This window comes from Ranitomeya variabilis, chromosome 6 (assembly GCF_051348905.1).
Source record: "Ranitomeya variabilis isolate aRanVar5 chromosome 6, aRanVar5.hap1, whole genome shotgun sequence".
Taxonomy (NCBI): Eukaryota; Metazoa; Chordata; class Amphibia; order Anura; family Dendrobatidae; genus Ranitomeya; species Ranitomeya variabilis.
In genome coordinates, this window is record NC_135237.1 from 406,365,996 (window position 1) to 406,654,353 (window position 288,358).

General features: G+C 45.1%; 1 protein-coding gene across 1 annotated transcript; it reads left to right on the top strand.

Annotated features, from left to right (window-relative positions):
- The first annotated feature begins 85,348 nt into the window (after positions 1-85,348).
- On the top strand, positions 85,349-236,204 carry APCDD1 (APC down-regulated 1). Its single transcript, XM_077270191.1, has 5 exons — positions 85,349-85,605; positions 174,395-174,578; positions 185,956-186,487; positions 221,322-221,643; positions 235,135-236,204. The coding sequence occupies exons 1-5, from the start codon at positions 85,542-85,544 to the stop codon at positions 235,581-235,583; spliced, it is 1,551 nt and encodes a 516-aa protein (XP_077126306.1). The 5' UTR covers positions 85,349-85,541; the 3' UTR covers positions 235,584-236,204.
- Positions 236,205-288,358: the final 52,154 nt, after the last annotated feature.

Genomic DNA, 288,358 nt, shown 5'->3' on the forward strand with positions numbered 1-288,358 from the left:
CGGCTGAGTCCTAGACAGGCTCGATGGTCCTTGTTTTTTTCCCATTTTGATTTCGTGGTTTCGTATCTTCCGGGTTCTAAGAATATTAAGGCTGATGCCCTTTCTAGGAGTTTTTTGCCTGATTCTCCTGAGGTCCTTGAACCGGTCGGCATTCTGAAAGAAGGGGTGGTCCTTTCTGCCATTTCCCCTGATTTACGGCGGGTTCTTCAGGAATTTCAGGCTGACAGACCTGACCGCTGTCCTGTGGGGAAATTGTTTGTTCCTGACAGATGGACTAGTAGAGTGATTTCTGAAGTTCACTGTTCCGTGTTGGCTGGTCATCCTGGTATTTTTGGTACCAGAGATTTGGTTGGTAGGTCCTTTTGGTGGCCTTCCTTGTCTTTTGTGCAGTCCTGTGGGACTTGTGCGCGGGCCAAGCCTTGTTGTTCCCGTGCTAGTGGGTTACTTTTGCCATTGCCAGTCCCTGAGAGGCCCTGGACGCATATTTCTATGGATTTTATTTCTGATCTTCCGGTTTCCCAGAGGATGTCGGTTATCTGGGTTGTTTGTGACCGGTTTTCTAAGATGGTTCATTTGGTGCCTTTGCCTAAATTGCCTTCCTCTTCAGATTTGGTTCTGTTGTTTTTTCAGCATGTGGTTCGTTTGCATGGCATTCCGGAGAATATTGTGTCCGACAGAGGTTCCCAGTTTGTTTCTAGGTTTTGGCGGGCCTTTTGTGCTAGGCTGGGCATTGATTTGTCTTTTTCTTCTGCATTTCATCCTCAGACAAATGGCCAGACCGAGCGAACTAATCAGACCTTGGAGACCTATTTGAGATGCTTTGTGTCTGCTGATCAGGATGATTGGGTGGCCTTTTTGCCATTGGCCGAGTTTGCCCTTAATAATCGGGCTAGTTCAGCTACTTTGGTTTCGCCTTTCTTTTGTAATTTTGGTTTTCATCCTCGTTTTTCTTCTGGGCAGGTTGAGCCTTCTGACTGTCCTGGTGTGGATTCTGTGGTTGACAGGTTGCAGCAGATTTGGGCTCATGTGGTGGACAATTTGGTGTTGTCTCAGGAGGAGGCTCAACGTTTTGATAACCGTCGTCGGTGTGTTGGTTCCCGGCTTCGGGTTGGGGATCTGGTTTGGTTGTCTTCCCATCATGTTCCTATGAAGGTTTCTTCCCCTAAGTTTAAGCCTCGGTTTATTGGTCCTTATAGGATTTCTGGGATTATTAATCCGGTGTCTTTTCGATTGGCGCTTCCGGCCTCTTTTGCTATCCATAATGTCTTCCATAGATCTTTGTTGCGGAAATATGTGGTGCCCGTTGTTCCCTCTGTTGATCCTCCGGCCCCTGTGTTGGTTGATGGGGAGTTGGAGTATGTGGTTGAGAAGATTTTGGATTCTTGTTTTTCGAGGCGGAGGCTTCAGTACCTTGTCAAATGGAAGGGTTATGGCCAGGAGGATAATTCTTGGGTTTTTGCTTCTGATGTCCATGCTGCTGATTTGGTCCATGCTTTTCATCTGGCTCGTCCTGATCGGCCTGGGGGCACTGATGAGGGTTCGGTGACCCCTCCTCAAGGGTGGGTACTGTTGTGAATTCTGCTTTTGGGTTCCCTCCGGTGGTGGTAGGTGGTAATGCAGTTGTCCCTGAGTTGCAGTCCTGGTCAGGTGTTTCTGCTGATTGCAGTTCTGACTGGGGTATTTAGGTGTGCAGGATCCATTAGTCCTTGCCAGTTGTCAATTGTTGTTGGGAGGTGTTGGACCTCTGCCTGGTTCCTCCTGCCTTTCTGCCAAATCAGCAAAGATAAGTGTCTGTTTTTTTTTTCTGTGGCACACATGCTGTGTGCTTCATGATTCAGTGCTATTCTTTTGTGTTTTCTTGTCCAGCTTAGATTGTGTCAGTATTTTCTCAGACTTGTTGGATTCTCTGGGGTTGCAGATATTCATTCCACGTCTTTAGTTAGATTGTAGAATTTTTTTTGTATTATCTGCTGTGGATATTTTTTGAAGGGTTTTAACCCCTTCATGACCCAGCCTATTTTGACCTTAATGACCTAGCCGTTTTTTGCAATTCTGACCAGTGTCCCTTTATGAGGTAATAACTTAGGAACGATTCAACGGATCCTAGTGGTTCTGAGATTGTTTTTTCGTGACATATTGGGCATCATGTTAGTGGTAAATTTTGGTCGATCATTTCTGAGTTTATTTGTGAAAAAAACAGAAATTTGGCAAAAATTTTGAAAATTTCGCAATTTTCACATTTTGAATTTTTATCCTGTTAAACCAGAGAGTTATGTGACACAAAATAGTTAATAAATAACATTTCCCACATGTCTACTTTACATCAGCACAATTTTGGAAACAAATTTTTTTTTTTGCTAGGAAGGAAGTTATAAGGGTTAAAATTTGACCAGTGATTTGTCATTTTTACAACAAAATTTACAAAACAATTTTTTTTAGGGACCACCTCACATTTGAAGTCAGTTTGAGGGTTCTATATGGCTGAAAATACCCAAAAGTGACACCATTCTAAAAACTGCACCCCTCAAGGTGCTCAAAACCACATTCAAGAAGTTTATTAACCCTTCAGGTGCTTCACAGCAGCAGAAGCAACATGGAAGGAAAAAATTAACATTTAAATTTTTAGTCACAAAAATGATATTTTAGAAACAATTTTTTTATTTTCCCAAGGGTAAAAGGAGAAACTGGACCACGAAGGTTGTTGTCCAATTTGTCCTGAGTACGCTGATACCTCATATGTGGGGGTAAACCACTGTTTGGGCTCACGGCAGGGCTCGGAAGGGAAGGAGCGCCATTTGACCTTTTGAAGGAAAAATTGGCTCCAATCTTTAGCGGACACCATGTCGCGTTTGGAGAGCCCTCGTGTGCCTAAACATTGGAGCTCCCCCACAAGTGACCCCATTTTGGAAACTAGACCCCACAAGGAACTTATCTAGAGGCATAGTGAGCACTTTAAACCCCCAGGTGCTTCACAAATTGATCTGTAAAAATGAAAAAGTACTTTTTTTCACAAAAAAATTATTTTAGCCTCAATTTTTTCATTTTCACATGGACAACAGGATAAAATGGATCCTGAATTTTGTTGGGCAATTTCTCCTGAGTACACCTATACCTCACATGTGGGGGTAAACCACTGTTTGGGCACATGGTAAGGCTCGGAAGGGAAGGAGCGCCATTTGAATTTTTGAATGAAAAATTTTCTCCATCGTTAGCGGACACCATGTCACGTTTGGAAAGCCCCTGTGTGCCTAATCATTGGAGCTCCCCCACAAGTGAGCCCATTTTGGAAACTAGACCCCCCAAGGAACTTATCTAGAAGCATAGTGAGCACTTTAAACCCTCAGGTGCTTCACAAATTGATCCATAAAAATGAAAAAGTACTTTTTTTTCACACAAAATTTCTTTTAGCCTCAATTTTTTCATTTTCACATGGGCAACAGGAGAAAATGGATCCTAAAATTTTTTGGGCAGTTTCTCCTGAGTACGCCGATACCTCATATGTGGGGGTAAACCATTGTATGGGTGCACGGCAAGGCTCGGAAGGGAAGGCGCGCCATTTGACTTTTTGAATGGAAAATTAGCTCCAATCGTTAGCGGACACCATGTCGCGTTTGGAGAGCCCCTGTGTGCCTAAATATTGGAGCTCCCCTACAAGTGACCCATTTTAGAAACTAGACCCCCAAGGAACTTATCTAGATGCATAGTGAGCACTTTAAACCCCCAGGTGCTTTACCGAAGTTTATACCGCAGAGCCGTGAAAATAAAAAATAATTTTTCTTTCCTCAAAAATGATTTTTAGCCTGGAATTTTTTATTTTCCCAAGGGTAACAGGAGAAATTGGACCCCAAATGTTGTTGTCCAGTTTGTCCTGAGTACGATGATACCCCATATGTGGGGGTAAACCACTGTTTGGGCGCACGGCAGGGCTCGGAAGGGAAGGCACGCCATTTGGCTTTTTGAATGGAAAATTTGCTCCAATCATTAGCGGACACCATGTCGCGTTTGGAGAGCCCCTGTGTGCCTAAACATTGGAGCTCCCTGACAAGTGACCCCATTTTGGAAACTAGACCTCCGAAGGAACTAATCTAGATGTGTGGTGAGCACTTTGAACCCCCAAGTGCTTCACAGAAATTTATAACGCAGAGCCATGAAAATAAAAAATAATTTTTCTTTTCTCAAAAATGATTTTTTAGCCCTCAATTTTTTATTTTCCCAAGCGTAACAGGAGAAATTTGACCCTAAAAGTTGTTGTCCAGTTTCTCCTGAGTACGCTGATACCCCATATGTGGGGGAAAACCACTGTTTGGGCACATGCCGGGGCTCGGAAGGGAAGTAGTGGCGCTTTGTATTGCAGACTTTGATGGAATGGCCTGCGGGCATCATGTTACGTTTGCAGAGCCCCTGATGTGCCTAAACAGTAGAAACCCCCCACAATTGACCCCATTTTGGAAACTAGACCCCCCATGGAACTTATCTAGATATGTGGTGAGCACTTTGAACCCCCAAGTGCTTCACATAAGTTTATAACGCAGAGCCATGAAAATAAAAAATAATTTTTCTTTTCTCAAAAATGATATTTTAGCCCACAATATTTTATTTTTCCAAGGGTAACAGGAGAAATTGGACCCCAAAAGTTGTTTTCCTGTTTCTCCTGAGTACGCTTATACCCCATATGTGGGGGAAAACCACTGTTTGGGCACATGCCGGGGCTCGGAAGGGAAGTAGTGACGCTTTGTATTGCAGACTTTGATGGAATGGCCTGCGGGCATCATGTTACGTTTGCAGAGCCCCTGATGTGCCTAAACAGTAGAAACCCCCCACAATTGACCCCATTTTGGAAACTAGACCCCCCATGGAACTTATCTAGATATGTGGTGAGCACTTTGAACCCCCAAGTGCTTCACAGAAGTTTATAACGCAGAGCCATGAAAATAAAAAATAATTTTTCTTTTCTCAAAAATGATTTTTTAGCCCACAATTTTTTATTTTCACAAGGGTAACAGGAGAAATTGGACCCCAATAGTTGTTGCCCAGTTTGTCCTGAGTATGCTGGTACCCCCTATGTGGGGGTAAACCACTGATTTGGCGCACGTCAGGGCCCGGAAGGGAGGGAGCACCATTTGACTTTTTGAACGCAAGATTGGCTGGAATCAATGGTGGCGCCATGTTGCGATTGGAGACCCCTGATGTGCCTAAACAGTGGAAACCCCTCAATTCTAACCCCAACACACCCCTAACCCTAATGCCAACTCTAGCCATAACCCTAATCACAATCCTAACCCCAACACACCCCTAACCACAACCCTAACCCCAACACACCCCTAACCCTAATCCCAACCCTAACGCTAATCCTAACCCTAACCACAACCCTAACCCCAACACACCCCTAACCCTAACCATAACCCTAACCACAAGCCTAATCTTAACCCTATTTCCAACCCTAGCCCTAATTCCAACCCTAACTCTAATTCCAACCCTAACCTGTTGTGAATTTACTTTTTGCTCCCTCTAGTGGTTACTAGTTTTTTGACTCTGGTTTTTCTGTCATTCCTTTTATCCGCACCTGGGTCGTTAGTTAAGGGTGTTGCTATTTAAGCTCCCTGGACCTTCAGTTCAATGCCTGGCAACGTAGTTATCAGAGCTAGTCTGCTGTGCTCTTGTCTACTGATCCTGGTTCCAGTTATATCAGCTAAGTCCGCTTTTTGCTTTTTGCTATTTTGTTTTGGTTTTGTATTTTTGTCCAGCTTGTTCCAAATATATATCCTGACCTTTGCTGGAAGCTCTAGGGGGCTGGTGTTCTCCCCCCGGACCGTTAGACGGTTCGGGGGTTCTTGAATTTCCAGTGTGGATTTTGATAGGGTTTTTGTTGACCATATAAGTTACCTTTCTTTATTCTGCTATCAGTAAGCGGGCCTCTCTGTGCTAAACCTGGTTCATTTCTGTGTTTGTCATTTCCTCTTACCTCACCGTTATTATTTGTGGGGGGCTTCTATCCAGCTTTGGGGTCCCCTTCTCTGGAGGCAAGAAAGGTCTTTTGTTTTCCTCTACTAGGGGTAGCTAGATTCTCCGGCTGGAGCGTGTCATCTAGAATCAACGTAGGAATGATCCCCGGCTACTTCTAGTGTTGGCGTTAGGAGTAGATATATGGTCAACCCAGCTACCACTGCCCTATGAGCTGGATTTTTGTATTCTGCAGACTTCCACGTTCCTCTGAGACCCTCGCCATTGGGGTCATAACAGTTTGCCAGGCCAGTATTAAATGTTTAATGCATTGCAGAAGAGGGATTATAAGAAAGAAGATTCTGAGTTTTTTGTTTTTTTTTCTTCTTCCCCTTTACCTCAGAGTGGCTATGCTTGCTGCAGACATGAATGTCCAGACCTTGATTACAAGTGTGGACCAGCTGGCTACTCGTGTGCAGGGCATACAAGACTATGTTATCAGTAATCCTAGGTCAGAACCTAAAATACCGATTCCTGAACTGTTTTCCGGAGACAGGTTTAAGTTTAGGAATTTTGTGAATAATTGTAAATTGTTTTTGTCCCTGAGACCCTGTTCATCTGGAGACTCTGCTCAGCAAGTAAAAATTGTTATTTCGTTCTTACGGGGCGACCCTCAGGATTGGGCTTTTTCGCTGGCGCCAGGAGATCCGGCATTGGCTGATATTAATGCGTTTTTTCTGGCGCTCGGTTTACTTTATGAGGAACCCAATCTTGAGATTCAGGCAGAAAAGGCCTTGCTGGCTATGTCTCAGGGGCAGGACGAGGCTGAAGTGTACTGCCAAAAATTTCGGAAATGGTCCGTGCTGACACATTGGAACGAGTGTGCACTGGCCGCTAATTTTAGAAATGGCCTTTCTGAAGCCATTAAGAATGTTATGGTGGGTTTTCCCATTCCCACAGGTCTGAATGATACTATGGCACTGGCTATTCAAATTGACCGGCGGTTGCGGGAGCGCAAAACCGCAAATTCCCTCATGGTGTTGTCTGAACAGACACCTAATTCGGTGCAATGTGATAGAAAAATCGCAAATTCCCTCATGGTGTTGTCTGAACAGACACCTGATTTAATGCAATGTGATAGAATCCTGACTAGAAATGAGCGGAAAATTCATAGACGCCGGAATGGCTTGTGCTACTACTGTGGTGATTCTACACATATTATCTCAGCATGCTCTAAACGTATAGCTAAGGTTGTTAGTCCTGTCACCGTTGGTAATTTGCAACCTAAATTTATTCTGTCTGTAACTTTGATTTGCTCACTGTCGTCTTTTCCTGTCATGGCGTTTGTAGATTCAGGTGCTGCCCTGAGTCTTATGGATCTGTCATTTGCTAAGCACTGTGGTTTTACTCTTGAACCATTAGAAAATCCTATTCCTCTTAGGGGTATTGATGCTACGCCATTGGCAGCAAATAAACCGCAGTATTGGACACAGGTTACCATGTGCATGACTCCTGAACACCGCGAGGTGATACATTTCCTGGTTTTACATAAAATGCATGATTTGGTTGTTTTAGGGCTGCCATGGTTACAGACCCATAATCCAGTCCTGGACTGGAAGGCTATGTCAGTCTCAAGTTGGGGCTGTCGTGGTATTCATGGGGATTCCCTGCCTGTGTCTATTGCTTCTTCTACGCCTTCGGAAGTTCCGGAGTATTTGTCTGATTATCAGGATGTCTTCAGTGAGTCTGAGTCCAGTGCACTGCCTCCTCATAGGGACTGTGACTGTGCTATAGATTTGATCCCAGGCAGTAAATTTCCTAAGGGAAGACTGTTTAATCTGTCGGTACCTGAACATACCGCTATGCGTTCATATATCAAGGAGTCTCTAGAGAAAGGACATATTCGTCCGTCTTCTTCCCCTCTTGGTGCGGGATTCTTTTTTGTGGCAAAAAAGGACGGATCTTTGAGACCTTGTATTGATTATCGGCTTTTAAATAAGATCACTGTCAAATTTCAGTATCCTTTACCGCTGTTGTCTGACTTGTTTGCCCGGATTAAAGGTGCCAAGTGGTTCACCAAGATAGATCTTCGTGGTGCGTACAACCTTGTGCGCATTAAGCAAGGTGATGAATGGAAAACCACATTCAATACGCCCGAAGGTCATTTTGAGTACTTGGTGATGCCTTTTGGGCTCTCCAATGCGCCTTCAGTTTTTCAGTCCTTTATGCATGACATTTTCCGGAAGTATCTGGATAAATTTTTGATTGTTTATCTGGATGATATTTTGGTTTTTTCTGATAATTGGGATTCGCATGTGGAGCAGGTCAGGTTGGTCTTTAAAATTTTGCGTGAAAATTCTTTGTTTGTCAAGGGCTCAAAGTGTCTCTTTGGTGTACAGAAGGTTCCCTTTTTGGGGTTCATTTTTTCCCCTTCTGCTGTGGAGATGGACCCAGTCAAGGTCCGAGCTATTCTTGATTGGACTCAGCCCTCGTCAGTTAAGAGTCTACAGAAGTTCTTGGGTTTCGCTAACTTCTACCGTCGTTTTATCGCTAATTTTTCTAGCATTGTGAAACCTTTGACGGATATGACCAAGAAGGGCTCCGATGTAGCTAACTGGGCTCCTGCTGCCGTGGAGGCTTTCCAGGAGTTGAAACGCCGGTTTACTTCGGCGCCTGTTTTGTGCCAGCCCGATGTCTCACTTCCCTTTCAGGTTGAGGTGGATGCTTCAGAGATTGGAGCAGGGGCCGTTTTGTCGCAGAGAGGCCCTGGTTGCTCTGTTATGAAACCTTGTGCCTTTTTCTCTAGGAAGTTTTCGCCTGCCGAGCGAAATTATGATGTGGGCAATCGGGAGTTGTTGGCCATGAAATGGGCATTTGAGGAGTGGCGTCATTGGCTCGAGGGTGCTAAGCATCGTGTGGTGGTCTTGACTGATCACAAAAATCTGATGTATCTCGAGTCTGCTAAACGCCTTAATCCGAGACAGGCCCGCTGGTCATTGTTTTTCTCCCGCTTTGATTTTGTTGTCTCGTATTTACCAGGTTCAAAGAATGTGAAGGCCGATGCTCTTTCTAGGAGCTTTGTGCCTGATGCTCCTGGAGTCGCTGATCCTGTTGGTATTCTTAAAGATGGAGTTATCTTGTCAGCTATTTCTCCGGATCTGCGACGTGTGTTGCAGAGATTTCAGGCTGATAGGCCTGAGTCTTGTCCACCTGACAGACTGTTTGTCCCGGATAAGTGGACCAGCAGAGTCATTTCCGAGGTTCATTCCTCGGTGTTGGCAGGTCACCCGGGAATTTTTGGCACCAGAGATCTGGTGGCCAGGTCCTTTTGGTGGCCTTCCTTGTCAAGGGATGTGCGGTCATTTGTGCAGTCCTGTGGGACTTGTGCTCGAGCTAAGCCTTGCTGTTCTCGTGCCAGCGGTTTGCTCTTGCCCTTGCCTGTCCCGAAGAGACCTTGGACACATATCTCCATGGATTTCATTTCTGATCTTCCGCTATCCCAGGGCATGTCCGTTATCTGGGTGATATGTGATCGCTTCTCAAAGATGGTCCATTTGGTTCCTTTGCCTAAGCTGCCTTCCTCTTCCGATCTGGTTCCTGTGTTTTTCCAGAACGTGGTTCGTTTGCACGGCATCCCTGAGAATATTGTGTCAGACAGAGGATCCCAGTTCGTTTCCAGATTCTGGCGATCCTTTTGTAGTAGGATGGGCATTGATTTGTCGTTTTCGTCTGCTTTCCATCCTCAGACTAATGGACAGACGGAGCGAACCAATCAGACTTTGGAGGCTTATTTGAGGTGTTTTGTCTCTGCTGATCAGGACGATTGGGTGACATTCTTGCCGTTGGCTGAGTTTGCCCTTAATAATCGGGCTAGTTCCGCCACCTTGGTTTCGCCTTTTTTCTGCAACTCTGGTTTCCATCCTCGCTTTTCTTCGGGTCATGTGGAGCCTTCTGACTGTCCTGGGGTGGATTCTGTGGTGGATAGGTTGCAGCGGATCTGGAATCATGTGGTGGACAACTTGAAGTTGTCACAGGAGAGGGCTCAGCGCTTTGCCAACCGCCGCCGCGGTGTGGGTCCCCGACTACGCGTTGGGGATTTGGTATGGCTTTCTTCCCGCTTTGTTCCTATGAAGGTCTCCTCTCCCAAATTTAAACCTCGTTTTATTGGGCCTTACAAGATATTGGAAATCCTTAATCCTGTATCTTTTCGTCTGGATCTTCCTGTGTCGTTTGCTATTCACAATGTATTTCATAGGTCCTTGTTGCGGCGGTACATTGTGCCTATAGTTCCTTCTGCTGAGCCTCCTGCTCCGGTGTTGGTTGAGGGCGAGTTGGAGTACGTGGTGGAGAAGATCTTGGATTCTCGCCTCTCCAGGCGGAGGCTTCAGTACCTGGTCAAGTGGAAGGGCTATGGTCAGGAGGATAATTCCTGGGTGGTCGCCTCTGATGTTCATGCGGCCGATTTAGTTCGTGCCTTTCATGCCGCTCATCCTGATCGCCCTGGTGGTCGTGGTGAGGGTTCGGTGACCCCTCACTAAGGGGGGGGGTACTGTTGTGAATTTACTTTTTGCTCCCTCTAGTGGTTACTAGTTTTTTGACTCTGGTTTTTCTGTCATTCCTTTTATCCGCACCTGGGTCGTTAGTTAAGGGTGTTGCTATTTAAGCTCCCTGGACCTTCAGTTCAATGCCTGGCAACGTAGTTATCAGAGCTAGTCTGCTGTGCTCTTGTCTACTGATCCTGGTTCCAGTTATATCAGCTAAGTCCGCTTTTTGCTTTTTGCTATTTTGTTTTGGTTTTGTATTTTTGTCCAGCTTGTTCCAAATATATATCCTGACCTTTGCTGGAAGCTCTAGGGGGCTGGTGTTCTCCCCCCGGACCGTTAGACGGTTCGGGGGTTCTTGAATTTCCAGTGTGGATTTTGATAGGGTTTTTGTTGACCATATAAGTTACCTTTCTTTATTCTGCTATCAGTAAGCGGGCCTCTCTGTGCTAAACCTGGTTCATTTCTGTGTTTGTCATTTCCTCTTACCTCACCGTTATTATTTGTGGGGGGCTTCTATCCAGCTTTGGGGTCCCCTTCTCTGGAGGCAAGAAAGGTCTTTTGTTTTCCTCTACTAGGGGTAGCTAGATTCTCCGGCTGGAGCGTGTCATCTAGAATCAACGTAGGAATGATCCCCGGCTACTTCTAGTGTTGGCGTTAGGAGTAGATATATGGTCAACCCAGCTACCACTGCCCTATGAGCTGGATTTTTGTATTCTGCAGACTTCCACGTTCCTCTGAGACCCTCGCCATTGGGGTCATAACACTAACCCTAAGGCTATGTGCCCACGTTGCGGATTCGTGTGAGATTTTTTTCGCACCATTTTTGAAAAATCCGTAGGTAAATGGCACTGCGTTTTACATGCAGATTTACCGCAGATTTCCAGTGTTTTTTGTGCGGATTACACCTGCGGATTGCTATTGAGGAACAGGTGTAAAACGCTGCGGAATCCACACAAAGAATTGACATGCTGCGGAAAATACAACGCAGCATTTCTGCGTGGTATTTTCCGCACCATGGGCACAGTGGATTTGCTTTTCCATAGGTTTACATGGTACTGTAAACCTGATGGAACACTGCTATGAATCTGCAGTGGCCAATCCACTGCGGATCCGCAGCCAAATCCGCACCATGTGCACATAGCCTAATTCTAAGGGTATGTGCACACGCTGCGGAAAACGCTGCGGAAAACGCTGCGGGTCCGCAGCAGCGTTTCTGCAGCTGCGGGTCCGCAGCAGCGTTTCCGCAGCTGCGGGTCCGCAGCAGTTTCCCATGAGTTTACAGTTGAATGTAAAGCTATGGGAAACAAAAGACGCTGTGCACATGCTGCGGAAAAAACTGCGTGGAAATGCAGCGGTTTACATTCCGCAGCATGTCACTTCTTTCTGCAGATTCCGCAGCGGTTTTACAACTGTTCCAATAGAAAACGCAGTAGTAAAACCGCAGTGAAATCTGCAGAAAAACCGCAGAAAAACCGCAGAAAAACCGTGGTAAATCCGCGGTAAATCCGCAGCGGTTTTGCACTGCGCATTTATCAAATCCGCTGCGGAAAAATCCGCAGAGTACCAGAATACATGTGCACATAGCTTTACCCTAGCCCTAACCCTACCCCTACCCCTAACCCTACCCCTAACTCTACTCCTAACTCTACCCCTAACCCTACCCCTAACCCTACCCTTAACCCTAACCCTACCCCTAACCCTAACTCTAGTGGGAAAAAAAATAAAAATATTTTCTTTATTTTATTATTGTCCCTACCTATGGGGGTGATAAAGGGGGGGGTTCATTTACTATTTTTTTTTATTTTGATCACTGTGATGGGTTATATCACAGTGATCAAAATGTACATTGAACGAATCTGCCGGCCGGCAGATTCGGCGGGCGCACTGCGCATGCGCCCGCCATTTTGGAAGATGGCGGCGCCCAGGGAGAAGACGGACCGACTCCGGGAGGATCGGTAAGTATGAAGGGGTGGTGGGGGGGTGAATCGGAGCACAGGGGGGTGGATCGGAGCACAGGGGGGAGCGGACACTAGGACGGGGGAGCGGACAGGCGGACGCAGGGGAGTACCGGACTGAACGGAGGACCGGGGAGCAGGTCGGTGGCAGTGGGGGGGGGGCAGATCAGGATTTCCAGCCATGGCCGATGATATTGCAGCATCGGCCATGGCTGGATTGCAATATTTCACTATTTTCATAGGTGAAATATTGCAAATTGCTCTGATTGGCTGTTGCACTTTCAACAGCCAATCAGAGCGATCGTAGCCATGTGGGGGCAAAGCCACCCCCCCTGGGCTAAAGTACCACTCCCCCTGTCCCTGCAGATCAGGTGAAATTGGAGTTAACCCTTTCACCCGATCTGCAGGGACGCAATCCCTCCATGACGCATACGGTGCGTCACAGGTCGGATTGGCACCGACTTTCATGACGCAGCGTATGCGTCAAAGGTCAGGAAGGGGTTAATACTGACCACTTAGTATTCTGTCCTATCCTTTCCTATTTAGCTAGAATGGCCTCTTTTGCTAAATCTTGTTTTCTGCCTGCGTGTGTCTTTTCTTCTCCTACTCACAGTCAATATTCGTGGGGGCTGCCTATCCTTTGGGGTTCTGCTCTGAGGCAAGGTAGTATTCCTATTTCCATCTATAGGGGTATTTAGTCCTCCGGCTGTGTCGAGGTGTCTAGGGTTTGTTAGGCACACCCCACGGCTACTTCTAGTTGCGGTGTTAGTTCAGGATCTGCAGTCAGTATAGTTTCCACCTACTCCAGAGAAAGTTTCATGCGGCTCCAAGGTCACCGGATCATAACAATTGAGGTCAAGCGTGTCATTGTTGGCAGAGGTGGAAATACCCCCACTGACTGCTGCATGTACCGAGTCTGCTGCATAGCCTGCATGTAAGCAGCATTGCAGGCCTGCATGACATTGAGCTGGAGATCAGGAGTAAGGTGTTCTGACATGCCTTGTTCAATTTGATTGAAGAAATGATGTGCTGGTCTCTGGAGGTCGGCTTCCAGACGGTTAAGGCGCTGGTTTACATAGTGGAAAAGTGTGTTAATATGAGTCAGATCACTTTCCAGTCTATCTCCCAGTGCCTTTAAGCCATTCTGGAAGAACGAGCTCAAGTGAAGAAACCCAGGCATGAGTGACCTGTCCGAGGCCTTCTGCCGCTGGCGGAAAGAGCCCAAAAAAAGAGGCAGAGGACTTGGTCAGGGTAACACCTGATGGACCAGCTTCCTGGTCTCCAGTCTGTGTTGGAGGCCCACTTGCTGCTGCGCTGCTGGATGGCTGGGACGGGTCTGTGGCTTTTCGATGAAGGACAGCTCCAAATCCAGGTTCGAGGGTGCTGCTCCAGGTTCTGTGAAAAGAAAAGAAAAACATTAGTACCAAAAATTTACAATAGTTAAAACACCATCTCCTGTGGACTAGAAAAAAACAGATTAGAGAATACAACACAATACAATGCAACAAAAAAATACTTACGTTCTCTGGGCAAGGACCAGTCTGAAAAATGCCAGCATGTAATGGTATTTGTACTTTCCGATCCATGCTGCAGCACCACTGCAAACCTGGCTCTCCTGACGAAGGTGCTTGTTGAAGCAATCTTACATCAAACGCCAACGGGTTCTGACTTTGTTCACTGGAAAAACAATAACAAATTTTTAGTCAATGCCCTTTCAGTCGTGATCACACAACTGTGTGTGATGCGAGAAACTCGGATGAGTTTATCACATCGCACACAGTTGTGTGATCCTGGCCAAGGTGAATGGCGCATCACATAACATTTAAATACTCACAAAATTCCTTTTGAACCCTTGGTGTAGTGTTGTCGCAGCCATCCATCATCGCTCGGGCCACCTCATTTCACAGCCGCCGGATGACCAAGTTGTCCGAGTGCCGCTGAACCCGGGTGTCCCACAGCGGGACTCGCTCCTCGACCAGAGAAATTAGTAGGTCATTGTCGATTAAGTCTTCATCCCGTTCTGGAGCCTAAAAAAAAAGAAAGAAATTAATGTTGTAAAGATAAGAAAAAGAAAGAAAATAAGAGATACAGAAAACAGGAAAGAATAAGTTAAAATAAAGAAATAAATAGTAGTCAAGACAAAAAAGGAAGATAGAAGCAAAGTGAAATAAAAACAGGCAACAATAGTATAGCCATGAAAAAAAAAACAGTCAAGTATACTTACGCGCCGTCTTGCCACCCGAACGTGTGCCTGCTGCTCCTGGTATGTCCTCGCTGCAGTGAAAGAACTGGTCTGTAGTGTTGAGCGATACCGTCCGATACTTGAAAGTATCGGTATCGGAAAGTATCGGCCGATACCGGCAAAGTATCGGATCTAATCCGATACCGATACCCGATACCAATACAAGTCAATAGGACTCAAGTATCGGACGGTATTCCTGATGGTTCCCAGGGTCTGAAGGAGAGGAAACTCTCCTTCAGGCCCTGGGATCCATATTAATGTGTAAAATAAAGAATTAAAATAAAAAATATTGCTATACTCACCTCTCCGACGCAGCCTGGACCTTACCGCTGCAGAAATAGGCATCAGGACCTGAAATTACGTCACGGCTTGCTGTGATTGGTCGCGTCGCGGTCACATGGGCGGCACGCAACCAATCACAAGCCATGACGTAATTTTAAAAATGCGCGCGTTTCCTGCCTCCCGTGACGTCACGGCTTGTGATTGGTCGCATCGCCCATGTGACCGCGACGCGACCAATCACAAGCCGGATCGTAATTTTAAAATCCTGAATGCCTAGAATTAGGCATTGAGGACCTGAAAATTACGTCACGGCTTGCTGTGATTGGTCGCGTCGCGGCCACATGGGCGGCACGCGACCAATCAGAAGCCGTGACGTCGCGGAAGGAAGTAAAAGCGCGCATTTTAAGCAAAGAAGGCTCCCGGTTCCCTCGGTAAGGTCCAGGCTGCGTCGGAGAGGTGAGTATAGCAATATTTTTTATTTTAATTCTTTGTTTTACACATTAATGTTGTTTCGATACCGATACCCGATACCACAAAAGTATCGGATCTCGGTATCGGAATTCCGATACCCGCAAGTATCGGCCGATACCCGATACTTGCGGTATCGGAATGCTCAACACTACTGGTCTGATAAGAAAAAAAAATAAAATGACCACATGTGTTTATGTGACAGGGAATACTTACCAATCAGTAGGGAATGTACTCACTTCACTTTCTCGTCCTGCACATTCCTGGCCAGGGTGCTCCTCAGAAGATGAGGATGAAGAAGACATTATGAATACTGCAAGAAAAAATAGACAGAATTTAGTACATACTAAAGATAGAAAAAAGGACAGACAGACATTCGCTTTTATACTCACATTATCCAAAGTTGTGATTCTCCTGCAGAGGTTTCAGTCTGCTTCCAAGTCCTTGCTTCAGGTCTGTTTGCTTCCAGGGGTCTGTAGAGTAGTGTACTGCCAGTGCACACACATTCTTTTTATCTATCTTTGTGTGGGGGGGCTAATCAGTGTCTAGACATGTTTACTCTGGAAAAACACATGTGTATGAAAACATGAAGGAACGCGTGTATTTGCGTACACCTGCGTTCCCATAAACTGTAATGCATTGTTTCGACACATTCCTCCGCCACTACCAAAATTGCAACATTTTGTGTTAGCCACGACCAGCCATACAAGCCAAAATGACGCATGAGTAGTAAAACGCGGCCAAAAACATACAAACGCATGTACCTGGGTCCACAACATTAAAGATAGGAAAACACGTCACATGCGGATGAATGTGGCCGAAACGCTGCGGACACAACTGCAAATGTGAAAACAGCCTTAATGTCGGCTTACCATGAGTATCCTTAACTGTACCCTCAACTGTACATAGAGTGTTAGGCCCCTTTCACACATCAGTTTTTTGCTATCAGTCGCAATCCATCGAATTTTGAAAAAAACGAATTCGGTGACTGATGCCACCGGTTAGGTTTTTTTCTCATTTTCTCATAGACTTGTGTTAGCGACAGATTGCGACGGATGGCCTCACATTTCATCTGTCGTTCGACGGATCCATTGAAAATTGTTTGTCTGGCGGCCGGAGACAACGGACAAAGTAAAGTTTTTTGTGTACGTCAAAAAAACGGACAGAGACGGATCCGTTGCCGTCCGCCGTTTGCTCGAATGGAAGCCTATGGGCACCGGATCCATCAAATGACAGAATACGGCAACGTGTTCTGTTTTTTTTAACTGAGCATGCTCCGATTTATTTAGCCAGATGCGCTAGTTGGATCCATCAAAATAACGAATCGATCACATCAGTTTTTCACAATCTACGATGGATCCGTCGATCCGTCGAGCCAACGGATTGTGACTGACGGCAAAAAACTGATGTGTGAAAGGGGCCTAACCCAAAACAACAACAAACGAACTTAATGCACACAGACAGAAAGTGAGACAGAGGGCTAAAGATGTGTTCACACAGTCATACATAAAAGACAGAAGAAAAAGAATGGAACCTAAAAAGACCTTCAGTATACGTGAAACCCCCATATGCTGAATGTAACAAACTGGGGTAAGTGCTGAAAAGGTGAAAATGCAAGCAAACAAAAGGAAAAGCAATAGAGAAAACATCAGCAAGATAATCCTTCACTTGGGAGCTGGGACTCAAAACACCATCTAACTTGGAAAATAGTCAGCAAAGACTGCATGTGCCAGGAGAGTATAGGGCAAACCAAAATGACTAAGTGAAAACATTTGCATAGAAGCAACACAGCAAAGCAAAGGCAAGAGCATTATCAGCAGTTGGACAGAGATAACACAGACTGTGGTTCAAAAGAGAGGGCAACCGACCCACAGCCAGAAGTCACTGAATCAAGCCCTGTAATCGAGCCATGCACACCGTGGCCAAAGGAAAATCAAGATTTCTAGAGATGGACTTGTAACCTTGAGACTGTTGATATTTTTCATCAATTCCTCAGACAGTTCTCTCCTTCTCATTCTGTTTCCCACTCTTAGTATGGCACACACAGACACACAATGCAAAGATTCAGTCAACTGAGTCTCCCCTTTTTATCTGGTTTCAGGTGTGATTTTCATATTCTCAAAACAAACGGTCTATCCCTTAAGGTAACCGAAAAACATGAAGAGATCCAAGATACTATTAAAATAAGGCTTTATTAGTAGGAATAATATCCAATGCCATAGTGCACAAGCACCTAAACAAGAAGTAGGGAGCTACCACAATTATCATGCTAAACAGCACTTTTTTACAATGTAAGACAGATGGCAGCGCCACATATAAATCAGGTACATATCATTTTATATTGCCTAAGTATACATATAGTGACATCAATACATTAGGTGTACAAGAGCAACCACCATATCTACCTGTGATTTGGCCCAGCGTCCCACCTCACCCCAACGCGCGTTTCGCAATTGGCTTCTTCCGGGGGCATGTCTGGGGCAGGGAAGTGCAGAGTTTTTATTGTGCATAAGCACCAATTAGCCAGGGCGCCTGAAACATGTGACCGCACGTACTGTTGGATAGCGTTCGGCACTAGTCGGCGCATGCGTCCTCTGTGTCTACATCCTAAACAAGGTCACTTCCGGACCTGCGCTCAATGGAACGCTTGCTGGAACGCAAGCGGTCCAGTATAGAACGCGATCTGAAGTGAACAGGACGGAGAGAGGCGCATGCGCACTGCCTTACATCTATTTAACCTGTGAGAAATAGGATAAGAATCGGGGAAGGGAATGCCATATTGAAAGGAGCGCTTTATGGGACCGAGGATACCACTTCCATATAAAGTTAATTCAATAACCGTGCAGAAAGTGCCATGTGCCAGTGCGAATAAAAGTGCCACTATAATAAAATACTACAGTGCTCCAATATATTCTTCCATTTAAAACCACACCGTATATAACATTATTTAAAAAGTGATTTATTGCCAAAAAATATATAATATTTACATAGTACCAGTGAAATATATAAAGTGACCAGTGCTATCAAAAACCATTAATATATAAATAAAGTGCCTAAATTGAAATGCATAATAAGGAACCCATAATAAGTCCCCACATATGACTAATTCACTATTAAGTGACATAATAATTCAACCAATATCCTAACTATCAATCAAAAAAAACCCCTTCCCATTTTTATCCGACCCATACAATGGGTCCATAGGTATATAAAAGACTGCACGATTAAAAAACAACTTCTATTTAAAGTGCATACTTTCAAGGTCCTCATATACAGTCTATTGATTGTTATAATACAAATAAGATCCCAATAACCCCCATCTTCCTTAGCAATCCCCTATCCCTCTTAGTCAAACCATCTATTAAACCCCAAGGGATATTGTTAAGAGCAGCATAATGACATCTAGAGCGAAATAAGTGGACGAAACAGCAGACTCGTCTCGCCTTCAATCAACAATCAGGGGAATCCCTATAGGACAATTCCTACGTCTCAGGAGGATATGTTCAGAGGACAGATCATTTGAACATCAAGCTATGGACCTAGCTCGGAGATTTACAGCAAGAGGATACAGCTCTCGATGCATAAAAAGAGGATATATGAGAGCTAAGAGGTCTACCCGGAATGATCTGTTGTATAAGAATACAAAAGGAAGTAGGAAGGAAGAGGAGAATCAGGTGAGATTTATCTCGACGTATAATTGTCAATGGCAGGGCCTAACAAACATTATCCGGAAACACTGGGAGGTGTTAATGGTAGATCCTGTTTTGAAACGGGCCTTACCCCCCACTATATCTTTTGTGGCTAGACGCTCACCTAACCTTAAAGATGCCCTGGTCAAGAGTCATTATGAAGCCCCAAATTCAGGACCTTCAAGGCCTGTGGGGGGAGGAACGTAAGGGTTTCTTCCCATGTGGACTATGCAAGGGATGTCTCAACCTTATTAGAGCGACTAATTTTTGTAATTTTGACGGGTCAAAAATATACGATATTAGAAAAAATTTGAACTGTAGCTCGCGGGGAGTCATCTATCAGGCTCAGTGCCCCTGTGGTAAGTTCTATGTTGGACTAACCACCAGGGAACTTAAAGTTAGAACAAGGGAGCACGCCAGAGATATCAGCAAAGCAAGAACGGTGGAGGATGAAACAACATTGAAGACCTTACCCAGGCACTTCAAAAGGTATCATGAGGGACAAGCGAGAGGCCTAAAAATTAAGTGCATTGACCAGATTAACATCAATATACGGGGTGGTGATGTAGGCAGGACCCTGGCCCAATTGGAGAGCAAGTGGATCTATAGGTTGGGAACAATGACCCCACAGGGCCTTAATGAGAATTTAGGGTTCGCCTCATTTTTGTAGTCTGTTCAAAATTTAAATTCAAATTCTTATAAAAAACATCCTTTTATAAAGATGTAATATTTCTGGAGAGACATTCTTTTATGGGATAGGGTATGGGTTTTTTGGTGTTTTAATATTCTTAATAATTAAATGTTATGTTTTTAAGATTTTAACATGTGTTTTATTGATTTATAGGAGCATGTGATCTCTGTCTGTTATCTTTTTATCTTACCTGTGGAATGAGATATAGGAATGATACCATCCATCACCTTATGGATATGGAGAACTGGATAAGGGTGGAAGAATTGGAAGCGGACATTGGGTCTCCTTTAGGAACTGAATACCTTTGAAGGAACTGTATTTTATTAAACAATGTTTTCATATATTCTCCAAGGGGATTCTATGTATATGTTTCGTCCACTTATTTCGCTCTAGATGTCATTATGCTGCTCTTAACAATATCCCTTGGGGTTTAATAGATGGTTTGACTAAGAGGGATAGGGGATTGCTAAAGAAAATGGGGGTTATTGGGATCTTATTTGTATTATAACAATCAATAGACTGTATATGAGGACCTTGAAAGTATGCACTTTAAATAGAAGTTGTTTTAATCGTGCAGTCTTTTATATACCTATGGACCCATTGTATGGGTCGGATAAAAATGGGAAGGGGGTTTTTTTGATTGATAGTTAGGATATTGGTTGAATTATTATGTCACTTAATAGTGAATTAGTCATATGTGGGGACTTATTATGGGTTCCTTATTATGCATTTCAATTTAGGCACTTTATTTATATATTAATGGTTTTTGATAGCACTGGTCACTTTATATATTTCACTGGTACTATGTAAATATTATATATTTTTTGGCAATAAATCACTTTTTAAATAATGTTATATACGGTGTGGTTTTAAATGGAAGAATATATTGGAGCACTGTAGTATTTTATTATAATGGCACTTTTATTCGCACTGGCACATGGCACTTTCTGCACGGTTATTGAATTAACTTTATATGGAAGTGGTATCCTCGGTCCCATAAAGCGCTCCTTTCAATATGGCATTCCCTTCCCCGATTCTTATCCTATTTCTCACAGGTTAAATAGATGTAAGGCAGTGCGCATGCGCCTCTCTCCGTCCTGTTCACTTCAGATCGCGTTCTATACTGGACCGCTTGCGTTCCAGCAAGCGTTCCATTGAGCGCAGGTCCGGAAGTGACCTTGTTTAGGATGTAGACACAGAGGACGCATGCGCCGACTAGTGCCGAACGCTATCCAACAGTACGTGCGGTCACATGTTTCAGGCGCCCTGGCTAATTGGTGCTTATGCACAATAAAAACTCTGCACTTCCCTGCCCCAGACACGCCCCCGGAAGAAGCCAATTGCGAAACGCGCATTGGGGTGAGGTGGGACGCTGGGCCAAATCACAGGTAGATATGGCGGTTGCTCTTGTACACCTAATGTATTGATGTCACTATATGTATACTTAAGCAATATAAAATGATGTGTACCTGATTTATATGTGGCGCTGCCGTCTGTCTTACATTGTAAAAAAGTGCTGTTTAGCATGATAATTGTGGTAGCTCCCTACTTCTTGTTTAGGTGCTTGTGCACTATGGCATTGGATATTATTCCTACTAATAAAGCCTTATTTTAATAGTATCTTGGATCTCTTCATGTTTTTCGGTTACCTTAAGGGATAGACCGTTTGTTTTGAGTATATGTTTAGAAGTGCCAGTTTTTACTATGAGGACAGAGAGTGTTTAAAGTGATTTTCATATTGCCCACATCTGTTACTTGCCGCAGGTGAGTTTGAAAGATCATCACATGCTTGAAAAAAAGTTGTTTACCCACATTTTTGGAAAGGTGCCAACAATTTTGTCTGTCCCATATTTGAGGTTTAGTGTCACTATGTTTAATTTGCATTTTTTTGTTTTCTTTGTATTGTTCCAATACACACAAAGGAAATAAACATGTACAGGTGTCAACTCTATCAAACATATTTCCGGTTGTTAACCTTCCTGAAACTTATGGAAGCCCAGGTGGCTTTGATAGCAGCCTTCAGCTTGTCTGCATTGTTTGGTCTGGTGTCTCTCATCTTCCTCTTGACAATACCCCATAGGTTCTCTATGGGGTTAAGGTCAGGAGAGTTTAGTGGCCAATCAAGCACAGTGATACTGTTGTTTTTAAACCAGGCAGTGTGGACAGGTGGCAAGTCCTGCTGGAAAATTCAATTTCCATCTCCAAAAAGCTTGTTGGCAGAGGGAATCATGAAGTGCTCAAAAATTTCCTGGCAGACGGCTGCACTGACTTTGTTAATGATAAAACACAGTGGACCTACACCAGCAGATGACATGGCTCCCCAAACCATCACTGATTGTGGAAACTTCACACTAGACCTCAAGCAGCTTGGATTGCATGCCTCTCCACTCTTCCTCCAGACTCTGGGACCTTGATTTCCAAATGAAATGCAAAACTAACTTTCATCTGAAAACAACACCTTGGACCACTAAGCACCAGATGCTTCTGGTGTTGTCTATTGGTCATGAGTTGCTTGACACAAGGAATGTGACACTTGTAGACCATGTCCTGGATATGTCTGTGTGTGGTGACTCTTGAAGCAATGACTCCAGCAGCAGTCCACTCCTTGTGAATCTCCCCCACATTTTTGAATGGCCTTTTCTTAACAATTCTTTCAAGGCTGCAGTTATCCCTGTTGCTTGTGCAACTTTTTCTACCACACTTTTCCTTCCACTCAACTTTCCATTAATATGATTCGATGCAGCACTCTGTGAACAGCCACCTTCTTTAGCAATGACCTTTTGTGGCTTACCCTCCTTGTGGAGTGTGTCAATGACTGCCTTCTGGACATCTGTCAAGTCTACAGTCTTCCCCATGATTGTGGAGCCTACTGAAACAGACTAAGGGACCTTTTTAAACGCTTAGGAAGCCTTTGCAGGTTTATTGTTAATTATTCTAATTTACTGAGATAATGACTTTTGGGTTTTCATTGGCTGTAAGCCATAATCATCAACATTAACAGAAATAAACACTTAAAATAGATCAACCTGTTTGTAATTACTCTATATAACATATGAGTTTCACGTTTTGCACTGAAGAACTAAAATAAATTAACTTTTTGATGATATTCTAATTTTGTGAGAAGTACCTGTATATAACAATGTTTAACAAAACATGTGAAATTGCAATAATTAATACTGGGAGAAATACTTCATTTTTTGAACAATTTCAAGGGTGCCAACACTTTTGGCCATGACTGTATATAGAGTCAAGTCTTGTATGGTTATTTAGTACTGCCTAATGCCTATGTACAGACTGTGAGGTTTTTTTGTATTTTGGACTTTAAATATTTGCATATATGCAATGTTTTTTTTATATACTTGTCTATTATTGCGTTAAGTGGATGAACATCTAACGTTGCTGCAATTGTGAATAGTTTATAGTTAAAAGCACCATCAATGTTATTTACGGTTTAAATATTCACAAGCTATTTGGTAATTTTGAGTGCACAGATAATGCATATTGTCTGACTTCAACATCAAAGGCATTAGTAAAATCTTTTATACTCTTTAAATTTAAAGGGAACATGTTTCATTGAAGATGGTACTTAATCTGAGGGCATTATGTCATAGGGTACAAAGTGCTGAACAGATTGATTTACAGTTTTGTGAAAATATATCCATTCTACGTGGTATTTTACTCATTTAAATTATTGCTCTTTTTATGTTTAAGAGCCCAGAGCGCGGCCCTACTCAATAATAATTCTCTTTTCTCACAGAGATAGTAACTTCCCGCTGGATTCCTAAGCATAGAAATATATTGAACCTTTTCCCATAAAACTGTATATTAATCTTATCAGATCCATTTGCTTTATAGAGAAGCTTATTATAGACAGGACTGAAAGAACAATGTTGACAGGCTCCCTCTAATATATTGAGAGGTCATTTTAACCCCTTAGTGATGGTGCCAATTTGCAGCTTAATGACCAGGCCAATTTTTACAATTCTAACCACTGTCACTTTATGAGGTTATAACTCTGGAACGCTTTAACGGATCCCACTGACTGAGACTATTTTTTTCATCACATATTGTACTTCATGTATTTGGTAAAATTTCTTCTATATTTCTTGCATTTATTTATGAAAAAGAACGCAAATATGGTGAAAATTTTTACAATTTTACAATTTTCAAATTGAATTTTTATGCCCTTAAATTAGAGAGATATGTCACACAAAATACTTAATAAATAACATTTTCCACATGTCTACTTTACATCAGCACAATTTTGGAAACAATTTTTTTTTTGTTAGGAAGTTACAAGGGTTAAAAGTTGACCAGCGATTTCTCATTTTTACAACAAAATTTACAAAACCATTTTTTTTAGCGACCATCTCATATTTAAGGTCACTTTGAGGAGTGTACAAGACAGAAAATACCCCAAATACCACCATTCTAAAAACTACACCCCTCAAGGTGCTCAAAACCACATTCAAGAAATGTATTAAACCTTTACGTGTTTCACAGGAACTGAAGCAATATGGAAGGAAAAAATTAACATTTAACTTTTTTTACAATCATTTTACTTCAGAATCAATTTTTTTTATTTTCACAAGTGTAAAAAGAGAAAATGAACCACAAACTTTGTTGTGCAATTTCTCCTAAATACGCCGATACCCCATATGTGGGGTAAACCACTGTTTGGGTGCACGGCAGGGCTTGGAAGAGAAGGAGTGCCGTTTGACTTTTTCAATGCAGAATTGGCTGGAATTGAGATCGGATGCCATGTCGCTTTAGGGGAGCCCCTGATGTGCTTAAACAGTAGAAACTCCCTCACAAGTAACACCATTTTGGAATCTAGACCCCTTAAGGAATTTATCTTGATGTGTGGTGAGCACGTTCAACCCCCAAGTGCTTCACAGAAGTTTATAACGTAGAGCCGTGAAAATAAAAATCTTTTTATTTTCCTCAAAAAAGATTTTTTAGCCCACTTTTTTTTTATTTTGACAAGGGTAACGGGAAAAATTGGAGCCCAAAAGTTGTTGTCTAGGTTGGTCTGAGTATGCCGATACCCCATATGTGGGGGGACCACTGTTTGGGCACACATTGTGGCCCTGAAGGCAAGTAGTGACGTTTTAAAATGCAGACTTTGATGGAATGGTCTGCGGGTGTCATGTTACATTTACAGCGCCCCTGATGTACCTATACAGTAGAAACCCCCCACAAGTGACCCCATGTTGGAAACTAGGCCCCCAAAAGAGCTTATCTAGATGTGTGGTGAGGGCTATGAACCCCGAAGTGCTTCCCAGAAGTTTACAATGCAGAGCCGTAAAAATAAAAAATCTTTCTTTTTCCACAAAAATCATTTTTTTGCCCCCAATTTCTTATTTTCCCAAGGGTAACAGGAGAATTTGGACCCCAAGGTTGTTGTTCAATTTGTCCTGAGTACGCTGATACCCCATATGTGGGAGAAAACTACTGTTTGGGCACACGTCGGGGCTCGGAAGGGAAGTAGTGATGTTTTGGTATGTAGACGTTGATGGAATGGTCTGCGGGCATAATGTTGCATTTGCAGAGCCCTTGATGTGCCTAAACAGTAGAAACCCCCCACAAGTGACCCCATTTTGGAAACTAGATCCCCCAAGGAGCTTATCTAGATGTTTGGTGAGCAGTTTGAACGCCCAACTGCTTCACAGAAGTTTATAATGCAGAGCCACAAAAATGATTTTTTAGCCCCAATTTTTTTTATTTTCCCAAGGGTAACAGGAGAAACTGGACCACAAAAGTTGTCCAATTTGTCCTGAGTACCCTGATGCTCCATATGTGGGGATAAACCACTGTTTGGGCACATGGCAGAGCTCAGAAGGGAGGGAGCACCATTTGACTTTTTGAACGCAAAATTGACTGCAATCAATGGTGGCGCCATGTCATATTTGGAGACCTCCTGATGTACCTAAACAGTGGAAACCCCCCAATTCTAACTCCAACCCAACACACCCTTAACCCTAATCCCAACCCTACCCATAATCCTAATCATAACCCTAACCCCAATCTCAACCCTAACACTAATCCAAAACCTAATCCCAACCCTAACCCTAATCCCAACTCTAACTCTAACTTTAGCCCCAACCCTAACCCTAACCCTAACTTTAGCCCCAATCCTATCCCTAACCCTAACTTTAGCCCCAACCCTAACCCTAACCCTAACTTTAGCCCAACTCACTTTAGCCCAACTCTAACCCTAATTGGAAAATGGAAATAAATACATATTCTTTATTTTATTATTTTTTCATAACTAAGGGGGTGATAAAGGGGGGGGTTTAATTACTATTTTTTTATTTTGATCACTGTGATAGGGTCTATCACAGTGACCAAAATGAACCAATAGGAAAAATCTTCCTATTATTGCTGGGTGCCAGCCGGCAGATCTCGGCGGGCGCACTGCGCATGCGCCTGCCATTTTCTTTGCGGAAAAAGATGGCGGCGCCCATGGGAGACGCAGGAGGGCCGAGGAGCACCCGGAGACACTGGTAAGTATTGAGGGGCGATCGGGGTCCCTATTTCTCTGTCCTCTGATGTGCGATCACATCGGAGGACAGAGAAATTTAATGGCACAGCGGACTTTCTTTTTGTTTTGCGGTCGCCGGTGAACGGTTAACACTGGCGATCGCAACCCGGGAGTCGGTAAAAACCAACCTGAATCATGTTCTCTGGGGTCTCGGCTACCCCCAGCAACTGAGGCCCTGGAGAAAATCCAGCTTTGGGAGGTGCTGTACACTTTTTCCACAGCGCCGGTGATTAACGGCGCTGTGGTTTAAGTACCCTTAACTACCACTGTTAAAAGGCGTATAGGCGGTTGTTAAGGGGTTAAAAGGAATGACAAAAGAGAAGCAATATTGTAGAACATGAAAAACATGAATTTGAACAGTTCTTACCTTTGAGTTTCTAAGACATATGTAATGACTGTAACTATTAATTCCCCAAAGTGTATGTGATAAATACCTTATGAAAACCACCAAACAAATTAAGACATTTTTGCACATTTATCATCAGCTATTTATATACTGACAACCTAAGACAGGTTATGACTACACAAGAAAATTATTTATGTAGTGAAACGTAAAACAGGTTGTGACTTCACAAGACAATGTATCACCGGCAATCCATACAATACTGTTACATTCTGACATTAAATGAAGCAGCAGCCTGTTTGTAATAGCATTAGCAGCAAAGTTGTATCTAGGCACACACCTACTGGAGAACTTTAACCCCTTCACCCCAAAGCCTGTTTTCACCTAAGTGACACGGCCAATTTTTAGAATTCTGACCAATGTCTCTTTATGAGGTCATAACTCTAAAACGCTTCAACGGATCCTGGTGATTCTGACATTGTTTTCTCGTGACATATTGTACTTCATGATAGTGGTAAAACTTCTTCGATATGACTTGCATTTATTTGTGAAAAAAAAAAAATTTGTCAAAAATTATGAAAATTTAGCAATTTTCAAACGTTTAGTTTTTATGCCCTTAAATTAGAGAGTTATATCTCATAATATAGTTAATAAGCAACATTTCCCACATGTCTGCTTTACATCAGCACAATTTTGGAAACATAATTTTTTTTTTGTTAGGGAGTTATAAGGGTTAAAAGTTGACCAGCGATTTCTCATTTTTGCAAGAAAATTTGCAAAACCATTTTTTTTACGGACCACCTCACACTTGAGTGACTTTGAGGGGTCTATATGACAGAAAATGCCCAAAAGTGACACCATTCTAAAAACTGCACCCCTCAAGGTACTCAAAACCATATTCAAAAAGTTTATTAACCCTTCAGGTGCTTCACAGGAATTTTTGGAATGTTTAAAAAAAATTGAACATTCAACTTTTTTTTCACAAAATTTTTACTTCAGATCCAATTTGTTTTATTTTACCAAGGGTAACAGGAGAAATTGGACCAAAAAAGTCGTTGTACAATTTGTCCTGAGTACGCCGATACCCCACATGTTGGGGTAAACCATTGATTGGGCACATGGCAGAGCTCGGAAGGGAAGGAGCGCCATTTGACTTTTCAATGCAAGATTTGCTGGAATTGAGATCGGAACCCATGTCGCAATTGGAGAACCCCTAATGTGCCTAAACAGTGGAAACCCCCACAAGTGACACCATTTTGGAAAGTAGACCCTCTACGGAACTAATCTAGATGTGTGGTGAGCACTTTGAACCTCCAAGTGCTTCACAGAAGTTTATAATGTAGAGCCGTAAAAAAAAATTCATATTAATTTTCACAAAAAATGATCTTTTTGCCCCAAATTTTTTATTTTCCCAAGGGTAACAGGATAAATTGGACCCCAAAAGTTGTTGTGCAATTTGTCCTGAGTACGCTGATACTTCATATATGGGGATAAACCACTGTTTGGGTGCATGGCAGAGCTCGGAAGGGAAGGAGCGCCATTTGACTTTTCAATGCAAAATTGGCTGGAATTGAGATCGGAACCCATGTCGTGTTTGGAGAGCCCCTGACGTGCCTAAACAGTGGAAACCCCCACAAGTGACACCATTTTGGAAAGAAGACCCCCTAAGGAACTTATCTAGATGTGTGGTGAGCACTTTTAACCCCCAATTGTTTCACTAAAGTTTAGAATGTAGCGCTGTGAAAATTAAAAAATCATTTTTTCTTTCCACAAAATGATGTTTTAGCCCGCAATTTTTTTTTCCCAAGGGTAACAGGAGAAATTGGAGGACAAAAGTTATTGTCCAATTTGTCCTGAGTATGCTGATACCTTATACATTGGGGGGAACCACTGTTTGGGCGCACGGCAGAGCTCGGAAGGGAAGGAGCGCCGTTTGAAATGCAGACTTAGATGGATTGGTCTGCAGGTATCATGTTGCATTTGCAGAGCCCCTGATGTACCTAAACAGTAGAAACCCCCCACAAGTGACCCCATATTGGAAACTAGACCCCCCGAGGAACTTATCTAGATGTGTTGTGAGAACTTTGAACCAACTAGTGTTTCACTACAGTTTATCACGCAGAGCCGCGAAAATAAAAAATATTTTTTTTCCACAAAAATGATATTTTAGCCCCCACGTTTTTATTTTCCCAAGGGTAACAGGAGAAATTGGACAACAAAAGTTGTTGTCCAATTTGTCCTGAATACTCTGATACCCCATATATGGGGGGGAACCACTGTTTGGGCGCACGGCAGAGCTCGGAAGGGAAGGAGCGCCATTTGAATTGCAGACTTAGATGGATTGGTCTGCAGGTGTCATGTTGCATTTGCAAAGCCCCTGATGTACCCAAACAGTAGAAACCCCCCACAAGTGACCCCATATTGGAAACTAGACCCCCCAGGGAACTTATCTAGATGTGTTGTGAGAACTTTGAACCAACAAGTGTTTCACAACAGTTTATCACGCAGAGCCGCGAAAATAAAAAATATTTTTTTTTTCCACGAAAATGATATTTTAGCCCCCACGTTTTTATTTTCCCAAGGGTAACAGGACAAATTGGACCCCAAAAGTTGTTGTCCAACTTGTCCTGAGAACGCTGATACCCCATATGTTGGGGGGAACCACTGTTTGGGCGCACAGGAGAACTCGGAAGGGAAGGAGCACTGTTTTAGTTTTTCAAAGCAGAATTGGCTGGAATTGAGATCGGACGCCATGTCGCGTTTGGAGAGCCCCTGATGTGCCTAAACAGTGAAAACTCCCCAATTCTAACTGAAACCCTAACCCCAACCCTAACCCCAGCCCTAACCCTAGCCCTAACCCCAGCCCTAACCCTAGCCCTAACCCCAACCCTAGCCCTAACCCTAGTCCTAACCCTAGCGCTACTTTCACACTAGCGTTTTTTTGCATACGTCGCAATGCGCCGTTTTGGCAAAAAAACGCATCCTGCAAAGTCATCTGCAGGATGCGTTTTTTCCCCATAGACTAACATTAGCGACGCATTGCGACGTATTGACACACGTCGCAACCGTCGTGCGACGGTTGCGTCGTGTTGTGGCGGACCGCCGGCAGCAAAAAACGTTACATGTAACTTTTTTTGTGCCGACGGTCCACCATTTCCGACCGCGCATGCGTGGCTGGAGCTCCGCCCCCACCACCCCGCACCTCACAATGGGGCAGCGGATGCGTGGAAAAACAGCATCCGCTGCCCCCGTTGTGCGGCACTTGCACAGCATGCGTCGGTACGTCGGGCCGACGCAGCGCAACGGCCCCGTACCGACGCTAGTGTGAAAGTAGCCTAACGGGAAAATGGAAATAAATATATTTTTTAAAATTTTATTATTTTTTCCTAACTAAGGGGGTGATGAAGGGGGATTTGATTTACTTTTATAGCGTTTTTTAGCGGATTTTTATGGTTGGCAGCCATCACACACTAAAAGACGCTTTTTATTGCAAAAAATAGTTTTTGCATCACCACATTTTGAGAGCTATAATTTTTCCATATTTTGGTCCACAGAGTCATGTGAGATCTTGTTTTTTGCGGGACGAGTTGACGTTTTTATTGGTACCATATTCGGGCACATGACTTTTTTGATCGCTTTTTATTCCGATTATTGGGAGGCGGAATGAACAAAAACCAGCAATTCCTGAAATTCTTTTAGGGGGGCGTTTATACCGTTCCGCGTTTGGTAAAAAGGATAAAGCAGTTTTATTCTTTGGGTTAGTACGATTACAGCGATACCTCATTTATGTAATTTTTTTATGTTTTGGCGCTTTTACACAATAAAAACTTTTTTATATAAAAAAATAATTGTTTTTGCATCGCTTTATTCTGAGAGCTATAACTTTTTTATTTTTCAGCTGATGATGCTCTATGGCAGCTTTTTTTTGCGGGACAAGATAACGTTTTCAGCGGTATGATGGTTATTTATATCCGTCTTTTTGATCGCGTGTTATTCCACTTTTTGTTTAGCGGTATAAGAATAAAGCGTTGTTTTTTGCCTCGGTTTTTTTTTTTTTTTTTACGGTGTTCACTGAAGGGGTTAACTAGTGATATAGTTTTATAGGTGGGGTCGTTACGGATGCGGCGATACCAAATATGTGTACTTTTATTGTGTGATTTTTTTTTATTTAGATAAAGAAATGTATTTATGGGAATATATATATATTTTTTTTCTTTATTTAGGATTTTTTTTTTTTTTTTTTTTTACACATGTGGAAATTTTTTTTTAAACTTTTTTACTTTGTCCCAGGAGGGGACATCACAGATAGGTGATCTGACAGTGTGCACAGCACTCTGTCAGATCACCGATCTGACAGGCACATTGCAGAGGCTTGCCGGCGCCTGCTATGAGGAATTCTCAGCAGGCGCCGGCAAGCAGGGTCATCTCATGACCCGGAAGGAGTCCCGCGGCCATCTTGGATCCGGGGACTCCTTCCAGGTCACCGGAGCAGCGCGATGAGATCGCGCTGCTCCGGTGGGAGAGCGCAGGGAGCCCCCGTCCCTGCGCGATCCCCCTCTATGCCGCTGTCACTATTGACAGCGGCATCAGAGGGGTTAAATGCCTGCGATCGGCGATAGCGCCGATCGTGGGCATTGCTGCGGGGTGTCAGCTGTCATATACAGCGTGAGACCGCGGTGATCGGGGCGCCGTACTAGTACTGCGGCTGGCACTAATGCAGTGCCGGCAGCGCAGTTCTAGTACGGCGCATGTCGGGAAGGGGTTAAACTTGTTGCCATCATAAAATGTAAAATGCATCCTGCTGTAACTTACACATTCATAGTATCGCTATGCTACACAACATAGCACAACTAGTATGCACACATACAGGTGCTTCTCACAAAATTAGAATATCATCAAAAAGTTAATTTATTTTAGTTCTTCAATACAAAAAGTGAAACTCATATATTATATAGAGTCATTATAAACAGAGTGATTCATTTCAAGTGTTTATTTCTGTTAATGTTGATGATTATGGCTTACAGCTAATGAAAACCCAAAAGTGTATATCTCAATAAATTAGAATAATTAGCAAAAATCACCTGCAAAGGCAAAGTGATTAAAAATGTCCCTTAGGCCTCTTTCACGCTTGTGTCTTTTGGATCAGTCGCAATCCGTCGTTTTGGGAAAAAAACACATCCTGCAAATGTGCCCGCAGGAAGCGTTTTTTCCCTATAGATTTGTATTGCCGATGGATCGCGACGTATGGCCATAAGTCGTGTCCGTCGTCCATCGTGCACTGGATGCGTCGTGTTTTGGTGGACCGCCGTCACGAAAAAGCGTTCAAGGGAACTTTCTTTCGTACGTCGGGTCCGCCATTTCCTACCGTGCATGGGGGAACTCCACCCCTCCTCCCCGGGACTTTACAATGGGCAGCGGATGCGTTGAAAAACTGCATCCGCTGCCCACGTTGTACCGAAATTTCACAACGTGCGTCGGTACGTTGTGCCGACGCTTAGCGACAGGCCCATACCGATGCAAGTGTGAAAGAGGCCTAAGGCCGGCGTCACACTCGGCGTAAGACAATACGGTCCGTATTTTACGGCCGTAATACGGCCGAAATACGGTGAAATGTTCCCAAAATAGTGATCCGTAGGCAGGGTGTGTCAGCGTATTTTGCGCATGGCATCCTCCGTATGTAATCCGTATGGCATCCGTACTGCGAGATTTTCGCGCAGGCTTGCAAAACCGACATCTAATGGATTTATGTGCTCAAATGTTCATTAAAACATATATACAGTATATATATATATATATATATATGTCAATGAGACACATATATATATATTCTGTATTTAGATTTCATTCAGCGCGATATCTGTGAACAGCCGGTAATTCAATTGCCGGCTTTTCATTTCTCCTGCACAAACCTGACAGGATATGAGACATGGTTTACATATAGTAAACCATCTCATATCCCCTTTTTTTTTGCATATTCCACACTACTAATGTTAGTAGTGTGTATGTGCAAAATTTCAGCGCTGTAGCTGCTGAAATAAAGGGTTAAATGGCGGAAAAAATTGGCGTGGGCTCCCGCGCAATTTTCTCCGCCAGAATGGTAAAGCCAGTGACTGAGGGCAGATATTAATAGCCAGGAGAGGGTCCATGGTTATTGGCCCCTCCGTGGCTAAAAACATCTGCCCCCAGCCACCCCAGAAAAGGCACATCTGGAAGATGCGCCTATTCTGGCACTTGGCCACTCTCTTCCCACTCCCTGTAGCAGTGGGATATGGGGTAATGAAGGGTTAATGCCACCTTGCTATTGGAAGGTGACATTAAGCCAGATTAATAATGGAGAGGCGTCAATTATGACACCTATCCATTATTAATCCAATTGTTGGAAAGGGTTAAAAAACACACACACACATGATTTAAAAGTAGTTTAATGAAATAAACACAGCGGTTGTTGTAATAATTTATTGTTCTCGCAATCCATTTCCAGGCCCTCGTTTGGCAAAATAATAAACGCACAAGATACATACCTTCTGATGTCAGATCACGTCCCACGAAGTAATCCATCTGAAGGGGTTAACTAATATTACAGGCACGAGCTGCGATAAACCACTCGCTGGTGCCTGTAATCCCCGGGTGCTGAAAGGAAAGCAGTGATCTGTACTTACATTGAGTCGCGGTGAGGCGCCCTCTGGTGGATGTTCTCATGAACTGCCGCCTGGGAACTTTTTCCCACGCTCCAGGTCATATGAGGACATCCACCAGGGGGCGCATCACCGCGACTGAAGGAAATGTAGGTCAATGACCTACATTTCATTCATTCGCCGGGGATTACAGGCACGGAGCACACAGCTGCATTTAGCAGGGCTCCTGCCTGTAATATTAGTTAACCCCTTCAGATGGATTACATCGTGGGACGTGATCTGACATCAGAAGGTATGTATATTGTGCGTTTATTATTTTGCCAAGCGAGGGTTTGCAAATGGATTGCGAGAACAATAAATTATTACAACAACCGCTGTGTTTATTTCATTAAAATCCTTTTTAATCATGTGTGTGTGTGTTTTTTTAACCCTTTCCTACAATTGGATTAATAATGGATAGGTGTCATAATTGACGCCTCTCCATTATTAATCTGGCTTAATGACACCTTCCAATAGCAAGGTGACATTAACCCTTCATTACCCCATATCCCACCGCTACAGGGAGTGGGAAGAGAGTGGCCAAGTGCCAGAATAGGCGCATCTTCCAGATGTGCCTTTTCTGGGGTGGCTGGGGGCAGATGTTTTTAGCCACGGGGGGGCCAATAACCATGGACCCTCTCCTGGCTATTAATATCTGCCCTCAGTCACTGGCTTTACCACTCTGGCGGAGAAAATTGCGCGGGAGCCCACGCCAATTTTTTCCGCCATTTAACCCTTTATTTTAGCAGCTACAGTGCACAAATTTTGCACATACACACTACTAACATTAGTAGTGTGGAATATGCAAAAAAAATGGGGATATGAGATGGTTTACTGTATGTAAACCATGCCTCATATCATGTCGGGTTTGTGAAGGAGAAGGAAAAAGCCGGCAATTGAATTACCGACTTTTCACTAACACCGCTGCGTATTTCTCGCAAGTCACACTGCAGGTCCGTGTGGAATCCGTATTTTTCTCGCCCCCATAGACTTTCATTGGCGTATTATTAGCGCAATACGCTGACAAACGCAGCATGCTGCGATTTTGTACGGCCGTAGAAAGCCGTATAATACTGAACCGTAATATACGGCTAATAGGAGCAGCCCCATTGAGAATAATTGTGCCGTATGTAATGCGAGTTTTACGGACGTAGTTTCTGCGCTCTTACGTCCGTAAAACTCGCCAGTGTGACGCCGGCCTTAGTCTGTTCCAGTAGGCTCTACCATCATGGGGAAGACTGCTGATTTGACAGATGTCCAGAAGGCAGTCATTGACTTAAGTACTATATATCAGGATAAAAGAGTAATTTTATTATATTTACCATAAAAAATATACAAGAACAAACATGTACAAAGGTGGAAAATTCATGGACAGAAAACAAGGGTGGGGGTCGAGATGTATGAAACACAGTACATATCACCTACAAATGTTAGAGCAGTACATAGGTTCCATTTAATAGTTGCACATTGAAAAGTTTAGTATAGATTGGGGAGTGCAGAATCAAGTGCACATTAGTGAATATACATCTAAGTATTAAAGCACAAAGATACAAGTGTTTATATCAATATGCAGTTTTGTGAAAAAGTGTTTGCCCCCTTCCTGATTTCCTATTCTATCATGTTTGTCACACTTAAATATTTCAGATAACCAAAAAAATGTAAATATTAGACAAAGATAACAAAAGTAAACTCAAAATGCAGTTTTGAAATGAAGGTATTTATTACTATGTGAAAAATAAATTGTTTTAGCTATTTAAACTGTGTAAGAAATAATTACCGTAACTAATGACAATAACAATAGGTGAATACATATACATTGTTTACACGCTCACATATATATCACTAACACATAAATGCATATAATACACATATATATATATAAATATTAGATACACATTTATATAAACACACACATTACACACATACAGTTGTGCTAAAAAATTTACATACCCCAGCAGAATATTTGCTTTCTTGGTCTTTTTTCAGAGAATGTGAATGATAACACCAAAACTTTTTCTCCACTCATGGTTAGTGGTTGGGTCAAATTACTGTGTTTTCTCGTTTTAAATCATAATGACAACCCAAAACATCCAAATTACCCTGATCAAAAGTTTACATACCCCATTTCTTACTACCGTGTATTGCACCCTCTACATCAATGACAGCTTGAAGTCTTTTGTGGTAGCAGTGGATGAGGTTCTATATTTTCTCAGATGGTAAAGTTGCCCACTCTTCTTGGCAAAAAGTCTTCAGTTCCTGTAAATTCCTGGGCTGTCTAGCATTTACTGCGCGCTTGAGATCTCCCCAAGGCTCAAGGATACTGAGGTCAGGAGACTGAGATGGCCACACTAGAACCTTCACTTTGTTCTGCTGTAGCCAATGACAGGTCGACTTGGCCTTGTGTCTTGTATCTTTGTCATGTTGGAATATCCAAGTACATCCCATGCGCAGCTTCCGGGCTGATGAGTGCAAATTTTCTTAAACTTTGACCAAGTTTCCTGTGCCTTTGTAGCTGATACATCCCCAAAACATCAGCTATCCACCTCCGTGCTTTACAGTAGGAATGGTGTTCCTTTCATCATAGGCCTTGTTGACCTCTCTCCAAATGTAACCTTTATGGTTGTGGCCAAAAAGTTCAATTTTGGTCTCATCACTCCAAATTGCCTAGTTCCAGAAGTTTTGAGGCTTGTCTCTGTGATGGTTTACGTATTGTAGGAGAGATACTTTGTGGCATTTGCGCAGTAATGGCTTTCTTCTGGCGACTCAACCATGCAGCCCATTTTTCTTCAAGTGCCTCGTTATTGTGCATCTTGAAACAGCCACACCGCTAGTTTTCATAGAGTCCTATATTTCAGCTGATATTATTAGTGGGTTTTTCTTTGCATCCCGAACAATTTTTCTGGCAGTTGTGGACGACATTTTTGTTGGTCTACCTGACTGTGGTTTTGTTTTTACAGAGCCCCTGATTTTCCATTTATTGATCACAGTTTGAACACTGCTGACTGGCATGATCAATTCCTTGGATTTATTTTTGTATCGCTTTCCTGGTTTATACAGTTCAACTACCTTTTCCTGTACATCCGTTGATAATTCTTTTGCTTTCCCCATGACTCACAATCTAGAAACATCAGTGGCTGGATGAAAGATACAAGAGTCTGTCTGGATCCCAGAAACTCACTCAGCTCTTATGCACACACACTGATTACAAGCAAACAGGTCACAGGTGAGGATGTTACCATTAGTAGCCATTCAAACCCATTTGTGTCAACTTCTGTGCATGTTATCAGGCCAAAATCACCAGGGTATGTAAACTTTTGATCAGGGTCAATTGGATGTTTTGGGTTGTCATTATGATTTAAAAAGAGAAAACACAGTAGTTTGACAATAAATGGCTTCACCCAACTACTAACCATGAGTGGATAAAAATATTTGGTGTTATCATTCATATGCTCTGAAAAAATACCAAGAAAGCAAAAATTCTGCCGGTTATGTAACCTTATATCACACACATGCATAATTTTTTTCTTAAATGTATGTATTTTTGTCTGTAAAGCATTTTGCAATAGGATATCACAAAACTTTTGAACATTTGGCTTATAATGAAGTAAATCCTCTAAGGTGATTTATGAGTAAATAAAGGTTAAACAGACACATAATTGTAACAAAAGTCTCATATTCAAAGTCTCACAAATTTAGTGGTCAATTAATGTAAAATAATCTAGTATTGTATTTACCTCTAAGCCATGGAGATTCAAGGCTTGAAGTGGCATACTATCCAAAAACTCCAGCCAAACTTGAAAGCAAATTCTGCAGCTCAATGGAGGTGCAGGGCATGGTGCTGTATAGTAAAAGATAGAAGACAAGCGATCCTCCTCCTCTGCATTAGGAAGTGAGCACAATGCATTGGCAGTACATCAGACATCAGTGGCTTCACAGTTCTGCTGACCCTTTTTCACAGCGGCTGACAGTGAGAATTGTACCTCCTGGTGTCTGCTGCATTGAAAGGTCCCACAAAATCTGTGCAATAAGCAGAGCTCAATATAATTGACAACATATATTTCTGTGCAAAAGTTTTAGGCAGGTGTGGAATAACACTGCAAAGTAAGCATTCTTTAAAAAATAGAAGTGTTAATAGTTTATTTCTAGCAATTGACAAAATTCAGAATTAAAAAACAAAATAAATATTTGATGTCACCACCCTTTGCCTTCAAAACAGCATCTATTTTTCTAGGTACAGTTGTGCCGTTTTTGAAGGAATTCGGCAGTGAGATTGTTATAAATAGCTTGGAATATTAACCAGAGATCTTCTGTCTCTTTATGCAACCCTAGTCAGACTCGATGATATTAAGTAGAGATGAGCGAACTTGTTGGGAAAATGTTTGCCAATATCAAATTTGGCATGAACGTTGCACATTCGGAATTGTGTTCAGTTTCCCAAGCATTTTTCCTACATATCGGCAAAATTCAGCTAAAGTTCGGTAAATGATCAAGTTCACTAAAGGCTCAGATGTCAGTGTTTCCGATAGCAGCACGGGCCGCAAAACACCCCACACACGTGCACACTGATGACACATGGATGTGTCTGGGAATCAGCGGTACTGTTCGCGCTGTTCCCCAGTGCCAGGTGCTGAAGACAGCTCACATCATTGTCCCCTGTAGGGGACAATGTTGAGAGTTGTATTCAACTGTTGACAGCGAGAGCAGGCGACAGCTGATGGGAATATTTATCAGCCACCACCTGCGCTATAACTAATTTTTAAAATTATGTGGGGTTTCCCTGTATTTTTTATAACCAGCCAGGCAAAACTAACAGTTGCAGGCTGCAACCCTCAGCTGTCATCTTCAGCAAGGCTGGTTATCAAGAATAGAGGGCTCAACATGCCATATTTTTTAATCATAAATAAATATGTGTTTAAACAAATAATTAAAAAAATGGCTTGGGGTCCCCCCATTTTGGACAACCAGCCGAGCTAAAGAAGAAAGCTGGGGGCTGGTATTCTCAGGCTGGTAAGGGGCCATGGATATTGGCCCCCTCCCAGATGAAAAACATCAGCTCTCAGCAACCCCTAAATTGTTGTATTCAAAAGATGCGCCAAATCTGGCACTTAGCCTTGCCCTGATGCCATGGCAAGTGTGGTGATAGTTGGTGGGTTAATCTATAAAATGCCCCCATTACCAACCCCATAGTCATTTTGCATAAAAAAACACAGACCCAGAATAAAGTTATTCGATTGAAAGAATTACACAGACTCCATTAATGAATCTTTATTAAACCATACTCACGTCATTGCCAAGTCCACTGAAGACTAGGTCCCCTGTAACAAAATTAAAATAATAAACAACAATATTCCTCACCTGTCCACTGAGAAGATAATAATACATTGTTCCCGGGACACGTGTAACTCTGCTACATCTTTATGGCAAGCTGCATTGCTGCATGATGTGACTATATAGCCTGCAATCCAACAGAGACTCCTGTCACCTCACTGACACCACCGTGAGCATGAGAAAGTTCTCATGCTCACTGTACCATCAGAAAGGTCCTTCAAGTTCAGGTCATAGGAGTTTAAAGTCTCTGCTGGATTGCAGGCTGTATAGTCACATCATGCAACAATGCAGCCTGCCATCTAGATGTAGCAGAGCTAGATCCATCATGGGACAATTTGATTATTACCTTTTTGGCAGACAGGTAAGAAATATTGTTGTTTATTATTTAATTCTGTTACAGCAGACATTGGCTTCTGTGGACTGGGTGATGACGTGAGGAATTGTTTAACTAAGATTCATTAAAAGAGTCTGTGTTATTCTTTCAATTAAAGGACTTTATTCTGGGTGTGTGTTTATTTTCAATATAACTATGATGTACAATAACAAATTGTATTGTGGTACCGTGTTAGTCAGAAAAATCGATGTGAATACTTTTCTGCCCAATGATGACAGAAGTATTCTAGGAGTGATACCTTTATTGGCTAACCAGAAAATATGTTTGCAAGCTTTCAGAGTACAGTGGCTCCTTCTTCAAGCAAGATTACAAATAGATTAATAAGAAACAAGCACAACGTTTAGAGAATACTACAGCAGGACATTTGTTCAGGGGGGTGGGAAAGTGTGATGCCTCCTAAAGATAAGCCAAGGTAATCAAATTAGGCATTTTCTTACAAATGGAGAGTTGAACATCTTCTGTAGTATTCTCTAAATGTTGTGCTTGTTTCTTATTAATCTATTTGTAATCTTGCCTGAAGAAGGAGCCACTGTGCTCTGAAAGCTTGCAAACATATTATTTTCTGGTTAGCCAATAAAGGTATCACTCCTAGAATACTTCTGTTATCATTGGGCAGAAAAGTATTCACATCAATATAACTATAGTATTAATAATGGAGAGGCATCTTATAGACGTCTCTTCATTACTAACCCGTAGCCTTAATGTCACCAGACAATGCAAAGGTGACATCAACCCCACAAATATGAATCCCACTTGCCACCGCCTGAAGGCAAGTGGGAAGAGCCATGCAAAGCACCAGAATTGGTGCATCTAATAGATGCTCCATTTCTGGGCAGCTGTAGATTGCTATTCTTAGGCTGGGAGCCACTATCCATGGCCCCTTACCAGCCTGAGAATATCAGCTCCCGGCTGTAAGTTTTAGTTTGACTGGTTGTCAAAAATGGAGGGGATCCCAATCGGTTTTTTAAATTATTTATTTAAATGATTAAAAAGACCTGTGTGGGACCCCTCTATCCTTGACAACCAGCCTTGCTAACGCTGACAGCTGAGGGTTGCAGCCCACAGCTGTCAGTTTTGCCTGGCTGGTTATCAAAAATACAGGGGAATCCATGTAAATTTTTTTATAAATGATTTATTTATAGCACAATTTATAGGTCAATTGATGACACTTTTCCTGGTGTCTTCCCCTAATTTGAGCTATTTCGGCAGCTTTTGGGCCCCCCTGAAGGTGTTGTCTATGCGTTTGGTTTTTCATCCCATTGAATTGAATAGTGTTAGGCTATGTTCAGTGAACTGTTAAGCAAACATCGGGAAGTTCGCGGAACATAGCCGAACTGAACCTTAAAAGGTTTGCTCATCTCTTAGGCTTCTATTGCACTTGCCGTGATTTTGCGGCCCGTTTTTGCGGCCCCAATAGATTTCTATGGGGATGCAAAAATGGGCCGCAATAATTCCACAGTGCGCCGTGCGCCGTATGGCCGTGAGGGCCGTATTTATGGCCGTGAAAAAAGATCGAGCCTGCTCGATCTTTTTCACGGCTTACGGACACGGCACCCATTGTAAATCAATGGGGCCATAAAAACAAATGAAGGTTGTTTTTGTGGTGTTCCGTGACTTCCAGTTTTGTGGACTGCCTTTTTTCCCAATACTTTTGCTATAGTATTGGGAACCCGAAAAACAGCGATCCGCAAGTTTTTTGCAGTCTGTTATTGCAGCAGACCGCAATAACGGGCCACAAAAAAACTGGTATGTTTAAAAGAAGCCTTATGTTGAGATTAGGGGTCGATGGTGATCATATCATTACTTTCAGGATTTTTTCCCTTAAAGGAGCTACTTGGTCAATATGGTCGCTACTTAACTTCTTTGCTTGTTGAAACTACTGCCAGGGGGACTCGGTTCATCTTACAATCCCATTTCCGCCTTGGCCCAATACCTTTCTGACTAGTTTACTCTGGCCCGTACTGCTAGTCGTCGGGTCCCAGAATGCGTCTCCTGTGCAACACTCAAGGTACCTTCACACTAAACGATATCGCTAGCGATCCGTGACGTTGCAGCGTCCTGGCTAGCGATATCATTTAGTTTGACAGGCAGCAGCGATCAGGATCCTGCTGTGATATCGCTGGTCGTTGAACAAAGTTCAGAACTTTATTTGGTCGTCAGACCGGCGTGTATCGTCGTGTTTGACACCAAAAGCAACGATACCAGCGATGTTTTACAATGGTAACCAGGGTAAATATCGGGTTACTAAGCGCAGGGCCGCGCTTAGTAACCCGATGTTTACCCTGGTTACCAGTGTAAAATGTAAGAAAACAAACAGTACATACTCACCTTCGCGTCCCCCGGCGTCCGCTTCCCACACTGACTGAGCGCCGTAAAGTGAAAGTACAGCACAGCGGTGACGTCACCGCTCTGCTGTTAGGGCCGGCGCTCAGTCAGTGCAGGAAGCGGACACCGGGGGACGCGAATGTAAGTATGTACTGTTTGTTCTTTTTACATTTTACGCTGGTAACCAGGGTAAACATCGGGTTACTAAGCGCGGCCCTGCGCTTAGTAACCCGATGTTTACCCTGGTTACCCGGGGACCTCGGCATCGTTGGTCGCTGGAGAGCAGTCTGTGTGACAGCTCTCCAGCGATCAAACAGCGACGCTGCAGCGATCGGCATCGTTGTCGCTATCGCTGCAGCGTCGCTTAATGTGAAGGTACCGTCAGTCTTTTGGTCACTTTATCGTCTCTAGTCCAGATCTCATTAACCACTGCCTTGGTCTCCACTCATGTCAGGGACACCCATGTCACATGGCACTGCTGACTAGTCAGACGTTAGGTCTGTTAAAACTGCAGGCTGAGACCTGTTTGACATTTTGACAGTGATGGGGAAATCAGGGATCACCTTGATATGTTCTTATAAATCATATATATATTTCTTAGGCTGGCAGAATATGCCCGGACATGCTCTGCTAAGTCATTCTCCTGACTATTGATTACACTGGTCAACAGCATTTTTGGTGCCAAAGATATTTCATCGAATTTAGGGTATTTTTGGGGTGCTGATTCTGAATATGTCATCAGTTTTGCCAGATTGGCTCAAGTTTTTGAGATTTTTGGTATCTTATTTATAGCACTTGTTGGTAAATGCGACGCATCATCTCATTAATTTCTTTGGATTAGTACTTGAACTGAGCAGTTCTCAATATAGTTTTGTGTTAATTAGTGTTCTAAAAGTTTGTTCATAGCTTGATTTTTGCACTAACTTTATGTTGTTGTCTGTTTTCCAGTGAAAAGCATGAAGTCATCAAGAAGAAGTTGTCTTAACGATCCAGACTCATTCTGTTACATTTGTGGTGAATACACACTGCCAAAACATAGAAGAAACATAACAGACTTCATAAAAAAAGTGTATTTTGCCTATTTTGGGGTTATGCTTGGGGACCAAGACAAGTTTTGGGCACCACACATAGTGTGCAAAGCATGTATCGAATTATTACGAAAATGGAGCAAAGGACAAAGAAAAAGCTTCAAATTTGGTGTTCCAATGGTGTGGAGAGAGCCAAAAAATCATCATGATGACTGTTATTTATGGTAAACACAGGTACAGGCACATCTTCACAATGAGGGACAGGCCTTCTTGCAGATTCCATGTTACTCCCATTTTCGTTTCTTATGCTTATTGAATCCTTGCACTTGCACTGCACAGAAATAACAGTCATCATGATGATTTTTTGGCTCTCTCCACACCATTGGAACACCAAATTTGAAGCTTTTTCTTTGTCCTTTGCTCCATTTTTGTAATAATTCGATACATGCTTTGCACACTATGTGTGGTGCCCAAAACTTGTCTTGGTCCCCAAGCATAACCCCAAAATAGGCAAAATACACTTTTTTTTACGAAGTCTGTTATGTTTCTTCTATGTTTTGGCAGTGTGTATTCACCACAAATGTAACAGAATGAGTCTGGATCGTTAAGACAACTTCTTCTTGATGAGTTCATGCTTTTCACTGGAAAACAGACAACAACATAAAGTTAGTGCAAAAATCAAGCTATGAACAATCTTTTAGAACACTAATTAACACAAAACTATATTGAGAACTGCTCAGTTCAAGTACTAATCCAAAGAAATTAATGAGATGATGCGTCGCATTTACCAACAAGTGCTATAAATAAGATACCAAAAATCTCAAAAACTTGAGCCAATCTGGCAAAACTGATAGCATATTCAGAATCAGCACCCCAAAAATACCCCAAATTCATTAAAATATTTTGGACACCAGAAAAAAAAATTTTTTTTGTTGACCTGTGTTATCAATTAGAATTGCTGACAGGGTAGGGCTAATTAGATGGAACTTTAGCCCTGTACGTGTCTACCATCAAGTTACCCCTTATGTAAGAATTACCTAATGAACTGATGATGAATTAATGATGGTTTCATATGTAAGAAACAGCTGATTCGCGCTCGGACATAATGTATACGCCTACTCAAAAGTGTATATAACTGAATGCCCTTCATTAAAACTTTATGGCTTTGAACAGATTCACGTCTGTCTCTGTCCATCATTTCTCCGGAGAATCCACACATTTGGCAGCCATCCAATATCCCTGAGGGTCTGACTTGCAGACCACCCTAACAACAGGAAACTATCTTTATCACATCACTTTGTCCCATCTAACTCTGGGATAGTACCAAACATTAACCCTGACTTTCGCTACTGTTAGGCAGAATGCAACACTGTCATTAATAACGCCTGTCACAATACACATTACAACAATATGCATGTATTCATTCAAATGGAAGGTTAACAGTGTTTCCATCTCCTTACATTTCTTCCTTCTTTAACCCCTTCCCGACCCATGACGCCACATAGGCGTCATGAAAGTCGGTGCCAATCCGACCCATGACGCCTATGTGGCGTCATGGAATGATCGCGTCCCTGCAGATCGGGTGAAAGGGTCAACTCCAATTTCACCCGATCTGCAGGGGCAGGGGGAGTGGTACTTCAGCCCAGGGGGGGTGGCTTCACCCCCCCGTGGCTACGATCGCTCTGATTGGCTGTTGAAAGTGAAACAGCCAATCAGAGCGATTTGTAATATTTCACTATGAAAACTGGCGAAATATTACAATCCAGCCATGGCCGATGCTGCAATATCATCGGCCATGGCTGGAAACACTGGTCTGCACCCCTGTTATGATCCGGTGGTAGGATCACCAAACTGACCTGATAGGTAAACCAGAATATTAGGACGAGCTCTGGGGATGTGGAAACTATACTGACCGCAACACTGAACCTATCCAATACACACTAAAGGCAGCCGTGGAGCGTTACCTAAAAACCTAGACGCCTCGTCACAGCCTGAGAAACTAACTACCCCTAGAGAGAAAGCCAAGCCTCACTTGCCTCAGAGAAATGACCCCAAAGTTTAGACAGCCCCCACAAATAATAACGGTGAGTTAAGGGGAAAATACAAACGTAGTAATGAAAAACAGGTTTAAGCAAATGAGGCCCACTAAAGCTAAATAGACTGAAGATAGCAAGGGATCTGTGCGGTCAGTACAAAAACTATCAAAAACTATCCACGCAGAAAATACAAAAACCCTCACACCGACTCACGATGTGAGGGGCGCACTCTGCACCCCAGAACTTCCAGCAAGCAAAAAAATCACATATAAACAAGCTGGACTGAACTCATCATATAATGAAACATATTTTCAAGAGAAAAATGAGCAAACATGAACTAGCAAGACTTAGCTTCTCCGGATGGAGACAGGTCACAAGGAAGTCCAGAGAGATCAGAACCAGTACTGAATACAACGACAGCAGGCAACCAACAAAGGTGCAGGTGGAGTTAAATAGGAACCAGCATAGCAGGAAATGAGGCAGCTGAGACCATCTCCAGACCCGCAGTATCGCTAAAGGCCACCAGAGGGAGCCCAGACAGAATTCACAACAGTACCCCCCCCTTGAGGAGGGGTCACCGAACCCTCACCAGAGCCCCCAGGCCGATCAGGACGAGCCGAATGAAAGGCACGAACCAAATCGGCCGCATGGACATCAGAGGCGACAACCCTGGAATTATCCTCCTGACCATAGCCCTTCCATTTAACTAAGTACTGAAGCCTTGGTCTCGAAACACGAGAATCCAAGATCTTCTCCACCACATACTCCAATTCTCCCTCGACCAAGACCGGAGCAGGAGGATCAACAGAAGGAACCACAGGCACCACATATCTCCGCAACAATGACCTATGGAACACATTGTGAATGGCAAATGATGCTGGGAGGTCCAAACGAAATGACACAGGGTTGAGGATTTCCAAAATCTTATAAGGACCGATGAAATGAGGCTTGAACTTAGGAGAGGAAACTTTCATCGGAACATAACGAGAAGACAACCACACCAAATCCCCCACACGAAGTCGGGGACCCACACAGCGACGGCGGTTAGCAAAGCGCTGAGCCTTCTCTTGTGACAACGTCAAATTGTCCACCACGTGGTTCCAAATCTGCTGCAACCTATCCACCACAGAATCCACCCCAGGACAGTCAGAAGGCTCAACCTGACCTGAGGAAAAACGAGGATGAAAACCAGAATTGCAAAAAAAGGCGAAACCAAAGTAGCAGAACTAGCCCGATTATTGAGGGCGAACTCAGCCAATGGCAAAAAAGTCACCCAGTCATCCTGATCAGCAGAAACAAAACATCTCAGATAAGTCTCCAAGGTCTGATTAGTACGTTCGGTTTGGCCATTTGTCTGAGGATGGAAGGCCGATGAAAAAGATAATTCAATGCCCATCTTAGCACAAAAGGACCGCCAAAATCTGGACACAAACTGGAATCCTCTATCAGACACAATATTCTCAGGAATACCATGCAAACGAACCACATTCTGAAAGAACAGTGGAACCAAATCAGAGGAGGAAGGCAGCTTAGGCAAGGGCACCAAATGGACCATTTTAGAAAAACGATCACAAACCACCCAGATAACAGACATCTTCTGAGAGACTGGAAGATCCGAAATAAAATCCATGGAAATATGCGTCCAGGGCCTCTTCGGGACAGGCAAAGGCAGAAGCAAACCACTGGCACGAGAACAGCAAGGCTTGGCCCGAGCACAAATCCCACAGGACTGCACAAAGGAACGCACATCCCGCGACAAGGAAGGCCACCAAAAGGACCTAGACACCAAATGGTACCAAAAATCCCAGGGTGGCCTGCCAACACCGAAGAATGCACCTCGGAAATGACTCTACTGGTCCATCTATCCGGGACAAACAGTCTCTCCGGTGGACAACGATCAGGTCTATTGGCCTGAAATTCCTGCAGTACCCGTCGCAAATCAGGGGAGATGGCAGACAAAATCACCCCTTCTCTGAGGACACCAGCCGGTTCAGAAACTCCCGGAGAGTCAGGCACAAAGCTTCTAGAAAGAGCATCAGCCTTCACGTTCTTCGAACCCGGAAGGTATGAAACCACGAAATTGAAACGGGAGAAAAACAGCGACCATCGAGCCTGTCTAGGATTTAGCCGCTTAGCAGACTCGAGATAAGTCAAATTCTTGTGATCAGTCAAGACCACCACACGATGTTTGGCTCCCTCAAGCCAATGTCTCCACTCCTCAAATGCCCACTTCATTGCCAACAACTCCCGATTACCAACATCATAATTCCGCTCGGCAGGCGAAAACTTTCTTGAAAAGAAAGCACATGGCCTCATCACAGAGCCCTCAGAGTTTCTCTGTGACAAGACAGCCCCTGCTCCAATCTCAGAAGCATCAACCTCGACCTGGAATGGTAGAGAGACATCCGGCTGACGCAAGACAGGAGCCGAAGAGAACCGACGTTTGAGCTCCTGAAAGGCCTCCACGGCCGCAGGAGACCAATTCGTCACATCAGAACCCTTCTTAGTCAAATCCGTCAAAGGCTTAACCACACTGGAAAAATCAGCGATGAAGCGACGGTAAAAATTAGCAAAACCCAAGAACTTCTGAAGACTTTTAACCGATGTAGGTTGAGTCCAGTCATGAATAGCCTGGACCTTGACTGGATCCATCTCAATGGAGCTGAGCTGTGCTGGGGGAGAAAATGGTTAGAAGGTTGGAGGAGTGTTTAAACTAGGGATTGGGGGGGAGGGTATTCATTTTATAGGAGGGGAAGATAGTGCAGATAGAGACCTGGGCACAAATAAGGAAGTTGGGGGTGGCGGTGGCATGGGGGGTGGGGTTAGAACAGTTAGTAATTTAAGAAAGAATAGAGGTACAGAGAGTAACATCAAGTGCATGTATACTAATGCCAGAAGCCTCGCCAACAAAATGGATGAATTAGAACTAATGTTGTTGGAGCATAGTTATGACATGGTGGGGATATCTGAGACGTGGCTGGATGAGAGCCATGACTGGGCTGTTAACTTGCAGGGCTATAGCCTTTTCAGAAATGACCGTACAGATAAGCGAGGGGGAGGGGTGTGTCTATATGTAAAATCTTCCTTAAAACCCATCCTGCATGATAATATAGGTGAATTTAATGAAAATGTAGAGTCCCTGTGGGTGGAGATAAGGGGAGGGGGAAAAATAATAAATTACTGATAGGGATTTGTTATAAATCTCCAAAAATAATGGAAGCAATGGAGAATATCCTTGTAAAGCAAATAGATGAAGCTGCGACTCAAGGAGAAGTCATTATTATGGGGGACTTCAACTACCCTGAAATAGATTGGGGAACAGAAACCTGCAGTTCCAGCAAAGGCAATCGGTTTTTGACAACTATGAGAGACAATTACCTTTCACAACTGGTTCAGGACCCAACAAGGAGGGGGGCACTGCTAGACCTAATATTAACCAACAGGCCAAACCGCATATCAAATATAAGGGTTGGGGGTCACTTGGGGAATAGTGATCACAAAATAAGAAGTTTTCATGTAACCTTTAATAAGATGGGTAGTAGGGGGGTGACAAGGACACTAAACTTCAGGAGGGCAAATTTCCAACGGATGAGAGAGGATCTTGGTGCAATTAACTGGGACGATATCCTGAGACACAAAAATACACAAAGAAAATGGGAGACGTTTATTAGCATCCTGGATAGGACCTGTGCACAGTATATACCGTATGGGAATAAACATACTAGAAATAGGAGGAAACCAATATGGCTAAATAGAGCTGTAAGGGGCGCAATAAGGGACAAAAAGAAAGCATTTAGAGAATTAAAGGAAGTAGGTAGTGAGGAGGCATTAAATAAATACAGAAAATTAAATAAATTCTGTAAAAAGCAAATCAAGGCAGCAAAGATTGAGACAGAGAGACTCATTGCCAGAGAGAGTAAAAATAATCCCAAAATATTCTTTAACTATATAAATAGTAAGAAACTAAAAAATGACAGTGTTGGCCCCCTTAAAAATAATCTGGGGGAAATGGTGGATGAGGATGAGGAAAAAGCCAATATGCTAAATGACTTTTTTTCATCAGTATTTACAAAAGAAAATCCCATGATCAGTGATAAAAATTCCCCATTAAGTGTCACCTGCTTAACCCAGCAGGAAGTACAGCGGCGTCTAAAAATAACTAAAATTGACAAATCTCCGGGCCCGGATGGGATACACCCCCGAGTACTGCAGGAACTAAGTACAGTCATTGATAGACCATTATTTTTAATCTTTAAAGAGTCCATAATAACAGGGTCTGTACCACAGGACTGGCGTATAGCAAATGTGGTGCCAATATTCAAAAAAGGGGCAAAAACTGAACTCGGTAATTATAGGCCAGTAAGCTTAACCTCTACTGTGGGTAAAATCCTGGAGGGCATTCTAAGGGATACTATACTGGAGTATCTGAAGAGGAATAACCTTATGACCCAGTATCAGCACGGGTTTACTAGGGACCGTTCATGTCAGACTAATTTGATCAGCTTCTATGAAGAGGTAAGTTCCGGACTGGACCAAGGGAACCCAGTGGACGTAGTGTATATGGACTTTTCCAAAGCTTTTGATACGGTGCCACACAAAAGGTTGTTACATAAAATGAGAGTAATGGGGATAGGGGAAAATATGTGTAAGTGGGTTGAGAGCTGGCTCAGGGATAGGAAACAAAGGGTGGTTATTAATGGAGCACACTCGGACTGGGTTGCGGTTAGCAGTGGGGTACCACAGGGGTCAGTATTGGGCCCTCTTCTTTTTAACATATTTATTAATGACCTTGTAGGGGGCATTCAGAGTAGAATTTCAATATTTGCAGATGACACTAAACTCTGCAGGGTAATCAATACAGGGGAGGACAATTTTATATTACAGGATGATTTATGTAAACTAGAAGCTTGGGCTGATAAATGGCAAATGAGCTTTAATGGGGATAAATGTAAGGTCATGCACTTGGGTAGAAGTAATAGGATGGATAACTATGTGCTTAATTCTAAAACTCTGGGCAAAACCGTCAATGAAAAAGACCTGGGTATATGGGTGGATGACAAACTCATATTCAGTGGCCAGTGTCAGGCAGCTGCTACAAAGGCAAATAAAATAATGGGATGTATTAAAAGAGGCATAGATGCTCATGAGGAGAACATAATTTTACCTCTATACAAGTCACTAGTTCGACCACACTTAGAATACTGTGCACAGTTCTGGTCTCCGGTGTATAAGAAAGACATAGCTGAACTGGAGCGGGTGCAGAGAAGAGCGACCAAGGTTATTAGAGGACTGGGGGGTCTGCAATACCAAGATAGGTTATTACACTTGGGGCTATTTAGTTTGGAAAAACGAAGACTAAGGGGTGATCTTATTTTAATGTATACATATATGAGGGGACAGTACAAAGACCTTTCTGATGATCTTTTTAATCATAGACCTGAGACAGGGACAAGGGGGCATCCTCTACGTCTGGAGGAAAGAAGGTTTAAGCATAATAACAGACGCGGATTCTTTACTGTAAGAGCAGTGAGACTATGGAACTCTCTGCCATATGATGTTGTAATGAGTGATTCATTAATTAAATTTAAGAGGGGACTGGATACCTTTCTGGAAAAGTATAATGTTACAGGGTATATACACTAGATTCCTTGATAAGGCGTTGATCCAGGGAACTAGTCTGATTGCCGTATGTGGAGTCGGGAAGGAATTTTTTTCCCCATGGTGGAGTTACTCTTTGCCACATGGTTTTTTTTTGCCTTCCTCTGGATCAACATGTTAGGGCATGTTAGGTTAGGCTATGGGTTGAACTAGATGGACTTACAGTCTTCCTTCAACCTTAATAACTATGTAACTATGTAACTATGTAACTATGTAATGGTAGAAGGAGAAAAAACAAAGCCCAAAAAGGAAACCTTCTGGACTCCAAAGAGACATTTAGAGCCCTTCACAAACAAGGCATTGGCTCGCAGGACCCGAAACACCATCCGGACCTGCTTCACATGAGATTCCCAATCATCAGAAAAGACCAAAATATCATCCAGGTACACAATCATAAACCTATCCAGATACTCTCGGAAGATGTCAGGCATGAAGGACTGGAACACAGAAGGGGCATTAGAAAGCCCAAAAGGCATCACCAAGTACTCAAAATGGCCTTCGGGTGTATTAAATGCTGTTTTCCATTCATCGCCCTGCTTTATACGCACAAGATTATATGCTCCACGAAGATCTATCTTGGTGAACCAACTGGCCCCCCTAATCCGAGCAAACAGATCGGACAACAGTGGCAAAGGATACTGAAATTTGACCGTGATGTTATTTAGAAGGCGATAATCTATACAGGGTCTTAGAGAACCATCCTTCTTGGCCACAAAAAAGAACCCCGCACCCAAAGGGGATGAGGACGGGCGAATATGCCCCTTCTCCAAAGACTCCTTGATATAACTCCGCATAGCGGCATGTTCTGGTACAGACAAATTAAAAAGTCGTCACTTACTACCAGGAATCAAATTTATGGCGCAATCACAATCCCTATGAGGAGGTAGGGCACTGGACTTGGGCTCATCAAATACATCCTGGTAGTCCGACAAAAATTCAGGGACTTCAGAAGGAGTAGAAGAAGCAATTGACACCAAAGGAGCATCGCCATGAATCCCTTGGCAACCCCAACTTGACACAGACATTGCTTTCCAATCCAGGACTGGATTATGAGCCTGCAGCCATGGCAGACCCAACACGACAACATCATGCAAATTATGTAACACAAGAAAGCGAATCACCTCCTGATGTGCAGGAGTCATGCACATAGTCATTTGAGCCCAGTACTGAGGTTTATTCTTGGCCAATGGCGTGGCATCAATTCCCTTTAGTGGAATAGGGAACTGCAAAGGCTCCAAGACAAAACCACAGCGCCTGGCAAAAGACAAATCCATCAAATTCAGGGCGGCACCTGAATCCACAAAAGCCATAACTGAGTAGGATGACAGAGAGCAAATTAAAGTAACAGACAAAATGAATTTAGGTTGTACAGTACCAATGGTGACAGACCTAGTGAAGTTTTTTGTGCGCTTAGAACAATCTGAGATAACATCAGCAGAATCACCACAGTAAAAGCACAACCCATTCTGACGTCTGTGATTTTGCCGTTCAATTCTGGTCAGAATCCTGTCACATTGCATAGACTCAGGCTTCTGCTCAGAAAATACCGCCAGATGGTGCACTGGTTTGCGCTCCCGCAAACGCCGATCAATCTGAATGGCCAAAGACATTGACTCACTCAGACCCGCAGGCGTGGGGAACCCCACCATAACATCCTTAATGGCTTCAGAAAGACCCTTTCTGAAAATCGCTGCCAGGGCACACTCATTCCATTGAGTGAGCACAGACCATTTCCTAAACTTCTGACAGTAAACCTCTGCTTCATCCTGACCCTGACACAAAGCCAGCAAGATCATCATAAAGCAAACCCAGCGCCAGAAAAAACGCATCTACATTAAGCAATGCAGGATCTCCTGGCGCCAGGGCGAATGCCCAGTCTTGAGGGTCGCCACGCAACAAAGAAATAACAATTTTCATTTGCTGAACCGGATCACCAGAGGAACGAGGTCTCAGAGAAAGAAATAATTTGCAATTATTTTTAAAGTTCAAAAACCTAGATCTGTCTCCGGAGAACAACTCAGGAATAGGTATCTTAGGCTCTGACATAGGACTGCGAACTACATAATCCTGAATGCCTTGTACTCTAGCAGTGAGATGATCCACACTAGAAGACAGACTCTGAAGGTCCATAGCTGCAGCTGAATTCTGAACCATCCAGAGATTAAGGGGAGGAGAGAAGCAAGACACACTACAGAAAAAAAAAAAAAAAATGAACTCAGGATTTCTCTTATCCCTCTTTTGCGATGCATTAACTCTTTACTGGCCTGCTGTACTGTTATGATCCGGTGGTAGGATCACCAAACTGACCTGATAGGTAAACCAGAATATTAGGACGAGCTCTGGGGTGTGGAAACTATACTGACCGCAACACTGAACCTATCCAATACACACTAAAGGCAGCCATGGAGCGTTACCTAAAAACCTAGACGCCTCGTCACAGCCTGAGGAACTAACTACCCCTAGAGAGAAAGCCAAGCCTCACTTGCCTCAGAGAAATTACCCCAAAGTTTAGACAGCCCCCACAAATAATAACGGTGAGTTAAGGGGAAAATACAAACGTAGTAATGAAAAACAGGTTTAAGCAAATGAGGCCCGCTAAAGCTAAATAGACTGAAGATAGCAAGGGATCTGTGCGGTCAGTACAAAAACTATCAAAAACTATCCACGCAGAAAATACAAGAACCCTCACACCGACTCACGATGTGAGGGGCACACTCTGCACCCCAGAACTTCCAGCAAGCAAAAAATCACATATAAACAAGCTGGACTGAACTCATCATATAATGAAACATATTTTCAAGAGAAAAATGAGCAAACATGAACTAGCAAGACTTAGCTTCTCCGGATGGAGACAGGTCACAAGGAAGTCCAGAGAGATCAGAACCAGTACTGAATACAACGACAGCAGGCAACCAACAAAGGTGCAGGTGGAGTTAAATAGGAACCAGCATAGCAGGAAATGAGGCAGCTGAGACCATCTCCAGACCCGCAGTATCGCTAAAGGCCACCAGAGGGAGCCCAGACGGAATTCACAACACACCCCCCCACCACCACCGATCACCTCCCCAGTCCTCCATCCTGTGCTCCGCTCCCCTCCGTCGTCCTGTCCGCTCCCCCGTCCTCCTGTCCGCTCCCCCCGTGCTCCGATCCCACCCCCTCATGCTCCGATCACCCCCCTGTGCTCCGATCCCCCCCTCATACTTACTGAGCCTCCCGGTGTCCGTCCGTCTCCTCCACGGGCGCCGCCATCTTCCAAAAGATTCGTTCCATCTACATTTTAAATAAAAAATTGCTTGCTAAAACATAATTTTAGAGGAATGAAAAATTATTTTTTATTTCCACGGCTCTGCGTTATAAACTTCTGTGAAGCACTTGGGGGTTCAAAGTGCTCACCACTAGTGTTGAGCATTCCGATACCGCAAGTATCGGGTATTGGCCGATATTTGCTGTATCGGAATTCCGATACCGAGATCCGATATTTTTGTGGTATCGGGTATCGGTATCGAAACAACATTAATGTGTAAAATAAAGAATTAAAATAAAAAATATTGCTATACTCACCTCTCCGACGCAGCCTGGACCTCACCGAGGGAACCGGCAGCGTTCTTTGCTTAAAATGCGCGCTTTTCCTTCCTTCCGTGACGTCACGGCTTCTGATTGGTCGCGTGCCGCCCATGTGGCCGCGACGCGACCAATCACAGCAAGCCGTGACGTAATTTTCAGGTCCTTCTAGGCATTCAGTATTTTAAAATTACGTTCCGGCTTTGTGATTGGTCGCGTCGCGGTCACATGGGCGACGCGACCAATCACAAGCCGTGACGTCACGGGAGGCAGGACAAGCGCGCATTTTAAAATGCGCGCGTGTCCAGCCTCCCGTGACGTCACGGCTTGTGATTGGTCGCGTCGCCCATGTGACCGCGACGCGACCAATCACAAGCCAGAACGTAATTTTAAAATCCTGAAGGACCTAAAATTACGTCACGGCTTGCTGTGATTGGTCGCGTCGCGGCCACATGGGCGGCACGCGACCAATCACAAGCCGGGACTTCACGTAAGGAAGTAAACGCGCAAATTTTAAGCAAACAACGCTGCCGGTTCCCTCGGTGAGGTCCAGGCTGCGTCGGAGAGGTGAGTATAGCAATATTTTTTATTTTAATTCTTTCTTTTACACATTAATATGGATCCCAGGGCCTGAAGGAGAGTTTCCTCTCCTTCAGACCCTGGGAACCATCAGGGATACCGTCCGATACTTGAGTCCCATTGACTTGTATTGGTATCGGGTATCGGTATCGGATTGGATCCGATACTTTGCCGGTATCGGCCGATACTTTCCGATACCGATACTTTCAAGTATCGGACGGTATCGCTCAACACTACTCACCACACATCTAGATAAGTTCCCTTGCGGTTCTAGTTTCCAAAATGGGGTCACTTGTGGGGAGTTTCTACTGTTTAGGCACATCAGGGGCTCTGCAAATGCACCGTGACGCCTGCAGAGCATTCCATCAAAGTCTGCATTTCAAAACGTCACTACTTCCCTTCCGAACCCCGACGTGTGCCCAAACAGTGGTTTACCCCCACATATGGGGTATCAGCGTACTCAGGACAAACTGGACAACAACATTTGGGGTCCAATTTCTCCTGTTACCCTTGGGAAAATAAAAAATTCCGGGCTAAAAATCATTTTTGAGGAAAGAAAAATTATTTTTTTATTTTCACGGCTCTGCGTTATAAACTTCTGTGAAGCACCTGGGGGTTTAAAGTGCTCACTATGCATCTAGATAAGTTTCTTGGGGGTCTAGTTTCCAAAATGGGGTCACTTGTAGGGGAGCTCCAATGTTTAGGCACACAGGGGCTCTCCAAACGCGACATGGTGTCCGCTAACGATTGGAGCTAATTTTCCATTCAAAAAGTCAAATGGCGCGCCTTCCCTTCCGAGCCTTGCCGTGCACCCAAACAGTGGTTTACCCCCACATATGAGGTATCGGCGTACTCAGGAGAAATTGCCCAACAAATGTTAGTATCCATTTTATCCTGTTGCCCATGTGAAAATGAAAAAATTGAGGCTAAAAGAAATTTTGTGTGAAAAAAAAGTACTTTTTCATTTTTACGGATCAATTTGTGAAGCACCTGAGGGTTTAAAGTGCTCACTATGCTTCTAGATAAGTTCCTTGGGGGGTCTAGTTTCCAAAATGGGGTCACTTGTAGGGGAGCTCCAATGTTTAGGCACACAGGGGCTTTCCAAACGCGACATGGTGTCCGCTAACGATGGAGATAATTTTTCATTCAAAAAGTCAAATGGCGCTCCTTCCCTTCTGAGCCTTACCATGTGCCTAAACAGTGGTTTACCCCCACATGTGAGGTATCGGTGTACTCAGGAGAAATTGCCCAACAAATTTTAGGATCCATTTTATCCTGTTGCCCATGTGAAAATGAAAAAATTGAGGCTAAAATAATTTTTGGGTGAAAAAAAAGTACTTTTTCATTTTTACGGATCAATTTGTGAAGCACCTGGGGGTTTAAAGTGCTCACTATGCTTCCAGATAAGTTCCTTGGGGGGTCTAGTTTCCAAAATGGGGTCACTTGTGGGGGAGCTCCAATGTTTAGGCACACGGGGGCTCTCCAAACGCGACATGGTGTCCGCTAAAGATTGGAGCCAATTTTTCATTCAAAAAGTCAAATAGCGCTCCTTCCCTTCCAAGCCCTGCCGTGCGCCCAAACAGTGGTTTACCACCACATATAAGGTATCAGCGTACTCAGGACAAATTGGACAACAACGTTCGTGGTCCAGTTTCTCCTTTTACCCTTGGTAAAATAAAAAAATTGTTGCTAAAATATCATTTTTGTGACTAAAAAGTTAAATGTTCATTTTTTCCTTCCATGTTGCTTCTGCTGCTGTGAAACACCTGAAGGGTTAATAAACTTCTTGAATGTGGTTTTGATCACCTTGAGGGGTGAAGTTTTTAGAATGGTGTCACTTTTGGGTATTTTCAGCCATATAGACCCCTCAAACTGACTTCAAATGTGAGGTGGTCCCTAAAAAAAATGGTTTTGTAAATTTTGTTGTAAAAATGAGAAATCACTGGTCAAATTTTAACCCTTATAACTTCCTAGCAAAAAAAAATTTTGTTTCCAAAATTGTGCTCATGTAAAGTAGACATGTGGGAAATGTTATTTATTTACTATTTTGTGTCACATAACTCTCTGGTTTAACAGAATAAAAATTCAAAATGTGAAAATTGTGAAATTTTCAAAATTTTCGCCAAATTTCCATTTTTTTCACAAATAAACTCAGAAATTATCGACCTAAATTTACCACTAACATGAAGCCCAATATGTCACGAAAAAACAATCTCAGAACCGCTAGGATCCGTTGAAGCGTTCCTGAGTTATTACCTCATACAGGGACACTGGTCAGAATTGCAAAAAACGGCCAGGTCATTAAGGTCAAAATAGGCTGGGTCATGAAGGGGTTAATGATGGCTGTCCTCGGCTACTCGAAACCTGTAAGAGACCAATCATCTCACCACACACAACATATGTTAAACAACATGGAGTCCTTTTTCCTCATAGAACAACACAGACCCGGTCCTACTTGGTTAGGACCCCGGAACTCTGACCATCCAAGTCCTTTTATCCAGGCATCAGTCTGTCGTGTTGATCTGGTCCTTCTTGACAAGAGCCCCTGAACAAACAAATGGCAATGTCAGTCTCTTTGCAAACAGCCCACATGACAAGGCAGAATCCATTGTCCACTATCAGTCCTTAAGACAGGGACACAATCCTTTAACTTACACCTGTCCACAAGACAGTAACACATTCTATTAAGAGGAACATCCATCCTGGATTGGGCTCAGTCCTTACCTGAGGGTGTAGGACCCTCCAGCCACTGCAACGCCTATCAATCCAGCAGGGGGAAGTGCCACAAGTTCAACAAAAGAGGGGGGGGACAAAAATTTCAGCCATGTGTGGTCATCAATGTGGCGGAGTCCTGGATATGTGGACTATAGATCCGCTGGATCTCGACTCTCAGAAATCTTGAACTGTTCTGATCATGGGGTGCAATGAGCACAATGTGAGCTCTTCCAGCTTCTGACTTTCTGTTTTTCTCTTAACTGGTCTTCCTCCAAATTCACTCAGACCCAGGTTTTTCTCCTTCAGTTAAATCACATCTGCAATCCAGCAAGCCATGGTATTATTAACTACCTTCATGGATGTAGGGGCTAATTTAGGGGACAGTGGGGGATTCTCAGGCATTTGGGCCTGTAATGCCTCCTTTACACGTCTGTTTTTGTGTCTGTATGCTGTCCATTTTTAAGGGCAGCAAATACAGACACATGAGCACTAGTGTTGAGCATTCCGATACCGCAAGTATCGGGTATCGGCTGATACTTGCGGTATCGGAATTCCGATACCGGGATTCCGATACTTGCCGCGTATCGGATACCGGAATCGGAAGTTCCAAGATTCAAAATGCAGAAATTCAGCCAATGAGAATGATTCCAAGTGTGGGCACATCCTGTTTAGCATGGAGGGCATGAAACTACTGGCAAGGCTGTGATTGGCTGCTGAAATGATGTCATGATGCAGTTTAAAAGTCGCTGGCGCCATTTTGCGATCACTCTGCTGTGAATTCAGTTAGTGACAGGACGCTGTTTGCTGACTGAGGGACAGTTTAGAGATAGCGATTTGCTTCTTTGTGCTTTCCAAAGGCTAATTTAGCAACCGCTGTGTTCACCTACTATTCACCTTGCTTTTGCCTTGTAGCGCTGTTTTCACAGCGATCTGCAAGGTCTGTGTGTGTGTGTGTGTGAGTGCAGCCCACTCTCTAGTCTGAGTGCAGCCACATAGGCCATCCATAGCTGGTTGTATTCAGTTCAGGGAGGGTGGTTCATTGCCTCATACTGTTCTTTTTTTTTTTTTTTTTTCAAGTAGTGTAGTCTGCTGCTAATTTATTCAAAAAAATCCTATTAGTGTCTTTCCACCCGTCTCCAGCTAATTTGTGGAAAAACACTACATAGGATAACGTAGAGGAGGGTTTTTGGGCCTTGCAGCGCCGTTTACGGCTGTCTGCACGGTCTCCGTGTGACTGCAGCTCGCCCTGTAGTCTGTGAGCAGCCGTAGCCTGGTTGTCTCCAGCTCAGGGTTGTTCACTGCGTCATACCGCCAAATCAATTTTCATTTTGTTTTAAGTAGTGCAGGCTGCTGCACATTTTTTCAAAAAATTCCTATTAGTGTCTTTCCACCCGTCTCCAGCTAATTTGTGGAAAAACACTACATAGGATAATGTAGAGGAGGGTTTTTGGGCCTTGCAGCGCCGTTTACGGCTGTCTGCACGGTCTCCGTGTGACTGCAGCTCTATCCGTTGTCAGTTCAGCCCCCAAAAAATAAATAAATAATAAAGTTCACCAAACACACCAGTTACACCACTTTACATTTGTGTAGGCCACATTAGCTCATATTAAAGTCTAGTCCACACTTTAGAAAATTAGTGTTTCTTATACCTGTTAGGAGGAGTTGCTCAGGAATAAGCACACAAAGCCGTTAGTACTTTTCTGCTTATCTTTATCAGTCAACCAAGATGAAGAAGGCAGTGAGTAAGGCACGTGGGCGTGGGCGCGGAGCAGGGAGGGGACGTGGGGATTCTGTGCCTGCTGCGGGCACCGGTGACTCATCAGCACCCACTTTCACCAGGGAACAGTCGTTCATGCGCAGCTTTGTGTCAGAGCGCCGTACACCGCTGCTGCGTGAAGAACAAATTGAAGCCGTTGTCGGATGGATGGCAGCTAATGCATCAACTTCAATTAGTGCCACATCCTCTCAGACACAGAGCACTGGAGAGCAGCCATCTGTCTCTTCACCACCTGCCAAATTGCCCAGGCAGACAGAGAGCCCAGGACAGGAGCCGTCTCTACTTCTGTTCTCTGAATCTCTTGGCTTGGAAACAGGGGGCCAGCCAAGCAGCATTGGAGAAATGGAAGAAGAGGCAGGGTGCAGTGATGCCCAACAGCTTTTTCTCTCTTCCTCTGAAGAGGTGGGTGGGCCAGTGGCTCCGGTCACCACATCGCAGGCCGCATCAGCTGATGATGACACTCAGGTGCCACTTACTGGTGCGTGCTCTGCTGCTGAGACTACCCAGGAGGAGCAGTTGGGGGCAGAGGGTAGTGTAGATGATGAGGTCCTTGACCCATCTTGGCGTGAGGGACAGGAAGGTGGTGGGAGCAGCTCTGAGGAAGAGATTCCCCGTACGGCCCAAAGAGGGAGAGGGAGGGGGAAGACTGCGGATCCTGCAGCCTCCGCTTTGGCACCCGTTAGGAGCATGTCTCTTCCAAAAGCCAAAAAGGGCGCTCCCAAGACTTGCAGTGCCTGGTCCTTTTTTGACACAGTTGCAGATGACATTTGCTATGTCAGATGCAAGGTGTGTCATCAAAAAGTCAAAAGAGGGAAAAATGTCAGCAACCTCAATACCTCCAACATGTGGAAACATGTGCGCAACAGGCACCCGGCGGAGTTAGAAAAACACACTGAAGAGCTAGGCCAACCAACAGCGGCAGCTACCACCTCTTCAGCTCGTGTTGCCTCTTCCTCTAGCTCACACGCAGCTGGTTCGGCTTCCTCCCAGGATCGCCGTGGAAGAACCTCTGGCCCTGTTGTCCAGAGACCCGCTGTAATTCCACCCGCAGCACCACTTTCCCAGTCATCCACACACTCCCAGCCCACTCTACAGCCATCGGTAGTACAGGCATGGGAGAAAAGGCGGCCTTTCTCGTCAAACCACCCACGAGCACAGGCTCTGACTGCAGGCATTGCCAAACTTCTTTCACTGGAAATGCTGTCATTCAGGCTGGTGGAGACTGACAGCTTCCGTGACTTGATGTCATTGGCAGTCCCACAGTACAATGTGCCCAGCCGCTTTTACTTCAGCAGGCAAGCCGTCCCTGCCCTGCACAAGCATGTGGAGGGACACATAAAACACGCGCTACTGAACGCCGTCAGTAGCAAGGTCCACCTCACCACCGATGCGTGGACCAGTCAACATGGACAGGGGCGATACCTGTCCCTCACTGCCCATTGGGTTAATGTCGTTGAGCCGGGTACAGACCGTGCGAGTGGCGCAGGACGTGTCCTGCCCACTCCAAGGATTGCAGGAATCCATTCTGTACGCATTGACTCCTCCTCTTACACCAGTTCCTCAGAATCATCGCTGCAGGAGCCGTCACAGTCCACCTCCACATGGACCCGTGATGAACGTGTACCTGTTACGACCGACATGAGCACAGCCGTGGCCAAACGTCAACAGGCCGTGTTGAAATTAATTTTTTTGGGGAATCGTAGCCACACAGCGCAGGAGCTCTGGAATGCCATCAAGCAGGAGAGCGATGTGTGGTTTGTGCCAGCGAATCTCCAGCCAGGCATGGTAGTGTGTGATAATGGCCGAAATCTGGTGGCAGCTCTGGGCCTCGGCAACCTCACTCACATCCCATGTCTGGCACATGTGCTCAATTTGGTCGTGCAGAGCTTTTTGAGGGACTATCCGGATCTTGATGCACTGCTGCACAAGGTCCGCCTAGAGTGTGCTCACTTTGGTCGTGCAGAGTTTTTTGAGGGACTATCCGGAATTCCACGTTACATATGCTGGAGCGGTTGTGTGAGCAGCAGCAAGCTGTAATGGAGTACCAGCTGCTTCAGGCGCAAAGAAGTCGCAGTCAGCGCCGTACAGACTTCACAACCACAGAGTGGGCCACTATGAATGACGTCTGCCAGGTTTTGCGTCCCTTTGATTATTCCACGCGGATGGCGAGTGCAGATGATGCACTAGTCAGCATGACTGTCCCCCTTATCTGCCTGCTTGAAAAATCACTGCAAGCGCTAAGGGATGATGTTGTGGAAGAGGTGGAGGATGAGGATTCACCATTTCCATCATCTTCTGGACAGTCAGCGCCACGTGGTTCCTCACAAACGCGTAGGCAGGGGACAGTTTGTGAGGAGGATGAGGAGGAGTCAATGGAGGAGGAAGACATCCGTCCAGAGGAGGGAGTTACCGAATTGTCCAGTACTCAGTGTGTACAGCGAGGGTGGGGTGATGACGAGCGGGCAGAGACCACGCCTCCAGCAGGGGACAGCGTTTCTTGGGCAGTTGGCAGTCTGCAGCACATGGTGGATTACATGCTGCAGTGCCTGAGAAACGACCGCCGCATCGCCCACATTCTCAACATGTCTGATTATTGGGTGTTCACCCTCCTCGATCCTCGCTACCGGGACAACGTAGAAAGCCTCATCACACCGTTGAACCGGGAGCGAAAAATGCGGGAGTACCAAGACACACTGGTCAATTCCATCATCTTCTCCATTCCAACTGAGAGAAGTGCTGCTAGTGCATTCCAAAGCAGCTCAGTGCGTCCAGGCAGTGGTGGAGGCTCTGCACAAAGAGGGAGCAGAAGCAGTGCCTCTGCCCAAGGCAAGACCAGTATGGCCCAACTGTGGCACAGTTTTCTGTGCCCCCCACAAAAGTCTACACCATCACAGACGGCTCCAGTCAGCAGGAGGCAACGGTTCCGTCAGATGGTGACAGACTACATGTCTTGCCCTCTTGCTGTACTCCCAGACGGCTCTTCCCCTTTCAAGTTTTGGGTCTCAAAGCTGGATACATGGCCAGAGCTAAGCCAGTATGCATTGGAGGTGCTGTCTTGCCCTGCGGCCAGTGTATTATCGGAACGTGTCTTTAGTGCTGCAGGTGGTGTACTAACTGACCGTCGCATGCGACTATCCTCCGATAACGTTGACCGGCTTACTTTCCTGAAAATGAACAAGGCCTGGATCTCGCAGGAATTTGCCACTCCTCCTCCTGATTAAATAATTAGGTCACTGTATACGTTATCCAGGTCTCCTGTTGTGTTCATCTTTCTACCACCTGAACTTAAATTCCTGGGCTCCAACACCGCCAGTTGAGGCTCAGAAGTGCCGTCTGCACAGTCAAAACATACGACCCAGTGTTATTGGGTTTCAGTAACGTCAGCTGATCCCCAGCTGTGTAGCCGGCAATGTGTCATGCGACCGCCACGCTGACACAACAACTGAAATGTAAGGGAATCTGTCCCCCCCCCCCAAGGCGTTTGTTACTGAAAGAGCCACCTTGTGCAGCAGTAATGCTGCACAAGGAAAAGGTAGCTATTTTGGTTTAGCTCCTTGCACACGCAGAACTTAACACTTATAAAATGTGTCCACTGATACCGTAAAACCGTCCCGGAGGTGGGACTTTCCTTCGTAATATGACGCAGCACAGCCGTCATTCCTACCCCCCCGGCGCTGCGCCCCGGCTCCTCAGCGTTGTTTGATTCCGTCCCGGAGCCTGCTCTGTTATGTTATCCCGTGGCCAGGCACACTTAGCGCTGCCCGTCTTCTGGCATCATTTGGTGTCAGGATGGCTGCGCCTGTGCGGCCGCGCTGGCCGAGAGCCCGCCTCGCAGTGTCTTCTGATTTAATCCCACTGGGGGCCTGGGATCCATGGACATGCGCATTGCATATCTGAACCTCCACCTCTCACTCATCTCCCTATGGCTTCTTCAGACTGTTCGGTGTCAGCTGGTCCCTAATAGCATGCCACGGTCGTGACACCGCACAGTCTTAAGAAGCCGTAGGGAGGGGAGTGAGAGGCGAGGATATGCACTGCGCATGGCCATGGATCCCAGGCCCCCAGTGGGATAAAATCAGAAGACACTGCGAGGCGGGCTCTCGTCCAGCGCGGCCGCATAGGCGCAGCCAGCCTGACACCAAATGATGTCAGAAGATGGGCAGCGCTAAGTGTGCCTGGCCAAGGGATAACTTAACAGCGCAGGCTCCGGGACGGAATCAAACAACGCTGAGGAGCCGGGGCGCGGCGCCGGGGGGGTAGGAATGACGGCTGTGCTGCGTCATATTACGAAGGAAAGTCCCACCTCCGGGACAGTTTCACGGTTTCAGGGGACACATTTTATAAGTGTTTAGTTCTGTGTTTGCAAGGAGCGTGATGAAAAGAGCCACCTTTTCCTTTTGCATCTTTTGTGCTGCACAAGCTGGCTCTTTCAGCTACAAACGCCTTGGGGGGGGTTAAAGGTTCCCTTTCGACTTTCTCAGGCTTCGGCCTACATTGTGTTCCTCTGCTTTTCCACCTGTCCCTGGGCTCCAACACCGCCAGTTGCCGTCCAGAAGTGCTGTCCGCACAGTCCCAACAGTCGCTCCTCTGTTATTGGGGTTCAGTAACGTCAGCTGTTCCCCAGCTGTGTGTGTGGCAATCCCTCCTACCTCCTCCACCTCCCCCTCCTGTCCCTGGGCTCCAACACCGCCAGTTGCCGTCCAGAAGTGCTGTACTCACAGTCAACAGTCCCTCCTCTGTTATTGGGGTTCAGTAACGTCAGCTGTTCCCCAGCTGTGTGTGTGGCAATCCCTCCTACCTCCTCCACCTCCCCCTCCTGTCCCTGGGCTCCAACACCGCCAGTTGCCGTCCAGAAGTGCTGTACGCACAGTCAACAGTCCCTCCTCTGTTATTGGGGTTCAGTAACGTCAGCTGTTCCCCTGCTGTGTGTGTGGCAATCCCTCCTACCTCCTCCTCCTCCACCTGTCCCTGGGCTCCAACACCGCCAGTTGCCGTCCAGAAGTGCTGTACGCACAGTCAACAGTCCCTCCTCTGTTATTGGGGTTCAGTAACGTCAGCTGTTCCCCTGCTGTGTGTGTGGCAATCCCTCCTACCTCCTCCTACCTCCTCCTCCTCCACCTGTCCCTGGGCTCCAACACCGCCAGTTGCCGTCCAGAAGTGCTGTACGCACAGTCAACAGTCCCTCCTCTGTTATTGGGGTTCAGTAACGTCAGCTGTTCCCCAGCTGTGTGTGTGGCAATCCCTCCTACCTCCTCCTCCTCCACCTGTCCCTGGGCTCCAACACCGCCAGTTGCTGTCCAGAAGTGCTGTACGCACAGTCAACAGTCCCTCCTCTGTTATTGGGGTTCAGTAACGTCAGCTGTTCCCCTGCTGTGTGTGTGGCAATCCCTCCTACCTCCTCCTACCTCCTCCTCCTCCACCTGTCCCTGGGCTCCAACACCGCCAGTTGCCGTCCAGAAGTGCTGTACGCACAGTCAACAGTCCCTCCTCTGTTATTGGGGTTCAGTAACGTCAGCTGTTCCCCTGCTGTGTGTGTGGCAATCCCTCCTACCTCCTCCTCCTCCACCTGTCCCTGGGCTCCAACACCGCCAGTTGCCGTCCAGAAGTGCTGTACGCACAGTCAACAGTCCCTCCTCTGTTATTGGGGTTCAGTAACGTCAGCTGTTCCCCAGCTGTGTGTGTGGCAATCCCTCCTACCTCCTCCTACCTCCTCCTCCTCCACCTGTCCCTGGGCTCCAACACCGCCAGTTGCTGTCCAGAAGTGCTGTACGCACAGTCAACAGTCCCTCCTCTGTTATTGGGGTTCAGTAACGTCAGCTGTTCCCCTGCTGTGTGTGTGGCAATCCCTCCTACCTCCTCCTACCTCCTCCTCCTCCACCTGTCCCTGGGCTCCAACACCGCCAGTTGCCGTCCAGAAGTGCTGTACGCACAGTCAACAGTCCCTCCTCTGTTATTGGGGTTCAGTAACGTCAGCTGTTCCCCTGCTGTGTGTGTGGCAATCCCTCCTACCTCCTCCTCCTCCACCTGTCCCTGGGCTCCAACACCGCCAGTTGACGTCCAGAAGTGCTGTACGCACAGTCAACAGTCCCTCCTCTGTTATTGGGGTTCAGTAACGTCAGCTGTTCCCCTGCTGTGTGTGTGGCAATCCCTCCTACCTCCTCCTCCTCCACCTGTCCCTGGGCTCCAACACCGCCAGTTGCCGTCCAGAAGTGCTGTACGCACAGTCAACAGTCCCTCCTCTGTTATTGGGGTTCAGTAACGTCAGCTGTTCCCCAGCTGTGTGTGTGGCAATCCCTCCTACCTCCTCCTACCTCCTCCTCCTCCACCTGTCCCTGGGCTCCAACACCGCCAGTTGCTGTCCAGAAGTGCTGTACGCACAGTCAACAGTCCCTCCTCTGTTATTGGGGTTCAGTAACGTCAGCTGTTCCCCAGCTGTGTGTGTGGCAATCCCTCCTACCTCCTCCTACCTCCTCCTCCTCCACCTGTCCCTGGGCTCCAACACTGCCAGTTGCTGTCCAGAAGTGCTGTACGCACAGTCAACAGTCCCTCCTCTGTTATTGGGGTTCAGTAACGTCAGCTGTTCCCCTGCTGTGTGTGTGGCAATCCCTCATACCTCCTCCTCCTCCACCTGTCCCTGGGCTCCAACACCGCCAGTTGCCGTCCAGAAGTGCTGTACGCACAGTCAACAGTCCCTCCTCTGTTATTGGGGTTCAGTAACGTCAGCTGTTCCCCTGCTGTGTGTGTGGCAATCCCTCCTACCTCCTCCTACCTCCTCCTCCTCCACCTGTCCCTGGGCTCCAACACCGCCAGTTGCTGTCCAGAAGTGCTGTACGCACAGTCAACAGTCCCTCCTCTGTTATTGGGGTTCAGTAACGTCAGCTGTTCCCCTGCTGTGTGTGTGGCAATCCCTCCTACCTCCTCCTACCTCCTCCTCCTCCACCTGTCCCTGGGCTCCAACACCGCCAGTTGCCGTCCAGAAGTGCTGTACGCACAGTCAACAGTCCCTCCTCTGTTATTGGGGTTCAGTAACGTCAGCTGTTCCCCTGCTGTGTGTGTGGCAATCCCTCCTACCTCCTCCTCCTCCACCTGTCCCTGGGCTCCAACACCGCCAGTTGACGTCCAGAAGTGCTGTACGCACAGTCAACAGTCCCTCCTCTGTTATTGGGGTTCAGTAACGTCAGCTGTTCCCCTGCTGTGTGTGTGGCAATCCCTCCTACCTCCTCCTCCTCCACCTGTCCCTGGGCTCCAACACCGCCAGTTGCCGTCCAGAAGTGCTGTATGCACAGTCAACAGTCCCTCCTCTGTTATTGGGGTTCAGTAACGTCAGCTGTTCCCCAGCTGTGTGTGTGGCAATCCCTCCTACCTCCTCCTACCTCCTCCTCCTCCACCTGTCCCTGGGCTCCAACACCGCCAGTTGCTGTCCAGAAGTGCTGTACGCACAGTCAACAGTCCCTCCTCTGTTATTGGGGTTCAGTAACGTCAGCTGTTCCCCAGCTGTGTGTGTGGCAATCCCTCCTACCTCCTCCTACCTCCTCCTCCTCCACCTGTCCCTGGGCTCCAACACTGCCAGTTGCTGTCCAGAAGTGCTGTACGCACAGTCAACAGTCCCTCCTCTGTTATTGGGGTTCAGTAACGTCAGCTGTTCCCCTGCTGTGTGTGTGGCAATCCCTCATACCTCCTCCTCCTCCACCTGTCCCTGGGCTCCAACACCGCCAGATGCCGTCCAGAAGTGCTGTACGCACAGTCAACAGTCCCTCCTCTGTTATTGGGGTTCAGTAACGTCAGCTGTTCCCCTGCTGTGTGTGTGGCAATCCCTCCTACCTCCTCCTACCTCCTCCTCCTCCACCTGTCCCTGGGCTCCAACACCGCCAGTTGCCGTCCAGAAGTGCTGTCCGCACAGAGCCAAACACCTCGCCAATGTGTTAGTGGGGTTCAGCACCGCCAGCTGTTCCCCTGCTGTGCAGCCGGCAACGTGTACTGCGACCGCCACGCAGGCACAACAAGTTAAATTTAAGGGAACCTGTCCCCCCCCCAGGCGTTTGTTACTGAAGGAGCCACCTTGTGCAGCAGTAATGATGCAAAGGGAAAAAGTGCCTCTTTTCGTGGTGCTCCTTGCACATGCTGATCCTAACACTTATGAAAAGTGTCCCCTCCTACCGTGATACCGTCCGGTTGGTGGAACTTTCCTTTGTGATGTGACGCAGCACAGCCGTCATTCTTACCCCCTTGGCGCCGTGCGCCGCCTCCTCAGCGTTGTTTGAATCAGTCCCGGAGCCTGCGCTGTTAGGTTAGCCCTTGGCCATGCACACATTTTGCGCTGCCCGTCTTCTGACATCATTTGGTGTCAGGCTGGCTGCGCCTGTGCGGCCGCGCTGGCCGAGAGGCCGCCTCGTACTGTCTTCTGATTTAATCCCACTGGGGGCCAGAGATCCATGGACATGCGCAGTGCATATCTGAACCTCCACCTCTCACTCATCTCCCTACGGCTTATTCAAACTGTGCGGTGTCAGCTGGTCCCTAATAGCATGCCACGGCCGTGACACCGCACAGTCAGAAGAAGCCGTAGGGAGATGAGTGAGAGGTGGAGGTTCAGATATGCACTGCGCATGTCCATGGATCTCAGGCCCCCAGTGGGATTAAATCAGAAGACAGTACGAGGCGGGCTCTCGGCCAGCGCGGCCGCACAGGCGCAGCCAGCCTGACACCAAATGATGTCAGAAGACGGGCAGCGCAAAATGTGTGCATGGCCAAGGGCTAACCTAACAGCGCAGGCTCCGGGACTGATTCAAACAATGCTGAGGAGGCGGCGCACGGCGCCAAGGGGGTAAGAATGACGGCTGTGCTGCGTCACATCACAAAGGAAAGTTCCACCTACCGGACGGTATCACGGTAGGAGGGGACACTTTTTATAAGTGTTAGGTTCAGCATGTGCAAGGACCATAATTAAAAGAGCTAAGTTTACCTTTTCCAGCATTAGTGCTGTACACGATGGCTCTTTCAGCTACAAACGCCTGGGGGGGGGTTAAAGTTTCCCTTTCAACTTGCTCCAGTGCAGGCTTCGGCCTACACTCTGCTCCCTCTCCTCCTCCTGCTGACCCTGGGCTCTAACACCGCCAGTTGGGGCCCAGATGTGCTAGCTGCACAGAGCCAAACACCAGCCAATGTGTCAGTGGGGTTCAGCACCGCCAGCTGTTCCCCTGCTGTGCAGCCGGCAACGTGTCCTGCAACAGCCACGCAGGCACAACAGACCCAAAGCTGCCGCCAGTGCAGGCTTCGGCCTACACTCTGCTCCATCTCCTCCTCCTGCTGACCCCGGGCTCTAACACCGCCAGTTGGGGCCCGGTACTGCTAGCTGCACAGAGAAAAACACCAGCCAATGTGTCAGTGGGGTTCAGCACCGCCAGCTGTTCCCCTGCTGTGCAGCCGGCATCGTGTCCTGCAAAAGCCACGCAGACACAAGAACTGAAATTGAAGGGAACCTGTCCCCCCTCCCCCAGGCGTTTGTACGTTTTTAAGGCCACCTTGTACAGCGGTAATGCTGCATGTGTGCAAGGTGGCTCATAAACGTATTCTCCTCGCACATGTGGAACTGAAAACACGTCTGAAATGTGTCCTCTGTGTGACCATTTAACCGTCCCGGGGGTGTGACTTTCCTTTGTAATGACACGCTGCAACCCCCTTGGTAGCGCTGCCCGTCTTCTGGCATCATTGTTTGGCTGCCTGCGCCTCTGCGGCCGCCCTGACCCACACAACGCCCTTCGGTGTCTTATTTCTTGGGACTGCGAGGGTGTGATTGATGGGCATGAGCAGTGCATCAGTTCGCCTGTCCCTCATCTCCTTCCGCCTTCTTCAGACTGTGCGGCTTCATGGCCATGGCATGCGATAAGGGATCAGCTGACGCCGCACAGTCTGCAGCGGGTGTAAGGACCCGAGTGCGAGAGGCGAACATATGTGCTGCGCCAGGCCATGAATCCCAGCCCCGCAGTGTTTTAACAATGTTAAGACCGCGGGGCTGGGATTCATGGTCATCGCGAACCGCAGCGGCCGACATTAAATGAGGTCAGAAGATGGGCAGCGCTAACAGCGCTAGGCCAGGGGATAACACGACAGCGCAGACTCCTGTACAGCAAATAACAACGCTCAGGAGGCTGCACCCAGCACCAAGGTGGGATTCTTGACATCTGTGCTGCGTCTCATTACAAAGGGAACTCGCGCCTCCAACACAGTTTGACTGTATAAAGGGCTAAATGTTATACGTGTTTCATTCAGCGTGTGCAAGGAGCAAAATTAAAAGAGCAACCTTTGACTTGTGCAGCACTACTGCTGCATAAGCTGTGGCTCTTCTACTTTGTAACCCCTGAGGGGGGGTTAAAGGTTACCTTTGAAATTGGTTCAAGTAGGCTTCGGCCTACACTCTGCTCCCCCTGCAGAGCCCGGGCTCCAACACCGCCAGTTGGGGCCCGGTACTGCTAGCTGCACAGAGCCAAACACCAGCCAATGTGTCAGTGGGGTTCAGCACCGCCAGCTGTTCCCCTGCTGTGCAGCCGGCAACGTGTCCTGCAACAGCCACGCAGGCACAACAGACCCAAAGCTGCCGCCAGTGCAGGCTTCGGCCTACACTCTGCTCCATCTCCTCCTCCTGCTGACCCCGGGCTCTAACACCGCCAGTTGGGGCCCGGTACTGCTAGCTGCACAGAGAAAAACACCAGCCAATGTGTCAGTGGGGTTCAGCACCGCCAGCTGTTCCCCTGCTGTGCAGCCGGCATCGTGTCCTGCAAAAGCCACGCAGACACAAGAACTGAAATTGAAGGGAACCTGTCCCCCCTCCCCCAGGCATTTGTACGTTTTTAAGGCCACCTTGTACAGCGGTAATGCTGCATGTGTGCAAGGTGGCTCATAAACGTATTCTCCTCGCACATGTGGAACTGAAAACACGTCTGAAATGTGTCCTCTGTGTGACCATTTAACCGTCCCGGGGGTGTGACTTTCCTTTGTAATGACACGCTGCAACCCCCTTGGTAGCGCTGCCCGTCTTCTGGCATCATTGTTTGGCTGCCTGCGCCTCTGCGGCCGCCCTGACCCACACAACGCCCCTCGGTGTCTTATTTCTTGGGACTGCGAGGGTGTGATTGATGGGCATGAGCAGTGCATCAGTTCGCCTGTCCCTCATCTCCTTCCGCCTTCTTCAGACTGTGCGGCTTCATGGCCGTGGCATGCGATAAGGGATCAGCTGACGCCGCACAGTCTGCAGCGGGTGTAAGGACCCGAGTGCGAGAGGCGAACATATGTGCTGCGCCAGGCCATGAATCCCAGCCCCGCAGTGTTTTAACAATGTTAAGACACCGCGGGGCTGGGATTCATGGTCATCGCGAACCGCAGCGGCCGACATTAAATGAGGTCAGAAGATGGGCAGCGCTAACAGCGCTAGGCCAGGGGATAACACGACAGCGCAGACTCCTTCCTGTACAGCAAATAACAACGCTCAGGAGGCTGCACCCAGCACCAAGGTGGGATTCTTGACATCTGTGCTGCGTCTCATTACAAAGGGAACTCGCGCCTCCAACACAGTTTGACTGTATAAAGGGCTAAATGTTATACGTGTTTCATTCAGCGTGTGCAAGGAGCAAAATTAAAAGAGCAACCTTTGACTTGTGCAGCACTACTGCTGCATAAGCTGTGGCTCTTCTACTTTGTAACCCCTGAGGGGGGGTTAAAGGTTACCTTTGAAATTGGTTCAAGTAGGCTTCGGCCTACACTCTGCTCCCCCTGCAGAGCCCGGGCTCCAACACCGCCAGTTGGGGCCCGGTACTGCTAGCTGCACAGAGCCAAACACCAGCCAATGTGTCAGTGGGGTTCAGCACCGCCAGCTGTTCCCCTGCTGTGCAGCCGGCAACGTGTCCTGCAACAGCCACGCAGGCACAACAGACCCAAAGCTGCCGCCAGTGCAGGCTTCGGCCTACACTCTGCTCCATCTCCCCCTCCTGCTGACCCCGGGCTCTAACACCGCCAGTTGGGGCCCGGTACTGCTAGCTGCACAGAGAAAAACACCAGCCAATGTGTCAGTGGGGTTCAGCACCGCCAGCTGTTCCCCTGCTGTGCAGCCGGCATCGTGTCCTGCAAAAGCCACGCAGACACAAGAACTGAAATTGAAGGGAACCTGTCCCCCCTCCCCCAGGCGTTTGTACGTTTTTAAGGCCACCTTGTACAGCGGTAATGCTGCATGTGTGCAAGGTGGCTCATAAACGTATTCTCCTCGCACATGTGGAACTGAAAACACGTCTGAAATGTGTCCTCTGTGTGACCATTTAACCGTCCCGGGGGTGTGACTTTCCTTTGTAATGACACGCTGCAACCCCCTTGGTAGCGCTGCCCGTCTTCTGGCATCATTGTTTGGCTGCCTGCGCCTCTGCGGCCGCCCTGACCCACACAACGCCCTTCGGTGTCTTATTTCTTAGGACTGCGAGGGTGTGATTGATGGGCATGAGCAGTGCATCAGTTCGCCTGTCCCTCATCTCCTTCCGCCTTCTTCAGACTGTGCGGCTTCATGGCCGTGGCATGCGATAAGGGATCAGCTGACGCCGCACAGTCTGCAGCGGGTGTAAGGACCCGAGTGCGAGAGGCGAACATATGTGCTGCGCCAGGCCATGAATCCCAGCCCCGCAGTGTTTTAACAATGTTAAGACACCGCGGGGCTGGGATTCATGGTCATCGCGAACCGCAGCGGCCGACATTAAATGAGGTCAGAAGATGGGCAGCGCTAACAGCGCTAGGCCAGGGGATAACACGACAGCGCAGACTCCTGTACAGCAAATAACAACGCTCAGGAGGCTGCACCCAGCACCAAGGTGGGATTCTTGACATCTGTGCTGCGTCTCATTACAAAGGGAACTCGCGCCTCCAACACAGTTTGACTGTATAAAGGGCTAAATGTTATACGTGTTTCATTCAGCGTGTGCAAGGAGCAAAATTAAAAGAGCAACCTTTGACTTGTGCAGCACTACTGCTGCATAAGCTGTGGCTCTTCTACTTTGTAACCCCTGAGGGGGGGTTAAAGGTTACCTTTGAAATTGGTTCAAGTAGGCTTCGGCCTACACTCTGCTCCCCCTGCAGAGCCCGGGCTCCAACACCGCCAGTTGGGGCCCGGTACTGCTAGCTGCACAGAGCCAAACACCAGCCAATGTGTCAGTGGGGTTCAGCACCGCCAGCTGTTCCCCTGCTGTGCAGCCGGCAACGTGTCCTGCAACAGCCACGCAGGCACAACAGACCCAAAGCTGCCGCCAGTGCAGGCTTCGGCCTACACTCTGCTCCATCTCCTCCTCCTGCTGACCCCGGGCTCTAACACCGCCAGTTGGGGCCCGGTACTGCTAGCTGCACAGAGAAAAACACCAGCCAATGTGTCAGTGGGGTTCAGCACCGCCAGCTGTTCCCCTGCTGTGCAGCCGGCAACGTGTCCTGCAACAGCCACGCAGGCACAACAGACCCAAAGCTGCCGCCAGTGCAGGCTTCGGCCTACACTCTGCTCCATCTCCTCCTCCTGCTGACCCCGGGCTCTAACACCGCCAGTTGGGGCCCGGTACTGCTAGCTGCACAGAGAAAAACACCAGCCAATGTGTCAGTGGGGTTCAGCACCGCCAGCTGTTCCCCTGCTGTGCAGCCGGCATCGTGTCCTGCAAAAGCCACGCAGACACTTGCTCTTGTACCTTCTGCTCCCCATCCTGGTTCCAGTACCGTCAGCTGGTTCCGGGCAGAGCCTTTGGCTTAGGTGCCTCCCTCTGGGTATCCGAGTTCCACCAACGTCAGGTGGTCCTTGGTAGTGCTTTCAGGCACGGGTACCTCCTGCTTAGTAACCGGGTTCCAGTAACGTCAGCTGGTCCTCGGTAGTTCCATTGGCTCTTGGACCTTCGGGTAGCCATCCGAGTTCCAGTTCCATCAGCTGGTTCTCGGCATTTTCTCAGCCTTCTTGTACCTTCTGCTACATTTCCAAGTTCAATAGACTAAACACGATGACCCGGAAGACCACCCCTAAGATGACGACGACACCAGAGACGACAACCACCGTGATGACGACGACCCTGGAGACGATGACCCCGAAGACCACCCCGATGACGACGACCCCGGAGACGACGACCCTGAAGACCACCCCGATGACGACGACCCCGGAGACGACGACCCTGGAGACGACGACGACCTGGAAGACCGAGAAGCAGAAGAACAAGAGGCTGCAGAACAAAGAGCAGAAGAACATTAAGCATAACACAAAATATCAGAGCAAAAAATATTATCTAAATTATAAGCAGAAGAAGACTAAGCAGTGTATGGGGGTGAGTCCGTTCCTCCTCGTGGTGCCCCTGGATAAAGCCTGATGCTGCAGGCCAAACTGAACGCGGACAAATGTAACTCTTTTGTGACAGGCAGAACGGAAGGTGTAATCTTCAAACTTTTATAGATAACAACTACGGGAATGCCTGTCACAAATAAGAATATGATGAAGAAGTAGAATATGATGAAGATAATAGTAAAATAAAAAGAATATGAACAATGTAAGAAAAAAAATAATAGGTAGAAGATGAAGAAGAAGATGAATAAGGTGAAGAAGTTGATGTCAAAGAAGCTGATGATGAGGATAATGAAGAAGAAAGTGTGGGAGAAGTAAAAAAGAAGGTGAAGGGCGTGGAAGTAGTGAAACATCAATATCTGACAAAATAAAAAAAAATTAACATAGTCAAAATCTTTCTACCGCCGAACGTCATAAAAAAAACCAAAAACCTGCTATTCTATTACATTGGGCTAAACCTCTGTGCCTTTAATGTCTCCGCCACGTCCCCCAATACATCCTACATTATTCTTAGTTGTTTTCCTTCATGTAGAATGAACCTACAAGTTTATAAAGGGTTTATTTTAATTCCGATATTTTCGTCCCATTGACTTGCATTGGGATCGGGTATCGGTATCGGATTAGATCCGATATTTTGACGGTATCGGCCGATACTTTCCGATACCGATACTTTTCGATATCGGAAAGTAGCGCTCAACACTAATGAGCACCCATTGTATTCAGAGGTGGTGCACACGTATGTCAAGTTTTTCACATGGGCCGTGTGTCCATGTGAAAAACCTGCAGACATGTCAGTTTTTTATCAGCAGCATGGACAAAATGCGAGCAGCCCATGTACACACTGATAACACGTGGATGACATCAGCGTGACACGTACCGGCACCTGGAAAGAAGCAGCACAATTTGCGCTGATTCCAGGCACCAGCTGCTGAAGGCAGCTCTTATCATTGTCGCTTGGTCTCACTAAGATCGGCGCGACCAGGCGACAATGATGGGAGTTGTACTCAGCCAACTCAGCAACCGCCGTGTCCCTCCTGTGTAAAATAAAGAATTAAATAAAAATAATGGCATATGCTCCCACGCAATTTTCATAACTGGCAGAGGTAAAGCCCATGGATGAGGGCTGATAATGAAAATCTGGGAAAAGGCACTAAAGCAACCACCGGGTCAGGGACATGTGAAATACAGGCTTTTCATATTCATCAACCTACTCAAGGATATCTCTTGAACAACACTCTCGAGACTTAACAAATTGCACCACTAGGGAAGAGAAAATCCCTGTCTAGAAGAGAATACCTACTGAATGCAACTGTTGTGAAAAAGGCCTATTTGACCAAAATGCGTTGACACTCAAAGGTTGCTCTTATGTCTTGAACTTTAATACAGGTAATCTTTTTTGCATTCAAAAGGAGTGTGCAATTGATATTTATTCTACATAGTCCACAAGGGATCTCACCAATCCCCTCAATTGGCACCTCCATTAGTGGAATACCTCAGTGTGCACGCCAATATTTATTTTTCATGATATCATGCGCAGTGACGTGTATCTCCCCTCCATCACTTCACCAGTGACTCTGTCACAAGTGGGATCACTCAAAATTTTGCCTTACAACAATACCAAAAATAAAGAATGAGATCTAAACAGCCTCCAAGAGGAGCTTCTCTCAGCAAACCAGGAGAAATTTAATGATGAACAATGCTTTGTCCCCAACATGATGGAGACCAAGGCAAAAGTGATAAATAAGTTGCTCGATGAACAAATAATTTTGAGTCCATGTCCAGGAAACCACCCAGATCTCAATCTCAATGAGAACATATGGTCAATTCTCAAAAATCTGATGGACAAAGACAGAGAAATTTTGATAGACTCCAAGCACTGATTAGACAAGAATGGGTGTCATCAGTCAGGATCTGGCCCAAAAGCTGATATCCAGAGTCTTGAAAACTCAGGGACAATACTGCAAATATTGAGTCTTTCCATAAACTTGATGCATTTGTCAATAAAAATGTAAAAACTTATAAAATGCTGATAATTGTACTTCAGTAACCATAGAAATACCCGACTAATAGACTTTGCCTCATTTTTCAAGCAGAAGATTGATAACATCAGAGACAGTTTTGGTCAACAACCCCCAGAGCCCTTCCTCCCATCTTCCCAGCCCTCCACCTACAAAACCAACTTCTCCACCATTACAGAAGATCAACTCTCCACTCTACTCTCAAGATCGCATCTCACCACCTGTGCACTTGACCAGCTCCCATCCCACTTCATCCCAAACCTCACCACAGACTTCATCCCAACCCTAACCCATCTCTTCAATCTATCACTAACAACTGGTGTTTTCCCCTCAAGCTTTAAACATGCCTCCATCACACCTATCCTCAAAAAGCCCTCTCTTGACCCATCCTCTGTATCTAGCTATCGCCCTATATCACTTCTCCCTTATGCCTCCAAACTACTGGAACAACACGTCTACCTTGAACTGTCCTCCCATCTCTCTTCTTGCTCCCTCTTTGACCACTTATAATCTGGCTTCCGGTCACACCATTCCACTGAAACTGCCCTAACTAAGGTCACCAATGACCTCAACCGCCAAGAGCAAGCGACACTACTCTGTCCTCCTCCTCCTCGACCTGTCGACTGCCTTTGTCACAGTGGACCATTCCCTATTATTACAGACCCTCTCATCCCTTGGCATCACAGACTTGGCCCTATCCTGGATCTCATCATACCTAACAGACCGGACATTCAGCGTCTCCCACTCACACACCACCTCCTCATCTCGTCCCCTATCTGTCGGAGTCCCACAAGGTTCAGTCCTAGGGCCCCTGCTCTTCTCCATTTACACCTTTGGCCTGGGACAGCTCATAGAATTGCAGCGCCCCAGAGTCCTGGTCGTTGCAGTACTGTGACTCCGCCACTAAGGGGAGCTGTGGTACGTCTGATGGCACTGAAGGAGTTCATCTGATCAGGTATCACAGACACCAATACATTTCACAGCCGGGCCTCCGGGGGGAGCTAAGGGTTCTATTCACTAGGCCACTCCCCACCATAGTGGGTAAACTGGGGGTCAGGCAGGAAGTTAGTCAGAAAGCTGACTGGATTGGAACCAGGCAACACCTTGTGGCAGAGGGTGTTGTGGGGGAAGATACAGTAGGGTCTCTGTCAGGGGTGGGATCCTGACAGAGGCTTGGCAACTTGAACGAACGTAACGGGACCGTGCCTGCTCAGGATAGCGGCGTTGCCCAAGGAAGGACCAGAAGCGAGATAGATTGTGCTGAGTGAGAAACGAGATCAAGGCAATAAGGAGAATACCAGTAGGGGTCGTGCTGTAAGACCGAGGCAACACCCTACTGAGGCGCACTACCGGTGGCCAGAACGCCGAGGGAGTATTACAACATCCAGCTTCAAGCGATACTCTAAACAGCGGCAGGACAGTCAGTCTAAGGCGGGCTGTCTGACTTAAATCACCTATGCAGTCTTGGGGGGCAACTTGTGGAGAGGGGCGACTCTAGGGTCCCGGAAGAGCTCCGAGCCTACCCGTCAAACGGGTGCCGTCCCAACCATAACATCAGGGAGGGACGGAGGATTAGCAGAACATCATCTAATCGAGTTGTGAGGGAACTTAAGAAACAGACACAACAGTTGTGGGGACTTTCCGTAAGCACAGCAGGGAAGGACCGCAACACATAGCGCTAGAAGGAAGGCACAGATTTCCACCTGCTAAGAGAACTCTGGAGGTGCCATGGGACCGGCCGGACTTGCGCAGCCTGGTTATCCGGATTCCGGACTGAGGACCCAGAGATCTTCAGTAAAGAGGTAAAGAGACTGCAACCTGGTGTCCTCGTTATTTACTGCACCGCACCACTACAGCTTCACCACCATCATCCATCATACTCATTTACTGTACGCCCCTCGGCAGGGTCACGGACCGGGCCTAGCCACCGTGACAACCCCAGAGCAGAGACTCAGAGGCCTGGTACCGGGTCTCCCCTCGGCCCTGCGGCGGTGGGGGCGCTACAATTTGGCGTCACGAACAGGATCTACTTAAGCCTGAAAAATCAGGTCATGTGTGCCTTGGAACTGTGATTTGCTGTGCTTGGACTGTACTTTATTGCAAAGACTGTGCTGCGCCATTTACCGCCAAAAGTTCCCGCCAAAACTGCCGCCATTACAGCGCTAAGGAGAGCGCAGGAGAAGACGAAGGGCGTGGAAGTGGGCGTGAACAAGCTGAAGAGCGCGAAAGACAATGGCCGCCCAGTCTAAATATCTCGGCCCCTTGAGGACGTGTCCGTAAGCAGCCGAGATCCGCCTCCTGATCCTCAATGGTGGGCAGAGACAGAGAAAACGAAACCGCCCACGAAGGAGAGAGCGGGAAAAGGACCAGGAAGAAGGAGTGAGCGACATGGAGGACGCCATGGCGAGCCGCCCGGAGCCGGAGCGTGGGGTCGGAGCAGAGGACTTCCCCAGCCACCCAGAGGGGCACCGCAACCAGGCCTCCACCGCTGATGCTGAATTCCTACAGACCGGAGTGGACGAGCTCAGCGACCGACCCCGGCGGACGCAGCTGAGCACTGGGGCCGGGTGGAAGAAGGCCATCATCAGGAGCCTCACCAGAACTCTGTCGGCAGCCTCGTCTGGTCCGGAGCAAGAAAGAAGTTCCAGCGCTCCGAAGCCAGAAAGCAAGGCCCTGCCGGAAAGCGAGATGCTGCGAGCAGAGATGACAACGTCGCAGCACGAGGCCCTGCAACCAGCGTTCCAGACCCCAGCGGAGGCAGAGCAGACCGGCACCGGAGGGACCGCATCTGAAGCAGGTATGAAGGACGACCCTGCCCTGACGACCGACACCACTCCAGTGACTGCTAGTGCCACAACTGCTGACTCCATTCCAGTGACTGATCTTGCAGCAGCCGCTATCTCTGCTGCAGCAAATGCCCATACTCAAGCTGCGCAGACCTCCATAGCTGCGCATGATTTAACCGTACATGAAAGACGGATTAACGGCGTTTGTCCAGCACTGGGTGTAACCCTGGACCTCACTTTTCCCAGGCCAGGAAGGGTTAAGTGCCAGGTGCAGCCCTGGAAGCCGTCCAACTAAACCTCGGAAACCTGAAACTGTACATAGTTAACTGTTTGTTTCCCTGCTTTTTGCTACTTTAAACCCGACCTGGGTTATTCTTAAAGGGATCCCTTTGTTTACCCGGGATCCCTTCTTCTGCTTTTTTTTGTTTTGTTTCCTGTTTATTCATCCCTGAGAGAACTGCTGGATCATGAACAATGCATGATACAAACTTTTTGTAAATAGTTTGCACCTTCTTAAGGGTGCTTCCTACTGGTTTTACTTCAAAAAGGACTCTTTGTGAAGATACCACACTGGAACCTTTGCTGAGTATGGACTGGTAGCTTGAGAAGATATGCTACCTCGTAGAAACTTGGTCCCCTCTTAAAGGGGATGTTCATTTGTTGCACTTAAATGGTGATATTGCTTTAAGACAGATGACAATAATGTTTTGACGAAAGAAAGTGATGATAATGTTTATGTGAGAAAGTTATATGTATCCAATTAGTTAATTGTAAAGAAATGCTGATGATGTTCCCTGAAAGAAAGTGAAAGCTAGTAGAAGGATGCAGTGGGCCCGTAGGGGTAGACGTAGTGCCCAGCATACATGTCAGTAAGAAAAATAATGAGAAGGTTTAATGTTCTATAGAAAATGTTTGATAATGTTGATAGACAACGAGGATGGAAGGTGAACCCTGAGTCCTCCTAGGAGCCATATAGAGATGGCTCAGTGCTCTTAAACTGAAAGTAATCTTATGTTCTATACTGTGTATAGTAGTTGAAAAGACAGAAGGCTCGGGCTGAAAGGAGCGGCCCTGTAAGAAAGGAGAGGCAGTAGGTCTGGTGCCGTTAGGACAGGCGGTCCTGCAGATTTAAAGAAGGAGAATGTAAAAGTTAAATTGCCTTATAATGTGATTATAAGAAGGTCTTTAGTGGATTCAGAGTGTACATCCTTAAAGGCAATGTTAAGTTATTGTTCAAAAGTTTGTACTAGTAGAATACCCGGTTGGGTAAGAAAAGTTATTTATAGCATGTTGCTATGGTATTTAACCATGTTTGTAACGTTCAAGTGTCCTCACCTCCCATAAAGGGAAGCTCTGTTTAAATATACTTATTGTTATTGCACTCAACAAAACTGTATGTCTTTTTGCTAACTTGTATTGTTGTTTTCTTCTCAGTCCCGGAGTACTGTGTTTAACCAGGGGGGGGAGTGCAGCGCCCCAGAGTCCTGGTCGTTGCAGTACTGTGACTCCGCCACTAAGGGGAGCTGTGGTACGTCTGATGGCACTGAAGGAGTTCATCTGATCAGGTATCACAGACACCAATACATTTCACAGCCGGGCCTCCGGGGGGAGCTAAGGGTTCTATTCACTAGGCCACTCCCCACCATAGTGGGTAAACTGGGGGTCAGGCAGGAAGTTAGTCAGAAAGCTGACTGGATTGGAACCAGGCAACACCTTGTGGCAGAGGGTGTTGTGGGGGAAGATACAGTAGGGTCTCTGTCAGGGGTGGGATCCTGACAGAGGCTTGGCAACTTGAACGAACGTAACGGGACCGTGCCTGCTCAGGATAGCGGCGGTGCCCAAGGAAGGACCAGAAGCGAGATAGATTGTGCTGAGTGAGAAACGAGATCAAGGCAATAAGGAGAATACCAGTAGGGGTCGTGCTGTAAGACCGAGGCAACACCCTACTGAGGCGCACTACCGGTGGCCGGAACGCCGAGGGAGTATTACAACATCCAGCTTCAAGCGATACTCTAAACAGCGGCAGGACAGTCAGTCTAAGGCGGGCTGTCTGACTTAAATCACCTATGCAGTCTTGGGGGGCAACTTGTGGAGAGGGGCGACTCTAGGGTCCCGGAAGAGCTCCGAGCCTACCCGTCAAACGGGTGCCGTCCCAACCATAACATCAGGGAGGGACGGAGGATTAGCAGAACATCATCTAATCGAGTTGTGAGGGAACTTAAGAAACAGACACAACAGTTGTGGGGACTTTCCGTAAGCACAGCAGGGAAGGACCGCAACACATAGCGCTAGAAGGAAGGCACAGATTTCCACCTGCTAAGAGAACTCTGGAGGTGCCATGGGACCGGCCGGACTTGCGCAGCCTGGTTATCCGGATTCCGGACTGAGGACCCAGAGATCTTCAGTAAAGAGGTAAAGAGACTGCAACCTGGTGTCCTCGTTATTTACTGCACCGCACCACTACAGCTTCACCACCATCATCCATCATACTCATTTACTGTACGCCCCTCGGCAGGGTCACGGACCGGGCCTAGCCACCGTGACAACCCCAGAGCAGAGACTCAGAGGCCTGGTACCGGGTCTCCCCTCGGCCCTGCGGCGGTGGGGGCGCTACAATTTGGCGTCACGAACAGGATCTACTTAAGCCTGAAACATCAGGTCATGTGTGCCTTGGAACTGTGATTTGCTGTGCTTGGACTGTACTTTATTGCAAAGACTGTGCTGCGCCATTTACCGCCAAAAGTTCCCGCCAAAACTGCCGCCATTACAGCGCTAAGGAGAGCACAGGAGAAGACGAAGGGCGTGGAAGTGGGCGTGAACAAGCTGAAGAGCGCGAAAGACAATGGCCGCCCAGTCTAAATATCTCGGCCCCTTGAGGACGTGTCCGTCAGCAGCCGAGATCCGCCTCCTGATCCTCAATGGTGGGCAGAGACAGAGAAAACGAAACCGCCCACGAAGGAGAGAGCGGGAAAAGGACCAGGAAGAAGGAGTGAGCAACATGGAGGACGCCATGGCGAGCCGCCCGGAGCCGGAGCGTGGGGTCGGAGCAGAGGACTTCCCCAGCCACCCAGAGGGGCACCGCAACCAGGCCTCCACCGCTGATGCTGAATTCCTACAGACCGGAGTGGACGAGCTCAGCGACCGACCCCGGCGGACGCAGCTGGGCACTGGGGCCGGGTGGAAGAAGGCCATCATCAGGAGCCTCACCAGACATCTGTCGGCAGCCTCGTCTGGTCCGGAGCAAGAAAGAAGTTCCAGCGCTCCGAAGCCAGAAAGCAAGGCCCTGCCGGAAAGCGAGATGCTGCGAGCAGAGATGACAACGTCGCAGCACGAGGCCCTGCAACCAGCGTTCCAGACCCCAGCGGAGGCAGAGCAGACCGGCACCGGAGGGACCGCATCTGAAGCAGGTATGAAGGACGACCCTGCCCTGACGACCGACACCACTCCAGTGACTGCTAGTGCCACAACTGCTGACTCCATTCCAGTGACTGATCTTGCAGCAGCCGCTATCTCTGCTGCAGCAAATGCCCATACTCAAGCTGCGCAGACCTCCATAGCTGCGCATGATTTAACCGTACATGAAAGACGGATTAACGGCGTTTGTCCAGCACTGGGTGTAACCCTGGACCTCACTTTTCCCAGGCCAGGAAGGGTTAAGTGCCAGGTGCAGCCCTGGAAGCCGTCCAACTAAACCTCGGAAACCTGAAACTGTACATAGTTAACTGTTTGTTTCCCTGCTTTTTGCTACTTTAAACCCGACCTGGGTTATTCTTAAAGGGATCCCTTTGTTTACCCGGGATCCCTTCTTCTGCTTTTTTTTGTTTTGTTTCCTGTTTATTCATCCCTGAGAGAACTGCTGGATCATGAACAATGCATGATACAAACTTTTTGTAAATAGTTTGCACCTTCTTAAGGGTGCTTCCTACTGGTTTTACTTCAAAAAGGACTCTTTGTGAAGATACCACACTGGAACCTTTGCTGAGTATGGACTGGTAGCTTGAGAAGATATGCTACCTCGTAGAAACTTGGTCCCCTCTTAAAGGGGATGTTCATTTGTTGCACTTAAATGGTGATATTGCTTTAAGACAGATGGCAATAATGTTTTGACGAAAGAAAGTGATGATAATGTTTATGTGAGAAAGTTATATGTATCCAATTAGTTAATTGTAAAGAAATGCTGATGATGTTCCCTGAAAGAAAGTGAAAGCTAGTAGAAGGATGCAGTGGGCCCGTAGGGGTAGACGTAGTGCCCAGCATACATGTCAGTAAGAAAAATAATGAGAAGGTTTAATGTTCTATAGAAAATGTTTGATAATGTTGATAGACAATGAGGATGGAAGGTGAACCCTGAGTCCTCCTAGGAGCCATATAGAAATGGCTCAGTGCTCTTAAACTGAAAGTAATCATATGTTCTATACTGTGTATAGTAGTTGAAAAGACAGAAGGCTCGGGCTGAAAGGAGCAGCCCTATAAGAAAGGAGAGGCAGTAGGTCTGGTGCCGTTAGGACAGGCGGTCCTGCAGATTTAAAGAAGGAGAATGTAAAAGTTAAATTGCCTTATAATGTGATTATAAGAAGGTCTTTAGTGGATTCAGAGTGTACATCCTTAAAGGCAATGTTAAGTTATTGTTCAAAAGTTTGTACTAGTAGAATACCCGGTTGGGTAAGAAAAGTTATTTATAGCATGTTGCTATGGTATTTAACCATGTTTGTAACGTTCAAGTGTCCTGTCCTCCCATAAAGGGAAGCTCTGTTTAAATATACTTATTGTTATTGCACTCAACAAAACTGTATGTCTTTTTGCTAACTTGTATTGTTGTTTTCTTCTCAGTCCCGGAGTACTGTGTTTAACCAGGGGGGGGAGTGCAGCGCCCCAGAGTCCTGGTCGTTGCAGTACTGTGACTCCGCCACTAAGGGGAGCTGTGGTACGTCTGATGGCACTGAAGGAGTTCATCTGATCAGGTATCACAGACACCAATACATTTCACAGCCGGGCCTCCGGGGGGAGCTAAGGGTTCTATTCACTAGGCCACTCCCCACCATAGTGGGTAAACTGGGGGTCAGGCAGGAAGTTAGTCAGAAAGCTGACTGGATTGGAACCAGGCAACACCTTGTGGCAGAGGGTGTTGTGGGGGAAGATACAGTAGGGTCTCTGTCAGGGGTGGGATCCTGACAGAGGCTTGGCAACTTGAACGAACGTAACGGGACCGTGCCTGCTCAGGATAGCGGCGGTGCCCAAGGAAGGACCAGAAGCGAGATAGATTGTGCTGAGTGAGAAACGAGATCAAGGCAATAAGGAGAATACCAGTAGGGGTCGTGCTGTAAGACCGAGGCAACACCCTACTGAGGCGCACTACCGGTGGCCGGAACGCCGAGGGAGTATTACAACATCCAGCTTCAAGCGATACTCTAAACAGCGGCAGGACAGTCAGTCTAAGGCGGGCTGTCTGACTTAAATCACCTATGCAGTCTTGGGGGGCAACTTGTGGAGAGGGGCGACTCTAGGGTCCCGGAAGAGCTCCGAACCTACCCGTCAAACGGGTGCCGTCCCAACCATAACATCAGGGAGGGACGGAGGATTAGCAGAACTTCATCTAATCGAGTTGTGAGGGAACTTAAGAAACAGACACAACAGTTGTGGGGACTTTCCGTAAGCACAGCAGGGAAGGACCGCAACACATAGCGCTAGAAGGAAGGCACAGATTTCCACCTGCTAAGAGAACTCTGGAGGTGCCATGGGACCGGCCGGACTTGCGCAGCCTGGTTATCCGGATTCCGGACTGAGGACCCAGAGATCTTCAGTAAAGAGGTAAAGAGACTGCAACCTGGTGTCCTCGTTATTTACTGCACCGCACCACTACAGCTTCACCACCATCATCCATCATACTCATTTACTGTACGCCCCTCGGCAGGGTCACAGACCGGGCCTAGCCACCGTGACAACCCCAGAGCAGAGACTCAGAGGCCCGGTACCGGGTCTCCCCTCGGCCCTGCGGCGGTGGGGGCGCTACAGAATCTCTTGGCTTTCAGTATCACCTCTATGCTGATGACACACAGATCTACATCTCTGGACCAGATATCACCTCCCTACTAACCAGAATCCCTCAATGTCTGTCCACTATTTCATCCTTCTTCTCCGCTAGATTTCTGAAACTTAACATGGACAAAACAGAATTCATCATCTTTCCCCCATCTCACGCGAACCCCCCAACGAACCTATCCATTACAGTAAATGGCTGCCCACTCTCCCCAGTCCCACAAGCTCGCTGCCTCGGGTAATCCTTGATGCTGATCTCTCCTTCAAACCACATATCCAAGCCCTTTCCACTTCCTGCCGACTTAAACTCAAAAATATTTCACGAATCCGTACATTCCTCAACCAAGAATCTGCAAAAACACTAGTCCATGCCCTCATTATCTCTCGCCTTGACTACTGCAACCTCCTGCTCTGTGGCCTCCCCTCTAACACTCTCGCACCCCTCCAATCTATTCTAAACTCTGCTGCCCGACTAATCCACCTGTCCCCTCGCTATTCCCCGGCCTCTCCCCTCTGTCATTCCCTTCACTGGCTCCCCATTGCCCAGAGACTCCAGTACAAAACCCTAACCATGACGTACAAAGCCATCAACAACCTGTCTCCTCCATACATCTGTGACCTCGTCTCCCGGTACTTACCTACACGCAACCTCCGATCCTCACAAGATCTCCTTCTATACTCCCCTCTTATCTCCTCTTCCCACAATCGGATACAAGATTTCTCTCGCGTATCACCCCTACTCTGGAACCCTCTAACACAACACATCAGACTCTCGCCTACCATCGAAACCTTCAAAAAGAGCCTGAAGACCCACCTCTTCCGACAATCCTACAACCGGCAGTAACCACCGATCGACCAAACCGCTGCACGACCTGCTCTATCCTCACCTACTGTATCCTCACCCATCCCTTGTAGATTGTGAGCCCTCGCGGGCAGGGTCCTCTCTCCTACTGTACCAGTTATGACTTGTATTGTTTAAGATTATTGTACTTGTTTTTATTATGTATACCCCTCCTCACATGTAAATCGCCATGGAATAAATGGCACTATAACAATAAATAATAATAATAATAATAGATTTCAAACATAGAATCAGCAAACTATGTGAGAACCAAAAGTTTGTGTCAGTGTCAAAACTTCCGGCCAAGACTGTAGATCGATAGATAACTACTACTATTATGTACTATGAATTGGAAACACACAAATCATCCTATCTGCGGGCAACCTGTGGAAATGTGTTTTCTGTAAAAGAACAACTTCACATTGGTATCTCCTCTATCAGCACAGCAGCAGCAGTTTACCAGGGCTCTCCTGTAGACATGATCACAGGGCTGAGATGTCAGACTCCCCTCCCCCTATACGCCCCTCCATTTATATAGCAGTGACTAGGAAGGCGCTCAGCCAGTGAGAGGAGACAAGCTCATCCCTGCAGTGGTCTGAGCACACAGGGAGGAATAGACTGTATGGATGGCTGTGAGTGATCTGCCCTGAACCCTGGACATTGATTTCTCTCACCCAGGGAACTGCACTGCTGGATTATAATCTACATGCTTGGATTGTAAAGTGGCCACAGCTCAGTGACTGTGAGGGGCCATGGAGATCCCATGTCTATGTCTTGCAGCGCTCGTCTGTTTGCTCCCAGCGCTCATCGTGTCTGGTATGTGTGTGTATTCCTGGCTGCTGCACTTGTGTTACTTTGTTGTACATTACAAATATTGTCTGACTTTTCATATATGTATCCCAATATCTTGCTACATGTACCATGGCTCAGACAATACCGTCAGTGGTGCAGAAGACACTGGTGCTACTAGTGGTCATGCTAGATCAGGACAGGTTCTGTCCTGTGCACCATGTGGTTATCACAGTAATATCCAAAAATGTTTTTCCCATCTTATGACATTTTTTTATAAAGAGCTTTTATCAGGGGGATTGCCATATTATCATCACACATAAAGTCTTACAGCTAGGTGATCATGTGACGGTTTGTGTAGTCACAATTTTACTGGATAAATAATCTTGATTACTGGACTACAAGTTGCCCAGTTTCTGTGTGCCCATCTGCAGCAACAAGGTGACCCCATTGTAGATGGGAACCTAAAGTTTCAACCTTGCTTCACCTGATCAATTTCATCTTTTTGTATCTATCTAAATCATCAGTATATCTATCCTATTTACCAATATCTATATTGAAACCTCAATTTTGTTTTTGTATCTTTCTATCTAAAAACGAAGCCGCACTTTTCCAAACACTAAGGGCATGTTCACATGTGTCGATTTTGCTGCGTATTTTAAGCAGTGTATTTGTTTTTTAAAATACGCAGCGTTTTACAGGACCAGCGTGATCAGTGTCATTACTGAAATCTCAGGCACACGCTTCATTTTTTCTGTACGGATTTTGAGTCCTGCTGCATTTTTTTCCAAAACACAGCTTGTCAATTCTTTCAGCGTTTTTGCAGTACTCTTCACCCACTGAAATGAATGCGTAAAAAACGTAAGTAAAAATGCTGCAAAAACGCATGTAAAGATACTTTAAAAACATATTGCATGCAGCATTTTTCCTGCCACCACTTTGATTTTTGGTACAGAAAAATAAAAATGCTACAAATATGCAATGTGTGAACATACCTTGATGGGTACAATGCCTCTATGGTTGTCACCAAACACCTCTATATACATAACAAACCAAAAATAGGGACAGCTTTCCAAAATTAAGTAACAAAAATGCAGACTTTACTTAGTATGAGTAGCAACATTTTGGTTGAAAGTAATGAAGGCTTTCTCAAGAAATTGATCTATCTCTGTTTTTATTTGGCTACAGATCTATCTATATTCTACAGAGAAACAATGTGTTGCAATGAGTAATCTAAACAGAGCATACATACATCTATACATGCCAGGTCCTAGAAGACATAATGGAGCAGAGCGATTTGGACAATGGGAAGGAATACAGCACTGTAGAAGAGTATATCTAGGACAGATGATCAGAAATGTGAATTTTCTGTTTCTGCTGGTCCCTCTCTGTCTTTCTTCCTTAGAATGACCTCTTCCAACCATTATTAGGTCATTGCTGCATCTGTTTTGGCTATTTCAGATTATCATGTTTGAAAGATGATCCGTCTCTCAGTGTTCTTAGTACATTCTACTTATAATAGATGATGCTAGTTTTATTAGGGCTTATTACTCATGCTGTAGTCATTGGCCCACAAAGTCAGCTTTGAAGTTGCATTTAGAACATTATTGTCGGTTAGTTGTTGACTTGAGCTGTATGCAATCATATCCAGGATTAATAGGGTGAAATGGTCTGAAGCTTTATAAAAAGCAAACTAAAGCCATATAATAGATAGATAGATAGATAGATAGATAGATAGATAGATAGATAGATAGATAGATATTAGATAGATATAAGATTGATTGATTGATAGATAGATAGATAAATAATAGATAGATATGGGATAGATGGATAGATAGACATAGGATAGATCAATAGATAGATAGATAGATAGATAGATAGATAGATAGATAGATAGATTTGAGGTAGATAGATAGATAGATAGATAGATAGATATGGGATAGATAAACAGATATGGGATAGATAGACAGATATGGGATGGATAGATAGATAGATAGATAGATAGATAGATAGATAGATTGACAGATAATAGATAGATAGATAGATAGATAGATAGACATAGGATAGATAGACATAGGATAGATAGATAGATAGATAGATAGATATGAGATAGATAGATAGATAGATAGATAGATAGACATAGGATAGATAGATAGATAGATAGATAGATAGATAGATAGATAGATAGATACATAGATAGATAGATATCCAAAAAGTCAGAGGCAGCACACCATAGTAGATCAGGTTAAAAAAGTGTTCAGGTTTTAATAGCCCATCATGGCGACGTTTCGACTCATGGAGAGCCTTTCTCAAACCTTGAAAAAAGGCTCTCCATGAGCCGAAACGTCGCCATGATGGGCTTTTAAAACCTGAATACTTTTTTAACCTGATCTACTATGGTGTGCTGCCTCTGACTTTTTGGATTTCTAGTTTAAAGCTTGGTACATGCCTGAGGGGCTTTGCACCCTGAACCTGTTTTGTTATTCTGTGCTGCTTTCATTTTTTGCAATTAGATAGATAGATAGATAGATAGATAGATAGATAGATATGAGGTAGATACATATAGGATAGATAGATGGATAGATAGATAGATAGATAGATAGATAGATAGATAGATAGATAGATAGATAGATAGATAGATAGATAGATAGATACAGGGCCGGATTTAGGAGGTGGGTGGCCCGGGCCCATTTTGGAGGGAGGCCCATTTTTCAAGGTGCTGCAATATGTAATGCAAAAACACAAAATGAATCGAATGCAAGTTTATTTACAAAAATCATTTACGCAGAGTAATTCAAGTGAAATCATTCAGTTTTTACAATCCGTGCACTTTCCTTGATTTTTGTGCTGCAAAATCACGCAGTATATCTGACCTTGTCAACCCTTGAAGTCCTGAAAGGGCGTTAAAGATTAAAATATGTACATACAGTCATATGAAAAAGTTTGGGCACCCCTATTAATCTTAAGCTTAATGTTTTATAAAAATTGTTTTTGTTGCAACAGCTATTTCAGTTTCATATATCTAATAACTGTTGGACACAGTAATGTTTCTGCCTTGAAATGAGGTTTATTGTACTAACAGAAAATGTGCAATCTGCATTCAAACAAAAGTTGACAGGTGCATAAGTATGGGCACCCTTATCATTTTCTTGTTTTAAATACTCCTACCTACTTTTTACTGACTTTCTAAAGCACTTTTTTTGGTTTTGTAACCTCATTGAGCTTTGAACTTCATAGCTAGGTGTATGCAATCATGAGAAAAGCTACTTAACCCCTTCATGACCCAGCCTATTTTGGCCTTAATGACCTTGCCGTTTTTTGCAATTCTGACCAGTGTCCCTTTATGAGGTAATAACTCAGGAACGCTTCAACGGATCCTAGCGACTCTGAGATTGTTTTTTCGTGACATATTGGGCTTCATGTTAGTGGTAAATTTAGGTCGATAATTTCTGAGTTTATTTGTGAAAAAAATGGAAATTTGGCGAAAATTTTGAAAATTTCGCAATTTTCACATTTTGAATTTTTATTCTGTTAAACCAGAGAGTTATGTGACACAAAATAGTTAATAAATAACGTTTCCCACATGTCTACTTTACATCAGCACAATTTTGGAAACAATTTTTTTTTTGCTAGGAAGTTATAAGGGTTAAAATTTGACCAGTGATTTCTCATTTTTACAACAAAATTTACAAAACCATTTTTTTTAGGGACCACCTCACATTTGAAGTCATTTTGAGGGTTCTATATGGCTGAAAATACCCAAAAGTGACACCATTCTAAAAACTGCACCCCTCAAGGTGCTCAAAACCACATTCAAGAAGTTTATTAACCCTTCAGGTGTTTCACAGCAGCAGAAGCAACATGGAAGTAAAAAATGAACATTTAACTTTTTAGTCACAAAAATGATCTTTTAGCAACAATTTTTTTATTTTCCCAAGGGTAAAAGGAGAAACTGGATCAGGGACGTTGTTGTCCAATTTGTCCTGAGTATGCTGATACCTCATATGTGGGGGTAAACCACTGTTTGGGCGCACGGCAGGGCTCGGAAGGGAAGGAGCGCCATTTGACTTTTTGAATGAAAAATTGGCTCCAATCTTTAGCGGACACCATGTCGCGTTTGGAGAGCCCCCGTGTGCCTAAACATTGGAGCTCCCCCACAAGTGACCACATTTTGGAAACTAGACCCCCCAAGGAACTTATCTAGATGCATAGTGAGCACTTTAAACCCCCAGGTGCTTCACAAATTGATCCGTAAAAATGAAAAAGTACTTTTTTTTCACAAAAAAATTATTTTAGCCTCAATTTTTTCATTTTCACATGGGCAACAGGATAAAATGGATCCTAAATTTTGTTGGGCAATTTCTCCTGAGTACACCAATACCTCACATGTGGAAGTAAACCACTGTTTGGGCACATGGTAAGGCTCGGAAGGGAAGGAGCGCCATTTGACTTTTTGAATGAAAAATTATCTCCATCGTTAGCGGACACCATGTCGCGTTTGGAAAGCCCCTGTGTGCCTAAACATTGGAGCTCCTCCACAAGTGACCCCATTTTGGAAACTAGACCCCCCAAGGAACTCATCTAGAGGCATAGTGAGCACTTTAAACCCCCAGGTGCTTCACAAATTGATCCGCAAAAATAAAAAAGTACTTTTTTTTCACACAAAATTTCTTTTAGCCTCAATTCTTTCATTTTCACATGGGCAACAGGATAAAATGGATCCCAAAATTTGTTGGGCAATTTCTCCTGAGTATGCCGATACCTCATATGTGGGGGTAAACCACTGTTTGGGTGCACGGCAAGGCTCGGAAGGGGAGGCGTGCCATTTGACTTTTTGAATGGAAAATTAGCTCCAATCGTTAGCGGACACCATGTCGCGTTTGGAGAGCCCCTGTGTGCCTAAACATTGGAGCTCCCCTACAAGTGACCCCATTTTGGAAACTAGACCCCCCAAGGAACTTATCTAGATGCATAGTGAGCACTTATAACCCCAAGGTGCTTCACAGAAGTTTCTAACGCAGAGCCGTGAAAATAAAAAAATAATTTTTCTTTCCTCAAAAATGATTTTTAGCCCAGAATTTTTTATTTTCCCAAGGGTAATAGGAGAAATTGGACCCCAAATGTGGTTGTCCAGTTTGTCAGAGTACGATGATACCCCATATGTGGGGGTAAACCACTGTTTGGGCGCACGGCAGGGCTCGGAAGGGAAGGCACGCCATTTGGCTTTTTGAATGGAAAATTAGCTCCAATCATTAGCGGACACCATGTCGCGTTTGGAGAGCCCCTGTGTGCCTAAACATTGGAGCTCCCACACAAGTGACCCCATTTTGGAAACTAGACCTCCCAAGGAACTAATCTAGATGTGTGGTGAGCACTTTGAACCCCCAAGTGCTTCACAGATGTTTATAACGCAGAGCCATGAAAATAAAAAATAATTTTTCTTTTCTCAAAAATGATTTTTTAGCCCACAATTTTTTATTTTCCCAAGGGTAACAGGAGAAATTGGACCCCAAAAGTTGTTGTCCAGTTTCTCCTGAGTACGCTGATACCCCATATGTGGGGGTAAACCACTGTTTTGGCACACGTCGGGGTTCGGAAGGGAAGTAGTGACGTTTTGAAATGCAGACTTTGATGGAATGCTCTGCGGGCGTCAGGTTGCGTTTGCAGAGCCCCTGATGTGCCTAAACAGTAGGAACTCCCCACAATTGACTCCATTTTGGAAACTAGACCCCCAAGGGAACTTATCTAGATGTGTAGTGAGCACTTTGAACCCCCAAGTGCTTCACAGAAGTTTATAACGCAGAGCCATGAAAATAAAAAATAATTTTTCTTTTCTCAAAAATGATTTTTTAGCCCACAATTTTTTATTTTCCCAAGGGTAACAGGAAAAATTGGACCCCAAAAGTTGTTGTCCAGTTTCTCCTGAGTACGCTGATACCCCATATGTGGGGGTAAACCACTGTTTTGGCACACGTCGGGGTTCGGAAGGGAAGTAGTGACGTTTTGAAATGCAGACTTTGATGGAATGTTTCTGCGGGCGTCAGGTTGCGTTTGCAGAGCCCCTGATGTGCCTAAACAGTAGGAACTCCCCACAATTGACTCCATTTTGGAAACTAGACCCCCAAGGGAACTTATCTAGATGTGTAGTGAGCACTTTGAAACCCCAAGTGCTTCACAGAAGTTTATAACGCAGAGCCGTGAAAATAAAAAATGTGTTTCCTTTCCTCAAAAATATTTTTTTAGCCCAGAATTTTTTTATTTTTGCAAGAGTAACAGGAGAAATTGGACCCCAAAAGTTGTTGTCCAGTTTCTCCTGAGTACGCTGATACCCCATATGTGGGGGGTAAACCACTGTTTGGGCACATGCCGGGGCTCGGAAGGGAAGTAGTGACGTTTTGGAATGCAGACTTTGATGGAATGGTCTGCGGGCATCATGTTACGTTTGCAGAGCCCCTGATATGCCTAAACAGTAGAAACCCCCCACAATTGACCCCATTTTGGAAACTAGACCCCCCATGGAACTTATCTAGATGTGTGGTGAGCACGTTCAACCCCCAAATGCTTCACAGAAGTTTACAACGCAGAGCCGTGAAAATAAAAAATCATTTTTCTTTCCTCAAAAAAGATGTTTTAGCAAGCAATTTTTTATTTTCACAAGGGTAACGGGAGAATTTGGACCCCAATATTTGTTGCCCAGTTTGTTGTGAGTACGCTGATACCCCATATGTGGGGGTAAACCACTGTTTGGGCACACGTCAGGGCTCGGAAGGGAAGTAGTGACATTTGAAATGCAGACTTTGATGGAATGGTCTGCGGGCGTCACATTGCATTTGCAGAGCCCCTGATGTGCCTAAACAGTAGAAACACCCCACAAGTGACCCCATTTTGGAAACTAGACCCCCGAAGGAACTTATCTAGATGTGTGGTGAGCACTTTCAACCCCCAAGTGCTTCACAGAAGTTTATAATGCAGAGCCGTGAAAATAAAAAATAATTGTTCTTTCCTCAAAAATTATGTTTTAGCAAGTCATTTTTTATTTTTGCAAGGGTAACAGGAGAAATTGGACCCCAACAGTTGTTGCCCAGTTTGTCCTGAGTACGCTGGTACCCCAAATGTGGGGGTAAACCACTGTTTGGGCGCACGTCGGGGCTTGGAAGGGCGGGAGCACCATTTGACTTTTTGAACGCAAGATTGGCTGGAATCAATGGTGGCGCCATGTTGCGTTTGGAGACCCCTGATGTGCCCAAACAGTGGAATCCCCTCAATTCTAACTTCAACACTAACCCCAACACACCCCTAATCCTAATCCCAACTGTAGCCATAACCCTAATCACAACCCTAACCCCAACACACCCCTAACCACAACCCTAACCGCAACACACCCGTAACCCTAATTCCAACCCTAACCCTAATCCTAACCCTAATCCCAACCGTAACCCTAATCCCAACCCTAACCACAACTGTAACCCCAACACACCCCTAACCCTATCCGTAACCCTAACCACAAACCTAATCTTAACCCTATTTCAAACCCTAGCCCTAATTCCAACCCTAACTCTAATTCCAACCCTAACCCTAAGGCTATGTGCCCACGTTGCGGATTCGTGTGAGATTTTTCCGCACGATTTTTGAAAAATCTGCAGGTAAAAGGCACTGCGTTTTATCTGCGGATTTACAGCAGATTTCCAGTGTTTTTTTGTGCGGATTTCACCTGCGGATTCCTATTGAGGAACAGGTGTAAAACGTTGCGGAATCCGCACAAAGAATTGACATGCTGCGGAAAATACAACGCAGCGTTTCTGCACGGAATTTTCCGCACCATGGGCACAGTGGATTTGGTTTTCCTTAGGTGTACATGGTACTGTAAACCTGATGGAAAACTGCTTCGAATTCGCAGCGGCCAATCCGCTGCGGATCCGCGGCCAATCCGCTGCGGATCCGCAGCCAATCCGCTGCGGATCCGCGGCCAATCCGCTGCGGATCCGCTGCCAATCCGCTGCGGATCCGCGGCCGATCCGCTGCGGATCCGCGGCCGATCCGCTGCGGATCCGCGGCCGATCCGCTGCGGATCCGCGACCCATCCGCTGCGGATCCGCGGCCAATCCGCTGCGGATCCGCTGCGGATCCGCTGCGGATCCGCGGCCGATCCCCTGCCGATCCGCGACCGATCCGCTGCGGATCCGCGGCCGATCCGCTGCAGATCCGCGGCCGATCCGCTGCGGATCCGCGGCCGATCCGCTGCCGATCCGCTGCCGATCCGCTGCGGATCCGCGGCCGATCCGCTGCCGATCCGCTGCCGATCCGCTGCGGATCCACGGCCGATCCGCTCTGTGTGCACATGCCATAACCCTACCCCTAACCCTAACCCTACCCGTAACCCTAACCCTACCCCTAACCCTAACCCTACCCCTAGTTCTAACCCTAGTTCTAACCCTAACCCTAGTGGAAAAAGAAAAAAAAATATTTTCTTTATTTTATTATTGTCCCTATGGGGGTGATAAAGGGGGGGGGTTTATTTATTATTTTTTTATTTTGATCGCTGTGATAGAACCTACCACAGCGATCAAAATGTACTTGTAATGAATCTGCCAGCTGGCAGATTCGGCGGGCGCACTGCGCATGCGCCCGCCATTTTCCAAGATGGCGGCGCCCATGGAGAAGACGGCCGGACACCGGGAGGGACATGGAAGCTAGGTAAGTATGGGGGGGTGGGACCGGAACACGGGGGGGGGGAATCGGAGGACCGGGGGAGCGGACAAGAGGACCGGGGGAGCAGACAGGAGGGAGGAGGGGAGCGGACAGGAGATCGGGGCAGAAAGGACGACTGGGGGGCAGATCGGGGTCTCCAGCCATGGCAGATGCTATTGCAGCATCGGCCATGGCTGGATTGTAATATTTCACCATTTTCATAGGTGAAATATTACAAATCGCTCTGATTGGCTGTTTCACTTTCAACAGCCAATCAGAGCGATCGTAGCCACGGGGGGGTGAAGCCACCCCCCCTGGGCTGAAGTACAACTCCCCCTCTCCCTGCAGATCGGGTAAAATAGGAGTTAACCCTTTCACCCGATCTGCAGGGATGCGATCTTTCCATGACGCCACATAGGCGTCTGTCATGGTTCTCAATGGCAAGAGACCGTAGTAAAGCATACAAAGGACTAGCTCTTGGAAGATGGGAACTCGAGCTGACTGTGAGCTAAACCTACCGCACAACTAACAGTGGCCGGGTAGCGTGCCTACGTTTTATCCCTTGACGCCCAGCGCCAGCCGGAGAACTGACTGACCCTAGCAGAGGAAAATACAGACCTGGCTTACCTCTAGAGAAATTTTCCCCAAAAGGCAGACAGTAGCCCCCACATATAATGTCGGTGAATTTAGAGGAAATTGACATACGAAGTATGAAGATAGGTTTAGCAAATTGAGGTCCGCTTACTAGATAGTAGGAAGACAGAAAAGGGAACTACACAGTCAGCTGAAAAGCCTTTCAAAACACCATCCTGAAATTAATTTAAGACTCTAATATCAACTCATGACACCAGAGTGGCAATTTCAGCTCACAAGAGCTTCCAGCCTCAGAAATATTCAAACACAGAGAACTGGAACAAAAATGCAAAACAAACTTAGGACTCAAAGTCCAACTTAGCTGATAGTAGTCTAGGAGCAGGAACATGCAACAGAAAGGCTTCTGGTAACATTGTTGGCCGGCATAGAAATGACTGAGGAGCAAGGCTAAATAGACAACTCCCACATCCTGATGGAAACAGGTGAACAGAGGAGATGAAGCACATAAGTGCAGTACCACCAGAAACCACCGGGGGAGCCCAGAAACCAAATTCACAACAGTACTCCCCCCTCAAGGAGGGGGCACCGAACCCTCACCAGAACCACCAGGGCGATCAGGATGAGCCCTATGAAAGGCACGGACCAAATCGGAGGCATGAACATCAGAGGCTGTCACCCAAGAGTTATCCTCCTGACCGTAGCCCTTCCACTTGACCAGATCCTGAAGTCTCCGTCTGGAAACACGGGAGTCCAAGATCTTCTCGACAACGTACTCCAACTCACCCTCAACCAACACCGGAGCAGGAGGCTCAACGGAAGGCACAACCGGTACCTCATACCTGCGCAACAATGACCGATGGAAGACATTATGAATAGAAAAAGATGCAGGGAGGTCCAAACGAAAGGACACAGGGTTAAGAATCTCCAATATCTTGTACGGGCCGATGAACCGAGGCTTAAACTTAGGAGAAGAAACCTTCATAGGGACAAAACGAGAAGATAACCACACCAAGTCCCCAACACAAAGACGAGGACTGTTGTGAATTTGGATTCTGGGCTCCCCCGGTGGCTACTGGTGGAATTGAACTGGTGTCTTCATCTTCTCTGTTCACCTGTTCCCATCAAGATGTGGGAGTCGCTATATAACCTTGCTGCTCTGTTAGTTGCTTGCCGGTCAACAATGTTATCAGAAGCCTCTCTGTGCTTGTTCCTGCTCCTAGACAACTACTAGATAAGTTGGACTCTTGTCCATGTTTGTTTTTGCATTTTTGTTCCAGTTCACAGCTGTAGTTTCGTTACTGTGTCTGGAAAGCTCTTGTGAACAGGAATTGCCACTCTGGTGTTATGAGTTAATGCCAGAGTTTTAAAGTAATTTCTGGATGGTGTTTTTGATAGGGTTTTCAGCTGACCATGAAAGTGTCCTTTCTGTCTTCTGCTATGTAGTAAGTGGACCTCAAATTTGCTAAACCTATTTTCATACTACGTTTGTTATTTCATCTCAACTCACCGCCAATACATGTGGGGGGCCTCTGTCTCCTTTCGGGGTATTTCTCTAGAGGTGAGCTAGGACTAATATTTTCCTCTGCTAGTTTTATTTAGTCCTCCGGCTGGTGCTGGGCATCTAGAATCAACGTAGGCATGCTACCCGGCCACTGCTAGTTGTGCGTTAGGTTTAGTTCATGGTCAGCTCAGTTCCCATCTTCCAAGAGCTAGTTCCTATATATGCTTATGCTATGTTCTCTTGCCATTGAGATCATGACAGTTTGACCGGCCCTCAAAGTGTTAATTGTTTGGGCTGAAGCAGGAGAAAAAGAAGTGTTGAAGGGAAATTTTTTTTTTTCCCCTCAGAGTTTTGCTGCCTAGCCCTTAATTGCTGTCTAGCTGCTTCTTACCTCCTCTTAACCCTTGAATGGCTCTGTGTCCACCTGTTTGTAATGGATCTTCAGAGTGTAACTGCAGGTTTGCATAATCTCGCCACGAAGGTACAAAATTTGCAAGATTTTGTTTGTCATGCACCTGTATCTGAGCCGAGAATTCCTTTGCCGGAATTTTTCTCGGGGAATAGATCCGGGTTTCAGAATTTTCGAAATAATTGCAAATTATTTTTGTCCCTGAAATCTCGCTCTGCCGGAGACCCTGCACAGCAGGTCAGGATTGTGATTTCCTTGCTCCGGGGCGACCCTCAAGACTGGGCTTTTTCATTGACACCAGGGGATCCTGCGTTGCTCAATGTGGATGCGTTTTTTCTGGCCTTGGGGTTGCTTTATGACGAACCTCATTTGGAGCTTCAGGCAGAAAAAACTTTGATGTCCCTATCTCAGGGGCAAGATGAAGCGGAAATTTACTGCCAAAGATTCCGTAAATGGTCTGTGCTTACTCAGTGGAATGAGTGCGCCCTGGCGGCGACTTTCAGAGAGGGTCTCTCTGATGCCATTAAGGATGTTATGGTGGGGTTCCCTGTGCCTGCGGGTCTGAATGAGTCCATGACAATGGCTATTCAGATCGATAGGCGTTTGCGGGAGCGCAAACCAGTGCACCATCTGGCGGTGTCCACTGAGAAGTCGCCAGAGAGTATGCAGTGTGATAGAATTCTGTCCCGAAGCGAGCGGCAGAATTTTAGACGGAAAAATGGGTTGTGTTTCTATTGTGGTGATTCTACTCATGTTATATCAGCATGCTCTAAGCGCACTAAAAAGCTTGGTAAATCTGTTTCCATTTGCACCTTACCGTCTAAGTTTATTCTATCTGTGACCCTGATTTGCTCTTTGTCATCTATTACCGCGGATGCCTATGTCGACTCTGGCGCCGCTTTGAGTCTTATGGATTGGTCCTTTGCCAAACGCTGTGGGTATGATTTAGAGCCTTTGGAGACTTCTATTCCTCTGAAGGGGATTGACTCCACCCCATTGGCTAATAATAAACCACAATACTGGACACAAGTAACTATGCGTATTAATCCGGATCACCAGGAGATTATTCGCTTTCTGGTGCTGTATAATCTACATGATGATTTGGTGCTAGGATTGCCTTGGCTGCAATCTCACAACCCAGTCCTCGACTGGAGAGCTATGTCTGTGTTGAGCTGGGGATGTAAGGGGGCTCATGGGGATGTACCTGTGGTTTCCATTTCATCATCCATTCCCTCTGAAATTCCTGAGTTCCTGTCTGACTATCGTGACGTCTTTGAAGAATCCAAGCTTGGTTCGTTACCTCCGCACCGAGAGTGCGATTGTGCCATAGATTTAATCCCGGGTAGTAAATACCCAAAGGGTCGTTTATTTAATCTGTCTGTGCCTGAACATGCTGCTATGCGAGAATATATAAAGGAGTCCTTGGAAAAGGGACATATTCGTCCATCGTCATCTCCCTTAGGAGCCGGTTTTTTCTTTGTGTCAAAAAAAGACGGCTCTTTGAGACCATGTATTGATTATCGGCTTTTGAATAAAATCACTGTTAAATATCAATACCCATTGCCGTTGCTGACTGATTTGTTTGCTCGCATAAAGGGGGCCAAGTGGTTCTCTAAGATTGACCTTCGTGGGGCGTATAATTTGGTGCGAATCAGGCAGGGGGATGAGTGGAAAACCGCATTTAATACGCCCGAGGGCCACTTTGAGTATTTAGTGATGCCTTTTGGTCTTTCTAATGCTCCGTCAGTTTTCCAGTCCTTTATGCATGATATTTTTCGCGATTATTTGGATAAATTTATGATTGTGTATCTGGATGATATTCTGATTTTTTCGGATGACTGGGACTCTCATGTCCAGCAAGTCAGGAGGGTTTTTCAGGTTTTGCGGTCTAATTCTTTGTGTGTGAAGGGTTCTAAGTGTGTTTTTGGGGTACAGAGGATTTCCTTTTTGGGATATATTTTTTCCCCCTCTTCCATTGAAATGGATCCTGTCAAGGTTCAAGCTATTTGTGATTGGACGCAGCCCTCTTCTCTTAAGAGTCTTCAGAAATTTTTGGGCTTTGCTAACTTTTATCGTCGATTTATTGCTGGTTTTTCGGATATTGCTAAACCATTGACCGATTTGACTAAGAAGGGTGCTGATGTTGCTGATTGGTCCCCTGATGCTGTGGAGGCCTTTCGGGAGCTTAAGCGCCGTTTTTCCTCTGCCCCTGTGTTGCGTCAGCCTGATGTTGCTCTACCTTTTCAGGTTGAGGTCGACGCTTCTGAGATCGGAGCTGGGGCAGTGTTGTCGCAGAAAAGTTCTGATTGCTCCGTGATGAGGCCTTGTGCCTTCTTTTCCCGTAAATTTTCGCCCGCTGAGCGGAATTATGATGTTGGGAATCGGGAGCTTTTGGCCATGAAGTGGGCTTTTGAGGAGTGGCGCCATTGGCTTGAGGGGGCCAGACATCAGGTGGTGGTATTGACTGACCACAAAAATTTGATTTATCTTGAGACCGCCAGGCGCCTGAATCCTAGACAGGCGCGCTGGTCATTATTTTTCTCTCGGTTTAATTTTGTGGTGTCATACCTACCGGGTTCTAAGAATGTTAAGGCGGATGCCCTTTCTAGGAGTTTTGAGCCTGACTCGCCTGGTAACTCTGAGCCCACAGGTATCCTTAAGGATGGAGTGGTATTGTCAGCCGTTTCTCCAGACCTGCGGCGGGCCTTGCAGGAGTTTCAGGCGGATAGACCTGATCGTTGCCCACCTGATAAACTGTTTGTTCCTGATGATTGGACCAGTAGAGTCATCTCTGAGGTTCATTCTTCTGCGTTGGCAGGTCATCCTGGCATTTTTGGTACCAGGGATTTGGTGGCAAGGTCCTTCTGGTGGCCTTCTCTGTCACGAGATGTGCGAGGCTTTGTGCAGTCTTGTGACGTTTGTGCTCGGGCCAAGCCTTGTTGTTCTCGGGCTAGTGGATTATTGTTGCCCTTGCCTATTCCTAAGAGGCCTTGGACGCACATCTCGATGGATTTTATTTCAGATCTGCCTGTTTCTCAGAAGATGTCTGTCATCTGGGTGGTGTGTGACCGTTTTTCTAAGATGGTCCATTTGGTTCCTCTGCCCAAGTTACCTTCTTCTTCCGAGTTGGTTCCTCTGTTTTTTCAAAATGTTGTTCGTTTGCATGGTATTCCTGAGAATATCGTTTCTGACAGAGGGACCCAATTCGTGTCTAGATTTTGGCGGGCATTCTGTGCTAGGATGGGCATAGATTTATCTTTTTCGTCCGCTTTCCATCCTCAGACGAATGGCCAGACCGAGCGGATTAATCAGACCCTGGAGACATATCTGAGGTGTTTTGTGTCTGCTGACCAGGATGATTGGGTTGCTTTTTTGCCATTGGCGGAGTTCGCTCTCAATAATCGGGCCAGCTCTGCCACTTTGGTGTCCCCGTTTTTCTGTAATTCGGGGTTTCATCCTCGATTTTCCTCTGGTCAGGTGGAATCTTCGGATTGTCCTGGAGTGGATGCTGTGGTGGAGAGATTGCATCAGATCTGGGGGCAGGTGGTGGACAATTTGAGGTTGTCCCAGGAGAAGACTCAGCTTTTTGCCAACCGCCACCGTCGTGTTGGTCCTCGGCTTTCTGTTGGGGATTTGGTGTGGTTGTCTTCTCGTTTTGTCCCTATGAGGGTCTCTTCTCCTAAGTTTAAGCCTCGGTTTATCGGCCCGTATAAGATATTGGAGATTCTTAACCCTGTTTCCTTCCGTTTGGACCTCCCTGCATCCTTTTCTATTCATAACGTTTTTCATCGGTCATTATTGCGCAGGTATGAGGTACCGGTTGTGCCTTCCGTTGAGCCTCCTGCTCCGGTGTTGGTTGAGGGTGAGTTGGAGTACGTTGTGGAGAAAATCTTAGACTCTCGTGTTTCCAGACGGAGACTCCAGTATCTGGTCAAGTGGAAGGGATACGGCCAGGAGGATAATTCTTGGGTGAATGCATCTGATGTTCATGCCTCCGATCTGGTTCGTGCCTTTCATAGGGCCCATCCTGATCGCCCTGGTGGTTCTGGTGAGGGTTCGGTGCCCCCTCCTTGAGGGGGGGGTACTGTTGTGAATTTGGATTCTGGGCTCCCCCGGTGGCTACTGGTGGAATTGAACTGGTGTCTTCATCTTCTCTGTTCACCTGTTCCCATCAAGATGTGGGAGTCGCTATATAACCTTGCTGCTCTGTTAGTTGCTTGCCGGTCAACAATGTTATCAGAAGCCTCTCTGTGCTTGTTCCTGCTCCTAGACAACTACTAGATAAGTTGGACTCTTGTCCATGTTTGTTTTTGCATTTTTGTTCCAGTTCACAGCTGTAGTTTCGTTACTGTGTCTGGAAAGCTCTTGTGAACAGGAATTGCCACTCTGGTGTTATGAGTTAATGCCAGAGTTTTAAAGTAATTTCTGGATGGTGTTTTTGATAGGGTTGATTCAGCTGACCATGAAAGTGTCCTTTCTGTCTTCTGCTATGTAGTAAGTGGACCTCAAATTTGCTAAACCTATTTTCATACTACGTTTGTTATTTCATCTCAACTCACCGCCAATACATGTGGGGGGCCTCTGTCTCCTTTCGGGGTATTTCTCTAGAGGTGAGCTAGGACTAATATTTTCCTCTGCTAGTTTTATTTAGTCCTCCGGCTGGTGCTGGGCATCTAGAATCAACGTAGGCATGCTACCCGGCCACTGCTAGTTGTGCGTTAGGTTTAGTTCATGGTCAGCTCAGTTCCCATCTTCCAAGAGCTAGTTCCTATATATGCTTATGCTATGTTCTCTTGCCATTGAGATCATGACAGAGGACCAACACGACGACGGCGGTTGGCAAAATGCCGAGTCTTCTCCTGGGACAACTTCAAATTGTCCACCACATGCCCCCAAATCTGATGCAACCTCTCCACCACAGCATCCACTCCAGGACAATCCGAAGACTCCACCTGACCGGAAGAGAAACGAGGATGAAACCCCGAATTACAGAAGAAAGGAGAAACCAAGGTGGCAGAACTAGCCCGATTATTGAGGGCAAACTCCGCCAAGGGCAAAAAGGCAACCCAATCATCCTGATCCGCAGACACAAAACACCTCAAATAAGTCTCCAAGGTCTGATTAGTTCGCTCGGTCTGGCCATTAGTCTGAGGGTGGAAAGCAGACGAAAAAGACAAATCAATGCCCATCCTAGCACAGAACGCTCGCCAAAATCTAGACACGAATTGGGTTCCCCTGTCAGAAACGATATTCTCCGGAATACCATGCAAGCGCACCACATTTTGAAAAAACAGAGGAACCAGCTCGGATGAGGAAGGCAATTTAGGCAAGGGAACCAAATGGACCATCTTAGAAAAACGGTCACACACCACCCAGATGACAGACATCTTCTGAGAAACAGGGAGATCAGAAATAAAATCCATGGAGATGTGAGTCCAAGGCCTCTTCGGAATAGGCAAGGATAACAACAATCCACTAGCCCGAGAACAACAAGGCTTGGCCCGAGCACAAACATCACAAGACTGCACAAAACCTCGCACATCTCGCGACAGGGAAGGCCACCAGAAGGACCTAGCCACCAAATCCCTGGTACCAAAGATTCCAGGATGACCTGCTAACGCAGAAGAATGGACCTCCGAGATGACTCTACTGGTCCAATCATCAGGAACAAACAATCTACCAGGCGGGCAACGATCAGGTCTATCCGCCTGAAACTCCTGCAAGACCCGTCGCAAATCTGGGGAAACAGCAGATAATATCACTCCATCCTTAAGGATACCTGTAGGTTCAGAATTACCAGGGGAATCAGGCTCAAAACTCCTAGAAAGGGCATCCGCCTTCACATTTTTAGAACCCGGTAGGTAAGAAACCACAAAATTAAACCGAGAGAAAAATAACGACCAGCGCGCCTGTCTAGGATTCAGGCGCCTGGCGGACTCAAGATAAATCAAATTCTTGTGGTCGGTCAATACCACCACCTGATGTCTAGCCCCCTCAAGCCAATGACGCCACTCCTCAAAAGCCCACTTCATAGCCAAGAGCTCCCGATTACCAATATCATAATTTCGCTCAGCGGGCGAAAACTTACGAGAAAAGAACGCACAAGGCCTCATCACGGAGCAGTCGGAACTTTTCTGCGACAAAACCGTCCCAGCTCCGATTTCTGAAGCGTCGACCTCAACCTGAAAAGGAAGAGTAACATCAGGCTGACGCAATACAGGGGCGGAAGAAAAGCGGCGCTTAAGCTCCCGAAAGGCCTCCACAGCCGCAGGGGACCATTCAGCAACATCAGCACCCTTCTTAGTCAAATCAGTCAACGGTTTAGCGACATCAGAAAAACCAGTTATAAATCGACGATAAAAATTAGCAAAGCCCAAAAACTTCTGAAGGCTCTTAAGAGAAGAGAGTTGCGTCCAATCACAAATAGCCTGAACCTTGACAGGGTCCATCTCAATGGAAGAGGGGGAAAAAATGTACCCCAAAAACGAAATCTTTTGAACCCCAAAAACGCACTTAGAACCCTTTACACACAAGGAATTAGAGCGCAAAACCTGAAAAACCCTCCTGACCTGTTGGACATGAGAGTCCCAGTCATCTGAAAAAATCAAAATATCATCCAGATACACAATCAAAAATTGATCCAAATATTCACGGAAAATGTCATGCATAAAGGACTGAAAGACTGAAGGGGCATTTGAAAGACCAAAAGGCATTACTAAATACTCAAAATGGCCCTGAGGCGTATTAAATGCGGTTTTCCACTCATCCCCCTGCCTAATTCGCACTAAATTATACGCCCCACGAAGATCAATCTTAGAGAACCACTTGGCCCCCTTTATTCGAGCAAACAAATCAGTAAGCAGTGGCAAAGGATACTGATATTTAACCGTGATTTTATTCAAAAGCCGATAATCAATACACGGCCTCAAAGAGCCATCTTTTTTAGATACAAAGAAAAAACCGGCTCCTAAGGGAGATGACGAAGGACGAATATGTCCCTTTTCCAAGGACTCCTTAATATATTCCCTCATAGCAGCATGTTCAGGCACAGATAGATTAAATAAACGACCCTTTGGAAACTTACTGCCCGGAATCAGATCTATAGTACAATCGCACTCTCTGTGCGGAGGTAGTGAACCAATTCAAAAACGTCACGATAATCAGATAAAAATTCCGGAATCTCAGAGGGAATAGATGACGAAATGGAAACCAAAGGTACGTCCCCATGAGTCCCCTGACATCCCCAGCTTAACACAGACATTGCTTTCCAGTCGAGGACTGGGTTATGAGATTGCAGCCATGGCAATCCAAGCACCAACACATCATGTAGATTATACAACACAAGGAAGCGAATAATCTCCTGGTGATCCGGATTAATACGCATAGTTACTTGTGTCCAGTATTGTGGTTTATTACTAGCCAATGGCGTGGAGTCAATACCCTTCAGAGGTATAGAAACTTCCAGAGGCTCTAAATCAAACCCACAGCGTTTGGCAAAGGACCAATCCATAAGACTCAAAGCGGCGCCAGAGTCGACATAGGCGTCCGCGGTAATAGACGATAAAGAGCAAATCAGGGTCACAGACAGAATAAACTTAGACTGCAAAGTGCCAATTGAAACAGACCTATCAACCTTCCTAGTACGTTTAGAGCATGCTGATATAACATGAGTTGAATCACCACAATAGAAGTATAACCCATTTTTTCGCCTAAAATTCTGTCGTTCGCTTCTGGACAGAATTCTATCACATTGCATAATCTCTGGCGCCTTCTCAGTAGACACCGCCAAATGGTGCACAGGTTTGCGCTCCCGCAAACGCCGATCAATCTGAATAGCCATTGTCATGGACTCATTCAGACCTGTAGGCACAGGGAACCCCACCATAACATCCTTAATGGCATCAGAGAGACCCTCTCTGAAATTCGCCGCCAGGGCGCACTCATTCCACTGAGTAAGCACAGACCACTTACGAAATTTTTGGCAGTATATTTCAGCCTCATCTTGCCCTTGAGACAGGGCCATTAAGGCTTTTTCAGCCTGAATCTCTAAATGAGGTTCCTCATAAAGCAGCCCCAAAGCCAGGAAAAACGCATCCACATTGAGCAACGCAGGATCCCCTGGTGTCAAAGCAAATGCCCAGTCCTGAGGGTCGCCCCGGAGCAAGGAAATCACAATCCTGACCTGCTGTGCAGGATCTCCAGCGGAGCGAGATCTCAGAGACAAAAATAATTTACAATTATGTTTGAAATTCTGGAAGCGAGATCTATCCCCGGAGAAAAATTCAGGTAAAGGAATTCTAGGTTCAGATATAGGAGCATGAATAACAAAATCCTGTAAACTTTGAACCTTCCCAGCGAGATTATCCAAACCTGTAGCTAAACTCTGAGGATCCATATTAATCAGGTGAAATCAGAACCATTCAAGGATTAGAAGGAGAGAGAGACGAAGGCTGCAGTAAGCAGAGATGCTAGTGAATCAACTAATGAGCAAACTCAGGAAAAAAAAAAAAAATTCTCTGCAGACTTCTTTTCTCTCCTTTCTTCTGCCAATTATTTTAACCCTTGGCCGGCCAAACTGTCATGGTTCTCAATGGCAAGAGACCGTAGTAAAGCATACAAAGGACTAGCTCTTGGAAGATGGGAACTCGAGCTGACTGTGAGCTAAACCTACCGCACAACTAACAGTGGCCGGGTAGCGTGCCTACGTTTTATCCCTAGACGCCCAGCGCCAGCCGGAGAACTGACTGACCCTAGCAGAGGAAAATACAGACCTGGCTTACCTCTAGAGAAATTTTCCCCAAAAGGCAGACAGTAGCCCCCACATATAATGTCGGTGAATTTAGAGGAAATTGACATACGAAGTATGAAGATAGGTTTAGCAAATTGAGGTCCGCTTACTAGATAGTAGGAAGACAGAAAAGGGAACTACACAGTCAGCTGAAAACCCTTTCAAAACACCATCCTGAAATTACTTTAAGACTCTAATATCAACTCATGACACCGGAGTGGCAATTTCAGCTCACAAGAGCTTCCAGCCTCAGAAATATTCAAACACAGAGAACTGGAACAAAAATGCAAAACAAACTTAGGACTCAAAGTCCAACTTAGCTGATAGTAGTCTAGGAGCAGGAACATGCAACAGAAAGGCTTCTGGTAACATTGTTGGCCGGCATAGAAATGACTGAGGAGCAAGGCTAAATAGACAACTCCCACATCCTGATGGAAACAGGTGAACAGAGGAGATGAAGCACATAAGTGCAGTACCACCAGAAACCACCGGGGGAGCCCAGAAACCAAATTCACAACAGGCGTCATAGGTCGGATTGGCACGGGTTTTCATGACGCCTACGTGGCGTCATGGGTCGGGAAGGGGTTAAAGTGGCCACTTGCAAGTTGTTCTCCTGTTTGAATCTCCTCTGAAGAGTGGCATCATGGGCTCCTCAAAACAACTGTCAAATGATCTGAAAACAAAGATTATTCAACATAGTTGTTCAGGGGAAGGATACAAAAAGCTGTCTCAGAGATTTAACCTATCAATTTCCACTGTGAGGAACATAGTAAGGAAATGGAAGAACACAGGTACAGTTCTTGTTAAGGCCAGAAGTGGCAGGCCAAGAAAAACATCAGAAAGGCAGAGAAGAAGAATGGTGAGATCAATCAAGGACAATCCTCAGACCATAGTTGACTGATGCACAATTACACCATCTGCAGCAAGTTGATGCTGCAGCTCTCTGGAGGTGGTCTGAGGATTGTCCTTGACTGATCTCACCATTCTTCTTCTCTGCCTTTCTGATGTTTTTCTTGGCCTGCCACTTCTGGCCTTAACAAGAACTGTACCTGTGTTCTTCCATTTCCTTACTATGTTCCTCACAGTGGAAATTGACAGGTTAAATCTCTGAGACAGCTTTTTGTATCCTTCCCCTGAACAACTATGTTGAATAATCTTTGTTTTCAGATCATTTGACAGTTGTTTTGAGGAGCCCATGATGCCACTCTTCAGAGGAGATTCAAACAGGAGAACAACTTGCAAGTGGCCACTTTAAGTAGCTTTTCTCATGATTGCATACACCTAGCTATGAAGTTCAAAGCTCAATGAGGTTACAAAACCAAAAAAGTGCTTTAGTAAGTCAGTAAAAAGTAGGTAGGAGTATTTAAAACAAGAAAATGATAAGGGTGCCCATACTTATGCACCTGTCAACTTTTGTTTGAATGCAGATTGCACATTTTCTGTTAGTACAATAAACCTCATTTCAAGGCAGAAACATTACTGTGTCCAACAGTTATTAGATATATGAAACTGAAATAGCTGTTGCAAAAAAAAACAATTTTTATAAAACATTAAGCTTAAGATTAATAGGGGTGCCCAAACTTTTTCATATGACTGTATGTATGCAGGGGCGTAACTACCGCGGTCGCAGCGGTCGCCATTGCGACCGGGCCCCGCAGGTCAGGGGCCCAGGGCCGGCCCCTGACCTGCGGGGGCCGGACTGGCCATCGGGCACTTCTGGCAAATGCCAGAAGAGCCGGTGCCAGTAGTGGGCCGCCCGCTGTACTGTTCCCCCCCGCCCCCCGCCAGTGCCGCCGCCGCATATAACTATACCGGCGTCTATGACACCAGTATAGTTCAATGCAATGATGTCGGAGAGAGCGTCTCCTGACGCTCCCTCTCCCATCATTCCCCGCTCTGCCTCTGACAGTACACTGCGGGTGCGCGATGACGTCATATCATCGCGCACCTGCTGTGTCCTGCGCAGACTGCAGCCACCGAGACAGGAGCAGGGACGAGCAGCGCGGGCAAAAGGAAAGGTGAGGAGAGTGTTTTTTTTTTTCTTTTTAACCGGACTGTGGGGCCATTATCGGGGGTGGTGGGATGAGATGTGGGCTGTGCTCTATATACCCCTGTGCGGGCTGTGCTGTATATACCCCTGTGCCGGCTGTGCTGTATACATCCCTGTGGGGGCTGTGCTGTATATACCCGTGCTGGCTGTGCTCTATATACCCCAGTGCGGGCTGTGCTGTATATATCCCTGTGCGGGCTGTGCTGTATATATCCCTGTGCGGGCTGTGCTCTATATACCCCTGTGCGGGCTGTGCTCTATATACCACTGTGCGGGCTGTGCTGGATATACCACTGTGCGGGCTGTGCTGGATATACCACTGTGCGGGCTGTGCTCTATATACCACTGTGCGGGCTGTGCTGGATATACCACTGTGCGGGCTGTGCTGGATATACCACTGTGCGGGCTGTCCTGGATATACCACTGTGCGGGCTGTGCTCTATATACCACTGTGCGGGCTGTGCTGGATATACCACTGTGCGGGCTGTGCTGGATATACCACTGTGCGGGCTGTGCTGGCACCCAACACCATGTTGCAGTGCAGGAGATTCCTGCAACAGTCCGAGGCGTATCTAGGGGAATGTGGGGGGGGGCCCCATTTGGAAGTTCGCACCGGGGCCCATAGCTTTGTAGTTACGCCACTGTATGTATGTATGTATATTGTAGAAATTTGGGCTGTCTATATCAAAGACTGCTGCTGGGCTCTATATGTCAGAGGCTTCTGCTGGGCTGTATATGTATGAGAGGCTTCTGCTGGGCTGTATATATGAGGGGCTTCTGCTGGGCAGTATATATCAGAGGCTGTTTACCTCTTTATATCAGAGGCTGTTGCTGTGCTGGCTGTATATGTATGAGAGGCTTCTGCTGGGCTGTATTTGTAGGTGAGGCTTCTGCTGGGCTGTATATATATATGAGGGGCTTCTGCTGAGCTGTATATATATGAGAGGCTTCTGCTGGGCTGTGTATATATGAGGGGCTTCTGCTGGGCTCTATATGTATGAGAGGCTTCTGCTGGGCTGTATATGTATGAGAGGCTCTGCTGGGCTGTATATGTATGAGAGGCTTCTGCTGGGCTGTATATATATGAGAGTCTTCTGCTGGGCTCTATATGTCAGAGGCTTCTGCTGGGCTCTATATGTATGAGAGGCTTCTGCTGGGCTCTATATGTATGAGAGGCTTCTGCTGGGCTGTATATGTACGAGAGGCTCTGCTGGGCTGTATATGTATGAGAGGCTTCTGCTGGGCTATATATATATAAGGGGCTTCTGCTGGGCTCTATATGTCAGAGGCTTCTGCTGGGCTCTATATGTCAGAGGCTTCTGCTGGGCTCTATATGTCAGAGGCTTCTGCTGGGCTGTATGTGTATGAGAGGCTTCTGCTGGGCTGTATATGTATGAGAGGCTTCAGATGGGCTGTATATATATATATATGAGGGGCTTCTCCTGGGCTCTATATGTCAGAGGCTTCTGTTGGGCTGCATATGTATGAGAGGCTTCTGCTGGACTGTATATATATATGAGGGGCTTCTGCTGGGCTGTATATACATGAGGGGCTTCTGCTGGGCTGTATATAGATATATATATATATATATATATATATATATATATAGGGTTTCTGCTGGGCTGTATCTACTATATAATTGTCTAAGGGTCACTTCCATCTTTCTGTCTGTCCTTCTGTCTCTGTCTTTCTGTCTGTCACGGATATTCATTGGTCGCGGCATCTGTCTGTCATGGAATCCAAGTCACTGATTGGTCTCGCCAGCTGCCTGTCAAGGCTGCCGGGACCAATCAGCGACTGCCACAGTCCGATTAGTCCCTCCCTACTCCCCTGCAGTCAGTGCCCGGCGCCCGCTCCATACTCCCCGCAGTCACCGCTCACACAGGGTTAATGCCAGCGTCAATAGTAAAAACATCTAATGTTAAAAATAATAAAAAAAAAAATAAAAAATCATTATATACTCACCTTCCGCCGCCTTTCCCGCTCCTCGCGACGCTCCAGTGACCGCTCCATGCAAGCGGCAGGTTCCGGTGGCAAGGATGGTATGGGAGAAGGCCCTACCATGACGTCACGGTCATGTGACTGCGACGTCATCACAGGTCCTGCGTGCCTGCGCGAGAAGGACCTGCCATGATGTCACGGTCATGTGACCGCGACGTCATCACACCCTGGGACCGGAAGTTGCCGCCTGCACCACACACAGGCGATAGAACTACAAGGGGCCCACGGAAGGTGAGTATATGTTTATTTTTTATTTTTTAACCTGTGACATATGTGGCTGGGCAATATACTACATAACTGGGCAATATACTACGTCACTGGGCAATATACTACGTGACTGGGCAATATGCTACGTGGCTGGGCAATATACTACGTGGGCTGTGCAATATACTACGTGGACATGCATATTCTAGAATACCCGATGCGTTAGAAATGGGCCACCATCTAGTATATATATATATGAGGGGCTGCTGCCGGGCTGTATATATCAGAGACTGTTTACCTGTATACAGTACAGACCAAAAGTTTGGACACACCTTCTCATTTAAAGATTTTTCTGTATTTTCATGACTATGAAAATTGTACATTCACACTGAAGGCATCAAAACTATGAATGAACACATGAGGAATTATATACTTAACAAAAAAGTGTGAAACAACTGAGATTGTCTTATATTCTAGGTTCTTCAAAGTAGCCACCTTTTGCTTTGATGACTGCTTTGCACACTCTTGGCATTCTCTTGATGAGCTTCAAGAGGTAGTCACCAGGAATTGTTTTCAATTCACAGGTGTGCCCTGTCAGGTTTAATAAGTGGGATTTCTTGCCTTATAAATGGGGTTGGGACCATCAGTTGTGTTGTGCAGAAGTCTGGTGGATACACAGCTGATAGTACTACTGAATAGACTGTTAGAATTTGTATTATGGCAAGAAAAAGCAGCTAAGTAAAGAAAAACGAGTGGCCATCATTACTTTAAGAAATGAAGGTCAGTCAGCCTGAAAAATTGGGCAAGCTTTGTTCCCAAGTGCAGTGGCAAAAACCATCAAGTGCTACAAAGAAACTGGCTCACATGAGGACCTCCCCAGGAAAGGAAGACCTCTCCTTCTGAGGATAAGTTTATCCGAGTCACGAGCCTCAGAAATCGCAGGTTAACAGCAGCTCAGATTAGAGACCAGGTCAATGCCACACAGAGTTTTAGCAGCAGACACATCTCTACAACAACTGTTAAGAGGAGACTTTGTGCAGCAGGCCTTCATGATAAAATAGCTGCTAGCAAACCACTGCTAAGGACAGGCAACAAGCATAAGAGACTTTTTTGGGCTAAAGAACACAAGGAATGGACATTAGACCAGTGGAAATCTGTGCTTTGGTCTGATGAGTTCAAATTTGAGATCTTTGGTTCCAACCACCGTGTCTTTGCGCGATGCAGAAAAGGTGAACGGATGGACTCTACATGCCTGGTTTCCACCGTGAAGCATGGAGGAGGATGTGTGATGGTGTGGGGGTGCTTTGCTGGTGACACTGTTGGGGATTTATTCAAAATTGAAGGCATACAGAACCAGCATGGCTACCACAGCATCTTGCATCAGCATGCTATTCCATCCGGTTTGCGTTTAGTTGGACCATCATTTATTTTTCAACAGGACAATGACCCCAAACACACTTCCAGGCTGTTTAAGGGCTATTTGACCAAGAAGGAGAGTGATGGGGTGCTACGTCAGATAACCTGGCCTCCACAGTCACCAAACCAGAACCCAATCGAGATAGTTTGGGGTGAGCTGGACCGCAGAGTGAAGGCAAAAGGGCCAACAAGTGCTAAGCATCTCTGGGAACTCCTTCAAGATTGTTGGAAGACCATTCCCAGTGACTACCTCTTGAAGCTTTTCAAGAGAATGCCAAGAGTGTGCAAAGCAGTCATCAAAGCAAAAGGTGGCTACTTTGAAGAACCTAGAATATAAGACATAATTTCAGTTGTTTCACACTTTTTTGTTAAGTATATAATTCCACATGTGTTAAAGGGAACCTGTCACCACGTTTTTGGAAGATGGGATAAAAATAGCGTTAAATAGGGGCAGAGGTGGGCATTACATTAGTGTGTTTGTTATGCGTTTATTACCCACCTAAGTTGCCGAAATACCTTTGCAAAGTCTCCGTTTTCGCCTGTCAATCAGGCTGGTCTGGTCAAAAGGGCGTTGTCTTCCCCCAGATTTTGCGTAGTTTTCCGTTGGTGGCGTAGTGGTGTGCGCATGCCCAAGGTCCCGAATCCTCTGCCAGGGGATTTAAAAGAGCGCGCTGTTCGTTTTCATTGGTGATCGGTGGGCGCGGCCATCTTCCTTTGGCCGCGCGTGCGCAGAAGCGGCGCTCTGCTGGCCGCGGCTTCAGGAAAATGGCTGCCGCGATATCCATCTGCGCACGCGCGGCATCCCGCGGCCATTTTCCTGAAGCCGCGGCCAGCAGAGCGCCGCTTCTGCGCACGCGCGGCCAAAGGAAGATGGCCGCGCCCACCGATCACCAATGAAAACGAACAGCGCGCTCTTTTAAATCCCCTGGCAGAGGATTCAGGACTTTGGGCATGCGCACACCACTACGCCACCAACGGAAAACTACGCAAAATCTGGGGGAAGACAAGACGCCCTTTTGACCAGACCAGCCTGATTGACAGGCGAAAACGGAGATTTTGCAAAGGTATTTCGGCAACTTAGGTGGGTAATAAACGCATAACAAACACACTAATGTAATGCCCACCTCTGCCCCTATTTAACGCTATTTTTATCCCATCTTCCAAAAACGTGGTGACAGGTTCCCTTTAATTCATAGTTTTGATGCCTTCAGTGTGAATGTACAATTTTCATAGTCATGAAAATACAGAAAAATCTGTAAATGAGAAGGGGTGTCCAAACTTTTGGTCTGTACTGTATATCAGAGGCTGTTGCTGTTCTGGCTGTGATGATTCAATGAGGGAAAAAAGGGAAAGTGGACCCTCTAGACCGCGACGACGACCCCCCCACGGACGAGCTGACCAGATAGACCGCCCCCTATACAGGGAGAGTTAGGGGCAGGCCCGTGAGGGACTATCGCCACGGAAGCTGGAGGACCAGGACGGGAGAAAACCAAGAAGAGGCAAAATTAGTAGGACTACAGAATAGGAGAGTACTGCAGAGACACAGAACTGGCGGGTATAACGGGAACACTGCAGCAACACAGACCGTGCCGAAGCAATGCAGAGACAAAGGGACTGACAGAGGTACAGCAGCGGTACGGGGACTGACGAAGGTACAGCTGTGACACAGGGACTGACGAAGGTATAGCAGTGACACAGGGACTGATGGGTGTACTGCAGCGGAACAGGAACTGACGGAGGAATTGCAGGGACACAGGGACTGACGGGTGTACTGCAGCAGTGCAGGGACTGACGGAGGTACTGAGGGAACGAAGAGGCTGGCAGGGTACTGGATAGATAGATAGATAGATAGATAGATAGATAGATAGATAGATAGATAGGTGGATAGAGGGATACATAGATGATGGATGGATGGATAGATGGATGGATAGATGGATAGATAGATGTGGGATATAGATCGATATGGGATAGATAGGGAATAAATAGATCGATCGATAGATAGATAGATAGATAGATAGATAGATAGATAGATAGATAGGGAATAGAAAGATAGATAGATCGATCGATAGATAGATATGGGATAGACAGATAGGGAATAGATAGATAGATAGATAGATAGATAGATAGATAGATAGATAGATAGATAGAATATTGATGTAATGCAGAATCACCATGGCGTTATTCTTTGTTCATGTTTGTCCACCCACTGGTCCTAGTATTATTTGCCTTTGATTATGGCTTTTCAGTTAACAATTAGTGATGAGCTAGTATACTCGTTGCTCTGGTTTTCCTGAGCACGCTCGGGTGGTCTCCGAGTATTTGTGACTGCTCGGAGATTTAATTTTCCTTGCTGCAGCTGAATGATTTGCAGCTACTAGACAGCTTCATTACATGTGGGGATTCACTAGCAACCAGGCAACCCCCACATGTACTCAGGCTGGCTAGCAGCTGTAAATCATTCAGCTGTGTCAACAAAAACTAAATATCCGAGCACTAACAAATACTCGGAGATCACCCGAGCATGTTCTGGAAAACCCGAGCTACGAGTATACTCGCTCATCACTATTAGCAATGTATTATATCAATGAATAAGCCATTAAATTCCATAAGTAAGCTATCCAGTAAACTGATCATTACACTATGAATTGCACACAAATCACCACTTGTAATATTTATACCAGAAGTAAATCAGAAAAGTGATCTACATGCAAACACTGCTAAGGTGAAGCAATAAGTTGATATCCCAAAAACAATAATATATGACAATAATTTGCTTTGAAATATTGAAGATCTTATAAAAAGACAGCTTGTACGTGCGATTGACATGTCTCTCTTTAGAATATTCTTAAAGAGACATTTATCTACACACAGGTGATGAGTGTCTGATCACTGGGGGGGCCCCAACTGCACATCCACAGTGAGGAGTTCTATTCAAGGTCTGTGATAGGGTATGTGTCCACGTTCAGGATGGCCGGCGGTATCGTTGGAGCGGCAAACCCGCTCGCCGGGATCATCGCACCCCTCGCATAGGGCCCTGTGCTATTCCTTGCGGCGGCGCAGCGTCGCCGCAAGGAACACTGACATGCTGCGATCTTAAAAGACGCGCAGCATGTCCGGAGTCGCAGGGCCGACGGATGTGTGTTTCCATGCATAGTGGACACGGGATTTCAAAAAATCCCCTCCACTGTGCTGGAACATCTGGACGCTGCGTGTTTGACGCTGCGGCCCCACGCAGCGTCAAAAACATGCAGCGTTTCCTGAACGTGGACACGTACCCATACTGATGGAATAAAACTGTCAGATGTTTTTAACAGCCCTATAGGCGGTAATGTTTACAGCCTTATTATGTGGATAGGTGATAAATGTCAATTCGGGTAGAACCTCTTTAAAGGACTGATATCTAGTGCTTTGACTTACTAAGAAATATTTTCTCTTTTAGTGTTACCCTTAGTCCCTCACATCAGTACATGGGGGACAAATATTAAAGCGGAAAGTCAGCAGCTAATATGTGGAAAGGCTTTAAGTAAAAAGCCATTATGTACTAATATAATTCACATACAGGTGCTTCTTGCAAAATTAGAATATCATCAAAAAGTTCATTTATGTCAGTTCTTCAATACAAAAAGTGAAACTCATATATTACATAGAGTCATTAAAAACAGAGTGATCTATTTCAAGTTTTTATTTCTGTTAATGCTGATGATTATGGCTTACAGAAAAAAAAGTGTCAGGTGAGTTTGCGGGTCAATCAAGCACAGTGATACTGTCGTTTTTAAACCAGGTTTTGGTACTTTGGGCAGTGTGGACAGGTGCCAAGTCCTGCTGGAGAATGATATTTCCATCTCCATAAAGGTTGTCAGCAGAGGGAAGAATGAAGTGCTCTAAAATTACCTGGTAGACAGCTGCGCTGACTTTGGTCTTGATAAAACACAGTGGACCTACACCAGCAGATGACATGGCTCCCCAAACCATCACTGATTGTGGAAACTTCACACCAGACCTCAAGCAGCTTGGATTGTGTGCCTCTCCACTCTTCCTCCAGACACTGGGACCTTGATTTCAAATGACATGCAAAATTTACTTTCATCTGAAAACAACACCTTGGACCACTGAGCAACAGTCCAGTTCTTTTTCTCCTTGGCCCTGGTAAGACGCTTCTGGCGTTGTCTATTGGTCATGAGTGATTTGACACAAGGAATGTGACACTTGTAGCCCATGTCCTGGATACGTCTGTGTGTGGTGGCTCTTGAAGCAATGACTCCTGCAGCAGTCCACTCCTTGTGAATCTCCCCAAAATTTTTGAATGACCTTTTCTTAATCGTTTCAAGGCTGCGGTTTTCCTGGTTGCTTGTGCATATTTTTCTACCACACTTTTACCTTCCACTCAACTTTCCATTAATATACTTGGATACAGCACTCTGTGAAAAGCCAGCTTCTCTAGCAATGACCTTTTGTGGCTTACCCTCCTTGTGGAGTGTGTCAGTGACTGCCTTCTGGACATCTGTCAAGTCAGCAGTCTTCCCCATGATTGTGGAGCCTACTGAAATAGACTAAAGGAACTTTTTAAAAGCTTAGGAAGCCTTTGCTGGTGTTTTTGGTTAATTCTAATTTACTAAGATAATGACTTTGGGGGTTTTATTGGCTGTAAGCCATAATCATCAACATTAACAGAAGTGCAGAAGTAAACACTTGAAATAGATCACTCTGTTTGTAATGACTCTATATAATATGTGAGTTTCACTTTTTGCATTGAAGAACCAAAATAAATTAACTTTTGGATGATATTCTAATTTTGTGTGAAGCACCTGTACATTTATGTACAATTTTCAGGAAGGTTAACAACTGGAAATATGTTTCATAGACATCATGGGGGCAGACATTTTCTAGACTTACTGTCACTAACCTTAATGGAGGAACAATTTGGTCAACCCTTCCTCAGCCTAAAATGACAGCGTTCAGGCACAATCAGATGTCATTCAACTATACAGTAAATAGAGATTATTGCAGCGCTAGAGTGATGCTTGTAATCTAAGGTCTTTGCCTCCTAGTATTATGCTTTCCAGTCGCCACCTTCATTTTTGATCACTGCCACTACCATCAGTCTTCAGGAGTTTGTGACCTGCTGGATCGCTTTAGTGTTTGCTTGAGTGATCCGGAAGTCACTACTCAATGTAAGTCTATGAGATCTGGAACAAGGCAAAAACAAGGCTCTCATAGACTTACACTGAGCGCTTTTAACCATTACTTCCAGTCAGTCAGAAGTTGTGGTTACAATATGGTGGGGCAGGAGTGACGCGGTACCGAGAAGAGCTGAAGACGGCAAGTGGTGAGTATAATATCAGGTGGAGGGATCTTAAGTTAGTAGCTCCACTCCAGCACTGAAATTAAACAAAAACACTGAAGTGGTGCTTTAAAGGCCCCCATACATAATAAACAGCTATCTCTCCTGACTACCCCATACACAGGAACACTCAACTCAACTGACCTCTCCTGTATTATCTATGAGATGCCTCTAGCAGCGACTTATATCCAGGCAGAACAAAAGCATTGACTATTCCGGTCAGCTATTCAATATATCTGGGAGTCTCAAGGTATGTGCACACGTCAGGATTTCTTGCAGAAATTTCCTGAAGAAAACCGGAAATTTTCTGCAAGAAATCCGCATTTTTTTTTTTGCGTTTTTTTCCTGGTTTTTTCGCGTTTTTTTTAGCATTTTGCAAGCGAAATTAGCTTGCAGAATGCTAAAGTTTTCCAAGCGATCTGTAGCATCGCTTGGAAAACTGACTGACAGGTTGGTCACACTTGTCAAACATACTGTTTGACAAGTGTGACCAACTTTTTACTATAGATGCTGCTTATGCAGCATCAATAGTAAAAAGATATCATGTTAAAAATAATAAAAAATCAAAAAATGGTTATACTCACCCTCTGCAGACAGCCGATCTCAGCGGCGTCCGTTCCTATAGATGGTGTGGTGCAGGACCTTCGATGGCGTCGCGGTCACGTCATCGCAGGTCCTTCACCACACCATCTATAGGAACGGAAGTGGCACCATGCACCGATGAGAGGCGGGAAGACTCCGGGGCCATCAGAGGGTGAGTATATCACTATTTTTTATTTTAATCCTTTTTTTTTTACCAATTATACGATGCCCAGTCCGTGGAGGAGAGTCTCCTCTCCTCCACCCTGGGTACCAACCGCACATGATCTACTTACTTCCCGCATGGTGGGCACAGCCACATACGGAAAGTAAGCAGATCAATGCATTCCTAGGTGTGCGGAATCCCCGCAATTCCGCAAATTTAATGAACATGTTGCTTTTTTTTCCGCGATGCGATTTTTTTCGCGGAAAAAAATGCAACATTTGCACAAGAAATGCGGAATACACTTAAAATAATGGGAGGCATATGTAAGCGTTTTTTTCGCGTTTTTATCACGTTTTATAGCGAAAAAACGCGAAAAATACTGAACGTGTGCACATGGCCTCACAGTTCTCCTCCAACAGATAATGTAGTGTTGGGGGAGATAAGGAACAAGCTTGTTAAAGTTTTTCCACTCCTGATCCTTTTGTTCTTCTAAGAGACAGGGCACTGACAGAGGTGTCAATTAGCGGCTTAAGGTACCGTCACATTAAGCGACGCTGCAGCGATATCGACAACGATGCCGATCGCTGCAGCGTCGCTGTGTGGTCGCTGGAGAGCTGTCACACAGACAGCTCTCCAGCGACCAACGATGCCGAAGTCCCCGGGTAACCAGGGTAAACATCGGGTTACTAAGCGCAGGGCCGCGCTTAGTAACTCGATGTTTACCCTCGTTACCATTGTAAATGTAAAAAAAAAAACAGTACATACTCACCTTCAGATGTCCGTCAGGTCCCTCGCCGTCTGCTTCCCGCACTGACTGTGAGCACCGGCCGTAAAGTAAAAGCAGAGCACAGCGGTGACTGTGCTGTGCTTTACGGCCGGCCGGCGCTCACAGTCAGTGCGGGAAGCAGAGACGGCCAGGGACCTGACGGACATCAGAAGGTGAGTATGTACTGGTTTTTTTTTACATTTACAATGGTAACCAGGGTAAACATTGGGTTACTAAGCGCGGCCCTGCGCTTAGTAACCTGATATTTAGCCTGGTTACCAATGTAAAACATTGCTGGCATCGTTGCTTTTGCTGTCAAACATGACGATACACGCCGATCTGACGACCAAATAAAGTTCTGGACTTTCAGCAACGACCAGCGATATCACAGCAGGATCCAGATCGCTGCTGCGTGTCAAACACAACGATATCGCTATCCAGGACGCTGCAACGTCACGGATCGCTATCATTATCGTTGCAAAGTCGTTTAGTGTGAAGGTACCTTTACTCCACTCTCCTCATGGAAAACACTTGCATGACCCTCCGTGCCAAGTGTTCATGTCTATGGGGGAGTTGGAAGAGATTGCGGTCGGTGGACAGTTATGTAGAGTCTTTGAGAAGGTTTATTGTCCCATTGATATCCTAGTTAGTATCTTCAGAGACTCTTTCCCAACCAGCTCACTGCTTAGACTTTAGAAGACATTTGTGCCTGCAGTTATCTGTAGACGTATGGTATCATTTAGGGTATGTGCACACGTCCGGATTTCTTGCAGAAATTTCCTGAAGAAAACCGGAAATTTTCTGCAAGAAATCCGCTTTTTTTTTTTGCGTTTTTTTTCCGTTTTTTTCTCGTATTTTTAGCATTCTGCAAGCGTAATTAGCTTGCAGAATGCTAAAGTTTTCCAAGCGATCTGTAGCATCGCTTGGAAAACTGACTGACAGGTTGGTTACACTTGTCAAACATACTGTTTGACAAGTGTGACCAACTTTTTACTATAGATGCTGCTTATGCAGCATCTATAGTAAAAGATAGAATGTTTAAAAATAATAAAAAAAATTAAAAAAATGGTTATACTCACCCTCTGCAGACAGCCAATCTCCTCAGTGGCGTCCGTTCCTATAGATGCCGGTGTGGTTCAGGACCTTCGATGACGTCGCGGCTTGTGATTGGTCGCGTGAGTCACATGAGCGGTCACGCGACCAATCACAAGACAGCGACGTCATCACAGGTCCTGAACCACACCATCTTTAGGAACGGAAGAGAGAGCATGCACCGGAGAGGCGGGAACACTCCGGGGGCCATCAGAGGGTGAGTATATCACTATTTTTTATTTTAATTCTTTTCTTTTACCAATTATATGGTGCCCAGTCCGTGGAGGAGAGTCTCCTCTCCTCCATCCTGGGTACCAACCGCACATAATCTGCTTACTTCCCGCATGGTGGGCATAGCCCCGTGCGGGAAGTAAGCAGATCAATGCACTCCTAGGTGTGCGGAATCCCCGCAATTCCGCATTTTTAATGAACATGTTGCTTTTTTTTCCGCGATGCGATTTTTTCGCGGAAAAAAATGCAACATTTGCACAAAAAATGCGGAATACCCTGTAAATAATAGGAGGCATATGTAAGCGTTTTTTTCGCGTTTTTATCACGTTTTTATAGCGAAGAAACGCGAAAAAAAACGCGAAAAATCCTGAACGTGTGCACATGGCCTTAGAAAGGAGACAACATCCAGGGTAGCTTTCAGAAATTCTCTCCACCTCACAATGTAATAGCACATTTTCATGATGTAAATACTGAGCTCACGATAGATTGATTGATGAAAAACTTGAGCATAATCCCCTCGCTTGCTGCATTAGTATTCCTTGTGTAAGAGCAGGCTTACAGACCCTTAATAATGTTTTCTTAGGAAACCCTGTGTTGAGCCGCAGCATTGCTCTCTTTGTCATTCCACAATAACTTCATTTCCCTCAGTGTTTAGCAGAGTGAAAGAAATTTTGTCTCAGTATCTTACAAAACAAGCCAAGCATTTCTCACATGAGTCTAAAGGTAAAGTTCCCTGTGTCAGTTTGTTTGCAGGGTTTTCTTTGTAGTCACTGGGTTCAGTCAACACATATTTAGTAGCGTTTGAATGAAGAATATGATTTTAGAGCGAGCCATGAGAATCGCGGCTTGCCAGGAGCATGCTGTTTGACTTCACTTGTGCATTAATCCCGGCTGTTTATTCTCTGCTTTGTGATATCCAATCAATCTAGCAGGAACCTGTTTGCCAGAAACCGGTTCCAAATCTTTTTTTTTCTGAACTTTGTGAAGTTTTCATCTGTGCATTTAGCTAATTCAGGTCTCACAATTTGTTTTTCTTTTGCTCTTAAGAAAAGTTATTTTGAGAAACTATCCAGAAAGTTGTCTGAAAAAGATCAGATGTGCACTCGGGAACTATGTCAGATTTATAACCTAGTAATGTCTGCTGTCCACTTGTTGTTCTCAGAAGAAGGCCAGATAAAAAAACGTGTTTTCAGAGAATTTTCATTTGTTCACACCCTTCTGATTGCTGTATACCATATACTACTGGTGGCTCTTGAGTGCTGCATTTATTCCATTTGGTCCAAAAAAGCAAACTGGTACAGCCATGGCCACTTGTCCAAAGTACCAATTACTTCCGTGCAAACTCACATTTAGTGGCCAGCGTCAGGCAGCTGCTACAAAGGCAAATAAAATAATGGGATGCATTAAAAGAGGCATAGATGCTCATGAGGAGAACATAATTTTACCTCTATGCAAGTCACTAGTGCGACCACACTTATAATACTGTGTACAGTTCTGGTCTCCGGTGTATAAGAAAGACATAGCTGAACTGGAGCGGGTGAAGAGAAGAGCGACCAAGGTTATTAGAGGACTGGGGGGTGTGCAAGACCAAGATAGGTTATTACACTTGGGGCTATTTAGTTTGGAAAAACGAAGGCTAAGGGGTGATCTTATTTTAATGTATAAATATATGAGGGGACAGTACAAAGACCTTTTTGATGATCTTTTTAATCATAGACCTGAGACAGGGACAAGGGGGCATCCGCTACGTCTGGAGGAAAGAAGGTTTAAGCATAACAACAGACGCGGATTCTTTACTGTAAGAGCAGTGAGACTATGGAACTCCCTGCCGTATGATGTTGTAATGGGTGATTCATTACTTAAATTTAAGAGGGGACTGGATACCTTTCTGGAAAAGTATAATGTTACAGGGTATATACACTAGATTCCTTGATAGGGCGTTGATCCAGGGAACTAGTCTGATTGCCGTATGTGGAGTCGGGAAGGAATTTTTTTCCCCAATGTGGAGCTTACTCTTTGCCACATGGGTTTTTTTTGCCTTTCTCTGGATCAACATGTTAGGGCATGTTAGGTTAGGCTATGGGTTGAACTAGATGGACTTAAAGTCTTCCTTCAACCTTAATAACTATGTTACTATGTTACTAATATGGCAGTTTTTCTTAATGTTTGTGTGTAAGCTAAAAAACAAAAAAAATTATTTAAAAGTTTTCATGATCAGCAGTACACACTGTACTGCACTTGAGGACAGTGCCTATAGACACATTGTGCATCTCCTGTTTTAAACATTCTGCAGCTTGGAACTCTATGCTTTAAAGGGAATTTATAATTAGAAAATGTCTTTTTTTATCTTTATCCATTTTTACATCACGATCTGTATTTAAAATTTTAAAAAAGATAGCAATCTTGCATTTTTACACTGGCCATTGGAGCTTGTGTAAGGGAATGAAGGAAGGAAGAGACATACACAATAGTACTTAATTCAAGTATCTGCAATTAAACATCGTCATCTCCTGATCAAAGGTGATAAAGTGAAAGCAGAGAGATTTGCATTAGTAGGAACCCAATAGTGAAGTGCATGGTCCCTCGGGGAAGAGATTGGTGAAGACACCAGGTTAGGTGACACTTGTGGCTCAGTTAGTAATTACAAGAGGCCCTGGAGTGCAGTGAAGGGGAGGAGTTGGTGCACAAACCTGTAGCAGGACGGATGTGCAGTACAGCGAGCTGGCTTATAGCTGTGAGTATGAGAGATCAACTGCTAGTGAAGAGCCATCCGATGTGAGTGAAGAACTGAGTGACTAAATCTAGGTGATCAGAGGCCAGAGACGAGAGTCCAGATCTGGGAGATCCAAGTTGAGTGGGCCTAACCGAGGCCAGAGATGAAAGACCAGACCTGGGAGATCATAGCTGGGGGAGCCGAGACGAGAGACCAGATCCAGGAGATCAGAGTCAAGGGGGACGAGACTAGAGACCAGATCGGGAAGAACAGAGCCAAGGGGGCCGTGCCGAGGCCAGAGACAAGAGACCAGATCCGGGAGATCCGAGCTGAGTGTGCCAAGATGTACGGAATAAAATGGGGACCAGGGTCGTTCTTCAGGGAACAAAGGCAGCCAGTGTGAAGAGCATAGAGCATACTGTATACAAAGCAACTAACCTATCTGGAACATGTGGCCTAGTGGGTAGTATTGTCAACCCCCGTTAGGGCCTGTGTGACGTTTTGAGCCACATAGAAGAAACACAATGGTGATGGGCCATTAGTGAGAGTAACTAATTGTAGATTTGGTTTCCAGTACCATCTCTATGCTGACGACACCCAATTATACACCTCTTCTCCTGCTTTTACGCCGACCTTCTTAGAAAACACCAGTGATTGTCTTACCGCTGTCTCTAACATCATGTCCTCCCTCTATCTGAAACTGAACCTGTCAAAAACTGAACTCCTCGTGTTCTCTCCCTCTACTAACCTACCTTTGCCCGACATTGCCATTTCCGTGTGTGGCTCCACCATTACTCCCGAGCAACACGCCCTCTGCCTTTGGGTCATACTTGATTTCGAGCTTTCATTCACCTCCCACATCCGATCACTGGTTCGCTCTTGTTATCTGCACCTCAAAAACATTTCTAGAATTGGACCTTTTCTTACTTTTGACTCTGCAAAAACTCTTACTGTTTCTCTTATTTATTCTCGTCTGGGCTATTGTAGCTCTCTACTAATCGGCCTCCCTCTTACCAAACTCTCCCCTCTCCAATCTGTCCTGAATGCTGCAGCCAGGATCATATTCCTCACCAACCGTTATTCCGATGCCTCTACCTTGTGCCAGTCATTACACTGGCTACCCATCCACTCCAGAATCCAGTACACAATTATTACCCTCACCCACAAAGCACTCCATGGCTCAGCTCCACCCTACATCTCCTCCCTAGTCTCAGCCTACCACCCTACCCATGCCCTCCGTTCTGCTAATGACCTGAGGTTAACATCCTCAATAATTAGAACCTCCCACTCCTGTCTCCAAGACTTTTCACATGCTGCCACAATTCTTTGGAATGCAATACCCAGGTTAATACAATGAATCCCCAATTCCCACAGTTTTAGGCATGCCCTAAAAATGCATTTGTTCAGACTGGCCTACCATCTCAACACATTAACCTAACTATCCCTGTGTTGCCCACTCAAAAAACTTAAACCATAATCAGGTTCCTCGCATCATGTTTCTCATACACTTTATGTATTTAATAGCTCTCTGTATCTTTACTTTTACATACTTAGGCTGATAACCGGTTCATGCAGCATTACATGAACACCTGATCCTTACACTATGGCTGGTCTGAACAACAAAAACAATTGTTACCATCCACCTCTCATGCCTCCCCTTTTTCCTCATAGATTGTAAGCTTGCAAGCAGGGCCCTCATTTCTCTTGGTATCTGTTTTGATCTGTGTTTATTGTTATGCTATTCCCTACGCCATATTTTTTAATTATTTAAATAAATAATTTACAAACACGATGTGGGGTCCCTCCCATTTTTGAAAACCAGCCTTACTAAAGCAGTCAGCTGTGGGCTGGTATTCTTAGGATGGTAAGGGGCCATGGATATTGCCCCCCCAGCCTCAAAATAGCAGCCTGCAGATGCCCAGAAAAGGCACATCTATTAGATGCGCCAATTCTGGCACTTTGCCAGGCTCGTCCCACATGCGCTGTAGCGGTGGCAAGTGGGGTTAATATTTGTGGAGTTGATGTCATCTTTGTATTGTCAGGTGACATCAAGCTCATGGCTTAGTAATGGGGAGGTGTCTATAAGGCACCTATCCACTACTAATACTATAGTTATAAGGTAAATAAAGACAATATAAAGGCAGTATAAAGTCCTTTATTAGAAATAAAACAAAACACACTTTTACATTTAAAAATAACAAGCACAGTTATACTGACCTAACGCCTATTCCACCGCTGTGAGCACAGCGTCAGTGACCGGCGGTGACGTCATCGAGGTTACCTCCGGTCACTGATGCTGTGTTCCCAGCCGGGCTGAACTGCTGTGATCTCAGTGAGATCCCCGCTAGCACCTAGTGGCCAATGTGAAAACTGCAAAATTTAGATTTTTCTTTTTTAATACAGACTAGTTGGCCCAAAATTTTCGCACATTGGTTGTTGGGGGCGCAGGCAATTTCAGGAAAATCAACCTGGTCAATCATTATCCATTTGTAAAAGCCATCTTCTTTTTAACTGCAGCTTTTTACAGATGGTGTTATGTTTGTATCAAGAATTTGTTGAAATTCAGTTTAATCCATTTTTCCCTTGTGACATGTTCCCCATGCCATTGGCTGCAATACAATGCAATTGATTCACCTCCATGCTTAATGGTTGGTGAGAAGTTCTTTTCCTGAAATTCTTTGCCCTTTTTTCTCCATACATACAGTTGATCATTGTGACTAAAGAGTTCTAATTTAACCTCATCGGTCCACTTGTTTCTGCTATAGTATGTTAATGCATTAGGCTTGTTTGCTGCAGATGCAGGAGAGGTTTTCTTCTGATGACTCTTCCATGATGGTTCCATGATGGTCATATTTGTGCAGATGTCTCTGAACAGTAGAACAATGTAACATAAATTTGTTATCTTATAGCCTCCTGCAGCTTTGTGGGCCTCCACCATTTTCATTTTTGGAGTCCTACCCAAATCCTTAGAAGAACCCATGGCTGCTGTTTTTTGGAACAATGTTAGAGGAGGCTGGGCTTTTATAAAGCTGGGAAATCACCTGGCCTTTAATAATGATGATGGCGAAAAAGCCATAACCCTAACAGGTTAATTAAGGTCTGAAACCTTGGTCAAAGTTATCTTTTGTAAATTTTAAAATTAAAAAATTACAGTTTATTCTTTTTTCCCTAAAATACAATGGAAATGTGTTGTCTCTAATGTTAGAACTTTTACAGATCGTTTCATCTTGAACCTGCTTGACTGTTCACAATAACAGTAATTTTGACTAGTAATGGGCGAACCTCCCCGATGATCGAGATTGGTGGATTTGCCCGAGTTTTTTTATAAAAGTTTTTTGTAAAGTTTGTTTTCAGGGCTAGGGATGTCCAGTGGCGTGTCCTCACATCCCGCTGTCTCCCGGCCACTTCTGTTTCCGGGGCCGCTCATTACCTTCCAGCGGTATTCACTGCACTCGGCAGTCTTCTGCTTTTTCCGGCAGTGTTCAGGTCCCAAACTTTACAGTTCGGGTTCTCCCATCTCTAATTTTGACCAGGGGTGTCATTGCTTTTATATGCCACTGCATCTGTGACAAATAAGTTATTGGCTGATATTTTAAATTCCAAGTTGCCTACATTAATTGGATTGAGACTGATTCCCATAACGCTCACTGTCTCAGCTGGCTCTCTTCTTACCATTACATCCTGGAGCCATCTTTTTAACATGTAACTGACCATGTAGTGTAAAAAACACAACATGATTCATCAGACCAGACCACCTATTTTTGTGCCACATTTATTATACTTTAAACATTTTTTTTTTCAACATTTGAACCAATGTAGAAAATGGTGCCAAAATTTGTCATAACTTTGTGGATCAAAGTGTGCCAACAAATTGTGTAAACTTAGTCTAAACAGTCTATATACACTCACCGGCCACTTTATTAGGTACACCTGTCCAACTTCTTGTTAACACTTAATTTCTAATCAGCCAATCACATGGCGGCAACTCAGTGCATTTAGGCATGTAGACATGGTCAAGACAATCTCCTGCAGTTCAAACCGAGCATCAGTATGGAAAAGAAAGGTGATTTGAGTGCCTTTGAACGTGGCATGGTTATTGGTGCCAGAAGGGCTGGTCTGAGTATTTCAGAAACTGCTGATCTACTGGGATTTTCACGCACAACCATCTCTAGGGTTTACAGAGAATGGTCCGAAAAAGAAAAAAAATCCAGTGAGCGGCAGTTCTGTGGGCGGAAATGCCTTGTTGATGCCAGAGGTCAGAGGAGAATGGGCAGACTGGTTCGAGCTGATAGAAAGGCAACAGTGACTCAAATCGCCACCCGTTACAACCAAGGTAGGCCTAAGAGCATCTCTGAACGCACAGTGCGTCGAACTTTGAGGCAGATGGGCTACAGCAGCAGAAGACCACACCGGGTACCACTCCTTTCAGCTAAGAACAGGAAACTGAGGCTACAATTTGTACAAGCTCATCGAAATTGGACAGTAGAAGATTGGAAAAACGTTGCTTGGTCTGATGAGTCTCGATTTCTGCTGCGACATTCGGATGGTAGGGTCAGAATTTGGCGTAAACAACATGAAAGCATGGATCCATCCTGCCTTGTATGGAGCATCTTTGGGATGTGCAGCCGACAAATCTGCGGCAACTGTGTGATGCCATCATGTCAATATGGACCAAAATCTCTGAGGAATGCTTCCAGCACCTTGTTGAATCTATGCCACGAAGAATTGAGGCAGTTCTGAAGGCAAAAGGGGGTCCAACCCGTTACTAGCATGGTGTACCTAATAAAGTGGACGGTGAGTGTATGCGCAACATTTATCAACCAGTATGAGCTACTTTCAAAAATTTGGTGCAACTTAAGACTGTCTAGGCTATGTTTAAATGACTAAAATTTAGAAAGTTTCACTAAATCAGCCCAATATCTCAACTAGCAGACAGTAATGAGTTGGAGGAATCATTCGGTTAGATGTCACATACAGTAACTACGGCAGTATATTAACAGTAAATAGTAATTGTAAAGTATCCTTTATGGCCAGTCACATCTAGATGCTAATGATTTCTCCGTGTAAACACTTGCTAGAATGGTTTATAAGTGGAGATCTGCTTATATTAATACACAGAAGCAATGCTAGTCACATATTTCTGGTCATTAAAAACCTGTCAAGTGACAGTGACACATATGCCAGCACCTCCATATATACCGAGAGCTGAACAATCGGTGTATTCATGGGCTCTATGATTATGGGTGACATGCTACAGAGGCAGCGTTTACACTGGGAACTAACAGCAAATGTAAAGTGGAACAGACAGTCATATATGACTACGGATTAAACAAATGTTTTACTTTTTATTCAAGTTTTCATATGTCTTCTGAACAGATGTAATATACCTGGCCATTGATGAGGAAGTGCGTAAAGTGCGTTATATGGCCAAAAGTTTTCTACATCACTTTCGTTTATTAAACTTGCAGTCAAGCATCTAGAAATGTAAAATAAAAAAATAAAAATGTGGGTCCTGAAGAGTTTGCATTTCTTGTCCTGCAGTATGGATACATTCCCAGGCAGTCTTCTCATTATCTGCAGTCACAGCAACTTGCACCTATAATTGATTTCATTTTGCTGTAAGTTACTTGTCAATTTTTTATTTTTTTTTGGCACTGTACCATTTGAGAATAAGTGAGTGCCTCTATATTTGGCTGAACGTTCCTCCTGTCTGTCTAGAACTGTTTTTAGCTAGGATCCTACCAACCCTTTACATTTATAACAGAGGTAAGTCAGGTAGTGTAAGTGCCCATCTAAATTTATGAGCCTTGTCGCTGGTAGATGGCCTCATATATTTGATGACATTTGGATAGGAGGTGCTTGTCAATTTAGTTTCTTGCAGTTGTCTCATCAATTTCACAGGGAGGATTACAATTAAAGGTAGCATCAATATTATAAAGCTAAAGGCAGAGAATTCATCAATGTCAGTAGGTGAGGGACACAACATATATTCTTCCACTCCCTAATACCTCTGTGAAGATCACACAGTAAGACCACGAAACCCTCCCATAGGATTAGGAAAAAAATAGAATGTGCTTCAGTATTTGGTTTTAATTAATACATCCCTTTAATGAGAACTTGTTACTATGATTGCGCTCCTTAAATACTATGAACATCATTGATTTTTACTTATGTAAGCTGTAATTATAAGTTTCACTATGCAATCTTCTTTTTAGGATTTATTTTGGCTCTTACAGTTTAGTGCCAACATATTCCGCAGTGCCATACAGACATGGCCGTCACTTACTGTACCCCTCTGAGCGCACAATCTAAGTTCCCTAAACCATCCATATTTTTTGTAGTGGAAACTGAAGTACTTATTAGGAAATCCACATATCCCAGGTAATACAGATGAATGTGAGCAATGTTTTTCTAGGATTCAGAATTCTATCTGTCATGTAATAGTAAAGATTAATTTCTTCACTACTTTTACCTGGACTGCACCTCACTTGCCTTGCAGTGTCTGGCAATGATGTCATTTCCCCTCTGTACACAGAAAAACACTGTGTGCGATTTCCTCCTCCACTGCAGACTTCTGATTTTGCTATTCTCCCTTATTCTCTCTGAGCTCTGACACAGAACAACTTGTGTGATCTGCCTTCCATGAAGACTTAGATACTTTCTTCCCTCTCCACACTCATATTTTTTCTGTACAATCTCTTTATTTTCCCTTTTGGTACCTCTGACAATGAGCTACTTAGAAATCATGGAGGGATAGAGCACTGAAAACCAAAAAAAAGCCGCAAGCATTATCAAAAGCACCAGAATTACCAGCTAGGGGAAAAAGATACTCAAACACTAATGCTGGAAAATAGTAAGAATTAAATAAATAATGGTTAAAATTAGCTTGATTTTGCATTTAGAAAGCAAAGGGTATGTCCACACTGTTTTCCTTTTCAGGACTTTTTGATGCAGAAACTCTAAAAAAAACCATGAAGAGTTCGAAAACTATGGGTTTTCATTGGACATTCGGAGAATTTCTGCTACAAAAACTCCTGAAAAAACTCAGCATGATCACACCCTTAGGCTACATCCCCATGATGAGTATTTAGTGATTACTTGACGCTGCAGAATTTCTGCACCATTTCTGCACCTATTATTTAAATTAGGCTACTTGTCATTTTTCATTGCGTTTTTGTGTGTGTTTTTTAACATGCATTTTTAGCGTGTTTTTAAGGGGTACATTTTCTCCTTATGGAGAGTGAGATGCCAGGTCTGGCAAGAAAGTATGAAGAGACTTAAATGTCTTGCATGCTCCTCTTAGAATTTAAATATGCAAATTGTCTCTTCAAAGAGGAAGAGGACTAGAACTCTACTGCCATCTATTGGAAGTACCAATCCTACAAGTCAATATCGACCCTTTAATGAGCCTTGCAATATGACTTAGGATAAAATCAGCCAAATCAGAATCTCAATTTGCAGACACGGTGTTTCGGGGTATTGCCCCTTGTAAGTGCAAAGTATGAGACCTGATTTGGCTAGGGGAGAGGATAAGACTAGAGGCAATACCCCAAAACATCGTGTCTGCAAATTGAGATTCTGATTTGGCTGATTTTATCCTAAGTCATATTGCAAGGCTCATTAAAGGGTCGATATTGACTTGTAGGATTGCTACTTCTAATAGATGGCAATAGAGTTCAAGTCCTCTTCCTCTCTGAAGATGCAGTTTGCATATTGCGCTTTTGACGCTGCGTTTTTTGTCTCTTGTTGGTGTGTCATGCTTTACATAAAGCTGCTTTATTTTTGAAACTTCCTAGTATTGGGCTTTGATGAAACTTTATTGACATTCTTAGGTGAGGATGACATGCTTTTTTGATGGGTGTCCTCCACAGAAACGCACTTAAAACGCATGTGCATTTATTACCGGCGGAATTTCTGCACCTAATGCAGGTCTGTGGGGAAAATCCACTTAGCGTACCTGCAAGAGAAATTGAAATGCTGCGGATTTGAATCACGCAATGCAGGTCAGTTTATGCTGAGTAAAAAAAAAACACAGTGGGCATGAGATCTCCATAAATACCATCCACTTTGCTGGAACTATAAGACGCCGTGTTTTTGACTCAGCAAAAATATCCAGCATCAAAAACTCACCAAAAGCTCATTGTGGGAACACAAACTTAGAAGTGAATACAGCCTTTATCATAGAAATTTAGTGTGATATCTTAAGAGCTACTATATATTATGCTACATCCACTCAACTGCCCCGAAGTGCAAAATGGGCTGAAAGAAGGAACTTGTACATTTTTGCCAGATCCTCTTACAAGTAAAACCAAATGATTTCTGCTACTGGGCAAGTCACTGACTATCAGACCAGTGCATTACAAGCATCTTCTAACCAGCACTAGCACTTTAGTGGTTGTTCTGAGAAAGTAACAAAAAGAACAGAAGGGAGCACAATAACAAGTAACTAAAACCAATATCTAAAAGCATAGATAATGATCTGGTTGGTCAGATTTAGGTTACCTAAAAAGTAAAAGGTTGGTCTTAAAAAAAAGCATGTACGTGCCTGGTTCTGTGGGCACCATGTATCATGTATTCCCATCTCAGCTGCCCTGTAATGTGTCTCTCTACTAAAGTGCAAGTGGAAAATTATGAACAGTTGAATACTAATCTGTTACTGGCTATTTGGGGTGAGTACTGTAAATGGATTTATATACTTTACTCGCTTATATAGCGCCATCATATTCCACCAAACTGGTGCTTTTTTTATCATAATGCTCACATCTTTTTTGGCTTTCAGTGCTCTACCCCTCCATCATCCCTGTCCCCACTGAGGCTCACAATCTGCATTCCCTAAATTCAGTATGTCTTTGGAGTGTGGGAGGAAATCGGAGTACCTGGGGAAAAATTACAGATGTTGTCCTTGGTGGGATTTGAACCCAGGAACCCAGCACTGCACGGCAACAGTGCTAACCGCTGAGCCAACATGCTATAAATTGTCACCATGAAATATCCAAACCTATTCTAAACCATTAAGTCCTTCAAGTATCACAAGCACAGGATTAAAGTGCTACATTTGGGGGTATGAGAACACAAGATGATGTCAGCAGTTAATGGCTTATTAAGGGGATTAGGTTTTCTTTCCATCTACACACAAATATGTCTATGATGTCCTGTTTATGAAAGGTTCATGCTGTCATAATAATCGGCACCCTAGGTCCTACCAGCAGTGTAATACTACAGGTAATATAATAATGAATAAAATGTGTTCTCTGCCATGTCAATGTAGCAGCATCTATCTGACATATGTCACTCAAATGAAAGCTGTAGATTGCTCAATTAGCCCTTGCTAGACTTTCAAGATGCCTAGGTACCTCTGTGATCACCCGCCTGGGATTCGAGATGAAGAGTCTGTGGTTAGAGGGTATGGAGAATAATTATAGGGCTGCTCTGGCTTGGGTCCATCTGCTTAGAATTTCAGAGAAGTTTTTAATCCCCAGCATAACCTTGAGACAATTCGGAGCCTGCAGATAGATCAAAACAACAGCTGCCAAATAGATGAAATGGTTAAACTATTCAGTGTTCAGCTAAAATATGAGTTCTGAAGGCAAACACTTAGACATTGCCCTCTTCTCTGGGATGGGGTCTAATGTCTTATAAGTAAAGATGCAGAAAACCAAAGTTCTTATGATACATCTGTATATTTTCTACCAGCAATGGATCTTGACTTGCAGTTCTGCTTGCCATGTAATCCCGTGTTCCACAAGAGTAGATTATACAATGAAGTAGATAGGACAGAATTCATTTACTTTGAGGCCAGGCGTGTAATTTTATCATGCTGTCACATGTGCATTGCTTTAATATTACCCACATTTTACATCCCTGGAACATCTGCAGCCAGTTCACCTCCAGCTAAACATTTTCTTAGTGAATATGATTTTAACTCAGAAGTATATTTGTTCAGTGATTTGTTGTATGTTTTCATTTCCCATCAAAAGTCCAGTTCTACCTCTGGGAATTGGGATATACTAGTGTAATATACTATATTGTTCGACAAGCTCTTGGTCGTTTCTCCTGGAGAGTGTACTAATGCAACACCTACACGGTTAGAGGTTGTATAACCTTATGTATCAACACCGGGAGAAAATGACAGCAGATATGTGAATGGAGACTCATCTTACCAGCCCAAAAATAGATTCTTTTAGAGCACTAAGGTCAGGACCCTACATGGCGGTCGCCACTTCACTCATTCTCTATGAAAAAAAAGCTTGCGACTCTTTCGCAAGACACAAGATTCCAATAGGCACAAGATCACTTGAAGTTTATTTTCTGGATAATGAAAAATTGAATTTTTTTCACAACCGTAATTAACTGTTTCCTGCCTAATGTCATGTCACAGTGAAGCCTTAGCCATAGAGTGGGTGTACTTAGATTTATAACTTGATACATTCAATTAAAATATATACCTATAATAGACTTATTATTGGAGCTCAAATGCCTTTCAGCTTCCATATAAAGCAATTACTTTTATTAAAGATATACCTATAATGGGATTATTAATACAGGGTGGCCCATTTATATGGATACACCTGGGTGGGCCATGTATATGGATACGCCTAAATAAAATTGGAATGGTTGGTGATATCAACTTCCTGTTTGTGGCACATTAGTATATGGGAGGGAGAAAACTTTTCAAGATGGGTGGTGTCCATGGTGGCCATTTTGAAGTCAGAAATTGGATCCAACTGTATAAGTGGCCAACCCAGGTGTATCCATATAAATGGCCTACACTGTAGAAGCTCAAATGCCTCACAGCTTCTATAACAGCTGTTACTTTTATTGCAGCTTGGGTTTGGCTTCTTATAGATGGAATACAGATTGAATATATATAATAATAATAATATGGAAAATACTTACAATTCTACTGCTTATATGGAAAGTTTAATACAAAGTAGGCTATAAAATATCAAACAATTTGGCATTTATGAACCCCTTATTTAGTAGTTTGTCCTCTTTCTTCATGATGGCTGTAAACTGTTTTATAAAGGGAGCTTGTGGTGTATGCAGACCGACTATTTGTACCAAAACTAATTAATACTGGAGTATAAATCAGTTATAAACCAAAATAAAAAATAATACCCCTAAAACATAACTTTTAATATTCTTAAGTTTTAAAAGTTATTTTGTAGGGGTATTATTTTTTATTTGGTTTATATATAGAATGACTACCAGGAATGACCGATGCTGGAGGGCTACAATCAGATGTTAAAGAAGTTGCGGTCTATATACAATGACTACCAGGAATGACCATTGCTGGAGGGCTACAGTCAGATGTTAAAGAAGTTGCGGTCTATATGGAATGACTACCAGGAATGACCGATACTGGAGGGCTACAATCAGATGTTAAAGAAGTTGCGGTCTATATACAATGACTAGCAGGAATGACCGATACTGGAGGGCTACAATCAGATGTTAAAGAAGTTGCGGTCTATATAGAATGACTACCAGGAATGACCGATACTGGAGGGCTACAATCAGATGTTAAAGAAGTTGCGGTCTATATACAATGACTACCAGGAATGACCGATACTGGAGGGCTACAATCAGATGTTAAAGAAGTTGCGGTCTTTATAGAATGACTACCAGGAATGACCATTGCTGGAGGGCTACAGTCAGATGTTAAAAAAGTTGTGGTCAATATACAATGACTACCAGGAATGACTGTTGCTGGAGGGCTACAGTCAAATGTTAAAGAAGTTGTGGTCTATATAGAATGACTACCAGGAATGACCGATGCTGGAGGGCTACAGTCAGATGTTTAACAAGTTGTCCAGTACTTTTATATTGAAGACCTACCCTTAGTATAGTTCATCACTACAAGATGGGGGTCCAACACTCTATTCCAGTGGTGGCTGGTTGGAAAAGGTGTATGGAGCAGAAAACCACAGCTCAGTAGTCTGTTTAGTGGCTTCTCATATTTTATTTTTTTCATTTGTGGATGCTTATTTTGATTCTGCTTTAAATATTTCACAAATTATCAGCCCTAGTTTTGCATTTCTCGTTATTATTCTGCTGATACATTAGCAGACTACAGGCTGCATTTTAGAGCAATTTGTGGGATCAATGGATTCCACAATACAAGCTGTCAAAAAACAGACTAAAATTGCTGATGGATCAGCCAAAGAACCACACTGAATTTCTGATACCCAGCTATCCTAGGAGCTTGTGCTGTTATGTATAGGAAATAACTAATTATGCCTTTCCTTACTACATCATTTATCAGCTGTGAGTTGAAGCTTGACTTTGAAGTCAACATCATCAGTTGTAAAAATTTTGCACATATAAAATCTTACATTTTTTTTCATCAATACAGTAATTACACCGCATAATAATGAAATTCAATCCAAGCCCACCCAAAAATTTGGCAGGAGAAACAAAAGAATGATAACTTTTCCTGACCTTTTGTGTGCATTAACTATGCCAACACGAATAGTTCTATACTTTGAAAATTCAGACATCTTCAGGCCATTTCTTTATTTGATTAAGTAAACTTATGTATTCATACTATGAAATGTAGACGAAAAACACTTGATTGGAAGCAGCTCTCCCACATTCATGAACCTGCCTTTTATAAAAAGCAAACCTGTGTGCAATAATGCAGACAGCCCCTTAATGTTCAACATGGTCTCCTTTGGGGAAAGGTTCCAAGAAAAAATATTATAGATCCTGCATCGTGTCAGAGAATTTCAGCTGGAACGTGTCCATTATCACCCATTTCTATTGCTTATGTGAAATTCTATCTTAAAAGTCAACCATGAAAATCATTTATGCTAACTATTTTGTTGCTTGGGCATTTTCTAGACACTGTGTAACACAAGTTTTCTATTCAAACGCTATCATGCAAGGTTCCTGATTTGCATTTATACATGAGTAAAACTGCAAATGTCAAGTCTTCCAAGATCATAAATGAAAAATATGACTTTCCATTCACATAAAGGATCATATTCATCAATGCAACTACAACAGTATATTTGCATTGAAGAAAAATGTCTCTTATGATGACCACCATTTCTATCACGCTGAAGCCACGAAGCAGCTGGCACTAGATGTGTCAGTAGCAGAACAGCTCGCTTGGTCTAAAAAAGGCTGTAAATGCATTTCTTATTAAAGTAATGTGCCATCAGAAAGTATTGGGCAAGCAAAATGAAAAGTTCTCTAGTTGCTTGGAGCATAAAAAAAATGATGTGAAACCTATAGGCACCCACCAGAATCCAGCTCAGGACGCTCTGTGGCCGTTCTATTCTCTTCTTGTGTAAGCGCGGACCACTAAGCAGACTGCACTGGATCCCGGTGAGTGCTGGTTGGTGAGTATCGCTTGCTATTTTCTACTGTTGAAGTTTTAATTTTGCCTTGACAACCACTTTAAATTAAGTTTTCATGTGATAATATTATTTTAAGCATTTTTGGTGATTCACTTACTGTACTGAAATTAAAAAAATCTTACATTTTTCTATTTTAACTCTGACAGTAGTTATCACATTATTATCTCAGGCAGGATTACAATGAAAGGTATTACCTTTATATAGATAACAAAGAATCCAAAAAGAAACAAGGTAGAGGGGACCTCTTATATATTAATGGAGAGCTAACCGAAATACATGCAAAACTATTCTGTGCATCTCACTTTTTTTCTTTAAAGGAAGAGTCTATTAATACTGTTCCTATTTTAGATATTCATTATATTTATATGGCTCTCTTGGTTATCTTGCCAGTCATATGAGTTGCATCCTTGTGCCAGGTTTTGGCCTTAGAAGCAGATTGTTTCGCATTGATGCATTCTTATTGCTATGTTCACATGTTGTGTTCTTGCTGCGTTTTTAATGCAAGTTTTAAGCTGCGTTTTACAGTACCAGCTAAAGTTGGTTTTATTTTCCTTAATGATTTGAAAAACTGCTAGGTTTTTGAAAGCTGCAGCATGTCTCTTCTTTCAGCTTCTGGACAGATCAAGCTGATAATATTATTCCATAGTACTTAAAGCACCACTCCAGCGGTTTTTGTTTCACCGCTGGAGTGGCGCTTTAAACGTAAGTCCCCTGCCCCCAGTCATATACTCACCCGCTGATGTCTTCACCGTTTTTCGACACCAGTTCTGTCCCACAGCGCTATCTTGTGAGAGCAACTTCTGACTGACCAGAACTCAAAACCTACATCACAAGCTCTCAATGCAAGTCTATGAGAGCCAGAGTGAGGCCAGAACGAGGCTCTCATACACTTGATTAGTGACCTCCATGAAGCACTGGCACATCCGGCAAGTCACAAGCTTCAGGAGACAGACCAGAGCTACAGCGAAAACAGGTGAAAATGCCAAAAGGTGAGTATCAGACAAGAAAGGGGATTTGGGTTTTAAGCACCACTCCAGTAGTGAAATAAAAAAAACCCGCTGGAGTGGTGCTTTAACTTCTAGGAAAGAGGTTTATCAGCTTGCTCTGTGATCTGTGCAGAGGTCTCTGTGCAAGGATTAGAAGGATGAATTGTCACCGTGATTATGTACAGAAAATAGAATGGAAAAAAAGCTAAATCTTACATGATGTGTTTTTAATATTTTAAAAATAATATAGCGATGTCTAAGCAATATTGAAGATATTGGTGGCGTCACAATTTACATGTATTCATTGAAATCAATTGAGAGAGCAATACATATCTGATGTTAAACATATTTGGAAAAAAAATTGTCCTTTATGTTTAACTACAATTGTCAATGTATTTTCATTCTATTCCATTGTGTAGACTCTCATTTAACACATTTTCAAAGTTGGTTGAATATATATAAACTTACAAGCACTAAATATGTTAAAGGGGTTGTTTCCTTTCAGAAAATTTTCCTCCCCGGCTGCAGTTTGTTATATAATTACAAATCACTATTTACTCACCATTCCCGGGCCCAGCGCTGAGTGTCGGCCGCTGCACACTGTGTCCATCATGTTGGCAGCACGGCAGCCAATCAGTGAGGTCAGCAGTTCTTCCACCAATCCTAGATACTTAGGAGCAGCAGCAGAGACCCAGCACCGGACCCGGGGACGCGGAATAAAGAGTCATTTATTTGTAACCAAATTTCAGCCGGGGGTGAAGATTTTCTGAAATGGGACAACCCCCTTTTAGGATATGCTATATAATATTGATTCTAATAAATGCAATAAATAATTATTATTATTATAGTCAGTTACTTAATAAAGTTACTTTTGTTTTAAAAGAATAAAGCTAAATATTCTAATATTATATCAGAAAATCATGACTTATTATATACAATATGTACACATTATTGGTTTTATTGGCAGTTTTACTGGTTCAGTTGGTTTCATTTGTGTAATTTGATATTTGTAGCACCAGTCATTCCCATATCAGTCTGTTTTTGAGTAAAAGAAAGTGCAGGTGTCCATCAGGCCCACATAGAGCGGAGCACTAAATAAGTGGTTTCTGCTTGAAAGCATTTCTGGATGGCACTTGTCCTTGAAGCTTTTCCCTACATTAGGCTACGTTCACATTTCCGGCTAGCGCCGCAGCGTCGGGCGCCGCAGCGGCGCTGCATGCATCATGCGCCCCTATATTTAACATGGGGGCGCATGGACATGCGGTGCACTTGCTTTTTGCGCCGCATGCGTCCCTGCGGCGCCCGCGTCGGGGCGCAGAGGACGCAGCAAGTTGCATTTTTGCTGCGTCCAAAATCAATGGAAAAAAGGACGCATGCGGCGCAAAAAGCAGCGTTGTGCATGTGTTCACATTTGCGCTGTGCGTTGCGGCGGCGACGCTGCGGCGCACACCGCAAATGTGAACGTAGCCTTACATGTAGGTCAGTGCAAGACAAAACAATTAAACAGCTCTTGAACGTGTCTGTAAACCTGTGCCTGCGGTTAGCTGAAAATCTTCTGGACCAAGGTGCTAAGGTTGACAACCATTCAAATCCTTTGACTAGAAGACGCAGGTGTCAGCCACATAGCAAGGGGTGAGTAGATCAGCATAGTCTTGGACAAATGCTTGTTTGGGTCTTCAGAAACACCCATTAATATATCAGTAAACAACTTTAATCTGTTTTATCTGGATAGAAAAGTTCACTGTATCTAAACAGTTTATGCTGCAACAATCTCACTCATTTATTGAAAATCTTTCTTATATGCGGAAAAACATTGCTGCAAAATCAAATGCACAGCATTTAACCAAACTCCCATTTTTTGATAATCTGAAGAAGAAACAGACAATCCCTGGTGAGCGGCACCATTTTAAAAAAAAATTCCCTTTTTTTCAAATGCAATAATATACTCTCAGCAGAGTGAACCATAGCAGCCATTAATACAGTCGCACGGCCTGTAACAAAACCATTTCCCAAAAGTTTTGAAAATTCTGAGAACACCCATACTGTTGTTTTCCTGTGTTAGGAACAGCAGCATATGATTTATAAAGATGACTAGGCTGAAACCTTGGGGTCCTGCAGGCACCAAAGGCTTGTCATTTATTTAGATGAGGATCCGTTACTTTTACCCTTGGACTCCACTAGTTGTCCGGCCTTAGGCTACAAGTTTGCAGTCTATCTATGTGACTGCAGACTTGTGAATCTTCACAGCACACATACTGCATCACGGCACAGTCACTGCATGCTATCAGGGAGCACGGGGAGTGTCAGATGCGTTATCAAAAGTATGTGATTAGTATACATGTGGTTACGTGTTGACTAGACATGTGCAACCTCGCTCAATACACATCTAGTCGGAATGAGGCTAAAAGTGTGCAAATCACATACTTGCTGTCACATGACCACCTGCTCCCAGAGCTGGCACCAGAGAATCCTTACAGAGGGCACACAGAATGACAGCAGACTTGTAGCCTACAGCCGGACAACCCCATTAAAGTCCCTATGCACTCTGCCCTGTAGCAATTTGTGCACATATTCCAGCAGACCTGTAGCATGATTGATTAAGGGTTGTGGCGTCATGCCTCTTCTTAACTTATTAGACCTCTAGGAGCAGTACAGTCTAGTTGTAACTTTGAGCATATATGCTTAATCATTCCCATGGTCCATTGGGACCAGCTAAAACAGCTATTAGTTATATATATGTTTTGAAAAAAGAGGAATTATTGTACTGTGAGAAAAGACTTCCACTTACACAATAAAATATGAAAAATATTGTGGATAAAAGGAGATCCTCACAGTGGATATAGGGCCATTTACTCTGATTTAGTACCTACCATACCATGGTAAGACTGGCACCTACAGTGAAGGAAAAGATGGTGCTGGAGTGGGCCCAAAGTACATGAAAGTCTAGTGGTCTACCCATGGGTTAATACACCCCTGGTCAGCGACTTGATTTTAAGATAGGGAAAAATCGCAATTCTACTCAAGAACTATATGTAACATTATAGTTGACTGACAAGAAAAGTAGCCGTTTTTAGTGCCTTCTTTCAGTGGGCGCTATTAATACATGCCCCTATGGCGTTCGCTAATATAGTTAAATGACCTCAGCAATATTTCCATAACCTTATAAACACTGAGCCAGTTTTCACTGACAAATTCTCTTTGAAGTAGTAAAATTAGAAAAAAATGTGACTGTTTGGAAAACTTAGCATGAAAGCTGTATTTAAGGACGTTTGACTCCTCAAGGAATAGACACTTGAGGCTTTGAAGCTGTTAATCCACACCCTCAGCTGGAATAGTCGCATTGATAAGTTGAGCAAGTTTTGCTTCCAGTCATCAGACTGACATATCCGAGAGGATATAGAATATGGTTTTAAGTACTACTGTATCTTGACTTCAAAACGAGCAAACAAATGCTTGTTAGTTCATAAAAGCTTCTCTTAAGAAGTCTCCACTGTCACAAGTGCTGAGCTACATATGGGTTATTTCGAGACAAAACATGCCTTTGTTCTTTGTATCAGTAGAGATCTACTTTAGAGAGAACTTGAGACAGAAATGTGCCTTTTATCTTTCACTTCTTGTCATCTTCAAGATGAGCCGGTTCTTATAATAAACAAGTGAGAAGCTTCTTCCCCCGAAAGAAAGCAGAAAACCTCTCATCATAAATAGCATACTGATATTATCGAGGCCACATCAAATGATTATTGATAAGTGCTGAAAGTTGTGTTCACATTCTCTGTTTTTCTTGCAATATTTGCTATGTTTTGGGGGGAGTTTAATTAGAAAGAATTCAGTATTAGAAAAATATACAAAACCATCGGACCTGTAACATTGGAATCAACATCCAACTATCTTGTATTTAGTGGTAAAAAAAAAGTTACTAAAATTAAAAAGTCAAATACGTGTGCTTTTCATGAGTAAAACAAGTTGGTATATAGTAAAGGAGCTCAGATGTGGCATCAGCAATGGCTGTAGTGTTGTAAACAATGTTACGTGTGCATTCCCTTTTTATCCCTAAGGGCGCAGTCAGACAGCTGTATAAAACTTATGATGATCACATCACTGTGTGCGGATTGGCTGGAGGCTGTCCTGACCAGAGCTTAACAGCCGCATAAACATACAGGCTATCATGCTTGGGTCAGTAGAATCACCAGACAGTGCGACGATTGCAATGTGATCATCGTCCATGTTATATGGCTGTCTGACTACGCCCTAAGATAAATCCTATTTGATACCCCTCAAGCAAAAACCGATGTATCACCTTGAATACAATGCTTCTTCACAAGCTCCTGCTCCTCACTGAAACTTTTAAATGCCCCAAAAGTTCTTTAATAACTCAGCAAATTTGCAATCTGGTGCAGTGACTCTTCCAGAACCCTTTGTCTCTATGTTGCAGTTAATGTATACAATAGTGCTTGAAAGTTAGTGCACCCTTCAGAATATTCCACATTTCTGTATACATTGACCTAAAACGACATCAGATTTTCACACTAGTCGTAAAAGTAGATAAAGAAAACCAAATCAAGCAAATGAGTCACCATTAATTTCACTTTCAAAATGACCCGTTAATTCTAAAAGTTCACATACAATTTGCCAAACACTCATTTGATATTGGATCATTTTCCAATCATCATTTAAAGCATGACTCCAGCATTTTTTTATTGCAGCGATGGAGTGGTGCTTCCAATCTAAGGTCTCTACCCCTACTTCCATAATTACCATTTGCCATCTTCACCTTCACCGTGTATTGCCGCCGTTCCCATCGATCTCCAGCAGTTTGTGACCTGCCGGATCGCTTCAGTGTTTCATGGAGCGAGCTGGAGGTCACTTTTCAATGCGAGTTTAGGAGAGCCTTGTTCTTGCTCTCATAGACTTGCATTGGGAGCTTGTAACCATTACCTCTGACTTCTGAGCAATCAGAAGTTACAGTGAAAAGATGGCGCAGCATGGCCAGATGGGCGCCAATAAAAGGTGAAGATGTTGTCTGATAAGTATAGGACACGGGGCAGGGACCTTTGTTGTGATCCGCTTTTTGGCTCCCCTGGTGGTGGCTGGTGGTACTGGAGACTTGTGTGTGCTTTTCTGCCTCAGCTCACCTGCTTCCATCAGTTTTGGGAGTTCCCTATTTAGCCTTGCTCTCCAGTCACTTCCTTGCCGGTCATCATTGTAACCTGAGTCTTTCAGTTGCATGTTCCTGCTACTAGTCTGCTGATCAGCTAAGTGGACTCTTGTCCTTATTGTTTTGTTTTTCTTGTCCAGTTTACAGTTTTGTCATTTCCTGTTACTGGAAGCTCTTGTGGACTGAAATTGCCACTCCTGTGTCATGAGTTGACACAGGAGTCTTAAAGTAATTTCAGGATGGGTTTTTGAAAGGGTTTTTCAGCTGACCGTGAAGTCCTCTTTTGTATCCTTCCTCTATCTAGTAAGTGGACCTCGCTTTGCTAAATCTACCTTCATACTGTGTATGTCTTTTCCTCTGTACTCACCGTCAATATACGTGGAGGCTACTATCATCTTTGGGGATTTCTCTAGAGGTAAGCCAGGTCTGTTCCTTCCTCTTCCAGGCGTAGTTAGTTCTCCGGCTGGCGCATGGCATCTAGGCAGCCGTAGGAATGCTTCCTGGCTACTGTTAGTTGTGTGGTAGATTTAGGTCACGGTCAGCTTGAGTTTCCATCACCCGAGAGCTAGTCTGTTATTTTTGTGTTTCTGATGTTCCCATGCCATTGGGGAATCATGACAGACCTTACATTAGAAGCACCACTCCAGTGCTGCAATTAAAAAAAACACTGGAGTGGTGCTTTAAAGATAAATTATTCTCTTTAACAATTATCATCTACTTTTAAGACCTGGGTGAAAATCTAATGTAGTTTTGGATCAAATTTATGCAGAAATATTACAAATTCAGAAAGGTTCACAAACTTTCAAGCATGGCAGTATGCATAGTAAGATAGTCATAACCATCAGAGAGCAGTATCTCCTGGCAGGCATATGCATGCTTGGCTCGACTGAGCTCGCATGTGTCCTCTATCTCACCTGGAAGCTAAATTAGCCGTTGAAATTTAACATGCCTGATCATGTTTTTTCCATGACACAATCTATCAAGAGAGAGGCATGAGACCCCATATACAGGAGATGGATATCTGCTCCCTCCAAAACGGGCAGCTTTGGTTGGTATACCGTAATTGTATTTGTGTGGCCACCTTTAGGGTTTCCCTTTTGTATTTTAGGAAGTTTTTACTTTCCCAATGCATTCCGTTAGTGTTAAATATATGAAGTGACCATGCTTTCTGTCAGAAACATTTTTAAATATTGCTTCAATGTACTTAATGGGGCATCTTTTTGGGTGGAACTTATTCCTACAAGTTAAAACAACAGACTTGGCACAGAATTTTGTCTGTAACCTTTAGGTGCACCTTGCCGTACATGAACGTCATGACGGTCATGGCCAAGGTGTATAAAGTGGGGTCAGGAGCTTTGAGAGCGAAGATGCTGGCATATGCCTGTAACAGCAGGGATTGTCAATCACTGACAGCGGCAATTAACGCAATCAAGACACATGAGCTAGTGTCCACCGATTTCCTGAGACATGTTTGCTGTAGACTGATGTGTTATCCTCTGGTACTCCTCTGAAGCTCAGATATTTGCTGAGATTTAAAGGTGATCGTAATAGTGTAGTAATGCAGTACAATAGTATAAGTGATCAAACAAAAATCACAGATTAAAGTCCCCTATAGAGGCTAAAAATTAACCAAAAAATAAAATGTTTAAAAAAAAAGAAAAAAAAAAAAAGAGTTTAAATCTCTCCCCTTTTGCTAGTTTTAAAGTAAAGAAATAATAATCATAATCGATATCACTGCATCAGTAAAAGTCTGGCTTTTCATAATATTAAATTATTTAAAGCATATGCCAGAAAATAAAATAAAAATTATATACTTGCGTTTTTTCAGTCTCTGCAGTTCCCCCAAAAATGTCTATAAAAAGTGATTGATTAATTAATTAATATGTAGTATGTACTCCAAAATGGTATCAATGAAACCTACAGCTTGGAAAGCTAAAAACAAACCCTCACACGGTTCCATCGCCAGAAAAATAAAAATATACAGGTCTCAAAAAATGGCGACACCAATACAATTTTTTTTGTACAAATTTCAGAATTAATATCACTGCTAAAATATAACGTAAAAAAAAACTACAAGTTCGGTATCACAGTAATCAGACTTACCTGAGGCATAATATTTTTAATGAATAATGAACACTGTATAAATAAAAGCCAAAAAGTAATGGCAGACTTGCAGTTTTTTCAAAATTTCACTCTTCTTGGAATTTTATTCCCATTTTTCAGTACATGATGTGGTAAAATGAATGGGGTCATTCAACACTATAACTCAACATGCAAAGCACAAGAGCTTAAATGGCCATATGAAAAAGTTTGGGCTCTTAGAAAAATGGGAGGAAAACATGAAATTGCAAAAATTAAAAATTGTGCCATCCCGAGAGGTTAAAGCAATAAGATCTGTGTCCTTCTGTTTCGACCTACAAACGTGAATTTTTATGGAGAGGTATCATGAGCTCTGAGCAGGGGAAATCCAAAAGTGGTTGAAGCCCAGAACATTAGGGGTCCAGTACTGTAAATACGGCTATTGATATATGTATTCAACATACAGTATTTTATTCTTTTACAAAAATCTTTTTAAATGCTGCTCCGCCACTATTTTCTAGGTAATAACAGATGATGTAATGTAGATTTCAGTAGCTAAATGTTTATCACTATGATAACAAGACACGATCCAAACCCAGGGTGAGATCATCTCGAAGTAGCGCCATTACTGATATTGTTGGCAAGTATGTGTGCATAATGTCATAGACTTATCATCATATCTAATCTGTTTCTGAACATATGCACATAATAACACGAAGACTTTGTATAACATTTCATAAAAGGGAGAAATCAGGAATTGCACAACATGTCAGGAGATTATACTGAACACTTTCAATCATCTTGAATTAAAATGAGCGACGGAGCTTCAGTTCTAGTCAAAGCCTTCAGTCAAATGTCGATGGAAAAAAAGACGGGCCCTTTATTCTAACTTCAGACAACTCTTTAAGCCAAAGATTTCTGGTTCCCTTCTGAAAATGCATCTTAGGTTTAAAAATAAAAATGCTTCTATTTTCTGTATGTGTGTGTTCTTGTAACCATTTGTTATATGACTTTTGGATATGGGATGGACCCCACTCCTTCTTAAAACCACCATAACATGTTAGGGCATGCTAGGTTAGGCTATGGGTTGAACTAGATGGACTTACAGTCTTCCTTCAACCTTAATAACTATGTATAACTGCTGTAAACCTAGGTACTAAAATACTGTAAATACACAAAACACATTATTTTGGTTGTCAAAATGGCCACAGCTTTTATTCAAATCACAGGATTAAATAATCACAGTAGGAGTCAGGTGGAGTGCTAGTACATTGGGATTCACAAGTACTGCAATATCCCCAGCTGCCTGACATACAGCACCAGGACAGACAGCCACAAAGGGGCGGCATGCACTGGCTTGCCATTCAAGCAGAGCCAGTAAACTTTCAGGGCACCAATGACCCTATTATCCTCACTCCTGTGCTTAACCACTGTGCCCGCCCCTGATTGATGTTACCATTACAACGTCCTTGAGGCTGGCCACCAAAGCCGAGCCTGCTCACCACCATGAGGTTTTACATCCTCTATTAGTTAAAATGAGTCCACCTTAACTTGTCTGCAACTTCCACCTGACTCCTAAACCGCAAAGCCGTGACGGGTTATAAATTCCAAGTCTCATTTGACACTTTTTTTTTTTTAATGATTAAATCATTTTTGTAAACTTAAAAACTAGAAGTCCCTGCAAAAGCATTAATGGGACTAAACTCGGCAAACCCCCGACTCATAAAGAGTCATCCTACAGCGCTCAGGAGAGGAAAACCCCCCTGTGGAGGAAACCTCCAGGGAACCATGGCTGAAGGATTGCCCTTCCCTTGGGCTTAGAAGGTTACCGCAAATAATAACTCTTTATAGCCAATATACAATTGAACATGGTACAAGATATACAATGACAAATTCAAAAATACAATAAAACATTTATCATTATACAAGCAATAATTAAAAAGTTTAATGACAAAGATTATAAACAGGGCGGGAGGGCGGGTAATGTTTCCTCCTGTCCATCCTGTGAGAGAAAGAGGGAGAGCCAGAGTTGCCTCCCCTATATAAGCCCCACCCTCCTCACAGTAATACACCAGGCACAAACATCTAAACTTCCTCTTAAAGCAACAACACTCTTGTTTAAAATCTACACCGCAATACAAACAAAAGCTGCAGGAGTTCTCGGTCCACCCATCCCCAAGTCATGTCCACCTCCGTCTAGTCTCCGGTGGTTTCTTGATGTAACCTGGCTGCGTGCTCTTTTGTGTTATGTGTGAGATGAAGACTTCAAATTCCCTGCATGTAGGAACTTCCATTTTAAAGAGGTTGTCTACTTCAAAAATGTATATTTGGATGTGTTTGCAATATATAAATATATAGAATTTACTTATATACAATATTTACAAAGGTGCCATGATTTTCAGATATCAGGACTTTTCTACAAGCCCCACTTCTGTTTCCTTTACCAGTATGTGACCAGTAATGTGTGGGAAGGGAGCTGGCTGACTGGATTATTTTATTAGCTAACCCTGCCCATTATCAATCAATGCATCAGTCATAGCGGAGAAGGCCACTAAAATGAGCTGGTTAGCCAGCCCCTGCTCTATGGTGATGCCCCAGGGTCCTGGTTGTCACAGTGGCATTGCTTTCCTCATGGGGAGAGTGATGTCACTCTTGAAAGCGATGGAAGATTCCTCTTAACAGGTAATTAGCACATACAACATTATTCTGACTCCAGGCCAGAAGGGGAAGCTCTATACCCGACTGCAGGAGAGCTTCTCTCTCTGGTTGGGAAGAGGAGTTAGTTGCTAGGCAGTTGCTAGGCAGTTAGGAAGAATTAGACAGTTGGTGCCAGACAGCAGACTGGAGCAGTCTGAGGCAGAAAGACGAGCGAGGGGCCGTACAGCCTGAAGTGCTGTAGCTCCTAGATGGCAAGATACTGATGGAAGAACAGCTTTTAGCTAATGTGCCAGAGAGTGAAGCACAGGAGAGTGACAACAAGGGAGAATAGCTGCTACTGGGCTACCTCCCTGATTGAGCGCAGATACCGGTAACCGGAACTGAGGTTGTGTCATACTCTAGGAGGCACAGCAGAAACCGGTAGGACAACTAGACTACACATAACCTGTCCGCCCTAATACCCAGGAGACACAGTGACACATAGAGCCCGGGTCATGATAGAGACCCTGTAACAAGGCTCGAGTCAGCTGTCATACGGATTTGTGTCCCACTTCAATAAATGACAGATATAGCTGAGAGGACCTTGCTAAGAAGCCACAGGCAGTAAAGAACTACACCACAGTGCTATGAGAAAGGCTTTTAACTCCACCTGGTAAAGCTGGACTCTGAACTCACTTCCAAGCCGGCCGGACCCTGCCTGTACCTGTGATCTGGTGCCCTGGATTGTGGCTGCCTGCTACCATCAGTAAACCAGGTAAAAAGACTGCACAACTGCGTCCTTCGTTCTTACCTGCACTACTCACCATCTTCCACCTATTCACTGGGAGCCCTGGGGACCTACTTCACCTGTGGGAAGTTATACCATCTGGCTGCCATAACATCACCCCAGAGGACCCCTTTAAGCAGCGTTGGTCATCCGTGACCAAATACCACAGGTGGTGTCACGAACATTTATTATTTTACAAATCCCTTTAAAGACCTTTCCTTTAACATGGGCGCCCAGGGCCACGGACCGGGTCACCGCCGCCGTGACACATCCCTTTAAGTACCGGACCTGGTACTGAGTACCCCACGGCCCTGGCAAGCATTCCATTTGCACCAGGCACGGCACATAAGGGGACTGGCTTAGCCATTACAATGAGCTGGTCAGCCAGCCACTTCACACACAGCACTGAGGATGTGCCGACACAGGAAACACTGTGGAAACACTCTCCAATGTTAAGATCAAGTTGGAAGTGATCAAAACAGATACCTTAAGTTCAGGACACCTTTGGAAATACAAGTATTTTAGTAAGCGGTAAGAATTTATATTTCAAAACATCTAAAGATAAAAAATGAATTAATATAATTCAAATCAATAGGGGGCGGATGTGCAGTATCCCGCTGCGGCCACTATTCATTGACGGAGCTGTGCTGTGCAGTTCCCGTATTTGTAACAATCAGCCCCCAGCCGCACTGGGAGCAATGGCAGTACCTGAAGATAGGCCATAATTACAAAAGTCCCAAACACCACCTTTACGGATTTCCAATCTGACCTACTTTGCTGTTGGTGAAACTTCAGCACGCCATAAGTGCTTAGCTGATTTTTGTTTCAGTACTTTTACAGGTGTGTAATTGAAGCTTCAGGTCCCCAATATAAAATCTGTAACAGTGACTACAACATATCCTCTGCTACTTATATTAAGAGTGTCCTATTAAATTCCAGAAGGGCTCTGGTGTAACTGCTACTTTGCACCCTTTATAGTTACTTTCCTAGCATTGTCATTTAACAACATTCCCACATACAGTGAGCGGCAGCTTACATTCCCACATACAGTGAGCGGCCTCTTACATTCCCATATACAATGCTCGGCCTCTTACATACCCACATACAGTGATCGGCCTCTTACATTGCCACATACAGTGAGCGGCCTCTTACATTCCCACATACAATGCTTGGCCTCTTACATTGCCACATACAGTGATCGGCCTCTTACATTCCCACATACAGTGATTGGCCTCTTACATTCCCACATACCATGATCGGCCTCTTACATTCTCACATACAGTGATCGGCCTCTTACATTCCCACATACAATGCTCGGCCTCTTACATTGCCACATACAGTGATCGGCCTCTTACATTCCCACATACAGTGATCGGCCTCTTACATTCCCACATACAGTGATCGGCCTCTTACATTCCAACATACAGTGATTGGCCTCTTACATTCTCACATACAGTGATCGGACTCTTACATTCCCACATACAGTGATCAGCCTCTTACATTTTCACATACAGTGATCGGCCTCTTACATTCCCACATACAGTGATCGGACTCTTACATTCCCACATACAGTGAGTGGCCTCTTACATTCCCACATACAATGCTCAGCCTCTTACATTCCCACATACAGTGATCAGCCTCTTACATTCCCACATACAGTGAATGGCCTCTTAAATTGCCACATACAGTGATCGGCCTCTTACATTCCCACATACAGTGATCAGCCTCTTAGATTTCCACATACAGTGATCGGACTCTTACATTCCCACATACAGTGAGCGGCCTCTTACATTCCCACATACAGTGATCGGCCTCTTACATTCCCACATACAGTGATCAGCCTCTTACATTGCCACATACAGTGATCGGCCTCTTACATTCCCACATACAGTGATCAGCCTCTTACATTCCCACATACAGTGATCGGCCTCTTACATTCCCACATACAATGATCGGCCTCTTACATGCTCACATACAGTGATCGGCATCTTACATTCCCACATACAATGCTCGGCCTCTTACATTGCCACATACAGTGATTGGCCTCTTACATTCCCACATGCAGTGATCGGCCTCTTACATTCCCACATACAGTGAGCGGCCTCTTACATTCCCACATACAATGCTCGGCCTCTTACATTGCCACATACAGTGATCGGCCTCTTACATTCCCACATACAGTGAGCGGCCTCTTACATTCCCACATACAGTGAGCGGCCTCTTACATTCCCACATACAATGCTCGGCCTCTTACATTGCCACATACAGTGATCGGCCTCTTACATTCCCACATGCAGTGATCGGCCTCTTACATTCCCACATACAGTGAGCGGCCTCTTACATTCCCACATACAATGCTCGGCCTCTTACATTGCCACATACAGTGATCGGCCTCTTACATTCCCACATACAGTGATCAGCCTCTTACATTCCCACATACAGTGATCGGCCTCTTACATTCCCACATATAGTGATCGGCCTCTTACATTCCCACATACAGTGAGCGGCCTCTTACATTCCCACATGCAATGCTCGGCCTCTTACATTGCCACATACAGTGATCGGACTCTTACATTCCCAGATACAGTGAGCAGCCTCTTACATTCCCACATACAATGATTGGCCTCTTACATTCCCACATACAGTGATCGGCCTCTTACATTCCCACATACAGTGAGCGGCCTCTTACATTCCCACATACAATGCTCGGCCTCTTACATTGCCACATACAGTGATCGGCCTCTTACATTCCCACATACAGTGATCAGCCTCTTACATTCCCACATACAGTGATCGGCCTCTTACATTCCCACATACAATGATCGGCCTCTTACATGCTCACATACAGTGATCGGCATCTTACATTCCCACATACAATGCTCGGCCTCTTACATTGCCACATACAGTGATTGGCCTCTTACATTCCCACATACAGTGATCGGCCTCTTACATTCCCACATACAGTGATCGGCCTCTTACATTCTCACATACAGTGATCGGCCTCTTACATTCTCACATACAGTGATCAGCCTCTTACATTCCCACATACAATGCTTGGCCTCTTACATTCTCACATAGAGTGAGCGGCCTCTTACATTCTCACATACAATGCTCGGCCTCTTACATTCCCACATACAATGATCGGCCTCTTACATTCCCACATACAATGATCGGCCTCTTACATTCTCACATACAGTGATCGGCCTCTTACATTCCCACATACAATGCTTGGCCTCTTACATTGCCACATACAGTGATCGGCCTCTTACATTCCCACCTACAGTGATCGGCCTCTTACATTCCCACATAATCCTCGCCTACTGTATTCTCACCCATCCCTTGTAGATTGTGAGCCTGCGCGGGCAGGGTCCTCTCTCTTTTCCTGTACCAGGTATAACTTGTATTGTTTAAGATTATTGTACTTGTTTTTATTATGTATACCCCTCCTCACATGTAAAGCGCCATGGAATAAATGGCGCTATAACAATAAATAATAATAATACAGTGATCGGCCTCGTACATTCTCACATACAGTGATCGGCCTCTTACATTCCCACATACAATGCTCGGCCTCTTACATTCTCACATACAGTGATCGGCCTCTTACATTCTCACATACAGTGATCAGCCTCTTACATTCCCACATACAGTGATCGGCCTCTTGCATTCTCACATACAGTGATCGGCCTCTTACATTCTCACATACAGTGATCAGCCTCTTACATTCCCACATACAGTGATCGGCCTCTTACATTCTCACATAGAGTGAGCGGCCTCTTACATTCTCACATACAGTGATTGGCCTCTTACATTCCCACATACAGTGATCGGCCTCTTACATTCTCACATACAGTGATCAGCCTCTTATATTCCCACATACAGTGATCGGCCTCTTACATTCTCACATACAGTGATCGGCCTCTTACATTTCCACATACAGTGATCGGCCTCTTACATTCTCACATACAGTGATCAGCCTCTTACATTCCCACATACAGTGATCGGCCTCTTTCATTTCCACATACAGTGTGTTCACTCACAACATAGAAAGGAATAAAAATGTGCAAGATGTGACTTCTGTAGTGATCAGTCCAGAGCTTCAGGCAACGACTCAAACATGTCTCTGCGAAGTGAGACAAATAGGAGGGAGAGGCCTTTCCTTGCTTTTCAAGCTGCTATTATTTGAACTATTGGAAGTTATATTTGGAATTAATATAGCTGACAGAAAGCAGCTTCTTCTTGTGTCAGACATTGAAGGCAGAAGACTCTGGAGCACAAATGGCCGATGCAGACTACACATTGTTAAGCATGGCTAGGATCCACTCTGGCATTTAGATTCCATTTTGATTTAGTTTCCATAGCAAAATAAGAATGTAACTGATCAGTTTAACAACCAGTTGTTTTCAATGGATGCTTGGAATTATTTATTTATTATGTTGTTAAAATCATTTTGAAAATTCATCTTCGTTCTGTTCATTTTCGGTTTCCTTAAAAATTGCAGGGCCTGTTGCTTTTCTTTCCTGTAAAAAAAAGAAGACAACTTAAATGGAGCAGACCAATCTTTTCTAATTTACATTGAAATCTTTGGCAAACAAATTTAAATGGAAAGCTTTCTGTTTCATTTATTTGCATCCGATATGGCTTCCGTTTTTGATAAGAGAAAAAATCTGTTTGAGGCCCATTCACAGGTCCACTTTTCATGGCCATATGCAATCCGTTTTTTTAAGGATCTCAAATACAGACACAGACCCATTGTATTCAATGGTATGTATGTGGTGCATACATATCCGGTTTTCGCACACCTGTGCACACTGATGATACACGGATAATATCCGAGTGTCATCAGTGTGACACATACCGGCACTTGGGAAAAGTCGTACAGTTCGGGCTGTTTTTAGGTGCCGGGAGCTGAAGGCAGCTCTCATCATTGTCGTCTGGTCTCCCTGAGATTAGCGCGGCCAGGTGACGCTGATGGGAGTACATCGTGTATAAATAAATAAACCAGCATGTGGTACCCAATAATTTTCATAAACGGAACAGGGAAAGCCAACTGCTGGAGGCTGATTTTAATAATCTAGGAAAGGGGCCAATAGCCCTAAAGGTTCCCAGGCTATTAATAAAAGCTCACAGCTGTTTGGTTTACCTTTACTGGTTAATTTACGGGGGACACCAGGAAAAATATGATGTATGGTCCCCCTATAATTACTAACCAGCAAAGGCTAAACAGACAGCTGTGGGCTAATATTAATAGCCAGTGAAGGGGCCATGGATATTGGCCCCCTCCCAGACTAAGAACATCAACCCTCAGCCACCCAAGAAATGTTGCATCAATAGCATTCATCAAATCTGGCGCTTAGCCTCTTCTCTTCCCACTTGCCCTGGTGCGATGGCAAGTGGGGTAATAGTTGTGGGGTTGATGTCAGCTGTTTTATGGCATCTATAAGACACCCAATTACTAACCTCATAGTCAAAATTAATAAAGACAGATACAGAGAAAAGTCCTTTAAATGAAAAAAAACATAGTTCTTTATCTGCAATAAATACACCCCACACTCTTATCTATTTATTACTTTATTACTGTAAAATAATCTACTATATAATTGTCTAAGGGTCACTTCCGTCTGTCCTTCTGTCTGTCAGTCATGGATATTCATTGGTCGCGGCCTCTGTCTGTCATGGAATCCAAGTCGCTGATTGGTCGTGGCAAAACGCCCACGACCATTGCCACGACCAATCAGCGACGGGCACAGTCCAGCGGCACAATGGCCGCTCTTTCCTCCCCGCAGTCAGTGCTCACTCCATACTCCCCTCCAGTCAGCGCTCACACAGGGTTAATGCCAGCGTTACCGGAGAGCGGTGTAACGCACTCCGGTTACGCAGCTATTAACCCTGTGTGACCAAATTTTTACTATTGATGCTGCGTATGCAGCATCAATAGTAAAAAGATCTAATGTTACAAATAAGAATAATAAAGCGTTATTCTCACCCTCCGACGTCGCGGCTGTCCTCGGCAGTGCAAGCGGCAGGTTCCGGTGCCAAGGATGCTATGCGAGAAGGACCTGTGATGACGTCACGGTCATGTGACCGCGACGTCATCACAGGTACTGCGCGCCTGCACGAGAAGTACCTGCCATGACGACATGGTCATGTGACCGCGACGTCATCACAGGTCCTGCGCTCATACCAACCCTGGGACCGGAAGCTGCCACGTGCACCATACACAGGCGCCAGGACTTCAACGGCACTTAGGAAGGTGAGTATATGTTTATTTTTTATTTTACGTCACTGGGCAATATACTACGTTACTGGGCAATATACTATGTGGCTGGGCAATATACTACGTGGCTGACCAATATACTACATACTACGTGGCTAGGCAATATACTACCTGGCTGGCCAATATACTACGTGGCTGGGCAATATACTACGTGGCTGGGCAATATGCTATGTTACTGGGCAATATACTACATGACTGGGCAATATACTACGTGACTGGGCAATATACTACATCGCTGGGCAATATACTACGTGGCTGGGCAACATACAACGTGACTAGGTAATATACTACGTGACTGGGCAATTTACTATGTGGCTGGGCAATATACTATGTGAATGGGCAATATACTACGTGGCTGAGCAATATACTACGTGGGCTGTGCAATATACTATGTGTACGTGCATATTCTAGAATACCCTATGCGTTAGAATCGGGCCACCATCTTCTAAATAATAAAACACCATATTCCTCACCTGTCCGACGATAACCCATTTGCCCCACGAAGAGTACAACACAGTTACATCTGGATGCATAGCTGAACGGTGGCACGAGATAACCTTAATGACATCACCGCAGGTCACTGTAGCTGCACTCTCACATTCAGTTCAGTGTCTTCTGGATGTGTAGTGTTTTATTATTTTTTATTTTACAGTAATAAAAAGGATAAAGATGTATGGATATGTCCAGGCAGTTTTGTGTTCACTGGAATTGTGCGTGTGCAATCGCCGATGGGTGTTCAGCTAACTTGATAGCTAACAACTGGCACTCACTGCCAGGAGTGGTGCCCGCACTGCTCTCAACAGTTTAACCTGCTAAATGTTGAAATTGAAATTGCAGCATTTAGAAGGCAGGTAGAGGGAGGGGGCTCCTACTCTCCGATCAGTGCCTCCACGACATCATCATCATGGAGTGATTATTGCCATGGTGTCCCAATGTCATCATGACGCCATCCAGGTCACCAGAGCTAGCAAGCTTGTTACACCATCCTCAGAGCATGGTTCTACAACCTCTTATGTCAGTGCAGCACTGACAGTTTATAAAGCATAGCAATGCTTGTGCGTTCCTATGCTTTGTAAGTGAAAGTCCTATAAAGGCACTAAGTAAAAAAAGTAAAAAGATGTAAAAAAAATTTTAAAAAGTCCCAAACGTTATGTAAATTGTTCCCAATAAAAACTTCATCTCAATTCTCAAATAAAATCAAGTCCCCACTCAGGTCCGTCATCTGTTAACCGAAATATAGATGGCCCCCCAAAAGAAATTCAGCAAATTCTGCGCTCCCAAATAAAAATGCCCTCCTCGCTTCTGAGCCCCAGTGTGCCTAAACCACATTTAGCATTAACATGTTTGGCACTACAGTAGAAATAGAGCCTCTCTAAATTAAGGATGTGTGTCTCCACAGCATGAGATGGGCACTACAATGTACTGGGCACTACCACACACTGGGTGCTACAACATTGTGCACTACAATGGCCATTTTCAGTTTTCATTTAGCAACATCCACTGCTGCTTGTTTCTGAAAAACATCAATGGAGTCAAAATCATTACTACACTTGTCGATAAGTTCCCAAAGGGGTATAATTTCCAAAATGGAGTTGTTATTTAAGGAGCATTCTGCTCTTCTAGCACTTAGTGGCTCTGTATATGGAGTCCGCAAACTATTCTAGGAAAATCTGTACTCCAGGAGGCGAACAGCGCTCTGTCTTTCCCTGGTCTCGCCGTATGGCTAAGCAGTACTATATAGCCACATTTGGGGTATTGCCACATTGAACATAAATTGTGGGACAAATTTTGGTGTTATTTTTACCCATTTCCCAGTGTGAAAATTTAAAATCTGGGGCTAAAACAAAAGTTTGGTGGTAAAAAATGTAATTATTTTTTCTTCACTGCCCAATGATATAAAATTCTGTGACATAATTGTGGTGTTCCTTCTGACCACATATGGGGTATAGGTGTACAGAGGAAAAATTGTGCAACAAATTTTGGGGTGCATTTTCTCCTGCTATACTTGTGAAAATTTAAAAAATGTCTGGCTAAAACATAATTTTTGTGGAAAAAAAAAAATTTTTTAATTTTCACAGATCAATGTTGTAAAATTCTGTGAAGCACCTGTAGGTTCAAGGTGCATACCATGCATCTAGATAAATTCCTTTAAGGGTCTAGTTTCCAAAATGACAACTGATGAAGTTCAAATAACCAGAGTAGGATAATCGTATGATTATTAACAAGTTGCCAAAAGGCAAACAAACCCTAACAACCCTGACCAAAAGAATTAACCTTTAATAAGACAGGAAAAAAACTTTTAAAATATGCATAGTCAGTATATGTCTGTGAACATAAGTATACTGCTTATTCTATTAGCGTCATAAAGGTATTCACTGTCCTAACAGCAGTGTATTCTTTTGAGGGTAAGGATATATTGGAGAGGCTGCTACCTGTATTATCCAGTTTAAAAGTAACCCATAGACACACTGACTAGCCACTAAAACAAGCTCCTAATCCTCCCCAACATGTTTCACCAGCTAGACTGGCTTCATCAGGGACTTTTAGGCTATGTGCACACGTTCAGGATTTCTTGCAGAAATTTCCTGAGCAAAACCGGACATTTTCTGCAAGAAATCCGCATGCATTTTTTTCGCGGTTTTTTTCGCGTTTTTCTCACGTTTTTTACGGATTTTTCTGGGGATTTCCCAATGCAATGATATAGTGGGAAATCCGCAAAAAATCTGCAAAATTAATGAAAATGCTGCGTTTTTTACTGCGATGCTTTTTTTTGCGGAAAAAACGCATCATGTGCACAAAAATTGCGGAATGCATTCTAAATGATGGAATGCATAATGTATGTTTTTTTATGCGCTTTTATAGCGAAAAACGTGAAAATATGCCTTATAGTTTCATGTCAATTGCATAACAAATGTTGTGGTTCATTTTCTACAGTTACTCTTGTGAAAATAAAGAAATTGGAACGAAAAGAACGTTTTTGTGGGAAAAAATTTGATTTTTTATTTTCATGGCTCAACATTATAACTTCTGTGAAGCACCTGGGTTTTAAGGTGCTCATCACACATCTAGATAGGTACCTTGAGGTATCTGGTTTCTAAAATGTACTACTTGTGGGGGTTTCCACTGTTTAGGCATGTCAGGAGCTGTCGCAACGTGACATGACGTCCGCTTATAATTCCAGTAAACTTTGCATTCAAAAAGTCATATGGCGCTTCTTCCCTTCCGAGCTCTGCCGTGCACCCAAACAGTAGTTTTCCTCCATATTATTGGTATTGATGTACTCAAGAGAAATTGCTCAACAAATTGCATGATGCATTTTCTCCTGTGAGAAAAAGTAAAATGTTAATTTTTTACTTCCGTATTCCATTAACTCATGTAAAGCACCTGAGGGGTTAATAAACTTCTTGAATATGGTTTTGATCACCTTGAGAGGTGCAGTTTTTAGAATGGTGTCACTTTTGGGTATTTTCTGTCATATTGATCCCTCAAAATCACTTCAAATGTGATGTGGTCAGTAAAAAAATTGTTTTGTAAATGTTTTAACCCTTCTAAACTCCTACCCCCGTAAAAATATGTTTCAAAAATTGTGCTGATGTAAAGTAGACATGTGGGAAATGTTATTTATTAACAATTTTGTGTGTGACATAACTTTGTGATTTAAGGGAATAAAAATTAAAAGTTTGAAAATTGCAAAATTTTCACAAAATTTCCAATTTTTTCACAAGTATGTGCAAGTCATATTGAAATTTTTTTTGCCACTATCGTAGAGTATAATATGTGACGAAAAAACAATCTCAGAATCAGTGGGATCCAATGAAGAGTTATTACCACATAAAGTGACACTGGTCAGAATTGTAAAATTTGGCCTGGTCATGAAGGTGAAAACTGGCTTGAGGGGTGAAGGGGTTAACAATGCAATCACACGTTATGATCAGCCGCGCAGTATATCAAATAAAACAGCTCTGTGACTGCATGATTAAGCAATTGTACAAGGACACGGTGGAAAGATGGCATCAACAGCAAGACCGTCGGACTGGGGTGCTAAGGGCCCACCAGTAACCAACTCCAGGGCGTCACTATTCATCTATATGCAAATGTGACATTTTCCTCAATCACAAATTTATTTAACAGTGAACTGGGTAGATTGTTAATGAATAACATGCCGCCTTTGTCTGTACATAGTGATTCAAGTATTTAGTGCCAAGTATTGCTCATACAAGAGGGTGATGGCCCACTGTTGCACAGGGGCCCACCGGAGGATTCTCCTGTGGCCAGTCAGCCTGGCTGTATGTGATTATAGTCCTTCAGTACAACAGTTGCTTGACATTGGTGGTTGCTGATTTTTTGCATTTAATCTAATTACAGAGCTGTTCCCAATTCTTCAGCACATGACAACATGATAGGCGTGTGTCTGAACATTTATGGAAGGACTTTTCTAATGTGATTTTCCGCAGATTTGAACCACATGATACTAATATCCAGCTGTCATTTTCATATTTGTTGTATCTAGGACAGTTTCTTCTCCAAAAATGTATTTTTATAATAAAATGCCAATTCTTTGGTTATGAGAAGACAAGTTGCCACAGACTGAAGCTACAAATTATGGGTCTGATTTATCATTCACTGTGTTTAAGTGACATTTACGTGTTGTCTTGTGGTATTTGTTGCAGGTTTTTGCACCAAATTCTTCAAAATGGCTCACATGGATTGATGTATTATTTGCACAAAACCATAAATTATCTTTTTTTTTGCTTTTTTCTTTGAGAGTCTTTTTACAGTTAAAAGTTGCAAGATGAAAATGTTATACATTAGGCTTCATCTGTAAAAAAATATATAATTTTGTACTCAACTAGAATACAATTACAATTGATTACAAATACATTTTCACTCATAATAACAAGCATTATGGAAATATAGTAGAGTGCATAAATGTGCAGGACCCTGATCCAGCAGTCACATCAGTATTCCTTGGCTACTGGATGGGAGCCTTGTGAACCTTCACCTACCTACCCATCACCTCTTCTGCAATGTATTTGTTGCACTGTAACGCACGCATGACGTTGTGCCAGGTCCTGAAATCAGAAGAATCCTGGGGATGCCAGCAAGTAGCAGCTAGTCCTTAGGGCTCCCATTGCTACTGGCCATTGAGTGCTGACTTGGCCAGTGGACAAGAGTCTCACAAATTGACTAGCTTATCTCTAAAACATAGCCATGGAGTAACCCTTAGGGCACATTCACTGTTCTGCCTTCCTCCACGTAGGATGCTGTGTGGATTCCAACATACGGCTAAACCTTCATCCACATCCCAGTAAACAGACTGTATTGAAGCTAAAGTTGTATTTATTAGGGTGATGATAACATCTATAATATAACGCTGGGAGCGTCACTCTGTCCGAAGCCTCTATAGACTGCGCAAGCGCAAGCGCCGGCGCAGTCTGGACCGCACAGAGCGACGCTCCCAGGAGATCGCGGTATGCGTAAGAGCTGAACGCACACCGCGATCTCCACCGGACAAGCAGGGACGAGCCAGGAGGCGGAGGGTGAGTATACTTACCTGACCCGTTCCACCGACGCGCTTCCGGGCCGTGACTGTCCCCCTGCTCCCGGAATCGGCGCCTGCGCAGTCCGCGCTTTCCGGCGCCATTTTCTTGAAGACACATTGCAGTGTCTTCAAGAAAATGGCGCCGGAAAGCGCGGACTGCGCAGGCGCCGACTCCGGGAGCAGGACCAAGAAAATGGCCGCACCCAGCACAGCCGCCGCGCCACGCACAGCCACGCACAGCCGCCCACAGCAACGCACAGCCGCCGCACCCAGCACAGCCGACCATAGCCGCCCACAGCCACGCACAGGCGCCCACAGCCACGCACAGCCGCCGCACCCAGCACAGCTGCCCACAGCCACGCACAGCCACCCATAGCCACGCACAGCCGCCGCACCCAGCACAGCCGACCACAGCCACGCACAGCCGCCGCACCCAGCACAGCCGACCACAGCCGCCGCACCCAGCACAGCCGCCCACAGCCACGCACAGCCACGCACAGCCGCCGCACCCAGCACAGCCATGCACAGCCGCCTACAGCCACGCACAGCCTCCCACAGCCACGCACAGCCGCCCACAGCCACGGACAGCCGCCGCACCCAGCACAGCCGCCGCACCCAGCACAGCCGCCCACAGCCACGCACAGCCGCCCACAGCCACGCACAGCCGCCCACAGCCGCACCCAGCACAGCCGCCCACAGCCGCCCACAGCCACGTACAGCCACCCATAGCCACGCACAGCCGCCGCACCCAGCACAGCCGACCATAGCCGCCGCACCCAGCACAGCCGCCCACAGCCACGCACAGCCCACAGCCACGCACAGCCGCCGCACCCAGCACAGCCACCCACAGCCGCCGCACCCAGCACATCCGCCGCACCCAGCACAGCCATGCACAGCCGCCACAGCCACGCACAGCCGCCTACAGCCACGCACAGCCTCCCACAGCCACGCACAGCCGCCCACAGCCACGGACAGCCACCGCACCCAGCACAGCCGCCGCACCCAGCACAGCCGCCCACAGCCACGCACAGCCGCCGCACCCAGCACAGCCGCCGCACCCAGCACAGCCGACCACAGCCGCCGCACCCAGCACAGCCGCCCACAGCCACGCACAGCCGCCCACAGCCACGCACAGCCGCACCCAGCACAGCCGACCACAGCCACGCACAGCCGCCGCACCCAGCACAGCCGCCCACAGCCACGTACAGCCACCCATAGCCACGCACAGCCGCCGCACCCAGCACAGCCGACCACAGCCGCCGCACCCAGCACAGCCGCCCACAGCCACGCACAGCCCACAGCCACCGCACCCAGCACAGCCGCCGCACCCAGCACATCCGCCGCACCCAGCACAGCCATGCACAGCCGCCACAGCCACGCACAGCCGCCTACAGCCACGCACAGCCTCCCACAGCCACGCACAGCCGCCCACAGCCACGGACAGCCGCCGCACCCAGCACAGCCGCCCACAGCCACGCACAGCCGCCCACAGCCACGCACAGCCGCCGCACCCAGCACAGCCACGCACAGCCGCCCACAGCCGCCGCACCCAGCACAGCCGCCCACAGCCACGCACAACCGCTGCACCCAGCACAGCCACCCACAGCCGCCGCACCCAGCACAGCCGCCGCACCCAGCACATCCGCCGCACCCAGCACAGCCGCCGCACCCAGCACAGCCACGCACAGCCGCCACAGCCACGCACAGCCTCCGCACCCAGCACAGCCACGCACAGCCGCCTACAGCCACGGACAGCCGCCGCACCCAGCACAGCCACCGCACCCAGCACAGCCGCCGCACCCAGCACAGCCGCCCACAGCCACGCACAGCCGCCGCACCCAGCACAGCCTCCCACAGCCACGCACAGCCGCCTACAGCCACGCACAGCCGCTGCACCCAGCACAGCCGCTGCACCCAGCACAGCCACCGCACCCAGCACAGCCGTCCACAGCTGCCGCACCCAGCACAGCCGCCCGCACTCAGCACAGCCACATACAGCCGCCCGCACTCAGCACAGCCGCCCGCACTGATGGGGGCGCAGGATGGAGCAGCACGTGATAGGATGGGGGCGCAGGATGGGAGCACATGACAGGATGGGGATGAGGATGGAGCAGCACATGACACGGTGGAGCAGCACATGACAGGATGGGGGCGCAGGATGGAGCAGCACATGACACGGTGGAGCAGCACATGACAGGATGGGGATGCAGGATGGAGCAGCACATGACACGGTGGAGCAGCACATGACAGGATGGGGGCGCAGGATGGAGCAGCACATGACACGGTGGAGCAGCACATGACAGGATGGGGGCGCAGGATGGAGCAGCATATGACAGGATAGGAGCAGCACATACCAGGATGGAGACCATATTCCAATATAAATGCTCGCCACCCGGGCGTAGAACGGGTTCAATAGCTAGTAAACTATAACGTTGAACAACAATGGTGGATAGTATTCATAGTAGATGATCGAATAGTGAATGATGTTGATGTACAAAGTGGATGTTCAGTGAATAATCATAGTGGATGACTGGTGAAAAACTGTAAAGAATAACAGCATATCAGTATATGCACATACAAGGTGCAATCACATAAATAACTGGGACATTACAGCAAGAATTATACAGAGTGCATTACACAGTAATTCTAGCAGCACTGCCCTATTCTATACAAAGATGCATCTATCTACATGCAAGCTGCAGAGCACAAATCTGCCTAACTACATCAGACTATAGGAGCTGCATAAGGCTCAGATACTAACACAAACATAAGATGCATTTAACCCTTTATAAACGTACCGAGATCCGTTAGGACAGGGGTAGGAAAGTAAGTGAGACAGGAGCACGTGTGTCTCTCATCAGACCTGAGGAGAAATGGCTACTGAAGCTCATCTTCCACAAGAAGAATGAGGGCGGAACTTACCCAGAAGGCATTGCTGTTCTGAGGGAAAGTTGGTAAACAACATGAAAAGTAGACAACTGATGACCTCCAGTGGCCATAACTTGAATAACATGACAATTAACTTTCTGCACATTAAGATGGGCAGAACACTCCCCGCTTGGCGTCAACAGATGCCACAATTAGGTTATTTTGGGGAAAATAATAATACAAGCTCGGTAACGGGTCTGAGGAACAGTTTGTTCTCCCCAAGCTTGCACACTCTGACCTCTACTTTCAGAACCTTCCCATTTTTGCTGGGAAGGGTCTTGATGACTAGGCCGAGTGGCCACTCGTTCCGATGTGACTGACTGTCTTTGACGAGTACAACATCGCCAGATTGAATATTTGGGTGGTCTTTCTGCCACTTTGTCCTGGTTTGCAGAGTGGAGAGATACTGTTTCCTCCATCTATCCCAGAAGACGTTGGACACGCTTTGTACTTGCCTCCATTGTCGTCTGTAGAGGTCTTTGTCATTGAATTCTCCGAGTGGAGCTTTCGGGACACAGGTTTTCTGTGTGAGTAACATTGTGGGAGTAAGGATGGATGGATCTCCAGAATCACTAGAAAGTGCTATCAGTGGCCTGGCATTCATGATGGCTGAGACCTCTGCCAAGAACGTGGATAAACTCTCTTGTGTAAGTCTGGTGTTAGCATGCAAGAAGATAGAGTCTAGTATATTGCGTGCTATTCCTATCATCCTTTCCCACGCACCTCCCATGTGCGAAGAGTGTGGTAGATTGAAAGTCCAGGTACATCCTTGCTCGCCTAGATACCTTTCCACATTAGCGATGTCCAGATTGGAAGGGATTTGGAGTTCTCTTGCCGCTCCGACGAAATTCGTACCTCGGTCAGAACGAATATGCTTCACAGGGCCTCTGATTGCAATGAAGCGTCGAAGTGCGTTTATAAAACTTGATGTGTCCATCGATTCGATTACCTCGATATGAACGGCTCTGATGGACAGACACGTGAATAAAACTGCCCAACACTTTGCTTCTGTAAGTATTATCCCAGTCCGTCGTGTAGCCACAGACCAAGGACCGAATACTGTTGTGAAATTGGATTTTGGGCTCCCCCGGTGGCCACTGGTGGAATTGAACTGGTGTGCATCATCCTCTCTGTTCACCTGTTTCCATCAGGATGTGGGAGTCGCTATTTAGCCTTGCTCCTCTGTCACTTCCATGCCGGTCAACATTGTAATCAGAAGCCTTTCTGTGCATGTTCCTGCTGCTAGACAACTCCCAGCTAAGTTGGACTTAGTCCTTGTTTGTTTTTGCATTTTGTTCCAGTTCACAGCTGTAGTTTCGTTTCTGTGTCTGGAAAGCTCTTGTGATCTGAAATTGCCACTCTGATATTATGAGTTAATACTAGAGTCTTAAAGTAATTTCAGGATGGTATTTTGATAGGGTTTTCAGCTGACCATGAAAGTGCCCTTTCTGTCTTCCTGCTATCTAGTAAGCGGACCTCAATTTTGCTAAACCTATTTTCATACTACGTTTGTCATTTCATCTAAAATCACCGCCAATATTTGTGGGGGCCTCTGTCTGCCTTTCGGGGAAATTTCTCTAGAGGTGAGCCAGGACTATATTTTCCTCTGCCAGGATTAGTTAGTCCTCCGGCCGGCGCTGGGCGTCTAGGGATAAAACGCAGGCTACGCTACCCGGCTACTGTTAGTTGTGCGGCAGGTTTAGTTCATGGTCAGTTTAGTTTCCATCCTTCCAAGAGCTAGTTCGTATGTTTGCTGGGCTATGTTCTCTTGCCATTGAGAACCATAACAGTTTGACCGGCCTAAAGGGTTAAATTAATTGACAGAGAAAGGAGAGAAAAGAGAAGTCTGCTGAAGATTTTTTTTTTTTTTTTCTCAGTTCTGAGTGTGCTTGCAATTGAATCTCTTGCAAGTCTGCCTATATTGCAGCCTTTCTCTCTCTCTCTCCTTCTAATCCTGGAATGGCTCTGTGTTCACCTGTTTAAAATGGATATTCAGAGTTTAGCTGCAGGTTTGAATAATCTCACCACGAAAGTTCAAAACTTACAAGATTTTGTTGTTCATGTTCCTATATCTGAACCTAGAATTCCTTTGCCTGAATTTTTCTCGGGGAATAGATCTTGCTTTCAAAATTTCAAAAATAATTGCAAGTTGTTTTTGTCCCTGAAATCTCGCTCTGCTGGAGATCCTGCTCAGCAGGTCAGGATTGTGATTTCTTTGCTCCGGGGCGACCCTCAGGATTGGGCTTTTGCATTGGCTCCAGGGGATCCTGCGTTGCTCAATGTGGATGCGTTTTTTCTGGCCTTGGGGTTGCTTTATGAGGAACCTCAGTTAGAACTTCAGGCGGAAAAGGCCTTGATGTCCCTATCTCAGGGGCAAGACGAAGCTGAAATATACTGCCAGAAATTCCGTAAATGGGCTGTGCTTACTCAGTGGAATGAGTGCGCCCTGGCGGCGAATTTCAGAGAGGGTCTCTCTGATGCCATTAAGGATGTTATGGTGGGGTTCCCTGTGCCTGCGGGTCTGAATGAGTCCATGACAATGGCTATCCAGATCGATAGGCGTCTGCGGGAGCGCAAACCTGTGCACCATTTGGCGGTGTCTACTGAGAAGACGCCAGAGAATATGCAATGTGATAGAATTCTGTCCAGAAGTGAACGGCAGAATTTTAGACGAAAAAATGGGTTGTGCTTCTATTGCGGTGATTCAACTCATGTTATATCAGCATGCTCTAAGCGTACTAAGAAGCTTGATAAGTCTGTTTCAATTGGCACTTTACAGTCTAAGTTTATTCTATCTGTGACCCTGATTTGTTCTTTATCATCTATTACCGCGGATGCCTATGTCGACTCTGGCGCCGCTTTGAGTCTTATGGATTGGTCCTTTGCCAAACGCTGTGGGTATGATTTGGAGCCTCTTGAAACTCCTATACCCCTGAAGGGGATTGACTCCACCCCATTGGCTAGCAATAAACCACAATACTGGACACAAGTAACTATGCGGATTAATCTGGATCACCAGGAGATTATTCGCTTTCTTGTGCTGTATAACCTACATGATGTGTTGGTGCTTGGATTGCCATGGCTGCAATCTCATAACCCAGTCCTTGACTGGAAAGCTATGTCTGTGTTAAGCTGGGGATGTAAGGGGACGCATGGGGACGTACCTGTGGTTTCCATTTCATCATCTATTCCCTCTGAGATTCCTGAATTCTTGACTGAATATCGTGACGTTTTTGAAGAACCTAAGCTTGGTTCATTACCTCCGCACCGGGAGTGCGATTGTGCCATAGATTTGATTCCGGGTAGTAAATACCCTAAGGGTCGTTTATTTAATCTGTCTGTGCCTGAACATGCTGGTATGCGAGAATATATAAAGGAGTCCTTGGAAAAGGGACATATTCGTCCTTCGTCATCTCCCTTAGGAGCCGGTTTTTTCTTTGTGGCTAAGAAAGATGGCTCTTTGAGGCCGTGCATTGATTATCGGCTTTTGAATAAAATCACGGTTAAATATCAATATCCGTTGCCACTGCATGTCTGATTTGTTTGCTCGCATAAAGGGGGCCAAGTGGTTCTCTAAGATAGATCTTCGTGGGGCGTATAATTTGGTGCGAATTAAGCAGGGGGATGAGTGGAAAACCGCATTTAATACGCCCGAGGGCCACTTTGAGTATTTGGTGATGCCTTTTGGTCTTTCAAATGCCCCTTCAGTCTTTCAGTCCTTTATGCATGACATTTTCCGTGATTATTTGGATAAATTTATGATTGTGTATCTGGATGATATTTTGATTTTTTCGGATGACTGGGACTCTCATGTCCAGCAGGTCAGGAGGGTTTTTCAGGTTTTGCGGTCTAATTCCTTGTGTGTGAAGGGTTCTAAGTGCGTTTTTGGGGTTCAAAAGATTTCCTTTTTGGGATATATTTTTTCCCCCTCTTCCATCGAGATGGATCCTGTCAAGGTTCAGGCTATTTGTGATTGGACGCAACCCTCTTCTCTTAAGAGTCTTCAGAAATTTTTGGGCTTTGCTAACTTTTATCGTCGATTTATTGCTGGTTTTTCTGATGTTGTTAAACCATTGACTGATTTGACTAAGAAGGGTGCTGATGTTGCTGATTGGTCCCCTGCTGCTGTGGAGGCCTTTCGGGAGCTTAAGCGCCGCTTTTCTTCCGCCCCTGTGTTGCGTCAGCCTGATGTTGCTCTTCCTTTTCAGGTTGAGGTCGACGCTTCTGAAATCGGAGCTGGGGCGGTTTTGTCGCAGAGAAGTTCCGATTGCTCCGTGATGAGACCTTGTGCTTTTTTCTCGCGTAAATTTTCGCCCGCCGAGCGGAATTATGATGTTGGGAATCGGGAGCTTTTGGCCATGAAGTGGGCTTTTGAGGAGTGGCGTCATTGGCTTGAGGGGGCTAGACATCAGGTGGTGGTATTGACTGACCACAAAAATCTAATTTATCTTGAGTCCGCCAGACGCCTGAATCCTAGACAGGCGCGCTGGTCGTTGTTTTTCTCTCGGTTTAATTTTGTGGTGTCCTACCTGCCGGGTTCTAAGAATGTTAAGGCGGATGCCCTTTCTAGGAGTTTTGAGCCTGACTCCCCTGGTAATTCTGAACCTACAGGTATCCTTAAGGATGGAGTGATATTGTCTGCCGTTTCTCCAGACCTGCGGCGGGCCTTGCAGGAGTTTCAGGCGGATAGACCTGATCGTTGCCCACCTGGTAGACTGTTTGTTCCTGATGATTGGACCAGTAAAGTCATTTCTGAGGTTCATTCTTCTGCGTTGGCAGGTCATCCTGGAATCTTTGGTACCAGGGATTTGGTGGCAAGGTCCTTCTGGTGGCCTTCCCTGTCTCGAGATGTGCGAGGCTTCGTGCAGTCTTGTGACGTTTGTGCTCGGGCCAAGCCTTGTTGTTCTCGGGCTAGTGGATTGTTGTTGCCCTTGCCTATCCCGAAGAGGCCCTGGACGCACATCTCGATGGATTTTATTTCGGATCTTCCTGTTTCTCAGAAGATGTCTGTCATCTGGGTGGTGTGTGATCGTTTCTCTAAGATGGTCCATTTGGTTCCCCTGCCTAAGTTGCCTTCTTCTTCCGAGTTGGTTCCTCTGTTTTTTCAAAATGTGGTCCGTTTGCATGGTATTCCGGAGAATATCGTTTCTGACAGAGGTACCCAATTCGTGTCTAGATTTTGGCGAGCATTCTGTGCTAGGATGGGCATAGATTTGTCTTTCTCATCTGCTTTCCATCCTCAGACTAATGGCCAGACCGAGCGGACGAATCAGACCTTGGAGACATATTTGAGGTGTTTTGTGTCTGCAGATCAGGATGATTGGGTTGCTTTTTTGCCTTTAGCGGAGTTTGCCCTCAATAATCGGGCCAGTTCTGCCACCTTGGTGTCTCCCTTTTTCTGTAATTCGGGGTTTCATCCTCGATTTTCTTCTGGTCAGGTGGAATCTTCGGATTGTCCTGGAGTGGATGCTGTGGTGGAGAGGTTGCATCAGATTTGGGGGCAGGTAGTGGACAATTTGAAGTTGTCCCAGGAGAAGACTCAGCTTTTTGCCAACCGCCGGCGTCGGGTTGGTCCTCGGCTTTGTGTTGGGGACTTGGTGTGGTTGTCTTCTCGTTTTGTCCCTATGAGGGTTTCTTCTCCCAAGTTTAAGCCTCGGTTCATCGGCCCGTACAAGATATTGGAGATTCTTAACCCTGTGTCCTTCCGTTTGGACCTCCCTGCATCTTTTTCTATTCATAATGTTTTTCATCGGTCATTATTGCGCAGGTATGAGGTACCGGTTGTGCCTTCCGTTGAGCCTCCTGCTCCGGTGTTGGTTGAGGGCGAGTTGGAGTACGTTGTGGAAAAAATCTTGGACTCCCGTGTTTCCAGACGGAAACTCCAGTATCTGGTCAAATGGAAGGGATACGGTCAGGAGGATAATTCTTGGGTGACTGCCTCTGATGTTCATGCCTCCGATTTGGTCCGTGCCTTTCATAGGGCTCATCCTGATCGCCCTGGTGGTTCTGGTGAGGGTTCGGTGCCCCCTCCTTGAGGGGGGGGTACTGTTGTGAAATTGGATTTTGGGCTCCCCCGGTGGCCACTGGTGGAATTGAACTGGTGTGCATCATCCTCTCTGTTCACCTGTTTCCATCAGGATGTGGGAGTCGCTATTTAGCCTTGCTCCTCTGTCACTTCCATGCCGGTCAACATTGTAATCAGAAGCCTTTCTGTGCATGTTCCTGCTGCTAGACAACTCCCAGCTAAGTTGGACTTAGTCCTTGTTTGTTTTTGCATTTTGTTCCAGTTCACAGCTGTAGTTTCGTTTCTGTGTCTGGAAAGCTCTTGTGATCTGAAATTGCCACTCTGATGTTATGAGTTAATACTAGAGTCTTAAAGTAATTTCAGGATGGTATTTTGATAGGGTTTTCAGCTGACCATGAAAGTGCCCTTTCTGTCTTCCTGCTATCTAGTAAGCGGACCTCAATTTTGCTAAACCTATTTTCATACTACGTTTGTCATTTCATCTAAAATCACCGCCAATATTTGTGGGGGCCTCTGTCTGCCTTTCGGGGAAATTTCTCTAGAGGTGAGCCAGGACTATATTTTCCTCTGCCAGGATTAGTTAGTCCTCCGGCCGGCGCTGGGCGTCTAGGGATAAAACGCAGGCTACGCTACCCGGCTACTGTTAGTTGTGCGGCAGGTTTAGTTCATGGTCAGTTTAGTTTCCATCCTTCCAAGAGCTAGTTCGTATGTTTGCTGGGCTATGTTCTCTTGCCATTGAGAACCATAACAGAATACATCTAGTCCAACGTTGGTGAAGGGGGGTTCAGTACTGAGTCTGTCGGGTGGAAGATTGGCCATCTTCGGATTTTGGAATGTGCCCCGGAGTTTGCGACACGTAACACAGTCGTAGATGAGTTTGCTCACTCTTCTCTTTGCTCCAACTATCCATAGTCCAGCCGCCCGTAGGTTTCCTTCAGTAAACAAACGGTCTTGGTGTCTCACTAAGACATGATGATGTTGAATTAGCAGGGTTGTTACGTGATGACGTCCAGGAATTATTACCGGGTGCTTCTCTGAAACTTCTACCTCAGCTTCTTGAAGATGGCCACCGACTCTCAGCAGCCCATCCTGATCGACAATCGGATCGAGCTTCCTCAGCCCACTGACTTCAGGAATGGGTTGTCCCTTGTTGAGGTTGTCTATTTCTCTGCCATAGGTTTCTCTTTGTACGACACAAAGTATTATAACCTTGGCTCTTTCCAGGTCGGGAGCAGTAAACGCAAGCCTGCAGTGATGCCAACCTTTACAAGGTCTCGGGCTATCAGGTAGTGTTGACTTGTAGGACTGGGTTACATGAAATAGACAAGCTATAGCTCTAACAAGTGACTTCCAGGTGGAGAACCTGCTGAACCGGTGAGATTTGAGGTGACAGCTTGAAGTCTTTGTATGTAGAGCAGACACTTGAGGTCGAATCTCTTCATCTGTCTCTGGACCCACTAGTTCGAAAGTATCAGGCCTGCTGATGTGGGGCATCGAACGGTACAAAGAGGGAGGACCTGTGAACCATGTAGTGTCCTTCAGATAACTGGGTGCAACGGATCTAGTCGCGTGGTCCGCAGGATTGTGGTGAGTAGGTACGTAGTGCCACTGATTAGTGGATCTTCTTATCCGAAGTACCCGGTTGTTGACGTAGACGTAGAAGCGTCGTGTCTCGTTACAGATGTACCCCAGTACCACCTTGCTATCGGTGTAGAACTCTGCATCCTTGATCTTCAGACTCATCGCATCCGAGATCAGTTCTGCCAACTCAACTGCAAGGACAGCAGCACAGAGTTCCAGTCTGGGTATCGTGTGTTCACGAAGTGGCGCCAATTTTGTCTGGCTCATAACGAACCCGATATGGCACTGTCCGCTTACGTCTATGGTTTTGAGGTACACTACTGCTGCAATTGCTTTGACTGATGCATCACAGAAAATACAAAGTCTTTGCGTTTTGACCTCTGTGGATGGCACAGGAGCATACGGTCGTTTCACACGAAGGTTGGTCAGGGCTTCAAGAGACTTCCTCCACTCTGCCCACAGGTCAGCCTTTTCTGCTGGAAGTGGATCATCCCAATCAGTAGTGTCTTGGGTAAAGTCCCTGAGCATCAGCTTTCCTTGGATGGTGAAGGTAAAGAAATGTTCCCTCATCTCAGGTGACTTCTGAAGCTTGTGTCTTAGGGAGATGAATCTGCTGTAGACCAATTCCCTGTTGTTGGGTAGGCGTCTCCTCTGAGGTCGAAATGGTAGAGGTGCGACCCAACTGTTTGACGTATCCTTGACTATTTGTTCATCCATGATGTCCAAGAACATCCTGTCTTCTATAGACATCGCTACCTTGTTGTCTTCCTTCATCCTGTGGAAGACTGTACATCCTATGTGGTCTTGTTCACCTTCACAGGCGTGGTCTTCGTTGATAGGAACTGAGAAAGGGCAAGGTAGGGGAATGCTGCTCGGTAGTTCCTTTACCAGCAGACTATTGTGACACGGCTGGAAGAGAGATGGACGTCCATTTTCTAGTGTGCTGATAAGCATACTGTTGACTGAGACCGGCTTGTGTGCTCCTCCTAGGCAGACATCTCCTACAATGACCCATCCAAGGTCTTGCCTCTGGGCGTAAGGAGCATTCCGGGAGCCGTTGATGTATTCTCTAGTCTTGTGGACTCGTAGTATATCTCTCCCCAGAAGTAAAGCTATTGGGGCTTCTGGTTCCAACTCAGGTATCAGGTGGGCTATACGCTTCAGGTGGGGGTGATATGTTGCCACCTCTGGTGAAGGTATCTCCGACCTGTTGTCAGGAATCTGGTTGCACTCCAGGATGGTCGGTAGTGACAGGCAGGTCTGGCCATCTATGGACTCCACTTTGTATCCGGTTGCTTTCCTCCCCGCCGTCTCGACAGTACCTGAACATGTCCTAAGGGAGTAGGGAGAACCGGGGCCTACAATGTTGAAGTTGTCAAAGAAGATGGACCTGGCTAAAGACCTATTACTTTGGTCATCCAGGATTGCATATATCTTGAGCGCTTTGTCTCTGTGGCCTGCTGGATAGACTCGGACAAGGCAGATTTTTGAACAGGATCTTCCTCCTGTGAGTCCCTTACAGATCTCCGTACATTGAGCGATAACCGCAGGGGTGTCTTCGTCGGTGTTCTTCTGCTTCTCATCGTGCTCCTCTGCCTGTGACAACACTCGTGGAGGTGATCCAGGGTGCAAGGCTGTATTGTGATCCGTGCTGCTGCATTCTGCACATTTCACGCTAGCTTCACAGTTCCTGGCGAGGTGAGAGGTTGTAGCACAGCATTTGTAGCAGATGTTGTTTTCCTTGAGGAAACCTTTGCGATCCTCTAAAGTCTTCTCCCTGAATGCTCTGCACTTTAGTAGAGGATGTGGTTCCCTGTGTAGAGGACACTGCTTACTGACATCCTGAGGTTTGCTCTCTTCCATAGGGGGCTTAGTTGTCTTGTGAGGAGGACCTGTGGAATCAATATTAGTTTTATGGACTGCCACGGGTGTCTTACTGGGTTTGACACCAGGGGTAGTGGAACATGACAGAGTGAAATCAAAACTAGGGTCATTTCTGATCCTGGCTTGCTGGGTGACAAACTCAACAAATACAGTAAAAGGAGGGAATGGTACATTATGAATTTGTTTATACCGTGAACCATGTATAACCCACCTTTCTTGAAGATTGTAAGGAAGTTTTTGTACTATTGGATTGACACCCCTAGCAGTGTCTAAGAATGTCAATCCAGGCAAGTGACCTTCCTTCTGAGCGACCTGTAACTCTATCAATAAATCACTCAATTCTCTAAGCCTTTGATAACCTTTGGGCCCTATCTTAGGGAAGTCATCAATTCTTTTGAATAAAGCATTCTCTATTACTTCTACGGACCCATAGCATTCATCAAGTCTTTCCCACACTTTACGTAGACCTATGTGTGGGTGTTCTATGTTAATGTCTCTTAGTCTTTTAGCATGCTCGACCGATTCAATTCCAAGCCACTTTACCAGATCTAACTCCTCACTACTAGAAAGGTCCAGTCCCTGAATGGCATTCTGGAACGAAGCTCGCCATGACCTATAGTTTTCGGCTTTGTCAGTGAACTTTACAAGTCCTTTTGTTACCAGTTCTCGGCGGGCAAAGAACTTTGCCAAGTCTATGGTGGCTTGATCAATGTTGGTATGAGCCGGTATGTTATAGTCATGTCTAGTGTGTGGTGCATCACCATACCTGTGAGACGCTCTTGGCTTCGGACAGTCTGCATAGTACCTTTCTGGTGAAGAAGATGTCTCTTTAAGGTGAGGTGGGAGCTGTACCTTCTTCTCAGTGGAACGGTAGCTGTGGTCGACATCTCTGTGCTGGACGTCTTCTTGTTTGTAGTAGCGAAGTTCGGGGTTGGATCGATGATAATCGGCGTAGGCTCATCGATGTAGTCTGTCGAGGGTGTTGTCCATGCTGGAGTGTCGATGGACGTACTCTGCGACACGCTGAGCTGGATGTTGCTGCTCTTGATCTGTTCCAAGAACGTTGCTGCGCCTCTCATAATCAGGATCCTTCATGGCTTCCAAGTACTCTGCCTTAGCTATTGCAGCTGCTGCCTCTTTGTCTGCCATAAGTCTTTCTAGAGACACTTTCAGGCGCGCACTTTCTTCCTCTTGCTCTGCCCGCAAACGTGCGGTTTCGGCTTGCAGGTGTGCACTTTCTGCCTCTTGCTCTGCTTGTCTCAGCTTTAGATGCATTTCTTTCTCGGCGAAGGAGGACCTCGCTTTGGCTGCTTCAGCTTCAGCACGGGCGACAGCAGCCAGCTCTGCTAATGATGACCTGCTAGAGCTTGCTCGTGATCTCGTCTTGAGTGAGGATGTGCTGTTTTGAGACATTGTGCGCTTAGCTGCATACTGCTGAGTGTTTTGGCGGGAAACTGAGTCTATGTGCGGTGGGCTTCCGCGTGGCGGGAACGATGTAGCTCTTCTTAACGGGCTGCAGTAAGTTCTGCGGCTGTATGGCTGCTGCTGTGATACCCGAATGCGGAGCAGTGTGGGTGTTAGCGGTTCCGTACAGTCTGATCAACTACAGCCTGCGACCGGCTATCAGTTTCACTGAAGGCAGCTAATCTGTTCTTACTTTACAATCACCGCCTGCGACTGGCGGTCTCGTTTTTCACTGTTCTGCCTTCCTCCACGTAGGATGCTGTGTGGATTCCAACAAACCTTCATCCACATCCCAGTAAACAGACTCTATTGAAGCTCAAGTCTTATTTATTAGGGTGATGATAACATAAACTATAACGTTGAACAACAATGGTGGATAGTATTCATAGTAGATGATCGAATAGTGAATGATGTTGATGTACAAAGTGGATGTTCAGTGAATAATCATAGTGGATGACTGGTGAAAAACTGTAAAGAATAACAGCATATCAGTATATGCACATACAGGGTGCAATCACATAAATAACTGGGACATTACAGCAAGAATTATACAGAGTGCATTACACAGTAATTCTAGCAGCACTGCCCTATTCTATACAAAGATGCATCTATCTACATGCAAGCTGCAGAGCACAAATCTGCCTAACTACATCAGACTATAGGAGCTGCATAAGGCTCAGATACTAACACAAACATAAGATGCATTTAACCCTTTATAAACGTACCGAGATCCGTTAGGACAGGGGTAGGAAAGTAAGTGAGACAGGAGCACGTGTGTCTCTCATCAGACCTGAGGAGAAATGGCTACTGAAGCTCATCTTCCACAAGAAGAATGAGGGCGGAACTTACCCAGAAGGCATTGCTCTTCTGAGGGAAAGTTGGTAAACAACATGAAAAGTAGACAACTGATGACCTCCAGTGGCCATAACTTGAATAACATGACAATTAACTTTCTGCACATTAAGATGGGCAGAACATTCACACATCAGTATTTTTGATGGAGTGTCTCCAAAACACAGAACCAGTGACAATGTTTCAATTACGTTTCTTCTCTCTAAGTTTCACTCCTGGTTATGGCATACAAACACTGATGAAATACTGATCAAATACTGACATGGGAATGAGACCTTAAATTTGTTTGTGTGGTACTTGCAGGAGTTTACCCTGGATGTCATTAGTATTCAAGCAGTGACAGTTTTATCTTTTTACCTAATAAATCAAACCAAGCAATCAGTTAACACAGAGAAAAAGTGTAATAAAGTCATAAAGTAGAGATAATATACACAATAATACTACGTAAATATTTCTTTTATCGTTGACTGTGACATAGCCAAATTCCAATATTATTGAGACCTTATCATGCCTCCAGTCACCATCAAATTATAGCAACTAGTTACCTCTGTAATATTCCATATTCCCATATGTCCTGACACAGATTTTACTAATTAATCATTTATTCATTCATAAGTATTGATGTAGAAGAATGTAGAAATATAACTTTACAGATGCATGATTTAATTAATTAATTTACTTGTTTCATTTTGTTTCATACTTTTTCTTTTTGCACACAGGTGTAGGTGACGGATCCAACGTATTCTTAAGTGACAGTAGGTCGCATCCCAGATCTCTGGAGAAAACAACATGGAGGACTTATAAAGAGTCACAGTGTCACCATATGCTGAAACATTTGCACAATGGAGCCCGAGTCACAGTGCAGATGCCTCCAACAATTGAGGGACATTGGGTTTCTACAGGGTAAAGACATCTATCTATCTATCTATCTATCTATCTATCTATCTATCTATCTATCTATCTATCTATCTATCATCTATCTATCTATCTATCTATCATCTATCTATCATCTATCTATCCATCCCATATCTATCTATCCATTATATATCCCATATCTATCGATCTACAGTTGAAACTAGAAGTTTACATACACTATATAAAAAGACACATATGCATGTTTTTTCTCAATGTCTCACATGAAATCAGAATAAATATTTCCCATTTTAGGTCAATTAGGATTACAATATTTATTAATATTTGCCAAATGCCAGAATAATGAGAGCGAGAGAATGTTTTAAGGAATTTTTATTATTTAGTGCAAAGTCTAAAGTTCACATACACTAAAGGCCCCGTCTCACATAGCGAGATCGCTAGCGAGATCGCTGCTGAGTCACAAGTTTTGTGACGCAACAGCGACCTCAGTAGCGATCTCGCTATGTGTGACATGTACCAGCGATCAGGCCCCTGCTGCGAGATCGCTGGTCGTGTCGGAATGGCCTGGACCTTTTTTTGGTCGTTGAGGCCCCGCTGACATTGCTGAATCGGTGTGTGTGACACCGATCCAGCGATGTCTTCACTGGTAACCAGGGTAAACATCGGGTTACTAAGCGCAGGGCCGCGCTTAGTAACCCGATGTTTACCCTGGTTACCAAAAAAAACAAACACTACATACTCGCCTTCTGATGTCCGTCAGGTCCCTTGCCGTCTGCTTCCTGCTCTGACTGAGATCCGGCCGTACAGTGAGAAGTGAGAGCACAGCAGTGACGTCACCGCTGCGCTCTGCTCTCACTGTACGGCCGGATCTCAGTCAGAGCAGGAAGCAGACGGCAAGGGACCTGGACACCGAAAGGCGAGTATGTAGTGTTTGTTTTTTTTGGTAACCAGGGTAAACATCGGGTTACTAAGCGCGGCCCTGCGCTTAGTAACCCGATGTTTACCCTGGTTACCCGGGTGCTGCAGGGGGACTTCGGCATCGTTGAAGACAGTTTCAACGATGCCGAAGTCGTTCCCCTGATCGTTGGTCGCTGGGGAGAGCGGTCTGTGTGACAGCTCCCCAGCGACCACACAGCGACTTACCAACGATCACGGCCAGGTCGTATCGCTGGTCGTGATCGTTGGTAAATCGCTTAGTGAGACGGGGCCTTAAGATTACTATGCCTTTAAACAATTCAGGTGACAGGTTCCCTTTAAACCTTGGGCGGAAATGGGTCTTCCAAATGGACAATGACCCGAAGCGTACTGCCAAAATAGTAACAAAGTGGCTTAAGGATAACAAAGTCAATTTTTTGGAGTAGCCATAACAAAGCCCTGATCTCAATCCTAGGGAAAATTTATGGACAAAGCTGAAAAGGCAGGTGTGAGCAAGGTGACCTACGAACCTGGATCAGTTACACCAGTTTTGTTAGGAGGAATGGACCCAAATTCTGACCCAAGTCATTCAGTTCACGGGGCAATGGTACCAAATACTAATAAAATGTATGTAAACTTTTGACTTTGCAGTAAGTAATAAAAATTAATTAAAATATTCTCTCTCATTATTCTAGCATTTGGAAAATATTAATAATTATGGTAATCCTAATTGACCTAGAAGGAAAGGTTTATTCTGATTTCATGTCAGATATTGAGAAAAACATGCATATGTGTCTTTTTATATAGTGTATGTAAACTTTTAGTTTCAACTGTATCTATCTATCTATCTATCTATCTATCTATCTACCTATCTATCTATCTATCTATCTATCTATCTATCTATCTATCTATCTATCCCATATCTATGGCTCATCTATTTGGATTTGGTTTATCTAACTTATTTAGGCATTCCTTACACAAACTATGTTTCAGATTTTGAATATTCATGAAAAAAATGTGAATTTTTATCAATTTTTCATGTTTTTTATTAAGTACCGGTATTTTTACTTGTGTTTTTTATTATGACGGTTTTTAAGTTCTTGAAGTTGTATATAGGAGTATATGATTAAAACCCTAACAGAAACACCATACCTACAGCATGCAGCCATTTAAAAAGTACCTCTTTGCACCCTTCTGTATTAGGCTATGTGCCCACAGCGAGTATTTGATGTGGCAGATTTTGGGCAGCATTTCTGCACCTAAATCAACGTTTTTCACCCATTAACTTGAGTGGGTGGTGAAAAAATGCTGAAAAAACGCACCAAAAACGCAGGTATCATGTATTGCTTCGGGTTTTTTTTGTGCCAAAGCCTGATTCTATGGAATAGTACTTTTTTTCAACACTAAACTTTATCGGCATGCACAAGAGACAAATCTAGCATGCTAAAACCATCACAAAAAATGCATCAAAAAGCCAAAAAAAGTAAGAAAAACCAAGGAAAATATGCTTTTTTCTGCAGCTTCTTTCCTGCTAATAGATCAGGTTTTGCTGAAGAAAAAAACGCTGAAAAAACACCTAGTGTGAACTTACCACAAATGTTGTCTGACAGGTGTATATCATTACATTTATGAAAGCAAGCTGCCATTATGTTTAGAAAGTTGTCTTGAATTTAGAGTTGTATGGAATTGTCGTCCTCCTAGATTTAATATTATTTAATCTAAATTAAAGAGGCTCTTACATCTACACTTTTTTATTAAATCTGTATATATGTACAAGTAAAATAATGTCAGTGTATTAATATACTCACCTACCCCCGCTTTGTCCGGGTTCCAGCGACGTTCTTCTCTTCTCAGTGACGTCGCTGCACTGCAGACTGTCCTGGTCATACTGCTTGCTCTCTGTGTGATTCGGAAGTGACTTTTACAATGTAAGTCTATGGAGCGTCAGAACATAGACTTTTACTGTAAGGCCGGGGTCACACTTAACATACGAAAAAAACGGTCTGAGTCTCCCTGCCAAGAGTCATACAAGTGTTCTCAATTTGGTCTTCCGTGTGTAATGCGTTTGCAATGCAATGATTCGATTTCCTGACATCTATGTATCCGTATGACATCCGTATGACATGCGTATGGCTTTACAATTCTCACTGATTTTTCCCATTGAATTTAATGGCTCAATGGGCTGAAATGAGGAAAATGTGTGCGTATTTGTCGCAAGCTAGATGGATGGTCCGTGTGGTGTCCGAGTTTTTCTCGCACCCATAGGCTTGCATTGGTGAGTCTCGGACGATATATGTATACAATCGCAGCATGCTGCGATCTTACACGCACGCTGAAAATGCCCGAGAAAATAAAGGCTGATGTGAGCTGCCCCATAGATTAACACTGGTCCAAGAGCTATGCGATGTTTTCTCGCATAGCACTAGTCCATATTCTACGGTAGTGTGACGCCGGCCTAAGAGAGACTTGCTGATCACGCATAGAGCAAAGAGAGAGCTGGCTCATTGAAATTGCAGTGAGGTCCCTGAGAAGCGAAGGAGAATGGTGCTGGACACCGGAGAGCAGTGGTAGGATACTATATTAAAACCTTAACGACCAGAGGTATTTTTGGTTTTGCATTTTCATTTTTTTGCTCCTCTTCTTCCCAGAGCCATACCTTTTTCATTTTTTGGTCAAAATGGCCATGTGAGGGCTTGTTTTTTGCACCAGGCGGCGCTCATGGCAGTCTGGCAGTGACAACCATAGATGTCTGCTGGAGACCTCTGGTTGTCATGCCAACCCATCGGTGACCCGCGATCACGTGATGGGGTCACCAATGGGCAGGATTTCCAGCTCGATGGTCGGAAGCGCGAGTTAAATGCTGCTGTCAAATATTGACAGCGGCACTTAACTAGTTAACAGCCACAGGTGGATCGTGATTCCACCCAAGCCTGTTGCGGGCACATTTCAGATGTTTATATATCAGCTGACATGTACCCAGAAAGGTTCAGGCTCAGCACTGGAGCCCGCACCAAACAGGGAGAGTCTGACATCGGCGTACTATTACGCCCGATGTCGGAAAGGGGTTAATACACTCAGACTATATTACATGCATATATACGCACATTTATTAGAAAAAAATTTAGGTGGGAGTGCTGATGACTATTAGGAACTTTACCCCTGACCTCTAAAAATTCACAAGTCTGCAATTTCTGCTGATACCTGACTGGCATGTCATACATTGCTTACCAACAGCTAACGGTCAAGGATCTCCCTTCACAGTTCTACTATTTCACCCCCAAAATGACATGAACTTAAATACATCAACCAGGACTTTTGTGTGATGACAGAATAAAGTTTCATGATCAAATTTTTGCAATACGCTACATGTCTGCTCACGTATTTTTTCTCTACTAAAAATGTTCCAATAATTTCTCTACAGCTTTTAACATGTCTGTTCAGACATATGACATCACTAGCCAAAAATAGTGATCCCTGCTGCCCGTCACTGTCAGAATGTTTACCTGCGTCATCTGCAGTTCGACCACCAAAATAACCCCATGACACTGTCTTAGCACTTGTGCTGGTTTGAAGATTCCTTAGTCAACTTGTGAAGTGGTGGAGGCTTCAGCCACAACAAGCTGTCTCCAGTTTCCTTGTGGTCTGGCATTGGGCACACTAGGGGAAACCTGTCTATAGAGAGTTTCCTTGCTGTCTGGTCCTAAAAGAACTTGGCAAACCATTTCTGTTTCTTTTATATTTATATTTAGAATCAAGTACATTCATTCCTTATGAGGCTGTAACTCACATGTTTTAATTTTGTTGTTGGAGAGGGGGCTCTTTGTGGAATGTACAACCCGTCCTATTATGCTTTGTGGCTATTAATGTATCTGCGCTTTCATTAAAAACTGCATTCCCCACAATTGACATACCACTCAGATTGGATTATATAAACACTTCGATGTTGTGGTTCCATAGAAGAATATGAGATTGTGTTCATGTTTCAGAGAAAAAATAATCTATGGGTTCAGTGAAACAAGACAAAACAATAATGATAAAACTTCAAAGCCCAGACAAAGGCTATCAGCAATGGTTGTCATGATCAGTAATGATTTACAAAGTTTACCTGTTATTACACGGATTTATTTTATTTTTTTAATTTTCATTATTTTATATTTAATTTCTTATATATAGCCACCCATCCTACCTACCAAGGAATTCCTCTCTACTGTTATTATTTTATTACTTAATTACAAATTCTTAATTATTTGTTATGGGTGAACAATGTATACATTGATACATTGTTAATGTCACATCTGGTGTTTACTTGCATAGTTTACACTCAGTTAATTAGTTCCATTTGTTGGAAAAATCCATTAAAAAAATAGCTGATCCCATGGTTTATCTTGTTGCCAAAATTGCGGCAATCAGCTGTAATTTCCGGGTGAACCAGACAGCAAGAATTTAATTCTTTACAGCGTCACCACAGAAGAAATGAAGCACTACAATTTAGCCATTTGCATAAATAAGTAAATAGCAAACCTACTGTGTCTTCCAGAGAAGGAGATTCTTTTTGTAGCCACTATTTGTAGCCAACTATTTGATAAAGGGTCTGAGAGAGGGATTACCCTCCATTGATTTCCAATTTCCTAAAAAGGTTTTTGGAAATCTGTTTTGTAAACCAGACAGACTTTCCTGACATTGCCTATGCAAACCAAACAGCACTAAAAGAATGATAATCAGAGGCGGGCGGACATACCATTGGTGCAACCTATGCAGCTGCATTGGAAGCTCAAGAGGTAAGATGGACCACCCATAATGTGTTGGTGCACCATCTTAGGTGTCAGGTCTGAGTATTCCTACATCATCAGTTTCCTGTAAAGTTGATTGGTCATCGTTGGCCAGTTGAATGGCCACCAAGGTCTCCCAATCTGACCCACTTAGACTTTTATCTTTGGGGTCAACTGAGGGCAATTGTCTATGCTGTGAAGATACGAGATGTGCAACATCTGAAACAACGGACACTGGAAGCCTGTGCTAGCATTTCTTCTGCAGTGTTGCTATCAGTGTGTCAAGAGTGGGAGAAGAGGGTTGCATTGACAATCCAACACAATGGGCAGTACATTGAACAGATTTTATAAGTGGTCATAAACTTGTAAATAACTCAGAAAGAATAAAGTTACGTTAAAACCAAGCACACCATTGTTTTTCTTGTGAAATTCTCAATAAGTTTGATGTGTCACATGACCCTCTTCCCATTGAAAAAAATAAAGTTGGATCCAAAATTGCCGACTTCAAAATGGCTGCCATGGACACCACCCATCTTGAAAAGTTTTCTCCCTCCCATATACTAATGTGCCACAAACAGGAAGTTGATATCACCAACCTTTCCCATTTTATTTATGTGTATCCATATAAATGGCCCACCCTGTATATTAAAGGGAACCTGTCACCCTCCCAAGGCGTTTTTAAGTAAAACAGCCATCTTCAACAGCACTAAAGCTTCATTCTGTGAAGGTGGCTCTCATGTTTAGCATCCCTAGGAATGCTGAAATAATCACTTTTATAAATTTGGCACCATACCTCTCTTGAGTCAGGGAGGTATGATTTCTCCCTGACTTAAGCGCCTCACAGCCGTCCATCATCCCACCGAGCGGTCTCCTCTCTGTCGTGACTTCACTGGCGCCTTCGTGTAGCCAAGGCCCCAGATCCCACCCCGCAGTGTGTTATGATGTATTCACATTGCGGGGTTGGGAATCTGGTGCCTGCACACAGGAGCCGGTCAGCGTGCTCCATTGAAGATAGTGCCGAAGTCTCACGAGACTTCACAAATCTCGCGAGTGTTTGGCACTATCTTCAATGGAGGACAGTGACCCGCTCCACTGTGCAGGTGCCAGATACCCAGCCTCGCAGTGTGAATACATCATAACACACTGCGGGGCGGGATCTGGGGCCTCTGCTGTGCGCAGGCGTGATCTACTTACATCACTTGATGTAAGTTCCAGGGCAGCGCGCACGGCACAGGCCCGAGAAATAATTGCAGAGTGCAGGCGCCGATGACCACACAAGACAGAGAGGAGGTGGCGCCCGGTGGGATGATGGACGGCTGCGAGGCGCTTGAGTCAGGGAGAAATCATACCTCCCTGAATCAATAGATGTATGGCGCCAAATTTATAAAAGTGATTATTTCAGCATTCCAGGGATGCTAAACATAAGAGCCACCTTCACAGAATGCAGCCTTAGTGCTGCTGAAGGTGGCTCTTTTACTTAAAAACGCACAGGGGGGTGACAGGTTCCTTTTAAGTTCCATTATCTCCAGGCAAAATTGTTGGCATTCTCCCAAATTTGCTATATACTTCAGTGAGATATATTTCAAGTTTCTCTGGAACTTCATCTTTGGTGTGAAGCAGATAGACAACTGTATAACTTGAATAATCATAGATATGAGAAAATATTTATTCTTTCCAGGAGTTTGAGTCCTTGTTGGACTCATGTGTGTGCTAAGTCCAGAAGTTATTTGGATTTTGTAGTACTATTCTTAGGACAGGATTTTCTTGACATTTCCCTTTAAAACAGCTAGTACATTTCATTGTCTGATTACACAGATTGACTGTAAAGGCCCCGTCTCACTAAGCGATTTACCAACGATCACGACCAGCGATACGACCTGGCCGTGATCGTTGGTAAGTCGCTGTGTGGTCGCTGGGGAGCTGTCACACAGACCGCTCTCTCCAGCGATCAACGATCAGGGGAACGACTTCGGCATCGTTGAAACTGTCTTCAACGATGCCGAAGTCCCCCTGCAGCACCCGGGTAACCAGGGTAAACATCGGGTTACTAAGCGCAGGGCCGCGCTTAGAAACCCGATGTTTACCCTGGTTACCCAAAAAAACAAACAGTACATACTCGCCTTTCGGTGTCCAGGTCCCTTGGCGTCTGCTTCCTGCTCTGACTGAGATCCGGCCGTACAGTGAGAGCAGAGCGCAGCGGTGACGTCACTGCTGTGCTCTCACTTCTCACTGTACGGCCGGCAGTCAGTGAGAGCAGGAAGCAGACGGCAAGGGACCTGACGGACACCGAAAGGCGAGTATGTACTGTTTTTTTTTTTTTACATTTACGCTGGTAACCAGGGTAAACATCGGGTTACTAAGCGCGACCCTGCGCTTAGTAACCCGATGTTTACCCTGGTTACCAGTGAAGACATCGCTGGATCGGTGTCACACACACCGATTCAGCGATGTCAGCGGGGCCTCAACGACCAAAAAAAGGTCCAGGCCATTCCGACACGACCAGCGATCTCACAGCAGGGGCCTGATCGCTGGTACGTGTCACACATAGCGAGATCGCTACTGAGGTCGCTGTTGCGTCACAAAACTTGTGACTCAGCAGCGATATCGCTAGCGATATCGCTATGTGAGACGGGGCCTTAACACCATCAGCAAGTTGTTTTTTTAACTAACTTTCTTATTGCTTTTGGGCCTCTATGTGCAAGATGTCTGTGCCATACATAGATACCTTTCTTGTGCTGTTTATGTTTAGCAGTGTAAACACTTTCCTTGTATTTTTGATGGTACAACTCATGTTTGTATTTTTCCTTCTGCTAATGCATGACCTTCTTTCGAGATGATACAGCTGTCATCTTTAAATGTAACTTAATTTCCTTGACTTGTGAGTTTCTTCACAGATAATAGATTGCTTTGAAGACTAGGGACATAGACCACGTCCTTTACTGGGATTTTTTTGCTTTGTGTTGGGGAGACTTGACAATTAATGTAACCATCTCATATGCCACTGAATTCATATACTGACCATTAGCGTAGATCAATTGCTCTAACTTACTTTGGTCAAGGTTAGAGAAGCTTCTGTCATTAATCATATGACTAGTTGTCTCAGAGTCTGTACACCATGCATGCTTTGATGTACTTGCATTAACAGTAAATACAGCTTCAGTACTTGAAGTGTCGTATTCTTCAGTAAAGGCACTTTTTACCCTTTGATTTTTTTTTGCTTTTTCATTCTAGCTTTCCAGACTTTACAGTCAGCCTTTAGGTGCCCTTATTTCTTGCAGACAAAACACTCACGTGTTTCCTTCCAATTACTTTTATTTTTGTATATATATTGGGTTTTTAAAGCGGATTCTGCTTTGGACACCCCACTGCTACTTACACTTTCTGCCTTTCGCTTATACTCATCTACAAGCTTTCCTCTGATATACTCCAATGTAAGCTCATAATCTGATTGTGAATCTAGTGTAGTTACAAGTGTGTCATAGCTTTCTGGAAGACTACTTAGTAGTGCAGCAACATGGAAATCCTTGAGCTCTTCATCAATGCCCAGCAGACACTCCACAATTTCTAGAGTGTTTACTATGTAATCTTACGAAACGAACGAGAGGAAGATGTCTCTCTTGTGCTGCTGCAGATGAATCCACAATGATTTCCAACAGATAAAATGTATTCATAAAAATAGGTTTTCAGGGTCAACACGTTTCGAGACCGCTCAGGACCCCTTCATCAGGACTGACACCAGGTTTGTGTCCTGATGAAGAGGTCCTGTGCGGCCTCAAAACACATTGACCCTGTAAACTTGTTTTCATGAATACATTTTATCCGTTGGAAACCATTGTGGAATCATCAGCGGCAGTGCAGGAGTGACATCTCCCTCTCGATCGTTTCGTATTGTTTGGTCCTTCTAGTGACTGATGTCCTTGCAGCAGCTGATATCTATGTCTTGCCAGTTACATGCTGCTTTGTAGCAACTGTTATAAGGTGAGTGTATCCCTTTCCTGCCACATTTTTGCTACCAGTTAAGACCCTATTGCGCTTTCTTTCCTTCCCAGTTTCGTTGTTTGCATCTTATGTAATCTTGACACTTATTGCATATCTTGGCCCTTATTTATCTTAAACTGATACAGCTTTCTCATTAAATAGAGCTTATTTCTGAGATGTATACTTTCATGCACTTTCTGCAGCTGTTCCCACATTTCTTTTGCAGTTTCACATTTACACACATGCTCAATCTGATCATCATCCATACTGAGTGAGATGGTGTTTTGTGGTTTTGGATCATACTCTTCCCAGTCTTCTGGTAGAGGGTCACGTCTAGACTTCTGGGTGCATTTCCACGTGCCTTATTTTATTAGCAGCATTTTTACCTTGAATTTTCAGGATTGGTAGTTCTGGTTAGTCAGATTTGGCACTGTGAACTTCACAGAGTTGCTGCTGGTGGCCATCTTTGCATGTTATTCTTAGTACACTGCTGTTCTCTGGGTCTTTGGGTTTCTGGGCCCATAACCAGTTGGCAGCAGCTTAATCTCTGTACTGTCCTGCCGTTCAACAGTGAATATATATATTTATTCAGGAACAAAGATAACAAAGCTTACAACTGGTATTCATTATAGCTTAGGATCCTAGCATCTTTTCTGCCACCTTGCAACGTGAAAGTAAAACTGTTCTCCAGCTACACACACAGTGAACAGAAACCCCCTGTTTTTTAACATTTCTTTAGTGACAAGAATGCTAATGCTGAAGACAGAAACTCATCCACTATTAAACAGAAGTAAATAGTAGGTGATGCAATATATACAATAATAGGCATTATTCTAACAAATGTGTACAGCAGACTTTATTGTAAAGAACCCTATTTCTATTTAGCTGCCAGAATCGCCTTTCCTCCTCACATAATGAATTTTCCCTAATTCTTTGTAAAGTCAGTAGAAGGAATAAATCATGTGCCAGTCCTTTGTATTCACCACCATACATATAAATGATAAATGTGATCACCTCTGAGGCATCTTTTTCCTATGCTGTTCATGCCCAACTTTCCCATCCTCTACCTATAAGATAGACCTTCCATTCTATATAATAGCCTAGTTGCCCACCTTTGCACCGACTATAGCTTTCCAGTATCATTTTTAGTATGTGGAGCCCAAAACTGGTCTCATATTCAAATTTTAGTCTTACGAGGGATTTATAAAGGAGTAACATTACATTGGGGTCATGGGTTATTATCTCTACTTATGTAATAATTTTGGGGTATTATATGTGGTGATGTAGTTAATTCACACTTCTCACTAATCCACATAACTGCCACAAAGTGTTATTCAGCAGAATACTGTAAGGCCATTTGTAATCGGGGGGACGATCAGCCATGTTGGAAGCCAGTCACCAATCTATTGTTTCCCATCCTGTTGATGTAGAGATCTGAAGATGTTGTGCTGTTTGCCCCTCTTTCATAGAAACATGTAGTATGAGCAGCCATGCAAATATTTATGCTAATTAATGCCTTTGGAGTATTAAATGCTGAAAATTGACCCTTTTTTTTAGCTGTCTCTGCTTTTCTGTAGCTAGCACAAGTTTCTTTGATATAGCCTACAAAGCTGGCTATGCAATGGCTTTTTTTTGTTTTAAATTAAATTTAAACTAAATTAATTTGGGGGAATTTGCATTAGCAACCTTACAGCAAGTTTTTGTTATTTAATATATATTAATTCTAAACTATTTTAACAATTCAGATGTGAAGTTCGGTCGGGACCTGAATTTGTCACAAGATCCTACAATTTTTATACCAATAATACCTTCAAAGCATATCAGTTCTACTATGGAGGAAACCACTGTACGAATCCCACCTACACTCTTGTTATTCGGGGAAAGATACGTCTTCGCCAAGCATCATGGATTGTTCGTGGTGGGACTGAGGCTGATTACCAACTTCATCATGTGCAGCTAGTACCTCACAGTGAAACTGTAGCTGAGAACCTCACATGGTTGGTGAATCAGACATGTCCTGGGATCATACTTGCAGATAAGCCGTGGAAAACTGATGTCAGCTATGACTTGTGGAGAGAAGACAACAGTATTAAATGTTTGGAGGCTCTCAATTTTGCAATGCATGAACTTCAGCTTATCCGTGTGGAAAAGCAGTACCTACATCATAACCTGGACCATCTGGTGGAGGAACTGTTCCTTGGAGATATTCACACGGACATCACTCACAGAATGTATTATAGACCATCCAGCTATCAACCAGCTATGCAGAATGCCAAGGTAGATCTCATGTCTCCTTATTTCAAATACTAATACTAGACTATTGTAAATGTAACACTTGTACTCATTTTCTTGACTAACCTAAAGCAGCAAAAGTTCCATGTATAGATACAGCAAACATTTTTTTGATCATTCAAGATCAGATCATTCTGTGTTTTTAGGAGACTTTGTGATGAAGACAGACATAATTAAAATAAAAGGTAAAATACAAAGTGTCAGGTGCCTTGGCCAACGTTTCAGAGTAGTAGTGCCCACTAAACCCCCAATTTGGATGCCATAGAGTTGACCATGTTTTCCCCAGCTGACTAATTGAAAAAGAGCCATTAAGTAGTCAGGGATGCTCCCTAGATAATTACCCAAAAGAAACATGCTGTTAAAGGCTTATTCCCAAAATATCAAGTTATCTTTTATCAATATGATTGGCAATAACTTGCAATTACCAGGGCGTCCGACTGCTGTGTATGGGACTGCTTGAAAGAAAGTTTTGAACCTGTCATTCTCCAGCAGACCCAGTGACAATGAATAGAGATGAGGTTGAGCATGTGCACCTCTGATCCATTCAAGACAAGCCCATGTAGAGGCCCGTTTTCTGGGTTCCAGTAGCTTCTTGTTGAGATCATTGGTAGTCTTAGGGTATGTGCACAGGTTGCGGATTTGCCTGCGGATCCGCAGCAGATTGGACTCTGCGGATTCGCAGCAATTTTCCATCCGGTTTACAGTACCATGTAAACCTATGGAAAACAAAATCCGCAGTGCACATGCTGCGGAAAATACCGCATGGAAACGCTGAGTTGTATTTTCCGCAGCATGTCAATTCTTTGTGCGGAATCGTTTTACACCTGCTTCTCAATAGGAATCCGCAGGTGTTAAAACGCAGATGAAATCCGCACAAAAAACGCCATGCTGTTTAATGAGTACAGACATGGACACCTTAATCAAAAGAAGCCAGTCTGACTATAGATGTAGACAAGAGGGTGCCGAGATAACAGCTGCACCTAGGCTCCAATGTTTGGCAGTCCACATGGTAGGTTGGTGTGCCTTGTTACTAATTTTGCATTAAGATTCACATACAGAAAATTAGTTTTATGTCTTGCAATCAGCTAAATCTTGAGGTCTGACATCTTAAACCCACAACAACTGAAAGGCCCAGGTCCACCACAGTGAGTGATGCTTATAGAAGAGAACTTCTGAATAAATGATCTACCCTTCAGGGCAGCCATATTTCATAATAGTTCATATAGAGAGGGTTTGACAAGCCACATTACATTTTGTCTCCTAATCTCAGAGCAGCTTACTGTAAACACAGAGACCCTGCTACGCATTGAGGACTAGTAAACTTGTTCCATATTTATGAGCTCTGTCCCCACCACTGATTCTGGCAGCTTTGTGCCTATGCACAGGGTACCCAGAAAGTTGGAGTAAGTGGTGGCTAGCACTGCAGCCTTGCAGCGCTAGGGTCCTGGGTTCAAATCCCGCCAAGGACAACATCCAACATCTGCAAGGAGTTTGTATGCTCTCCCCGAGTTTGCATGTGTTTCCTTCGGTCTCTTCTCACAATCCAAAAACATACTGATAGGGAATTTAGATTGTGAGCCCCAACGGGGACAGTGATGATAATGTCTGTAAAGTGCAGCAGAATAAGATCTTGCTATATAAGCAAAGCATGGTAATGAGAACTGGTAAATCTGCAGCAGATAAAACAGTGATGTTATCAAAACTGCAGAGAGCCCAATAAGTGATATGTCATTGAAATCAGGTTTTCTGCCCCTACATCATGCTGCTCTCAGATGGGGTAGCAAAAACCTGGTGACAGATTCCCTTTAAGACATCATCAGCAGACAGTTACAAAGTAGCCTTTACTACCACTAGTCTCCATTTACTGAGTCTAATTGCTGCTCCCCAGGGACAACACTTAGTAACTGGACACTAATCTTAGTGAGAATATTCAGACACATACATGCTTCCTTAAGCTTTTAACTTCCCCCTCCGGTATTGTGAACATGATAAGACATAGCGTGAAGTGAGGTGCACTGTTTGCCTTTGTGCTGTTATCATTTCATTAAGTTTGCTAAAATAATTATATTCATATAGTTCAGGCAAAAATAATCATTGGAAGGAATTAAAACAACAAGCACTCATAGAGACTAAATATTTAGATTGCTGGGCTGGGGAATGATCAGCGGTGTCTAATTCTCCACTTGCTTGTGGCTTCACTTTGGCTTCAAATGAGTGATAATGAAAGGCCCAGGCTTGCCATGATGTGGAAGGCTGCCATAACCACAAAATCAGCCTTCAGGAAAATTGGCCACGCTCCAGACTCTCGCAGACCTGATCTGATAAATTCACCTCTCATGCTAAACATAAAGAGTAGCATAGCAGGTTGTGCGCCCTTCCAAGATTCCATATTAGTAGATTTCTTGGTTTTCTAATTACTACATATAAATTAAATTCAACACTGTCCGTTGAGGATGTTTCAACTCTTTCACTATCTTGAGTGTTTGTTAATTGTATACCTCTGGTGGGAAGACATTATGGAGACTTCTGTCTAGCCTAAGGGTCCATGGGTTTGGCTAGTCTGTCTGCACTGTCTCACACCGGGTGTCATCATGTGGGTCTTTACAGGGCACCAAATTCTCTTCCAGAAGCTTTGCGTCCAGGGAAAAATTGATATGTAATAAGGTATACATTGCAGCAGGCCATATTTTTCCCTCACAGATACCTACAAAGCCTGGAGGCACTTCAAAATACAGTTTGTAGATGGAGGCACTACAAAAGACAATATGGGCTCATATAGATAAACATCATATTCAAGATGTTATTATTACACATCTGCAATTTTGGTAGAAGGGTGAGATTATTTTCAGGGCTTGTGTGCCATGACATGACTGCATAATTTCAGTGCTATGACCTCACTGCTTGTCTGTACCTTTGCTAAGAGCATTGTTCTTGCACTCTACTATCACTCATACTACAATGACACTGTGCACTCTATCCCTGTAACATTACTTCACTGTGTGCATTATGGGGCAATTTCAGGCACAGCAATCCTAACCTCTTCATTTGCAGGCCTCTCTTGCTTCTGAAATGGTCTTGAATTCACTTTCTTCAATACGTCTTGTTGGTTTTCTGAAGACAATCACGTGATTTTTCATAATTGTTTGTAATGAAGTTTTTCCTCTGTACAGCACATTACTAACCATATCTAGGTCAAATGTTTCTTTAGAAACAGATTGAGATCCCCAACATAGTAGAGGTTTTCTTTTATGTTCTGGATATAAATGATTTTGTTTGATCTCTGTGCTCTTAGCAATGTAGAAGTCAGCCGGGTTCACAGCTCTACACATTTTAATGATATGATAGTCCTTGCTAGTTGCAACAGGAATCTTTCAGATCAAGATAACCCCGTATGCTGCATTAAAGTTCCCCTTTCAAAGCCAAAAATTTATTTTTATTTTTTTTTAATACATGGATATCAGAAGTAGATTTATGCTGTCGGACTCTGTCATAAATGAAAACTGAAAGCAAAAGAGAAACCCTATTGTCCAGAAATAGTCCTGTATAAATAGAAATGTATTTCTATGAACTTTATAAACAAATTATTATATGTTATAGTGTTGCAGCTGATCAAAATGTAACAGGAGAGAAGGTTCATAATGCAATAAGCTAACGGAGCACATTGATGTTACACCTAGGGTAGAGGCATGGCATGTGCATTTGAAGTGTGTCCCTTACATTTGCCCTATTTCTATAGACTTGCATGTCTGTCGTGAGCTACCGTTATAAATGAAAAATAAGTCTCATATTTAAAAGTGTAGTATCAAATAAAGATAAAGGCTTTATAAAAACAATAAGAATGCATGCCAAAAGTCATATAAAGAGGAAAAGGGTCACTAGTCTGGTATAAGGTTGGCTAATGAGGTCTAGTTTTATACCAGTCTTGATGAACAGTGCGGTGGAGTAAGATAACAATAAGAGACGTGTGCCTGTTAATGACTTTGTGAATCTTTCAGCTGCCATGCACCAGGGATGGAATAGCATGACAGTTCAATTTCTATAATACTTTACATCACTTTTGTGACATTAATTATGATGAAAGTGCCTGCTCCGCTTGAACACTGTCCCAACTGAGCTCCATCCACTTTTTGAAAACTTTGCCCAGCTTGCCTGAACTTACGTGAAAATGCCAAAAGTCACAAAATTTGACACCAGGAAATTGGCAAAAACATGATGAATCGGGGCCTTTCCCTGGTTTCAGCAGGACCAACATCAAAAGCACATCACTTGGGATTGACAAAAAGCGCACATAGGGCATTCAGCAAATAGCATGTGGTTTTATTACATTTTTGATCACATTGTGATCCTGTGAAACCTCAGCACTTGGATAGTTGAGTTGGATAAAATCAATGTCAATATGTGCCAAAATGGAGAAATTAAGAAAAATTACACACTGAGTGAAGCAATAGCATATGCTGAAAAAGTACTGTATAGAGAGTACCAAGGAATAGGGTTAGCAATAGGTACCGTATTTTCCGGCGTATAAGACGACTGGGCGTATAAGACGACCCCCCAACTTTTCCAGTTAAAATATAAAATCTTCTTAAAAGTCGGGGGTCTTCTTATATGCCGTATGTCGTCTTATAGGGCCGGTGACTAATGTGCCTTTTGGGTGGGAGTGGTCCCGATGACGACGAGGGGGCGTCTCACAGGAAAGTGTGAGTGGACTATCCCCCATTACCTCATCGTAGCGCTGAAGCGTGGGGTCTCTGCTGGGAGCGGCGGCTCCTCTTTGTGCCGCGTGGGTGCTGTGGGGCGGCGGCTCCTCTTCTGCAGTGTGGGGCCTCTGTGCTGTGGGGCGGCGGCGGCGTATTTTCATGCAGTCAGTCGGGGCTCCTCCGGCATCTTAAAGCCCGGAGGCCCTGCCGGCAGCTCCATTGCTACAATGCGGTGGCCTCCGGGAAAATGGCCGCTAGGGGCGGCGCATGCTCAGATTCAGATCTCGTCCCGAGATCTCGGGAGACGAGATCTGAATCTGAGCAGCGGCCATTTTCCCGGAGGCAGCTCCATTGCTGCAATGCGGTGGCCTCCGGGAAAATGGCCGCTGGGGGCGGCGCATGCTCAGATTCAGATCTCGTCCCGAGATCTCGGGAGACGAGATCTGAATCTGAGCAGCGGCCATTTTCCCAGAGGCCACCGCATCATAGCAATGGAGCTGCCAGCGGGGTCTCCGGGCTTTAAGGAGATGCCGGAGGAGCCCCGACTGACTGCATGAAAATACGCCGCCGCCACCCCACAGCACAGAGGCCCCACACTGCAGAAGAGGAGCCGCCGCCCCACAGCACAGCACCCACGCGGCACAAAGAGGAGGAGCAGCAGCCGCCGCTCCCAGCACAGAGACCCCACGCTGCAGCGCTACGATGAGGTAATGGGGGATACTCCACACACTTTCCTGTGAGACGCCCCCTCGTCGTCATCAGGACCACTCCCCCCCCCACCCACCATATACACCCAGCGTACAAGACGATACCCGGCGTATAAGACGACCCCCGACTTTTAAGAAGATTTTCAGGGGTTAAAAAGTCGTCTTATACGCCGGAAAATACGGTACATTTATATACGGTACTTGTTTATGGAAATAAATGGCAGACCATTCGGAAACAAGATCATTAAGTAAAGAGGAACAACAAGGTCAATAGAGATGAAAAGACTGTAATTATGAAGGGTAAAACATTATGTTTATTGAGACAAAAAAGAAGTGGTAAAAGGGTGGCACTGACAACATACAGTGAGTGCCTGCACACCAAAAGTGACCAGGTATTACTAACAAGAATCAAGGATAATGGATCAAATATACAGGGTGACAATATAGTACAAAATGGTAGTAATATAGTATAATTACAAAGTGTAAGTTGTGCATATAAAAGGTAAAAAAACTGTAAGTGATGTATCAACAATTGTAGAGAGTGTATATGTATATATATATATATATATATATATATATATATATATATATATATATATATGTATATTAGTCAAACATATATAAGTGATATTGTCTCCAACATGTCACTTTAAAAGTGGAGTGTAGACAGTCCATGAATGGTAACTGTATATTCTGTGCCTGTATACAGACAATGGTAAGGAAATAAAAGGTTAACCAATAGGCTACATAGGAAATCAAAGTGTTGTATGGTTTGTGTGTAAATAGCACTTGGGAAAATAGTTGTCAGGAACAGGGAGAATGAGTATATACAGTTATAGGGCCACAATGGGTAATCACATGAGAATACATATATATATATATATATATATATATATATATATATATATATATATATCGTATATATATATATATCGTATATATATATATATATATATATATATATATATATATATATATATATATATATATATATACAGAGAATCGGGGAAGAGCTGTATATAATTGTCCACAGAGAAGGAGTAAAATGTTTATTTACACAGTGCCATTATGTGGACCTGCTAGATAGTACTAGATGTTTGAAAGCAAAAGCAACGATACCAGCGATGTTTTACACTGGTAACCAGGGTAAACATCGGGTTACCAAGCGCAGGGCCGCGCTTAGTAACCCGATGTTTACCCTGGTTACCAGCGTAAAAGTAAAAAAAACAAACAGTACATGCTCACCTGCGCGTCCCCCAGCGTCTGCTTCCTGACACTTACTGAGCGCCGGCCCTAAAGTGAAAGTGAAAGCACAGCGGTGACGTCACCGCTGTGCTGTTAGGGCCGGAGCTCAGTCAGTGTCAGGAAGCAGACGCTGGGGGACGCGCAGGTGAGCATGTACTGTTTGTTTTTTTTACTTTTACGCTGGTAACCCGGGTAAACATCGGGTTACTAAGCGCGGCCCTGCGCTTAGCAACCCGATGTTTACCCTGGTTACCCGGGGACCTCGGCATCGTTGGTCGCTGGAGAGCGGTCTGTGTGACAGCTCTCCAGCGATCAAACAGCGACGCTGCAGCGATCAGCATCGTTGTCGCTATCGCTGCAGCGTCGCTTCGTGTGAAGGTACCTTTAGTAATACCTGGTCACTTTGGGCGTACAGGCATTTACTGTATGTTGTTAGTGCCTTCCTTTTATCCCTTCTTTTTTGTCTCAATAAACATAATGTTTTACCCATCATAATTACAGTCTTTTCATCTCTTTTGACCTTGTCGTTCGGTTGTTTCTCCTTATTTAAGAAAAGGGAAAAATGCAGATATGATTGTGGTTCCCCAGAGGAAGAGGTCTGTTTGAAACACGTTGGGAATAAACTACAATCAATTTCAATTCATCTGAATCCTGTGAATTCTTCACCAGCAGGACAGCACATCCACATTTCTCCCTTTTGGTAAAAGCGCACCACATGAACAGAGTATATTAATATAAGCCACTGATCTTAGGATACAAAGAAAAATGTTTACATTTAATTAACCTTAGCAAGACAAGCTTTCAACTCCTGCCTAAAATGAAGGCTGTGCTATCTTTGGCAAACTTGTTTTTTTGCATCCACATTCAGGAGGAGAAAAAAAAAATTGTAGATATCTTTTGAAAATGTCCTGTTTTAAACTTTTCATGTTTATAGATAACTAGCTGAAGAGCCCGGCGTTGCCTGGGCATAGTAAATATCTGTGGTTAGTTATAGCACCTCACTTCTCTTATTTTCCCATCACGCCTCTCATTTTCCCCATCACATCTTTCATTTTCCCCCTCACATCTCTCATTTTCTCCCTCACACCTCTCATTTTCCCCCTCACTCCTCTTATTTTCCCCCTCACTCCTCTCATTCCCCCCTAACACTTGTCATTTCGACCTTACATCTGTCATTTTCCGATCACTCCACTATTTTCCCTCACTCCTCTCATTTTGCACTCACACCTTTTCATTTTCACCTCACACCTCTCATTTTCACCTCAGTATATACATGTTTGTCATCTCCCTTATATATAGTATACACCTGTATGTCATCTCCCCTGTATATAGTATATACCTGCTGTGTGTCATCTCCCCTGTATATAGTATATACCTGTATGTCATCTCCTATATATAGTATATACCTGTATGTAATCTCCTCCTGTATATAGTATATACCTGTGTGTCATCTCACCTATATATAGTATATATCTGTGTGTCATCTCCTCCTGTATATAGTATATACCTGTATGTCATCTCCTCCTATACATAGCATATACCTGTATGTCATCTCCTCCTGTATATACTATATACCTGTAGGTAATCTGCTCCTGTATATAGTATATACCTGTGTGTCATCTCCTCCTGTATATAGTATATACCTGTATGTCATCTCCTCCTGTATGTAGTATGTACCTGTATGTCATCTCCTCCTCTATATAGTATATACCTGTATGTCATCTCTCCTGTATATAGTATATATCTGTGTGTCATCTCCTCCTGTATATAGTATATGCCTGTGTGTCATCTCCCCTGTAAATAGTATATACCTGTGTGTCATCTCCTCCTGTATATAGTATATATCTGTATGTCATCTCCTCCTGTATTAGACCTCGTTCACACGTTATTTGGTCAGTATTTTTACCTCAGTATTTGTAAGCTAAATTGGCAGCCTGATAAATCCCCAGCCAACAGTAAGCCCACCCCCTGGCAGTATATATTAGCTCACACATACACATAATAGACTGGTCATGTGACTGACAGCTGCCAGATTCCTATATGGTACATTTGTTGCTCTTGTAGTTTGTCTGCTTATTAATCAGATTTTTATTTTTGAAGGATAATACCAGACTTGTGTGTGTTTTAGGGCGAGTTTCGTGTGTCAAGTTGTGTGTGTTGAGTTGCGTGTGGCGACATGCATGTAGCGACTTTTGTGAGATGACTTTTGTGTGGCGACATGCGTGTAGCAACTTTTTGTGTGTCGAGTTGCATGTGACAGGTTAGTGTAGCAAGTTGTGTGCAGCAAGTTTTGCGCATGGCGAGTTTTGCGTGTGGCGAGTTTTATGTGTGGTTCCTTTTGAGTATGTGCATGTTTTGTGTGAGGCAACTTTTGCATGTGTTGCAACTTTTGTGCATGTGGCAATTTTTCCGCGTGTGCAAGTTTTGCGTGTGGCGAGTTTTCCATGAGGTGAGTTTTGCACATGTGGCGAGTTTTGCATGTGGAGAGTTTTGCGCGTGGCAAGTTTTGAGTGGCAACTTTTGTGTTTCGACTTTTATGTGGCGAGGTTGGTGTATGTGTGGTGAAATGTGCGCTGAGGGTGGTATATGTGTTTGAGCACGTGGTAGTGTGTGGCGCATTTTGTGTGTGTGTTCATATCCCCGTGGTGGTGTGGTGATTATGCCATGTCGGGGCCCCACCTTAGCAACTGTACAGTATCTACTCTTTGGCGTCATCGCTCTCATTCTTTAAGTCCCCCTTGTTCACATCTGGCAGCTGTTAATTTGCCTCCAACACTTTTCCTTTCATTTTTTCCCCATTATGTAGATAGGGGCAAAATTGTTTGGTGAATTGGAAAGCGCGGGGTTAAAATTTCACCTCACAACATAGCTTTGACGCTCTCGGGGTCCAGACGTGTGACTGTGCAAAATTTTGTGCCTGTAGCTGCGACGCCTCCAACACTTTTCCTTTCACTTTTTCCCCATTATGTAGATAGGGGCAAAATTGTTTGGTGAATTGGAAAGCGCGGGGTTAAAATTTAACCTCACAACATAGCCTATGACGCTCTCGGGGTCCAGACGTGTGACTGTGCAAATTTTTGTGGCTGTAGCTGCGACGGTTCAGATGCCAATCCCGGACATACACACATACACACATACACACATTCAGCTTTATATATTAGATGTCATTTGTGGCTAAGCATAAGTGTTTATATATCGAATGAAAGAATTTAATGCAGATTTCAAAGCAAAAACACAATTCAACTATCTGCAATACAAGAAAAGAAAAGTTATACTTACGAAAAAGCAAGAATGCTGTATTATGTGAATTTGGTTCTTCCAATGCTAAAACTGCAAAACAAGTTAGCAGAACAAAAACTAAATCTGAATCATGAAAAGTGCTGTTTATGTTATCAGAAAACAAAGTCACTAATGACAACGCAGGAAAATGGTGAAAAAAATTGCAAAATGTATTGATGACTGAAGAATAAAAAGAATGCGACTAGAAGACAGAAAAATGTCATCTTTGGTCATCAGAGGTGTTCATGTCAATTAAGGAACATTAATGAATAGTCCACTATATCGATCATAGACATGATTGTTTGTTAACCTACATTGGCATATGAACATATTCACCCCCTTGGCCCTTGGCTTTTTAACTATTTTGTTACATTACAACTTGTGTTTAAATATTTTTATAATCTGAATTGTGTGTGATGCATCAGCAGTAAATCGTCCAAGTCGCTGAAGTGAGAAAAATATAGGCATAAATTAAATTTATAGGATCAACTAACTAAAAATTGGCATGTGCATATGTATTGACCCCTTTTGCTCTGAAACCCTTAAAAATTTCTGGTGCAAGCAATTACCTTCATAAGCCACATACTTGGTGAAAGGAAGTCCACCTGTGTGCAATGTTAGTGTCACATGGTCTGTCAGTATATACACACCTTTCTGAAAGGCCACAGAGGCTGCAGCACAATTAAAGCAAGAAGCATCACTAACAAAACAACATTATTTAGACCAAGGAGATTTCCAAACAAGTCAGGGACAAAGTTGTTGAGAAGTACAATTCAGGTTGGGTTATAAAAAAAAATCCCAATCTCTGATGATTCCCCAGGAGCACCATCAAATCCATTATCATCAAAATGGAAAGAACATGGTCCATAACACAGCTCATCACCCCAGGGACACCATCCATACAGTGAAACATGGTGGTGGCAGCATCATGCTGTGAGGATGTTTTTCAGCAGCAGGGACAGGGAAAATGGTCATAGTCAATGGAAAGATTGATGGTGCGAAATACATGGCTATTCTTGAGCAAAACCTGCTTCAGTCTGTAAGTGATTTGAGACTGGGATGAAGGTTCACCTTCCAACAAGACAATGACCCAAAGCATACTGCTAAAGCAACACTCAAGAGGTTTAAGGAGAAAATGTTTTGGAGTGGCCTAGTCAAATCACAGACCTTACTCCAATTGAGAATATGTGTTCAAACTTAAAGATTGCTGTTCACCAGAGGAAAGCATCTACCTTGAAGAAGCTGGAGCAGTTTTGCCTTAAGGAGTGGAGAACAATCCCAGTGATGTGCAAAGCTCATAGAGACTTATCCAAAGCGACTTGCAACTGTAATTGCTGAAAAAGGAGGCTCTACAAAGTACTGACTTTAGGGGGTGAATAATTATGCACACTGAAGTTTTCAGTTATTTTGTCCTATTTGCTGTTTGTTTCACAGTAAAAAGAAAAACAAATGTTCTTTACATAAGCTGATGCAAACCCTAAAAAAACAGTGAGATTCCAGGTTGTGAAGTAGCTAAACACTAAAAATGCCACGGTGGGTGAATACTTTCGCAGGCCACTGTACATCAGTGCCATAAATTACTTAAAAGAAAATATGTGATGAAAGTTTGATTTTGTAGCTATGGATGAATATATAAGAGATCCACTAGCCAAACAACAAATAACCTTAGGGGAGAAATTATTTAAAAAACTCAAAAAAACAAAACCCCACTAAAAACAATACCTGTAATTCATCACTATTAAAACTATTTTTATTGTATAAAAGACACAATAAAACTTGGCAAGGAAATGGTATAATCAATAGCACCAGTGACAATTAAACAATATGAGCATATTACGGTAATTAAATCTAATTAGTGGCATGTATACGTATACCCAGACAGATGTGACCAAGTACAGGGGTTCATTAAAGAAAGGGATCCAAATATATTAAATATTACTCACTTTAAGTTCCAAAAAAATAAAAAGAGTAGTAGTAAAAACTATTCCTCTTAAACTCTATTGAGTGACCTACTTGACCGTGGAGTTGGGTACTCTAAGTGATATGATATGGCGCCTACCTCAATATGATCTATCCCTAAATCACTCTTGTGAGGTCCTTAACACAGACATTAAATCTCATCTATATATATAATTGTCTAAGGGGTACTTCCGACTGTTTGTCTGTAACTTCCGTAACGGAAATCCCGGGTCGCTGATTGGTCGCGCCCGGCCGGTTGCGACCAATCAGCGATATTGGGGTGGGATTTACCGCTTCACTTTTTACTATTGATGCTGCCTATGCAGCATTAATAGTAAAAACATATCATGTTAAAAATAATAAAAAAACAAACATTATATTCTTACCTTCTGCCATCCGCCGCCGTCCGTGCCAGCCTTTGCCGCTCCTCACAATGCTTCAGTCCCAAGAATGCATTGCGGCAATGACCCGAGATCACATGGCAGTCTCGCGAGACCGCTACATGATCATGTGTTATTGCCACAAGGCATTACTGGGAACGGAGCATCGCAACGAGCATCGCTAAAGACCTCGGCTAGATCCGGGGGCCGACGGAATGTGAGTATATAACTATTTTTTATTTTCATTGTTTTTTTAACAGGGATATGGTGCCCACATTGCTATATACTACGTGGCTGTGTTATATACTGCATGGGCTGTGTTATATACTGCGTGGGCTGTGTTATATACTGCGTGGGCTAGGTTATATACTATGTCGCTGTGCTATATACCATGTTGGCTGTGCTATATACTATGTGGCTGTGCAATATACTACGTGGCTGTGTTATATACTACGTGGCCTGTGTTATATACTACCTCACTGTGCTATATACTATGTGGGCTGTGCAATATACTGCATGGGCTGTGTTATATACTACCTTGCTGTGCTATCTACTATGTGGCCTGTGCTATATACTATGTGGCTGTGCAATATACTACATGGCTGTGTTATATACTATGTGGGATGTGTTATATACTACCTTGCTGTGCTATATACTACATGGGCTGTGCTATATACTACGTGGGCTGTGCAATATACTACATGGCTGTGTTATACTACGTGGGCTGTGCTGTATACTATGTGGGCTGTGTTATATACTGCGTGGGCTGTGTTATATACTGCGTGGGCTGTGTTATATGCTGTGTGGGCTGTGTTATATACTGCATGGGCTGTGTTATATACTGCATGGACTGTGTTATATACTGCATCGCTGTGCTATATACTACATAGGCTGTGTTATATACTACATGGCTGTGCAATATACGACGTGGCCTGTGTTATATACTGCGTGGGCTGTGCTATATACTACATGGGCTGTGCTATATACTACGTGGCTGTGCTATATACTACGTGGCTTTTTAATATACTATGTGGGCTGTGTTATATACTGCGTGGGCTGTGCTATATACTACATAGGCTGTGCTACATACTACGTGTTGGTTGTGCCCGGCCGGCCGCAAACTATCAGCGACAGGCGCAGTCCAGCCGCGAATTGGCGCGGGATTTGAACCACGCTTCGCTGATTAGTCGCGCCCGACTGGCCAAATCCTGTGTATTCATTGCATTATTCTAAAATCTTCATAAATAAACTACATACATATTCTTGAATACCCGATGCATTAGAATCGGGCCACCATCTAGTAATCCTGATAAATAAATTAAAATAATCATCACATAATCCTAATAAACCATGTCCTATAGAAATATTTAGAATACTCACACAAAGCCCTGACGCACTGTGTCACATTGAATACTCTATGTACCATTGACTGTGGGACATTGTATTAGTAATAGGAGATTTATTGTGCTATATAGTCTTCCAGGATAATCATATTTAAGATTTTTGTCGCTAGGGACAATTAGAGATAGACCATGTTGAGCAGTGGCGCCATATTGCATTATCTGGGTGCAAATCTTCCCTGTCAGGCAGTGTCACAAAATAGGGTTTAATAGTTTTAGTACTATTCCTCTTATTTTTAGAACCTTTAGTGAAAAAGCTAGAGTTTCATCCAGAAAAAGTGTGATTATTTTTTTTCTCATTTGTCATCTGTGTCCTGTCCATTTTTTTACAGCAGCAGAAATGTATCATTTAAAGGCCATTTACAGTTTCCTATGTTACAGGAATGTATCCTTAAAAATCGGATTCTGTACAATGGCTCTATATAGCATCTGATTTTTTTCACGCACCCGTAGACTTGAATGGGTGAGTCTTAATCGATTTTCAGAAGAAACTAGTGCATGCTGCGATTTATTCTAAAAAATATGGTCATGTGAAGATATTGGACCCATTTCATCATAAGGGGGTGCACTGGAGTCAGACACTCCAGATTCAAGAAGAGGTGTATGCAATCGAAACCTGAAACAATAAAGACCTGAACCCTGTAGAAAAATTTGCGGCACTAATTGAAAATGTTCGTTCACATTAGAAGTACATCAAGTAAAAGGCAAATATTGAGCAAGCTATACTTTCTTCTTGCCACCAAAAAATAGGGAAGGAAGAGCTTCACACACTTGTTTACTCAATGATACATCACTCTGATCCTGTTTTAAAGAAAAAGGCTACCCTAGTGATACCCACTGTGTATGCATTGCCTAAAGTGGTACGAAGCACATTTAGCAGTCTCCAGTCTGAATGATTATCTGCCATCTTCAATCTACTAATCGAGGTTAACCCACATAGCATGAGAATGCAAAAGTATCATTAGCTGAAGGTTCATCCTGATAACCATACATGTTTGGGAAAAAATCCACCATGTCCCATTCTTCAAAAGATATTTGGAAGCCCCTATAAATAATCCCTTATTTTTAGATCCTTTTGATTTTGGTGACATCCATTAATATTAACCCCTTAGTGACAGAGCCAATTTTGTCCTTAATGACCAAGCTAATCTTTACAATTCTGACCACTGTCAGTTTATGAGGTTATAGCTCTGGAACGCTTCAACGGATCCCACTGATTCTGAGACTGTTTTTTCGTGACATATTGTACTTCACGGTAGTGGTAAATTTCTTCGATATGACTTGCTTTCATTTATGAAAAAAAAGTACATTTGGCAAAAATTTAGAAAGTTTAGCAATTTGCAAACTTTACATTTTTGTGCCCTTAAGTCAGTCATATCACACAAAATAGTTAATAAATAACATTTCCCACATGTCTACTTTACATCAGCACAATTTTGGAAACATAATATTTTTTGTTAGGAAGTTATAAGGGTTAAAAGTTGACCAGCAATTTCTCATTTTTCAAACAAAATTTACAAAACCATTTTTTTAGGGACCACCTCACATTTGAAGTGAGTTTGGGGGGTCAATATGACAGAAAATACCCCAAAGTGACACCATTCTAAAAACTGCACCCCTCAAGGTGCTCAAAATCACATTCAAGTAGTTTATTAACCCTTCAGGTGCTTCACGAGAACTAAAGCAATGTGGAAGGAAAAAATTAACATTTTACTTTTTTCATAAAAAATTTACTTTAGACCCAAACTTTTTTATTTTCACAAGGGATACCCCATATGTGGGGGATAGCCACTGTTTGGGTGCATGGCAGGGCTCAGAAGGGAGGAAGCACCGTTTGACTTTTTGAACGCAAAATTGGCTGGAATCAATGGCAGGTGCCATGTCACGTTTGGAGACCCCCTGATGTACCTAAACAGTGGAAACTCCAAATCCTAACTCCAACCCGAACATAGCCCTACCCTTGGCCTTAATCCCAACCATAACCCTAATCCCAACTCTAACTTTAAGCAACACCCTAACCCCAACACCCTAACCATAACCCCAACATATCTGAAACCCCAACACAACCGAAACCCCAACCGTAACCCCAGCACCACCCTAACCCCAACACAACCCTAACCATAACCCCAACCCTAACCCTAGCCCCAACCCTAACCCTAGCTCTAACCCTAGCACCAATCCTAACTCTAGCCCCATTACTAACCCTAGCTCTATCACAGTGATCAAAATGAACCAATAGGAAATATCTCCTATTGTTGCCGGGTGCAGGCTGGCAGATCTCTGTGGGTGCACTGCGCATGCGCCCACCATTTTCTTCCAGGAATAAGATGCCAAGGGCCGGGGGACATAGCCGGAGGGTCCAGGTCCAAAGCTACCAAACGTACTGGGGGTGGCTTGGGGGACCTCATTTCTCTCTCTCCTGTTATGCTAGATCATATGAGAGGAGAGAGAAATGAATGGGAAATCTGATTTTTTTTATTGCGATCACCATTGTTCGGTGAATAACATTGATCACAAGACTGGGGATGGTAAAAACTGACCCAAATCATGTTCTCCAAGACCCGGAGATTTTCTGACGCTGGGGGGCGCTATAACCTTATTTCTCATCACCGCTAAAAAGCGGCGCTGAGGAATAAGTGCCCTTAACTGCCACCGTTAAAAGGTGTATTGGCGGTCGTTAAGGGGTTAATGTAATGTATACACACAGCTTTAGTGATAGTGATATAACTCTGTTGTCGGGTGACCCTGACCCAGGGGCTCCTTCCCTGTCCCTAACACTAGCTCGCCCTGCTCCCTGGGTTACTTCTGAAGTTGAAGATGGCAGGGCCACCTACCTTGCCTTATCTCCTGAATCTGCCCTCTGTCTGTACACTCCCCCCTCCCACGGAAGAGGGGAGTAGTTGTGCACCGCAGTGCACCAACCAGATGAACAAGGTAATATGAATAGGGGAAATGGAAAATACCAGGAATACAAATATTCATTCACATATGAAATTAACAGATGTAACAAAGAAATGCATCGGGAGTGGAGGATAGGGTAAAACCAAAATAGGAGAAGAAAAGGAAATTATCACACTTACTGAACCAAGCAACAGTCACTGATAAATCCACCAAACGCCTTTTCATATAACTACCAAACTACTATCCCCCCAGCCATGCAGCAAAAGCTACCTCTGACAATGTGTGTCAGTCAGGACCCAGATTATATAGGGGATAGGAGTTGCTAACTGAGCTCAGCTGAGAGCTCCGACTCCCAGAGCTCCCAACAGAGCTCCCAACAGAGCCGGACTGGGACTAAAATTCAGCTCTGGCATTTGAAGTTACACTGGCCCACTTGTCACATGGTGACTGTATAATATCTGTCATGAATCCCCAATGGCTAGGGATAGCACAGGATAAGCAAAGCTAATAAAAATATCGGACGAGCTCTAGGGTGATGGAACCTGGGCTGACCGCTGCCCTACGCCTGACAAACGCAACTAGAGATAGCCAGGGAGCGTGCCTACGTTGGTTCTAGACGCCACACACCAGCCTAAGAGCTAACTAGTACTGCAGAGAAAACAAAGACCTCACTTGCCTCCAGAGGAATTAACCCCAAAGATATAGTTGCCCCCCACATGTAATGACGGTGAAATGAGAGGAAGGCACACACATAGAGATGATGTATATAGCTTTAGCAAATAGAGGCCCGCTGAAAACTAGAAAGCAGAATGACAGAAAAGGGGACTGAGCGGTCAGCAAAAAACCCTAATAAAAAAAAACATCCTGAGATTACAAGAACCCATGTGCCAACTCATGGCACATGGGGAGAACCTCAGTCCACTAGAGCAACCAGCTAACAAAGAGACATTCTAAGCAAGCTGGACAAAAAAAAACAAACAACTGAAAATCATCACTTAGCTTATCCTGAAAGATCTGGGAGCAGGTAGGCAGGAACCAAACAGAGCACATCTGAACACATTGATAGCCGGCAAGAGAAATGACAGAAAGGCCAGGTAAAATAGGAAACACCCAGCCTCTGATGGACAGATGGAAACCAAAGGCCGCAACCCACCAAAGTCACCCAGTACCAGCAGTAACCACCAGAGGGAGCCCGCAAACAGAATCCACAACAGTACCCTCCCCTTGAGGAGGGGTCACCGAACCCTCACGAGAACCCCCAGGGCGATCAGGGTGAGCTCTATGGAAGGCGCGGACCAAATCAGTCGCATGAACATCGGAGGCGACCACCCAGGAATTGTCCTCCTGACCATAACCCTTCCACTTAACCAAATACTGGAGTTTGCGTCTGGAAACACGAGAATCCAAGATCTTTTCAACAACATACTCCAATTCTCCCTCCACCAGCACCGGAGCAGGAGGCTCGACCGAAGGAACAACAGGCACCTCATACCTCCGCAACAACGACCGATGGAACACATTATGAATAGCGAACGATGCTGGGAGATCCAAACGGAAGGATACAGGGTTAAGAATCTCCGAGATCCTATAAGGACCGATGAACCGAGGCTTGAACTTAGGAGAAGAGACCTTCATAGGGACAAAACGAGAAGACAACCACACCAAGTCCCCAACAAGAAGTCGGGGACCCACGCGGCGACGGCGATTAGCAAACTGCTGAGTCTTCTCCTGAGATAACTTCAAATTGTCCACCACCTGATTCCAAATGTGATGTAGCCTGTCCACCACCACGTCCACTCCAGGACAATCCGAAGACTCCACCTGACCAGAGGAAAAACGAGGATGAAACCCCGAATTACAAAAAAAAAGGAGAGACCAACGTGGCCGAACTAGCCCGGTAATTAAGAGCAAATTCGGCCAGTGGCAAAAAAGCAACCCAGTCATCCCGATCAGCAGAAACAAAACACCTCAAATAAGTTTCCAAGGTCTGATTAGTTCGCTCCGTCTGGCCATTCGTCTGAGGATGGAATGCAGACGAGAAAGACAAATCAATGCCCATCTTGGCACAAAACGTCCGCCAAAATCTAGACACAAACTGGGATCCCCTGTCAGAAACGATATTCTCCGGAATCCCATGCAAATGAACCACGTTCTGAAAAAACAAAGGAATCAACTCAGAGGAGGAGGGCAACTTAGGCAAGGGCACCAAATGAACCATCTTAGAAAAGCGGTCACACACAACCCAGATAACGGACATTTTCTGTGAAACCGGGAGATCAGAAATAAAATCCATGGAAATGTGCGTCCAAGGCCTCTTCGGGATGGGCAAGGATAACAACAACCCACTAGCCCGTGAAGAGCAAGGCTTAGCTCGAGCACACACTTCACAAGACTGCACAAAAGTACGCACATCCCTAGACAAGGAAGGCCACCAAAAAGACCTGGCCACCAAGTCTCTTGTACCAAATATTCCAGGATGACCAGCCAACACAGAAGAATGGACCTCGGAGATGACTCTACTGGTCCAATCATCCGGAACAAACAGTCTTTCTGGTGGACATCGATCCGGTTTATCCACCTGAAACTCCTGCAATGCGCGTCGCAAGTCTGGGGATACGGCGGACAATATTACCCCATCCCTAAGGATACCAGCAGGCCCAGTGTCTCCAGGAGAGTCAGGCACAAAACTCCTGGAAAGAGCATCTGCCTTCACATTGTTTGAACCTGGCAGGTATGAAACCACGAAATTGAAACGAGAAAAAAATAACGACCAACGAGCCTGTCTAGGATTCAAACGCCTGGCAGACTCAAGGTAAATGAGATTCTTGTGATCAGTCAAGACCACCACGCGATGTTTAGCACCCTCAAGCCAATGACGCCACTCCTCAAATGCCCACTTCATGGCCAAAAGCTCCCGATTACCCACATCATAATTGCGCTCGGCGGGCGAGAATTTTCTAGAGAAGAAAGCACATGGCTTCATCACCGAGCCATTAGAACTTCTCTGTGACAAAACCGCCCCCGCTCCAATCTCGGAAGCATCAACCTCCACCTGGAAAGGAAGTGAAACATCTGGTTGACACAACACAGGAGCAGAAGAAAACCGGCGCTTAAGTTCCCGAAAGGCCTCCACGGCCGAGGGAGACCAATCAGCAACATCAGCACCCTTTTTAGTCAAATCAGTCAAAGGTTTAACAATACTGGAAAAATTAGCAATGAACCGACGATAAAAATTAGCAAACCCCAAGAACTTCTGAAGGCTCTTAACAGATGTAGGTTGTGTCCAGTCACAAATAGCCTGAACCTTAACGGGATCCATCTCAATAGTAGAAGGAGAAAAAATGTACCCCAAAAAAGAAATCTTCTGGACTCCGAAGAGACACTTTGAGCCCTTCACAAACAGAGAATTGGCCCGCAAAACCTGAAACACCTTCCTGACCTGTAGAACATGAGACTCCCAGTCATCAGAAAACACCAAAATATCATCCAAATACACAATCATAAACTTATCCAGATATTCACGGAAAATATTGTGCATAAAGGACTGAAAGACTGACGGAGCATTGGAGAGTCCAAAAGGCATTACCAAATACTCAAAATGGCCCTCAGGCGTATTAAATGCGGTTTTCCACTCATCACCCTGTTTTATCCGCACCAGATTATACGCACCACGAAGATCTATTTTAGTGAACCACCTAGTCCCCTTAATGCGAGCAAACAAATCAGTAAATAATGGCAATGGATACTGGTATTTGACTGTAATCTTATTCAGAAGGCGATAATCTATACAAGGCCTCAGGGAACCATCTTTTTTTGCCACGAAAAAAAAACCTGCTCCCAGAGGGGACGAAGATGGATGAATATGTCCCTTTTCCAAGGACTCCTTAATATAATTCCGCATAACAGTATGCTCTGGCAGTGACAGATTAAATAAACGACCCTTAGGGAACTTACTGCCAGGAATCAATTCTATAGCACAGTCACACTCTCTATGGGGAGGGAGCGAATTGAGCTTAGGCTCCTCAAAAACATCCCTATAATCCGACAAAAACGCAGGGATCTCCGAAGGAGTAGATGAAGCGATAGAAATCGGAGGTGCATAATCATGAACCCTCTGACATCCCCAGCTTAGCACAGACATTGTTTTCCAGTCCAGGACAGGATTATGAGTTTGTAACCATGGCAGACCAAGCACTAGTACATCATGTAAATTATACAGTACAAGGAAGCGAATCACCTCCTGATGAACGGGAGTCATGCGCATGGTCACTTGTGTCCAATACTGCGGTTTATTCATAGCCAATGGTGTAGAATCAATTCCTTTCAGAGGAATAGGAACTTCCAGAGGCTCTAGACTAAAACCACAGCGTTTAGCAAATGACCAATCCATAAGACTCAGGGCAGAGCCTGAATCCACATAGGCATCGACGGAAATGGAAGACAGTGAAAAAATCAGAGTCACAGACAAAATGAACTTAGACTGCAGAGTATCAATGGCAAAAGATTTATCAACCCTTTTTGTGCGTTTAGAGCATGCTGATATAACATGAGCTGAATCACCACAATAAAAACACAAACCATTTTTCCGCCTATAATTTTGCCGTTCACTTCTGGACTGAATTCTATCACATTGCATAGTCTCAGGTGCCTGTTCAGAAGACACCGCCAACTGGTGCACGGGTTTGCGCTCCCGTAAACGCCGATCAATCTGAATGGCCATAGCCATAGACTCATTCAGACCTGTAGGCGCAGGGAACCCCACCATAATATCCTTAATGGCCTCAGAAAGACCATTTCTGAAGTTTGCAGCCAGGGCGCACTCATTCCACTGAGTAAGCACCGACCATTTCCGAAATTTCTGACAATATATTTCCGCTTCATCATGCCCCTGAGAGAGGGCTAATAAAGCCTTTTCAGCCTGAATCTCTAGGTTAGGTTCCTCATAGAGCAATCCCAATGCCAGAAAAAACGCATCCACACTGAGCAATGCAGGATCCCCTGGTGCCAATGCAAATGCCCAATTCTGAGGGTCGCCCCGTAGGAACGATATAACAATCTTGACCTGTTGAGCAGGGTCTCCAGAGGAGCGAGATTTCAAAGAGAGAAACAATTTACAATTGTTCCTGAAATTCAGGAAGGTAGATCTATCTCCAGAAAAAAACTCTGGAATAGGAATTCTAGGTTCAGACATGGGAGTGTGAACAACGAAATCCTGTATGTTTTGAACCTTTGCCGCGAGATTACTCAGGCTGGAAGCCAAACTCTGGACATCCATGATAAACAGCTAAGATCAGAGCCATTCAAAGGTTAAGAGGAGGTAAGAAGCAGCTAGACAGCAATTAAGGGCTAGGCAGCAAAACTCTGAAGGAAAAAAAAAAAATTTCCCTTGAACACTTCTTTTTCTCCTGCTTCAGCCCAAACAATTAACACTTTGTGGGCCGGCTATACTGTCATGAATCCCCAATGGCTAGGGATAGCACAGGATAAGCAAAGCTAATAAAAATATCGGACGAGCTCTAGGGTGATGGAACCTGGGCTGACCGCTGCCCTACGCCTGACAAACGCAACTAGAGATAGCCAGGGAGCGTGCCTACGTTGGTTCTAGACGCCACGCACCAGCCTAAGAGCTAACTAGTACTGCAGAGAAAACAAAGACCTCACTTGCCTCCAGAGGAATTAACCCCAAAGATATAGTTGCCCCCCACATGTAATGATGGTGAAATGAGAGGAAGGCACACACATAGAGATGATGTATATAGCTTTAGCAAATAGAGGCCCGCTGAAAACTAGAAAGCAGAATGACACAAAAGGGGACTGAGCGGTCAGCAAAAAACCCTAATCAAAAAAACCATCCTGAGATTACAAGAACCCATGTGCCAACTCATGGCACATGGGGAGAACCTCAGTCCACTAGAGCAACCAGCTAACAAAGAGACATTCTAAGCAAGCTGGACAAAAAAAAACAAACAACTGAAAATCAGCACTTAGCTTATCCTGAAAGATCTGGGAGCAGGTAGGCAGGAACCAAACAGAGCACATCTGAACACATTGATAGCCGGCAAGGGAAATGTCAGAAAGGCCAGGTAAAATAGGAAACACCCAGCCTCTGATGGACAGATGGAAACCAAAGGCCGCAACCCACCAAAGTCACCCAGTACCAGCAGTAACCACCAGAGGGAGCCCGCAAACAGAATCCACAACAAATATCTTTGTACACTTGTAGGTTACAAGAAGTGAAGGGAGTGTAACACGACTATATAACATATAATCACAGCTGTATCCAGCATTACAGCTCAGTCCTATTTATTGCTTTCAGTTGCAGTATCAAGAAAAGCCGCTATTTTACCTACATAACTGGATCTCGTAGATAATGAAGGGATTGAGACGACCAAAGGCTATGGAACCTCATTCTGATGCTCCATAAACAATGCCTACAGCCACTTTTGGTTCCGCTGCGCAGCACTAGACCCGACGACTCAGAAGAGCGGTAACATCAGCAACGTCACCGCTCTTCAGATATTCCGCTGTGAAGAGCGGTATTGTTACTACCGTCACCGCTCTTCAGAGTCGCTGGATCTCACCAGGTCTGGGCTAGTAGTAAGGGTGTCTGATAGACACCTCTCCATTACTTACACCAGGGATTGCTAGCAGCTGACATTACACAGCTGACATCAACCCTAAAAATCATTACACATACCAGAATTAAATGCTCTGGCGGCTGGGAAAAGCAGTAGAGTTAGCGCTATTCCCAGGTGCTAACTACAACTGTCATCATCCTTGCCTGGTCTCCCTGCGAAGCATTTCTGCTGTATTTACATGCGCTGATCTCAGGCCACTAAACGAGTGTTATCGACGATACTGAAGTCGTTCGCTTGTTTCCCGGCCTCTTTGCACCAACCTCAGAAAGAATGAAGGGAACAGAACAATCACAATTAGATCAATCTGTCCCCATACAGCATCATGTTATCAGCAGCACATCTACAGTTTACACCGGTGATGTGCTGCTGAGAACAAGGATTTCTGTTCCCACATAAACAATCCAATCACTCGATGAATAGGCAGCATTTTGCTTGTTTAGTATAATACACCCCATAGTCCTCCATATATTATAATGTGCACCTCAGTCCTCCATATAGTATAATACACTCCTCAGTCCTCCATATAGTATAATACACTCCTCAGTCCTCCATATAGTATAATACACTCCTCAGTCCTCCATATAGTATAATACACTCCCCATAGTCCTCCATATAGTATAATACATTCCTTTTAGTCCTCCATATATTAAAATACACTGCAATTCCTCTGTATAGTATAATACACTCCTCAGTCCTCCATATAGTATAATGTACTTCCACAGTCCTCCATATAGTATAATACACTCTTCAGTCCTCCAAATAGTATAATACATTCCTCAGTCCTCCAAATAGTATAATACATTCCTCATAGTGCTCCATATAGTATAATGCTCAGTCATTGTCATCCATGTAGTACAATTCACATCCCATAGAATAATGCACCCCATAGTTCTTCATATAGTATAATGTATTCCCTATACTCTTTGATACAGTATAATGCAGCCCACATATAGTATAATGATGCCACCCCAGAGTATAATGCAGCCACCCCACAGAATATATTGTAGCCCCCTGAGCATAATGTAACCCCCAGATAATATAATGCAGCCCCCTCATTTAGTATAATGCAGCCCCTGCATATAAAATATATGGTAGCCCCCTCATAGAGCATAATGCAGCCCCCATAGAATATAATGTAGCCTCTCCATAGAATATAATACAGCCCCCCATAGAATGTAATGCAGCCAGCCCCCATAGAATGTAATGCAGCCAGCCCCCATAGAATGTAATGCAGCACAGCCCCCATATAATGTAATACAGCACAGCCCCCATAGAATATAATGCAGCACAGCCCCCATAGAATGTAATGCAGCCAGCCCCCCATAGAATGTAATGCAGCCAGCCCCCATAGAATGTAATGCAGCCAGCCCCCATAGAATGTAATGCAGCCAGCCCCCATAGAATGTAATGCAGCCAGCCCCCCATAGAATGTAATGCAGCACAGCCCCCATAGAATGTAATACAGCACAGCCCCCATAGAATGTAATGCAGCACAGCCCCCATAGAATGTAATGCAGCCAGCCCCCATAGAATGTAATGCAGCCAGCCCCAATAGAATGTAATAAATCCCCCCATAGAATGTAATACAGCACAATCCAGTTATCACTCATTGATATATTTAAAAAAAACAAAACACTCTCCTCACCTCTCCTCGTGCCCCGCACTGCTCCCAGCTCCGGTCTCAGCAGCTGCAGTCTGCGCGCCCGACACACAGCAGGTGCGCGATGATGTGACGTCATCGCGCGCCCGCAGTGTCAGAGGCAGAGCGGGGAATGATGGGAGAGGGAGCGTCAGCGGACGCTCTCTCCTCCATCATTGCATTCAACTTGAATGCAGCGACGCTGGCGGGGGGGTGAGTCGGCGGCCAGGTGAGTCGGTGCTGGCGAGCAGCCCACGACTGCCACCGGCCCTTCTGGCATTTGCTAGAACTGCCCGATGGCCAGTCTGGCCCTGACTCCCAACATGGCCGAGTAACCCCTGTACAGCCAAAAGATATTTACACTGTTTAAAAAGAAAGGGAAGTGCTTCTTTCCAGTGCAGGAGTAGGAGCAACCAGACGCTGTGGTTTTCTGGCTCCTCTGTCGCGATAACCCCGTGACAGATATGTGGAGATAGACATTACAAGTAGGGATTTATATGGTTGATTATGAGCTTGATATAGTATATGTCGACTTAATATAGTAAACAGTCAATACAGTAGATTACATGTTTATCTGTTTGTGAATTAGAATGTCCTGTATTGTTGAAGATCCATAGGAAATCAATAGTTTGACTTATCAGAATTTATACTCTCACATGATCACCGGTTGATAGAAAGGATTCACCTCAATTCTATGTCGACATTCATTTAACTAAGAAAATATTTGCTTTCCGCTGGGACTGGTATAACTGGCTCTCTTTTCATTTGTCTTCCGCTAACTGTTTTGTCTCTTAAGGATACAGGATATCCTCACTGATACTATTCTCATTACAGAACATCAAAAACTCTAATACTGGCACTTCTTAAATTGTATATATTATCCACTGCTGCCAAAAATATGCCATGTTCCACTGATCATACAAAGACCTTTCTAAACTGCAGAAAGCAACCAAGCCAACAGATACAGAGCGGACTCGTTCAACGGGTTTACTGTGCAACAATTCATGGACAGAGCAGTCATATTTAGTCAAGCAGAGTCCAGAGCACTCAGCAGAGCATATCCATATTCTTACTGCTACTTTAGGAGAATGAATACAGCACTCCGTTTCCATTCTTTTAGCTAAGGGTTGGATATTACTTAAAGGGAATCTATAATGTCAAAAAAATGCTATTAACCTGCAGATACGGGGTTAATTTGCCGGTCAATAGTGTTCCGTAGCCATGCGGCCATCACACTGACAGCACAGCTTCCAGGGAGAAATTAACTTTATTCCTCCCTGCAGACTCAGTCTTTCAGTCATAGAGGCACAGCCAACGCTGCTTCAGTCAACTTGGTACAAAATGAGTGCCATCTGTAACTGTGCACCCTGCACTGATTGACAGCCAACTCAGCAGAGTTTCAGTGTTGATCCGACTGTCACTTAGTGCTTGGGGCGTGGTTACACTTCAGGAATACACTTCATTTGCTCCTGGCAGCCAAGCTTTCAGTGCAGCCTCCGCACAGCTTCAGAATACTATTAACTTACAGATTAACCCCATAGCTGCAGGATAATACCATTTTTTTACATAACAGCTTCCTTTTACAGGTAGTTTTCTTATGAGACGTACACGTTCATAGGCTATCAGAGAATATGAGGGTCATCGAGACCTAGTTCCCCATTCTGATTAACTTTTCTCATCCAGAATAGTCAGGAGTAATACGTAAGAGTGATTTTCCCTCTGTCAAACAATGCCTGTCAGTGTATTACATTTCAAGATGTCAAACTAAAATACACAGAGGGCAAAAATTTAAATTTGAACAAAGTCGCCAACCTTCATTTTTATAACATTAATCGCGACAGAAAAAAGGTGGAAAGGGATAAATTGGTTGAGGGAATCTGCAGGTGTCATGATCCAGACCAGGTTTTGAGTCCTGTTTTCCCTTTTTCCTGGTCTGGTCATGTCAAGAGTTAACCTTTCTCAGCCTCTGTTTAAGTTCAGGTTGGCTATTTATCGTCGCTGCTTCCTGCAGGCAATGTCAGTTATAGTTTTTGCCTAGTGCTGCTGTAGCTGACTCTGATTGCTCTGATTTGTCCTGCTGCGTTGCTGTCAGAACCCGTGTCTCTGTTTTCCCCATTCCCGTCTTAACTCCATGTTTCCCTTCAGTGTGCTGACTCCCTGGTTTTGATTGGCTTATATCCTGACCTGCTTCTGTCTTTTGGCTAATCCACTCCTGACCCCAGGCTTGTCTCTGACCGTGAGTTTGCTTATTCCTTTGGTACTGCGCTACAGTCTACGATTTGACCTGGCTAGTTTGACTATTCTGCTGCCACTTGTGGTAGCCTTACTGCTGCACTGCAGGCCAACTCTGTTTAGATACAGTCCTGCTTCCACTCTACTGCCATGTAGTAGAGCCTGCACCTACCTGCATTATAGCAGCGTGACAGTTGGGAGAACTCCTATACAGAGGAGAAATTAGGGTTGTGGGGATCATAGATAACAGTATACAGGGGAATGAAAAGGGTGTGGTGACTCCAAAAAAGTAAATATAGGGAAGTAGAGAACATCAGAAATACCTAAACAGCACTGAAACAATAATATTCGCAGAGTCACGATAATGGGGAGTGAACAGAAAGGATAAGATCTCAATACATAGAAAAACAATGTACAAAAAAAAAAGAAAAAGGGGAATACATGACCAAATAGATGTGTATAATAAATCATGGCATGAGCGCACCAGCTCCATAGCAGACCTGTTTCCAGCTTGTGGAGGACATAGAGGGTATTAGATGCTATGCGCTGAGATGTGAGAGAGCACAAAGGGAGTGCGCACTGATGTAGGGAGAAGAGGAGGGAACTTCTGGCTCAGGTGAATGCTGGTCAGATAGCGTCATAGCTGGGGAGTGCGCTACAGCCTTATGGTAACTAGGGTGTTAGACTGGAAACGCGGGATTTGTAGTATTAGCGGTGCCTACGCTATCTACTGGCGTACCAGCTCTAGTATGCATTTGGTATTTTCTCATGGGCCATATGTATTTACAATAAGAGCCATATTTGGCCCACAAGCCTGAATTTGACCTCTTTATGTTTTACATGGACGGTCAATCAATGTAGGGGAAATATCTGGCAACAAGCGTCTTTCACCAGAATTAAAAGTTGATCACAGGATTTATGAACAGTCATTCATAAGAAGCCGATTTTTAGTTCATGTTATATGTAAATGAAAACAAATGAGCTTCGGACAACTTCTTATATCATCAATTAGCACTAGCTATTAGGAGCCTTAGGCCTCTTTCATACATCAGTTTTTTGCCATCAGTCGCAGTCCGTCAAATTTTGAAAAAAACGGATCCGGCGACTGATGCCGTTTTTTTCTCACAGACTTGTATTAGCGACGGATTGCGACGGATGGCCTCATGCTTCATCCACGTTCGCTGGATTCGCCTATGGCGGATTCCATTTTTTTAAACTGAGCATGCTCCGATCCAATTAGCCAGATCCGCTAGTAGGATCCGTCAAAAAAACGGATCCGTCGCATCAGTTTTTCACAATCTGCGATGGATCCGTCGATCCATCAAGCCAACGGATTGTGACTGATGGCAAAAAACTGATGTGTGAAAGGGGCCTTTGGGAAGCTTGATCTGACAATCCGATAGTATTGGGAAAGTTGTCATCTTCATGAGGCTGTCATTTTAGAAAGAGTCGCTCGTCTACATGAAGGAAAGAGTCATGATGCACAAGTATAGCTCTTAGATCTAAGCATTTGGTTCAGAAACAAATTCCAGCATTTATTAGATATATCTTCTTTAAAAAAAAGTTCAGAACACTTTTGCACCCAGTTTGTTCATTTTTTTTGTAAATTCAAAATGAAAAAACTGAGCCAAGATAATATACGGTATATCATATTTTTCAAAGAATACATCTCCTTTATAGGCTCATCTTGTAGATTCAGATCACACACAGACTTTGAAGCTTGCAATCAAAGACACTCATAAGACTGCCTTGGAGATATATAAAAAAAATTAAAAAAAAATCCTTTTAGAAGAGAAATATCCCAGTGAACACCTGCACTGAACTGTAGCTGAACTAAAAGTACTTTTTTGCATAAAAGTCAGAAATATGGAGAATGTGTTGAATATACAGTACTGTGCAGATGTGGAAAAAATGCTGCAAAGATTTATTTTTATCAATTAACAAAGTGGAAAGAGAATGAATAAAATCTAAATCAAATTAATATTTGGCGTGACAAGCTTTTTCCTTCAAAATCACATCAAAGCATACATTCTTCACTTGCACATAGTTTTTGAAGGCACTCAGCAGGAAGGTTGTTCCAAACATCTTAAAGAACTAACCACAGATCTTTTGTGGATATAGGGTTGTGCAAATCATTCTGTCTCTTCATGTAATCACTTACAGACTTAAAGTAACACTCCCATCAAAGTTTGTATCTTCTTAGTACAGTATATAGCAATCATATTATATCAGCTGCTCCTTCTGCTCAGACACATCTGTGTCAGCATCACCCACTTAGCTACCAACGCTGGCTCCTGCAGCAACTCCAGGGAAACTGCCTGATCTGCAGGCAGAGCTGTGCCACCAAGGAACTTGTTTCCAAACCCTCTTTTGGCTATAAATCCTCCTTGCCTGGATATATATATCTCAGCATTTCCATTGTATCACCAGTGCAGTAACTCCATTTAAACACGAACGTGTCCTTTTTTCAAAACCAAATACCAATGATTGTATGTATACACCCTCATATTTATCTACCTCAACGATACTACATGTTCAAATTCTAGAAAAGAACCTACGAAAGGCGACATTGTGATCAAGGCCATTGATTGGCCAAAACGTAAATTTTTTCCTGTCGCCTCACTTTTCACCAATAAATTATCTACTTGAAGCAAACCTTCTCCTGTACGAGTGCAGTGATTATATATTTTATTATCATATTATATATCACTGTGTACTTACAATTGCTCATTTTGCCTTTCTACCCAGCTAATTCTTCTTTTCTCTGCTCTATATAGAAACAGGAAGTCTCTTATCTCAGCCTTAATCATTCCGCCCTTCAACTCCTGACCCAGTTGCTCCCCCCCCTCCTGCAATTGACTTTTTGACTGATACAGGGAAAATTTACCTCCTGTTTCTACATAGAGCATAGAAGGATTCAGCTAATCAGTTTTTAATCACATGATGTCATAGACCTAATGGAAAAGAGAGGCTATGGCTGGGTAGAAGCTCAAAAAGAGCAATTGTAAGTACAAGTGCAATATAATATAATAGCTGCAATATATTAAGAGGAATAAAAACTTTGATGGCAATGTTTTTTTTTAATGATGTTGAGATTAGGGCTCTGAGTGAGCCATATTTTATTTATTTATTTATATCATCAGTTTTAGGATTCATTTCACTCAAGATAGTTCTTAACGCCATTAGCTGTATGTTTGGAGTTATTATCCTGCTGAGGAATAAATATGGAGCGAATCAGACAATGGTGTTATATGATGGATATCTTTCTCATCATTGAAGAAAGAAACTTAGTGCAGCAGATGGAAGACACATTTTGTTTCCCTCCCTTCGAAAATTGAAGATTTCCAGCAGTGCCATCAGCTCAGAACTGACAGCAACTAGTGGTACAGCTACACCCAGCTACAGTGAATTCTGTCAAGAAACCTTTTTTTAGTTAATTCACTTTGCATTTTGATAATTGATAAAAGTGAACTATTAACCCTTCTGTTTTACAAAATATTCTTACTTTGGGCAGTACAGTGGCTTAGTGGTTAGGACCTTTGCTTTGCAGTGCTGGGGTCCTGGGTTTAAATCCCACCAAGGACAACATCTGCAAGGAGTTTGTATGTTCAAACACATATTGTATGTTTGGACATGTATATCACATGTATATGTATGTATGTACATATTGTATGTGCCAACAAAGGGAGTGTTTGTATATGTGTCCTCCCACATTCCTAAGACATACTGATAGGGAATTTAGATTGTGAGCCTCATTGGGGACAGTGATAATAATGTCTGTGAAGTGCTGCAGAAATGATGGCGCTTTTTAAGCAAAGCATGATAATTACTTTGCACTATTTTTTCCACATATGCCTAAAACTTTTGCACAGCACTGTATATTTTTTGCTTAGGTTTTTTTTAAATAATTCAGTAATGTTAATCATAACAGCTTATTATAATTGTTTTTTTTTCATTATTAATAGTAACATTTTTGTGACTAATATATATGAAACATTTTTGCATTCGTCAATTCACAAAGGACTATATGAGTGCTACATGTGACAACTTACATTGATACAGATCTTGCAGACAAACATTTCCTTTATGGAAAAGCTGCACAATATTCTAATCAAGATCAAAGAGGGCTTTGATACAACATCAAACACAGCCTTTTCCTTAATCGTAACCTCCTCAGCACTGAAGTGCCCTAACAAGCACATGCCAAGCTGCAGTATCTGGCCACACAAAGCTTAACCATGTTATTGCTGATTTCTTTCTGATTAATGGTTGTTTCAGTAAATGACATCATCATTGTGAGATACTTTTTAGTAGATTTGTAGAAATATTGTATTTTTTTCATGTGACTAAATGATCACAGTGTCAGATAGCAAAGAAGTCAAGAAAGTGAATGCAAGTGTAAGGTGCACATGGTGGAAGTCATGGCACCCCACATATAAATAATGTCCCAATTCTCCTGTGCTATGCATGTGATGCATAACGCTCACGTTTTGGTCTCAGGCCTCTGCAGTCTCTGGGTTCTTCAACTTCAGGAAACGCCGCACACACATTAGGGGACGTCAAATTTGTTTTATAATAAAGAAGTTTACTTAACTGTCCATTTTCATCATTTTGAAATACGTAGTATTGGGCACAAACATTTCCATTTTTAAGGTTAATTACACAGCTTGTTCTGATGTCCACTGTTCGCTCGCCCTGAGCTATCACTTTCTGGTCTGGCATCTCTGGCCCCTGGGATACTCCATCCGGCTCTGCAGCTTCCATGAGTCCCGTCCCAATTCCCATATGTGATACCCCGTCTGACTTCCTCTCTTAGGAAGATATTGAGGCACGCTTCTCAGTATCTTAGTTGGACCGTAGGACCCAGTTGTTCTCTTGCTGCTGAACAGCCCATGCTCCTCACGCCCTCAGACTTCCAACTTTTGCTCTCTCTCTATCTAATCTCTTACTCTGATCGCACTAACCAGGAAGTGTTCCTCTTGTTAACTGGCCCTGCACCTCTCACACTAAAGCTGTTCCTGAACACATTAACTGTTTCTACCTTAAATCTGTCTTCCTGAACTTATTGTTCCCACCACTGCACTATACCCAGTCCTATCTTTATGGCTAAATTTTAACCTATGTACTAATTTCATCCTTTCCCTATATGTAATATATTTTTCAGAACACATTGAGTCATCCACATATTATCAATACATTAACCATGCACCTTGTTGCCTTTAAGGTTCTATTCATAATAAAACACTCTTTTGTATACACAGGTTATAACCGTTTTTCTAATCAAGGAAGAAGCACATGACCATCCTGGTCACCCTCTTACACAAGCAAATTTTATTCTGGCAAAATACCCAATGGGTTAATAATACATGAGACCAAATCATGAATTTGTGTTTAATGGATCAATCAGTAATATTGAGTTCATAGCCTATTATTTGAGGTCATACTGTATTTTTATTTCTCCAATTTTATACTTGTGGACATTTCTCGGTGATTTGTTCAGAATACTACAGAAATAAAAATGCTTCATCACGTGACATCTGCTTGCCAGAGCATTTCAGTGCTGAAGAGGCTAATAGAAGCAATGATTCTAAGGGAAATTATGATACCACACAGAGCGCCAAAGCTTCCATAATGCAGACCTATATAGAGTGTTTGATGCCGCACATGGTGTCTGGACGTACTTTTGCCAGGCAAAATGCTTAGAATGTAAATGTCATTTTGTCTCTTAAAAGGTACGCACACATGGCTGGAAGATGCAGCAGATTAACACCATAAATTTGTGTGGAGAAAGATGCTGTTTTTTCTATACAGAGTGAATCAAGTGAATTATGCCAACTACTGCCCATGCAGTGGGGGGTTGGGGGAGCCTGTTTGTAAGCCAAAACCAGGAGTGGAACAATCAGAGGAAGAGTATAATAGAAACAAGTCACCACTAGTGATGAGCGAATATACTTGTTATTCGAGATTTCTCGAGCACGCTCGGGTGTCCTCCGAGTATTTTTTTAGTGCTCGGAGATTTAGTTGCTGTTAGCCAGCATAAGCACATGTGGGGATTCCCTAGCAACCAGACAACCCCCACATGTACTTATGCTGGCTAACAGATGTAAATCATTCAGCTGCGGCAAGAAAAACTAAAACTCCGAGCACTAAAAAATACTCCCATGCTCGAGAAATCTCGAGTATATTCGCTCATCACTAGTCACCACTTCTGTATTATCACCCACTCCTGATTTTGGCTTACAAAGACTGATGTGAAATACTGACCAAATACTGATAGTGTGACCGTAGCCTTAGGGTAAACTCTGCTGCAAATCTGCAGCATTTTTTGCAACAAGATCCTTATAATTTAGTTCAGATTTTGCCACTAGGGATTTCATTGCAGAAAAAAACATGGCAAATAAGAAAAACATTGTAAAAATGAAAAGGTTTAAGTACTTTTCTTCTTCAGAAAACCTTCATAATCCCTTAGATGAATCTCTAGATTAGGGCTGTCCCACACATCCAGATAATTCCGGTACCGGAAAAAATCGGTACTGGAGTTATCCGTGTCCGTGTGCCCATGAGCTCACGTAGGCCATACGTGCGGCACACGTGTGCCGCCCGTGTGCCGAGTGGGTACCACACGGAGCGTGCAGGAGACAGCGCTAAAGTTTAGCGCTGTCCCCTGCATCATGCTGAAGCCGCGATTCATATCTTCTGTGCAGCAGTGTTTGCTGTAAAGAAGATATGAATAATAGTGTTTAAAAGAAAGATCTATCTGTCCGCCGCCCCCCCCACCCCCTGTGCGCCCCCCCGCTGTTCTGAAAATACTCACCCGCTTCCCTCGTTGGCTGTCGATGCTTCCTGGTCTGACCGCGCCTTCTACTGTATGCGGTCACATGGGGCCGCTCATTTACAGTCATGAATAGGCGGCTCCACCCCTATGGGAGGTGGAGCCACCTATTCATGACTCTAATCGGCGGCCCCACGTGACCGCATACAGTAGAAGGGGCGGCCAGCACAGAACACTGCGAGGGAGGCGGGTGAGTATTTGCAGAACAGCGGGGGGGCGCACAGGGGGTGGGAGGGCGGCGGACACATAGATCTTTCTTTTAAACACTATTATTCATATCTTCTATGCAGCAAACGCTGCTGCAGAGAAGATATGAATGGCGGCTTCAGCACCATGTGGGGGGGACAGCGCTTACTGTAGCGCTGTCTCCTGCACGCCACACGGACTGCACACGGAGAAGGTCCGTGTGTGGTCCGTGTTTTACACGGACCCATTGACTTTAATGGGTCCGTGTAATACGTGCGCTCCCACGAACACTGACATGTCTCCGTGTTTGGCACACGGAGACACGGTCCGCTAAAAATCAATGACATCTGCACAGATGCATTGATTTTTATGGGTCTACGTGTGTCAGTGTCTCCGGTACGTGAGGAAACTGTCACCTCATGTACCGGAGCCACTGACGTGTGAAACCGGCCTTAAGGAGCTTTCCATACTTTAGAATCCAGAAACATATAAGTAACTACAGAATATCTTTAGTACTTATATATTATATAAATATGTATTACACATACATGAAACATAAAGGGAACAAAATATACTATTAGCTAAAATGGGACAGGGAAAATTAGTGACCTTGATCAGATGAGTCGTCTATGCTAAATGTTTACATTTTACAAAATTTGATTGAGAGGTTGATTTAAAAAGGCCTTAAATATTGTGTATCTAAGCTTTTATCTTTATGTTTCAGAATCATGAGCAGTCCTGTATTGCCTGTAGAATTATCTTCCGGTCAGACGAGCATCATCCCCCAATATTACCTCCTAAAGCGGACTTGACTATTGGACTAAATGGTGAATGGGTCAGCCAGCGTTGTGAAGTACGCCCAGAAGTCCTATTTCTCACAAGACATTTTATCTTCCATGACAAAAACCATACATGGGAAGGCTATTACTATCACTACTCTGACCCTATATGCAAACATCCTACATTCACCATCTATGCCAAGGGTCGCTACAGCAGAGGCGTGCATTCAACAAATGTCATGGGAGGAACAGAATTTGTCTTCAAAGGTGAGTTAAACCTTGAGAGAAAAGACTTTATTTGATCATAGTTTATTTTTTAGCGTTGAGCATGCCAGAAAAATACAGACATAGCTATAATTCTTATTGGCCATTAAAACAAAGTAAGGAATTGTAAGGTTGTAAACTCTAAACACCAGTGATAAACGTGAAGTGGAGACTGTTCCTACCCTCACACTATCTGTACTGTTCTCTTGGAGGCCGGTGGCAATGGCAGGAGATGTAGTGTGGTGAAAGTAACAGGCAAGGAAGCATTAGAGGCTGCTACTATAAACAACAAAGTGTTTTTACTGAGGTAGATGAGCTTGTAAAGACATAACAGATAGCAGGCAGATGACATTGACAGTGATTGCTCACAAAAGGTTACACGTGGCAGCATTTTACACTTCTTCTTCAATTCAAGCTCACAATGATACAGATCCATCACAGCAGAATTCTTCTTTATTACATTCTGCAAACTGGCTGAAGCAGCTACCTTTACAGATGCCTTCATGAGGCAAGAAATAGACTTTCTTCTCTACATCTCTAAATCTTACACAATAAGCAGACATCTTGCAGTTCACCACTGTCGCAGGAAGATACTATCCAACCCCCAGTGGTCTTAGGACCCCCTCCCTGAGCCACCAAAGAATGAAAAGTAGAGTCATATATAATCACTTTATCTCAAAGTCAAGGTGCCGCAATTTTTTATTTTGTATGAATAATTATTGATTATATAATCAATTATTTTTAATACAAAATTAAATTTACCACTTTAATAGTTTTTTTTATATTCATTGTAATTTCAGCCACTGTGGACTGACATTTGCATTTGGGGTGTGTAAGTGGAGCGCCCCGTCAGGGCAAGGGGTTACTCGGTACCGGGTCCTGCAGTTCACAGGGGGATGTCACGGTGGCTGACCCAGTCCGTGGCCCTGGGACGTCCGTATAAAAGGGAAAGGTCTTTAAAGGGTTAAGGTTTATGTTCGTGACGCCACCTGTGGTATTCGGTCAGGGTGACCGCCGCAGCTTTAAGGGGTCCGCTGGGGTGATGTTATAGCAGCTAGATGGTATACCTTCCCACAGATGAAGTACACCCCAGGGCTTCCCAGTATGTAAATGGTAGAATGGTGAGAGGTGCACTGAAGAACGAGGACACAGGATTGCAGTCTCTTTACTTTGTTTACTGTTGGTTTCAGCAGCCACAGTCCAGGGCACCAGATCACAGGTCAGGTAGAGTCCGGCTAGTTTGGAGGCAAGTCCAGAGTCCCCTTGTCTAGGTGGAAATCAATAGCCTTCCCTTGCGCTGTAGTGGTGTAGTCCCTTACTGCATAAGCTTCAAATAAGGTCCTCACAGATGTGGTGTTTCTCTATCTGTCACCCGTAGTAGGATAGGACAAAACCCGTATGACTGGTGGCTTGAGGCAGTATATAGGGACTCTAGCATGTCCCAGCCTCTGAGGGGTGCCACCGTGCCTACTGGGTGTGGGTGCGGACAGGTAACGTGCAATTTGCTGTCCTGTCGGTCTCTGAAGTAAGGCGTAGAGGTCCTTACTACCTCGGTGTCCGGCTACCGTCGTTATCTTCACCTCAGAAGGAGGCAGCCTGCTCGGGGCTGGTCCCCTTCTGGTATCCTCTCCTGTGCTTTGCTTCCCTGCACGCTCACTGCAACGTATTCTGCTTTCTGAAATGTCTCCTTCTGGAAGCTGTAGCACTTCAGGCTACACGGCTCCCCTTCTTCCTTTCCCTCTCTCTCTCTCTGACAGGAACTGAAACCTTTCCCTCCAGATCAGGATGTTCTTATAGGGGAGTTCACCTTAAACCGGCTTAGAGCTCTGCCTTCTGGTCTGGAGTGTGAACATGTTGCATGCATTGTGTTACCTGACAAAGTTCTCCTTCATTGCCTCCAAACGTAACATCACTCTCCCCGCGAGGAGAGCAACATTACTGTCACAACCAGGACCCTAGGGCGCCACCCCCCCCCCCTCCCCCAGTACTCCCGGACTGGGAAAAGAAGAAGAACAACAATACATGTTAGCAAAAAGACATACAATTTTTAAAATGCTATAAAACAAGTTAATAACAAGTAATAATGGAACTGAAGCTTCCCTTTATGGGAGGTGAGGACACTTGAACGTAGCATGAACTATTTACATTGTACGCGTACTTTTGTGAATAGAGAAATTTAATAAAACAATATAACTATGAACTAACAATGAAATACAATTACCCACTACGGGTATACTATCTTAGGACTTCAAAGTGCAAAACAATCATTTTATCTGTACTCTTTTTCAAGTGCAAAACTTTCTATCAACCCCCACGGGCTCACTATATCTGTTCTCAATTTTTATTTAAAAGTGCATCATCTACTTCTTTCATATGATACTATTTAACTCCAACTCTGTAATATATTAACCTTCTATCTTGCATCATACAAATCTATCTGCAAAGTGCAACAAGTAAACATTCCCTTTAAGGGTTCAAACAGTATTCAAGTCTTTCAATGAGGTAGTGAAAATAATACTCAAGTCAATTCTTAACTTCAAAACAGTAGAAATAGCAACTTTCATGGAAATGTCAGAAGCAGTCTCTTCCAAAGCTCCTTTTTGTAAAACCAGTAGAAAGCACCCTTGAGAAGGTGCAAACTATTTACAGTTGAAAGTTTTTGAGCCATTCACTGTCCATGACTCCAGTGTCTTTAAATGAAAGGCAACGAGCAACTTGTGCAACACATAGTATCCCTTGTAACGTGGGCCCCTTTAAGTGGAAACCCTGGTCGGGGTCAATAAACTTTTAAACAGCAAAAAGAGTTAACTATGTACAGTCATTTTCAAATTTGCCTTGTTCTGTTATAGCAGTAGCCAAGTCACCAGTCGGTATCGAACACGTCCTGGCCCAGAAAGATTTGTATCCAGATCTTCATCTGATGCCAGATCAACGTCATGGGTTTGCCTCTCATGTATGGTCAAGTCATGGGCTGCGATAAAAGTTTGTGTGGCTTGAGTACGTATGTCAGCTATTGCAGTTGCCACAACAGTTGTCTCAGTGGTGGTGATTATGCACACAGTAGTAGTAGTGTTGGTTTGAGGAGTTGCAGGCTCTGTAACCGGAGGGATAGTGGTGATATCAACTTTGACACTAGGTGGCACTGTGGTGGGTACGCATTTCCTAACGTTCCGAGCGCACCAACCTTTTTCATCACGGTGACGGGTGTAGGTCACATGATCCCCTCGGCATAGACCCCATTCAGGATGTCCCTCCCGGAGATGAGATTCCACATCACTGCGGGTGACATAGACCTTCGTCGGTAGGCCGTATTCCTGAATGAAACCCCAACCCCATTTAGGGTAGAAGGCCACTACTATACCCCATCTTGTTGGGCTTTTGTCATCTCGCTGGGTATCATGGGTCTGCACTTTGCATTGGGCCTCACTCCCGTTTCCTTCTTCCCATTTTAGCACCAGACGTTGGTTATATTCCTCCCAGGTGAGGGCTTCAATATGGGACCCATCTGGTTGGGCCTCCTGTTGTGAATTTGGATTCTGGGCTCCCCCGGTGGCCGCTTTTGGAATTGGACTTGTCATCCTCTTTCCTGTTTCACCTGATTCCATCAGTAGTGGGTGTCGCTATTTAAGCTCATTTCTCTGGTGGTTTCTTGCCGGTCAACAATGTTATCTGATGCCTCTCAGTGCTTGTTCCTGCTTCTAGACAACTACTGATAAGTTGGACTTTTGTCCATGTTTTGTTTTGCCTATTTGTTCCAGTTCGCAGCTGAAGTTTTGTTACTGTGTCTGGAAAGCTCTCGTCGATCAGGGATTGCTACTCTGGCGTTATGAGTTAATGCCAGAGTTTAAGGTAATCTCTGGATGGTGTTTTGTTAGTATTTTTCTGCTGACCATGAAAGTATACTATCTGTCTTCTGCTATCTAGTAAGCGGACCTCAAATTTGCTAAGACTATTTTCCTGCTGCGTTTGTTGTTTCATCTGAACTCACCGTCATTATATGTGGGGGGCTACTGTCTTCTTTGGAATATTTCTCTAGAGGTGAGCCAGGTCTTATATTTCCCTCTGCTAGCTATTTAGGTCTTAGGCCAGAGCTGGGCATCTAGCGATAAATAGGAAATGCTACCTGGCTATTTCTAGTTGCGCGGCAGGCTTAGTTCATGGTCAGTATAGTTCCATCTTCCGAGAGCTTGTCCCTCTATAGGCTTGCTATGATCTCTGCCTGCAGAGATCATGACAGTTTGACCGGCCTCTAAAGTGTTAAAGACCCAGGTTGAGAAAGGAGAGTTATAAGAAGTCTGCTGGAATTTTTTTTTTTTTTCCTCCAGTCTGCCTTGCTGCAGTCTTTTTTCTCTCTCTCCTCCTAATCTCTGTATGCTCTGTGTGCACCTGACAATAATGGATCTCCAGAGTGTAACTGCGGGTTTGAATAATCTCATCACGAAAGTACAAAATTTACAAGATTTTGTGGTACATGCTCCGGTATCTGAGCCGAGAATTCCTTTGCCGGAGTTCTTCACAGGGAATAGAGCTAGCTTCCAGAATTTCCGAAATAATTGTAAGCTTTATTTGTCCCTGAAGTCTCGTTCAGCTGGAGACCCTGCTCAGCAGGTTAGGATTGTGATTTCCTTGCTCAGGGGTGACCCTCAAGATTGGGCCTTCTCATTGCCAGCAGGGGATCCTGCGTTACGCGATGTGGATGCGTTTTTTCTGGCCTTGGGCTTGCTTTATGAGGAACCTCATTTGGAACTTCAGGCAGAAAAAACTTTGATGGCACTATCTCAGGGGCAAGACGAAGCTGAAGTTTTCTGCCAAAAATTCCGTAAATGGTCTGTGCTTACTCAGTGGAATGAGTGCGCCTTGGCGGCAACTTTCAGAGAAGGTCTCTCTGATGCCGTTAAGGATGTTATGGTGGGGTTCCCTTTGCCTGCAGGTCTGAATGAGTCCATGACAATGGCTATTCAGATTGATAGGCGTCTGCGGGAGCGCAAACCGATGCACCATCTGGCGGTGTCTATGGAAAAGACGCCAGAAAGTATGCAGTGTGATAGAATTCTGTCCAGGAGCGAGCGACAGAATTTTAGACGGAAGAATGGATTGTGTTTCTATTGTGGGGATTCTACTCATGTTATATCGGCATGCTCTAGGCGTACAAAGAAGCTTGATAAGTCTGTTTCCATTGGCACCATTCAGTCTAAGTTTATTTTGTCTGTAACCCTGATTTGCTCTTTGTCATCCATTGCCACGGACGCCTATGTTGACTCTGGCGCCGCTCTGAGTCTTATGGATTGGTCCTTTGCCAATCGTTGTGGTTTTGATTTAGAGCCTTTGGAGACTCTTATTCCTCTGAAGGGGATTGACTCCACCCCATTGGCTAATAATAAACCACAATACTGGACACAAGTAACCATGCGTATCAATTCGGATCACCAGGAGATTATTCGTTTCCTGGTGCTGTATAATTTACATGACGATTTGGTACTGGGATTGCCATGGTTGCAGTCTCACAACCCAGTCTTGGACTGGAGAGCTATGTCTGTGTTGAGCTGGGGATGTAAGGGTATTCATGGGGACGTACCTTTGGTTTCTATTTCGTCGTCCATTCCCTCTGAAGTCCCTGAGTTCCTCTCTGATTATCAAGACGTCTTTGACGAACCCAAGCTTGGGTCGTTACCTCCGCACCGTGAGTGCGATTGTGCCATAGATTTGATACCGGGTTGTAAATATCCAAAGGGTCGTTTGTTTAATTTGTCTGTGCCGGAACATGCTGCTATGCGGGAATATATAAAGGAGTCTTTGGAAAAGGGACATATTCGTCCATCTTCTTCTCCCTTGGGAGCTGGGTTTTTCTTTGTCTCAAAAAAAGACGGCTCTTTGAGACCATGTATTGATTATCGGCTTCTGAATAAGATCACTGTTAAGTATCAATACCCATTGCCATTGCTTACTGATTTGTTTGCTCGTATAGAGGGCCACTTTGAGTATTTGGTCATGCCTTTTGGTCTTTCTAATGCCCCTTCAGTTTTCCAGTCTTTTATGCATGATATTTTCCGCGATTTTCTGGATAAATTTATGATAATATATCTGGATGATATTCTGATTTTTTCTGATGACTGGGACTCTCATGTCCAGCAGGTCAGGAGAGTTTTTCAGGTTCTGCGGTCTAATTCTTTATGTGTGAAGGGGTCTAAGTGCGTTTTTGGGGTCCAGAAAATTTCCTTTTTGGGGTATATTTTTTCTCCCTCTTCCATTGAGATGGATCCCGTCAAGGTGCAAGCTATTTGTGACTGGACTCAGCCCTCCTCTCTTAAGGGTCTTCAGAGATTTTTGGGCTTTGCCAACTTTTACCGCCGATTTATTGCTGGTTTTTCGGATGTCGTTAAACCACTGACTGATTTGACCAGACAGGGCGCTGATGTTGCTAATTGGTCCCCTCATGCTGTAGAGGCCTTTCAGGAGCTTAAGCGCCGTTTTGCCTCTGCCCCTGTGTTGCGTCAGCCTGATGTGAATCTGCCTTTTCAGGTTGAGGTTGACGCTTCGGAGATCGGAGCTGGGGCAGTGTTGTCGCAGAAAGGTTCCGACTGCTCCGTCATTAGGCCTTGTGCCTTCTTTTCTCGCAAATTTTCGCCCGCAGAGCGGAATTATGATGTTGGGAATCGGGAGCTTTTGGCCATGAAGTGGGCGTTTGAGGAGTGGCGCCATTGGCTCGAGGGGGCTAGGCATCAGGTGGTGGTATTGACTGACCACAAAAATTTGATTTATCTTGAGACTGCCAGACGCCTGAATCCTAGACAGGCGCGCTGGTCTTTATTTTTTTCTCGCTTTAATTTTGTGGTGTCATACCTACCGGGTTCTAAGAATGTTAAGGCAGATGCCCTTTCTAGGAGTTTTGACCCGGACTCTCCTGGTAATTCTGAACCCACAGGTATCCTTAGGGAGGGAGTAATTTTGTCGGCCGTTTCTCCTGATCTGCGGCGGTCCTTGCAAGAGTTTCAGGCGGATAGACCGGATCGTTGTCCGCCTGATAGACTGTTTGTTCCGGATGATTGGACCAGCAGAGTCATCTCTGAGGTACATTCTTCTGCATTGGCAGGTCATCCCGGAATTTTTGGTACCAGGGATTTGGTGGCAAGATCCTTCTGGTGGCCTTCTCTGTCACGAGATGTGCGAGTCTTTGTGCAGTCATGTGACGTTTGTGCTCGGGCCAAGTCTTGTAGTTCTCGGGCTAGCGGACTGCTGTTGCCCTTGCCTATTCCTAAGAGGCCTTGGACACACATCTCGATGGATTTTATTTCAGATCTGCCTGTTTCCCAGAAGATGTCTGTCATCTGGGTGGTCTGTGACCGTTTCTCTAAAATGGTCCATTTGGTTCCTCTGCCCAAGTTGCCTTCTTCTTCTGAGTTGGTTCCTCTGTTTTTTCAGAATGTTGTCCGATTGCACGGTATTCCTGAGAATATTGTTTCTGACAGAGGTACCCAATTTGTGTCTAGATTTTGGCGGGCATTCTGTGCTAGGATGGGCATAGATTTGTCTTTTTCATCTGCTTTTCACCCTCAGACTAATGGCCAGACCGAGCGGACTAATCAGACCCTTGAGACATATCTGAGGTGTTTTGTCTCTGCTGACCAGGATGATTGGGTTGCTTTTTTGCCATTGGCAGAGTTCGCCCTCAATAATCGGGCCAGTTCTTCCACCTTGGTGTCCCCGTTTTTCTGTAATTCGGGGTTTCACCCTCGATTTTCCTCCGGTCAGGTGGAATCCTCGGATTGTCCTGGAGTGGATGCGGTGGTGGAGAGATTGCATCACATCTGGGGGCAGGTTATGGACAATTTGAAGTTGTCCCAGGAGAAGACTCAGCGTTTTGCCAACCGTCATCGTCGTGTTGGTTCTCGGCTTTGTGTTGGAGATTTAGTGTGGTTGTCTTCTCGTTTTGTCCCTATGAGGGTCTCTTCTCCTAAGTTTAAACCTCGGTTCATCGGCCCTTATAGAATATTGGAGATTCTTAATCCTGTTTCTTTCCGTTTGGACCTCCCTGCGTCCTTTTCCATTCATAACGTTTTTCATCGGTCGTTATTGCGCAGGTATGAGGTACCTGTTGTACCTTCTGTTGAGCCTCCTGCTCCGGTGTTGGTTGAGGGTGAGTTGGAGTACGTTGTGGAGAAAATTTTGGACTCTCGTGTTTCCAGACGGAGACTCCAGTATCTGGTCAACTGGAAGGGTTACGGCCAGGAGGATAATTCTTGGGTCAATGCATCTGATGTTCATGCTTCTGATCTTGTTCGTGCCTTCCATAGGGCTCATCCTGGTCGCCCTGGTGGATCTGGTGAGGGTTCGGTGCCCCCTCCTTGAGGGGGGGGTACTGTTGTGAATTTGGATTCTGGGCTCCCCCGGTGGCCGCTTTTGGAATTGGACTTGTCATCCTCTTTCCTGTTTCACCTGATTCCATCAGTAGTGGGTGTCGCTATTTAAGCTCATTTCTCTGGTGGTTTCTTGCCGGTCAACAATGTTATCTGATGCCTCTCAGTGCTTGTTCCTGCTTCTAGACAACTACTGATAAGTTGGACTTTTGTCCATGTTTTGTTTTGCCTATTTGTTCCAGTTCGCAGCTGAAGTTTTGTTACTGTGTCTGGAAAGCTCTCGTCGATCAGGGATTGCTACTCTGGCGTTATGAGTTAATGCCAGAGTTTAAGGTAATCTCTGGATGGTGTTTTGTTAGTATTTTTCTGCTGACCATGAAAGTATACTATCTGTCTTCTGCTATCTAGTAAGCGGACCTCAAATTTGCTAAGACTATTTTCCTGCTGCGTTTGTTGTTTCATCTGAACTCACCGTCATTATATGTGGGGGGCTACTGTCTTCTTTGGAATATTTCTCTAGAGGTGAGCCAGGTCTTATATTTCCCTCTGCTAGCTATTTAGGTCTTAGGCCAGAGCTGGGCATCTAGCGATAAATAGGAAATGCTACCTGGCTATTTCTAGTTGCGCGGCAGGCTTAGTTCATGGTCAGTATAGTTCCATCTTCCGAGAGCTTGTCCCTCTATAGGCTTGCTATGATCTCTGCCTGCAGAGATCATGACAGCCTCCCCAGAGGACCCGATCGGTTCTGCTCTTGGATTGTCCCATTGGAAAACCACCCCCTTGGGGCTCACCTCCAGCAGTGTGCCTATGGGTGCTGGGATCGGGCCTGTCAGTGTCTCGTCGTCGGTGGTAATAGTCGCTGGAGCAGGGCCTCCATCTGAGGGAGACTCTGTTGCTGGAGCGAGGTCAGTGACTGGGGGAAGAGTGGTCGCTGGAGCGGGATTGGTCACCGGGGCAGGGTCGCTTTCTGTACCTGCGTCTGATGTGGTTCCCCCCGATGCCGATCTGCTCTGCTGATGAGGATGCTGGAGTCAGCTGCTGCCCGGACTGTGATTCTTCCAGTGCGATCTTCCTGCACAGGGCCGACTTCCATTTCTTCACTGCGGTCAGCTCTGTGTCCAGGAGCTGGTGGCTCAGCGTCTCCACCCGCGGCTCCAGGAAGTCCGGATCCTCCAGCAGCGGTGAGTTCGGGTCCTCCGGTGGCTTGGGATGGTCCCGGGTCACTTTGCCGTCGTTCAGGTACCCGCTGGTCGCCATCTCTTCTTCGGGATCTGCGGCCACACACGCACGCTGCTCCTTCATTTCTTGGGGGCGGGGCTCTTTCTCCACCTTGTTCCCGCCATTGTAAATCAGGAGGCGGACCTCTTTGGCAGATGGGCAGGTCCTCATCGTGTAATAGCATTCGTAGGGGGCGGTCAACACTGTTCGCGCCACTTTGGTAGTCTCCTCCCATAATGGTATGCCCTTTTTCTCCGGCGCTCCTCGTGGCGCTGTAATGGTGGCGATTTTGGTGGCAATTTTGGCGGTCTTTTGCGATACATAGTCTCTGAGCACAAAAACAGTTAGGCACAGTCTCTTAGGCACACATGACCCGATTTTCAAGGTCAGTCCATCCTGTTCGTGACGCCAAATTGGAGCACCCGGTCAGGGCAAGGGGTTACTCGGTCCTGCAGTTCACAGGGAGATGTCATGGTGGCTGACCCGGTCCGTGGCCGTGGGACGTCCGTATAACCAACGCTGCTTTAAGTGGTCCACTGGGGTGATGTTATGGCAGCTAGATGGTATACCTTCCCACAGGTGAAGTATATCCCCAGGGCTTCCCAGTATGTAGATGGTAGAATGGTGAGAGGTGCACTGAAGAACGAGGACACAGGATTGCAGTCTCTTTACCTTGTTTACTGTTGGTTTCAGCAGCCACAGTCCAGGGCACCAGATCACAGGTCAGGTAGAGTCCAGCTAGTTTGGAGGCGAGTCCCCTTGTCTAGGTGGAAATCAATAGCTTTCCCTTGCGCTGTAGTGGTGTAGTCCCTTACTGCATAAGCTTCAAATAAGGTCCTCACAGATGTGGTGTTTCTCTCTCTGTCCCCCGTAGGCGGATAGGACAAAACCCGTATGGCTGGTGGCTTGTGGCGGTTTATAGGGACTCTAGCATGCCCCAGCCTCTGAGGGGTGCCACCGTGCCTACTGGGTGTGGGTGCGGACAGGTAACATGCAATTTGCTGTCCTGTTGGTCTCTGAAGTAAGGCGTAAAGGTCCTTACTACCTCGGTGTTCCGGCTACCGGCATTATCTGAGCCTCAGAAGGAGGCAGCTTCCTCGGGATTGGTCCTCTTCTGGTATCCTCTCCTGTGCTTTGCTTCCCTGCATGCTCACTGCAACATATTCTGTTTTCTGAAATGTCTCCTTCTGGGAGCTGTAGCACTTCAGGCTACACGGCTCCCCTGCCTCCTTTCCCTCCCTCTCTCTGACAGGAAGTGATCCCTTTCCCTCCAGATCAGGATGTTCTTATAGGGGAGGTCACCTTAAACCGTCTTAGAGCTCCCCCTTCTGGTCTGGAGTGTGAACATGTTACATGCATTGTGTTACCTGACAAAGAGTTCTCCTTCGTTGCCTCCAAACATAACATCACTCTCCTCGTGAGGAGAGCAACATTACTGTGACAACCAGGACCCTAGGGCGCCACATAAGTGTCTGAGCACAACACTTACACACCTCAAATATGGCATCCCCCAGGCATAAGAGCCTGCGGTTGCCGTCAGACAACATCTCTTGTATTGAGGCTGCTTCTCCTGCCTCTGTGACCTGGGCACGCCACCTGGGCTGCCCAGGTCACAACTGGGAGAGCATATCACGGACATCTTTGTGAAGCCAGCAGTGTATGTTGTGGGCTGTATTTTCCCCCTGTCATTGCCCACACTGCTCAGTTCGTGCGATGACACGAGCTGCTTGGGTATAGGAGGTGCCGGGGTGCTTAGGTCCTGGGTAAGGTGAGTTTCTGTGGCGGCAAGCAGTGATTGCAGCCTGTCATCAGTATTACAGTACAGGCTGCAGATCACCGCTCACCGCCAACCTGTTTAGAGCACAGCAGGGAGATCATCCATCTTCTGTGCTCTGAACAGATAGAATAGGAGGCAGCACTACGTGGTAGAGCAGGGAAGGAAAGTACAAGTGTTTGAGTTTTTTCTATACTTTGAATATATACCAGGAAGGAGGGGCCATATGCCAGAACGGGGGGGCCATACTCCAGGATGGGGGACCATATACCAGGATGGATGTTATGGACTAACCTGGATTGGAGTACTGGTTTTGCAATCACTAGGGGCAGCACCGGCAGGAAGCGTAATCAGTGATAGCCAAAGAGTTGGTACACAGGAGCAGCAATGTAGTTTAAAGGAGCAGCACGCAGCCTGGTCAGGGATAGCCAAGGAATCAGTACACAGGTGCAGAAATGTAGTTTAAAGGAGCAGCACATAGCGTAGTCAGGGAGAGCCAAGTAGTCAGAACACAGGAGCAGCAATGTAATTTAAAAGGAGCAGCACATAGCATAGTCAGGGATAGCCAAAGAGTTGATACATGGAAGCAGCAGTATAATTTTAGAATGAAGGAGCAGGTGAAAGGAAACTTGACTAGAGGCTGGTAGATCAATAATCTCGCAAGGAAGGTAGTGCAATGACATGTTTAAGTAGGATGTTCAATCAGGGTGGAGAAAATCAGAAATAACACAGGTACAAGTATTTGGGTTAGCACAGAACTGGTGTAATGTGTGACCTCGCTCCATCCACTTCTATGGGATCAGTGGTGTAATGTGTGACTCTGCTCCCTCCACTTCTATTGGAGCAGTGATTTAATGTGTGACCCCGCTCCGTCCATTTCTATTGGAGAAGTCATGTAATGTTTGACCCTGCTCTGTCCACTTCTATGTGAGTAGTAATATAGTGGACAGAGCGGGGTCCCACATTACACTACTGTTCCCATAAAAGTGGAAAAGTGGACAGAGCAGGGTCACACATTTCACCACTGCTCCCACAGAGCTGGACAGAGCAGCGTCACACATTTATAATTGTGCAGTGATGTAATGTGTGACTGCTCCGTCCACTTCTAAGGGAGCAGTGATGTACTGTGACCCCGTTCTGTCCACTTCTATGGGAACAGTGGTGTAATGCATGACCTCACTCTGTCCACTTCTATGGGAGAAGTGGTGTAATGTGTGACCCCACTCTGTCTACTTCACTGGGAGTAATGGTGTAATATGTTACACCACTCTGTCTACTTCTATGGGAGTAGTAATGCAGTGGATGAAGCGGGGCCACACATTACACCACTGTTCCCATAAAAGCGGTCAAAGTAGGGTCACATCTTACATACATTAGATACTGCGTATCTAATCATATCCTGTGTGATACACTGAGCTCAATAACTAATCCCATCATGTGATAAACAACACTGAGCCCAGTATCTAATCCCAGCGTGTGTTACCCTAAGTGCATCTAATCACGCACCTGATACACTAAACATATTTAACCCCATCTTATGATACAGTGAGCAGCACCAACTAACAGAAGCAGTGCTGCCGCCATCCTCGGTGACACTGTCTACTTGTCAGTATCGCTGAAAGTCACCAACAAAATGGCTCCTAACTATGATCCTAAACTTCATCCTTTCTTACCCTTTTGCAAACACCCAGAAGGGGAGGAGAGGAGTGACATCACACACATGTGAGCAGACCCCGCACACATTTACTGCAGTCGTAATGTGAGCTAGTTGTAGTCTAGGTTTTCATGGCAAGTTTCAGCAGCTGCCCCCCCCCCCTAGTGTTTAAAAGTGGAAATACCAAACTCTTTAAAATTATTTTTCATATTTTACTTCATTAAAACAAATGATAATATTTTTGACAAAATTAAAACATTAATACTTTACATTTTTTCAATTGCTGAAAAAAAAAATTTGATGGCACCTTCCCATTAATAACCAGCACGATATTACAAAAATCAATAACTTTTCTGCTTGTAAATAGGACTATTTTTTGCTTGGGAACCACATAGCAATTGCTAAGCCTACACTAATTTCCTACTGTATTATGATGCATTTTGGCATGATATCTATATGATCTAAAACATCCTAAAATTACTCTTTTTTTCCAGTAAATCACATGAAGGTGACTCCAATGGACTATGCTACAGCATCTCTACTAAATGTTTTCAATGGAAATGAGTGTGGAGCAGAGAAGTCATGGAAAGTCGGTGTGGAGCAAGATGTCACTCACACCAATGGCTGCGTAGCTTTAGGAATAAGACTCCCTCACACGGAATATGAGCTCTTCAGGATGGAACAAGATTCACAAGGAAGATACTTGCTTTATAATGGTCAAAGACCAAGCGATGGCTCAAGCCCAGACAGACCTGAAAAAAGGGCAACATCATACCAAGTGCCATTGGTCAAATGTTCCTCCTCAGTCTTAAGACCAGAAGGTTCAATTGAGGAAAGCCAGAACATGAGATCTGGAACGTCCTTAAGTTCAATATCTGTGTTTATGAGGATTCCTATGCCTTATTGGTGTTTACTTGCGTTTATATACATGTGGACTAGATGAACGAAAGGCAGAAGAAATATTTTTTGCATTTGATATCATGGGACCAAGGAACTGTTGTTGTTTGAAGACACCATATTTGTTTACTTGACGCACTTGGATGCCTGAGAACTGATGCCCTCATAACTATTCCTTCTCTCTATAGTCTACGGCACCCCTTTCTGTAAATCCAAAACCATCTGAAACTTGATCTCTGGACTTCACCAAGCCTTACCCTGCCTTATTTGACTGCACAACAGTAATTGCACTTTACGCCAGCAGACATTTTGTATTAATATATTCTAGAGAGAAAACTATTTTATGCACCACTGAAGTCTGAGTCTCGTCTGTGCCATATTACTGTTGTGCTCCTATTATGTTCCAAAATGTTGTGCCATTTTTAACAGTGTTGATGAATCAGGATATATTTTATGCAGTATTGTGCCGCTAACCTAAAGACTGTACCCTCAATTCTGTCACTCCTTTATGGCGAAAGGGTTTATGTATCCCTCCATGATGGAAATATGTTGTATATATCTGCATACTGTACATAAATGTATATGAAAGATACTTTGATTTATATTAACATATTCCACATTTTACACCAAAGAATAAAGTCTTGACAAGTTCTAGATAAAGTAATAATTGTGGATATTTCACACCTTCACTCACCTTCAACCTCACCCTCCTGGCCTAATCTCTTAATTATATTCCAATTTGTCTCATGCCCCATTTCGAAGACACTTAACTTATGTTTCCAAACTGGAATCCTCTCTAACTCACCACCAACGGTCCCAGATTTGGACTTCTAGTACAAAAGACACCCTTAATACCTTGATGATTGAAACCAACCTCAAAGTATTGATGACACTAGCCCGCATAACCCATGCAGTCTCCAGATATTCCCCCAGTTGCTACATGGGTTACTTCACCATTGGTGATATACTATATATTTTGCAGATCTGCCCAAAGGTCAAAAGGTTATGGATCAGATCCATAGATCCATATATATATATTTACTCTTTAATAGGATACAACATTTCCAAAGACCCTATGGGAGACCCTCCTAAACAAACGCATCATACAGGTGCTTCTCACAAAATTAGAATATCACCAAAAAGTTAATTTATTTCAGTTCTTCAAAACAAAAAATGAAACTCTATGTAATATATAGAGTCATTACATACAGTATGAACTGGTTGAATAAATCCTTCTAACTGACCACAGATCTTCAGGTGCTGGAACACTGGCTGCACTGCCCTTTAATAACAGAATTTTCCTAATGAAAGCGTTCCTGTTTCAATTTACATTAATCCCTTAAACCCTGGGCCATTTTCCGTTCTTTGCCTTTAATTTTTTGCTCCCCTTCTTAACATAACTTTTTTATATTTTAGTCAATATGGCCATGTCAGGGCTTGTTTTTTGCAGAACAAGTTGTACTTTTGAAAGACTCCATTGCATTTAACATATCGTGTACTGGAACACTGGAAAAAAAATCAAAGTGCGGTGAAATTACAAAAAAAGTGCAATTCCACAGTTGTTGTTTTTTACCATGTTCACTAAATGCTAAAACTGTTCGGCTATCATGATTTCCCAGGTCATTTAGAGTTCACAGACACCAAACACATATAGGTTCTTTTAGCACCTGTAGTATCTCCATTTTTTGTGTTCTGTGCCTGGTTGAGAACTTATTTTTTGATTGCCGAGCTAGCGGTTTTATTGATACAATTTTGGTGTAGATACAATGTTTTCATCGCCCTATTATTGCATTTTATTGCAATGTTGTGGTGACCAAAAAAATGAAATTTTTTCTCTTTATGCCGTTTATCAATCAGGTTAATTCTGAGCGATTCTGAACTCGGCAATACTAAATATGTGTATATTTAATTTTCCTCATATTTAATTTTTTTTTTTAATTGTTTTATTTTGAATGGGGTGATTTGAACTTTTATATATTTTTTATTTTCTTAATATTTTTAAAAACATTTTTTTACTTTTTGCATGCTTTAACCCCTTTCTGTCATTGGACGTACTATTCCGTCCATGTGGGGTGGGCCCTACTTCCCAAGGACGGAATAGTACGTCCAGCACGATCGGCCGCGCTCACGGGGGGAGCGCGGCCGATCGCGGCCGGGTGTCAGCTGACTATCGCAGCTGACATCCGGCACTATGTGCCAGGAGCGGTGACGGACCGCCCCAGGCACATTAACCCCCGGCACACCGCGATCAAACATGATCGCAGTGTACCGGCGGTATAGGGAAGCATCGCGCAGGAAGGGGGCTCCCTGCGTGCTTCCCTGAGACCACCGGAGCAACGCGATGTGATCGCGTTGCTCCGAGGGTCTCCTACCTCCTTCCTCGCTGCAGGTCCCGGATCCAAGATGGCCGCGGCATCCGGGTCCTGCAGGGAGGGAGGTGGCTTACCGAGTGCCTGCTCAGTGCAGGCGCTGGTAAGCCTGCTGCACTCTAAGTGAGATCGGTGATCTGACAGAGTGCTGTGCACACTGTCAAATCACCGATCTGTGATGTCCCCCCCTGGGACAAAGTAAAAAAGTTAAAAAAAAAATGTCCACATGTGTAAAAAAAAAAAATAAAAAAATCCTAAATAAAAAAAAAAAATTATTCCCATAAATAGATTTCTTTATCTAAATAAAAAAAAAATCAAACAATAAAAGTACACATATTTAGTATCGCCGCGTCCGTAACGACCCCACCTATAAAACTACATAACTAGTTAACCCCTTCAGTGAACACCGTAAAAAAAAAAAAAAAAAAAAAAAAAAACGAGGCAAAAAACAACTCTTTATTCTCATACCGCCAAACAAAAAGTGGAATAACACGCGATCAAAAAGACGGATATAAATAACCATGGTACCGCTGAAAACGTTATCTTGTCCCGCAAAAAACGAGCCACAATACACCATCATCAGTGAAAAAATAAAAAAGTTATAGTCCTCAGAATAAAGCGATGCCAAAATAATTATTTTTTCTATAAAATAGCTTTTATCGTATAAAAGCGCCAAAACATAAAAAAATGATATAAATGAGATATCGCTGTAATCGTACTGACCCGAAGAATAAAACTGCTTTATCAATTTTACCAAACGCGGAACGGTATAAACGCCTCCCCCAAAAGAAATTAATGAATAGCTGGTTTTTGGTCATTCTGACTCACAAAAATCGGAATAAAAAGCGATCAAAAAATCTCCCGTGCCCGAACAAGTTACCAATAAAAACGTCAACTCGTCCCACAAAAAACAAGACCTCACATGACTCTGTGGACTCAAATATGGAAAAATTATAGCTCTCAAAATGTGGTAATGCAAAAAATATTTTTTGCAATAAAAAGCGTCTTTCAGTGTGTGACGGCTGCCAATCATAAAAATCCGCTAAATAACCCGCTATAAAAGTAAATCAAACCCCCCTTCATCACCCGCTTAGGCTACGTTCACATTTGCGTTGTGCGCCGCAGCGTCGGCGACGCAACGCACAACGCAGGAACAACGCATGCACAACGCTGCGTTTTGCGACGCATGCGTCCTTTTTTTGCTTGATTTTGGACGCACAAAAAATGCAACTTGCTGCGTCCTCTGCGCCATGACGCGTGCGCCGCAGTGACGCATGCGTCGCAAAACGCAAGTGCAACGCATGTCCATGCGCCCCCATGTTAAATATAGGGGCGCATGACGCATGCGGCGACGCTGCGGCGCCCGACGCTGCGGCGCAGAACGCTAATGTGAACGTAGCCTTAGTTAGGGAAAAATTTAAAAAATTTAAAAAATGTATTTATTTCCATTTTCCCATTAGGGTTAGGGCTAGGGTTAGGGTTAGGGCTAGGGTTAGGGTTATGGTTAGGGTTATGGTTGGGGCTAGGGTTGGGGCTAGGGTTAAGGCTACATTTAGGGTTGGGGCTAAAGTTAGGGTTAGGGTTGGGGCTAAAGTTAGGGTTAGGGTTTGGATTACATTTGCGGTTGGGAATAGGGTTGGGATTAGGGTTAGGGGTGTGTCTGGGTTAGAGGTGTGGTTAGGGTTAACGTTGGGATTAGGGTTAGGGGTGTGTGTGGATTAGGGTTTCAGTTATAATTGGGGGGTTTCCACTGTTTAGGCACATCAGGGGCTCTCCAAACGTGACATGGCGTCCGATTTCAATTCCAGCCAATTCTGCGTTGAAAAAGTAAAACAGTGCTCCTTCCCTTCCAAGCTCTCCCGTGTGCCCAAACAGGGGTTTATCCCAACATATGGGGTATCAGCGTACTCAGAACACATTGGAGAACAACTTTTGGGGTCCAATTTCTCCTGTTACCCTTGGGAAAATACAAAACTAGGGGCTAAAAAATAATTTTTGTGGAAAAAAAAATTATTTTTTATTTGCATGGCTCTGCGTTATAAACTGTAGTGAAACACTTGGGGGTTCAAAGCTCTCACAACACATCTAGATGAGTTCCTTAGGGGGTCTACTTTCCAAAATGGTGTCACTTGTGGGGGTTTCTACTGTTTAGGTACATTAGGGGCTCTGCAAACGCAATGTGACGCCTGCAGACCATTCCATCTAAGTCTGCATTCCAAATGGCGCTCCTTTCCTTCCAAGCCCTCCCATGCGCCCAAACGGTGGTTCCCCCCCACATATGGGGTATCAGCGTACTCAAGACAAATTGGACAACAACTTTTGGGGTCCAATTTCTCCTGTTACCATTGGGAAAATACAAAACTGGGGGCTAAAAAATAATTTTGGGGGGAAATTTTTTATTTTTTTATTTTCACGGCTCTGCGTTATAAACTGTAGTGAAACACTTGGGGGTTCAAAGTTCTCACAACACAACTAGATAAGTTCCTTGGGGGGTCTAGTTTCCAATATTGGGTCACTTGTGGGGGGTTTCTACTGTTTAGGTACATTAGGGGCTCTGCAAACGCAATGTGACGCCTGCAGACCAATCTCTCTAAGTCTGCATTGCAAATGATGCTCCTTCCTTTCCGAGCTCTGCCATGCGCTCAAACGGTGGTTCCCCCCCAGATATCAGGTATCAGCGTACTCAGGACAAATTGGACAACAATAAATAGGGTCTAATTTCTCCTGTTACCCTTGGAAAAATACAAAACTGGGGGCTAAAAAATAATTTTTGTGGAAAAAAAAAAATTTTTTATTTGCACGGCTCTGCGTTATAAACTGTAGTGAAACACTTGGGGGTTCAAATCTCTCACAGCACATCTAGATGAGTTCCTTAGGGGGTCTACTTTCCAAAATGGTGTCAATTGTGGTTTTTTTTTACTGTTTAGGTACATTAGGGGCTCTGCAAACGCAATGTGACGCCTGCAGACCATTCCATCTAAGTCTGCATTCCAAATGGCGCTCCATCCCTTCCGAGCCCTCCCATGTGCCCAAACGGTGGTTCCCCCCCACATATGGGGTATCAGCGTACTCAGGACAAATTGGACAACTTTTGGGGTCCAATTTCTCCTGTTACCCTCAGAAAAATACAAAACTGGGGGCTAAAATATAATTTTTGTGGGAAAAAATTTTTGTTTTATTTTTACGGCTCTGCATTATAAACTTCTGTGAAGCACTTGGTGGGTCAAAGTGCTCAACACACCTCTAGATAAGTTCCTTAGGGGGTCTACTTTCCAAAATGGTGTCACTTGTGGGGGGTTTCAATGTTTAGGCACATCAGTGGCTCTCCAAACGCAACATGGCGTCCCATCTCAATTCCTGTCAATTTTGCAGTGAAAAGTCAAACGGCGCTCCTTCCCTTCCGAGCTCTCCCATGCGCCCAAAAAGTGGTTTACCCCCACATATGGGGTATCAGCGTACTCAGGACAAATTGCACAACAACTTTTGTGGTCCAATTTCTTCTCTTACCCTTGGGAAAATAAAAAATTGGGGGCGAAAAGATCATTTTTGTGAAAAAATATGATTTTTTATTTTTACGGTCCTGCATTATAAACTTCTGTGAAGCACTTGGTGGGTCAAAGTGCTCACCACACATCTAGATAAGTTCCTTAGGGGGTCTACTTTCCAAAATGGTGTCACTTGTGGGGGGTTTCAATGTTTAGGCACATCAGTGGCTCTCCAAACGCAACATGGCGTCCCATCTCAATTCCTGTCAATTTTGCAGTGAAAAGTCAAACGGCGCTCCTTCCCTTCCGAGCTCTCCCATGCACCCAAACAGTGGTTTACCCCCACATATGGGGTATCAGCGTACTCAGGACAAATTGCACAACAACTTTTGTGGTCCAATTTCTTCTCTTACCCTTGGGAAAATAAAAAATTGGGGGCGAAAAGATCATTTTTGTGAAAAAATATGATTTTTTATTTTTACGGTCCTGCATTATAAACTTCTGTGAAGCACTTGGTAGGTCAAAGTGCTCACCACATATCTAGATAAGTTCCTTAGGGGGTCTACTTTCCAAAATGGTGTCACTTGTGGGGGGTTTCAATGTTTAGGCACATCAGTGGCTCTCCAAACGCAACATGGGGTCCCATCTCAATTCCTGTCAATTTTGCATTGAAAAGTCAAATGGCGCTCCTTCGCTTCCGAGCTCTGTCATGCGCCCAAACAGTGGTTTACCCCCACATATGGGGTATCGGCGTACTCAGGACAAATTGTATAACATCTTTTGGAGTCCATTTTCTCCTGTTACCCTTGGTAAAATAAAACAAATTGGAGCTGAAGTAAATTTTGTGTGAAAAAAAGTTAAATGATCATTTTTATTTAAACATTCCAAAAATTCCTGTGAAACACCTGAAGGGTTAATAAACTTTTTGAATGTGGTTTTGAGCACCTTGAGGGGTGCAGTTTTTAGAATGGTGTCACACTTGGGTATTTTCTATCATATAGACCCCTCAAAATGACTTCAAATGAGATGTGGTCCCTAAAAAAAAATGGTGTTGTAAAAATGAGAAATTGCTGGTCAACTTTTAACCCTTATAACTCCCTAACAAAAAAAAATTTTGGTTCCAAAATGGTGCTGATGTAAAGTAGACATGTGGGAAATGTTACTTATTAAGTATTTTGTGTGACATATCACTGTGATTTAATTGCATAAAAATTCAAATATGGAAAATTGCGAAATTTTCAAAATTTTCACCAAATTTCCATTTTTTTCACAAATAAACGCAGGTAATATCAAAGAAATTTTACCACTATCATGAAGTACAATATGTCACGAGAAAACAGTGTCAGAATCACCAGGATCCGTTGAAGCGTTCCAGAGTTATAACCTCATAAAGGGACAGTGGTGAGAATTGTACAAATTGCCCCGGTCCATAACGTGCAAACCACCCTTGGGAGTGAAGGGGTTAATAGTCTCCATGGGAGACTAGAAGCTGCAGTACTTTGATCACCTCTGCTACACACAGGAGATTATTAGATCGCCTGTGTGTAGCAGAAATGCTCACCTGTTATGAGCGCCGACCATGGGGCGGCACTCATAGCAATCTGGCAATGATAGCCACAGTGGTCTGCTGCAGACCTCAGGTTGTCATGCTGACACATCGGTGACCTGGGATCATGTGACGGGGTCACCGATGGGATGAGCCAGTGACACTCTACCTGTAAGCACAAGTTAAATGTTAGAGATTGACAGCGACATTTAACCAGTTAACATCCGCGGGTGTTGTGGCCACATGTCAGCTGTATAGATCAGCTGTCATGTGCCTGTAAAGGTGTGGGCTCAGCGCCGGAGCACCAAAACAGGGGGAATCCGACATGTGCATATTATTATGGCACATGTCGCAAAGGGGTTAAGTAAATCACGATATTTTGAACATTTTGTTTCCATTTTTTTACCCTTTGTATATCATTAACATGTCTATCAATCCTGTTATTTCAATAATTCCAACACTTTTCCTTCTTGGTGTTGCATTTTTAATGTTGAGGAGTGTAGTTTTTTTGTCCTATGAAAAAATATTACTACCAAATGCATTCAAAGGGGGTCTATCACCCCTGAAATGCACATTAAATTAAATTAAACAGTTAAATAGGGGACTTAGTCACTAGAAAAATCATAATTCTATGATTTTATTAATGTAGGAAAACACCTGCAAAATGTACAGTGTGAATAGTGGAGTTTACTTCCAGACTTTTTCTTAATGTAGTCATTCACATGCGGCTGCTAGTCTTTCATTCACACAGCAGTCTCATTTATAAAGTAACTGACACAGACAGTTTCTGTCTCCGTCACAGTAGCAGCTTCTTAGGTCTACCTCTTCGTAACAGACAGCACAGAATATCACAGTGATCCCTATCACAGCAGGAGGACTAGGAAAGTGACAGCACATTAATCACCAGAGCTGATAAACACATTTGTTATCGACTTATTCAATATTATCTACAAAATGTCAAAGGAGATACTGAAATGGTGAATAGAAAAGACATCAAACTTGGGAAAATGTCACATAAGCCTAAGTCATAATTTCACTGTTAGTGGATATCACTTGGGTCCAAATGGGAATGCTCAGTCAGCTGCTTAGTAGGGCCAGAAAGAAAGTTTCCAGTATGCAATAAATCCATAAGTCAAGTATACAGCTACTTTTAGAGATGCCAGAGTTACGAGTACATTTCAAGACTACCCTAAAGTTAGTGATGAACGCTATATGTCTTTATTTGAACCCAATCTTATTGTTTGATCTTAAATCTGCGGATTTATTTGATAGGTTAAGAACCAGAGGATATGAAACATAATTTCGAAAAAAGCTAAGGCTATAGCGAGACCCATATCTTGTAATTTCATTAAAGAACAACAGACCAGGGTATATGGGTGAAATATACAGAATTAGAAGACTATTTTTGCTACAACTTATAATAGACCATTTTTTAAATGGAATCTGTCACCTCATTTTGCCGCTATAAACTGCGGCCACCGCCATCAGGGGCTTATCTACAGTATTCTGTAATGCTGTAGATAAGCCCCCGATGTAACCTGAAAGATGAGAAAAACAAGTTAAATTATACTCACCCAGGGGCGGTCCAATGCGGTCCGGGTCCGGCACCTCCCATCTTCATACGGCCAGTCTCACACGTCCAGATAATTCCGGTACCGGAAAAATCGGTACCAGAGTTATCCGTGTCCGTGTGTCCGTGAGCTCACGTAGCACATCAGTGTGGCACACGTGCAGCAGCCATGTGCCGCCCGTGTGCCGACTGAATACCACACGGACCGTGCAGGAGACAGCGCTACAGTAAGCGCTGTCCCCAGCGTGGTGCTGAAGCGGCCATTCATCCCTTCTCTCCAGCAGCGTTCGCTGGAGAGAAGGAATGAAAAATCAATGTTTTTTTTTTTTTTTTGTGGTTAAAATCAAGTTCACGGCAACCTCCCCCCTCCCACCCCCTGTGCGCGCGCCCGCTGGAAATAAAATACCCACCTCCCTTGATGCTTCCTCTCAGCGCCGCAGCTTGTCCTGTATGAGCGGTCACGTGGTACTGCTCATTACAGTGATGAATATGTGGCTCCACCCCTATGGGAGGTGGAGCCGCATATTCATCACTGTAATGAGCGGCACCACGTGACCGCTCATACAGGACAAGCTGCGGCGCTGAGAGGAAGCATCGAGGGAGCTGGGTGAGTATTTTATTTCCAGCGGGCAGGCGCACAGGGGGTGGGAGGGGGGAGGTTGTCGGGAACTTGATTTTAACCACAAAAAAATTAAAAAACAAACATTTTTCATTCCTTCTCTCCAGCAAACGCTGCTGGGAAGAAGGAATGAATTCCAGCTTCAGCACCCTAAGCAGGGGACAGCGCTAACTGTAGCGCTGTTTCCTGCTTGGCACACGGACGGCACACGGACAGCATCCGCGTGCGGTACGTGTTTTACACGGACCCATTGACTTTAATGGGTCCGTGTGATCCGTGCGCTCCCACGAACACTGACATGTCTCCCTGTTTTTCAAACGGACACACGGTCCATGAAAACACGCTGACGTGCAGAAACACATTGATTTTAATGTGTCTACGTGAGTCAGTGTCTCTGGAAAAATTGTCACCACACGTACCTGAGCCACTGACGTGTGAAACTGGCCTACCATGTCGTCATCCTCCTTGCTTCTGTTGCGGCTCCGGAGCAGGCGTACTGATTTGCCTTGTTGAGGGCAGAGCAAAGTACTGCAGTGCGCAGGTACGGGGAAAGCTCAGAGAGGCCCAGCACCTGTGCACTGCAGTACTTTATGCTGCCCTCAACAGGGCAAATCAGTACACCAGCGCAGGAGCCGCAACAGAAGCAAGGAAGAGGACGTCATCGTATGAAGATGGGAGGCGCCAGACCCAGACCTGCGACGCCCATCGGACCCAGACCGCACTGGATCGCCCCTGGGTGAGTATAATCTAACTTGCTTTTCTTATCTTTCAGGTTACATTGGGGGCTTATCTACAGCATTACAGAATTACTCAGTTTTGAAGTGACTTTGGGGCTCCTATATATTATAAACCTCCAAAAGTGATACCAATTTAAAAACCGCACCCCTCAACGTATTCAAAATTGCTTTCAGTTTTTTTGTTAACCCTTCAGGTGATTTTCAGGAATTAGTGCAAAATGACATAACAAGAATGAAGTAATGTATTTTTACCATCTAAATGCTGATAATTACAGGCTGCTATAGCCATCAGACTTTAAGGCCATTTGTGACCATGAATTGGCATGGCAAACATCAGGCCCACACGATCAAGATCTCAGGGTGCTGATGGGGTTAAAGAGGAAAGCCCAACACTCTGTTAACCATCTAGATGCTGTAATCATTATTGACAGCAGCATTTAAAGGGAAGGTGCCGCATTTTATTTTTTGTATTAAAAATGATTGTTTATATAAACAATTATTTTTAATATAAATTTACATTTTTTAACTTTAACATTTTTTTTATTATTAATTTTTTTTCAGCCACTGGGCGCCGCCATTTTGCTTTGCAGGAGTGTAAGTGTAGCTGCACGACACTTACACTCTGCAAATATGGCAGCCCTGGGCATAGGAGGCTGCGGTCGGCGTCCGACCCCATTACTATCATTGTGCTTCTCCCTGCTGTGATCTGGCCACGCCCCCTGAGCTGTCCACACCACAGCAGAGGCAGGAGATCAGCGCCATCTTCCTGGAGCTCACAGTGCATCTGTGAGCTCAAGCTTCCCAGTATAATCGCAGGAGCCCTGCGGTTATAGGAGGAGGAGAAGGAGGAGACCAAGGACGGGAGGGAGAAAGGACTCAGCAGCGGAGCAGTGAAGTAAGTATCAGTGGTGAGGGGGAGAGGCAATCTAATCCTATCCTTTGTGGTGCTGACTCTGAGCTGTTATCTCCTCCAATGTGTGTTACTGTGCTGACTGTGTATCTAATCCTCTCCTGTGTGATACTGTCTGCTGAGCCATGCATCTAATCCTATCCTGTGTGATACTAACTGAGCTGTGTATCTAATCCTCTCCTGTGTGATACTTTGCTGAGCTGTGTATCTAATCCTCTCCTGTGTGATACTTTGCTGAGACGTGTATCTAATCCTCTCCTGTTTGATACTGTCTGCTGAGCCATGCATCTAATCCTATCCTGTGTGATACTGACTGAGCTGTGTATCTAATCCTCTCCTGTGTGATACTGACTGAGCCGTGTATCTAATCCTCTCCTGTGTGATGCTGACTGCTGAGCCATGTATCTAATCCGCTCGTGTGATACTGTCTGCTGAGCCATGTATCTAATCCTCTCCTGTGTGATAGTCTGTTGAGCCGTGTATCTAATCCACTCGTGTGATTCTGTCTGCTGAGCCATGTATCTAATCCTATCCTGTGTGATACTGACTGAGCTGTGTGTCTAATCCTATCCTGTGTGATACTGTCTGCTGAGCCATGTATCTAATCCTATCCTGTGTGATACTGTCTGCTGAGCCATGTATCTAATCCTACCCTGTGTGATACTGTGTTGAGATGTGTATCTAATCCTGTCCTGTGTGATATTGACTGCTGAGCTGTGTATCTAATGCTATCCTGTGTGATACTGACTGCTGAGCTGTGTATCTAATCCTCTCCCATGCACTCCTCTCCCCCGTTATGTGTGATCTATTTGGCGGTATTATGTGAGATCTATATGGCGGTATTATGTGTGCTCTATATGGCGGTATTATGTGAGAACACTGGTGGTATTATGTGAGATCTATATGGCGGTATTATGTGTGCTCTATATGGCGGTATTATGTGTGCTCTATTTGGCGGTATTATGTGAGATCTATATGGCGGTATTATGTGAGAACACTATGGCGTCGTTATTTGCGATCTATATGATGGTATTATGTGAGAACTATAGGACAGTATTATGTGTGCTCTATATGGCGGTATTGTGTGCTCTATATGGCGGTATTGTGTGCTCTGTATGGCGGTATTAGGTGAGATCTATATGTCGGTATTATGTGAGAACACTATGGCAGTATTATCTTCAGAAAGGGGACCCATTCTATGGTGGTCCTGGCTGAGCACCTGCACAGGGGTCTGGAATAATAGAGGGGGCAGCATGACCTCCAGTTCAGTGCAGTCAGGGGAAGGCTGGTGAGGCAGCTGAAGAGAGGGGTCCCATGTTTATCGTTACTATATGGCTACATTTCCTTCCCAACGTCACGCTGGACTGCGCCTGTCGCCTCGCTTTCACACATCGCCAGAACAGGATGGAGAAGACAGGAGCTGAGGAGGGGAATGGGGTCTGCATGCAAAGTCTGGATCAGAACAGGCCATCAATCCACAGAAATGTTTCCTGGATTTCTGTGGAGCAGACAAGCAGACGGTCTATCCATGTGTATAAAAGACAGCGCTCTATGTAAATCCCTGGATGCTCTGCGCACTGAACATGGTGCTGTAAGGAGGTTGCTTTCCCTGCTCCTTGCCTGGAACCACTTAGTCAGACAGCTGGGTTGTTGGACTCTTCCTCTGACAGTGCAGAGACAGTATAAATAAACCCGGCACTCAACTTGAGGTGAATTTCATAGGATTTAATAAAGAAACGTTTCGGCCTATCTGGCCTTCTTCAGTCAACGTGTAGCCGAAAGGCTTGAAGAACATGGGGCAAAATGTATTGCCAATGCTGGAAATCCTGGAATGTCACAATGAGTGACTGGCTGGCTGACAAGCGGTGGATACCGCGTCGCCTGGACTCGCTTCTACACCGCTCCTTCTTCCAAAGGCCGCTGTTTACCTACACTTTGCTCTATTGAGCCGGACACAGCGAGTTCACTCATTGTGACATTCCAGGATTTCCAGCATTGGCAATACATTTTGCCCCATGTTCTTCAAGCCTTTCGGCTACACGTTGACTGAAGAAGGCCAGATAGGCCGAAACGTTTCTTTATTAAATCCTATGAAATTCACCTCAAGTTGAGTGCCGGGTTTATTTATACTGGTTATGGTGTGGGATCCTACCCGAGCACCCTCACTCGATAGTGCATACAGTTCTTTATTTAGTGCAGAGACAGTGACTGTGCAGCCCTGATGACCGCAGTGACAAGCAAAGATCCCTGTGTGTGATAAGTAACTGCCCAGTGTGTGTGTGACACCGTTACTACAGAGAGACTGTCAGCCTGGTGCACAGAGGCTCTTGCAGCAGCGACGGAGACTGTGCTATTTCCTGGTTCCAGTTTCACTTTGAGAAGAACAGGCTGCAAAGGTTTAACCCCGGAGTCTCCAGGAGTCTCCAGTTCTCAGAAGACAGGAAAGACTTCAGACTTTTCAAGTGCTGTTGGTGACTGTACCCACATTGGAATAAGGACCCTTCAGTCAGGACCTCCCTGGACTGATAAGTTACAAGAACACTCGTTAACCCTTTTGTTTCCGTTTAACTGTTTATTATTGTTTTACCTCTATTAACCCCCCGTTTACTCCCTGCGAGGAGAATCTACTCCTGATTCCCCTCAACAGTTGGTCTGTCTGTTCCGTGGTGACATACGCAACCCTTCACTCTATTACACTTGGCGTAGTCGGCAGGATGTCACACGGTAGCGCGGAAGGGGCAGACCAAGCAGTTGAGGGAGGTCCCAGGTCTAGCATCTCCCTGGGAGCCATGTTAGCTAACCTGCCAAAATTTTCAGGGAGTAATGTCATGTTGTGGGGTTGGACGGAGCACATCCGAGGGATGATGCGGATGCATCCTATGACACCGGCTCTGCAGGCGGAAATAGCTGTGATGGCCCTAGAGGGGGATGCACGGGACTCTGTTATGCTCAGACCCCCCCAGGCGAGAGATACCCTGGACAAAGTATTACGTATACTTGAGGAGACGCATGGGGACCCCACTGACGTAGGGGAGCTGCGCATGCGACTGTTCCACCGGGTACAAAGAGAGGGGGAGACCGTGACTCAATATATGAACGCACTGCAAGAGCTTCATACTGCCATTATACGGAAGGACGGCGTAGGTGTGGGGACAGTTGACGTTGTGCTGCGAGACCAACTGGTGACAGGCTTGCGAGACGTGTTGATGAAACAGGCCCTGCGAGAGCGCATGCGCGTAAAGCTAGATATGACTTTCTCTGAGGTCGGGAGTGAGGCACGCACGCGCGAGCAAGAGCAAGGGGTGGTAGGGCCAGTGGGAAAGGTATGGAGCAGGGAGGTAACAGCCCCTCAATGGGTAGAAGACTTGAAGAAGGAGGTTAAGCGAGTCCGTGAGGAAGTGGCTGAATATAGGAAGATCCGTGCTGCAGAGTACAGCCCTCCGGTGCGAGAAAGAGAGACCGCCCCCCAAAGTGAGACTAGTGCCGCTCGGCGAAGACGACTGCCTAGATGCTACACCTGCGGAGCACCCAGTCACAATGAAGAGGAGGCGATGTGGACCCGAGATTTCCAGCTGAAGATAAGAAGAATCTGGGAGGAGATTGAGAGTCTGGGGAAAGCCCTTACTGCCGTTTTGGGGACCAGCGGCATACCCCGAGGTAACATGCGGAAGCCGCCAGAAAGAGATAGAGGAGAGGTGCGCAGCATGAAGAAGGCTTCGGTGGTGGCCCCAGAGCGTAACTCCATATCCTGGGGTGAAGAGCAACCGCAGATGAGAGATGTCCCCCGCCGAGGTCGACAAACCAGACTGAAGCGCCCTCCAGACCGACGCAGACGTGAGTGCTGGTCGTGCAGAAAGGTGGGACACATGTCAAGAAATTGCCCTACCCGAGAAGAGCGGTGGCAGAGATCCGCTCACCCCTCTGAGGGTCCTGCTAACTGGAGGGAACGTCACCCCTGGAGGGAATGGTACGGCAGGAAGAGAAGAGTTCCACCTAGGACAAGACAGTATCACAATGTCGGATGCCAAGGAGAGGTGGAGAAGGTGTCAAGCATCTCTGGTGAAATGACTGCACTGTCCCAATACGTAAAGGCGAACCTGGTGGATCTACAGCCTGGGTCTGAAGGTTTTGTTAGTGAGACTCAGTCCGGAGGAAAGAAAGTGACGTTCACTCAAGAAGACCACCGAAGTGCTTTACTACCTTGCCCAGCACGAGTTCCCGAAGAGGGAGAGAAAGTGCCAAGTGTTCCTGCGACACTCGTTTTCAAGGCCCGAGCCGATGAGAAGGAGGAACCACTGATGTCGTCCCCTGAGGTGAAGAATGTGCTGGCTGTCAGCTCACCAGTTCCTGATCGGACAGGGGAAATGCAGCAGCTGTGTGAGACAGGGCGTGTGACTGAGAAGCCCTGGGAAATGATGCCCGCAGAGCCCGGCGCAGGTGACAAAGAGTCCGGCCTGCATGTTCTTAATTCATCTGACTCAAGCTTTGGCGAGAATGCTCCTGTCAAAGAGAGGGGGAGCTATGGAGAATAATTGCTTGTACTAAGCCCCCAAACTGAGGAGCCCGAACAAGAAGTCCCTAAAGTTTCCGATAACGACAAGGGGGAGGATGAATCATCTACGCAGACATCTTCTAGCGGCAAAGCTAAGAAGAAGAAGAAGAAAAAGAAGAAGACAGCAGTTGTTGATGAAGCAGAGAAAGCATATCTCAACCTGACTGATGAGCAGCTCCTAAACCATTTAGTCTGGGAGTATGTACAAGAAGAAAGGCAGAAGGAGATGCGAGAATCGCAGGTATCTGACTCCCCTCCAAAGAACAAAGAGAAGCACGAAGAGTCCTCGCCCGTGGAATGGCGAGCTTTAAGAGAGGGGGAATGTAAGGAGGTTGCTTTCCCTGCTCCTTGCCTGGAACCACTTAGTCAGACAGCTGGGTTGTTGGGGGGAAGACTTTCTGCCCTGGACAGAGGGGACGTGGTGACTGCTGGGAAAAGAGAGGGGAGTGGTCAGAAAAGTGCGGGAGAGAGAGCGCGCCAGAGAGGGGACAACGTGCCAGAGAGAAAGCAGGCTGCAGCGCCGCGCTCCCCATGGCAGAGTGCTCCCCGTGAGGGCACTAAGGCTGGAGTGAGAGTGGGGACTTGGAAGCCTCCATAATCTGAGAAGACTCTTTCTCTGACAGTGCAGAGACAGTGACTGTGCAGCCCTGATGACCGCAGTGACAAGCAAAGATCCCTGTGTGTGATAAGTAACTGCCCAGTGTGTGTGTGACACCGTTACTACAGAGAGACTGTCAGCCTGGTGCACAGAGGCTCTTGCAGCAGCGACGGAGACTGTGCTATTTCCTGGTTCCAGTTTCACTTTGAGAAGAACAGGCTGCAAAGGTTTAACCCCGGAGTCTCCAGGAGTCTCCAGTTCTCAGAAGACAGGAAAGACTTCAGACTTTTCAAGTGCTGTTGGTGACTGTACCCACATTGGAATAAGGACCCTTCAGTCAGGACCTCCCTGGACTGATAAGTTACAAGAACACTCGTTAACCCTTTCGTTTCCGTTTAACTGTTTATTATTGTTTTACCTCTATTAACCCCCCGTTTACTCCCTGCGAGGAGAATCTACTCCTGTTAATAAATTCCCCTCAACAGTTGGTCTGTCTGTTCCGTGGTGACATACGCAACCCTGCACTCTATTACAGTGCCCCCCCATAGACCTGCACACTGCTCTCCTGAAATACTCTGTGCTGCTGTCACCCTGCTCCCTCCACCACATATCTCCCAGAATCCTTGCTGCTTGCCATCCTCGGTGACTGTCTACTTGTCAGTATAACTTTGCAGTCACCAACAAAATGGCTGCTCACTGGGTTCCTGAATATCATCCTCTCTTATCCCTTAGCAAACACCCAGGAGGGGAGGAGAGGAGACATCACACACATGTCAGCAGACTCCGCCCATAATTACTGCAGTGCTGTAATGTGAGCTAGTTGTACACTAAGTTTTTGTCAAATTTCATTAGCTGCTCCCCCTAGTGTTTAAAAGTGGAAATGTCAAACCTTTTAAAATTATTTTTCATATTTTACTAAATTATAAACAAATTATAATATTTTTTAAGAAAATGTAAACATTAATTCTTTACATTTTTTCAATCACTGGAAAAAAAAAATTTGATGGCACCTTCCCTTTAAGGAGTTAAATGGCTATAGTTGGTACCAACACTGATAATGGCTAATGCAGCAAGTTGTCAGCTACAGTGTACAGTCAACAGCTGCTGGATTGTCACCTGTCGGGGGATGCTATTCTCTTATATTGCAGGTCAGTAAAAATACGTGTTAGTGGTCACTAAGGGGTTAATGTACAGTGGGTACGGAAATTATTTATACCCCTTTAAATTTTTCACACTTTGTTTCATTGCAGCCATTTGGTAAATTCAAAAAAGTTCTTTTTTTCTCATTAATGTACTCTCTGCACCCCATCATGACTGAAAAAAAACAGAAATGTAGTAATTTTTGCAAATTTATTAAAAAAGAAAAACTGAAATATCACATGGTCATAAGTATTCAGACCCTTTGCTCAGTACTGAGTAGGAGCACCCTTTTGAGCTAGTACAGCCATGAGTCTTCTTGGGAATGATGCAACAAGTTTTTCACTCCTGGATTTGGGGAACCTCTGCCATTCTTCCTTGCAGATCCTCTCCAGTTCCGTCAGGTTGGATGGTGAAAGTTGGTGGACAGCCATTTTCAGGTCTCTCCAGAGATGCTCAATTGGGTTTAGGTCAGAGCTCTGGCCGGGCCATTGAAGAATGGTCACAGAGTTGTTCTGAGTCTACTACTTTGTTATTTTAGCTGTGTGCTTAGGGTCATTGTCTTGTTGGAAGGTGAACCTTCGGCCAAGCACTCTGGAAGGGGTTTTCATCCAGGATATCTCTGTACTTGGCTCATTCATGTTTCCTTCAATAACAATCAGTCGTCCTGTCTTTGCAGCTAAAAAACACCCCCATAGCATGATGCTGCCACCACCATGTTTCACTGTTGGGATTGTATTGGGCAAGTGATGAGCAGTGCCTGGTTTTCTCCACACATACCACTTAGAATTATCACCAAAAAAGTCTATCTTCATCTCATCAGACCAGAAAATGTTATTCCTCATAGTCTGGGAGTCATTCATGTGTTTTATAGCAAACTCTTTGCGGGCTTTCATATGTCTTTCACTGAGGAGAGGCTTCTGACAAGCCACTCTGCCATAAACGCCCGACTAGTGGAGGGCTGCATTGATAGCTGACTTTGTGGAACTTTCTCCCATCTCCCTACTGCATATTTCTGGAGTTCAGCCACAGTGATCTTGGGGTTCTTCTTTACCTCTTTCACCAAGGCTCTTCTCCCACAATTGCTCAATTTGACTGGACGGCCAGGTCTAGGAAGACTTCTGGTGGTCCCAAACTTCTTCCATTTTAGGATTATGGAGGCCACTGTGCTCTTAGGAACCTTGAGTACTGCAGAAATTCTGTTGTAACCTTGGCCAGATCTGTGCCTTGCCACAATTCTGTCTCTGAGCTCCTTGGCAAGTTCCTTTGACCTCATGATTCTCATTTGGTCTGACATGCACTGTGAGGTATAATGTAGACAGGTGTGTTCCTTTCCAAATCAAGTTTTATCAGTTTAATTAAACACAGCTGAACTCGAATGAAGGAGCAGAACCAGTGTCGGACTGGGGTGCCAAGGGCCCACCAGTAACAATGACTTTGGGGGCCCACTTTTCACCTGTATACAAATATTACACTACCCTTGTTCACAAATTTACCTATATCTCTATATAATAATAAATTGGGCAGTTTGGTTAATGAATGATGAGATGCTGCTTTTTTCTGTACAGAGTAAATCATGTGAATTATACCATGTACTACCCATATATTGGGGTCTGCACAGGGGCCCTCCGGGGGATTCCCCTGTTCCCCTATGGGCCAGTCCGAGCCTGACCTGATTAGAACCATCTTAAAGGGCCACTGTCACCCCCTCCAGCCATTATAAACTAAAAGAGCCACCTTGTGCAGCAGTAATGCTGCAGTCTAACAAGGTGGCTCTTTTAGTTTTTGATTCAGTTATTCCCTCAATAAAGCGTTTTAAAATTTGTACAAAATAACCTGTCCTTAGACCTGGAGGCGGTCCGAAGCTTCCTCTGTGAATCTCCCAACGGCCGTCACTCTTCTCTTCTGGGGATGTGGTCGCCGCCCCCTGCGCGCTTTCTTCTTATATCCGGCGCCTGCGCTGTGCGTGCCTGCCTGGGGCAGGCGCAGTCTTCATTGTCCTTCATAGGTCAGATGCAGGGTGCCTGACTGCGCCTGTGTGGGCAGTGCGGCCACCCTGTTACTGAATCCCCGCCCCGCACTGTGTTATTCATTATGCACAGTGCGGGGCTGGGGTTCCTGGGCATGCGCACTGCACTGTTTAGACGCTCCCCCGGTCCCCCGCCTTCCAGCGTTGCCGTAATATACAGGTTTCCTTGCCAGCGTTTGGAATGAAGCAGCCGTAAATTACAACGCTGGAAGGCGGGGGACCGGGGGAGCGTCTGAACAGCACAGTGCGCATGCCCAGGAATACCAGCCCCGCACTGTGCATAATGAATAACACAGTGCGGGGCGGGGATTCAGCAATAGGGTTGCCGCACTGCCGGCACAGACGCAGTCAGGCACTCTGGATCTGAGCAATGAAGGACAATGAAGACTGCGCCTGCCCCAGGCAGGCACGCACAGCGCAGGCGCCGGATTTAAGAAGAAAGCGCGCAGGGGGCAGCGACCACATCCCCAGAAGAGAAGAGTGACGGCCGTTGGGAGATTCACAGAGGAAGCTTCGGACCGCCTCCAGGTCTAAGGACAGGTTATTTTGTACAAATTTTAAAACGCTTTATTGAGGGAATAACTGAATCAAAAACTAAAAGAGCCACCTTGTTAGACTGCAGCATTACTGCTGCACAAGGTGGCTCTTTTAGTTTATAACGGCTGGAGGGGGTGACAGTGGCCCTTTAAGGAGGATCACAAGGAAATGGACAGCATGTGACTTAAATATGAGTGTCTGAGCAAAGGGTCTGAATATTTATGTGATATTTCAGTGAAAAAAAGTGAACTTTTTTTAATTTACCAAATGGCTGCAATGAAACAAAGAGTGAAAAATGTAAAGGTGTCTGAATACTTTCTGTACCCACTGTATTCATGCTATTACACTATTTTCAAATATAATATAAGGGTAACACCTCTATGTCACAATTTAGTTGGGCATAAAATGTACAAGGAGAAAAGAGAGACCAAAAAGGTAATAATAATTAAATCTAGGTATATATACTTTGTAAATATTTGATGGTGTCAGTGTGGACAAAAGTGGAAAAAAGCACTCAGATTTGAAGAAAAACCAGCAAAGAACCGAGAACGGATTTGAACAGCAAGTTCAAAAAATAAGGGCAATGAAAAAAGTATTATGACTAAAATAGCCTTTATTGAATAGTATAAGGGCAAGTGGTGACACAGGAGGAGCACACAAAAAATAAAAATTATTAAAATGGAAAATCAGATGTAAATGAACACAGCCTCAAATTGTTAAATCAATCAAATCACTTGTGACAGTGTCAATTAATAATCTATACTCATGATACCATATATATGAGCAGATAATGAAAGAATTAGCGGTAGAACAGGTAACGTATATAAGTTTACAAGAGATGTACTAGTGTTGCTAAGAGAACCTATAAAGTGCGGAGTGCCATCAGCAGATAAAGTACATATATAATATAGTGTTCAGTATTGCAGCGCCGCAATCACAAGCATATACAAGGTATATGAAAAAATATCTTGTAATATACAATCAACAGATGTCCAAATACCCCATAAGTGAGGTGGTACATTAAGAAATAAGTAGTATCCTTATATTTAAAAATGTATATGTAATTGCTATGAGAAGCTAGATATATTGATCAAAGGATGCAATAGATATACTGTACAGACCAAAAGTTTGGACACCTTCTAATTTAAAGATTTTTCTGCATTTTCATGACTATGAAAATTGTACATTCACACTGAAGGCATCAAAACTATGAATTAACACATGTGGAATTATATACTTAACAAAAAAGTGTGAAATAACTGAAATTATGTCTTATATTCTAGGTTCTTCAAAGTAGCCACCTTTTGCTTTGATGACTGCTTTGCACACTCTTGGCATTCTCTCGATGAGCTTCAAGAGGTAGTCACCGGGAATGGTCTTCCAACAATCTTGAAGGAGTTCCCAGAGATGCTTAGCACTTGTTGGCCCTTTTGCCTTCACTCTGCTGTCCAGCTCAGCCCAAACTATCTGGTGACTGGTCTGGTGACTGTGGAGGCCAGGTCATCTGGAGTAGCACCCCATCACTCTCCTTCTTGGTCAAATAGCCCTTACACAGCCTGGAGGTGTGTTTGGGGTCATTGTTCTGTTGAAAAATAAATGATGGTCCAACTAAACGCAAACCGAATGGAATAGCATGCTGCTGCAAGATGCTGTGGTAGCCATGCTGGTTCAGTATGCCTTCAATTTTGAATAAATCCCCAACAGTGTCACCAGCAAAGCACCCCCACACCATCACACCTCCTCCTCCATGCTTCACAGTGGGAACCAGGCATGAGTCCATCCGTTCACCTTTTCTGAGTCGCACAAAGACACGGTGGTTGGAACCAAAGATCTCAAATTTGAACTCATCAGACCAAAGCACAGATTTCCACTGGTCTAATGTCCATTCCTTGTGTTCTTTAGCCCAAACAAGTCTCTTCTGCTTGTTGCCTGTGCAGCGCCCCAGAGTCCTGGTTGTTGCAGTAATGTCACTCTCCCACCAGGGTACTAAAGGAGTTCACCTTGCCAGGTATCACAAGTCACACACTACACTTCACACTCCAGTCCACCAGGGGGAGCCTTGCTTCTATCTATTAGGGCACTCCTCACACACGGGTAAAACTGGTGGGTTGGATAGGAAGTTAGTCAGAAGCTGCCTGTGTTCGACCCAGAGAGGACCTGTCAGGGGTGGGATCCTGACAGCGGCCTAGCACAAGATAGAACGTTACGGAGCTGCGCCTGCACCCATTGCGGCAGCATCCTAAGAAAGGACAAGAATAGAATTGTATTGTGGAGAGTGAGAGGCGAGATCACAGCACACGGAGATAATACCGGGAGGAGTTCTGCCCCAAGATCGGCAGCCTCCTTCTGAGGCGCGTAGCCGGTGGCCGGAACACCGAGGGAGTAATAGGCTCTACGCATTACTTCAGAGACCGGCAGGACAGTCAATTCCAAGTTGGTTGCCTGACCTTAATACCTAAGAAGACACGGAGGCAAATTGTGGGAGAGGGGCGTCACTAGGGTCCCTATAAATAAGCTCCAGGCCTACCCCGTCATACAGGTTGTCCTATCCATACAATCTGGGGGACAGAGAGAGAGAGAACATCAGAAATATCCACGAAAGTTGTGAGGACTATCCCATGGTGCTCAGCAGGGAGGTACTACAACACACAGGCGCTAGTAGGAAGGCTACTGATTTCCACCTGGACAAGGGGACTCTGGATGTGCCTTCAGACCGGCCGGACTCAGCCTACCCTGTGATCTGTGCTCTGGACTGTGGACGCTGGAGTCTTCAGTAAAAGGTAAAGAGACTGCAACCTTTGTGTCCTCATTATTCACTGCGCCTTACAACGTCGACCATCACCACCTACACATCTGGGAAGCCCTGGGGACATACTTCACCTGTGGGAAGGTATACCATCTAGCTGCCAATCCATCACCCCAGCGGACCCTTAAGCAGCGTCGGCCACCCTGACCGAATACCACAGGTGGCGTCACGAATACCAAACAAACTTCACCTTTAATTGGATGCCCCTCAGAAGGGCCACGGACTGGGTCGGGCCACCATGACATCCCCAGAAACGAGAGAGACCCGGTACCGAGTACCCCATTGCCCTTGACATGGGGGCACTCCACCTGTCCTTAGCAGTAGTTTCCTAGCAGCTATTTTACCATGAAGGCCTGCTGCACAAAGTCTCCTCTTAACAGTTGTTGTAGAGATGTGTCTGCTGCTAGAACTCTGTGTGGCATTGACCTGGTCTCTAATCTGAGCTGCTGTTAACCTGCGATTTCTGAGGCTGGTCACTTGGATTAACTTATCCTCAGAAGCAGAGGTGACTCTTGGTCTTCCTTTCCTGGGGCGGTCCTCATGTGAGCCAGTTTCTTTGTAGCGCTTAATGGTTTTTGCCACTGCACTTGGGGACACTTTCAAAGTTTTCCAAATTTTTCGGACTGACTGACCTTCATTTCTTAAAGTAATGATGGCCAATCATTTTTCTTTACTTAGAATTTGTATTATGGCAAGAAAAAAAGCAGCTAACAGCCTATTCAGTAGGACTATCAGCTGTGTATCCACCAGACTTCTGCACAACACAACTGATGGTCCCAACCCCATTTATAAGGCAAGAAATCCCACTTATTAAACCTGACAGAGTACACCTGTGAAGTGAAAACCATTCCCGGTGACTACCTCTTGAAGCTCATCAAGAGAATGCCAAGAGTGTGCAAAGCAGTTATCAAAGCAAAAGGTGGCTACTTTGAAGAACCTAGAATATAAGACATAATTTCAGTTGTTTCACACTTTTTTGTTAAGTATATAATTCTACATGTGTTAATTCATAGTTGTGATGCCTTCAGTGTGAATGTACGATTTTCATTGTCATGAAAATACAGAAAAATCTTTAAATGAGGTGTGTCCAAACTTTTGGTCTGTACTGTATATGGAGACAGAAAGGAATTAGAGGTCCTCTTATAGGGCAGTAAAGTATCATAAAAAGGAAAAGCGCTTTAGTGTCTAGAAACTTGTCTCATCCCAGATTCATACATCCGAGTTTCAAGGTTTGGGTATGGAAACCGATGCATTCACCGGCCCTGGGTCTCCTGACCTGTACACAACAGCGAGACTAAATGGATGTTTGGATCCACCTGCGTGTTACTCTGGGGCTTACCCAAAGGTAAAATTGAGGCCAGATGAAAATACAGAAAGCCTCTCATGTCTAAAAGAAAAACTAGTTGCTCAAATAATATTTGTATATGATTAGTAATATTGTCTAAGGGGTAACGTTTCTCCTTATGGAGAGTGACATACCAGCTGGCTTGTCAAGGTAAGGAGGCTTATTCGCCGTGCAATGCTCCTCTGGGAATTTAAATATGCAAATTGCCTCTGCTGAAAAAAAGAGGACTTAACTCTATAGCGCCACCTATTGGAAGTAGCGATCCTACAAGTCACAATCAACCCTTTAACGAGTCGTGCAATATGACTTAGGATAAAAGCCAAATCAGTATCTCAATTCGCAGACACGGTGTTTCGGGCTGTTGGCAATCGTCAGTGCGAAGCATGAGAACTGATTTGGCTAGGTGAGAGGCTCTGGACTGGGGTCTAAGGAGTAACGTTTCTCCTTATGGAGAGTGACATACCAGCTGGCTTGTCAAGGTAAGGAGGCTTATTCGCCGTGCAATGCTCCTCTGGGAATTTAAATATGCAAATTGCCTCTGCTGAAAAAAAGAGGACTTAACTCTATAGCGCCACCTATTGGAAGTAGCGATCCTACAAGTCACAATCAACCCTTTAACGAGTCGTGCAATATGACTTAGGATAAAAGCCAAATCAGTATCTCAATTCGCAGACACGGTGTTTCGGGCTGTTGGCCCTCGTCAGTGCGAAGCATGAGAACTGATTTGGCTAGGTGAGAGGCTCTGAACTGGGGTCTAAGGGGTAACGGGGCAATTTGCATATTTAAATTCCCAGAGGAGCATTGCACGGCGAATAAGCCTCCTTACCTTGACAAGCCAGCTGGTATGTCACTCTCCATAAGGAGAAACGTTACCCCTTAGACCCCAGTCCAGAGCCTCTCACCTAGCCAAATCAGTTCTCATGCTTCGCACTGACGAGGGCCAACAGCCCGAAACACCGTGTCTGCGAATTGAGATACTGATTTGGCTTTTATCCTAAGTCATATTGCACGACTCGTTAAAGGGTTGATTGTGACTTGTAGGATCGCTACTTCCAATAGGTGGCGCTATAGAGTTAAGTCCTCTTTTTTTCAGCAGAGGCAATTTGCATATAGTAATATTGTGTAACTTTCCACAGTATCTACTTTTCAACTCTGGTTTCTTACTTCAGCCGCCATGTTTTTTTCTATTGCAAAGCTACAGCTTTCATGACTTAGTGCTCTGTGAATCAACAGAAGAAGCTGTATGTGTGGATTCAGTATACGAAAGACGGAGTCAATACTATCTGAGCGCAGATCCTTTAGATCAGGGATGGGCAGTTAATTTTCCTAAAGGTCCAAATGTGATACTGTGACTGTTGTGGAGACCGAGCCAACCTGCAAAAATTAATTATGCTTATTATTGCTTTATATTAATTTTTATCACTTAATATTGAGCAGAATTAAGTCTGTTGACTAGCTGTTACTGTTAATACACGTTACGATAGGGCTTATTGCAACTTGTACGCTTACCTGTAGCAGCTAGTCCTGCCATATAATTGAATCCTTTTTATAAAGTTTATAAATTGTACTACTCCTGCTATTCAGCCTGTGTATGTTGAGTAACGTCTTCCGATACCAAATGATGCCTTTACAGTCCCCACACACAGTATAATGTCTCCACACAAATCTCCAAACAGTATGATCTCCCATCACACACTGTCACCACAAAGAGCCCCCGCACAGTATGATGTCCCCACAAAGTCCTCACACAGTATAATGTACCCACACAGCCCCCCTACATGGCATGCTGTCCCCACACAGGCACACTACAAATTATTATATGCACACACAGCCCCCTTGCACAGTAGTATGTCCCCACACAGCCCCCACACTCAGAATGATGTCCCCACACAGCCCTCTTACACAGCATTATATCCCGACTCAGAATGAAGTCCCCACATTGGCCCCTTGCACAGCATTATGTCCCCACACAGCCCATAGTGAGAATGATATCCCCACACTACCCCCATACACAGTACTATGTCCACACAAAGCCCCCCACTCAAAATGATGTCCCCACACAGCACCCTTACACAGTAATGTGTCCGCACACAGCTCCCCACTCAGAATGATGTCCCCACACAGCACCCTAACACAGTAATATGTCCCCACACATCTCCCCACTCAGAGTGATGTCCCCACACAGCACTCTAGCACAGTAATATGTCCCCACACAGCTCCTCACTCAGAATGATGTCCCCACACAGCACTCTAACACAGCAATATGTCCCCACACAGCTCCCCACTCAGAATGATGTCTCCACACAGCACAACCACTCCCCCTCCTGCAGAATGATGTCCCCACACAGCACTCTAGCACAGTAATATGTCCCCACACAGCTCCTCACTCAGAATGATATCCCCCACACTACCCCCTTACACAGTACTATGTCCACACAAAGCCCCCCACTCAAAATGATGTCCCCACACAGCACCCTTACACTGTAATGTGTCCCCACACAGCTCCCCACTCAGAATGATGTCCCCACACAGCACCCTAACACAGTAATATGTCCCCACACATCTCCCCACTCAGAGTGATGTCCCCACACAGCACCCTAACACAGTAATATGTCCCCACACAGCTCCCCACTCAGAATGATGTCTCCACACAGCACAACCACTCCCCCTCCTGCAGAATAATGTCCCCACACAGCACTCTAGCACAGTAATATGTCCCCACACAGCTCCTCACTCAGAATGATGTCCCCACACAGCACTCTAACACAGCAATATGTCCCCACACAGCTCCCCACTCAGAATGATGTCTCCACACAGCACAACCACTCCCCCACCTGCAGAATGATGTCCCCACACAGCACTCTAGCACAGTAATATGTCCCCACACAGCTCCTCACTCAGAATGATGTCCCCACACAGCACTCTAACACAGCAGTATGTCCCCACGCAGCTCCCCACTCAGAATGATGTCCCCACACAGCACTCTAACACAGTAATATGTCCCCACACAGCTCCTCACTCAGAATGATGTCCCCACACAGCACTCTAACACAGTAATATGTCCCCACACAGCTCCTCACTCAGAATGATGTCCCCACACAGCACCTTAACACAGAAATATGTCCCAACACAGCTCCTCACTCAGAATGATGTCCCCATACAGCACTCTAGCACAGTAATATGTCCCCACACAGCTCCTCACTCAGAATGATGTCCCCACACAGCACTCTAACACAGCAATATGTCCCCACACAGCTCCCCACTCAGAATGATGTCTCCACACAGCACAACCACTCCCCCTCCTGCAGAATGATGTCCCCACACAGCACTCTAGCACAGTAATATGTCCCCACACAGCTCCTCACTCAGAATGATGTCCCCACACAGCACTCTAACACAGTAATATGTCCCCACACAGCTCCTCACTCAGAATGATATCCCCACACTACCCCCTTACACAGTACTATGTCCACACAAAGCCCCCCACTCAAAATGATGTCCCCACACAGCACCTTTACACAGTAATGTGTCCCCACACAGCTCCCCACTCAGAATGATGTCCCCACACAGCACCCTAACACAGTAATATGTCCCCACACATCTCCCCACTCAGAGTGATGTCCCCACACAGCACGCTAACACAGTAATATGTCCCACACACAGCTCCCCACTCAGAATGATGTCTCCACACAGCACAACCACTCCCCCTCCTGCAGAATGATGTTCCCACACAGCACTCTAGCACAGTAATATGTCCCCACACAGCTCCTCACTCAGAATGATGTCCCCACACAGCACTCTAACACAGCAATATGTCCCCACACAGCTCCCCACTCAGAATGATGTCTCCACACAGCACAACCACTCCCCCTCCTGCAGAATGATGTCCCCACACAGCACTCTAGCACAGTAATATGTCCCCACACAGATCCTCACTCAGAATGATGTCCCCACACAGCACTCTAACACAGCAGTATGTCCCCACGCAGCTCCCCACTCAGAATGATGTCCCCACACAGCACTCTAACACAGTAATATGTCCCCACACAGCTCCTCACTCAGAATGATGTCCCCACACAGCACTCTAACACAGTAATATGTCCCCACACAGCTCCTCACTCAGAATGATGTCCCCACACAGCACCCTAACACAGAAATATGACCCAACACAGCTCCTCACTCAGAATGATGTCCCCATACAGCACCCTAACACAGTAATATGTCCCCACACAGCTCCTCACTCAGAATGATGTCCCCACACAGCACCCTAACACAGTAATATGTCTCCACGCAGCTGCCCACTCAGAATGATGTCTCCACACAGCACAACCACTCCCCCTCCTACAGAATGATGTAATGAAAAGACCTACTTACCTCCCCCGATTCTCTTGCTGCTCTGCTCTGCGCTGTATACTGTGGCACAGCTGGCGTAATGTAGTAACGTCATCATACCTGCTATGCTCTCAGATATACAAGCTCAATTATTATAGAGGAAGTTGACAGTTCCCCGTTCCATCACTGTATTCACCAGAATCTACATCACAAGGATACAGAAACAGGTGAAGGTGAGATGCCAGGTATAGGAAGGGCTGCATGGTGTGGGTCGTCATCGCATATAGACTTTTGACTTTTGTGGGCTGCACTGTAAAAGCCTAATGGCCATATATAGCCCACAGGCCGCATTATACCCTATACTCCTATAGTTGCATTAATTATGGCAGCAAGATAGTAATTTCCACAAAGAATTTACTGCACTAAAAAAGAAGGATTTATTTTTCAATCTGAATTAATCTTTCAATTCAAATTCTTTATATAAAAAGGTTACACATGGCAAACTTTGGTCTTTTTTCAAGCTACTTTATTATTTATGGTATATTATTACCATAAACTGTTAAGCATCATTGTTGTTTCAGGAGACCCCGCAGTACCAAGACCTTGATGGCACATCATTTTAGGAGGGTCAGTCAGTGACTGGATGACTCATTTCTGACATCATTTCGTAAGTTTTCCTGAGGACAACAGCATTGTTGTAGGAACGTGTTTATCCTTGTCAGTCCATACAAGTTCTTCTGTTGATCACATTTTAATACTTCAAGGGTAATGCCTTGGATACAGGAAGAGATTAGATGACAGGTTCTTCTGCCTTGGGGCCAACGAACACAAAAGAAAATATCTTTATCCCACACCTGCAGAATCACATAAAAACAATGGTACAGGGCATAATGTGTAATTCCAAAAATATTACTATTTCTAGGATATTTCTAAAATTTTAGATGCTGTCATCTATTTAGTGCTTTGTTCCAATATATTACATGCTATATGATTCTACTCCAGATACAAAATGTATCTATATACTGAAATATACATACTTATAGTACATACAGTATATTTTGACAATTGTGTAGATATAGGAGGGTCAAAGGTAGTAGTAACACATCAGCCCTGGTGGGTGAAGGGGTTAAAAGGCTTTTATACCACATAAGACGACACCAGTTCCAATTAGTGGCTTTATGTTATGACTTTGAATTTTGGAGTCACAAATTCCTTTTGAAGCGGTTGTACAGGAGTATGCATATATTAGCTAAGTATATATCAAATGGCATACTATAATACATAAGGAGATCAAAGTAGAAAGTAAAATATATCTGTATTCTGGTCATTGTTGTTATTCATCCAAATTACAGTTAATCCCAACACTGACACATACACAGTGACACCATGAATACCTGCTAACCCTCTCGCACTGTCTAATGACTCACGAGAGCAAGTGTCATGAGAGTGATCACTTATCGCCAATGCCAGGCATTGCAGCAGGATGTCAGATGTACATTACAGCTGGAGGTGAGGACACTGCTCTTCTGCCATCCCCATCCCTGCAATGGACATGTATGTCATAAAGGAGGTAGCTATTCTTCACCACAGTGTAAAGTTACGTCCCTGAGCACAAATTAGTTAACCCCTTTACCCCCAAGGGTGGTTTGCATGTTAATGACCAGGCCAATTTTTACAATTATGACCACTGTCCCTTTATGAGATTATAACTCTGGAACGCTTCAAAGGATCCTGATGATTCTGACATTGTTTTCTCGTGACATATTGTACTTCATGATAGTGGTAAAATTTCTTTGATATGACTTGAGGTTATTTGTGAAAAAAACGAAATTTGGTGAAAATTTCACAATTTTCCAAATTTGAACTTTCATGCCCTTAAATTCCACAGATACGTCACGCAAAATACTTAATAAGTAACATTTCCCACATGTCTACTTTACATCAGCACAATTTTGGAACCAACATTTTTTTTTTTGTTAGGGAGTTATAAGGGTTAAAAGTTGACCCACGATTTCTCATTTTTACAACACCATTTTTCTTTTAGGGACCACATCACATTTGAAGTCACTTTGAGGGGTCTATATGATAGAAAATACCCAAAAGTGAAACCATTCTAAAAAGGGCACCCCTCAAGGTGCTCAAAACCACATTCAAGAAGTTTATTGACCCTTCAGGTGCTTCACAGGAATTTTTGTAATGTCTAAAAAAAATGGAACATTTAACTTTTTTTCACAAAAAAATAACTTCAGATTCAATTTGTTTTATTTTACCAAGGGTAACAGGAGAAATTGGACCACAAATGTTGTTGTACAATTTGTCCTGAGTACGCTGATACCCCATATGTGGGGGTAAACCACTGTTTGGGCGCATGGCAGAGATCGGAAGGGAAGGAGATCTGTTTGACTTTTTCAACGCAGAATTGGCTGGAATTGAGATCGGATGTCATGTCACGTTTGGAGAGCCCCTGATGTGCCTAAACAGTGGAAACCCCCCAATTCTACCTGAAACCCTAACCCCAACACACCCCTAAGTCTAATCCCAACCCTAACCACACCACTAACACCAACACACCCCTAATCACACCCTAACCATAACCCTAACCACACCCCTAACCCTAATCCCAACCAAAAACGTAATCCAAACCCTAACCCCAACTCTAATCCTAACTTTAGCCCCAACCATAACTTAACCCTAACCCTAATGGGAAAATGGAAATAAATACTTTTTTTATTTTATTATTTTTCTCTAACTAAGGGGGTGGTAAAGGGGGGTTTGATTTACTATTTATAGCGGGTTTTTATGTTTGGCAGCTGTCACACACTAAAAGACGTTTTTTATTGCAAAAAATAGTTTTTGCATCACCACATTTTGAGAGCTATAATTTTTCCATATTTTGGTCCACAGTCATGTGAGGTCTTGTTTTTTGCGGGACGAGTTGATGTTTTTATTGGTTCCATTTTCGGGCACGTGACTTTTTGATTGCTTTTTATTCCAATTTTTGTGAGGCAGAATGAACAAAAACCAGCAATTCATGAATTTCTTTTGGGGGAGGTGTTTATACCGTTCTGCGTGTGGTACAATTGATAAAGCAGTTAAATTCTTCAGGTCAGTATGATGACAGCGATACTTCATTTATATCATTTTTAATGTTTTGGCGCTTTTATACAATAAAAACTTTTATATAAAAAATATCTAAAGAGCTATAACTTTTTTATTTTTCTGGTGATGGAGCTATATGGCGGCTTGTGTTTTTGCAGGACAAGATGATGTTTTCGGCGGTACCACGTTTATTTATATCCATATTTTTGATCGCGTGTTATTCCATTTTTTGTTCAGTGGTATGATCATAAAGCATTTTTTTTTGCCTTTCTTTTTAATGGTGGTCACTAAAGGGGCTAACTAGTGGGACAGTTTTATAGGTCGGGTTGTTATGGACGTGGCGATAGTAAATATCTGTACTTTTAGGCTATGTGCACACGTTCAGGATTTCTTGCAGAAATTTCCTGAGCAAAACCGAACATTTTCTGCAAGAAATCCGCATGCGTTTTTTTCGCATTTTTTTCGTGTTTTTTGCGCGTTTTTTTGCGGATTTTTTGTGTTTTTTTCCAGAGATTTCCCAATGCAATAATATAGTGGGAAATCCACAAAAAATCTGCAAAATTAATGAACATGCTGCGTTTTTTACCGCGATGCGTTTTTTTCGCGGAAAAAACTCGGGAGAAGTCTCCTCACAGATCTTCGGTTCTTGACAGCCATCGGGTGTCTTTCAGGTCCAAAGAATGAGGGTTTGGCTCCGGTTCCCGGCTGGCGTAGTGTAGGCCCTGGGTCCTGACTGGTGCATGTCTGGGATTTGGGCCTTTAATGGCGTAGTCTGAACTCTGGGTCTTAAGCAGCATAGATTGGATCCTAGGGCCTTCACTGACGTAGTCTATACTCTGTGTCTGGTCTGGTGCCTCTCAGGTCCTGTCTCTTAAGCTACTTTCACACCAGGTTTTCGCCGTCAGGCTCAATCTGGCTAATTAAAAAAAAAATGGATCCGGCGAATGTTGCCACCGGATCCGTTTTTTTTCCATAGACTTATATTAGTGCTGGATTGCGCCGGATGACCTTGCATTTCGTCCAGTTTCCGCCGGATCCGGAAAATCTACCGCTTCCGATTTCTGGGAAAAACGTCCATAGCAACGTTTTTTGTCTCCGGCGAAAAAGCCGGAAGCGACGGATGCAGCGCTTCCGGCTGTTTGCTAGAATGGAAGCCTATGGGAGCCGAAAGGTGCCGGATCCGGAAAATGACGGATTCCGCCTCCGGATTCCGTTTTTTTAAACTGCGCATGCTACAACATTTTTTAATAAAATTATTTGGATATGCTAATCAGATCCGTCAAAAAAAGGGATCCGTTGCATCAGTTTTTTACAATCTGCGCCGGATCCGTTTTTTCAAACATTCGCCGGATTGTGCCTGATGCAAAAAACCTGATGTGTGAAAGTAGCCTTACCGTGCTGCCACCCGTTGGCTTACATTCCTTACTGCAGTCTGTCACCCCGGTGGCAGCATCTTCCACTGCCCATGTCTGGTCCTCCCTCCTTCCTGGCACCAAAAACCACTCTGGTTTGGCATGAAGACCCTTTATATTTAGGATCCTCATCATCAATAGCACCTGACTAGGTCTTTCATACAAATTCGTCCTCACTGCAACTCTTCCTCTTCCGGTTGGTTCTGCATGGTCCTGTTTGGATGATAGATGGCAGTCTTCACGCACCAATGATGCACAGTGCTGGTTTTTTTTAGGATTATTGTCACCTCCTCTTACAAATCCGTAACTTGTGAGATTACGTGACACATGGCCATATTAATAGTGTTGTGCTGTCTGACAAGTTAAGGGTAACTAAGTTTGTATTTATGTTAGGAGCATTAAAGGAGTTGTCCAGGTTTGAGATGAAAGGCTACAGTCACTCTATGTGACTACAGAGTTCTGAATCCTTACAGTGCATGCAATTCACGCTTTCAGGATTCTCTGGTGCTGGCGGTGAGAGCAGGAGTTCATGTAACCACAAGATTGTGATTTGCATACATGCAAGTGCCGACTAGATGTGCATTACCTTGCTCAATTCACTTGTATACTTTTGGTTACATGACCGTCCGCTCATGCCGTCGGCACCAGAGAATGCTGACAGCATACAGTGCACGCGATGTATCTACACTCACATAGTGACTGCAGACTTTCATCACAAAGCTGAATAACCCCTTTAATTATAATGTTAAGTACTGTAGCATGCCCAATGTTTAAAGTGTCTATTATGCTTACTGTCAGGATTCAGCTAGCTGCTCCAACAGTCATCACATGAACACTCATATGCAATTTTCATACTTACTGTCACGTGATAAAGCTTCTTCTTCTGTTTCTCTCAATGAAGCAAGGCTTTAGTTTTTCACTGAACATTGAGACCATTAGGATGAGCAGACTTGGCTACTCTACACCAGACAACCTCTTTAAGGCCGGGATCACACATACGCGAGATATGACCGAGTCTCGCAGGTGAAAACCCAGCTCTGGCGCCGGCACTCCTGAATGGAGCGTGCAGCTCCATGTATTGCTGTGCAGCTGCACGCTCCGCTCCGGAGTGCCGGCGCCAGAGCTGGGTTTTCACCTGCGAAACTCGGCCGTATCTCGCGTATGTGTGATTCCGGCCTATGTGTGATCACAAGGGTCCAACAATTGCGACTCCCACTGCTCATCTTAAAAATCCAAAAATGTTAACTAGACCATTCTCTCACCAGGGATAAATCTGGAAAGTGGAAGGTGTTATTTGTGAATTTCCAATTATTATTATTATAGTCAGGTGTGGATATATCATTGGTCACAAGAGGTAAGGGGACCCATGTCTACATGGCACCTGCCACCCCATCAAATACTCCCCACTCCTCATTCCCCGATGTTCCGGTGTCTTCAGTGTCTTCTGACTCTCTGTGATGTCTCAGGGCAAAGCATGCGATTATGTCACTACAGCACGCTCTCTGTGTTGAGAAGTGCAGAGAGTCAGAAAACACTGAAGAGACCAGACCAGCGGGGACAGAGAGAGGTGAGTATTTGATTATTATTGATTTTTATTATTTTTTTATGTATGGAGCAATATATGGGGCCATTATACGGTATGGAACATTATACGCGGCCATTATATACTGTATGGAGTAGTGTTGAGCATTCCGATACCGCAAGTATCGGGTATCGGCCGATACTTGCGGTATCGGAATTCCGATACCGGGATTCCGATACTTGCCGCGTATCGGATACCGGAATCGGAAGTTCCAAGATTCAAAATGCAGAAATTCAGCCAATGAGAATGATTCCAAGTGTGGGCACATCCTGTTTAGCATGGAGGGCATGAAACTACTGGCAAGGCTGTGATTGGCTGCTGAAATGATGTCATGATGCAGTTTAAAAGTCGCTGGTGCCATTTTGCGATCACTCTGCTGTGAATTCAGTTAGTGACAGGACGCTGTTTGCTGACTGAGGGACAGTTTAGAGATAGCGATTTGCTTCTTTGTGCTTTCCAAAGGCTAATTTAGCAACCGCTGTGTTCACCTACTATTCACCTTGCTTTTGCCTTGTAGCGCTGTTTTCACAGCGATCTGCAAGGTCTGTGTGTGTGTGTGTGTGAGTGCAGCCCACTCTCTAGTCTGAGTGCAGCCACATAGGCCATCCATAGCTGGTTGTATTCAGTTCAGGGAGGGTGGTTCATTGCCTCATACTGTTCTTTTTTTTTTTTTTTTTTTTCAAGTAGTGTAGTCTGCTGCTAATTTATTCAAAAAAATCCTATTAGTGTCTTTCCACCCGTCTCCAGCTAATTTGTGGAAAAACACTACATAGGATAACGTAGAGGAGGGTTTTTGGGCCTTGCAGCGCCGTTTACGGCTGTCTGCACGGTCTCCGTGTGATTGCAGCTCGCCCTGTAGTCTGTGAGCAGCCATAGCCTGGTTGTCTCCAGCTCAGGGTTGTTCACTGCGTCATACCGCCAAATCAATTTTCATTTTGTTTTAAGTAGTGCAGGCTGCTGCACATTTTTTCAAAAAATTCCTATTAGTGTCTTTCACCCCGTCTCCAGCTAATTTGTGGAAAAACACTACATAGGATAACGTAGAGGAGGGTTTTTGGGCCTTGCAGCGCCGTTTACGGCTGTCTGCACGGTCTCCGTGTGACTGCAGCTCGCCCTGCAGTCTGTGAGCAGCCATAGCCTGGTTGTCTCCAGCTCAGGGTTGTTCACTGCGTCATACCGCCAAATCAATTTTCATTTTATTTTAAGTAGTGCACGCTGCTGCACATTTTTTCAAAAAATTCCTATTAGTGTCTTTCCACCCGTCTCCAGCTAATTTGTGGAAAAACACTACATAGGATAACGTAGAGGAGGGTTTTTGGGCCTTGCAGCGCCGTTTACAGCTGTCTGCACGGTCTCCGTGTGACTGCAGCTCGCCCTGTAGTCTGTGAGCAGCCATAGCCTGGTTGTCTCCAGCTCAGGGTTCTTCACTGCGTCATACCGCCAAATCAATTTTCATTTTGTTTTAAGTAGTGCAGGCTGCTGCACATTTTTTCAAAAAAATCCTATTAGTGTCTTTCCACCCGTCTCCAGCTAACTTGTGGAAAAACACTACATAGGATAACGTAGAGGAGGGTTTTTGGGCCTTGCAGCACCGTTTACGTCTGTCTGCACGGTCTCCGTGTGACTGCAGCTCTATCCGTTGTCAGTTCAGCCCCCCAAAAATAAATAAATAATAAAGTTCACCAAACACACCAGTTACACCACTTTACATTTGTGTAGGCCACATTAGCTCATATTAAAGTCTAGTCCACACTTTAGAAAATTAGTGTTTCTTATACCTGTTAGGAGGAGTTGCTCAGGAATAAGCACACAAAGCCGTTAGTACTTTTCTGCTTATCTTTATCAGTCAACCAAGATGAAGAAGGCAGTGAGTAAGGCACGTGGGCGTGGGCGTGGGCGCGGAGCAGGGAGGGGACGTGGGGATTATGTGCCTGCTGCGGGCACCGGTGACTCATCAGCACCCACTTTCACCAGGCAACAGTCATTCATGCGCAGCTTTGTGTCAGAGCGCCGTACACCGCTGCTGCGTGAAGAACAAATTGAAGCCGTTGTCGGATGGATGGCAGCTAATGCATCAACTTCAATTAGTGCCACATCCTCTCAGACACAGAGCACTGGAGAGCAGCCATCTGTCTCTTCACCACCTGCCAAATTGCCCAGGCAGACAAAGAGCCCAGGACAGGAGCCGTCTCTACTTCTGTTCTCTGAATCTCTTGGCTTGGAAACAGGGGGCCAGCCAAGCAGCATTGGAGAAATGGAAGAAGAGGCAGGGTGCAGTGATGCCCATCAGCTTTTTCTCTCTTCCTCTGAAGAGGCGGGTGGGCCAGTGGCTCCGGTCACCACATCGCAGGCCGCATCAGCTGATGATGACACTCAGGTGCCACTTACTGGTGCGTGCTCTGCTGCTGAGACTGCCCAGGAGGAGCAGTTGGGGGCAGAGGGTAGTGTAGATGATGAGGTCCTTGACCCATCTTGGCGTGAGGGACAGGAAGGTGGTGGGAGCAGCTCTGAGGAAGAGATTCCCCGTACGGCCCAAAGAGGGAGAGGGAGGGGGAAGACTGCGGATCCTGCAGCCTCCGCTTTGGCCCCCGTTAGGAGCATGTCTCTTCCAAAAGCCAAAAAGGGCGCTCCCAAGACTTGCAGTGCCTGGTCCTTTTTTGACACAGTTGCAGATGACATTTGCTATGTCAGATGCAAGGTGTGTCATCAAAAAGTCAAAAGAGGTCGAAATGTCAGCAACCTCAATACCTCCAACATGTGGAAACATGTGCGCAACAGGCACCCGGCGGAGTTAGAAAAACACACTGAAGAGCTAGGCCAACCAACAGCGGCAGCTACCACCTCTTCAGCTCGTGTTGCCTCTTCCTCTAGCTCACACGCAGCTGGTTCGGCTTCCTCCCAGGATTGCCGTGGAAGAACCTCTGGCCCTGTTGTCCAGAGACCCACTGTAATTCCACCCGCAGCACCACTTTCCCAGTCATCCACACACTCCCAGCCCAGTCTACAGCCATCGGTAGTACAGGCATGGGAGAAAAGGCGGCCTTTCTCGTCAAACCACCCACGAGCACAGGCTCTGACTGCAGGCAGACTTCTTTCACTGGAAATGCTGTCATTCAGGCTGGTGGAGACTGACAGCTTCCGTGACTTGATGTCATTGGCAGTCCCACAGTACAATGTGCCCAGCCGCTTTTACTTCAGCAGGCAAGCCGTCCCTGCCCTGCACAAGCATGTGGAGGGACACATAAAACACGCGCTACTGAACGCCGTCAGTAGCAAGGTCCACCTCACCACCGATGTGTGGACCAGTCAACATGGACAGGGGCGATACCTTTCCCTCACTGCCCATTGGGTTAATGTCGTTGAGCCGGGTACAGACCGTGCGAGTGGCGCAGGACGTGTCCTGCCCACTCCATGGATTGCAGGAATCCATTCTGTACGCATTGACTCCTCCTCTTACACCAGTTCCTCAGAATCATCGCTGCAGGAGCCGTCACAGTCCACCTCCACATGGACCCGTGATGAACGTGTACCTGTTACGACCGACATGAGCACAGCCGTGGCCAAACGTCAACAGGCCGTCTTGAAATTAATTTTTTTGGGGAATCGTAGCCACACAGCGCAGGAGCTCTGGAATGCCATCAAGCAGGAGAGCGATGTGTGGTTTGTGCCAGCGAATCTCCAGCCAGGCATGGTAGTGTGTGATAATGGCCGAAATCTGGTGGCAGCTCTGGGCCTCGGCAACCTCACTCACATCCCATGTCTGGCACATGTGCTCAATTTGGTCGTGCAGAGCTTTTTGAGGGACTATCCGGATCTTGATGCACTGCTGCACAAGGTCCGCCTAGAGTGTGCTCACTTGCGGCGTTCCAGCACGGCAAAAGCGCGCATTGCGGCTCTGCAGCGCCGACACCGCCTGCCGGAACATCGCATCATATGTGACCTACCTACCAGGTGGAATTCCACGTTACATATGTTGGAGCGGTTGTGTGAGCAGCAGCAAGCTGTAATGGAGTACCAGCTGCTTCAGGCGCAAAGAAGTCGCAGTCAGCGCCGTACAGACTTCACAACCACAGAGTGGGCCACTATGAATGACGTCTGCCAGGTTTTGCGTCCCTTTGATTATTCCACGCGGATGGCGAGTGCAGATGATGCACTAGTCAGCATGACTGTCCCCCTTATCTGCCTGCTTGAAAAATCACTGCAAGCGCTAAGGGATGATGTTGTGGAAGAGGTGGAGGATGAGGATTCAGCATTTCCATCATCTTCTGGACAGTCAGCGCCACGTGGTTCCTCACAAACGCGTAGGCAGGGGACAGTTTGTGAGGAGGATGAGGAGGAGTCAATGGAGGAGGAAGACATCCGTCCAGAGGAGGGAGTTACCGAATTGTCCAGTACTCAGTGTGTACAGCGAGGGTGGGGTGATGACGAGCGGGCAGAGATCACGCCTCCAGCAGGGGACAGCGTTTCTTGGGCAGTTGGCAGTCTGCAGCACATGGTGGATTACATGCTGCAGTGCCTGAGAAACGACCGCCGCATCGCCCACATTCTCAACATGTCTGATTATTGGGTGTTCACCCTCCTCGATCCTCGCTACCGGGACAACGTAGAAAGCCTCATCACACCGTTGAACCGGGAGCGAAAAATGCGGGAGTACCAAGACACACTGGTCAATTCCATCATCTTCTCCATTCCAACTGAGAGAAGTGCTGCTAGTGCATTCCAAAGCAGCTCAGTGCGTCCAGGCAGTGGTGGAGGCTCTGCACAAAGAGGGAGCAGAAGCAGTGCCTCTGCCCAAGGCAAGACCAGTATGGCCCAACTGTGGCACAGTTTTCTGTGCCCCCCACAAAAGTCTACACCATCACAGACGGCTCCAGTCAGCAGGAGGCAACGGTTCCGTCAGATGGTGACAGACTACATGTCTTGCCCTCTTGCTGTACTCCCAGACGGCTCTTCCCCTTTCAAGTTTTGGGTCTCAAAGCTGGATACATGGCCAGAGCTAAGCCAGTATGCATTGGAGGTGCTGTCTTGCCCTGCGGCCAGTGTATTATCGGAACGTGTCTTTAGTGCTGCAGGTGGTGTACTAACTGACCGTCGCATGCGACTATCCTCCGATAACGTTGACCGGCTTACTTTCCTGAAAATGAACAAGGCCTGGATCTCGCAGGAATTTGCCACTCCTCCTCCTGATTAAATAATTAGGTCACTGTATACGTTATCCAGGTCTCCTGTTGTGTTCATCTTTCTACCACCTGAACTTAAATTCCTGGGCTCCAACACCGCCAGTTGAGGCTCAGAAGTGCCGTCTGCACAGTCAAAACATACGACCCAGTGTTATTGGGTTTCAGTAACGTCAGCTGATCCCCAGCTGTGTAGCCGGCAATGTGTCATGCGACCGCGACGCTGACACAACAACTGAAATGTAAGGGAATCTGTCCCCCCCCCCCCCAAGGCGTTTGTTACTGAAAGAGCCACCTTGTGCAGCAGTAATGCTGCACAAGGAAAAGGTAGCTATTTTGGTTTAGCTCCTTGCACACGCAGAACTTAACACTTATAAAATGTGTCCACTGATACCGTAAAACCGTCCCGGAGGTGGGACTTTCCTTCGTAATATGACGCAGCACAGCCGTCATTCCTACCCCCCCGGCGCCGCGCCCCGGCTCCTCAGCGTTGTTTGATTCCGTCCCGGAGCCTGCGCTGTTATGTTATCCTGTGGCCAGGCACACTTAGCGCTGCCCGTCTTCTGGCATCATTTGGTGTCAGGATGGCTGCGCCTGTGCGGCCGCGCTGGCCGAGAGCCCGCCTCGCAGTGTCTTCTGATTTAATCCCACTGGGGGCCTGGGATCCATGGACATGCGCAGTGCATATCTGAACCTCCACCTCTCACTCATCTCCCTATGGCTTCTTCAGACTGTTCGGTGTCAGCTGGTCCCTAATAGCATGCCACGGCCGTGACACCGCACAGTCTTAAGAAGCCGTAGGGAGGGGAGTGAGAGGCGAGGATATGCACTGCGCATGGCCATGGATCCCAGGCCCCCAGTGGGATAAAATCAGAAGACACTGCGAGGCGGGCTCTGACACCAAATGATGTCAGAAGATGGGCAGCGCTAAGTGTGCCTGGCCAAGGGATAACATAACAGCGCAGGCTCCGGGACGGAATCAAACTACGCTGAGGAGCCGGGGCGCGGCGCCGGGGGGGTAGGAATGACGGCTGTGCTGCGTCATATTACGAAGGAAAGTCCCACCTCCGGGACGGTTTCACGGTTTCAGGGGACACATTTTATAAGTGTTTAGTTCTGTGTTTGCAAGGAGCATGATGAAAAGAGCCACCTTTTCCTTTTGCATCTTTTGTGCTGCACAAGCTGGCTCTTTCAGCTACAAACGCCTTGGGGGGGGGTTAAAGGTTCCCTTTCGACTTTCTCAGGCTTCGGCCTACATTGTGTTCCTCTGCTTTTCCACCTGTCCCTGGGCTCCAACACCGCTAGTTGCCGTCCAGAAGTGCTGTCCGCACAGTCCCAACAGTCGCTCCTCTGTTATTGGGGTTCAGTAACGTCAGCTGTTCCCCAGCTGTGTGTGTGGCAATCCCTCCTACCTCCTCCTACCTCCTCCTCCTCCTCCACCTGTCCCTGGGCTCCAACACCGCTAGTTGTTGCCTGGTAGTGCTGTACGCACAGTCCCAACAGTCCCTCCTCTGTTATTGGGGTTCAGTAACGTCAGCTGTTCCCCTGCTGTGTGTGTGGCAATCCCTCCTACCTCCTCCACCTCCTCCTCCTCCACCTGTCCCTGGGCTCCAACACCGCTAGTTGTTGCCTGGTAGTGCTGTACGCACAGTCCCAACAGTCCCTCCTCTGTTATTGTGGTTCAGTAACGTCAGCTGTTCCCCTGCTGTGTGTGTGGCAATCCCTCCTACCTCCTCCACCTCCTCCTCCTCCACCTGTCCCTGGGCTCCAACACCGCTAGTTGTTGCCTGGTAGTGCTGTACGCACAGTCCCAACAGTCCCTCCTCTGTTATTGTGGTTCAGTAACGTCAGCTGTTCCCCTGCTGTGTGTGTGGCAATCCCTCCTACCTCCTCCACCTCCTCCTCCTCCACCTGTCCCTGGGCTCCAACACCGCTAGTTGCCGTCCAGAAGTGCTGTCCGCACAGTCCCAACAGTCGCTCCTCTGTTATTGGGGTTCAGTAACGTCAGCTGTTCCCCTGCTGTGTGTGTGGCAATCCCTCCTATCTCCTCCACCTCCACCTCCCCCTCCTGTCCCTGGGCTCCAACACCGCTAGTTGTTGCCTGGTAGTGCTGTGCGCACAGTCAACAGTCCCTCCTCTGTTATTGGGGTTCAGTAACGTCAGCTGTTCCCCAGCTGTGTGTGTGGCAATCCCTCCTACCTCCTCCTACCTCCTCCTCCTCCACCTGTCCCTGGGCTCCAACACCGCTAGTTGTTGCCTGGTAGTGCTGTACGCACAGTCCCAACAGTCCCTCCTCTGTTATTGGGGTTCAGTAACGTCAGCTGTTCCCCTGCTGTGTGTGTGGCAATCCCTCCTACCTCCTCCACCTCCTCCTCCTCCACCTGTCCCTGGGCTCCAACACCGCTAGTTGTTGCCTGGTAGTGCTGTACGCACAGTCCCAACAGTCCCTCCTCTGTTATTGGGGTTCAGTAACGTCAGCTGTTCCCCTGCTGTGTGTGTGGCAATCCCTCCTACCTCCTCCACCTCCTCCTCCTCCACCTGTCCCTGGGCTCCAACACCGCTAGTTGCCGTCCAGAAGTGCTGTCCGCACAGTCCCAACAGTCGCTCCTCTGTTATTGGGGTTCAGTAACGTCAGCTGTTCCCCTGCTGTGTGTGTGGCAATCCCTCCTATCTCCTCCACCTCCACCTCCCCCTCCTGTCCCTGGGCTCCAACACCGCTAGTTGTTGCCTGGTAGTGCTGTGCGCACAGTCAACAGTCCCTCCTCTGTTATTGGGGTTCAGTAACGTCAGCTGTTCCCCAGCTGTGTGTGTGGCAATCCCTCCTACCTCCTCCTACCTCCTCCTCCTCCACCTGTCCCTGGGCTCCAACACCGCTAGTTGTTGCCTGGTAGTGCTGTACGCACAGTCCCAACAGTCCCTCCTCTGTTATTGGGGTTCAGTAACGTCAGCTGTTCCCCTGCTGTGTGTGTGGCAATCCCTCCTATCTCCTCCACCTCCACCTCCCCCTCCTGTCCCTGGGCTCCAACACCGCTAGTTGTTGCCTGGTAGTGCTGTGCGCACAGTCAACAGTCCCTCCTCTGTTATTGGGGTTCAGTAACGTCAGCTGTTCCCCTGCTGTGTGTGTGGCAATCCCTCCTACCTCCTCCACCTCCTCCTCCTCCACCTGTCCCTGGGCTCCAACACCGCTAGTTGCCGTCCAGAAGTGCTGTCCGCACAGTCCCAACAGTCGCTCCTCTGTTATTGGGGTTCAGTAACGTCAGCTGTTCCCCTGCTGTGTGTGTGGCAATCCCTCCTACCTCCTCCACCTCCTCCTCCTCCACCTGTCCCTGGGCTCCAACACCGCTAGTTGTTGCCTGGTAGTGCTGTGCGCACAGTCAACAGTCCCTCCTCTGTTATTGGGGTTCAGTAACGTCAGCTGTTCCCCAGCTGTGTGTGTGGCAATCCCTCCTACCTCCTCCTACCTCCTCCTCCTCCACCTGTCCCTGGGCTCCAACACCGCTAGTTGCCGTCCAGAAGTGCTGTCCGCACAGAGCCAAACACCTCGCCAATGTGTTAGTGGGGTTCAGCACCGCCAGCTGTTCCCCTGCTGTGCAGCCGGCAACGTGTACTGCGACCGCCACGCAGGCACAACAAGTTAAATTTAAGGGAACCTGTCCCCCCCCCCCAGGCGTTTGTTACTGAAGGAGCCACCTTGTGCAGCAGTAATGATGCAAAGGGAAAAAGTGCCTCTTTTCGTGGTGCTCCTTGCACATGCTGATCCTAACACTTATGAAAAGTGTCCCCTCCTACCGTGATACCGTCCGGTTGGTGGAACTTTCCTTTGTGATGTGATGCAGCACAGCCGTCATTCTTACCCCCTTGGCGCCGTGCGCCGCCTCCTCAGCGTTGTTTGAATCAGTCCCGGAGCCTGCGCTGTTAGGTTAGCCCTTGGCCATGCACACATTTTGCGCTGCCCATCTTCTGACATCATTTGGTGTCAGGCTGGCTGCGCCTGTGCGGCCGCGCTGGCCGAGAGCCCGCCTCGTACTGTCTTCTGATTTAATCCCACTGGGGGCCTGAGATCCATGGACATGCGCAGTGCATATCTGAACCTCCACCTCTCACTCATCTCCCTACGGCTTCTTCAAACTGTGCGGTGTCAGCTGGTCCCTAATAGCATGCCACGGCCGTGACACCGCACAGTCTTAAGAAGCCGTAGGGAGGGGAGTGAGAGGAGGCGCTGAGGAGGCGGCGCACGGCGCCAAGGGGGTAAGAATGACGGCTGTGCTGCGTCACATCACAAAGGAAAGTTCCACCTACCGGACGGTATCACGGTAGGAGGGGACACTTTTTATAAGTGTTAGGTTCAGCATGTGCAAGGACCATAATTAAAAGAGCTAAGTTTACCTTTTCCAGCATTAGTGCTGTACACGATGGCTCTTTCAGCTACAAACGCCTGGGGGGGGTTAAAGTTTCCCTTTCAACTTGCTCCAGTGCAGGCTTCGGCCTACACTCTGCTCCCTCTCCTCCTCCTGCTGACCCTGGGCTCTAACACCGCCAGTTGGGGCCCAGATGTGCTAGCTGCACAGAGCCAAACACCAGCCAATGTGTCAGTGGGGTTCAGCACCGCCAGCTGTTCCCCTGCTGTGTAGCCGGCAACGTGTCCTGCAACAGCCACGCAGACACAAGAACTGAAATTGAAGGAAACCTGTCCCCCCTCCCCCAGGCGTTTTTACGTTTTACAGCCACCTTGTACGACAGTAATGCTGCATGTGTGCAAGGTGGATCAGAAACTTAATCTCCTTGCCCATGTTGAAGTGAACACGTCTAAAAATGAGTCCTCTGCGACCATTAAAACGTCCCTCAGGTGTGATTTTCCTTTGTATTGACACGCAACAAGCTCCTTGGTAGCGCTGCCCGTCTTCTGATATCATTGTTTGGCTGCCTGCGCCTCTGCGGCCGCCTTGCCCCACACAATGCCCCTCGGTGTCTTATTTATTTGGACTGCGAGGGTGTGATTGATGGGCATGAATGGTGCATTTCTTCTCCTGTCCCTCATCTCCTTCCGCCTTCCTCAGACTGTGCGGCTTCATGGCCGCGGCATGCGATAAGGGATCAGCTGACGCCGCACAGTCTGAAGCGGGTGTAAGGACCTGAGTGTGAGAGGCGAACATATGTACTGCGCCAGGCCATGAATCCCAGCCCCGCAGTGTTTTAACAATGTTAACACACTGGGGGGCTGGGATGCATGGTCATCGCAAACCGCAACAGCCGACATAACATGATGTCAGAGGATGGTCAGCGCTAACAGCCCAAGGCCAAGGGATAACACAAAAGCGCAGACTCCTGTGCAACAAATAACGATGCTCAGGAGGCCGCGCAAAGCACCAAGGTGGCATTTTTGCCAGCTGTACTGCGTCTCTTTATGAAGGGAACTCACGCCTCAAAATCAGTTTGACTGTGTAAGGGCCTAAATGTTATACGTGTTCCTTTCAGCGTGTGCAAGGAGCAAAATTAAAAGAGCAACCTTTGACTTGTGCAGCATTACTGCTGCATAAGCTGTGGCTCTTCTACTTTGTAACCCCTGAGGGGGGGTTAAAGGTTACCTTTGAAATTGGTTCAATTAGGCTTCGGCCTACACTCTGCTCCCCCTGCAGAGCCCGGGCTCCAACACCGCCAGTTGGGGCCCGGTACTGCTAGCTGCACAGAGAAAAACACCAGCCAATGTGTCAGTGGGGTTCAGCACCGCCAGCTGTTCCCCTGCTGTGCAGCCGGCAACGTGTCCTGCAACAGCCACGCAGGCACAACAGACCCAAAGCTGCCGCCAGTGCAGGCTTCGGCCTACACTCTGCTCCATCTCCTCCTCCTGCTGACCCCGGGCTCTAACACCGCCAGTTGGGGCCCGGTACTGCTAGCTGCACAGAGAAAAACACCAGCCAATGTGTCAGTGGGGTTCAGCACCGCCAGCTGTTCCCCTGCTGTGCAGCCGGCATCGTGTCCTGCAAAAGCCACGCAGACACAAGAACTGAAATTGAAGGGAACCTGTCCCCCCTCCCCCAGGCGTTTGTACGTTTTACAGCCACCTTGTACAGCGGTAATGCTGCATGTGTGCAAGGTGGCTCATAAACGTATTCTCCTCGCACATGTGGAACTGAAAACACGTCTGAAATGTGTCCTCTGTGTGACCATTTAACCGTCCCGGTGGTGTGACTTTCCTTTGTAATGACACGCTGCAACCCCCTTGGTAGCGCTGCCCGTCTTCTGGCATCATTGTTTGGCTGCCTGCGCCTCTGCGGCCGCCCTGACCCACACAACGCCCCTCGGTGTCTTATTTATTGGGACTGCGAGGGTGTGATTGATGGGCATGAGCAGTGCATCAGTTCGCCTGTCCCTCATCTCCTTCCGCCTTCTTCAGACTGTGCGGCTTCATGGCCGTGGCATGCGATAAGGGATCAGCTGACGCCGCACAGTCTGCAGCGGGTGTAAGAACCCGAGTGCGAGAGGCGAACATATGTGCTGCGCCAGGCCATGAATCACAGCCCCGCAGTGTTTTAACAATGTTAAGACACCGCGGGGCTGGGATTCATGGTCATCGCGAACCGCACCGGCCGACATTAAATGAGGTCAGAAGATGGGCAGCGCTAACAGCGCTAGGCCAGGGGATAACACGACAGCGCAGACTCCTGTACAGCAAATAACAACGCTCAGGAGGCTGCACCCAGCACCAAGGTGGGATTCTTGACATCTGTGCTGCGTCTCATTACAAAGGGAACTCGCGCCTCCAACACAGTTTGACTGTATAAAGGGCTAAATGTTATACGTGTTTCATTCAGCGTGTGCAAGGAGCAAAATTAAAAGAGCAACCTTTGACTTGTGCAGCACTACTGCTGCATAAGCTGTGGCTCTTCTACTTTGTAACCCCTGAGGGGGGGTTAAAGGTTACCTTTGAAATTGGTTCAATTAGGCTTCGGCCTACACTCTGCTCCCCCTGCAGAGCCCGGGCTCCAACACCACCAGTTGGGGCCCGGTACTGCTAGCTGCACAGAGAAAAACACCAGCCAATGTGTCAGTGGGGTTCAGCACCGCCAGCTGTTCCCCTGCTGTGCAGCCGGCATCGTGTCCTGCAAAAGCCACGCAGACACTTGCTCTTGTACCTTCTGCTCCCCATCCTGGTTCCAGTACCGTCAGCTGGTTCCGGGCAGAGCCTTTGGCTTAGGTGCCTCCCTCTGGGTATCCGAGTTCCACCAACGTCAGGTGGTCCTTGGTAGTGCTTTCAGGCACGGGTACCTCCTGCTTAGTAACCGGGTTCCAGTAACGTCAGCTGGTCTTCGGTAGTTCCATTGGCTCTTGGACCTTCGGCTACCCATCCGGGTTCCAGCACCGTCAGCTGGTTCTCGGCAGTGTCTTTTGCTCTTGTACCTTCTGCTCCCCATCCTGGTTCCAGTACCGTCAGCTGGTTCCGGGCAGAGCCTTTGGCTTAGGTGCCTCCCTCTGGGTATCCGAGTTCCACCAACGTCAGGTGGTCCTTGGTAGTGCTTTCAGGCACGGGTACCTCCTGCTTAGTAACCGGGTTCCAGTAACTTCAGCTGGTCCTCGGTAGTTCCATTGGCTCTTGGACCTTCGGGTAGCCATCCGAGTTCCAGTTCCATCAGCTGGTTCTCGGCATTTTCTCAGCCTTCTTGTACCTTCTGCTACATTTCCAAGTTCAAGAGACTAAACACGATGACCCGGAAGACCACCCCTAAGATGACGACGACACCAGAGACGACAACCACCGTGATGACGACGACCCTGGAGACGATGACCCTGAAGACCACCCCGATGACGACGACCCCGGAGACAACGACCCTGAAGACCACCCCGATGACGACGACCCCAGAGACGACGACCCTGGAGACGACGACGACCTGGAAGACCGAGAAGCAGAAGAACAAGAGGCTGCAGAACAAAGAGCAGAAGAACATTAAGCATAAGACTAAATATCAGAGCAAAAGATATTATCTAAATTATAAGCAGAAGAAGACTAAGCAGTGTATGGGGGTGAGTCCGTTCCTCCTCGTGGTGCCCCTGGATAAAGCCTGATGCTGCAGGCCAAACTGAACGCGGACAAATGTAACTGTTTTGTGACAGGCAGAACGGAAGGTGTAATCTTCAAACTTTTATAGATAACAACTACGGGAATGCCTGTCACAAATAAGAATATGATGAACAAGTTGAATATGAAGAAGATAATAGTAAAATAAAAAGAATATGAACAATGTAACAAAAAAAATAATAGGTAGAAGATGAAGAAGAAGATGAATAAGGTGAAGAAGTTGATGTCAAAGAAGCTGATGATGAGGATAATGAAGAAGAAAGTGTGGGAGAAGTAAAAAAGAAGGTGAAGGGCGTGGAAGTTGTGAAACATCAATATCTGACAAAATTTAAAAAAAATTAACATAGTCAAAATCTTTCTAACGCCGAACGTCATAAAAAAAAACAAAATCCTGCTATTCTATTACATTGGGCTAAACCTCTGTGCCTTTAATGTCTCCGCCACGTCCCCCAATACATCCTACATTATTCTTAGTTGTTTTCCTTCATGTAGAATGAAACTACAAGTTTATAAAGGGTTTATTTTAATTCCGATATTTTCGTCCCATTGACTTGCATTGGGATCGGGTATCGGTATTGGATTAGATCCGATATTTTGACGGTATCGGCCGATACTTTCCGATACCGATACTTTCCGATATCGGAAAGTATCGCTCAACACTAGTATGGAGCACTATTTGGGGCCATTATACTGTATAATAATAATAATTATAATAATAATCTCTTTATTTATATAGTGCCAACATATTCCGCACCGCTTAAGGGTATGTGCACACGTATTCTGGTCCACTGCAGATTTTTCCGCAGCAGATTTGATAAATCTGCAGGACAAAAACGCTGCATTTTTGCTGCAGATTTATCACGGATTTAACTGCGGAGTTACCGCGGTTTTCACTGCGGTTTTACAACTGCAGTTTTCCATAGGGGCAGCTGTAAAACCACAGAAAGAAGTGACATGCTACGGAATGTAAGCCGCTGCGTTTCCGCGTGGTTTTTTGCGCAGCATGGCACAGCGTTTTTTGTTTCCCATAAGTTTACATTGTAATGTAAACTCATGGGAAACTGCTGCGGACCCGCAGCTGCGGAAACGCTGCAGATCCACAGCATTTTCCGCATCGTGTGCACATACCCTTACAGTTTTGCACATATTATTATCACTGTCCCCATTTTGGCTCACAATCTAAATTCCCTATCAGTATGTCTGGAGTAATATATGGCAATGGGGCCATTATACTGTAAGTGCAGCGCCCCAGAGTCCTGGTCGTTGCAGTATTGTCGCTCTTCCACAAGGGGGAGTGATGGTACGTCTGATGGCGTACCTGACCAGGTATCACAGTCACACACTACACTTCACACTCCGGCCACCAGGGGGAGCAAAAGGTTCTATGTATTAGGCCATTCCTCACACTCTGGTAAAACTGGGAGTCGGATAGGAAGTTAGAGAGAAGCTGACTGGGTTTTGCCCAGGTAACATCCAGTGAGAGGGGAGCGTTGCTTGGGAAGATTCAGGGAGGTCCCTGTCAGGGGTGGGATCCTGGCAGCGGCCTAGCACGAGACAGATCGTTACGGAGCTGTGCCTGCACTTCCTTGCGGCAGCATCCTAAGAAAGGACAAGAAGCGAAGTATTTTGTGGAGAAGTGAGAAACGAGATCACAGCACAAAGGAGATAGAACCAGGAGGAGTCGTGCCCCGAGATTGGCAACATCCTTCTAATGCGCGTAGCCGGCGGCCGGAACGCCGAGGGAGTAATAGACTCTACACATTACTCTGAACTACGGCAGGGCAGTTAACTCTAGGTTGGCTGTCTCACCTTTACACCTAATGAAGACAACGGAGGCAATTGTGGGAGAGGGGCGTCTCTAGGGTCCCTATAAAATAACTCCAGGCCTACCCCGTTATACGGGTGCGTCCTATCCAAACCATCTGGGGGACGGAGAGAGAGAACAGAAACATACACGACAGTTGTGAGGACTATCCCGCGGTGCTCAGCAGGGGGGTACTACAACACCCAGGCGCTAGTAGGTAGGCTACTGATTTCCACCTGCAAAGGGAACTCTGGATGTGCCTTTGGACCGGCCGGTCTCAGCCAGCCCTGTTAGCAGTGCTCTGGATTGCAGATGCCGAAGCCTTCAGTAAAAAGGTAAAGAGACTGCAACCCTGTGTCCTCATCATTTACTGCGACCTACACCATCACCATCTACTCATCAAGGGAAGCCCTGGGGACATACTTCACCTGTGGGAAATTACACCATCTAGCTGCCATTCCATCACCCCAGCGGACCCCTAGCAGCGTTGGTCACCCTGACCGAACACCACAGGTGGCGTCACGAACACTTGACAAACTTTCACCTACACCTTTTAATTGGGCGCCCCTTAGCAGGGCCACGGACCGGGTCCGGCCACCGTGACATCCCCAGAATCGAGACAGAAGGACCCGGTACCAAGTACCCCGCTGCCCTGCGTTTGGGGGCCGCTCCATATGGAGCAATATATGGGGCCATTATACTGTATAGAACATTATATGGGGCCATTATATGGGGATGGGGCCATTATACTGTATGAAACAATATATGTGGCTAGTCTAACCACAATACAGGCCCTCGCTTGCATGCACTGTATTCAGAATTGAATTCTAATGCTTTTGGTGTGTGGTAGAATCCAATTTACTAACATTGATTATACAGCTCCCACAAGTCCTCTATTATAGTGACCTTACAGCAGCTTCAGTCGCTATGACTGTGGTTCCATTGGGATTCGGTGGCCAAAATGAACTGTGACGCTCACAAAACTCAGATTTCATGGCACTTGCTGGCCGTCTGAAAATTTGAAGCGAGGGCCGCATAATGAAGTGGTGGGCAAAGCCCAAAATTTAAATGGACATCTTTTAACAGGCATTATAAAGGAAAGAGGAATATGTATTCCACTATCTTGCAAACTATATGGAACCATCAAGTGCTACAAAGAAACTGGCTCACATGAGGACTGCCCCAGGAAAGGAAGACCAAGAGTCACCTCTGCTTCTGAGGATAAATTTATCCGAGTCACCAGCCTCAGAAATCGTAGGTTAACAGCAGCTCAGATTAGAGACCAGGTCAATGCCACACAGCAGCAGACACATCTCTACAACTGTTAAGAGGAGACTTTGTGCAGCAGGCCTTCATGGTAAAATAGCTGCTAGGAAACCAGTGCTAAGGACAGGCAACAAGCAGAAGAGACTTGTTTGGGCTAAAGAACACAAGGAACGGACATTAGACCAGTGGAAATCTGTGCTTTGGTGTGATGAGTCCAAATTTTAGATCTTTGGTTCCAACCACCGTGTCTTTGTGCGATGCAGAAAAGGTGAACAGATGGACTCTACATGCCTGGTTCCCACCGTGAAGCATGGAGGAGGAGGTGTGATGGTGTAGGGGTGCTTTACTGGTGACACTGTTGAGGATTTATTCAAAATTGAAGGCATACTGAACCAGCATGGCTACCACAGCATCTTGCAGCTGCATGCTATTCCATCCGGTTTGCGTTTAGACGGACCATCATTTATTTTTCAAAAGGACAATGACCCCAAACACACCTCCAGGCTCTGCAAGGGCTAATTGACCAAGAAGGAGAGTGATGGGGTGCTACGTCAGATGACCTGGCCTCCACAGTCACCAGACCTGAACCCAATCAAGATGGTTTGGGGTGAGCTGGACCGCAGAGTGAAGGCAAAAGGGCCAACAAGTGCTAAGCATCTCTGGGAACTCCTTCAAGATTGTTGGAAGACCATTCCCGGTGAATACCTCTTGAAGCTCATCAAGAGAATGCCAAGAGTGTGCAAAGCAGTCATCAAAGCAAAAGGTGGCTACTTTGAAGAACCTAGAATATATTACATAATTTCAGTTGTTTCACACTTATTTGTTAAGTATATAATTCCACATGTGTTAATTCATAGTTTTGATGCCTTCAGTGTGAATGTACAATTTTCATAGTCTTGAAAATATAGAAAAATCTTTAAATGAGAAGGTGTGTCCAAACTTTTGGTCTGTACTGTACATGTAATTATGAAGCAAAAAAATGTTTTCTTAGCATTTTTCCCTTTAAAAAAGAATTTAGGTTTGGTAGGTCTTTTTATAAAGCCGTAAAACCGGCACAATATCCTGACAGTATTATTTCCAGATACCATATGTGGCTGGGGTCACACTTGCAAGTGTGATGCGAGAAACTCTCACGAATCTCTCGCATCAATACCCGGCACAGCCGCCGGCACTCGGGACCGGAGCATTCAGCTGCATAGAAATACATGCAGCCACAGAAAGGCATGCCAGCATCTTCTCCATGATGTTCCCATTTAGTTTTAGCTCTTTCCCATCCAGTTCAGCTTTTTTCTCATGCCCCCAGATGTGTTTGTTGGGTCCAGCAGAAAAATATTCGACTTTCCCATTGACTTGCATTGGATTCGTTATTCAGTACAAATACACGGCTATTAGACATTATTCGTGCCGATTTTGCCGAAGTCTAATATTTCACGATTTGCTCATCACTACTTATAACATAAGATACCTTAAAGCACATTATCTCAGCAGGGATCAAATGCTGTTAGCCTTGAATGTGTCTCTACTTAGGGAGTCCATTAACCCACTGTTATGTGCTACACTTGTGGGATTTGTCTTAGTGCCAAACAGAATTTTTTCTTCAGTGTGTGATCTTTTATTGAACCAACATGAAACATTGTGTAAGTATTCTTGTGTTTGAGCTTGCAAAGCTCAAGAGGTCTCTCTCTAGTCCAGATGTGAGTGAGATAAGCACATCTAAAGAGAGGAGTGTTTTTCTAAATCTGGAAGCTTTTGCAATGAAACAGCTCACTGTTATTTTTACATTAATCCAATAAAATGATCTGCATGAATGTAACCTGGTAATAACAGACGTTTTC

What these genes read in the sequence shown, in the direction of transcription:
- APCDD1 (XM_077270191.1), top strand. Translation starts at nt 85,542, where the DNA reads ATGGAGATCCCATGTCTATGTCTTGCAGCGCTCGTCTGTTTGCTCCCA. An exon ending in CAGCTATGCAGAATGCCAAG is followed by an intron (nt 186,488 to 221,321) that starts GTAGATCTCATG and finishes TTTATGTTTCAG; the next exon opens with AATCATGAGCAGTCCTGTAT. An exon ending in AACAGAATTTGTCTTCAAAG is followed by an intron (nt 221,644 to 235,134) that starts GTGAGTTAAACC and finishes CTTTTTTTCCAG; the next exon opens with TAAATCACATGAAGGTGACT.